The 215355-nt window shown below is 62.2% G+C and overlaps 15 protein-coding genes across 43 annotated transcripts; 8 read left to right on the forward strand and 7 right to left on the reverse strand.

The window, feature by feature from the left end:
* Nucleotides 1-2557: 2557 nt before the first annotated feature.
* On the reverse strand, nt 2558-41467 carry ARAP1 (ArfGAP with RhoGAP domain, ankyrin repeat and PH domain 1). 11 transcript variants are annotated; one of them, XM_072032965.1, is made up of 36 exons: nt 41411-41425; nt 40058-40181; nt 31007-31712; nt 22726-22898; nt 22423-22493; nt 21639-21742; nt 21048-21176; nt 19228-19297; nt 18899-19019; nt 18565-18770; nt 18124-18230; nt 17836-18035; nt 17526-17611; nt 16001-16183; nt 14800-14974; nt 13685-13819; nt 13214-13349; nt 12787-12889; nt 12515-12710; nt 12171-12216; nt 11802-11965; nt 11290-11502; nt 10765-10870; nt 10393-10540; nt 10085-10168; nt 9911-9979; nt 9657-9774; nt 7859-7972; nt 7614-7756; nt 7075-7107; nt 5824-5906; nt 4756-4806; nt 4258-4321; nt 4009-4164; nt 3222-3260; nt 2558-3080 (listed from the first exon to the last, which is right to left on the reverse strand). In XM_072032965.1, exons 3-35 carry the CDS (start codon nt 31633-31635, stop codon nt 3243-3245), a joined length of 4434 nt encoding a protein of 1477 aa, XP_071889066.1. In that variant the 5' UTR covers nt 31636-31712; nt 40058-40181; nt 41411-41425; the 3' UTR covers nt 2558-3080; nt 3222-3242. The 11 variants fall into 11 exon arrangements, with proteins under 11 accessions (XP_071889066.1, XP_071889064.1, XP_071889062.1 ...); XM_072032963.1 differs by lacking the exons at nt 40058-40181; nt 41411-41425 and adding exons at nt 35466-35595; nt 36199-36519; XM_072032961.1 differs by lacking the exon at nt 40058-40181 and having other exon boundaries at nt 4097-4164; nt 41411-41467.
* A 427-nt stretch (nt 41468-41894) lies between these two features.
* Nucleotides 41895-49120, reverse strand: STARD10 (StAR related lipid transfer domain containing 10). The gene is made up of 6 exons (XM_072032969.1): nt 48834-49120; nt 44193-44340; nt 43877-43980; nt 43459-43576; nt 42940-42992; nt 41895-42837 (listed from the first exon to the last, which is right to left on the reverse strand). The coding sequence occupies exons 1-6, from the start codon at nt 48993-48995 to the stop codon at nt 42610-42612; spliced, it is 813 nt and encodes a 270-aa protein (XP_071889070.1). The 5' UTR covers nt 48996-49120; the 3' UTR covers nt 41895-42609.
* A 5251-nt stretch (nt 49121-54371) lies between these two features.
* On the forward strand, nt 54372-116045 carry CLPB (ClpB family mitochondrial disaggregase). 2 transcript variants are annotated; one of them, XM_038172102.2, is made up of 17 exons: nt 54372-54862; nt 56370-56421; nt 63973-64059; nt 74032-74135; nt 77984-78112; nt 92328-92425; nt 95394-95508; nt 102211-102288; nt 104423-104478; nt 107033-107077; nt 109194-109355; nt 111162-111318; nt 111710-111784; nt 113877-113950; nt 114363-114482; nt 114883-114987; nt 115263-116045. In XM_038172102.2, the coding sequence occupies exons 1-17, from the start codon at nt 54451-54453 to the stop codon at nt 115512-115514; spliced, it is 2121 nt and encodes a 706-aa protein (XP_038028030.2). In that variant the 5' UTR covers nt 54372-54450; the 3' UTR covers nt 115515-116045. The 2 variants fall into 2 exon arrangements, with proteins under 2 accessions (XP_038028030.2, XP_038028031.2); XM_038172103.2 differs by lacking the exon at nt 111710-111784 and having other exon boundaries at nt 54373-54862.
* A 4710-nt stretch (nt 116046-120755) lies between these two features.
* Nucleotides 120756-125752, forward strand: PHOX2A (paired like homeobox 2A). Its single transcript, XM_038172107.2, has 3 exons — nt 120756-121333; nt 122246-122433; nt 125032-125752. The coding sequence occupies exons 1-3, from the start codon at nt 121114-121116 to the stop codon at nt 125494-125496; spliced, it is 873 nt and encodes a 290-aa protein (XP_038028035.1). The 5' UTR covers nt 120756-121113; the 3' UTR covers nt 125497-125752.
* A 1336-nt stretch (nt 125753-127088) lies between these two features.
* Nucleotides 127089-141835, reverse strand: INPPL1 (inositol polyphosphate phosphatase like 1). The gene is given in 34 exon segments (XM_072032971.1): nt 127089-128483; nt 128577-128707; nt 130019-130703; nt 130806-130830; nt 130833-130954; nt 131090-131174; nt 131274-131429; nt 131536-131623; nt 131718-131806; nt 131889-132002; nt 132122-132211; nt 132293-132374; nt 132466-132554; nt 132643-132742; nt 132840-132978; nt 133092-133188; nt 133803-133920; nt 134248-134260; nt 134262-134317; nt 134319-134443; nt 134529-134627; nt 134710-134820; nt 134891-135038; nt 135143-135244; nt 135328-135404; nt 135580-135683; nt 135762-135823; nt 135825-135900; nt 136444-136543; nt 136546-136566; nt 136661-136811; nt 137244-137307; nt 141626-141688; nt 141690-141835. Coding segments are annotated over 34 exon segments (3768 nt in total). The 5' UTR covers nt 141785-141835; the 3' UTR covers nt 127089-128392.
* A 3926-nt stretch (nt 141836-145761) lies between these two features.
* Nucleotides 145762-150642, reverse strand: LOC140001593 (folate receptor gamma-like; the record flags this gene model as incomplete). Its single annotated transcript, XM_072033553.1, has 4 exons — nt 145762-146115; nt 146763-146902; nt 148157-148345; nt 150373-150642. Coding segments are annotated over 4 exons (888 nt in total), but the record flags the coding sequence as incomplete, so codon positions are not given.
* A 1214-nt stretch (nt 150643-151856) lies between these two features.
* Nucleotides 151857-155460, forward strand: ANAPC15 (anaphase promoting complex subunit 15). The gene is made up of 4 exons (XM_072032970.1): nt 151857-152040; nt 152835-152894; nt 153076-153213; nt 153337-155460. The coding sequence occupies exons 1-4, from the start codon at nt 151921-151923 to the stop codon at nt 153382-153384; spliced, it is 366 nt and encodes a 121-aa protein (XP_071889071.1). The 5' UTR covers nt 151857-151920; the 3' UTR covers nt 153385-155460.
* LOC119716805 (transmembrane O-methyltransferase homolog) lies at nt 153676-156202 on the reverse strand. Its single transcript, XM_072032972.1, has 2 exons — nt 155687-156202; nt 153676-154280 (listed from the first exon to the last, which is right to left on the reverse strand). The coding sequence occupies exons 1-2, from the start codon at nt 155946-155948 to the stop codon at nt 153676-153678; spliced, it is 867 nt and encodes a 288-aa protein (XP_071889073.1). The 5' UTR covers nt 155949-156202.
* A 4139-nt stretch (nt 156203-160341) lies between these two features.
* On the forward strand, nt 160342-164453 carry LAMTOR1 (late endosomal/lysosomal adaptor, MAPK and MTOR activator 1). Its single transcript, XM_038178582.2, has 5 exons — nt 160342-160500; nt 160976-161121; nt 162203-162280; nt 162365-162491; nt 163945-164453. Exons 1-5 carry the CDS (start codon nt 160375-160377, stop codon nt 164035-164037), a joined length of 570 nt encoding a protein of 189 aa, XP_038034510.1. The 5' UTR covers nt 160342-160374; the 3' UTR covers nt 164038-164453.
* Nucleotides 164454-166714: 2261 nt separating this feature from the next.
* On the forward strand, nt 166715-183239 carry NUMA1 (nuclear mitotic apparatus protein 1). 5 transcript variants are annotated; one of them, XM_072032980.1, is made up of 27 exons: nt 166715-166852; nt 167866-167940; nt 169929-170001; nt 170554-170642; nt 171463-171542; nt 171887-171969; nt 172146-172226; nt 172339-172423; nt 173110-173230; nt 173634-173791; nt 174375-174492; nt 174739-174856; nt 175124-175264; nt 175386-175508; nt 175685-179173; nt 179640-179681; nt 180095-180163; nt 180292-180402; nt 180502-180720; nt 180819-180976; nt 181110-181359; nt 181466-181745; nt 181839-181975; nt 182059-182277; nt 182454-182564; nt 182660-182827; nt 182904-183239. In XM_072032980.1, exons 3-27 carry the CDS (start codon nt 169960-169962, stop codon nt 182937-182939), a joined length of 6528 nt encoding a protein of 2175 aa, XP_071889081.1. In that variant the 5' UTR covers nt 166715-166852; nt 167866-167940; nt 169929-169959; the 3' UTR covers nt 182940-183239. The 5 variants fall into 5 exon arrangements, with proteins under 5 accessions (XP_071889081.1, XP_038034531.2, XP_071889083.1 ...); XM_038178603.2 differs by having other exon boundaries at nt 181113-181359; XM_072032982.1 differs by lacking the exon at nt 179640-179681.
* Nucleotides 183240-183424: 185 nt separating this feature from the next.
* On the reverse strand, nt 183425-188431 carry XNDC1N (XRCC1 N-terminal domain containing 1, N-terminal like). Of its 8 annotated transcripts, none has more exons than XM_072032992.1 (10): nt 188314-188428; nt 186869-186951; nt 186625-186763; nt 186267-186422; nt 186027-186169; nt 185882-185949; nt 184631-184830; nt 184195-184264; nt 183872-184004; nt 183425-183775 (listed from the first exon to the last, which is right to left on the reverse strand). In XM_072032992.1, the coding sequence occupies exons 2-10, from the start codon at nt 186911-186913 to the stop codon at nt 183440-183442; spliced, it is 1290 nt and encodes a 429-aa protein (XP_071889093.1). In that variant the 5' UTR covers nt 186914-186951; nt 188314-188428; the 3' UTR covers nt 183425-183439. The 8 variants fall into 8 exon arrangements, with proteins under 8 accessions (XP_071889093.1, XP_071889092.1, XP_071889095.1 ...); XM_072032991.1 differs by having other exon boundaries at nt 186021-186169; nt 188314-188426; XM_072032994.1 differs by having other exon boundaries at nt 183460-183775; nt 183872-183981; nt 185878-185949; nt 188314-188431.
* Nucleotides 188432-188657: 226 nt separating this feature from the next.
* On the forward strand, nt 188658-196768 carry RNF121 (ring finger protein 121). 5 transcript variants are annotated; one of them, XM_038178625.2, is made up of 9 exons: nt 188658-188777; nt 190358-190395; nt 191131-191272; nt 192038-192192; nt 192674-192781; nt 193487-193607; nt 194261-194394; nt 195151-195252; nt 195431-196768. In XM_038178625.2, the coding sequence occupies exons 1-9, from the start codon at nt 188721-188723 to the stop codon at nt 195549-195551; spliced, it is 978 nt and encodes a 325-aa protein (XP_038034553.1). In that variant the 5' UTR covers nt 188658-188720; the 3' UTR covers nt 195552-196768. The 5 variants fall into 5 exon arrangements, with proteins under 5 accessions (XP_038034553.1, XP_038034558.1, XP_038034548.2 ...); XM_038178630.2 differs by having other exon boundaries at nt 188676-188744; XM_038178620.2 differs by having other exon boundaries at nt 188705-188777; nt 191006-191272.
* Nucleotides 196769-197750: 982 nt separating this feature from the next.
* Nucleotides 197751-199365, forward strand: IL18BP (interleukin 18 binding protein). Its single transcript, XM_038178854.2, has 5 exons — nt 197751-197794; nt 198044-198115; nt 198278-198343; nt 198604-198733; nt 198825-199365. Exons 1-5 carry the CDS (start codon nt 197770-197772, stop codon nt 199003-199005), a joined length of 474 nt encoding a protein of 157 aa, XP_038034782.2. The 5' UTR covers nt 197751-197769; the 3' UTR covers nt 199006-199365.
* Nucleotides 199366-199724: 359 nt separating this feature from the next.
* On the reverse strand, nt 199725-201716 carry LOC113844749 (erythroblast NAD(P)(+)--arginine ADP-ribosyltransferase-like). 2 transcript variants are annotated; one of them, XM_027465343.3, is made up of 3 exons: nt 200514-201710; nt 200119-200157; nt 199725-200031 (listed from the first exon to the last, which is right to left on the reverse strand). In XM_027465343.3, exons 1-3 carry the CDS (start codon nt 201298-201300, stop codon nt 199949-199951), a joined length of 909 nt encoding a protein of 302 aa, XP_027321144.3. In that variant the 5' UTR covers nt 201301-201710; the 3' UTR covers nt 199725-199948. The 2 variants fall into 2 exon arrangements, with proteins under 2 accessions (XP_027321144.3, XP_027321147.3); XM_027465346.3 differs by lacking the exon at nt 200119-200157 and having other exon boundaries at nt 200514-201716.
* An 8030-nt stretch (nt 201717-209746) lies between these two features.
* On the forward strand, nt 209747-212596 carry LOC119716814 (erythroblast NAD(P)(+)--arginine ADP-ribosyltransferase-like). 2 transcript variants are annotated; one of them, XM_072032986.1, is made up of 4 exons: nt 209747-210649; nt 211037-211765; nt 212285-212415; nt 212568-212596. In XM_072032986.1, exons 1-3 carry the CDS (start codon nt 209863-209865, stop codon nt 212365-212367), a joined length of 1599 nt encoding a protein of 532 aa, XP_071889087.1. In that variant the 5' UTR covers nt 209747-209862; the 3' UTR covers nt 212368-212415; nt 212568-212596. The 2 variants fall into 2 exon arrangements, with proteins under 2 accessions (XP_071889087.1, XP_071889086.1); XM_072032985.1 differs by having other exon boundaries at nt 212285-212596.
* Nucleotides 212597-215355: the final 2759 nt, after the last annotated feature.

Raw genomic sequence — 215355 nt, forward strand, 5'->3', positions numbered from 1 at the left:
TGCACCTCCAACTCTTGTACTTCCAGCTCTTGCACCTCCAGCTTTCATACCTCCAGCCCTTGCACCTCCAGCCCTTGCACCTTCAGCCCTTGCACATCCAGTCCTTGCACCTCCAGCCCTTGTACATCCAGCCCTTGCACCTCCAGCCCTTGCATTTCCAGTCTTTGCACCTCCAGCTCTTGCACTCCCAGCCCTTGCAACTCCAGCCCTTGCACCTCCAACCCTTGCAGCTCCAGCCCTTGTACCTTCAGCCCTTGCACCTCCAGCCCTCACACTTACAGCCCTTGCACTCCCAGCCCTTGCACCTCTAGCCCTTGCACCTTCAGACCTTGCACTCCAGCCTTTGCACATCCAGCCCTTGTACCTCCAGACCTCACACCTCCAGCCCTTGCACTTCCAGCCCTTGCACTTCCAGATTTTGCACCTCCAGTCCTTGCACCTCCAGCCCTTGCACTCCAGCCCTCGCAACTCCAGATCTCACACTTCCAGACCTTGCACCTCCAGCCCCCACACCTCCAGCCCTTGCACCTTCAGCCCTTGCACCTCCAGCCCTTGCATTTCCAACTCTTGCACTCCAACCCTTGTACATCCAGCCCTTGTACCTCCAGACCTCACACCTCCAGCCCTTGCACCTCCAGCCCTTGTACCTCCAGCCCTCACACAGGCAGCAAGCACCAGCCCAGGCTGCTGGGAGGCACTCAGGGATATTTCAGGGGGGACAGGCACGGGCTCACGCAAGGCGCTGAGCCACCACGCAGCCCGCAGAGAGGAGGGGGTGGCATTGCTGGGGAAAGCAAACACTCGTGTTCAAACACACCCACAGCAGCTCTGCGCTCTCTGCCTGCTCACCGAGGGGCCAAACCTCGATCCCCAGCAGTGCAGGGCCAGCAGGAGGAGAGGCTCAGACCCTCTGAGCAGCCCCTGCCCACCAGCAGCCCCCGATCCCTTTGTGGGTGCGCACAAAGTCACTGCTGTACCTGCTCTGCTGTGTGGCAGAGGGTGGCACCCCAGGGACCCCTGGCACCCAGCCCGGTCCAGGGCCACTTTTGGTAGCAGCACGAGCCTGGAGCGTGCCGAGGGCTCCGTGCAGCAGCACCGGGTCACAGCCTGCGGCTGGGGAGGGCCCAGAAATCACCCTCACGTGCCGGCACGCCGGCGGTGTCGGGAATTTATTAAGTTGTTTGCAAATGACTCCGCGATTAATCACTCGTCTGTGCAAGGTATCACATGGCGCTCGCCTCCGCAGCTCTATATATAGAGGGGAGGTGTAGGTAGGAGCCATCCATCCCGCTCCTCGGAGACAGCCTCTTGGCTGGGCTTCCTCCTGCGGCGGGGCCAGCTCCGAGCCGGGGTCAGCAGAAGGGGCTGCAACGTGCCTGGTCCCCCCTGCGCCCACCCTGGGTCCCCGGAGAGCTCCGGCTTCGTGCTCAGAGGGGCTGGGTGAGGGGCAGAGCCCCCCCATGTCCCCTGGGCCCTCCTGGGTCAGGTCCCCACCAGCTCACTGTGGAGAGCCCACGTGCAGGCAGGGAACCAGGAGGGAGATGAAGGGAAAACCAAATCCCACCCTTATGGGTCCCAGACCCGATGGGAACCACGGTATTGATGTGGTTCAGCCCAAACCACGGCCGTGGTGGCTCTCAGGCTCTGCTCGTGGCACCAGCCAGCCTCCAGCACAACCCCAAAGGCCAGAATGAGTCCTCAGAGTGAAAAACCCAGCTCGGAGCTACCCGGAGGCTCTGCTCCCCTTTTTTGGGTGCTGCACTGCTCACCTCCCCACCAGCGTGTGCAGCCCTCGGGGGCACCGAGCGCACGGTGCAGGAACCAAAGGGACAGGCAGGCAGCGAGCACATGAGCAGAGCACACGCATGGAGAGGTGCAAATATGCACTTAAAAACACCCAACGAGTGTGCAAACAAGTGTGCAAGCCAGCTGAGTGCACGTGCATGCGTGTGCAGGCACTGAGCACGCAGGCGGGCTCCGAGCGCATGTGCGCAGCACCCGCAGCTCTGCTCCTGGCCGTGGGTGCACGGCTCTGCACACACCCTGCAGCAACCTGTGCCTGCCTGCACCCCAACGTGCTGCTCCTCTGGGGTCTCAGGGATCTTGGGGACCCCTGGCCTGGCTTGCTCTTGACAGACGGACAAGCTGGATGTAGGGCCACGTGGCCATGTGGCAGGGTGCCATTGGTGCCATTGGCAGGGGCTCGGTGCCATTTGGTGCCAACCTGGAGCCCCAAGAGCCACATCCCCACCGGGAACCTCCAAAGGGGGTCCCCAAGGGGTGACCCAGGCTGGGAACACCCCCGGGTGGGACAAACCCCGGCTGTACCCAGCCCTCAGTGGGCTCCTGTGCCCCATCCCCACCCCATGGTGTCCCTGCGCCCCGGGGCTCTCGGTGCCACAGAGTGACAAGGGGTGCCCTTTGGTTTGTCATTTAGCCAGGCTGTAGGAAAGCCCAAGCACGGATTCCACGTCTCTGGAGCAGGCACCCACCCCCCGAGCCCCTCGCAGGGTGTGGGTGCTCCCCACCACCCCCTAAACAGACCCGGACACCCCCGCACCGCTTCCCCCAAAACATTTAATATCAACAAGACGTGGTGCCAGGACGGGGGCAGCTCCCGCCACCCCGCGCCCCCCAGCCAACAGCAGAGGCTGGATCCAGGGGGGGGGGTCTGGCTGAACACAGCCCTCCCAAGCCCCCAAGCCCACCCTGCTGCCCTGCCCGGCACGGGGAGGGGCGCAGACCCCAGGGCTGTGCCACCAGCTCTCCAGGAGCGATGGGGGGGCTGCGGGGCGGGGGCTCTGCGCGTGGTTTTATAGGAAGGATTTAAAAACAGAGGGAGGAGGAGGAGGAGGGGAAGGACGAGCCCCCCGCTGTGGGGTGCCCGGCCGGGCGCTGCCTCCCTGCCCAGGGCTCGGAGCAGCAGCAGCAGCCGGGGTGGGGGCGGCCGGGTTGGCCCAGCCTGGTTCCCCCCGGGGGTCCGTAGCCACTGCCCCGCTGCTGCCGTGTCCCCTCCCGGCTGCCCGTGGGTCACCGCCGCGGTGTCGGTTCCCCGAGGGCTTCCCCGCTCGCAGATGAACCTGGGGGACAAGCAGAGGGTCAGGAAATGGGGTGGGGGGCACCGCTTGTGTCCCCTTTTGCTCCGTGCAAGGCGTTTCTGCGTGCGCCTCCCCACGTGCACCCCGTGCGCCGCGGTCACCCCGGAGGCAGCAGACACCCACCTGCCGTGTCAGGCCTCCAGCTCAGACGTTTCGGAGGAGCTGGGGACAAGGAGAGAGAAAAAAGGCCCCCGTTAATCCCCCGTTGCCTGCACGCCCACCTGGGCATCACCAGCAGCTGGGGGGGGGGGTTCGGGGGAGAAAACCGGGGAGCAAGGGGCAGACCGGAGCGAAGCCCTCGGGGAGCATCCCCAGCAGAGCAGCCCCCATTTCCCAGTTATAAACCCGAGCCAGGCTGCTGTGGGGTGCACCCCAGACCCCAAATCATGCCCTTGGGGCACGGCAGAGGACATCCAGCCGTCCCCGGGGGCGCAGCCATGCACTCGGGTTTATAACAGCAACGAGGTCCCGCGGGGTGCTGGGCTGCCCCCACGGACCCCGTGGCTGAGCGGGGACACCCCAGGCACAGGGGGGGGGACCCCGGCACACAGCAGCCCCCGGGGCAGGACGGCTGTTGTGGGGTCCGGCAGCGAGAGAGCAGGAGGGGAGCTGATCGGTGACCCCATCCCCACGAAAATCACTGCTCCCGCAGCGCCCCTCGCCCTGCATCACACGGTTCGGGGCACCCCAGCTCCCCAGAAAACCCCCAAAAACCCCACAAAGGGGCCGGGAAGGGTGCAGGGAAGGGACATCCCCATCTCCCCGCTCACCCCAGTGTTTCCCAGTAGGGCGATGCCGTTCCATGAGGGTCCCCCCCCCCCGTCCCACCCCGTATGATGCGGTCACCCCAGTGTCTCCCAGTAGGGTGATGCCGTTCCATTAGGGCCCCCCCCGTGTGATGCAGACTCACGGTCAGCGGGTCAGTAGCGAAAGCAGCCACGCTGCTCCTCATCTCGCTCTCATTGCCGCGCAGCGGGATGAGGGAGATGTTACCCAACCTGGCGTCCTGCTGCCTCCGCGACGCCCGCACCTTGCAGGTCTCCGAGGGCCACAGGGCGCCGCCGTGCTGGGAACGGGGGCGGACGCGTTGTGGGGTGAGCGAGGACCCAAATTCGGGGGTCTCCAAACCCACCGTGCGCCCCTAAGGGTTTGGAGTTACCTGCACGTGGAGGAAGGTGGCGAACCACTCCCGTAGGTCGGCCTGGGTGTCACAGCACAGGTACCTGTGGGGACACGGGGACAGCACCCACCCCATGTCAAGGGTGTGCGCCTATGGGGTCACCCGGCACGGTTTGGGGTGGGGATGCCCATTTGGAGCCGGGTGCCTGGGAGCTGTCCGGACCCCAGGATGGGGGTGCCAGGGGTTTGGGGTTTGGCAGCGATGGTGACAAATTGTTGGTGGTGTCACTAGCCAGCTGGGGACACCCACAATCTGATGGGAAAACCCCTGTAGGGTGAGGGGGGAGGCGCAGGGGGTGCGCCCTGGGGGGCACAGATGGACCCCAAAGGGGGCCGGGAGCTGCTGCTCTGCACAGGACCCTACAGCCCCTGGGGGATGAAGGGGACTCGGGGACAGCCAGGGGAAGGATCTGACCCCGTTGGCACGGCTCTGACCGTGGAGACCCCCCCCCGGTGCGGGGTGTCCCCCTGCCCTCACCATTGCTGCTTCTCGTGCTTCTCGTTCTCGTAGAAGACCGTGAAGCCCCAGCTGGAAGGGGAGAGGGGAGAAGATGAGGAACAGCCCCACAGCACTCCCTGGGGTGCCAGGTTTAGAAGTGTTCCTACAGATATCCCCATCCTACAGCCATCCCCATCCTACAGCCATCCCATCCTACAGACACCCCTATCCCTACAACCATCCCCATATCCCTACAACCATCCCCATATCCCTACAACCATCCCCATCCCACAACCATCCCCATATCCCTACAATCACCCCACCCCTACAACCACCCCATCCCCACAACCATCCCCATATCACTACAACCACCCCCATCCTACAACCATCCCATCCTACAACCATCTCACCCTACAACCATCCCACCCTACAGCCATCCCCATATCCCTACAACCATCCCCATATCCCTAGAATCACCCCATCCCTACAACCATCCCCATCCTACAACCATTCCCACCCTACATCCACCCTCATCCCCACAACCATCCCCCTATCCCTACAACCATCCCCATATCCCTACAATCACCCCACCCCTACAACTACCCCATCCCTACAACCATACCCATATCCCTACAACCACCCATATCCCTATAACCATCCCATCCCCACAACCATCCCCATATCCCTACATCCATCCCATCCCACAACCATCCCATCCCACAACCACCCCCATCCTACAACCATCCCCATATCCCCACAACCATCCCCCTATCCCTACAACCATCCCCATAACCCCACAACCACCCCCATATCCCTACAACCACCCCATCCCACAACCATCCCCATGACTGCACACATGCGTGCACACTCACACGCACACTCCGGCCTCCCCCCATCGCCTCCCCCTCGTGCGCAGGGACAGTGCCAGGTCCCCGTCCCCGTCCCCGCGCCATCCCCAGGCTGCAGCCCGCGTCCTGCGAGGCTGCTCTGACATCTGGTGGCAAGAGGCACGGCCACCACGAGCCACCTCCCCGTGGCCACAGCGCCCCTGTCCCTGTCCCCAGGGGGCTGTCCCCAGCAGCAGGGCACCCAGAGGTGCTCGCTCACCACGTCGGCGGCCGGAGCTTCTTCTTGATGCCCAGGTAGACCCGCAGGTTCCTGATGGGCCACTCCTTCTCCGGCTTGTGGCTCTGCGGAGAGAGCTCTGCGTTGGGCTCCCGGCCTGCTCTGGGCTCGCCAAGGGTGAGCAGAGGCACGGGGAGGGTGCCACCACCCCAACACCTCCCCATGCAGAGGGGACAGGGGGAGGAAGGTCCCCCCCGGGGCACGGCACGGTGCTGGCTGCGTTTTGGAGCTGGGAGCAGCACGGGGACGTTTCCCAGCAGATGGCAGCCTGAGATGAGGCACGGGCGGCGTGCTGCAAACGTCCTGCTGTGGGCACGGCACGGCACAGCAGGGAGAAGCACGGTGCAGGATGGCACGGCATGGCACAGTGTGGCACAGCGTGGCACGGCACGGCACGGTTTGGCACGGCACAGCGCGGTTTGGCACGGCGTGGCACGGTTTGGCACGGCACAGCACGGCGTGGCACGGCTTGGCACAGTGTGGCACGGCACGGCACAGCGTGGCACAGCTTGGCACGGCTTGGCACAGCATGGCACGGCACAGAAAAGCAAGGTGCAGCACACCACGGCACGGCACGGCACGGCACGGCAAGCAGGTGCCCCCCCAGGACCGCTCTCACCCCCCTGGGGCGCAGAGGGGAGCCCCAGCTCCGTCCCCAGCTCGCACCATCCGGGGGACCCCTGCCCATCCTCGCGTCCTCTGGGTGCTGACGGAGCTGCGCCCGCACTGGGCAGCCCCCAAAGGTGGGGGGGACGTGGGGAAGCCCCCCCACAGGTGCCCTGCTGCCCCCAGACCTCCTGGTGTCCCCAAACCCTCCTGGTGCTGCCGCTCTCTCGCCATGCCCCGTGCGGTGGCACAAGCCATGCTCCGGCAGCGGGTGGCACACGGGGGGGGCACCTCGGGGCCCCCCCTTAGCACACAAGCGGGTGACTTACAAGGGCCTGATCCAATGCCTGCGGGATGGGGGCGTGAGCCCAATCCCATCCCCTCCGTGCGCCCCCTCCCCGGACCCCGTGCCCAGCTCCTGGGGCGGACCGGGGGATAACGGGGTGCCAGCCGGTGCGTCCCCAAAGCTGGGGGGCCACCTGAGGATAACGGGGGGGACCCTTTTGTTGTCCACCCCCACGGAGGGGCCCAGCACGTGCAGGATTGGATCGGGGTCGAGCCCCAGCAGCCTTGTAAGGGCAGAGGGCCAGGGCTCCTCTGCACGCCCCGGCTCGGCCCCCTACTCACGTTCTCCAGCACGGGGCTCCGCTGCTTCAGGCTCTGTTTAACAGAGGAGCGGGGTTAAACCCGACATGGGGACCCCCAGGAGACCCCCCCCCTGCTGCCCACCAGGCACGCCGGGCCTCGGTAGGTGATGGGGTGGGGGCGGCGGGGATGGAGAGCACCCCCGAGGGATAGGGGAGCACTGGGGCTCCCCCCTGAACCCCTGAGCTAACGGGGCCGGCTCCTGGCTCGTGCCCACCAAGGTCCTGGTTTGGGGGCAGCTCGATTGCTGCTGGCACCAGCCTGCAAAATGCCAGCCCTAAAAGGTGCCAGCCCTAAAAGGTGCCCGCACGATGCCCCACGTGCCAAGGGAAGGGAAGGGAAGGGAACGGAAGGGAAGGGGAAGGGGAAGGGGGAAGGGGAAGGGAAGGGGAAGGGGAAGGGGAAGGGGAAGGGGAAGGGGAAGGGGAAGGGGAAGGGGAAGGGGAAGGGGAAGGGGAAGGGGAAGGGGAAGGGGAAGGGGAAGGGGAAGGGGGAAGGGGAAGGACAAGGGGAATACTCACCCGCACTTCCTTGTAGAGCCGCAGGCAGGTGTGGTTGAGGATGAAGTAGCGGTCGTGGAAGCCGGTGCTGAGGCCGAGCCCCAGCAGGTTCCTCTCCTCCCGAAATTTCATCATGCCGTGCTTGCAGTCGCCCACTCTGCTGGCTGGGAAAGGGGGGCACCCAGGGGGGTCAGGACCCCAGGAGGGGTCCGGGCAGACCCTGACCCCCTTCCTACCCCCCCCGTCCCGCTGCCTGCTGCCCTCACCGAGGTAGATGAGCATGTTCTCCATGGAGAGCTGCTTCTTCACCACCAGGTAGCTGTCGGTGCCCAGGCAGTGCAGGATGGGCAGCACTTTTTCGGAGTAGTGCAGGGGACGCTCTGTTGGGGGACAGGCAGGGCTCGGGGACACGCACGGGGGTCCCCCGGGGAGCGCCAGGTGGCCGCTGAGCCATTGCAATTGCTCAGAATTGCCAAAAAAATATATATATATATATATAAAAAAAATGTGTTGCAATGGCAAAATGCGTGTGGTTTCTAAACACAACGCTGGAGGCCATGGAAAATCTGTACATGTGCTGGCAAAACACGCACGGAGGTAGCTCGTGCACACACATTTCCATCCCATCCCATCCCCATCCCCATCCCATCCCATCCCATCCCATCCCATCCCATCCCCATCCCATCCCCATCCCCATCCCATCCCATCCCCATCCCATCCCCATGCCCCACCCCATCCCATCCCATCCACCCATCCCATCCCATCCCATTCCCCATCCCCATCCCATCCCATCCCCATCCCATCCCCATCCCCATCCCCATCCCATCCCCATCCCCATCCCATCCCATCCCCATCCCCATCCCCATCCCATCCCCATCCCATCCCCATCCCATCCCATCCCCATCCCCATCCCCATCCCATCCCATCCCATCCCATCCCCATCCCCATCCCATCCCATCTCCACCCCATCCCACCCCATCCCATCCCCATCCCCATCCCCATCCCATCCCCATCCCATCCCATCTCCATCCCCATCCCATCCCCATCCCATCCCATCCCATCTCCATCCCCATCCCATCCCCATCCCCATCCCATCCCCATCCCCATCCCCATCCCCATCCCATCCCCATCCCCATCCCATCCCCATCCCCATCCCCATCCCCATCCCCATCCCCATCCCATCCCCATCCCATCCCATCCCCATCCCCATCCCATCCCCATCCCATCCCATCCCCATCCCCATCCCATCCCATCCCATCCCATCCCATCCCATCCCATCCCCATCCCCATCCCACCCCATCCCCATCCCATCCCACCCCATCCCATCCCATCCCCATCCCATCCCATCCCATCCCATCCCATCTCCATCCCATCCCATCCCCATCCCATCCCTATCCCCATCCCATCCCCATCCCCATCCCCATCCCCATCCCATCCCCATCCCCATCCCATCCCCATCCCCATCCCCATCCCATCCCCATCCCCATCCCATCCCTATCCCCATCCCATCCCCATCCCATCTCCATCCCATCCCATCCCCATCCCATCCCCATCCCCATCCCATCCCCATCCCATCCCTATCCCCATCCCATCCCCATCCCATCCCATCCCCATCCCCATCCCATCCCCATCCCCATCCCCATCCCATCCCCATCCCCATCCCATCCCCATCCCCATCCCATCCCCATCCCATCCCATCCCCATCCCATCCCCATCCCATCCCCATCCCATCCCCATCCCCATCCCCATCCCATCCCCATCCCCATCCCATCCCCATCCCATCCCATCCCCATCCCATCCCCATCCCATCCCCATCCCATCCCCATCCCATCCCATCCCATCCCATCCCCATCCCCATCCCCATCCCATCCCCATCCCATCCCCATCCCATCCCCATCCCCATCCCATCCCATCCCCATCCCATCCCCATCCCATCCCCATCCCATCCCCATCCCCATCCCCATCCCATCCCCATCCCATTCCCATCCCCATCCCCATCCCATCCCCATCCCCATCCCATCCCATCTCCACCCCATCCCACCCCATCCCCGCCACCACACCGACCCGCCTCCTCCCTCTCGTTCACTTCGAAGCAGCTCCAGTAGTCCTTCTCCTTCGTGACGATTTTCCTCCGGTCCAGGATCTCGAAGGTGAGCTCCTCGGCCGTCATCGTGGCCGGGATCTGCAGGGGACAGGTCTCTGTCACCCAGTGCCAGCCCTGTCCCCGTGCCGTGCCACCGTCCCCCGGCTCAGAGCCGAGTTTTGGGCACACGACGGGGGTCCCCGTCCCCGCTGCGCCCTCCCCCAGCCCCCCTCACCTTGACGTGCTGCTCCGTCTCCGTCCTCTTCTCCTCCAGGTACACCGTGCAGATGAAATCCCCGGCTTGCTGCAGGGCAGGGGGAAATTCCTCTCACCCACGGCTCCCCACGCACGGGATTTATCCCCCCCCCCCACCGTGTGCCCCCCCCCATGTGCTGCTGCAGGTCCCCACCTGCGTGCCGCTGGACGCTGCCTCCCGCATCTTCATGATGGCCGTGATCTCGTCCTGCTGCTTCTTCATCTCTTGGTCGTTGACCTGCCAAGGAGGGGAACCTGGGGGTCATGGGGATGCAGCCCCCACCCCGTGTGCCTCCAAAATAAGGAGAATTTTTGGGAAGAGCAGGACCGCCTCCCTCCTGCCGCCCCCATCCCTTGGGGAGCCACCCGTGCGTCGGCACGGGCGGGTGCCGGGGGTCCTGCAGCAGCCCCCACCCGAGGGCAGAGCTTTTTGGGTTCGAGTTTTACGCATCCAAACCTTACATTGAAAATCTTGACGTAGTGGCTGATGAGGTCCTCCACTACCCGGCCCGCCTTGTAGTCCTTCCCGTCCGTCTGGAAGAGCGTGGGCCCGAAAACGATGGCCAGGTTGTGCGTGTTCATCTGGTTGTCCCCCGAGAAGCGCTGCACCCTGCGGGGCACCCCATGATGATTCCTGCCCCGTGCCACCCCCCCGGGACCCCCATCCGGGACGTGGTGCTCAGCTTGGAGCACCTCTACTCCCCAAATCCTCATCCATCTCTTGCTTGGGATGAAGAGGAGGAGGGATGAAGGCTCTCCTGCACCCCACACCCCCAAAGAACCCCACAGAAAATGGGGCGATGCCCCACGGGGCGTTGGGGACCCTCAACGTACCGAAAGAGGTGGTTGATGAGCGCCTTCAGCGTGGCCCTGTTCACCGTGGGGAGGGTCTCCAGGAGCTGCCGGTACTCCCCGATCTTCGCCTCCTCATCCTCCAGCGCTGCGAGGGGGAAAAATGCAAGCATGAAGGGGCGTGAAACCACGATGAAGACCCCCACCCACCCCAGGTCCCACCTCGGAGCCTCCCACCCCATCACCGAGCTGTTGGGGCTGGCGTACCCCAGATTTTTTGGCTGTTTGGCACCCGGGTGCTTCCAACCCTGGTGCTGGGGGGCTGGATCCAGGAGCAAAGGGCGAGCCCCCCCCCTAGCCACACCTGGGTGCGGGGACGGCGGGCGCATTCCTCTCCCCACCCCGGGCTCGGCGCCCGGCGGCTCTGACTCACGGCCACCGTGCCGGCCAAGGGAAACATCTGGACCCCAGATGCGCAACGAGAGGAGCGAGCAGGGAGGGGGCCAGGCTCAGCTTTTCGGCACCGGGACGCCCCCTCCCCGCCCTCCCCGTGGCCCTCGCCCTCACCCGTGGCCCGCAGCCAGTCCTGGCTCCAGCGTCGGGTGAAGAGCCCGTCGCCCAGGTCGCGGAAGAAGCGCTTGAGGGTGTTGGCGACGTCGTCCACGTGGTGCTCGCCCTCCTTCAGGCGCACGCTGCGGGCGTCGCGGCGCAGCATCTCCAGCAGGCTGGTGGTCTTCGAGTTCTGCCCGCTCTTGCGGTAAATCCCCTCGGACGTCAGCCCTGGGGCAGAGCAGAGCCACCACCAGCGCTGAGCCCCCGGGAGCGCCGCGGTTTGGCCACCACCCACCCGCGCTGGCTCGCTCATCAAAGGGTCCCCGAGGGGGGGACGCGGTGCTCCCCACCCTGCAGGTGCTCCCCAGGCCACCGAGGAGCCGTGGGCAGGAGCCAAGCCCCGCTCCAGCCTCCCAAGAAGCCGGAGGAGATGCTCGGGGAGGGAGGAAAAAGGGTCTGGGGCTGCCCCTTGCCATGGCACGTTGATGGGGTGACCCGAACCGACCCCGTCCAGCGAGGGCGCGTACCGCACTGCGTGATGTAGTCGATGCAGCGGTCCACCAGCATGGGGACGTCCCCCTCGGTCAGCTGCTGCTCCGACAAGGTGTCCCCCGAGCTGCCCGCAGCCTTCTGGATGGCGTGCACCCAGCCCAGGAAATCCAGCCTCCGCTCGCCCTGGATGTACAGCGTCCTGCCGGCGGCCGCGGAGCTCAGCGGGGGCCCAGATGCCCCCTTCCCAAACCCATAAGCACGGTCCCGGACCCCAATCTGGGCTCCCCCGAGGGTGAAGGCATCCCAGGAGCATGGTGGGCTTGGGCAGGGGGGGATATTTTGCTGGAGGGGGGCTGATCCCCACCCACCCTCCAGCCAGGCTGCGCCACCAGCTCCGCGTTTACCTCCGCCTCTCCACCAGCACCAGCACCTCGTTGTCTCCCTGGATGGCTGCGAAGGGAAGGCAGGAGCCCGTCAGCAGCCGCCCAGCTCCAGCCCAGGCTGGGGGAGCAGCAAGGAGGAAGAGGATGGAGAGGAGGAAGAGCTGCCAGGGGAAGCACCCTGCCCAAAAGAGGGTCCCCGAGCTCCCAGGACGTGGCAGCGGCACCCACCAGACCCCCACCACGAGCACCCTGCTGGCTGCCACCGGGCTGGATAACCCCACAGCAGCTTGGGACAGGGTCTGTCCCCCCCAGGACCCCCTTCCAGCCTGACCGTGGGTCCCACGGGGGGGGCACGGGGCACCTACAGAGCTCCTGCAGCTTGCGCAGCTGGAGAGCCTCGTGGCGCTCGCTGTCCTCGAAGCAGACGTAGAGCGTGGAGCCGGCCAGGGCGAACCAGCCCTCCTTGGCACGCTCCAGGTTGAGCCCCCCCTTGTAGAGCAGGCGGCCGATCCTCTCGAAATCGTGGCTCAGCAGCTCCTCTGCGTGGGGAGGGACGAAGGACTGGGGAGGGGGCACGGGAGGGATGTCAGCGCGCAGCCCCCGGCCCCCACGCCGGCCCCAGGTCCCCAGTGCCCACCTTGGCGATGGACTTGAGCCATTCCCGAGCGGCCTCGGGGCAGTCCAGCCCGAAGAGGTAGAGCCTCTCCGACTCGATGTACACCTCAAAAGTGCTCTCGATCCTGCAGGAAGAGAATTTCGAGGAACCTCAGTGCCCGGGGAGCATCCGCGGCACGAGCGGAGAGGGGCTCAGCCCCACCGATGGTCCCGCTGACTGGGGACCCCCCAGCACATCCCCAGGGCTCCCGAGTGCTTTGCACACTCTGCCAGAGACCCAAGATGTTAGCAAAAAGCTTGAAAAGAATAAAATATTAAACAGGCTCCTTGCAAAATGGGCAGCTCAGTGCCATCGGGGCCGGGCAGCAGCTCCGTGGAGAGGGGACAGGGGGGCCCGGAGGGGACAGGGGGACCAGAGGGGACACGGGGGAATTTGGGGACAGCCTTACCCGTGGGTGTGGGGTGGGTTGTTCACCAGGCACACGATGTCCCCCGCCTTGATCTCGCCGTTGGGCACGGCGTTGCGGTCGTTCTCGTAGTAGCTGAGGACGCCGTCGTGCAGCGTGCACCACCGCCGGCTGAACTCTGCGTGGCACAGGGGGGTGCTCAGCAGCCCCTCATGCTCCGGCCACTTGGGGCCACCCAAGACCACCCCAAGGCCACCAAAAGCCACCCGAGACCACCCACCAGCCCACCAGCTCAGGGCACAGCCCCTCGCTCCCAAAACCTCTCCAAAACCTCTCCAAAACCTCTCCAAAACCTCTCCAAAAGCAGGCTGCCTGGCTCGCTCCGCACCCCTGCCTGTCTCACCATTGCCCTGGGGAGCTGGGGATGCTGCAGCCCCTCCGCCCTCTCTCCCTGCTGGGGCTCTCCAACCCCCCGCACCCCTTTTCCCCCCCTCCCCGAGGGCCCCCGCGTACCTTCCTGGCCCTTCCTCTCGTTGACGGGCTTGGCCATGGAGGGGGTTTTGTAGAGGAAGCCGTTGTGCGTGACGCAGGGCAGCAGCACCGAGTAGTGCTTCTCCTCGCCACCCCCCACCTCCAGGCGTGGCGTCTCTGCGGAGGGGGAGAAGAGCCTGGCACGGGGCTGGGAGGGGGGCTACGGGGCCGTGAAATGCCCCCCGAGGCTGGGGGTTTCCCCTGCCAGAGCCCCCGTGCAGCCGCAGAGCCGCTGGGCACCGCGGGATGAGCTCAGGGGCTCGGGTTTCTCCGCTTCGCACGGAGGGGGCCTCGCTGCAGCTGCTCTCCCAGCCCTTTTTTTGTGCTGACAGCTCCAAAATCGCAAGGCCAGACCCCTCCTGGGCCAGCTCCAGCTCAGCGGGAAGGGCTTGGACGGGACTGGAGACTTGGGAAGGGTTTGGAGGGAGGAGGTGGCTGCAGCCCACGCTGGCGCTGGCCCGGCCCTGGTTTGGGGTCTGGGGCTCGCTCCCCGTGCACCTCCAGGCGTCCATCCCGCAGTGGGGATGCTCGTGGGGATGTCCCCAAGCACCAGCACCGCTCCCTCCCGGGCAGCACCAGGGCTCCCCAAAATGCCCGACGTGGCACAGCCTCTCCCCTCCTGCCCCAACCCAGCTCCTGGGCACCTCTGGGGCTTTCCCAACAGGGCCAGACGAACCCAAAGGTGCAAAAATTCCAGAGAGGGGCAGAAATCAGGGGCTGGGGGGCAGCAGGAATGCAGAACAAGGCTGCGGGGTGGCAGGAGCTGAGCTGAGCCCGGAGGCGGCTGCGGGCTCAGGAATTCGGGGCGGATCGCAGGGCTCCTGCGGTCCCGCTCTGGTATTTTGGTTTGGGGCTGGAACCCGGCGCGAGCAGAGCCCGGCTGGGTCACACAGGGCTGCCTTGTTCTGCACACAGCAGCGCCCCGTGGCACAGCCAGGATCAGCCCCAAAAGTCTCTGCCTCTCCCCAGGACAGGGGACACCTGGAGACCCCCAGGGGACCCTCGGGGATACCCAGGGACCCCCGGGGATACCCAAGGGACACCCGGGGACACACAGGGACACCCAGGGGACACCCGGCGGTGGGGACAGCCCTTACCCGAGGTCTTGTTGTGCAGCAGGAACTCCATCTGCAGCCTCTGCCCGCTCTTCTCAGCCAGCGCCAGGGGGACGGGGCACTGGGGGTCCCCGGTGGCGCACGTCACCGCCGCCCCGCAGAAGACCAGGGCCTGGGTCTCGGCCAGGTCGCTGGTGGTGACGGCCGCACACAGGGCCTGCGACAGAGCAGGGGGGACAGGGGGTGAGCTCCGAGCCTGCCCTCGAGGCTGTGTGGCTCCAGGGGTGGGGGGCGAGACCCCCAGCGAGGAGCCAGCCCCGCGAGGACGCAGCAAGGGGAAGGAGCCGGGGAGCTTGGCCGGGTTCCTCCCAGCCGCCGCCGGGGCAGGACAAAGGAGGGAGAGAGAAAGTTTTGGAGCTGGCGAATCCCTCCCTTAAGGAGCCCGGGGTGAAGTCATCCGGCAGTGGGGTGGGACGGGCTCTTGGAGCAGAAAAACAAACAAGCCCACATGTGAATTCCCGCGGCCGCCGGCACGGCGCGCCCCCGGCTCTTGTGCAAACAGCGGCGCGGCACCGAGGGGAGCTGCACAGCCCCAAGGCACGGGGAGGCAGCACCCCGGGGTGGCTGCCACAGCACCGGGGGCACCAGGCTGTCCCGCTCCCAGTCCTGCTCGCAGCTGGGATGGGAACCAGTGGGATCGTCGTGCCCCGCTGGGAGCGCCTGACCCCAGTGCTTGGGGAGGTTTTGGGGTCAGGGGGTGGTGGAGGTTGGTGGGGAGGGTGCTGGAAGCAGGGCACCCATCGTGCCAGGGTCAGGCAGGGCATGGGGCTGCGGTGGGACCCAGGGATCCCAAAGTTTTGGGAATAACACAAGGGGTGCTTCGCCCAGGCTGGGAACAGAGCTGCCATCCCAGCTGGCTGTGCCCCGTAGCGGTGCCACCCTGTCCCCTCGGGGCTCCCATCCCTCCTGGAGACCCCAGGCTAAGGCTGGGGGGGACACAGGGAGACCCTTAGAGGCTGGGCTGATCCAGGCAGGGAGGGAGGCAGGGATGGAGACCACCCACCCCCCTGCAAACCAGGACCAAAACCCCCTCCCCAGCACCCCAACGGGGCGTCCCCAACCTGGAACCATTCCCACCGCCCACAAAGTCCACATCCCCACCCCGAGAACGAGGGGAGACCTCGCTCCTGTGCTTTTTGGGACCCCCCCCCAAGGGGCGACACCCGTCCCCAGGACCACTGACCCTGTCGAGCTCCTCCTGGTTGCCGAAAAGCGGGTGGTAGCGGCGGTACTTGCCCTCGCGGTACTTGGCGATGAGGAAGCGCCGCCGGTCCTGGCTGCTGCTGCCGGGGCCGATGGCCTCGCTGGGGGGCACGTTGGCGGCCCAAAACTGGTTGGCCACGGCGTTGCCGATGTGGTGGAAGAGCTGCGGGGACAAGGGGAGGCCGGCGTGGCTGGGGGACGGGGTGGGACGGGGTGGGATGGGGTGGGACGGGCTCTGTGGGGCTGGGGGAGCCTGCAGGGAGCTTGCCAGCCCACCCCAAAACGGTGATGCTGAGGCTCTCCGGGTGCAGGCAGGAGGAAGAAGAAGGCGGCGTGCACAAGGAGTGGAGAGCACGGGTGGGTGGGTGGGCAGGGGGCGAGGGGCTGAGCCTAGGGTGGGGGAGCACCCGCCCGCCGCTGCGCTGCGCCGCGGCGTGACCCTAACCCGGCCCCGGCTCCAGGCAATTCTTCCCCTGCAATCCTTCCACTCCCCTTCCTGCCCCAGAAAAAAAAAAAAAAAAAAAGCACATCTGGAAAGCAGCACCGAGAGCCCGGGAGGGGATTTAAAGAGCTCTCCGCAGCCCCTCGCCACCCCGCTCCCTGACCCCATGGTGCACAGCCCCCGTTTTGCCCCCCGGGGCCGGGAGGTGCATTTCTGCCCCGCGTTCGGCGTTGCAGCCTTGTGGCAGCCGTGCCCGCCTGCTGCTGTGCCATGAAGCAGCAAAATTTGCCCTGGGGACACTTTTTGGAGATGGCATCACCCCAGTGAACCTCCCTGGGGGTGCTCATTGAGCGTCCCCGTGCCCTTTGGGGTGATGCAGAGCAGGAGAGGGATGGAGCTGGGGTGCACGGGGGGCACGGAGCAGGCTGGGGCGCACGGGGATGTTTCCAGAGCTCTCCACGAGCCCGGAGGGGTTAACGGCAGCCTTCCAGGAAAGGGGAGGATCGGGGCTGCAGCTGGAAGGCTTTGGGCTGGGGAGCAGACAGCCCGGAGGCGGGGGCTGCAGGGTGGGACAGGGGCAGGAATGCAGGACCCGCTGGGGCCGCGGCACCGGGGCGCACGGCCAGGGCGGCACAGACCCCGTGCCACGGGGCGGGCAGCAGGGTGGCACGGTGCTGGGGACGAGGTTTGGGGCCAGCTTAGGGTTTTTTCCAGCGGCCCCACAACCCACAAGGGCCCCCGGTGCTGCTGAGAACCTCGGTGCCGTGTCAAAGCCCACCCCAACGCCCACCCCTGGTGCTGGTGTTGCCAAATTCTTCCTCCTGCCCGGCCCTGGGGTCACCCCGTGGGTGCGCAGGTGCCTTCTGCCCCCCAGCTTGGGCGTGAAGCCCCCCTCGTGCCCCCAGGGTGCACCGCAGGGATGGGGGCAGGGGGCTGCTGGTGGTCCCCTCCCTACCCGAGTCACGGCACGGGTCGGGATGGGGATAACAGTGGGGGCTGCGATGGGGGGGGACATGGGGTGGCTGCCCCCAGAGCAGATTTCGGAGCCCATCCGTGCCGCTACCTGGATCAGCTCCTCCGTCCACACCTTCCTGTCCATCTTCAGGCTTCGGACCTTGGTGATGCCGGGCCCCAGGCCCCGGTGCTCCCCTGGGGGGGGGTGAGAGGAGCCGTTAGGACCCCCCTTTGGGGTCAGGGGGGGCGCAGAGCCGTGCCCCTCTCCCCCCAAACCCTCCTGCGCTGCACCACGGACCGAGCAGGGGAGGTTTTGGGGAGCCCCCTCTCCCCGATGCCGGGTGCCATTTGGAGAGGGGCCGGGTGCCGGGGCGCACGCAGCACCCCAGGGTGCTGAGGGGGGGGGGGGGGGGCGTTACCTGCACATCTCTTGCAGATGACGACGCAGAGGTTGATGGAGGCCCAGTCGGGCTGGGGGGAGCCGCAGTCGGCGCAGAAGCGGTTGGGCTCCAGCGCCCAGATCCTCTCCGCCACCTCCGAGTTGGAGAGCGCCTCGGCGATGGCGTGCCGCATGGCCTCCACCCACTCCTCCTTCTCCTGCTCCGACTCGGCCGAAAAGCTGCCGGCGGGGAGGGGGGGTGAGGGAGGGACGGCCGTGGGGAAGAGGGGGCTGGGGGGCACCCCGTTGTCCCCCTCCCTTTGCTCACCTGAAGATCCTGTAGGGCGTCGTCAGGTCGAAGCCCCTGCGGTCCACCTCCTTGACGTTGCCCACGTTCATCTCGATGTAGGTGATGCCGATGCCCTGCCGGTAGTCCTGGGGGGGCAAATGGGGAGGGGGTGGGCAGAGAGGTGAGGGAGGGCCGCCTCCCCCCCTCCGGGGACCCCACGCACACCCCCAACCCCGGGGCGCTCAAGGTTTGGGATGGAGACGCCACCAACCCAATTGGAGACGCCACCAACCCATTGCACCCAGTGGGTGCAATGCTCCTGGGGTCCCCAAATCCCATTAAGGGGGTCTGCAGCTTGGGGTCTGCCACCCTTGGGGTCTCCCCTCCCCATTTTGGGGAGCCCCAGCTCATTGCTGCTCTACCCCGGCTGCCAAAACGATGGGCGGGGGTCCCCATGCAGAGCGCACCCCCGGCACCCACCTCCGAGTTCTTGTAGAGGAAAACTTTGTCCCCGGCCACGGCCACGAAAAGCTTGTGCTTGAAGCCCCGCAGCTCCAGGAAGCCGCTCTTATCCGCGGGCTCCGTGGCATCGGGGGCGTTTGGGGGCACGGGGGTCCTCTCTGGAGCTTTCCCCTTGCGCTCCTCCGCCACCTGCTGCAGGGTCTGCATCCACTCGTTGCGGTCGGCTGCGGGGTCGGAGCACAGAGGGGTCAGGGCTGGGGCTGGGGGGGCTCATCCGAAGGGCCAGGGGGCTGCCAGGAGGAAGGGAGCAGCCCCAAAATGGGGTCGGGGCTGGTGTCCCCCCAGCGCTCACCGTCACTCTCGGCCCGAAAGACGAAGTTGCGGTTGGTGGTGACCACCTCGAATTTCTGGTCCCCGACGCTGGCTACGCGGGAGATGGAGGAGACGGGGATGAAGCGCTTGGAGTAGGCGTCCTGGGGGGGGACACGGGGTGGGGGGAGAGAGGCACCGTCACCACCACCGCCTCGGAGATGGGTTGGGAACGACCCCGGGCTGGGGTTTGGGGCACCTCGCTCCCGTGGTGCGCCGGGGACGTTGTCCCTTGGCACCTCCGTGCCACCAGGACGCCCAGAGGGATGCCGTGGGGGGCTCGGTGCCCCCCCCCGACACCTCCCCCCTCACCTTCTCGCTGTCGAAGTAGCGGAGGTAATCGGCGTCCAGCTTCACCCAGCGCTTCTGGTAGATGTAGGAGCTGGGGAGGGACAGGAGGGGCGCGTTGGAGGGGACGGGGGAACCCAAAACGCACCCCGGGGGGGCTTGGGGAGCACCCAGATGGGAGCACAAAGGGGGCCGGGACAGGTCGGGCACGGGGACCCCAACACAACGCGGACCCCTGCGTGGGTTTGGGTGCAGAAAGGAGGCGAGCCCCCGGCTGCAGCAGCGCCCTCAGCCCCCCCCAAATCCCCCCCATGTGCCCTTGAACCCGGGGCCTCTCCGCCTGTGCCTTCACGCCCCAGTTGCCGACAGCCCGGGGCCGCCTCACCATCGACCCTGGTGGCAGCAGCGGGGGGGGAGCGGGGAGGGTTTGTGCTTTCCTGTGAGCCGAGAGCGGGGGGGCTGCCCCTAAAAGCACCCCGTGAGATGCTGACCCCAATTAGCAATCGCTGCCAGAGCCCCCCCGGGTCGGTGGCGTCCCCGTTCCCTGCAGGGCCCCCCCGGGCACCTCGCGCCCTCGGTGCGCATCAGCATCACCGGATAGGGGCGCAGGGGGACAGGACACCCCGAAGCCCCCTGGCACCCCCCCAAAAGCCTCCGGCAAAGCCCCGGGAGCCCCCCTTGGTGCCCCCCCAGCTTCGTGGGCTGTTGCTTAAGCACTTGTTTGTTCAGGAAAGGATTTCAGCACCGCCACACGTGACCCCGCCGCGCTCGGCCTTTACGGAAGGAGGAAATCCTTCTTGAGGCTCTGGGCTCTTCCACCGGCCCTCCCGTTCCCAATTTTCATCCCGCAGAAACCCCTCGGCCCTCCCGGCTGCCTTTAGGCACTCAGGGTTAGGAATTTGTTGTTTTTTTTGGTTTTTCTTCCAGTGCCTTCCCCAGGCTCCGGCTCCCCACCCAGGGAGCAGCTTCCCCCCGGCTCCCCGGGGAGCTCTGCGCGGCTCTCACTTCCCCAAAACCAGCCCCGGGTTCCTCCTCCCTGGGGGATTCAGGCCTTGGGGTTTCCTCGTGGCTGGTGTTAAGGTGCAGGTGGGGGACCCGGGGCTCCCTCAGAGTCTTCCCCGTGCCACCCCTGGGTCCCACGGGGAAGTGCAGGGGTGCAGAGCCCCGGGGTAAGGGGTTGGCACACAAACCACTTTATTGAGGTCTGTGTGCCCCTGGGTGTTATCCCCCAATAACCCACAGGTGGACGCAGCAGGAGTGCTGCCAGAAAAGCCTCCTGCAGAGATCTCAGTGAATAAAATAAAATCTGAGCCCTGTGGGGAAGGCAGGACAGCCGTGCCGGTGGTGCGAGGCAGCCTGAAGCCACCACTTCTCCCCCAGACAGCAGCTTTCCGGGACTGCTGCCACCCCCAGGTCTTCCCCGGAGCGAGCAGTGCTCATTTCCCAAAAACCCGACCCCACAGTGCTTGGACAGGGGGAAGCTGGAGCTGCAAAGTCAGGCCGGGACGTGCGAGGCTCAGCGCTTGGAGAGCCGCAGCCCCCATCCCGCTCCCCAGCCCCATTCCCCTCATCCAGCCTCCCTTCGTGCTTCTCCTTCCTCCCCCCAGCTCCCTCCTTCCTCCTCCTCAGCCAGCTCAGCGCACCCGCTCGGAGAAAGAGCCTTTCACTAAAACCAGCCGCTTTTAACCCAAACCAGGAGGCAGGAGGTGGCCGCAGGAGCCCCTTTCTACCAGAGCGCACCGCCTCCCCCAGCGAGCAGGACCCACAAGGGGGAAAAAGACAGCAAGGGGGTGACACGGACAGCACGGGGAGGGCAGAGGGGCTGCACCCCAAATCTCACTCACCCCTGCGGCGGGTTCTTGTCCAGCCACCCCGCTCGGATGGTGGGGGAGAGCTGCGGGGTGGCCGAGCGCTCCATGCCGTCGCCGAGTGTGCCGGGGCTGGGGCCGTCGTCGCTCCAGCCTCTGCCTGCGCTGGGGAGCGGGAGCCAAGCAGGGGGGGGGGGGGTTATGAGATGGTGAGGGGGTGGGCACGGCCCCCCCTGCACCGCTCAGAGCCCTGGGGTATGGAGTGATGCAGGCGTGCACGTGCACCCCCGTGCGCACCCCCCCGTGCGCGCACGCATCTTGGGCATCACCAGCGGCGCGCGCACCCAGGCGAGTGCCCCCTCCCCAAATGCTTACAGCCCCCTCCCCAAATGTTTACACCCCCTCCCCAAATGTTTACAGCCTCCCCCGAATGTTCACAGCCTCTCCCGAATATTTACAGCCCCCCCTGTGCACGCACAGCCCGTCACACGCACCCCCCCCCCGGCCTCGCACACGCGCGCTCCTGCCCGCACGGCGCCGCGCACGGCCCCTGCCCGCGCACGCTGGCACGGCCGCAGGCAGGCAGACGTGAACACGCACACGAGGAGCGGCAGGAGGAGCCCCTACTTGGCCGGGGGAGCATCGTAGTAGTCCTCGATGAGCTCGTCCTCGCTGAAGAGGCTGTTGAAGCGCAGGGACCGCGGCCGACCCGTCACGGCCTCAGCATCCTCCTGCGGGGACACACGGGGGTGACACCGGCAGCCCTGCACCCTCCCTGCTCCACACCAGGGCGTTTTGGTGGGGGGGGCTGAGCCCCTCCGGCCACCCCCTGCACCCAGCAGGGTGCTGAGCACCCCCCGCAGCTCGCAGCACCACCACCAGCTAGGGATGCCCATGGAGAGGCAGGGAAAGAGGGCGCAAAATGCGGCGGCACCGCCTGCATCGCTCCCTTTTTGAAGCTTCCAGCAGTGCCCGAGGCTCTGCGAGGTGCCGTGGTGCTTCTGGATGGTCCTGGATAACCCCCCCGGGCAGGGGGTGGCACGGTTGGGGCCAGGGGAAGGCAGTGCACATCGCCAGGAAAAGGATGGTGAGGGCTCCAGGTGCTCAGCGCGCCGCAGCCCCCAAAATCAGCCCAGACCCGCAGGAGTTCAGCGCGTGGTGGATAAAAATCCCAAATCCAGGCAATCAATGTTGGCTGCGATGCTGCAGCCGTCCACTAGCACGCACTCTGTGCACGCCAGCCCACAGGGAGGCTGCATTTGGGTGAAGCAGTGGGCTCGCAGAGCACCCTGCCCCTCCGCCCCGACCCCAAGCCGTGCCCAAAAACCCACCCAGGACCAGCACCACCATGGGGGTGTCCCTGCACGCCCCCTGCTCGCCTCCCACAGCCCCTTCCAGCACCCACACCAACCTTGTCGGCCATCTGCCCCGCGGGGCTGGCTAATTCCTCCTCCCAGGCGGGGTCCTCGTAGTCAGAGTCATCTGCGAGGGCAAGCAGAAGGTGCTGGGCAGCTCCTGGCACCACCACGACCCCCGGGCACCGCTCGGGGGGTGGCTTCGCCCCATCCAGGAGCTGCCCCGGGGGGCCCAGGGCTCTCCCCAAAACCCCTTTCTGTTCCCCTGCTCATCACCCCAGCTGCCAGGTGATGCCCCAGAGGGACCCCGCACCACGCCGGGGGTCCCAGAGTAGGATTGGGGACCCCCTGGTACTCACCGAACTCGGGCACGAAGGGACAGGAGGGCTCGGAGGGCGGCTGGGGCTGCGGGGCCGGCTGCGGCTTGGCACGGGGCAGCAGGGCTGGAGGGGACGGGGGGACGGGGGGCTCCCTGTCGGGGACGGGGACAGGGATGGGGACGGGGACGGGGACCTCCTCCTTGGCAGGAACGCTGCGGAGAGACAGGAGCAGGCGCTGCGGGACGGCACCGCGGGCATCCCACGGACCCTCCCGCACCCGTTTTCGCCCCAAAACCAGAGCCCCTTTTACAGCACCGACCCCATCCTGAGCCCCAAAACCTTCCCGTGGCGGAGGCCTCACCCTGCGCGGGCTATGGCGGCGCTTTTCAGGCCTGGAAGGATTTCCTGGCACCCGGCCCCAAACCTCCCTCGCAGCTCAGGTTTCTTATCGGGCTCTCGGGGACACCAGGGGCCGCCTCCAGCCTTGAAGCCCGGTCCCCTATCAGGTGTTTTGTCCCCTGGAGCTGGGTCTCAGGGGACCCAGGGGATGCAGATCCCAGGCTCGCAGCACCCAGCTCTCCACCTGGAGCCCCCGCAAGCCCCCCAAAACCAGCTGATTTTGGCCACCCCTCGCCCGTCCCCGCCGTTCTCCGCTCGCTTCCTGCCTCCCCAGCCACTGCGGGCGGGCAGAAACGCAACGAAGCCCTCCGAAGCGCAGTGCTTCTGGGGGCAGGAAATCAGGGGAAGTTCCTGCCGGGTGTAAAAATATAAAAGGGACCTGATTGAGCGGCCCCATAGTGACGGAGGGGGGGCCGAGCAGGGAGGAGGCTCGGCACGGCCCCGCAGCCCCACGGGGCGCCGGTGGCACGGGGGGTGCGCTCGGAGGGGGACCAGGAATGGGTTTTTGTGCAAAAGTCATGCACCAAACACGGCGTAAAGGCAAAAGGGGGATCTCATGGGGCTGCCATCCCACAGAGAATCACTGCCCAAGCCCCATGCGTTGGGGTGAAAAACTCAGCTCCACACCCAGGGGGCTCTGGTGGCGGTGATGCCAGCCCTCCACAGCCCCAGGGCACAGCCTCGCAGACCCTGGGGCAGTTTTTTGGGCTTTTTTATTCCCAGTCCCACTCCAAATCGCTCACTGAGGATGTTTTGGGGGCAGCTGACAGCCCGTGATGGAAATAGATGGGTGCCCAGGGTGGGTGCTGCTGAGCCATGGGTGCCACCGGAGATGTTCCCAACCCTGCACTGGGGCCACCGTCCCCATCCATGAGCCCTGCACCTGCACTGCAACCCCAATTTGGGGCGTCTGGGCAGGATCCAGACCCCAAGCTCCAAATCCCAGCAGTTACACGGAGAAAGCTCAGCACCTCCCGGGCTGCTCCCAGCACCCAGCGCACCCCGGGGACGGCCACGCCGGGTCCCCAAGCTGCCCTCCCCGTGCCACCCAGGGTGCTCGGGAGCTTTCCCGGAGCCTCGCAGAGCAAATTTGTCCCTCGGCTGCCAGGCTGCGGGGTCAGGCTGACCTCATTTCTCAGCAGCATTGCCATGGGAACCCGCCACAACCATCCATACATTAGGGGAGCGGGGGCCAGTCCTCCCGCAGCTCCCAGTGCCACCGCCGGCACCGCCAGGGGTGCAGGGACACAGGGGCGGGGAGGTGACAGGGGGTTTGTCACAGCTTAAGGGGGGCACTTGAGTGGCCTCCAGGCCCCCCGTGGGCTCTGTTGTGACCCCAATGCCAGCAGCAAGCCGATGGCACCAAGGTCCCCAAGCTGTCCAGAGGTCCCCACACCTCTCCGAGGTCCCCACGCCTCCCCAAGGTCCCCACACCTCCCCAAAGTCCCCAAGCGTCCCCAAAACCCCCAGGCTGTCCCATTTCTTGTTGTTTCACACCGTGACGGGCAAGGACAAGCACTGCCTCCTCGCCAAGGACACCTCAGGACACTTTGGGAGGACACCGTTCCTGCTGTCACCCGCTCCTGCCCGCGCCGCCCCCCCCTGGGGCTCACGGGACGAGGCCAGCAGCGGGCAGCCGCAGCGTCCTCGCGGCACTGATAACGTTTCAGTTCCCCAAAACACCCAGAGGAGAAGCTGCAAAAGCACCAGAGACACCCTGGGGCTCCTCAACCCCCAAAAAAACGTCAGAAGCTCTCGTGGCCCCACACGGGGAGCGGAGTTGTGGGACCCCCAGCGTCTCCAAAGGGTGCGCGCTGCCCCGTGCCAGCACAAGCAGGGGGCACAGCCCAGAGCAATGCCCCCTCCTCAGCCATCTCTCCCTGCCCTCCTCCATCCCTCGGGGACAAGGAGGTGACCGTCCCCCCGTCCCCATGGGTGCCCCCCAGCACAGCCCCTCCGCTCGCCCCTCTCGAGGTCCCCAAACGGGACGCAGGAGGGCTGGGGGTGACGGTGGCACCAAGGGGTGATGGTGGCACCCAGCAGCTCTGGGGGTGACAGTGGCACCCAGGAGGGCTGGAGGTGACCTGGCAGGGCTCGGGGGGGGCACAGTGGGGGGCACAGAGCTGGCTGGAGGGCAGCAGCAGCAGCACGGAGGAAACCGCAGCGCGACGCTCGCTCTCGGCAGACCTGGAGCCCTCCGGAACCCCACAACTCACCCCCCCCCGCCGGGTCTGGCACCCCGGTGACTTTTGCAAAATGCCCCCCACCGTGTCCCTGTCACCCCCCCCCGGGGCCGTTTCCGTGGGGGTCGGTCGGGGAGGGTGTGGGTACGGCCCCACAGCGGCCGTGCCCTGCGGGAGGAAGTGCCGGGGACCACGGCGGCGCTGCCGGAAGAGGGGGAGCCGGGGCGAGCGGCTGCACCCCCAAAATGCCGGGCAGCCGAGCAGAGACAGCCCCACTGGGGGGCTGGGGAGGCAGCAGGTCCCCCCCAGACCCATCGTGGGGACACCCAAATGTCCCCCTGCAGGGGCTGTCCCCTCCCGGAGCCGTGGCTGCTGGGGACGGAGCCGTGCGCTGGGGTCGCTGCCCGATGGCGAGAGGGGACAGCACCCAGATGGGGGGGGAACCCCCACCCCGAATTTGGGAGGCATCGCCCCGACGTGCACAAACAGCCCCCCCCCGGCACGGAAATGCAGCACCCAGCCCGCTGCAAGCGTTGATCCAACGTGGAGAAGCCCCCCTGGATTTGGGGGGAGCATCACCCCGCTGCTTGGGGTCCCCACGCCCCTGGGGACCCCTGTGCTCACCGAGCTCAGGGCACCACCAGTTGTGGGGCAGGGGAGGGCACCGGGGGCTGGGACCCAAAGTTCTGAGCCGTGGGGGTCCACAGCAAACCCCAAAGCAAGACTCTGACACCCCGCTCCCCATCCACCCCACACAACCATCACCTCGGGGTCCCCACACCCAAAACCCGCATGAGCAGGGGCTGTCCCCAGCTCCCCCAGTCCGCACCAGTGCCAAATGGACCCGGAGGGGGGGGCAGGCACCCACGGACACCCAGCACGGGGCCGAATCCTGCTGTGCACGTCCACGATGGGAACCAAGCACCTGGTTTTCACACCCCACTGTGCGTCACGTCTACGGGAACCCGGTGTCACCGTACCCACACCCTGCTGCGTGTGGCCTCTGTAGGAACCCGGCACCAGCGGGGCCCCCAGCCCCAGGAGCCGGGTGCATGGGTGCCATGGGTGCTTTTAGGGTGCTGCAGCCGGGTGCCACACCACTCCCTGCAGCGGGCACGGCCACCACGGGAACCCAGCACCTCCCTGTCCTCAGCTCCAAGCGGGCACGGAGGATTTCCAGGCGTAAAGGCGCGCACGCGGCACGGGCAGCAGGGCGCACAGGGCGCTGGGGACCCACGGGTATCGGTGTCCTGGGGAATTTGGGGGCAGCACGGGGGTCAGGAGGTGTCCCAATACCCATGGTGGCACGAAACAGCTCCTGTCAGCCTTCCTGGAGCCACCAGGCCATGGTGAGGACATGTCCCTGTCCCTGCCCCTATCCCTGTCCCTGTTCCCATCCTCTCCATCACCAGACACGCCACCACCAGTTTGTCCCAGTGGGTCGGAGCCTGGCCAGGCCCAGCCGTCCCCACACAGGACCCATTCCCACAGCTCAGGGTCCCCAGCGTGGCAGTGACACTTTAACGCCCTTCCACCACTCGCTGCTGGTGCTTTCGGAGCTTCACAGCCTCCAAAACGCCTCCAAAACCCTGCAGCAGGGAGTTCCCCAGCGCCCCAAGCAACCCGAGCACCTCCTGGTGCCACCCGGGCGACCCCAAAGGGGAAGGGACAGGGGGACAGGGGGAGCGTGGCACCCTGGGGACGCGTCCCCACCTCCCGGGGCGCAGGGGAAGGAACTGACCCTGCGAGGAAAGCAAAACAAAAAGCAGGAGGCGACGCAGCCACATCACCCCCCGGGGGTGTCAGCGCGCACTCAGGCTCCGACCACCTCGGTGGTGACGCACGAAAAGGGTCAGAAGGCACAAAAAGGGTCAGAAGGCACAAAAAGGGTGAGGACGCACAAAAAGGGTCAGGAGAGGATGGTGTCCCCTGCCTGGCACCGGGGTCCTCTCCTCCTGCCGGGGTGCCCGAGGGCGCCGTGGCCACCCCAAAGCCCGGCGGCACCGCGGCACCCTGCGCGCAGCCACCCTCCCTCCTCCACCCCAAATTCACCCCCATCCCTCGAGCCAGAGCGGAACCGTGGGCTCGGGAAAACTCAGAAAAGGCGCAAAAGGAGGCGAAATTCCCACTTTTGGAGAAGAGGAAGCTCCGTGATTCTGTCCCCTGTGCAAAACCCCCCCCCTGCCCTCCGCCACCGAGGCTGCGCTTCGCCATGCGCACGGCGCTGGCCGTGCCCCTACCTGGCTTGGGGTGGGGGGGTCCCGGGGGGGGGGGCGATTTGGGCGCCGTGGGGCGAGGCGATGGCGGGGAGCGGAGCTGGGCCCGCTCGGCCGCCCCCCGAGCACTTCCTGCTCGGCGCTCGCTGCGCACAAAAAGCTTCCTGAGCCACCCCAAGCGGCCGCGGCCGGCCCCAAACCCACAGCCCCGCGAGGGGCCTCGAGGGCCTCGCTTCCTCCCGGCGGGGAGGATGAGTCCGGGGGGGCTGCGGGGATGGGGAGCGGGGTGGGGGCACGGGGAGGGGGCACGGGGTTTTACATGGGATGGGGACATGGGATGGGGACACGGGATGGGGAATGGGGACATGGGATGGGGACATGGGATGAGGAGTGGGGTTGGGGACATGGGATGGAGACATGGGATGGGGAATGGGGAACCGGGATGGGGACACGGGATGGGGACATGGGATGGAGAGAGGGGATGGGGACACGGGATGGGGAATGGGGACACGGGATGGGGAGAGGGGATGGGGACACGGGATGAGGAATGGGGAACTGGGATAGGGAGCAGGGTGGGGATACGGGGTAGGAAACAGGGAACAGGGATGGGGACACGGGATGGGGACATGGGATGGGGAGAGAGGATTGGGAACAGGGAACAAGGACGGGGAGAGGGGATGGGGACACAGGATGGGGACATGGGATGGGGAATGGGGAACGGGGATGGGGAGTGGGGTTGGGGACACCAATGGGGACAAGGGATGGGGACACGGGATGGGGATAGAGGATGGGGACATGGGCTGGGGACACGGGCTGGGGAGTGGGGCCAGGGGGCTGCCTTTCCGGGGCCATGCGGCACTGGAGAAGGTCCCCGGGGCTCCAGGACCCGCGGAGGGGGGGACAGCCAGGACCCTGCCCCAGGGGTCTTCGGGACCCCAAACCCCACAATTGGGGGCGTGCCCACCCCACAGCCCCCCCCCCACACCCCCTGGGGGCATCCTGCTGCCTTGGTGCCCTAAAACCCCCCCGGGGCCACTGGGGGCCCCTTCCCATCTTGGCCACATGGACACCTTGGTGCGGGGGGGGGGGACACCCCCAGCCCGGCCACCACCACAGCCCCCAAAAGCACAGCGAGCCCCGGTTCAGCTCTGGGCACAAGGGGACCCCCCCCAGGTCCCCCCCCATGGCATTATTTCTGTAGGACGCCCCCCCCCAAACCCCCTCCATGGCATTATTCCTGCAGGGACCCCCCCCATGCACCCCTCCTGAGGACAGGGGCTGGAGAAATGGGGTCCCCCAGGGGGGGCTTCGCCTGCTGGGGGGGGGGGCTCACCAACCACAGGAGCGCATTGGGACGCTGGGGGGGGGGGGGCGCACACACTGCCAACATCCCCCCCCTCATTACAAGCGCTGTGCCAACGTCCACAAGCAGGATTTTGGGGTGCACAAGCTCTGGACGTGCCCTGGGGGGGGGAATTATCCCCCTGGGGGGGGGAATTGTTCCCCTGGGGGGGGGAATTGTTCCCCTGGGGGGGGAATTTCCAGCCCTTTGCACCCGCTCAGCCCCAGCTCTGCGGCTGCACCGGGGCCGCTTTCGCTCTCAGCTTCACTGGGGGGGGGGGACACACACAAAAAGGGGGGGGTCACACACACATCCTCACCCCCCCCCGCCCCCCCCAGGGCTGTGCACGCTGCTGTCACCGCAGCCGCTTTCATGTGACGGTGACGGGGGGGGGACAGCAGCTGCCTGCGGTCTGCAGGGCAGGACGAGCTCAGAGCCCACACCATAACACGGGGGCTGTGCCGGGGGGGGGTCCTACAGCCCCCCCAGAGCTGGGGGAGAGCAAACGCACCCCCAGGATAAGGTGGGAGAGGGGAGGGGGTGATGGAGGTGATGGGGTGCCCAAGGTGCCCCCCGGTGCCACCGCGTCCCAGGGTGCCCACGGCACCGAGGGGCAGGGAAATCCCCCCCCCCCCGGGAAATTTGCCCCCCCCCGGGGTATTTTTGGCCCCAAACTGCCCCAACCTGGGCATAAAACAACAACAAAAAAATGATGATAAAACAGTAAAATCCAACTTTTGCTGAAAAGCCCCCCAAAAACCAGCAGCAAAGAGCGAGCCGCAGAGCGCGGGGCGCACGGAGAGGTTTGGGGGTCCCTCAACATCCCCCCCCCCCCCAGGGATTGGGATGGGGCTGGGGGTGTCCCAGTGGGTGTCCCCCCCCCCCTTTGGGGACACAGTGACACTAGAGGGCACCAGTGACCGGGACAAGAGCAGCTACGGGGTGTGGGGAGACTTGGGGGGGGGTCAGATGGGGCTGGGGGGACACCAGGGGAGTGAGAGGGTGGGGGGACCCCCAGGGGGGTGTGCTGGGGGTATTGGGACCCCCAGGGGGCATACTGGAGTTGTGGGACCCCCAGGGGTATATGGGGGTGTAGGGACCCCCAGGGGGGTGTGCTGGGGGTATTGGGACCCCCAGGGGGGCATACTGGAATTGTGGGACCCCCAGGGGGATATGGGGGTGTCGGGACCCCCAGGGGGGTGTGCTGGGGGTATTGGGACCCCCAGGGGGGCATACTGGAATTGTGGGACCCCCAGGGGGATATGGGGGTGTCGGGACCCCCAGGGGGGTGTGCTGGGGGTATTGGGACCCCCAGGGGGACATGCTGGGGTTGTGGGACCCCCAGGGGGGTGTGGGGGTGTTAGGACCCCCTAGGGGCTGTGCTGGGGGTATTGGGACCCCCAGGGGGGCATGCTGGGGTTGTGGGACTCCCAGGGGTATATGGGGGTGTAGGGACCCCCAAGGGGGTGTGCTGGGGGTATTGGGACCCCCAGGGGGGCATACTGGAATTGTGGGACCCCCAGGGGGACATGGGGGTGTAGGTACCCCCAGGGGGGTGTGCTGGGGGTATTGGGACCCCCAGGGGGGCATACTGGAATTGTGGGACCCCCAGGGGGATACGGGGGTGTGGGGACCCCCAGGGGGTGTGCTGGGGGTATTGGGACCCCCAGGGGACATAATGGAGTTGTGGGACCCCCAGGGGGGTGTGGGGACCCCCAAGGGGGTGTGCTGGGGGTATGGGGACCCCCAGGGGGCATACTGGAGTTGTGGGACCCCCAGGGGTATATGGGGGTGTAGGGACCCCCAGGGGGGTGTACTGGGGGTATTGGGACCCCCAGGGGGGCGTACTGGAATTGTGGGACCCCCAGGGGGATATGGGGGTGTGGAGACCCCCAGGGGGTGTGCTGGGGGTATGGGGACCCCGAGGGGGGCATACTGGAGTTGTGGGACCCCCAGGAGGGTGTGGGGCTGTAGGGACCCCTAAGGAGGTGTGCTGGGCATATGGGGACCCCCAGGGGGACTTATGGGAATTGTGGGACCCCCAGGGGGATGCAGGCACCTAGGGAGCCCCCCAAGAGGATGCGCTGGACCCTCCCCTCACAGCAACCCCACAGCTCGCCCCGTCCCCATTCTCACCCCCCCCCCCCAACACCCACCGCTCCCCGTTCCCAGCCCCGTACCTGCTGGCCTCGTACTGGGATCCGGCCCTGGGGGGCAACGCGGGCGGGCGGCTGGGGGTCGGGGGGGTCTTCAGGGACTGGCATTTGCCCCCCACCTGGTGCCGCTTGGCCGGCAGCGGGGGTCTCGCCTGGCTCTCGGCTTTGGGGGCTGGCAGAGGGGGCAGCTCGGGGGGGGCCGGGCTGCAGGGGGGGGGCGTCTCGGGGGTGCTGGCAACCGGGGAGAACTTAACGGGGGGCTTGCAGCCCACCCGGGGCGGGATGGGGGGCGGCAGCAGGGGGGGGATGCTCGCGGCCCCCTCGGGCTCCAGCAGCAGCGGGGAGCTGGGGGGCTCGTTTGGCACGGCGGTGCCAAGCCCGGGGCGGAAAATGTGGCGCTTCATGGGCACCGGCTTCCTCGGGGGGGGCTCGGGCAAAGTGGTGGCCTCTGCGAAAGCTTTTTGGACCCCCAAGAGGATGCGCTTGCGGTGTCCGGGCAGCAGGACCCCCAGGTGGGTCAGCCCCTCGTCCGTCAGCCCCCGGCAGTCCCAGACGGTGCGCAGCTCGTTGCGCTCGAAGGCTTCGGCGTACTGCTCCAGGTGTAGGGCCGCCAGCCAGGCGGCTACTGGGAGCCACCCCCCTTCCTCCTCCATGGCACTGGGGGGGGGGGTCCCGAGGCGCTCAGAGCATCTCCTCCGCCTGGGGGGGCTCGGCACGGCGGCGGCGGGACCTGGGGATGGAGAGGGACGGGGTGAGCGCAGGGCGGTTTTTGGGGTCCCCCCTCGTTCCTTCCAGCATCGCTTTGGTGCCCAAATGGGGCTGGGGGGGTGGGCTGGGGGCGGCACGGTGCCAGCCCAGGCACCTAAATTTAGGCACCCCAGCACTAATTAGAGCCACCCGGAGGGTTCTAATTAGAGCCAGCCCCCCCCTGGGAGAGCCCCTGCTGGTGGCCGTGGCTGTCCCCAGCTTGTCACCGTGCCCACAGAGCCCCCGGTGTTTTATCTCACGGCCCAGGGGGTTGGCTGCGGGTTGCTGCCCTGTGCCACCCCTGTGCCCTCCCCGTGCCACCTCCGTGCCACCCCGGTGCCCCCCCAAGCCGGGAGCCCTGCAGGCTGCTGGGCTGAGCCCAAGACCTGGCACGAGTTCGCCCCCCGTGCCCATGCCAGCCGATGGTTCCTCAGGGACTCAGCACCCCCGGCACCACGTTCCCAAATCCTTCTGCCCCTCTCCCACCTGCAGAGCCCGAAGTTGTCCCCGGGGAGCAGAGGAGCCGGCACCGAGCACGCGGGGACAATTTTCGGGCACGGGAAGTCCCGGGGGGCTCAGCACCGCGCAGGGCATGGGCGGGGAGCAGAAGCAGGGCTCACCCTCGGCACCCCAGTTCCTGGTGGCTCTGAGCTCCCGCACCCCTGAACTCTGATCCCGGCCACGCAGAGGGCTGGGAGGCAGCGCTCCGACCAACACCCCTGACAGGAGCTGTGGGGTTGGGACCCCCGGCACCATCCCCGGCACCACTGGGCACCCCCAGCACCTTCCAGAGCTGGCGGTGGCACAGGGGGCTCCTTCCCGAGGAGGAGAGCAAGGCAGGGTGCTGGGCATCACCGTGCAGAGCCCCCAGACCCACAGGAGCAGCGGTGAGGGGAGATCCTGCCCCCTGCCACCCCCCACGTCCCCGTCCCCGTGCGCCACCGGCGGAGCAGCGCCGGTGTCCCCGATTCCCCCCGCCGGCCTGACCCCGGCGCACGCTTTATTTCGGGCTCTCCGGGAGCTCCTTTTGCCCTCCTCGGGGAGAGCCAGAGGATTTCCTGCTGCTAAAAATACGCCGATCGCGAAATCTGGCCCTCCGAGTCACATTTTTTCTGACTCATGGCCCTCCACCCCCTGTGGTTCCGGCAGCTGCTGCTGCTCCCGCCCGACGTGGTGCTGTGAAGAGCTCACGAAAAGGCACATTTATGGGGTTTTATGGGGTGCAGAGCGAGCCGTGGGACCGGGACGGACCCCCCCTTAGTCCCCCAGGATGTTTTTAGGGTGCACAACCAGCAATAAACCCCCACAGAGGCACAAACCCCGCGGGGATGCGCACGCAGCCGGGCACTTTCCCTCTCACACTCCCTTGGCGCTTAAAAAAAAAAAGAAAAAAAAAAGAAAAAAAAAAAAAGAGCCACCTGGCATTAAAAATAGTGACGCCGTGCGGTGACACCGCTGTCACAGGACGTCCGGCGCTGCCTCTGCGCACGCGGGCTCGGCCCCCACGGCTGCTCCCTCCCTGCCCCATGCAGGGGGAAAAGCAGAAGGAAACGCAGCCCTGCCGCCGGCCCGTCCCCTCTCTGCCACATTTTTTGCAGCAAAAAATGTAAAAAATAAAAAATAAAAAGCCCTGAAAGCCCATTTTCTGGTCCTCGCTGTGCTCCATGGGGTCAGGCAAGTGCAGCCCCAAGCGCAAAGCTCTGAGCCCCGCGGCACAGCGGGGACACGGGGAGGGTCCCCGGTTCCAAGAGCATTTGGAGAGCAAAGCAAAGCCCTGGGGGCTCCCCCAGCTCGGGATGAGCCCCCCAAACCCTGCTAGAGCACCTTGGGGGGGTAACACCACAAAAAAGGGGGGGGTTTGGGGAGCGCACAGAGGGGCAGAGAGCCACCAGGGCCATGGTTTGGCATTTCCAAGCCGTGCGCAATGCCCAAAAGGGATAAAATCACCCCGCACAGGGATGGGAAGGAGGCACCAGGAGCACCCGGAGCTGGGGGCGAGGCGGTGCTGGGGGTGCCCCGCAGGACTGGGGGGTGTTGCAGCGGGGGCTGGCACCCCGAGGTGGCACCACCGAGGTGACCCCGCAGGCCCTGCCCCGTGGGCTGGAGGCGCCTTCGCTCTTTAGCACTTCGCCCCCGGCGCGTGTCGGCCCCGTAAATGATTTATCAGCCCCCCCCTCGCCCGCCTCTCCTCCTCCTCCTCGGGCCATGAATCATTTAACCTCCACCCGGAGGGAGACGAGGAAATTCCAGAAAGAGGAGAGCGGCTGGAAACAACACCACGGGCTGCTGCAACCTGAGCGGCAGCACCCAGCTCACTCACACCCCCCCGTCCCCTTTTTGGGGACACGGTTTCTGGTGGCACAGCCGAGCAGCTCCAAACCCCAGGGCTGGGTGAGGAGGGAGCCCCCCCAGATCCCGGTACCCAAATCCAAACCTCTCCGTGCTTCCCAGCCGAATTCCTCCCGCGATTAGGCAGCGCCTCTGGGGTTTTGTAAGGGATTTAGCAGCTGGGGAGCCTCGTGCCTGGGGCTGCAGGCACGGCCCCTGAGCCGGGAGGATGGAGCCTGGGCCCCAAAAGAGCTGGGAACGGACCCCAGCGGCCCCCCCAACAGCTTCATCCCCCTGCCGTGCCTCAGTTTCCCCATGCTGGGGACGCAGAACGCGCTGCAGGGGACACTGCAGGGTCACCATATGGGATTAATCCAGAGCGAGGTGCTCGGCGACCCCTCTGCTGTGAAGCAGGGGGGCTGGCTGCTCGTCTGTGCGCTCCCCACCCACCCCATATCCTCCCGGACCTGGCCTGCTCGCACCCAAATTTAGGGAGATATTTGGGTGCCTTTTATCCACCTGCATGCAGCTCCCGGGCAGGGCTCCCACCAGGGACCCCATCCACCCCGTCCTATGCGCCAGCACCCCCTGTCCCAGCTCCTGGGGGGCACCCTGCTCCCAGGGTCCTTGGGAGAGCCCCCCAAAATCCCCCACAAAGGCAGCTCGTGCCCCCCATCCCCTCGGGGCGTGCTGCCCGATGTTTCACGGTGATGCAGCAAGGGGGGGACACGGTGCCAAAGGGGGGGGTCCCCAAACCCCACAACGGCCCCACACACAGCCTGGGGAGCTGGGGGAGCTGCCAGCATGAGCAAACCCCATCACCTCCACCCCATGAGCCAGAAGGATTCATCCAGCGTGCCAACACCCCCGCGCCCCCAGCCACAGCCCCAGTGGGTCAGCAGGGCCCCCTCACCCGCTGTTCCCCCTCCGGCCTGATTTACCCCAAAAACAGACTGATTTACCCCATTTCCAGAGCAGACTGAGTGAAGCAGGAGCACCGAGGTGCCCTCCCCGCTGCGTGCCCCCCAACCCAGCAGCAGAGCCCCCCCCTTGGACCCACCGTGGCCGTGGGCTCTGCGCCGGGCACGGCCCCGTGCGGGATCCCCGGCACGCACCCCCAGAAACCCAGCACCCCAACTGCAGCCCCCCAGCCCCCCCGTGCCGTGCTGGGGTCACCCAGGGGGGGCCACAGAGGCTTGGCATGGGCTGGTATGGGAGCAGGACCCGGAGCCCTTGGGCGTGAAGCGCTCGGCGCACCGGTCCCCATTCCTCTTCCAGCATCTGCAGCCCGACAGGCAGGGCGGACAGACAGACAGACAGACAGACAGACCCCGGCGGCACACCCAGGTTCCCGTTCCCGAGCCCTGGGGGCTCCGTAGGTGAGATGAAAGCGGGCGAGGAGCAGTACCTGGGCTCAGCTCCGTGCCGTGGGTGGGGAGAGCGCTGCCAGCCCGCAGCCCATGCCCGGCTCGGCGCCGCGCTCCGGGCTCTGCGCAGGGTTTGGGGACTTCCTCAAATGCCTCGTCGGAGATCAGGAACTTGCCGAAAGAGCAAGGCGCCCGTTAAAAGCCCCGCGTGCATGGGAACGTGTTGCAATAACCGCTGCAAGAGGCCCCACGGGGTGAGAGTGGCCCCCGCTATCTCGGCAGGACAGCCAAAGCGCCTCCGACCGCAGCCACCGCGGGACCCGCGCAGAGGAAATCAGGGGGCCGGGGGCATCAGAGGCACCCGGTGAGCCCAGGGCTGGCAGCGGGGACCCAGGCACCAAGGAGGGGACATTTCGGGGATGGAGGGACATGCAGAGCCCGGCCAAAGCACGGCTGCCACGTCCCCCCCACCGGCACCCCACCCCGGCGGCGGAGAGGGCGGAGGCGCGAAGCCCCACGGAAGCAGTGGCCAACGCAGGACGATTTCAGCCTCTCACCAAGAGGAGCAGGCCTGGGGGGGCCTGGTCAGCTCAGGGCTCGCACCCAGTCTGCAGCAAGCCCCCATCCTGCACGCCACGGGGGTCCTGGAGGGCACCAGGGACTTGTGGATGGGTGGTGGGGAAGGGTCAGTGGGAATTGGGTGCCGCAGGGTGCCCCGCGCCTTTACCCGTGCCGCATCGGGCAACCCGGCCACCACACCAAGCTCATTTTTACCTCTTCCTGCCTAAACGGAGCAAGAATCCTCAGCAGGACCTGGGCTGTGCCCAGCCTGAGGTCCCCAAGGTCCCCGAGGTCCCCGCAGCACCCGGGTGGGAGGCTTGGAGCGAGGCTTCAGGCGGCGCGACCGAGCTGCTCCCGGCCAGGAGTGGGAAGCTCCTGCATCCTCACACCGAAACCTGCCACCACAAATCCCGGGCGAGCTGAAAACATCCAAAAAAGCAGAAGCAGGGCCCTGGGATCGCAGCGAGCCCCGGCTCCCAGATGCAGCACGGCCCCAGAATCTCCCATGGGAACGACTCCAGCCTTTCACCGCTGCCGAGTCAAATTAGTTCGGCAGCAGCAAGGGTTTCGCTTTGAGAAGGTGAATCTGTTTCATTTTCAAGATATCACGGCGGCGGGCAAGCCACTAAACACAGCATGCAAATAACATTCAAACATGCCAGGCCCTGGGCAGCCTCCTGATATCATGTTCTGTCTTGCGAAGTCAGCAAAACCCGGGGGTGGAAGAGGTTCCTCAGAGCCCCTGCTGCTGCCAGCGATCGCAATCTCAAAGTGCTCCTCGCTGAGAGCAGCCCGCGAGGTGCCAGAGCTGCTGGAGCTGCCTTTCAGCTCCTCCACACCTCTCTCCTCCCTGCGGGGCTGCCAAAATTGTGCGTGGTGGGAACCGCCTGGAGGTGGCTGGGCACGGCGCAGCGGGCGTGCACGGACAACCAGGGTGTGCACGGCACGGCGGGTGTGCACAGATAATCAGGGTGTGCACAGATAATCAGGGTGTGCACAGATAATCAGGGTGTGCGTGGCACTGTGGGTGTGCACAGACAATCAGGGTGTGCATGGGGGTGAGGTTGTGCACGGACACCCTCAACTGGGACACCCTCAATGGGGTGCGCAATCGGGGTGCGCACGGCACCGCGGGTGTGCCCGGATAATCAGGGTGTGCACGGCACAACGGGTGTGCACAGACAACCAGGGGGGTGTGTGGACAACCAGGGGCGTGCAAAGACACTCAGGGTGCGCCCAGGGGTGCGGGTGTGCAAGGAGAATTGGGGGGTGCGTGGATGATGGGGGTGCGCACGGCGGTGTGGGTGAGCGTGGATAATCGGGGTGTGCGTGGCACGGCGGGTGTGCACAGGCAACCAGGGGTGTGCAAAGACAATCGGGGTGTGCACAGCACTGTGGGTGTGCACAGACAATCAGGGTGTGCACGGTGGTGAGGGTGTGCACAGACACCCTCAACTGGGACACCCTCAATGGGGTGCGCAATCGGGGTGCGCAGGGACGATCGGGGTGCGCATGGCACCACGGGTGTGCCCGGATAATCAGGGTGTGCACGGCACAACGGGTGTGCACAGGCAACCAGGGGGGTGCAAAGACAATCGGGGGGTGCACGGCACTGCGGGTGTGCACAGAGAGCCAGGGGGGTGCACAGAAATGAGGGTGGCAGCTCAGCAGGGGAACCAAGCCGTGGTCCTGCTGCGGTGCGCCCCGCTCCCCACCCCACAGCCCGGGCAGCTCGGGGGCTCCAGGCCCCCCGCCAGCAGCACCCGGGAGGTGTGAGGAAGGTGATGAGGAGGGCGCGGGGGCACCCTGAGGGGCTCCCTGCTGAGTTCCCCCCCTCGCAGTGCCGGTGCCGTGGGGCCGTCATCCCACAGCTGGAAGTAAAACCTGGGAAGGCGAAGCGTGCCCTGGGCTGCAGCACGAACGGGGAAACGCGCGGCCCCCGCCTCCCCCGCGGCCCCAAAGCTCTCCTTCCTCCTGCCTCGCACCAAACGGGACGGATCCGGAGCCAGCCCCATCCAAGGGATGTGTCCCTCGGCCCCAGGAGGCATTTACCCCTGCAGGGAGGGGGTATATAAGGCAGGAGGGGCAGCATTTGGGGTCTCCCTCTTGCATCCGCCACCAAAGCTGTCCCTGAGGGAAATTTTCTGGGCTGAAACGAGGGCAGAAACCCCCCCTCTGCTTCGTTTTTCACGTGCCAAATGGGTCATGGGGGGCAGCTCTTTGGACCGCGCTGCAAGGCGGATGAGGCTGACCCCCGGCTCCCGGCCACCCCTCCCCGGGGAGGGGGACAGGGATGGGGACAGCACGGCCCCAGCTGGCTCCCAGGGCCCCCTCCAGCCCCGTTCCCCAGCGGTGCCTGGCACACTTTCTGCCTCCTGCCAAAATAGGTCAGGAAACCGGGCCCCATCCCACCGGGTCCCAACGATGCCACGAGGGGGCTGCACCCACCCCAAATCCCTTCTTGGGGATGGGACACGGCGTGGCACCGGGTGCCACCCGCATCCACGGCACCCAAGGATGCCCGGCCCCATCAGGACGAGCCCCCGCCACCGGGACCCCGCAGATGGGGCTGGGTTTGGGGTGTGGGATGCACCCCTCGGGATGCCCCACTGCCTGCTCCCTGTCCTCCTGATGGTCCCAAAGGGCCCCGACCTGGCCCCGTGGGGTGCTCCTGCTTTTTGGGGGGGGCCCAGCACCTCCACCCCATGCACTCGGCACCGCCGCTGCTGCACGAAACCCCGCTGGGACCCGGCTTCGGCTCCCCGCGAGTGGGAAGTGAAAGCTGCAGTGGGACCCCTGGCTGCCTTCCTCCTCCTCCTCTTTCTCCTCCTCTTCCTCCTCTTCTTCCTCCCTCCTCCTCTGCGCAGTCCGGGGCCCCTGTGCCAAACCGTGCGCCTCGAGAGGGCCAGCCCCGGGGGGCGCAGCAGCCAAAAAAAAACTGTCCCCAAGGCACCCCTGTCCCCAAAACACCCCTGTCCCCAAGGCACCCCTGTCCCCAAAACGCCCCCTGCCCCATGCCAAGCACCGAGCGCCAGCTGGCACCGGGGACGCCCCCTTTCCACCCCAAAACCACACAAAACAGCTTTACAAACCCCCCCCCCCATGCACGGAGCCGCCTCTCCAGCAGCTTTGGGGTGTCCGAGGGCCGCCCCCCGAGCACCCCCAGGGGGGCAGCATCACCACCACCCCCCCGTTGTGCTCACAGGGAGGGGACACAGGGCGCAGGCACCGTGGGGTGGCACGGCGGCGCTTCCAAATGTGCCCCCAGGTATTTTTTGATTTTTTTAGAGTATTTTTAGAGGTTTTTAGAGGTTTTTAGGGTATTTGTATGCAGCAGGGCAAAGCCTGGGGGCCCCGATGGACACCTCCCCTTTTGGGGACCCCCCCTGCCCACGGGGATGAGCCAAGAGCCACCACCGGAGCCTGGCACCGGCCGCTCTCGCTTCCCCCCTGAGGTGCCCGGGGGGGGGGGGTTCCAATTTCTGCCTCTTTGGGGGGTTGGCAGAGACATCCACGGGGCAGGGGGGGATCCCAAAACCCTCCCCTGCCCTAAACGACCCCTCCCTGGTGCCCCCTGCTCCCGGTACCAGCTCCGGGCAGCCTGGCACAAAGGGTCCCGAGGTGGCACCGCATCCCTGCGGCGTCACCAAACCCCCCGAGGTGGCACCGAGGGGGGGACATCCCCCAGCCACACACCCCCCCAGAATCCCCCCACTGGCCCCCCACAAATCCCTGCCCGATTTGGGCCCTGGGAGGTGCTGGGATGAACTGGGACATACTGGGATGCCTCCAGCCGGGCGCACGGCCCCGCGGTCACCGCGCCGAGCACTTTTGGAGCACGGACGCAACCACCCAAAACCTGCCCCAAAACCTGCCCCATCCCAAAAAATGCCCCTCCTCCCCCCCAGGAGCTCACCCGACCCCCAGCTCGGCACGGCACGAGGAGCAGAAGGAGCAGGAGCAGCGCAGGACGAGCAGGGTCAAAATTCGGGGCGCACGGGGTGGGGGCAGCGCCCAGCACCCCCCAAATAGGGGCGCAGGGAGCCTTGCGGGGTGGGGGGCACCCCAATACCTCGGTGTGCAGCCGGGGTTGCGCCGCGGGTGCCGCCGAGGCGCAGCAGCAGCAGCTCCGCCAGGCCCAGGCTCGTTCCTTGGCTGCCTCCTGGAAACGGGAGCCGAGGGGAAAACCGCAGGGACTTTCCCAAAAAAAAAAAATTTAAAAAAATTAAAAAATAAAAAAAATGGGCAGGGTTTTTGCGCTCGGGTTTGGTGTTTTTTATTTTTTTTTCCCTGCCCAGTTCTCTTCCCAAGGGGGGAAAATGAAGCGGGGTGGCGCGGGGACACCAGCACCGGGGTCCCCAATTTGGCACCGGGACCCTCCTCGCTCCTGGGGGGGCCGGATCCTGCCCTGGGTGGGGGGGGAGGATTGAGGGGGGGTCCCCGCAGCCCCTCGCCCCCCAAGCAGCAGCCGTGGTCCCCTCCCCGTGGCCGCTCGCCAGCGTGGGCACACAATGCCCCTTTCATCCCGCGGGGACACGGGGACATGGGGACGGGGACGGGGACACGCTCGCCGCCGCCCCCCCCCCACGGCCCCATGCCAGGGTGGGTGCCCCCCTCGGGGGGTCCAAGCCAGGGGGTGCCGCCCCCTCCCCAAAAAGCACCTCAATCCCCTGTGCCCCCCCTGCCCTCACCATCCCGACCCCCCTGCGTGCCGGATGCGCCCCCCCAAGCACCCAGCCCCGCTCCCCCCCCCCCCCCAAACACCAAACCCTGGGCGCACCAAGAGGCAAAAGACCCCAAAAACACCCCCGCCCCCCTTTTAATTGGGTCCTATTTTTAATGAGCGTGGGGGAGGCCGGGGGGGGGGGCAGCGGTGGGGGCCACAACTGGGACCCCCGTGGCGCCCCCCAAGCCCCCATGCGGGGTCTGGGGGTTCCCAAACCCGCAGCATCCCCCCCCCCTCCCCAACCCCCCCCCTTCGGCCGAGCCACCCCAAATCTTTTTGCGGCAGATTTCACTTTTTTGCTTTCTTTTCGTTTTTTTTTTTTTTTTTTTTTTGCTGTTTTGGGGCAATTTCGCAGCCGGGAGCAGGAGGGGACTGGGCCGTCTTTACGCGCGCCCCCCCCCACCCCCCCACCCCAAAACCAGCACCGGGACGGGCTCGGCGCCACCCTAACCCCCCCCCCAAAAAAAAAAAATCCCCCAAAACCCCCCAAAACGCCGCAGCCCGGGGGGGGGCCGGAGCTGGCCCCGGGGGCCGCCCCCCCCCGCCCAAACTTGGCCAGGAAGTGACCGGGACGTGGGGGGGGGAGCGCACGGTGCCCTGCGGACCCCCCCTCCCTGGGGTCCCCCCCAGCTTTCCTGGGGTTGGGGGGGGGGGAATTTTGGGGAGGTCCTGGGAGGGTCCGGGGGGGGGCGCACTGACCTGGCCGTGCCGCTGCGGGCGCTCCCGGGGGCTCGGGGGGGGGGGGGGGAGGAGGAAGAGGAGGAGGAGGAGGAGGGGGAGGAGGCGGCCGAGCCCTTCCCACGCCTCCCCCCGCGCACAGCCCCCCCCCCTTGAAACCCACCCCCCCCCGGAGCTGCTCAACCCTTATCAGCCCCCCCCTGAGCGACCCCGAGGCGCCCCCCACCCTTTTATCCCCCCCCCCCTCCTCTCCCCGTTTTATGGTGCTCGGAGTCCCCGAGCCCCCCAAACGCCCCCCCCCCCAAAAAAAAAAGCCCCGACCCCAGCCCCCGGGGGGGGGGTCCTGGGGCTGCTGGGGGGGGGGCAGCGAAGCCCCCCTGGGGGGGGCCCGGGTGGTCCCTGCCCGAGCCCACCACATGTTTGGGGGGGGGGGGCACACAGGGATGGGGAGGGTCCCATGGGAATGGGGAGGGGGGGGGCAGGATGGAGAGGCGACCCCCCCGCGGCCGAGTTGTTTGTTTTATTCCTAAAGAACCCGCGCCGGTACAAGGTACAAAACCTGCCCCCCCCCCACCGCGGGGGCACCTGCAAGGGGTCACACACCGAGAGCCCGGGGCCCCCCCCTCCCCGAGAAAAGAGCTTTTGGGGGGGGGGGGCAGAAACCCCCAGGGATCCCCCCTCTGGGGGTGCTGGGGGCCCCCCCAAGCTCCCCTCTTTATGCTTGGACACGCCAGGAGCCCCCCAGCCCCCCCTGGACACGCCAGGAGCCCCCCCTAAAGCACAGGCAGCCCCCCCCAAACCCCCCCCCAAGCAGAATAGAGGGGATGCGAGGTGGTGGCACGGGGGGGTCCCCTCCTCCTGTCCCCCCCCCTCCCACCGAGGGCTGAAGGGCACTTTGGGTTCGCCACCGACGGGGCCAGCAGCATCCGGGGGGGGGGCCTGGCTTCTGGCTTCCACCCCCAGCCTGGGGAGAAAGGGGGGGGCACAAAACGACCCCCAACCCCTCCTGACCCCCCCCCTTTCCTCCTGACCCCCCCCCGAGGAGCTGGGGGTGCCCGGCACGGCTGCGGACCCCGAGGCAGAAGCGCGGGTGCGTGCGCGCAGGCGGGTGCGAGAGCTGCGGTTTGGAGAGGGTGGGGGGGACACACAAAAAACGACCCCCAGGAGTGCAGGGGGGGGGTCAGGGTGACGGGGGGGGGGTCGGGGTGATTGGGGGGGGCTCAATTAACGCTGTCCTCGTCGCTGGCCTCGCCGCGGTCGTCTTTGGTCTCGGAGAGGGAGCTCTCGTCGATGTTCTCCAGCGAGGCGGCGTGCTGGATGGAGAGCTCGGAGAGCGCCAGGGCGGGCAGCGTGCTCTGCTCCGGGAACAGCCAGGGCTTGAGGCAGGGGTTGTGCCGCTGCTTCCAGTCCGGGTACTTGAGGCAGGCTTTGTACATCCTCTTCATCGCCTGCCGTGGGCGCAGGGGGTTGGAGAGGGCGAGGGGGACAAGCTAGGGACCCCCCGGAGCGAGAGGACCCCCACCCCGATACCTCGTGCGCACCCGACTCACCTTGGGGGCAAGGAACTGCGAGGATTTGTTCACCACCCATTTCGGCAGGGAGCCTGTGGAACGGAGACGAGAGGGGTCCCCGGGATGAGGCCGGCACCCCCTGCACCCCTCAGGGGTTGGGGGGCTCCGGGACCCCCCATCAAAGGGGTGAGGGGAGAGGGTGAGCAGGGAGGGTGCAGGGAGAATGGGGTGGGTGCGCCCAGTTCGCTCCAGTTGCACCCAAGGGAGCCAAGAAGGGTGCCCCCCGGGTTCCCCCCTGGTTGTTTCCCCTCCCGGTGCTGCCAAATTTAAGATTTCAGCTCCTTGGGCACAGCCAGGGATGTTTTAGGGGAACGGTCCCAAAATGCCCCGAGTGGTGTCACCCCAGTGCCCCAACTGGGACCAGTATGACCAGCACGACTCCAGCCCCCCGCTGCCCACTTTCTCCAACGCCGCTCCCCAAATCCGCCCTGCCCGCACCCACCCACCCGTCCTGTCTGAGCCCCGTGGGGTGGGATTATTGGGGTCCCCCCCCCTCACCTTTGGGGTCCACCTGTGCCAGGTAGGTGATGGTGCAGCTCTTGGCCCCCTTCCCCTCCACCAGGTAGCCCGTCTGGATGGACACCGCCCGCACCATGTCCTTACGGGGTGGGTATTTCTGCAGGGGGGGGGACACAAGGAGGATCAGGGGGGGGTGACGGCGCAGGGCACCCACAGCGGCTCCCCCAAAACACGCTGGCACCCACGGGATCCCACCCCAAAACCCCCACCCCCATGGGGACACCGGGGGAGCCGCGGCACCGCGGGGTGCCAGGCGATGCGCCCCACCACCTCCCCCTCCCGGGGTCCCTCTCCAACCCCACCCCAAGCCTCTTCCCAGGCACTGAGCGACCCCAAAACCCACCCAGCCCCATAGCACCCCCCCCCCGGCCGCCCCCCACCCCCAGCAGGCGCTCACGGGGTGCTTGACGGAGTAGTTCATGATGATGTAGTCGGTGCCCATGGGCAGCCAGGAGCGCAGCGTGACGACGTCCCGGTTCTTCAGGGGCTTGGGGCACTTCCCTGGGGACAGCAGCGGCGGGGGGGCAGAGGTGAGACCCCCACCCCCCCCCCAGGCATTTATCCCAGCCCCCTCCCCACTTCTGCGGGTGCCAAATCCCTCCCAAACCGGGCTCCTCACCGTGACACCACGAGCGCACCCGGTCCCCACCGAGCCCCAGGGTGCTGCTGGCACCCCGCTGCCCCCCCCGCTGGCCCCGTGGCCCCCTCCTCACAGGCGTAGTAGCCCACGTCGGCGTTGACGGTCAGGCGGCCGATGTCGAAGGTCTCGATGACGTTGGTGTCCCACTTCTTGCGGTACTCGATGTCGTGCAGCACGTCGTACAGCGTCTCCGCCGCCACGTCCTTGCACTCCATCCTGCACTGCAGGGGCGGGCGGCTGAGAAACCACCCCGGGAGGGGGGGGCCACAAGCACCCAGCACCCCCAGGAGGGTGCAAAGGGGCAGCAAAAGCCCCCCCGCTGTGGGATTGGGGAGCCCCCAGCCCCTCAGAGCTCCCTGCGCATCCCCAGCGCCAAGCTCCGGTGCCCGCATCTCCGGCTGCTGCTCGCTCCCCAAGGGCAGGGGGCTGAGGGGAAGCCCCCCCGGCCCCCGCTAGCAGCAGCCCCAGCAGCTGACGGCCCCATAAAGCAGCAAAACCCGGCCAGAGGAGGCGGCACGCAGCGCTCCCCCCCCCACTCCCCCCCCCCCCGCCTGGCTCTGCGTGACGCGCCGCGAGCTGCGTTTGGGTGCTCCCAAAATCCCTCTGCTGCCAGGCAGGAAAATGCAAAAAAAAAAAAAAAAAAAACACAAAAGGGAAAAGCCCACCAGCGGGGCGGGAGGATAACAGAGCTCTCCACGCACAGCTCGGCCCAGTTTGCCCCAGTTTGGCCCAGTTTGCCCCCCCCCCCCAGAGCCACCGTGGTGCAGAGAGCCCTGCACCGGGATGCCCGGGGTGCTGAGGGTACCGGGGGTCCCTTCCCATCTTGGGGGGTTTCTTCCCTCCTCGCCTCCATCCTGGGGGCACGGGGGGCACGGGGGGGGCAGCCGCAGCCTCACCAGCCCCGTGCCCACCGCGGGGTTGGGAGCAGCTCCAGTAACCATGGCAGCCAAATCCTCAGCAAGAGGAGGAGGAGGAGGAGGAGGAGAAAGGCAAAGCTGCCATCGGCGCAGCGGGGCCACCACGGGACCCCCCCGGGGGCGGTCACAGCGGTGCCCCCAGGCAGGGGGAGGGTGTGGGGTGCAGTGGGGGGCACCCATGGGTGCCGGGGAAGGAGCTGGGGGAGGCTGAGGTGAGGTTCCCGGGGTGCTTCCCAAAATGTCCCGGGGCGCAGCTCCTCCGTGGGGCGCTGAGAGCCACGGCAGGGCTGGGGGTGCCCTCAACGGCACCGACCATGTGAGGAAGAGGAGGAAGAGGAGGAGGAAGGAGGGCTCACCGGGGCCACCGGGACGGTGGGCGGCTCGCCGGGGCACGGGGCAACACCGGGCCCCCCCCCCCCTCGGGAAGGGCACGGTGCCACCCAGCGCCGTGCGCCCCAGCCCTGGGTCAATATTGACTCTGGGTGTGCGTGGCCAGCAGGAGGAGGAGGAGGAGGAGGAGGAGGAAGAGGAGGAAGCAGGGCCAGGAGGGAGGCGGGGGCAATGCCTGTGCCAGGTGCTGCCCCGCTGCGCTCCCAGACCCCAAAATTTTGGGGGTGCAGCCCCAAAAAAGGGGCTCTTTTTTGGCAGATCCTGCCCGGGATGGGTGCTGGCTGCCAGCAGGGTGGCCACAAAGCACCCGGTTCGTGGCCTTCCTGGGGGGGGCCCTGAATTTTGGGGTGCACCACGAGAAAAAGCTGCTGGGTCTGGGGGATGAACCAGGCACCATCCAGCTTTGGGGCACCCAAACGTGCCCCAGCCTGTGGGGTAGGAACGGAGCCAGCAGGTCCCCAGGGGGGTCCCCCCCCTCCACCAGGGGTGCCCCCAGGGTGCTGGGGCCAATTTGGGGCTCCCCGGCACTAAAAGGTGTGGATGGGGGTGGAGGGGAGGAGGGGGGAACCTCGCTGCTGTGCGCGGCCACCCCATGGGAGCGCGTGAAGGTGATGGGGCCGGAGCCTTCCCTGAGGTGCCTGGCGTTGGGATGGGGGCTGAAGGGGGGGGTCCCGGCTGGGGGGGGGCACCAGAGGTCCCCTAACCCCCAGGGATGGCACCTGCAGCCCTCATCCTGCAGAAACCCAAAAATGGGGCCGAGGCCAGCAGGTCCCCACCACTTTGGGATGGAGAAACCCCCCCAGGACCATTCCCAACCACCCTCCCCTGCCCCAGGCGCTCACACAGCCCACCCAAAGCCTCACAGGCGGGGGCTGCTCCTGCCCGGACCCCCCCAGCCCCACCGTTGCGCTGCACCCACGGGGTCACCGATGACAACGGAGATCTCCCCGTCTCAAGGTGACCCGAGCCGGATCCGTGGGGATAAATAAATAACGAGCAGCAGCCCGGCCTCACGGGGACAGCCAGCGTGTCCCACACCATTTTGGGGTCTCTGTGACCCCCCCCCCCCAGGACAAATTGCAAATTTCCAGCCGGCCCCAAGGCTCGGCACCGCGCGGCACCGGCTCGCTGCGCCTCCAGCCTCCAGCGAGCAGGTTGGGCGAGCCCGGCACCTCTGAGGGAGAGGAGGACACGGGGAGGGGGGGGCCCGGGGGGGGCACCTCTTCAAAGCCGAGCGAGACGTTCGGGTTTCATTTAATTACAGAGCAGGAGAGGGAGCAAACAAAAGCAGCCCCGGGAAGGTTTTGGGAAGCTGAGGCGTGTGCGCTCCCGGTGCCACGTCAGCGGCCACCGGGCATGGAGGGGATGGCACCGGGGTCCCGGGGGGGGTCCCGGGGGGGTGGGTGCCCGGCAGCACCCCCAAATTGGCACCCCTGGTGCCACCGGGCATGATTTCTGCCCTGCCCGCAGGTGAACCAGGGGGGGGTTCCCAGCAGCAGGGTGCTGGGGGCAGGACGCCGGGGCAGGGGGGCGCAGGGGGCACCGCGGAGAGGACCCGAAACTTCGGGGAGGGAACGTGGGAGAGGTGCAGGTGTGGGGCAGAGGTGGTGCGAAGGAAGGTGACCCCCCCCCAGGGTAAACAGGGGGGCTTGGCCCTGCTCCCCCCCAGCCCCCCCGGGTGCTGCTCCAGGGCTCTCCGTGGCAGCGCGGGCGAGGTTCCGGGTGCCGAGCACCCATGGGAGCGTGGCGGCAGCCCCGGCCAGGACATCCTGGTGCGTGTCCCGTGGGGCTCCCCGGGCTGAGCTCATCGCCACGGGCACACGTGGCACCTGGGGATTGTCACCCGTGGGGCAGGGCATGCAGGGGGGGGGGGCAGCACCCGAACACCCAGCCCCCCCGGCACCACGGCCCCGTCCTTCCCCCAAAATCCCTCCCCCAAAATCCCTCGGTGCGCACCAAGCTCCCCCTTTTCCCATCCCACACCAAACCCGAGGACATTTGGGGAGGCAGCGACACCCTAAAAGCACGCAGCAGGGGCTGGGGGGGGGACACACGGTGACATTTGTAGACCAGGCAGCGTGGGGGGGGGGGGCACTGGGACATTGCGCTCAGCCTGGTGCCAACGGGGACCCCATAACGGGGACCCCTCCAAAGTCCCGCGTGTCCCCAGGGCACCGCAGCCCCCGGGGAGCAAACAGCACAGACACAGCCGCCTGCATCACGCCCCCCCCCCGGGGCCAGGGCCCCCCCCCCGGCGCTGCCTGTTTGTGCTGCCAGCTGCCAGCAGGCCGCGACGCCACCGCCACCTCCACTCCCACGCTGTCCCCAGCGGGGTCCCCACCAGCAGCCAGCGCCATCCCCCCCCCCTAAAGCACCGGGGGAAGTTTTCCCTTGGATTTCCCAGCGCCTGGCACCTGCTGTGCCCCCCCACCCCCCCCCAAAAAAGCTGCTCTCCTGGCATCTCGCCCCACAGCCACCTGCACCCCCCGCAGCTCCTGGCCAGCCCGGATGGGGACACAGCAGGTTGGGGACACAGCGGTCCCCTACCCACAGCCCCCCCCCACCCCGCACGGTGAGACTTGGGGGAGTTTTTGGGGTGGGGGGCACAGCCCCACAGCCCTGCTGTCCCCGATTGTCCCCGCGTGAGTCCCCACAGGCCCCCTTGTCCCCAGGGAACCCCACCTGTCCCTGCGCACCCCAGGGTGCCACTTGTCCCACTTGTCCCGGGTTCCCCACTCCCCCCTGGGGTCCCCGCTCCCCCTTTGGGGTCCCTGCTCCCCCCACGGGCACTGCACCACCCCAGGGTCCCCTCCCCGTGCACCCTAAGGTGCTGGTCACCCCTGTGTCCTTGCTTTCCCCCCAGGGCCCCCAAGTCCCTGCGTGAGGGCTCCCCCCAGGGTCCCCACTTTCCCCAGTGTCCCCCATTTGGGTGCTGGGCTCCCCCCAGGGTGCTGAGCTCACCCCAAATCCCCACTTGCCCTAGGGTCCCCAAGGTGCTGCATCACCCCAGGGTCCCTACTTGTCACCAGGTCCCCGCTCACCCCCCCAAGTCCCCACCCCACCAGGGCCCCCCCCCGGTGCCACGGGGACCTCCCTTACCCCCGGAGTCCCCACACACCCCAAGTCCCCTCCACTGCCCCGCAGCGCTGGGTCACCCGGGGGTCTCCGCTCCCCACCGAGCCCTCGCTTGTCCCCACTGCCACCGCGCGCCCTTGGGGTCCCCAAACACCCTTGGGGTCCCCAAACACCCCTGGGGTCCCTGCGCCACGGGGGTGCGCGGTGCCATGGGGTGCGCGGTGCCATGGGGATCCCCAACGGTGCGCGGGGTACCCGGTGCCAAGGGGTGCCCGGGGGTGCCCGGGGGGGGGTGCCAGCTACCCGGGGGTGCCCCCCCAGCAGGGGCTCACCTTGATCTTGTGCAGGGAGCGCTCGGGCTCCAGCAGCTGCACCCAGACGGCCACCCCCGCCTTGCTGTAGCTCAGGCTCCATCCCCGCTCGCACTCGCACTCCTCCCGGAACGCGCGGAAATCGCGATCGTCGGGGATCTGCACGCTATCGCGGCCCGACATGGCCCCGCACCGGCTTTAGGGGGGGGGGTCGGGGGTCGCCGGTGCCGGTGCCGGGGGCTCGCGGCGGCCCCTACGGCGGCGGCGGCATCCCCGGGGCGCGGCGCCGCCCGGTGCGCGGTGCGCCATGGGCCGGGGCGGGGCGCACGGAGGGGCGGCACCGGGGGCACGGGGGGGGCGAGGTGGGGGGGGGGGCACCGGGATGAGGGGGGGGGCACCGGGAGTACCGGGGGGGGAAGGGGGAGGGATGGGGGGGGGAAGGGGGAGTGCCGGGGGGGGGAAGGGGGAGTGCCGGGGGGGGGTATCGGGGGGGTACCGGGAGCACCGGGGGGGCACCTGGGGGGGTACCTGGAGGGGGGGGGGCACCGGGAGTACTGGGGGAGTATCGGGGGGGCACCAGGGGGGGTACCGGGGACGTACCGGTAGCACTGGGGGGGGTACTGGGGATGGTGGAATTGGGGGAGGGGGTGGGGGGCACTGGTGGTGGCACTGGGAGCACCGGGGGGGGTACCGGGAGCACCGGGGGGGCACCTGGGGAGGTACCGGGAGCGCTGGGGGGGTACTGGGGATGGTGGAATTGGGGGAGGGGGTGGGGGGCACTGGTGGTGGCACTGGGAGCACTGGGGGGGGCAGGTATTGGGAGGGGGGGCACTGGGAGTGCTGTGGGAGGGGGTACCGGGGGCACCGGGGGGGCACCAGGATCACTGGGGGGACACCTGGGGGGGCACCGGGGGCACCTGGGGGGGCGAGGGGGGGGGGCACCGGGATGGGGGGGGGCACCGGGAGCACCGGGGAGAGGGTACTGGGGGCACTGGGGGGGTACCGGGAGCACCGAGGGGACACTTGGGGGGGCACCGGGGGGGACAGTGGGGATGGTGGAATTGGGGGATGGGGTGGGGGGCACCGGTGGTGGCACTGGGAGCACTGGGAAGGGGGCACCGGGGGGGCACGGGGACATGGGGGGGCTGGTTGGGGGGGGGCAGGCACACGCAGCCTGGCACCGAGCGTGGCACGGGGGGGGGGGGCTCGGTGCCCCCAGCCCTGCGGCAGCGTTGCGGCGCCGCAGCACCTTGCCAGGAGGGCAGGCTGCCACCAGGAGGATTTTTGGAAAGGCCGGGGCTTCCCGGGGGGGGGGGCAACGGGTGCAGCCCCTTCTCGGGGTGCTGCACCTGGAGGAAAAATCCCGTGCGTGGGGAAATGGGGACAAAATGGGGACAAAAACCCCAGCGGAGCATCCGTGGGGACGTCCCGTGGCGCACGGTGGCCTGGGCACGGGGGTTTGTGCCCCACACGAGGCCCTGGGTGATGCCGGGGCTCAGTGCTGATATTTTTGGGGTAGGGAAATAACCCGAGGAGCTTTTTGGGATCATACAGAGCCCCGTGGGGTTGCCCCGCTGGTTGTGGGGCTCGGGGGTGAGGCTGGGGCTCCCCATCCCGCTGCAGCCCCGCTTCGCTCGCGCCGACGCAGAGGGCACACGGAAAGGCAGGGATGGATATGGGGCAGGGGTGGATGTGGGGCAGGGATGTGGGGCAGGGATGTGGGGCAGGGATGTGGGGCAGGGAGCAGCCCTTCCAGACAGGCTGTGTCTGCCCTGCTTCCCAAACCTGTTTTTTTTTATTATTATTATTTTTTATTTTTAATTTTTTCCACCCTGGCCCCGGGCGGCTGGGGCCGTGCCAGCAGCCCGCAGCGTGGGGAGCGCCTCTCCCGGCCCTGTCCCCCCCCCCCCGGGGCCTCACCTCTCACCTCTCCCAAAAATTGGGCAGATGGCATCTGTGGGACCAGCAAAACTGCCCGTGCGCACCCGGCTGGGGCACGGCGCCGGAGGTGTGCTGGGGTGAGGGGGTTTAGGGGGGGCAGGCTGGGCTGGGGACCCCCCTCTGCACACCCCATCACCACCAGCTCCCTCTGTTCAGTGCCCAAAACGGCTGAAATTTGGGGCTGGGTGCAGGAATCCCAAATCCTGGCTGCCCCCACGAGCGGCTCAGCGGGGAGCTGTGGGGGTGCTGGGTGCCTCTAAGCCCTGCTCTGGGGACATTTGTGGGTCCCCCCCCCAAAATTCACACACATCCCATCGCCTTTTCCTGCCGGAGCTGAGCCCTTTTGCCTTGGTGCTTTTTTTGGGGCAAATCCCAGCGTTCCCAGTAACACCCAGGCCGGGTTTCCCACTGGTCCTGCGCCCCCAGCTCCAGTGCCCGCGCGCTGAGCCCCAGCTCTGCCCCGCCACCGCCCCGTCCCGAGGTGTTCGGGGTGAAAAAAAAAACAAATTTTGGTGTTAATTGCTGGGATTGGGGGCTCACACGCGTGGACGCGCAGCTGGGAGAGGAAGCGGAGCTGCAAAGTGGCACTGGTGGAGCCGGGCAGGGAAAAGGTGGCCAAAAGGAGAGCAACGGGAGGCAGGGCCCTGCCAAAACTGCCCCCGTGCCCTGTGTCATGGAGCTGGGGATGGGGCTTGGCACAGCTCACCATGGCACGGCTCGGCACGGTTTGGCACAGCTTGGCATGGCTTGGCATGGCTCGGCACAGCTTGGCATGGCTTGGCACAGCTTGGCACGGTTTGGCACAGTTTGGCATGGCTTGACATGGCTTGGCATGGCTTGGCACAGCTTGGCACGGTTTGGCACAGTTTGGCATGGCTTGGCATGGCTTGGCACAGCTTGGCACAGCTTGGCACGGTTTGGCACAGTTTGGCATGGCTTGGCATGGCTTGGCACGGCTTTGCACAGCTCGCCATGGCACGGCTTGGTACGGCTTGGCACGGCTTGGCAGAGTTTGGCACAGTTTGGCACAGCTTGGCACAGTTTGGCACAGCTCACCATGGCATGGCTTGGCACAGTGTGGCATGGCTTGAGACAGCATGGCACAGTTTGGCACAGCTTGGCACAGTTTGGCACAGCTCACCATGGCATGGCTTGGCACAGCTTGGCATGGCTTGAGACAGCATGGCACAGTTTGGCACAGCTTGGCACAGCTTGGCACAGCTCAGCACGGCATGACACAGCATGGCACAGCTTGGTACAGTTTGGCATGGCTTGGTACGGCTTGGCACAGCTTGGCACGGCTTGGCACAGCTCAGCACGGCATGACACAGCATGGCACAGCTTGGTACAGTTTGGCATGGCTTGGCATGGCTTGGCACGGCTTGGCACAGCTCAGCACAGCATGACACAGCATGGCACAGCTTGGCACAGTTGGCACACGGCTCGTTACGGCTCGGCACAGCATGGCACAGTTTGTCATGGCTTGACAGAGCTTGGCACAGCTTGGCACAGTTTGGCACAGCATGGCACAGCTCGGCACAGCTTGGCACGGCTTGGCACAGTTTGGCACAGCTTGGCATGGCTTGGCACAGCTCAGCACAGCATGACACAGCATGGCACAGCTTGGCACAGCTCGGCACAGTTTGGCATGGCTCGGCACAGCTTGGCACAACCCTTCCTGTGCCCCCAGAGCCGCTGGCGAAGGCGGGCAGAACAGCACCCGCAATAAACCCCAGATCTTGTAAACAACCCCGATTTTTTTATTATTTTCTCCCTTTTCCTCTCGCTGAGCCCCAACCTTAACGGCCGGGCATGTACGTGCACACACGCAGTCACACACGTGTGCACACGCGGGGTGCAAGCACACCCGGGGTGCAGAGTTCACACACGTGTGCACACGCGTGGACACAAGTGCATGTGTGTGCCCACGTGTGTGTGGCTGTGCATGCAGCTGTGTGCACGTGTGCACACCCCTATGTGTGCAGATGTGTCTGTGAGTGCATGTATGTACATACGTGTGTCTGTGTGTGTATGGATGTGTCCCTATATGTGTCCGTGTGTGTGTGGATGTGTACATGTGTGTTTGTGTCCATACATGTGTGTATATGTCCATGTATGTAGGTATATGTCCATATATACGTATGTTTGTGTCCATATGTGTATGTATGTTTGTGTACATGTGTGTTTGTGTCCATATATGTATGTATATGTCCATGTATGTATGTATATGTCCATATATGCATGCATGTGTCCATATGTGTGTGTTCATGTCCATATGTGTATGTCTGTGTTCATACATGTACATTTGTGTCCCTATGTGAACATGTGTATCCCTATATGTACATATGTGCCCATGCATGTACATATATGTCCATGTATGTATATATGTTTGTGTCCCTACATGTACACGTGTCCCATACATGTACATACGTGTCCCATGTATGTACATATGTCTGTGTCCATGTACATGTTTCCCTATATGTACATATGTGTCCATGCACGTACGTGTGTCCATGTATGTTTGTGTCCCTATATGTACATAAGTGTCCCTACATGTACATATGTGTCCCTACAGGTACACACGTGTCCCCACATGTACATACATGTCCCATTCATGTACACACGTGCCCCATATATGCACATACATGTCCCCACATGTCCTCACATGTCCCATACATGTACACACATGTCCCCACAGGCACATACATGTACATACAAGTACACATGTCCCATATATGTACATATACGGGACACGTACACATCTCCACATGTACATACATGTACCATACATGTCCCATACATGTCCCCACGTGTCCCTACATGCACATACATGTCCCCACATGTACATATATGTCCCCACATGTCCCATACATTTCCCATACATGTCCCCACATGTACATACATGTCCATACATGTACATGTGTCCTGTATATGCACATACATGTCCCCACGTGTTCCTACATGCACATACATGTCCCCACATGTACATATATGTCCCCACATGTACACACATGTTCCATACATGTCCCATACATGTATACACGTGTCCCCACATGCACATACAAGTCCCCACATGTACACGTGTCCCATATATGCACATACATGTCCCCATATGTACATACATGTCCCATACATGTCCCGTACATGTACACACGTGTCCCACACATGCACATACATGTCCCCACTTGTACATACGTGTCTCGTATATGCACATACATGTCCCCATATGTACACATGTGTCCCATATATGAACATACATGTCTCCACATGTACATACGTGTACCATAGATGTCCCATACATGTCCCCACGTGTCTCTACATGCACATACATGTCCCCACACGTACATATATGTCCCCACGTGTCCCATACATGTCCCATACATGTACACACGTGTCCCCACATGTCCCCCCCCCCCCCCCCCCCCGTCGGGGCCGGTCTCGAACCCGCGGCCCCGCGGTTCCCGGGCTCCGCTTCCCATCATGCCCCTGCCACCCGCCGGCTCCGCGGTGCTCCCTGGGAGTTGTAGTCCAGCGGCCGCCCCCCCCGCACTGCGCAGCGCGGGGCGCGGACTCCACCTCCCATCACCCCTCGCGCGTCGCCCCGCTCCGACACCGCTCCCGCGCCTTTCCCCGCCTCAGCGGGCGGCCGCCATTTTGCGTGCCGGCTGAGGCGGCGGCGGCGGGGCAGGAGGGCGCGATGCTGGGCTCCAGGGCGGCCCGCCCGCCGCCGCCGGGGCTGGCGAGGCTCCTCCGTGCTCAGCCGTGGCCTCCGACCCCTCGGGGAGCCTCCGGAGCTCCGACAGCGACTCCCGGGCCGGCGGCAGCGCCGTTGGTCCCGGGCTCGGCCGGCAGGGGCCGCCGCGAGCCCGCTGTGAGGGGGAGCGCGGCCTTGCCCTGGCGGGGGGCGGCCTGCGGGGGGCGGCAAGGCCCGGGGGGAGCCCCCTCGGCTTTGGTCGCTGCGGGGGGCCCGGTGGTTGAGGGGTGTCCCCCCCATACCGGCCTCGGAGCCCCCGGTGGGCGGCGGAGGGGCTCCTGTGGGGCTGTGCCGCCTGCGGGCCTGCTCGTCGCCGCGCTGGCTGCCTGCTACGTGAGGGACCGAGCCACTAAGGGTGATTATTGGTGTCCCCACAGGGCTGGGGGGGGGTTGGGAAGGGTCTCAGGGGGGAATTGGGGAGCTCTGAGGGGTGAGGGGGGTGCTGGGTGCCTGTCCCGGGGGGGTGCTGGGCTGTGGGGGTCCCTCAGGTGCTGGGAATGAGCCTCAGGGTGGGCACAGCTCCTTGGCTGCTCCCTGGGGTCGTGCCCTGTGTGTCAGAGGACAGCAGGGAGCTGTCACCTCACGCAGGGGGTGTGGGCAGTGCTGTGCACCCACCCTGCTGCAGGATGCTTGATTTGCTTCATCTCCCTGCTTCTGTGCCCTCAGCAGGGGACGTTTCAGGCACAGAGGAGCTGAGCACTTCTTGTGTCCTCAACCCCTGTGGGAAGGAAGCGCTTGGTGGGTGGCCACAGCCCCAGCACTAGGCTTGGGCCTCAAAAGGCTGACGTGTCCCTCCCAGCTGAGGCATTGGCGTGGTCCTAGGGGGGTTTTGGGGTGAGCTGAGTGCTTTTAGGTCAATGTGTAAGTGTGGGTTTGTGCCACAGCAGTGGGTTTGAGTCCCCTGCCCGGTGCTGATGCAGCGTTTTGGGGCTGGGAGGGCTCTGGGTGGCCTCGTTAGTGCCTCTGGACGAGGTGCTGCTGGAGCCTAGCCCATTAATGCTTTGCCAGGCACACACAGCTTGGCAAACCTCAGTCCTAGGGTGAGGAGCTCTTCAAGCTCTGCAAAATGAGGAGTTTTCGTCACGAGCCACTGCTCGCCAGCCGAGCTGGGGCAGGACAGGCTGTGGCTGCAGACAGGGCTCCTCGCCCCGTGGTTTCGGGCACGTCAGAGGTCGGTTTCCCCATGAGTAACGCTCAGCCTGCTGTTTGTGTGGAGGTTGTGCTGTCATTACGGGAAATCTCGTCTAATTAGCAGTTTGTGCCTCGTGCTCCTGGCAGCCAGAAGCACGCCGAGTGCTGCTGGTGCTGCCTCGTCCTGGAGCAGCAGAGGAAGAGCTGAGGCCTGTGGGGTGCTGGAAGGTGGCTGCTTGGGCCGGCTGGAATCCTAATTAGGCTCCTGTCTAATTGTGGCTGTTTGTTAGCACCCTGAGAGGGGCTGTGACAGAGCCATGGCTGCCCAAGGAGATGGGTTATAGGCAGAAAGCTGGGCACAGGTGGGTTGGAGAGGCCCAAAACGCTGGGTGGAGAGGGCAGGGAGCACCTGGAGCTGGGAGGAACTGGGAGGAGCCCCTCGGAGGTCAGGCAGCAGCTGGCAGAACTTTTTGGGGGGCTCGGATGTGTTGGATAGATGCTGCCCTTCCCCGTGCAGCCAGGAGGTGTCCTTCCTCACCCACAGGAGGAGCTGGCTGTGCTGGGGCTGCTCTGTGGGCCCAGGAAGGCAGCAAGCAGGCAGCTTGCTCCTAACCTGCCCTCAGAAAGGGATCCTTGCTACCTGTGCTGGTTGGGGCCGTGCCCTGCACCCTTTCTGGGTTGTTCCTCAGCCGTGCCTGGCTCCTGACTCCTTTCTCTGTGTCTGTTTGCAGAAGACGCCCTGCTGGAGGCCGCGAGGTTCAACAACGTGTCCGAAGTCAACAGGTGAGCAGCTGCTGGAGGCGTGTGACGAACGCTGCTGCACAGGGCAGGTGGGGAAGCTCTGGGGAAGGGCTGGGTTCCTCCCGGGTGCTGCCATGACCCCGCACGAGGCTGTGTGAGGGCAGGAGCAGAGCCAGGAGGGGCTGTGAGCGGTTACAGGTGAGCTGCAGGGTGGCTCACGGGTCCCTGCAGCGCGGTGCAGCGTGGTGTGGACGTTCCCCTCTAGGCCAGGAGCAGCAGAGCCACGTTTTGGTGGGTCTGTCCCCAAACTAACAGCTCTCACAGGCTCCTAACAACAGCCTTCCAGTGCTCTTGTTGGTGCTGAACCAGGACAGGGAGACGTTTTGGCAGCCTGCACGGGGTGGCAGCAGCCACTGCTGTGCTCCTGGCGGCCCCTGTTTCTCTCAGGGCTCTCCCACCCCGTGCAGGACCCAGGAGCTCCGTGCTGGGTGTCCTCCTGTGGTGAGGAAGAGGAGGAGGAAGAGGAGAGCCCTCCTGGCCCGCAGCCCGAGGATGCTCCGTGCACCCCTGGGGCTGAGCGGAAGCAGCCTGGCTCCTCCGGGGCCGGGGTCTGGTCTGGATCAAGGGCCGAGCAGGATATTGGTGCTCAGCTAATTGGCACATGTGTTCTGCTGCTGCTAATTGCAGGAAGCTGCTGCTCAGCGCTGCCGGGGTGATTTGTGAGCCTGCTGGGGCACAGCAGCACCAGGGCTGCGGCTCAACACGGCCCAGCTGTGCTGCGTGCTCACAGCTTTGGTTTTTGAGCCCTTTCCTTCTGATCCCTGCCCTGTAGCACCCTGTATTTGCCCACAGGCATGAGGTTACAGTGGTCCCCCTGCCCCAGACAGTTTCAGCCTCAACTTTATCACACACCTCAGCAGCCCAGAGCCTCCGTGTGCTGCTGGCAGGCTCCTGGAGCTCGCAGAGGCACCAACAGCCACGTGAGGGGCTCCTGCTCTGCCCCCCTGCGAGGAGCAGAGCCCCCGATCCGAGCTGAGCAGCGAGGGCTGCACCCAGGAGAGGGCAGCCCAGCCCCGTGAGCGCCCTGCTCCCTGCGCTGCCCCACAGAAGCAGCCCTGAAGGAGTTTTCTAACAGGATGAGGCTCATTTAAACCCAAACCTCTTCCGGGGTGGCGGTGTGGCAGGGCTGAGGGGCTCGTGGCCTTGCTCAGGTGCTTGCTCTCCTCCTCTGCCACGAGGGGTTTGGCTTTGCTGGCTGCCTCGTTGGGCTTTTTGCAAGGTCCTTGCCCTGCTGGCTGCTCGGAGCTGGCCCCTTGGAGCAAAAGCTGTGCTATGCAGCAGGGAACCGCAGAGCTTTTAGGATAGCTCTGTTCCTTTATCCCCAAAATGTTCTGATTTCTGTTGAAAGGAAGTGACTCTTCATTGCCCTAACCCAGAGGATGATCCGAATGATAACCAGGGAGTTTGGGGACCACCACAGGGGATCTGGTGGCAGCAAGCATAGCCAGGAGATGGTCCTAAAACAAACAGCAAAGCGTGGGCGGTGCGGGGACCAAGGCACGCGTGGCTGTGTCCTGAGGCTGTGTTGAAGGGAATTCCTCCTTATTCCAACCAGAAGCTTTTTCCTCGTTCAAGGACAGGACTTTCAGACAGAAAGGACAGTTCTTTCAGACAGAGCTCACGCTGACACGTCGGTGTTGCTGCGGGAAGGATCCCATGGCCCGAGGCTGGATGCAGCTCGAGATCCACACGCTCTGTTTCCCTCTGCTCTCAGCTCCCGGCAGGTTTTCTCCTCTTTGCCCTCTCTAAATGGGAGAAAACACTCTGATTCTTGCATCGAGGTCAAGGAACGCGTTAACTTTTGCGACCGTTCCCTTTGGAGCGTGTGGCCAGCTCTTCCCTTCAACCCCTCGTGCTGGCGTGGAGGGCGAGGCTGCTCTTCTAGAAGGCTGCTCGCCTTTCTTCACGGGCACACGTGATGGAAGGAGCCGTGCAGTGCTGCAGCCAGCCCAGCCCCGTCCCCTGCCTTGTCCTTTTTTGTAGCCAGACTGCGAGGAGGAGCTGAGATAAGCTGGCAGGACCACGGTGGGTCCGTGGGGATGAGCCTATTTGGAGGCAAAATGGGTTCTGCCCACGAACGCTGCTCTCATCTTTCAGCTCCCTCCAGTGCAGGGAGTGGGCTGGGAGTTCAGCAGCCCCCGCTGCTTGTTCCCCTCTGTGTTTGGGTGCGTTAAAGACATTTAGAAACTGCTTGTGAAATCCCTGACTGGGCTGTGGTGTTCCCTTTGCTTACCCTCACCGGGCCTGTCATTGTTAGAATATATCCGAGTTAACTGACATTTAAGTTTTTTAGGGTAAACAGACTTTTTTTTCCCTTTAAAAGTTCCCTTTAATCTCACAACGTGTGCACCGGGTCGTGCAGCTCCCTCCTCTTATTTTCAGGGAAGTTTTTGCCTGGTGATGAAGTCGGATTTGGCCTCGGGGGCTCGGAGCAGATAGGGCAGCTCGGATTTCTCCACGTCGGCCGTGAGATATCGTGGCAGGCTCGTGTGTGCTTCGCCCTGGGAGGCTGTGAGACCGAAATGTTGGAAGGGAGGAGGAGGAGGAAGAGGAGGGCAGCGGGGGTTAAGGAGGAAAGCTGGGCAACGAGCTGGTGCTGCTGCTCAGCCTGTCGGGGTTTGCAGGGCGTTTTGCCTTAACACTTCCTGTGCAGCATTATTTTCTCCTGCTTTTTGTAGCGTTCTGAGCCTAAAATCTCCCCGGACCTGTGTTTGTGTGCTGAGTCATAAGAGCAGGCTTTGCAGCCAGCGGCCCAGCAGCCGGCCGCAGGAGCCAGCAGCTCTCCTGCCTGTCTCCAGAACTGCTCAAACCCAGCGTGCCCAGACCCTGGCTGGGAGCAGACGCTGCTTCAGCTGGCACAGCCGCACGGACAGAGCCAGGGAGCACCCAGGGGGCGTGCAGGCTGCAAGCTTCAAACTGCAGGACAGAAATGAGCTTGTGCTGTGGCTCTGTTTTCTTTTGCCTTCCCCATCACGTGCGTTCTGCAGTGCTCTCACCCACCCTTCGTGTCCCTGGGCAGCCCCGCTCTCCTCCGAGGGTTCATTTTCCCTTCAGAAATCCAGATGTGTAAGAGCTTCCCTCTAATTTTTGGCATTTTTTCATGTTTCCTGAGTTCACGTGTCTCTGTGAAGCACTGCAGCCTGTTACCAGCCCTGAGCTGCTCGTGCAGGGCTTGGGAAGCAGCCACGACCCATCTCAAGGAGGAACAGCAGCAAGATCAAAGGCTGTTGAGCGGCCTGCCTGGTGCTCCTCAACGGGCAGCTCCTTCCTCCACCCCTAGCAGGAGGATTATGCTTTCATGCTGGGAATGCTGCTGGTTTGGGATGGATTTTTTCCCCGTGCAAAGCCGAGGGCAGATCCCAGGAGGGCGAGCGCTTCGTAGGGTGTCAGCCACCCCTGCGGTTAAACGCTGACATATTGGGGACAGGCTGGGGGAAAAACGGAGCGGCCGAGGGCAACAGAAGCTATTGTTGTGGAAAAGTTCAAGTTTCCAGCTTCCTCTTCCTCCACCTGTCGGGAGGGCGAGCTGGGCCCGCTCCCGGCGCTGAGCACAAACTCAAACATGCCCTCTGGGCTCGGCTGGGAGCGCGGTGTCAGCGAGTTAGTCACCCAGAACCCCGGCAGCGGGGTGAATAGGAGGCACATCTGTCTGGGGGCAGCGGGGGGAGAGGGCACGGCGCCGCGCGGCGGCCGGCTCGGGCTCGGGTTCTTTCTGTGCCGGGCGGAGGGATCAAAGTGCTGGAGCTTTGCGAGCTGCTGTCTCGAGGCAAAATAGCCCGGGCGCACAAAGCAGCGCGGGGCGCTCTCTCCCGAGGCTCCTCCGAAAAATTCCAGAGCACCTGGTGATGTTCTGCTGGATCCTCTGCTCCCTCCTCTTATTTTCAGGGAAATCTTACAGCCTGCGCATCGCCCCTTGGAGCTGGGGCTCCACGGGCAGAGGAGATGCTGCCAGACTCCAACCTGGATCTAAAAGTGTTAGAAATCCATCAGGAAAATCTGCTTGCGCAGAACGCTGGAGAAGCAGCCGAGCTTTCTGCCCTAAAATCGTGAGGTTTTTCTCTAATCCGTAAAATTCACACACTCCAACAAACAACAAACACAAAAAGCCCCTTGCCCTGCACCAGAGCCCTGTTTTCATCCCACCCGTGTGGCTCTGGGTCTGTGGGGTACCTGCTGCTTGTAGGAACACCACAAACGGTGCTAACAGGGCCACGCACGCACGGGAAACTGCTTAGTAGGTAAGAGTGAGTGTCCTGGATCTTATTTGGTTAAAATGTGGATAAACATCCTAAACATTGATCGGAGGAGTTTATTTAATTAAAAAAAATACTCCTGCTGGTAAATACATTTGGCTGTCTAGGAGCTGAGCAGTGGTCGTCGCTTTATCGATTGTCATATCATTAAATCAGGCGGGGAAAAAATTAATGATAGGCTCGAAGACCCTGAACATAAAGTTCAGTTGTCTAGAAAATCTGTTAAGTTGCTGAGCATCTTGCAGCGACTTAAAAAAAAAACAACAAAAAAACAACAAAAATGGGGCTCCTAAATGAAATGTCAATGCGTGTTCTGCCAGATGAGCCGATGCTGGTAATGCTCTGCGCTCCGCTCGGTCGTGTGGCGTTCCAGATGCTGGCGATTCTCTGGATTCCTGAATGGAAAACTACCCGCTTCACCCTCATGTCTGAGCTCCCAGCCCCTGATCAAATCCTGCAGCAGAGCCCCCAGCGTCCTTCCTGGTGGGTGCACCGCATTGTAACAGCTTTGGCTGCTGCACCAAGAGCTGATTTAATGCTTTTGTCATCTGGGAGTGCAGATAATTCATCGTTCAGGACACGCTTCCAGAGAACCTGCAGAGAAAGGAAGCCTCCCAGGGAGCTAACAAGTAGTTTTTAGCATCTCCAGAGCACTTTGAGGTTGCTGTCCTGCCCTCTGTCCCCTCAGAGACACACAGTGACCTGTTCAGCTGCAGTTCACCGTCAGGAGGGAGCAACCATCAACCTGCCCTCTGTTTTGGGGGTAAAACCGAGCTTTTGCAGCAGCAACCCTGCAGGTGGGGGACGTTCTGCTTGGGGCTCTGTTCCTCCATCATGCCAACACCATGGTGAGTGCAAGGGACGCCGTCAGGCTGTGCACTGATATTTGCAGCCCCAAAGACACCCAGAGGAGGCTGCGAGGTGTCGGCTGAGCTGCGAGCCTGCTGGGCTGTACCTGCCGTGCCTCCGGGGCTTTCCTGCCTGCCTTCCTCCTCCTCTCCTGGCCTCCCGCCAGGTTCTCTCCGTGGCATTAATATTTTACTTCCTTTTGCTTGCTGGGTTTTACCTGGAGGCCTTCGTACAGCTCAGGGAACAGCATGATGGCAAGAAGGGAAATTATGAAACTGCTGGGACCTGTGGTGGCTGCAGGTCTGTGTCCACCTCGTTTATCCAACACCGTGGGTGCGTGGCTGCACGTCCTGCCTCGTCCTGGGCACGTCCTGGCTGCGTTATGGGGTCGGAAAGCTGCTCACAAGGTTTTGTCTGAAGCTGCCTGGGGCTGGGGACGTGCACGCGTGCGCAGCGTGGATCCCGTGAGGGCTCTGGGTGCGACCTGGTGCCTTTGCTGCCGCAGGGTATCGGGTGTCAACCTGTGCGGAACAAGAGGCTGTTGTTTACCTGGCACACAGCTCTTTGTCCTTATGCTGTAACCCTGGCGAAGGCAGCGTAAGCCTTCTGTTGGTGCTGTGGATCATTTACAGGGATCGTGGCCTTCGGAGCCCTACTCAGGAACCACAACCAAAGGCTGCCGCTTGCTGGTTCATTTTTTGAGCTGTCGCAGTGCTAACCCTGCAGATTTCCCCGGTGACACCTCTCCTCCCTGGGCTCAGGGCCTCTCACAGGCTCTAGACTTGTGGGATCCCTGTGGGATCTCGGTTCTGGAACCTGATGAGCAGCTCAGAGTGCTTGGTAGCTCTCCTGGCAAAAAGGGCTGCTGCAAATCACCCTCTGGTACTACCCGCTGAAGTGCACAGCCTCCTGATGTCCTCTGCCTGTTGCCTCCCGTGCTCTCGTGCTCCCAGTCTCATTCTGACAGGGTACAAAGGTGCGGCTGGAGGGGAGCAAAGAGGACCTCATTTTAGGAATCTGATTTGGGTAAGAGTTCTCTGGTGCCTCACACCAGCAGGGAGCCCAGCATTCAGCTATGCTCAACCACAAGCCAGAGCTTAGGCACTGGTCCTGCTGCCTGGGGTAGATGTAGGGTTGGGGAGTGGGTTTGTTCCAGGGATAAGTTTTTAGTGAAACCACTGCGAGGGATTTTGGGCAGGTGGAGGAAGGCTCACACAGCAGGCTGAGGGCAGTTAATTTGCAGAGGGTACCCAGATTCAGGCACGTACCCTGTGTGAGCTCTCCAAGAAGTGATCTGGCGTTCAGCACACAGTTGTGTTATCTGCAGCTCTGGAGGCAGTGTAAGTACTTAGCACCAGTCTGGTGCCTGCACGGCTGCAACTTGGCTCATTTTCACTTCTCACAACCCCTGGGTTTGGTGGTTGCTCGTCCCTGCTGTCCGAGGGATGTGCTGTGCAGTGACGCACACCAGGACGATGGCACAGCCTCCGTTTGGGGAAGGGAAGGAGGACGAGCTGTAGCCCTCCCAGCTTTCTGAACCCCCCCTGGACGTTAATTCCTGGGGCTGTCCTGTGGGGTGGGAATGGGATTGTGGTGCTGCACCCAAACGTGTAGGGTTCGGATCTTGTCTCACCTCATTTATCTCGGGCACTCCACAAGTTGTGCCTGAGGTCTGAACTTCCCTCCTGCCTTGTGGCAGCAGAGGCAATGACACTTTCAGAGGCTCCTTTCGTGCCACCTGGGCTTTGCACTTGTAGGATGAGCTGCGTTAGCCTCTGCAGGGCTCCGTCCCTTGCCTTTAGCTGCGGGGGCTAAGAATGATGGATTGCAGGGTCAGAAGATGGAGAAAGGGCAGCGAGGCCGGAGAGCCTGGAGCCGGGCTCTGCTCAGGGGTGCCCAGGGCCAGGAGCAGAGGCCCCGGGCCCAGCCTGGAGCCCGGGAGGTGTCCTCTGGGCCCCAGGCAGCACTGCTGTGCTGGGCGGGTGCCCAGAGAGGGGCTGGGGGCTCCTCCGCGGGGGCTCCAGCAGCTGCTGGGACCTGGGGCGAGCGGCTCCGCGGGGCCCTGCTGGGGCAGGGGGCGAGTGGCAGCACCCAGGGGTGCCCCCAGCATCAGCCAGGTTTGTCAGGCTATGATTTGATCCCTCTTAGTTTTTGAGTTTGTTCCGTTTGGTCTCTTGTTGTGCATGAGAAGTGCAAACTATCCGCTGCTGGCACGTGTTTTGGAGATCTCCTGAGCTGCTTCTGAAATCCTCGTGGCTGCAAGGCTGGCTGAAGGTTCAGACCTGCCATCAGGTTGTAGGTTAAGCAGCTTCGCTTAAGACACTCCGTGTCTTGAGCTTGAGACGCTCGGTGCTGTGCCGTTAGCTGCAGTGTGCTCGTTGTGTCTCTGCACCTCCTTCCTCACCCTGTCTCTCTCCTCTCTCCTGCCCAGGTTGTTGCTGGAAGGCACGGACGTCAACGCCAGGCACCGGCTGGGCTGGACTGCTCTGATGGTGGCAGCTATCAACAGAAATTCCAGGTGAGTTTGTCCCAGCGCTCACCATCACCCAGGGGTAAGCTGCTGCTAGAGCTGCCTCCCTGCTCGATAAAACCACGCTGAGCTCCGCAAGGGTTCTGTAAATTTTGGGCGTTTTGGGGCGTGTTGAGCAGCGGGACCCGAGGGGGCTTTTTGCTCCTCATCACCCTGTTTGTGGCGTGGCAGATGGAGCTCTGCAGCCTGAGAGGTGCTGAGCTGACGGTGCCATTCCACAGCAGCAGGCTGATTTTGGCACCTGATGAGGCTCGGGGTGTTATCGGCAGGTCATTTAACGCCAGGGGCTCAAATAGCTCCCGTCAGAGCAGCCGCGTCCCTCCTGGCTTGCGGGGCCTTTGCCGGGTCTTTCATGCTAGGCCTTTATGAAGCAAAAAGGCCCAACGCCGTGCCCTCCCTCCTGAGTTCCCATGATGATCGCTGTGGCTTCTTGTAACCTTTTAAAGGCACTCCTAAATATATTCAGTCTACAACTAAATTCAATTAGTTTTTTTTTTTTTTATTTAAAGAAAAAAAAAAAAGAGAAAGAGAAATCCAATTTTCGAAAACGTGGGACAGACGGGAGAATGAGCTTTGATGTTACAACCTCTCGGGGATGCTTTACTTAGTCACAAGTTCATAAGCAAAAAAGCCTAATGACTTGGGAAAACACAGGATTAAAGCGGGGCACAAAGGCCGAATATCCGCTCTCGGGCGACACGATTCGGATCCGTGTGCCGAGTTCGTGTGTGGTGCAAACTTTGATGTGTGCTATGACAAGCTGGAAGTCGTGACCTCCTCGGGGAGCTCCTTAAGACGGGCACAGAGGCGGGGGACGGGGACTGTTTGTTTAACTTTGATGTCCGAGCAGCAACGGGCCCCGTTGTTTGCCCGGCCGCGGAGGGCCGCGCTTCGGAGCCTCCCACCTCTGCCGCAGGACAATGGTCAGCAATGGAGTGTGACGGCTGTTGACCATTCCAAGTGAGCGGTGGACCAGAACAGGGCTTCCCGAGTTGCAAAGGCTCAGAGGAGACGGGGAGAAAGGCCGTTCACGGTACAGTAATTGCCTAAAATCAGGTAGAAATGCTAATGGAAACGTCGAGGCAGGGCCGGGCGCGCGGCACCCAGGCGGGTCCCTCGCTGCAGGCACAGCACCAGCAGGGCGTCGTGCTGGGGAGCTGGCAGGAAGGCAGCGCTGGCCGTGGTGCCTGAATTGTGTTTGTTTTCCCCACATTTTGGACAAACATTGACTTGAATTGAAAATTAGAAGTCCTGGAGTATCTGAAGCCTGGTAGGACGTGTCTCTGACAATATACCAGAAGAGTAATTAGGCACTTCACAGAGACAAACATTGGTGCCAGCCCGCCAAGCTTACGCCTGGTGTAACAGCTCTGTTGCTACCACTGGGGCGATGCCAGACGTATTTTTGGGCCGGGTGTGGGAGCGGGGAGAGCCGGGCGTGGGGAGCTGCTGGCTTTGACTCAACGGTGTAGGTTTGCCCGCAGAATTGTACACACTTGGCTTTTCCCTTCCAAACGCAGCGCCTGCTGCTGCTCGGGATCTCTCACAGTCCCTTTATACACTTTGGGGACTGGGCTGAATGCAGCTCACTGCACTCTGCAGGAGAATGCAGGATTTTTGGCTCTGCCCAGCCACAGCAGCTGCATTACAAATTGTTAGGATTTAGGTTCTCAGCTCCTCAGTCAGCCTCTGGGGGCTGAGCTGGGTCTCTGGCTCTCACGTCAGAGGAGAGGTCAGTGGTGGCTCGGAGGTGGCCCAGATGCAGCCGCTGAGCCAGGGTCTGCACCTTTAGCTTGGGAGAAGCACAAGGTCATTCAATTTTGCTTAAATGCGCTCTGCCAGCACTTCTTTTTTTAATGTTTTCGCTACCTGAGCGAGTCACCCAGCGTGGCTGCAGGGGGCCGTGGCGCTGGTAGCTGAAATGAGTGTTTTTGTGTTAGAACCACTAAGAGAAAGGAAGCCTTCAGCCCCAAATTGCTGTCTCTTCCAAGTCGTTTTTCAAAGTGGAACTATGGCTTGGAGTCTCTGCTGTGCTGCTGGAGATTTCTGTGACCTGTCCTTTAGCTTTGTAATGTTTCCCAATTTTCGCAGCCCTCACTCTTCCAATTAGACAGCTACAGTCCATATGTTTAATCGAATTTCAGAGGCTGCATTGATGATTCCTGTCAGCTGCCCTCAGCTACAAGATGAAATCCCAGGTGCCAGCAGGGATCTTTGGGGTCTGTCTTTCCTTTTTTTCAACAAAACACTGATCGTTCTCCTCCTCTTGAAAATTTCCTGTGTCCGAAACATCCCGAGGCACTGAGCAGCGATCCTGGTGTGTTCCCACTTGAGGTTTGCGTTTCTACTGATCGGTTTTGAGGGTGTGTAGCTGGGAAGGAGCAGAGTGCTGGCTCCTAGCCCCAGCACCGGGCACTTTGCTCTGCTGCCTGGGGCAGGGCAGGGGCTGTGCGTGGACTTGGGTCAGCCTCAGCAGCACTTTTTGTAGAAAACGTGGCCATTTCTTCGAGAAGAACAGGTTGTGTGATCTGCAGGAGAGCTACCACGACGTCTGGGATCCACTCGGTCTCTGCTGGGTGGCTCGGGGGAGTTATTTCTCTTCTCCTGGCCTTTAAATGCTGTGCGTGTCTTTGTGTGCCGCTGGGGCTCTCTCTTGCACTGCAGATTCCCAGGGCCACCGCGCGCGGTGCCAGGCAGAGTTCAAGCCCCCAGCCATTGCTGAGATGCCAATTACAGAAATGAAGGGAGGCTGCTAATTGCTGCAGCGTGGCGCCTGATTTTGCTGTTGGGTGATGTAAATTTAGCTGGGATAATCTAGATGATGTAAAACAACGTAGATGATATAAAAGCGTTGTAGAATGAGTTGTGTTCCTTTTTTTGTTCTCCTAATAAGCGCGTTTCCTTCTTCCAGACCTTTCCTGAGGCAGGGATAGATCAACTTCGTGGTTACTCTTTCTAAGTGAGTGGGGGTCCTGCTCCAAACCCCTCGGCTCTTGGTGAGACAGCTTGTAACCGGGTTGAGATAGAGACAGATCAGCTGTCAGGACGTTTACACAGGCAAAGAAGGGTTTCTGCTCCAATTCCTGTTGCTGGGGGAGCTTTAGCATAGCTAAGGATGCACTGGTGCTGGTTTTAGTCCAAACATAAGGACGGGTAAGTGTCAGCTCACGCATTCTGCAGGGTCTGACAGCCCTGAGCCCTGAGGAGTAACCCAGGTGGGTGGCTGTGCACACACACACACACACACCCCTTAATTTTCGTGTACATTTTCCTTTTGGAGTGGCTCCTGGCCTGTTTCCTCTTCAGTATCTGTGCGAGCCCGTTCTTCCGAACCTCAAGCCCTGTTTTAAAATGGTTTCTTAATTCTCCTTGAAAGACGTCCGTGTTAAAAGGGAGGATTTATGGCCGATGTGAAAAACGCTGCTAGGGGCCTTCTTCCCTTGGCCGTACCTGCTAGCTTTGCACATCTACCATATTTATAGTAATTAAGCTTTAATTAAACGCTTGCTGCGAGCTTTGTGGGTTTTGTGCCTTCGTTAAAATCAGCTCTCATGAATAAAACCAAACAAAGCAGCAAGTACCTCAGCAGGCCAGTGGTCCAGGCCCTGCACGGCGAGGGGACGGGTTTCTCTGCAGCAGTGCCCACGTTTTTACAGCACGGAGAGAGAACAGAAAACGACTTTTGCTGCGGCTGGCTCTGTCCCAGCAAGGTCTCTGCCCCAGGGGGTGTTTGCTGGGACCAGCTGCAGCTCTGGGTGGGACTGAGGCAGAGCTGCCTGCTTTGGGGGAGGCTGGGTGTGTTTCCTCAGGGTAAGCACACAAGTCCTCATCTTTCCAGCTTCCCCTTTTCCTCTTTGCTAATATAACTGCAGGGCTTCTGTCCATCTTCCTGCGCCCTTTCTCACATCCCCGTCTTGTTTTACACTGAAAGGAGCCCTTCAGTCTTGCACTAAGTGCCTCCAGCAGCTGTGCAGAGATCTTATCAAGATGCCCCCAGTGAGTGCAGGGAAAGCAGGAGGAGGGACAGGAACAGAGCCCAGCTCCACCTAAAGAGCAGTTTCTTTAGTTAAACAGATGTTTTCTGTCGGAAGCTCGTCCCCAGCTCCCTTTCCCATGGGTGTTGTTCAGTCCAGACCCCTTTGTGCTCTCAGAAAGCAGCAAGGGCCAGCCTCGGAGCTCTGTGCTGCTGAATCATTCCTTCCCCGTGCTCTGCAGTGCGTCTTGCTTCTTCATCCAGTTCAGTGTGAGCTCCTGCCTTCGCCTCCCAGCTGTACATCTTCCTGTTTGATCAGGGGCTTTACCCTCTGGTTCCTCCCTTTGCTGTTCCAACATCCTCTCCTTTTCTCTATTTCCCTTCTGCAGCTTTGGCTTCTTCCCCCCCCTTTTCTCCTTATGATTCCATCTGCAGGTCTGGATCTTTTTCCTTCTCAACACCTTCCTGCCAAAGACGAGTGACTCCTCTGGGCCTCAGCAATCCTTTTCCTTCCCCATCTTTCTCTGTAGACAACAGAGCTGTGGGGCAGAGGCTCTACAAGGAACCAGACCCAGCAGTGCCTGGCCCCTTCCCTCCTCCACCTCTCCGCACAGAGAGGAGCTGGGGAGAGGCTCCCACTCTGTGCTGCTGTGGCTCATCAAGGCTGGGACGTGTGCCTCTTCCACACGTACCTGGGCTGGGTAGAAGGTGCTGTGCAGATGTTTTATTTTGGTAATAACAGCACATCGTGCATGGCAATATTCTGGTGGGTGCGTTCCAAGGCTTGCAGCGAGGGCTGACTGATCAGAGCTGCTCCCTGTCTATAGGCACTGACGTGATGAACTGCTGCAGCCTTGTCACCTATATTAGCTACATACATCTGTTCTCTGGGATTTTTTTCACTCCTTTCACTTCAGGCAACTGTTTCAGAGCTGTCTGCAGCAGAGCTGGCAGGATACCTGGATGCCTTCAGAAGCGCACGTGTCGGCTGTCAAGGAGCTGAGGAGTGACACGAGGTTTTCTGCTGAGGATGCTGCATTTTGGGGGCTTGCTCCTGTAAACTGAGGCATTGTGGTGGAGCGATGGGGTCTTCTTTGTCTGGGGCTCCCACCAGAGCTCGGGGCAGCCGGATATCAAAACACATCAAGGTTTTTGCATTGTGCTGCTAACTCACGGTCATGGGGATCACCGGGCTTCGTGCTTCACCAACCCCAGCTGCCGGCGGCTCGGTCCGGGCGCTGCGCCTCTCCTGACGCAGCCCCAGCCACGTCCAGCCACCTCGTCATTGATTTCTCCCCCCCCTCCCTGCATTGTATGGATGTATTTATTTATTTAACAATATGTTGGGCCGGCCATTAAAAGCAGAAAGCACTTTCTCCGATCGATCGAGCTGCCCAGCGAACTTCAGCTCAGCGCTGCCCTCTGAGTCATCAGCAGGGTCAGCGCGGATTTGTATTCACGCTGATGAATAGGCCCTGCCTCTAATCAAATGAAAACTTGATCAGCAAATTAAAACTCGGCTCGTTGAGGCTGTTGAGCACAGGTGAGTTATGGAGGGGCCTAGGCCAGCTCCAGGCTGTGTCCCTGTCTGGGTAGCTGGTGAAGAGAGTTTTCTGCCCCAAAACCTGTGCCAAGAGAAATGAAACGGGAGGAATATTGACCAGGGACTCCTCCAGTGAGCACCCACCCCTTTATTAATACCCAGTAACTGAGCTACAGAGGAGAGAGCTGCCTTGATGCCTTCCATAGCATTTTGACCAGAGCCTCACAGAGCTTCAGAGAGCTTCCGTAATTAAGCCCTGGAGCTGCCTTTTGACCTGGGAAGCATCTACACTTCTCCCCCCTGGAAAACTGGGATTTTTAACCGGATTTAAGTGGGATTTTTAACCAGAGACTAGATTGCTGGACCATGCTTTGTTAGTGCCATCTGATTTCCGTAAGTCCTTTGCTTATTCCAATCCACACGCTTTCCGCCGATGAGTGCGGTCGCTCTGCATTTTGATTCCGCTGTTACCTTTCCTAAAGGCTAATTTGCTTGAATGTCCCATTACCTGCAAATTGGATGGGTACGATCAATAGTTGTGATTCCAGGAACGGCTGGCTGCTGCAGAAGTGCCTGGAGGGGACGACACGTCCCAAAAGCAGGAGGTTAGATTGAAAGATGGTTGGACAGGGAGGCTGGATGTACAGCACGGTGTTATCGGGCCAGCGAGTCCCTTTCCCTTCCTGTTTACAGGATCCCAGAGCCTGAAAAAAAAAAGAGCTGCCATCAGGGGCCGGGGTTTTGGAACACCAAATTTTGCCAGTAAGAGATCCTATCAGTGCTTATTAAACTCGAGCCTCCCAGCAGTCTTAAGAGCTAAGGAAATGTTCCTTATCTCTGCTTTATAGATGGGGGGGAAATGGTGAAAAGGGTCATTAACGGAGAGAGCTGGGCAGTGCAGACACCGTAACCTCCTGCCTGCACATTCAGGCTGCCTGGCAGCTGGCACATGTGGTACTCTGCTAAACTTCTGCTGAAAGGTGGTTGTCCAGGGGGCAATGCTGAAGGTGTACGCTCTGAATGGAGAGGAAAGGGCTTCCTGAGAGTCACCAGAAGCACATGGAGGTGATAGCTGATGAAGTGCCTGGGAAGAACTATTCATCTCGAGGTAGGCACTAAGAACAGGACAGGAAGACAGATGAAGCTACCAAGGAAATTACAAGGCATTGTGTGTTTTCCTCTGACTCATTTGGTACCCGTTTCTCACCCCTGGGCTGCGAGGTTGTGGATTAAAGCCCTGCACTGGGACTTGGGATCGTTTCTCTTCAAATGAAGAAGAGGCAGCGACCTTAAAACACATCATAGCCTGTCAGCTAAAATGGGAGTGGAGGGATCTCTTTGGTGGTGACAGCTGTGAGGCCTGGGTCCGAGGAGAGAGGTGTGTCCGTATCAGAACCTGTGCAGCAAGGACTTGAAGGATCAGAGCGGCTTTCTGCAGCTGAAGCTCCCCCAGAGGTTCTGTGCTGGATGCGAGGGCTTCACAGTAAGTCAGCTGCTGGGGCTGAGCAATCCAAGGCTTTACCTGAGGCAGATTGCACTCACGATGGCGTGCTGCTCAGCAGCTGGGCTCCCACCTGAATCCTCTGGTCCCGTTGCACCTAGGGACACTCACTATTTAGTTTTCCATCCCTAGGTCCTCAACAAAGAAACCACGGGGGAACAGGGCAGTGCCTGCCCCACGGTTTTCCGTCCTGTACCTCCTGCTTCCCACAGGGACTGCATCTTCAAGATCTCCGATGCGCTTCTCGCAGCACCCACTGGGCTGAGCAGCACCGGTACTGGAGTTGCAGGATGTCTCCAGAGCAATCCAGCACTGGGTCTGTGCACAGATCAATGAGCTCCTCCAGGTAGAAGCCCTGTCTGTGGCACCATCATTTCTCCTGCTTTGGGGCTGTGGACAACTGGCACACCCCGTACCCACCAGCCTGGCACCGAGAACAGGATCGAGGATCTCTGAGGACCTACAGAGTGACCAGGGGTGGAAGAGCCTGGGCAGCTGTGTGTGCTGAAAAGCCCTTGTGAGAGGAGCTGAAGGATTTGTAGGATAAGTTTTGTTCCCCCTGCCTTCCTGATGCTCCTAAGGTGGTCCTGAAGGACCTACAGGCTTATTGTGTGTGTGGAGAGCCAGCTCTCCTATATAAAGTGTCCTCACTGGGGTGGCCTTTGGGAGCCCAGTAGCAGAGACATGGCTTTTGTGAACACGGGGTGGGAGATTTGTTGTTGAAATTGTTCCGTGAGGACTGAGGATGAGACAAAAAGGTTCTGTCTAGCTGGGGCTATGCTGAAGAGAGTCGTCTCACACAGTGATGCTTGCACCAAGAGCAAAACTGCTGAATGAATGGGAAGAGAAGTCTGTCTGGAGAGATCCAGCTGGCAGAGGACAAGCACACCTCACACACAAGCACATCTCTTACCCAAGGCTTCCTGTCCTCTGCTGCTGATACCCAAAAATAGGGGAGATGACCTCCCCTCAGTGCCAGCAGATACCTGCCGGTCGGGTGTCTAACCTGATCATGGGCGCAACATTCAAAGTATTTGAGAAAATCTTCAGGGGCGTGGGGCTGAGCGAGCGGCTCCGCGGGGCCCTGCAGAGCTGCGCTGAGCAATCACCGTTTGAAGATCAGGATGTGCATCTCAGCCGAAATATTTTGGAAGTAAGGACGTTGCTGATGTATGAATATAAAGGAACTCGGGGTGATCCCAGAGGTGTGTGCCAGGAGGGTCTCCTGGCTCCCAGCGTGCCGCTTTATTCCCCAGAAGTAACTTTGTGCACGGTGAGGAGCGTCGCAGTGCCTCTGTTCAGAGAATAACCACCTTTTATTCCGCTAATGCATTTATGGGGTAGACAGGAGAGAAGCTTAAGTTAAATTGTAAATGTGAGCTGACAAGAGGCAGCCTGCAGATCCCTGTCAGTCAGGCTGCGCCGCGTGGGGCACAGAGCCGCTGTCAGCCCCTGAGCCATGGCACCGCTGATGAATGCTCGCTAACGCTGTGCTGTCTAGTTGTCATGGCAAGCTTGAACCCTGGAAAAAAAAAATAAATTAAAAATTAACTGGCTTCGAGCTGCTTTCGGAGGTGGTGGGGAATCTAATTTTTGCCTGATGATTCTGGGTTCAGAAGCAGACACACAGGACTTCCACACCAAGCTCCTCGGCCTGTGTGTCTCAGAATCCCAAAATCCCAGAACCATCCGGGTGGGAAGAGCCCTCCAAGATCACCCAGCCCAACCTCTGACCTAACCCTAACCAGCCCTCCCCTAACCCAGATCACTGAGCTCTACCCCTAAACGTCTTTTAAAGACCTCCAGGGATGGGGACTGAACCCTGGGCAGCCCATCCCAATGCCTCACAACCCTTTTGGTGAAGAAGTTCTTCCTAATATCCACTCTAAAGCGTCGTGCTGATCTGTCGTAGCATGTTGGTAACCTTCCAGGTCTGGGGACCCTAAACCTCAGCTCCAGCACCGGGCAGTTGGAGTGGGGATGTGCTGCCTGTGTTGCTGTGCTGCCCTAGGAGGATCTGCCTCTCCACCAGGCACTGCAGGGTGCAGTAATTGGGAGTTCTCTACAAATTCGGAGATGAAATCTCTTTCAGAAGTCCTGGCTGGGTTGCAGATGATCAGGCTGTCTTCAGCAGTGATCTCGTACAAATTGTCTGGTGCTCAAAGGCAGAGGGTTGACTGAACCTCACGCAGGAGTCAAATGCTTTTCTTCCAAGACCCTGTATACGTAATGCAGTTGAAATCTGTTTTTGAGTTCTGAGTTTGGTGCTTCCTCTTGGGAGGGCAGAAGAAAGCAAGGACTGGCTGTGTGTGACATGCAGCGTGGGTGCAAGGGCTGCCTGCTTAAGGGTGGCTTCCATCAGCTCTCCAGATGTAGAGGGACTGCTCAAATGAGAGCTATAAACTGTAGAGCAGAGTCCTTGAGCATGACTAGGAGCCTTCCAGACCCTTACCATGTCATACTTCATACCAAAACACTATATGCTTGTATTGTAGGATGGCACCTTTAGTAATGGAGACTTTACTGTCATGATTGCAAAAAAGTAAAAGCAAAATTGCCTCCAAAAGTAAAAGCACGAGCTAGTTTTACTTCCCGTGCCTTGAAGAGTTTTATAAGAACCTGCTTTGTAGCCAAGCTCTGGCTCTGACTGCTGTGGCTGTGAGCAATTTCCACCACTGACCCAGACTAAAAAAGTTACAGGGCTGCATTTCTCACTGCATGTGGCCCTACAAGTGCCTCCCACATCTCGTTGTTTTCAGGATATGCTGGTGTTATTTTATTTGTTGAAATATTCAATAATAGACGTTGGTTTAACTTCCCGCTGCTAGCTGGGAAGGTTTGAGGATGGCTTTCTGAGCCTTGTCTCAGAGCCTGATGGATTCTGATCACTCATTCTGATCACTCACTGTGCCTCTGCCTTCCTTTTCCTGTGATTTGTACCAGCATGGTGAAGATCCTGCTCGCAGCTAACGCAGACCCAAACCTCGGAGATGAATTCAACAGCGTGTACGAGACTGCCAAGGAAAAAGGCCTCCATTCTTTAGAAGGTAATACTGTTCCTGTTCAGCTCCCTGTGTTTGCCTTTGAGGTCCCAAAATTCCATTTTCTGTCTTTGAAATGGAAATTTGACCTCTTTCTTTTTCCCAGCTTCTATTTAAATGCAGAGTTACTGGTGCTGTGTGTGGGTGTATGTCTGCAGGTGAGAGAAAACAGTATGTAGCTGCTCACGAGAAGCAATTCCTCGGTGTCCTAGGGATAACTTTTTTATGCACAGCCAGAACACGGTACGAGGCTGTAGGTAGGAGCACCATCCCACTGCCCGGGGAAGGGCAGCGTATTCCACTAGTAGCCGTAGGCTTCTGTCTACAAACAGACATAAAATGAAGGAAGACTTGTCCAACTGACAGAAAGCTGAATGATGCTGACCTGCTTGCAAGTACTCTGGCTGGTTTTTGGCCAGGTGTTAGTGCTGGCTTTCCTCCCTTGCCTTTACTCATCCCTTTAGTCTTCAGACTAAACCAAGGGCTTTTTCCCTGCTCTTATTTGATCTCGTTACGATTTTTCCTGGCCCACGTCTCAAGTTCCAGTCTCACCCTGACGTTATGCCCCATTGTTGGGGAGCTGAGGCAGACTGGACCCCGCTAACATGCCACCAGCTGCTGCCCTCCTGGTTCTGGAGGCATTTTCCCCACCCAAAAGCTGAGCTGACCCACCGTGAGCCCTGGGTCAGCAGCCATGGCACGTGAATCCTCACGTGCAGTATCTCCAGGTCTCTTCTGGCCTCCTCGCCAGAGCTCAGCCCACGCTGGGACTCCTCAGGGCCTGGAGTCTCCAGCCTGACTGCAGTCGTGAGCTTCACCTTCTGCCTCGAAGGGAAACCTTCTCCTGATCACTCTCAGGAGGAAATTTGGGGAAGCCACCCCCTCGGTTCTCCAGGGCGTGTGTTTGCCCCGTGTAGTTTGCAGAGCCAAAATTGCACGGTGACAGCGTCCGTCCATCTGTCTGAGCTTTTTGCCTCGCTGCTAAGAGCTGAAAGCTCTCAGAAAAGTCTAATGAAGGCGTAATATTTGAATATTTGAACCCTTCATAAAACCCGGGTTGAGTTAAGAAGATGAATCAGCGAGGGGACAGTTTTGACAGGGCGTTATTTTATTTTTAAAAGCTCTCCGCTCTCATCCCTCACCGTAACCCGCCCGTGCAATAGACCTGCTCCTTGATGGAAGGGAGGACACACATCTATCAGATTGCTGTAGCAGTGAATGCAAAATGTATGAAACAACATTAAAAAATGAACAATGGAATGCCAATACATAATGCATGTACACAGACTTTATTTAAGACAAAGTATATCAGCCAATAAAGTTAATTGTTTTTGTCTGCATTCATCCCTCTCTAATGTTATATATTTTTGGGGTGAAGAAAAGATAAGGCCACTCAGTAAGAAGTTGCATTAATTCTTTGCTTGACATGTTTTATTAAAAAGAATAAATTCTGTTGCATTTTAAAAAAGAGAGGGAGAGAGAGAGAAACTGCCTTTGTTTTTTATATTTTTCTTTTACCCATTTACATATTTCGTGTATAAATATTTTTTCATAAAAACATCCAAATCGAGAGGGTATGCTCCGCAAACACTGCACAAAATATATTACAGACATTTATATGGATGGCAGGAAGGGAGACAGAGGGCTGAAAATTTCCAGGCACCCAGTGATTGATGGTCGACGAGGCTTCCCCTGACGCTTTATTGAGTTTCCGATGATTATCTCTCTCTGAGACATTTTTTACAGATGACGGCCGAGCTGTCACAACGGACCATGGGGGAAAAAAACCAACAATAATAACACTTTAATCTCTTTACTGCACTGCTCCCTAGTATCTCAGATTCATCTTCCCTGACGCACGCAGTTCATTATCCTGCTCCTCCCTGGGTAGGAAATGACGACAAATAAATAAATATACATACTCGCCCGGTCCGCTCGGAGAAAAGACCCAGGAAAGGAAAGGAGCCAGGGCATTAATTGATCTTCCTGGAGGTACTGCGGTTCATTAGCGGGGATGCTGGGCTAGAGCAGCAGCAGGCATTCATTGCGGTGCTTTCTGTACCAAACTTAGCAAATCTGCTGGCAGCCTGTCAGGAGTTCTTCGCAGGGAGCGTGGAGGCTGCAGGACATCCACGGGCTGTGTCTGTTTGCCTTGCTGGTACAGAGCAGTAGTGCCCAGAGCACCCAAACTCCCTAAATGTGGGCTTCTTCAGGTTTAGTTGTCAAAGCCCACAGCCCTGAGCTGCTCGTGGGAGATGGATCTTGACTCCTGAGACATGGGGATGGCATTTGCTGTGGGCTCTTGATTGTACCGAGGAATATTTGAGCTCTTTGGTGGTTTTACCTCTCCATCCTGGCCAGGCTCGAGATGAGGCTTCTGTCTGCTTTGCTGAATGCTCTCGGGAGTGACGTGAAGGTGCCTCTGAGCCTAGAAGTCCCCTTCTGCTAATCAGCAGGCTGGCGTTGGCGTTTCCTTCAGTCCCTAAAACAAGATGCAGATGCGTGGTCTGCACCCAGGGACGGGCTGGACCCGCACGTAGCCAGAAGTGATGCGCTTGCAGGGGCCCTCTGCCACTCTGCTGGCCTCTGCCACTGTACCTCGGCTTGATTTAACATATTTCCCCAATCCTTCAACTTCCCAGTCTGAATTCTGCTTTGCTGTTGCTCTGGTGTGGAGGAATTAGCGTGTCAGTGTGCCTGTCTCACCCCCCAGCCCTTGGAGAGCCTCGTCCCAGTTCTCTCAGCCTGCCAGCACAAATGGTTGGTCTCTCCCTGTTGCAGGGTGTCCTTGTGCACTGGCATTCGGTACAACAGGGCTCAAAGGGAGGAAAAACACGTAATTAATCAGCTTCTGTTCAAAGAGACATCGCAGTTCCTAGGTCTGACTTCACAAAACCTGCCAGGGCTCGGTGTAATTGCATTTGCGCAGGGGATTCCAGGCTTTCTAATGAGTTGTAAAATGTATTGTTATGAATCATTCCCAGCCCGGCAGGGCCTGGGAACACACCTCAGGCAGCCCACTGCACCGGGGGCTGAACAACCAGAATAAAAACTCCAGGTCCCAACGAGCTGACAGCTTCAGTACCTGACCAGAGACAGCAAGCCAGTGGGCAGGAGCAAGGATTAAACTCTGGCACTTTAACCCATCTTACTTGTCAGTGAGCAAAGGAAGCATTTTTAGAAGGGTTCCTGCTTTCAGATGCCTGCTTCTTGGTATTTCTGAGAAGCGTGGAGTGCAGGAGGCAGCTCCTGGTGGAGGTGAGCGTGTGAGCTGTGTGACAAGGGGAGCCCAGCGGGACTTGGAGGACACCCCCAGGGCACTGCCAGCTGACTGCTCTCTCCAGGACCTGTAGCTCTGTCATCTCGGCCTCTCTGGCTCTCTTCTCATGGTTTTGGTGGGTTTTGGGGTTGGGTGCTCCTGGTCTTAAAGAGCTGCGGGCTGCTGGGGGAGGAGGGTGGTGCAGGGGAAGCACCGAGTGGTTCCTTCTCTGGCCCTTCTCACGGGAGAAGGGAAATAAAAGGCAGAAGTCGCTGCGTGCTGCTTTGGGCTGAATCCTGACTTCACCTGAAGCCACAGAAGGTGCAGAGGGGCCGGGGTTGGGACAACGCTGGGGTTTTCTCTCTGGCTTTCTTGAGGGGAGTGGGAAGGCAGCGACCGGGCCGTGTAGATCCCGGGGTTGTCCTCCTCAGGGCTGCTGCTCCGTGCGGTGGGTAACAGCCACCAGAAACCCCCCCGGGGTCCCGATTGCCTCCTGGAAAAAGCCTTTGGGCCCTTACCAGCTCCTCGGTGGGTGATCCAGGCGTGTTTTCAAACAGTCCTTCACTTTGTCTCTCTCCTCCTTCTTCCCCTGCAGTCCTTGTGACCCGGGAGGACGAATTCAACAACCGCCTGAACGTCAGAGCCAGCTTCAGGGGCTGCACGGCCCTGCACTACGCCGTGCTCGCCGACGACTACCTGACGGTCAAGCTGCTGCTGGATGGAGGTGAGCTGCAGGGTGCCAGGCCTAGACAAGATGCACACCCCTCCGTGTTCAGGGCTAGATCTGATTCACTGTTTGCTTTAATTTCATTATCTTTTAGTCTCTGTGTTCTTAGTCATCTCCAGCTTTTTTTTTCTCGTGGGTGTCCTCGTCTTAATCACCGAGTCTTCCTTTTCTTCCAATGGAAACGCACCCACTGCTCTCTCTGCTTGGTATTTGGAACATTTCCCCTTTTGCAATGTGCCCTCTACCCATCTCTCACCCCCTCCGTACCTGTCCTGTGCCCTGTTTTACTGGGATATCTGCTCTGTGGGCAGCAGGGCTCTGGATGGGGACCAGCACCCACATCGAGTGGCACGGGGACTGGTGGTTTGGGTTTAGCGGTGCAGAATCTGCAGAAATTAACCCGAGCAGTTGTTGGTCCTCCCTGTTAGAGCACAGAGTCCTTCTCATGAATCCTGCCTTACTGCTCTCTCTTACGTACTCATGACTCCAGATACAGATGCAAAGAGAGGGAAATTCATGGGTTATTTTAGGGTAGTTCAGGCTGGAAGGAACCACGGCAGGTCAAAGCCCCAATTCAAAGCTGTGAAGCCACACCAGCTGGGTGCTGGGGACCTCCATGGACGTGGCACAGCCTCACTGGGCAGTGCTGGACTGGCCTCATGGGGAAAAAGCTCATCAGCAAAAGCAGAGGAAAAGAAGAAGATGCTTTTAGCTAACAGAGATGTGCTGCCATGACAACAGTTTTTTTATATTTACCCTCCTGCTGATCTTTACCAGGATGACATTTGCTTCTTTGTTCCTCTGCCGTCCAGACCCAGAGTGTGCCGAATGTGTACCGGGGTGTGCACGGTGCTGGTAAAAGCTGCATCTGCCCATGGTGCACCTTGTTCTGCAGACCACAGAGCTAGTGAGTTGTGCTTGCCTCCAGATTTATGTCCTTCATCCCTGCCATTCATCCTACAACAATTTCAGCTCCTCTCCTCCCCGTGGAGGCACCTAGGGCACCCTTGAGCAGCAAAAAGCAGCGCTGTGCCTGCCCTCAAGCGTGTGCTTGCGTGAGGGCTGCGTGCTGTCAGCCTGTCCCTGCAGTGGAGAGACTCCCTAGCGTCTCTCCAGCCCGATGCTGATCTCACAAACATTTTAGGAATGCCGTGATCTCTGCGGTGTGGGCGTCTCAGGGGTTCGGGGGTGAATTCTCGGGAAGCAGGCAGGCAGATAATTGTGTGATATGTCCACATAAGGCTCATTCCATCAGAAATGAGCTAAAAAAAGCTAAAAAGATAATGGAAAGTATCATCCGTGGAAAGTAAACATTCCCAGAAGAGATGAAGAATTAGTGTAGGAACATGGAGCCTCGATACTCATCTATATGTACGCTCGTTATCGTTCACAAATAGAAAAATAAGAGTGAAAGTCAGAAATTCAGAGCCACTGAATTCCACGCTTAACTCTGGGTCAGGATTTCTCTCTGGATACCACCCCCCTATTTCTTGGCCATGAATTAACCCTCGGAAAAGAGGCACAGAAAGAAAACCTGCTGCAAATGGGTTTAACCCAGGTTCTTAAGGTTTGCTTGCAGAGAAGGGAGCTCAAAAATCTGACAGCTGCTCTGGTGCCGTGGTGGTGAACACAGCAGGCAAAGAAGGATCTGGGGTGCTAGGAGGGAGGCAGCGTGGCCAAAGCGCTCGTCCTGGCAGTGCTGGGAGCAGGGCGAGCCTGGGGCTTGTGGGGCTGGGGAGTGGCTCAGAGGTGAGAGGCTGTGGATTTCAGCAGGGCTCTGTTCTCTCTGGAAACACCACAAATGCAGGCGTGGACTCAGGACAGGAGGAGCAGTCCTCTGTGAAGCTGGCACAGCGCTTCGCAGCAGCGGGGATGTGAGTGTGGTGGCCACAGTGGTCAGAGAAGACGATGGCAGAGCTGCCAGCAGGAGGCTGAGAGCTCTTCGTCAGCCTCTTGAGCCTGGGCTGGCAGCCACCACCTCGTGCCATCACAGGGAAGGGCTGAAAGAGGAGTTTTTCCCAAGATACCTGGGTGTTCTTTCTGCCTTTCAAAGTCTCCATGAAATATAGATGCAAAGAAGTGAGGTTAGCACTGAGGAGTCTAAGCCATCGTGGATAAATAAGAGCAAGCAGCGAGTCCAGCTCGTGTCCATCTGTCCCCTGCTCAGCTGTCGGAGTGCTGCTGCCGTGTGCGGGCCTCTTTTGATAGAGAGGGCAGTGCTTTTGGGGTGAAAGCTGGTTCTGTTTTGGGCTTCTGTGCTGGAGCCACTGTCCTCTCCATCAATGGCCTCTTCTGCTGCTCGGCGCTCACAGAGGGGTCTTTGTTCCCGGCAGTGTCTCAGCTCGGAAGAACTCGCTTGGATCTCAGAAAAAAAAAAAACACACAACAATCTGCAGGATTGTGGTTGTTTGAGTTCAAGAAGGGACCGAGTATGAAATCAGAGTGAAATGCTGAATTTAGCCAGCCGTAGCACGAAGGTTTGAGATCCTCATCGGCATTCTGTACCCAACCCAGCCCCGTGGAGATCCTCCTGGACACAGACTCGAGACAGAGACACAGACTCCATGCTAAGAGTGCATTTCCAAGTGCGAACCAGAATTTGCAAAGACACAGGCGTGCCCCAGTGCTCGGACACAGGGATGAGCAGTCCACAGACACAATTCTCCGCTTGGTGCACGATGTGCAAGACCACACTGAAGTCCTTGTGGGATCCGAGGCTAAATTTGTCCTGTTCTTCACATTAACCTGCCTTTGCCTGTCCGTGCACAGCTTCCATTTACCCTCACAGTTACGCCAACCACTTGTGATGATTTAATCACAGCCGCGTCCCCTCTCACCAGGTGAATTCCTGGGGGCTGGCAGTGCTGCAGCAGCCCCTTTCCCTCTCCTTTCAGCGTGTCCCACAGGCAGAAGAGCAATTTCACGACAGGCGCGTGGCGTGACACCGGGATTTCCTTGCTCTGGCTCGGGGTGCTCCCCTCCTCCCCACTTTGGGCAGTGACAAAGCTTTTGGCTCGTGTAATCCGCGCTGAATGCGGGGCTGCGAGGCCGAAGGTCTCGGCGTGGAGATGGAGCACCTTGCACAGCGTGCCTGCCGCCGGCCCTTTGTGAAGATAATTTCCCCCAGCGCTCTGCCATTGACATCTGAGAGGAGGACGTTTCCTGTTTGCTGACATGGAACAGGCTCCCCTCGCTCCCTCCTTTACACTTCCCTACACCTGCCTTTTTTACTAAGTGGCCATTTACTCTCCCCAACACTTCCTTCAGCTTGGTGCCCTGCCCTCGGGGCCAAAGCCATTAACTGCCCAGGCCCCTCTGTGCTGAAACAACCACCCCGTTGTGCGGCACCGTTTTTTAAGGGAAGCCCCCCCGTGTGCCTCCCCCTCGCCCCACCTCCCTGGCCTTTTGTGGCCTATTCAGCGACTCACTTGACCCCTCCAGGACCTTATCCCCTTGTGGTCAGCATGTGTGTGCCCAACAGACCGCGAGACGAAGTCGCTGCTCTGTTGTCCTTCGGGGCAGTTGCTGGTGACATTTCACAGGCTCCTGACCTGAGCTGACACCATAAAGATCAGCGTTTCTGTGGAGGAGTGGGGTGGGAGCTCGCTTCTACCGCCTGCACCCGTCGCTGCTCCAGGCACGATCGATGCCGGGGGGCTTTGTGTGCGCCGCCGAGGAAGGAAGGCAGGGTCTGCAGCTCCGTGGGGATGGAGGCGTCTTGGTTGGAGAGGGAGCTTTGAGAATGTCACCGTTTAAACCTGCTGCACGAAACGGCCCCCGTTAAAAGGTTCTGCCTCCTGCCATAGAGCTCAGCCTTCCTCTGTCAGCCTTCTGAGTCCGATTCTGCTCCGGAACCTGTTGCCAAAATGCAGGTAGCCCCAGTTGCCCAGGCAGGCGCTGTTCAGATTCACCTGAGATCACAGAGTTTTGGGGGAATCTCGGTTCCTGTGGCCCCCACCCCGTGCCCGTAAGCCCAGTGGCTCTCTTCCCACCCTTGTAGCCCCGGGCTCTCACCAGTAGTCAAACCAAGCCTCGCTGGTGGCTCAGGCTGCTACCAGCCACTTGCCCTCCAGCACAAGGGCAGCAGCAGCTTTTTGGAGCAAGTACCTGGGACCACTTTATTAGGCTAACGTGGGAGGAAGGATTCAGGTTTAAAGGATTGTAGCAGTCTGAAACCTGGCACATGAACGGTGAGGCTGTGAGGGGCTGAGCCTAGCCAGGGGAACGGAGCAGAAGGAGGCTTGTAGGAGCCTGAAGAAGTTCACCAGGAACCATTTGGCCCTGTACAACTCTTGACTGGTCTCTCCCTGGTTAAATCAAGCCCCATCTCCTTGCTTTTGTTTTAAAGGGTGTCTGTCCCAGCCCATGCATCAAGCTCTCGTTTGCTGTTGTGATATCGTGCAGCTGATGGCCAGGGTGTTAGTCCTGGTGTGGACAGGCATTGTGGCATGGAAAGAGGGACAACGAGGGTGCTAGGAGGAGAGTCCTGTTTCCCATCAGGGTATCGGGGTGCTGTAGGATCACAGAGCCATAAAAGCACCAAGGCATCCCTGGAGGTCACCTAAATCCAGCCCACTGCTCGAAGCAGCATCACTGGAGCAGCTCTGCGTTTGGTTGGGCTTTGAGTATCTCAGGGAACCGACACTCAGGGACCTCTCAGCAGTGCAGGGAGGCTGAGGCCAGGTCAGAGAATCCCACAACCATCGAGGTTGGAAGAGATCTCCAGGATCACCTAGTCCAGACTCCTGCTCAAGTTGATCCATGCTGCCTTGTCAAGGGTGAGTGATCTGGTCAGCTCTGTGAGGGATCCAGTCAGCTCTGCACACAGCTGTAATTAAAGGAGAGGGGACAGGGGGGAGCAGAAAGAAAGAATGCGCGTTTATGAAAACATTTTAGCTGCAGCTGCAATGACCCAGGCTTCAGAACTCGATTTGGCAGTGAATTTAGCAGAGGACATTTGTTGGTAATGCTTCACACTCACCTGTGAGATACACTAATTGCAACTAATTGCATCCTGTTGTAAGCAGGATGAACGATAGGTGAGTGAATTACTGAGCTGGTATGGCAAGGGGTGCTCTTCTGGCGTCAGAAAGTGAAATTGTTTGTGGTATCACCAGGAAAATTCAGGTTGTGGTTCGAGCTGGCTTTCCTGTGCTGGAACTCTGCATGATATGCCTTAGACCCAAGGGTGTTTGCAGCTTTTCCTCGAGGGAGAAGCTCTGTTCCTGCAGCGAGAGGGTGAAGGACATCACCAGGCAGCTGCAGCCCCACATCCCCACGGCCAGGGCAGGGGAACCCCAGACCCTGAGTTCTCCAGTTCTCTGCACTCAGTGGGATCACCAGCATCAGCAAGAGAAATCCGGGGTGACTAAACGAGGAGCTGAGGAAGCCAAGCTGGCAGAGATCCGTTACACTGACACTTTTCTAATAGATGGAGCCCCAAAAACTTCCAGCCAAGGTTCAGGTACAGCTGAATTTAATCCCACTGACAATTTGTGCTTTGCTTGGTTCTGTTCAGCCACAGAGATTGCTCAGGGTGCAAAGCGCTGCGCCAGGGCCCAGAAGAGCCTGCAGCAGTCGTTGGTGTGCTTGAACACTTCCAACACGAGCTGCTTCCCTTCAAAATCATATTTTTCAGAGCTACCTTGGCAGCTTTTCCTGTCTCACCCTTTAACTCGATCACTGCCGGCTCTGCCTCTGCTACCTGACCTGCCGAGTCCTCTGAGCTCCTGCGAGTTCCCCAGAGGACACCAAGCCCTCCCCTAGCCAGAGGTGGCAGCGGGGCATTGGGATGGGTGTTTTGGAGAGCCCCTTGCCCGGAGGCCCCCCAGGATCCGTCCTGGTTGCAGGTTTGGCTCGCACAATGAAGGCGCTGCCCCGACGCAGCCAGCCCAGGCCAGCTGCTGTGCAGGAGTGCCTGAAAGCCTCCCTCCCTCCCTCTCCGTGCTCATATTTACAAGGGAATGTGATAAATTCCGTATTGATTCCTTCTGTTGCACTGTAAATTTTGCAAAAGATGATTAAATAGTGCAATAGAGTCTGCGAGCACCGTGGCTCAATATGTTCTGGGCCGGCGTATCGACCCCCTCCATCCGACGGCAGCAAGTTCCACTCCCAGCCGCGCCAGACCAGTAATTAAAATCCTGTGAGACTGGGATTTAAAAACCAATCATAGCACGGCCCTGAAGCTTCTAACATCCCACCGTGGCGAGAGCAATAAGGGGATGAGTGCAGGCACATTTATGTCCATGTCGGAGTGCTTAAGAATAGTTTCCCCACAGGGCAGGGGAGCAAACAGATCCCTCCCTGAGCGTTTCTGGGTACAAAACTCCGCGGTGACATAATGTTTGTCGTGAACTTAATGGCTCTGCACACGTGTAGAGCCATTAAGAGGTGAGGATCCTTTGGTTTCCCATCCTGTTACCTCACAGACAATTTAGGGAGGATTGTTCTCACACCCAGGCACCAAGTAGGCAGAAAACATAGATCAGAACAAGGGAGGATGGAAAGGAGCAGGTAGGGCAGCTGGTTTTAAAAGGGATCACCAAGGATAGAGGTTTTTCTGAGTCCAAATTGTCTGAGCCCTTCCATACCCTGCTCCTTCCTGGGCATTGCTGGAGAAGGCTGAGAGCACTCTGGATTGAAGTCCCCAGGAAAGCTGAACGGTTTTGAGATCAGATTCAGCTACCATTCTCCATGCCTTTTCACCTCAGCTATGTCAGATTTTGTGCTCAGAGTGCCAAACTTGCAAACTTGGCTCCCCTGCTTCATCCTTATCCTGAGGTCTGCGTCTGGAGGTCCTCTGCCAGCCACCCTGGCCCGCGGAGCTGCAGGAGGGGACATCCCCGTGTGCACAGATGGGCCGTGGCACTGGGAAGGAGACACCTGGGTTTGCTTTCCGTGCTTGCACAAATTTTGCTGCAGGCTGGGTGTGCTTTACTTCAGGCTAGGAGTGTGTGGAGGGGGGATCGGGTACCCCACCGTGCTTAAATGCTAAGCACAAGCACCATCCAGTAAGATACCAGTAAGAAAGGAAATCCAAAACAACACGTTTGTGTTGAAGACACATTAATTTATTTTTTTCTCTTTCTGTTGCAACTTTCCCTTTTGCCATGCATCTGTTTTAAAGAGAAACCCAGTCCTGTGCCGTTACTGCTGGGGGGTCGGTTCTGCCCAGGTTGTACCTGTGCGCTGGGCACAGCTCTGCTGAGTTCCACTGGGGTCCCTAAAAGCAGATTTAAGCTGCTCTGGTTGCCCTTGCTTCAGCAGGGCTTGGCCCAGATGTCCTCCAGATGCCCTCCAACATCCACCGTGCTGTGATGCGGTCATCCTGCTGAATTCTGGCATTTCATACCGGAGTGAAAATCTCTGGGCAGGAGTCCACGCAGGCACTAGCCTTTGTCACAGCACCGAGCAGCCTGAAGGAGATGGAGTCACTGCGGAGGGTTTGATGTGAATTTCAAGCAGCATTCTGCGTTCTGTACCCAGGGAGCTGCCGCGGCGTGCGGTGCCGCGGCGTGTGTAGCCTCGTCTCACCCGCCAAGGACACCAGGGCACCTCCAGGCTGCGCCATGGGCTGAGGTTTGGGAGATGTGGGGCACTCCCAGCTGTTCTGGTGTCCCGTCCCCTCGCTGTCCTCACCCCATACCCATCCCTCAGCACAGCTCCTCGAGGCAGGGCGCTGGTTGCTTGTGCCAAAGGACGCAGCGAGGGTGGGAGCACACAGGGAGCCACGGATGGCAGCGGTGCATAGGAGAAACCAACTAGGTCGCTAGCAGCACCAGGACACTTCCCAGTCTGTTTTTTCTCCTTCCCAAAGCAATTCTCACCTCGATGCAGCAGAAAGTTAATGTTTCACAGACCTGATCATGGCAACGCCAGGTTCTGATGCCTGCTTTCCTGCTGGAAGGTGGCTCCGTGCCTGTCACTGCGTGTGCGCAATGCCGACTGATTTTTCCCTCTGGGCACTACTTTACATCTATGAGACGAGTTGGGTTTCACTTGCCAGCTCATCACTGTGTGTCAGGAGCCTCTGATCAGATCAGTTTTGGTGGTCATCATGTCAGTGTTAGCCCTCCTTCCTGGCAATTCGCAGGTGCTGACCCCACAGGCACCAGCACGAATCCCCTGGGTGCCCCCGGCCAGCCTCCTTTCCCCGAGGACACCAACCACTGGCTCTCCTTCGCTTGTGTGCTTTGTTTTCAGAGGTTAAGTCATTATTTATCTCTCGGGAGTCTTCTTGGAGCAGCCTGCTGCTTGGGTGAGGAGCTCCGAGGCTCTCGGGCACCGCTCAGGTCCCACAGCCACCAGCAGAGGTGGCAGCAGGATCTGGGGCTGGGTGTGGGGACACGCGGGGGTAACACTTCTGCAAAGCAGCCTTTGGACATTTCTTCATAAAACCTTTGAGCCCTGAGGTTACATCTTGATCAGTTCACGAGTTCTGGCTGCCGTCCAGTTCCTGATACAGTTAAAAAGAGTTTTTTTTTTTGTTTTATTCCTGAAGCAAGGGCTTCTTTTAAATCCTTTTTGTCCTGCATTGGTGCACCTTTGCGTTTAGCTTCCTAGAGCAAAGGCTCTGTTCTGATTTCCTCATTTCACTGAAGGGCGGTTCCTTTTTAAGATCATAAATTTTCCCATTTAAAGACTTTTTAACAAATAGCATGATGTTTTTGGAGCAAAACTCCTGGGCGATGGATTCCTTGCAGGAGATTGCTTATTAGGAAGTTAAGCAGGAGGCAGTGTCCTGCTGCAGCGTGCTGCGTGGGAGCCGGGGTTTGGGAAAAGCAAACCTTTTGCTCCATCCAAGGCTGAGCTCAGATTTCCTGTCTCATGAGCTCTTTGGCTTTGGGAAGCACCTCCTGGTCCCTGGTTCGTACCCATTTATTGATTTATTCCTATCGTGCTTTCTGCCTTGCAGTCTCTGTGTTTTTTTCTTAGCATGCCCCATCCTCCGATCCCTCAGAAGAGTAATCCTGCGACTGTGCTTCCCCTGCTCAGCCAGGACGTTTCATTCTGCACAAATCCCGTGTCACTGGCAAGTACAATCAGCTCCTTTCTGTACATACTTATTTGTCTCCAGCCTTTCTTTAATACGTAACAGCAGTGCTCCACCCACGGGACTTGGTCCTTCACTGCAGTACAATTCACTAGCACTCAGCTGTCCTGACGTCATGTTCCTGCCTGCTATTTCCAGGCTCCTCTAAAGCGTGCACAGCCTGGATTTGGACTTTGCTGCTGTCTGTGTGGAAGCAGACACTCCTTTTCTTGGTCTGGTTCCCGAGGTTTGGGAGCGCTGACCCAGCTGCACCCAGCGAGGATCTCTCCTCCTTGCTGTTTCTTACCTGCTCCTCCTCAAGAACTTCAGCTTTTTTTCTGGTGCAGAGGGATCTCCTCACCACGTAGGGCTCTCCCTGCTCCAGAAACACCTCTAGTTCTTAACCAAATCCGAACCTTTCCATCCTACATCCCCTTCTCAGCCTCTCAGCTGAGGCACCGTCCCCTTCTTTGTTTGCGGATGCGTTAAAATTTATTAAAAACTGCACAGTCCTGGGAGCAACCGGGTAAATTCGTGAGAACAAATCCTCAAGAGGATGGGCTGCCAGCGTGGTTGGTTAAGGCACGAGGCGTTTTTTTCTTTAATGCAGGCAGATGCAGAGCTCTGCACTCTGGGAGAGGAATTACAGACCCGTGGGGAGTGGAGGCTCTGAGGAGGTGTGAGTCCCAGCCAGAGAAGCAGGGAGAAGCAAGGAGAGCTGAAAGAAAGCAAAATGAGCCAGGCCAGCCCCAGGGCAACAGTCAGAGGGTGAGAGAGATTTTAGGAAGGACAGGTAGGGCATGAACTATTGATGCTGGATAAACACATATTGGAGAGGCTGGACCAGCAGCAGGAGGAACAAGGGGCAGCAGACGCTGATCCCAGGAGCTCCCGGCTGTGCCTGCTGCCCTCCTGGGGCACACATTATCCAGCACTTGTTTTGGTGGCACTGATCCTGCGGCACAGAAACAGAAATCCTGCAACATCCTGCACTTGGGAAGCCAGCAAGAGTTATTCAGGGGCGAGGATGGCATTTCACAGGACTCGAGGAGCTGTAGAAGCGAATTCAGAAAATCCTGCTGAACAGAACCGGGTGGTATCGCCGCAGCGAGGCACAACAGCACCTTGGGGATCTGCTAAAGGTTTGGTACCTCGCAGTCAGTGCCTGTGGTATCATCACAAAATAAATGCTCACATTTTAATGAGTCACTGACGAGCGATTCCAGCTGCTCAGCGTGGTGGATCCGCAGTCCTCAGCTATGTTTCTAACCCCTTCAGCCAGCGAAATGCAGCCTGCCTGAGCAGACCTGCTCTTCACCCAGCCTTGCAGTGTGGGTTCTGCCCCTGCCCATCCCATCTGTATCCAAAATTCTGCAGTTTGCCGCCCTCCTTGTATTGCTGCAAGGATTTTTGCTCTCTGCTTTCTAGCTCAGCAGCCATTTGTGGTTTTTATTGATGTCTTTAGCATCACTTCTGTCCTGCACCTCTTCATTTCTGGCTCATGTTGATTCTCCTCCCACCCTCCCCGGCCTGGCCGTATTGCTTCGGAGTCCGACTGCTGTCCCTGGAGAAAGGGTCTCACACCTGGGGGCAGGCTGCTGGGATTTCTGTCCTTCCTTGAGAATTCCCACTCATCTCTCACCCTTTTCTACTTCCCTTTTTCCTCCCCATTACTTCTTTACACAACTTTTTCAACCCGGTGAAGGCAGAAGCCTAGATGTGCAGGGATGTGCACCGAAGCCTGAAGGTCCGCTCGTACCCAGCACCTTTGGAGATTTTGTTCTTGGCCTTCCCTTGGTGAGATTTGAGGCTGTTCCTGGGGCTGTGTGCGTTCACGGTGAAATTCAAGCAGCTGGGGAGATTCATTTGACCTGGTAACAGGGGCTGAAGGTGGCTGCCAGCGAGTGGAGCGGTGCCCAGTAACACGTCCCTTCCATCCACCGAGGTATCGGCCAGAAAAAGGGTGGCAGGAGCCCAGGCTGTGGTGGCAGCTTTCCTATTAACAGTGTATGTTAAAAGGTGCTTGTGAAACGCGTGTCGTATTGATTTCAAAACAGGTTTACGTTCCTGGAAAAGGGGGTGATCATGCTAATCCAATCAGCGCAGACTCGGGAGGACAGAAGTCCTTTTATATTACCTTAACTAGCCGCGTGGAGCAATAACAATGTCATCCCTTGTCAAAGCTGACGGCTGATGACATTCTGCAGTCCCCAGCAGGTGATGCGGGCTGCCTCCTCTTGGTGAATCCCCGGCTATTTCGGTGCTCAAACGGGGCCGTGGAGAGGTGTAAGTGCGGTGGCAAGTTGCATTTAGCACTCCGGGGTTGTGCAGTCCCTCCCCGGGCCTGCCTGCTGCCCAGAGCCCCTCTGGTTCGAGGTGATGTCCGTGTGCCCACCCTCAGCAGCATGCCCACTCTAGGTTTGAGGATTTCCAGTCTTTTTTTCCTTCACCAATTAGTCGTCCTGTTTTTCCCCCAGGAGAATTGCCACGTGGGAGCGGGGTGCTCCCCACGTCCTCCTCGGTGTGCAGAGGGGGTGTTTGCTGAGCCCAGGCAGATGTAAGAGGTGATCCCTGAGGATTTTCCATCCCTCCTGTGGCTCTCACTGTGCTGAGGATGGGCTGTGTGCCCCAGAGGAACTAGAGAAGTGACACAGAGAGATGGCTGCAGGATCAGGCCCTGGCTGGGAACCTTAATTATGGGCCAGCTGGGATAGGGAGCGAGGATGGAAGGCACGGAGCAAGGGCTGAGGACAGGGGGCAAGGATGGAGGACGGGGAGCAAGGAGAGAGGACAAGGAGCAAGGATGGATGACAGGGAGCAAGGATGGAGGACAGAGGGCAAGGATAGATGAGGAGGAGCAAGGATGGAGGATAGGAAGCAAGGAGAGAGGAAAAGGAGCTAGGATGGAGGACAAGGAGCAAGGATGGAGGACAGAGGGCAAGGATGGAGAATAGGAAGCAAGGAGAGAGGAAAAGGAGCTAGGACAGAGGGCAGGGAGCAAGAATGGATGACAAGGAGCAAGGAGAGAGGATGGGGAGCAAGGAGAGAGGAAAAGGAGCAAGGGTGGAGGATGAGGAGCTAGGACAGAGGACAGGGAGCAAGGATGGAGGATAGGGAGTAAGGATAGAGGAAAAGGAGCTTGGACGGAGAACAAGGAGCTAGGACAGAGGACAGGGAGCAAGAACAGCACCACGGTGGGTTCCCAAACTGCCTCTCCCCAGAGGATCCCACCCGATGCTGCTGCTCCCCCCGCTCCCCCCGGTGCCGCCGCGGCGAGGACGGGTCCCCGCGCCCGGCGCGTCCCGCGCTCTATTGACAGTTATCCGGAATCCGAAGGAATTCAAGACAAATTGTTAAGAGGACGGAGTTAATAAAATTTGAAAAATTGAGGCCTGTCACTCCACTAAACTTTGTTCGATACCGCTGACAGCAACATATTTCCCCAATGAGTGACCTTCCGCAGCTGCTCCAGCTAGGCGCCGCCGCGCGGGTGCCGGGCGGGAGCCGGCGCGCTATTTATCAAATATGATAAGCCGGGGCCTGCTAATGCGAGCGGGGAGGTGCAGGAGGGCCGGGGGAGGAGGAGACCGCCTCGCACAGCCCGAGGTGTCGCCCAGGTGTCCATCTCCAGCCCCAGACAGCTGGTGGGAGGTGACGGATTGCCTCCTATTAAGCCCGGCGAGGCCGGAGCCCGCTGGGCGCACGCGGAGGGGCCGAGGAGCCCCGGCCGTGGGCGGCCGCAGGGGTGGGCGAGGGCAGCGGGGAGGGGGCGGCGAGGAGGGAGGTCAGGCCGGGGCGGCGAGGAAGCGGTGGCCGTTTCGGCGTTGTATTAGCAGGCAAAGTGACACGGTTATTTATGGCGGCGTCATATTTTATTGCTGCCGGTACTGGAGGTGGCAATCGACCAGTCGCGCCAGTTCGGGTTCTATCAATTATTGCAGCAATTAGTCAAGTCGTCAAAGCCATTAACAGGGGGATTAGGCCAATATTGGAGAGCCATTATTGATAGATCCAGGAGAAGGGGAGAGCCGAGCAAACCTCAGCCTTCATTTGAGAGGAAAGCCGGCCTCGCCTCAAGGATGTCACCGCTCGGAGAGCCCCGGACCGGAGGGCACTGGGAGGATTGGGGAGGGGGCGAGCTCTGCCTCGCCTCTGCCAGGGACACGGAGTGGCAGGGCCCCGGCCCCGTGCAATCTCACCTGTCTCCATCATCTCCTTTATTCGCAATGACAAGGCTCGCAATAGAAATTACTCTGTGTCGAATGTTTATGGAGCACATTTTTCATTCTGTAAGCAAATATAGATCCCCGATGCCAGCGCCTGCAAGTGGCTAATCTCCCCTCTCTCAACCCTCTCTCCTCCTTCATATATTATGATTGCTGCTCGCTTTTATGGGTTTTAGGAGCAGAGCGTGCCGGGGTGGCCGCATCACCCCGAGGTGCAGCGGGGTGGGAGGTGTTTGCCACGCTGCCTGCAGAGCGGGGACCCCGCAGCAGCACCCGGGCAGCTTTTTGGCAGCTCCCATCCCTCTCCAATCCCTCCCTGCTGGGCACAGGCACTGGCAGGGCTCCGTGCCCTGCTGCTGGTCACCGTCACCCCTCTGGTTCTCAGGCTGCAGGCCAGCTGTGCCCAGCACCACGAGCAGCTCTCCTCAAGGCTGGGTGACTTCGGCTGCTTCAAAACTCCCCGCAGCAGTTCAATCTCTGGGGTTTGTTGTCTTTTTTTTTAATTTTATTTCTAAATAAGAGAGGGATTTTTCCCCAAAAGCTCACGGTGGCAGCTGCTCAGCCCACAGCCACCTCCAGCTCCAGCCTGGAATAACAGAGCAGAGGGATGGCGTGGCCAATTGAAGCTGCCGTGGGCCCATTTGGCTCACTGGGACCGGTGGCAGGCACTTTTTTCAGGCTGTATTTTCCTCTGGTGACTGTGCTCTCGTCCCCAGCAGCAGCTCTTCCCCACCAGGCCAGTTGTTGGGGTGACAGTCCCTTTTCTTGTTCCCTGCGCAGCCACACGTAACCACTGGGTGTACATTGTCCCCTTCTGATCCCAATACCCCTTGGAGCAGAGGTTAGGAGGGGACTCGGAGCAGCACGGGGGGCTCAAGGTGCACTTTGTGCTCGTTCTGCACCCAGGCTGAACTCTCCTCCCCTCACCTTTTTCATTTCCTCCTGCCCCCAGGTGCCAACCCCCTGCAGAAGAACGAAATGGGACACACGCCCCTGGACTACGCCCGCGAAGGGGAGATCATGAACCTCCTGAGAACATCAGAGACGAAGGTGAGCCCGAGTTACAGGTTACTTGCTCGTTCTTTTTCCACTATAAGAACAATTTTCAAGGAGGTGGGGTGCCTGCGGTGAAGGATTGCCCCAGCACACCTCCACGGGGTCATGCTGCTTTGGAAGAAGTCTGTGTAAATTGATGTCATGATGCAGAAAGGAGAAAGAAAAGAAGTTCTGAAAGAAAAGAAGTTTCTGTCCTGAAAGCCCTCGGCAAAAATCCAGTAAAATCGGGGTGTTCTTTTACATTATTTTCTGAAATTCCTGGAAATTCCTGGAAAAACAAACTCAGATTTTGCTGTACAGGCGTGGAATTTGAACTCGCCTGTTGGAAACCTGAGGTTAAAAACTCGCCCATGCGTGGAAGATGAAGGGAATTTAAACTGTGGCGATTGCTGCGTTTAGCAGATACCATCAAGAAGTAATCTGCCAGGCAGTCACATCTGCTGGACAGCCTGTGCTTGCCTAGGAAAATCCTTGCCTGAGTCTTAATTCAAAGCCACATTCCCCAGCCAGAAAACTTGTGTCTGTAGCGTGGAGCTCGGCGCTCCTTCCCCTGTGCTTTCTGTGCTGGATCAGAGCAGGGAAAGTGGCTGCAGAGCTGACGGCTTCTGGTGAGCTGTGCTCGCTGGGGCAGCTCCCCAAGCAAGTTTTTAGGAAGGGAAGTTGAGAATAAAGTACTCGGGATCGTTGCAGGAGGAGGGAGGAGGAATTATCTGCTGGCTAAAGAGTCTCTGGGGTCCAGCCCCGGCAAGAAAACCCGCCCCAAACAGCTTGAAAAGCTGCTTTGGTTTTTATGCTTAACTAATAGATGAAGGGGAGAAAGGAAATATATCTGTAGAGATGCTCCCGATGAAGATGATTGGGCTTGTATATAAAACAAAAGACAGTCAAGGCAGCTCGTGATGAATATTCAGCTGGGGGGGATGCGGTGCTCCGAGGGCTGCATCCACCCCAGTCTCTGCGCTCCACCGAGAGTCTTTGAGAATTTATTGCTCATTTTAATCACTGCTGGAGAATGAATTGGCAGAACTATTACTGGATGGGCACATCCCATAGATTTTATTTACATATCCCGGTGACAGAATAACAAGGAGTTTTCATATGTATTTTTAATTTATTTTTGAGTTCCTTTATCCTTCTAAAAGAACTCCGTGCGCGCCTTCCCTGTGCTAGACCACGCTTGCTGGTATCGAGGTATCGAGGGTATCGAGGGCTCCTGAGCTGGCTCACGTTGCTGAACGCTGCAGGTGAAGTCTGAATAAGCTGTCGTGTGTATTACAGGGCTGAGAGGAAGGGAGAAGCCCTTGAAACTCTCTTCTGTGTGCACCTGGCATGAGAGCAGCCCCAGGACGAAGGCTTGCAGACTGATCTCAGTGGTTCAGGTTCTTCCTTTGCCCATTCAGTTGCTGCTCCCCAACACACCCGGCCGAGTGTCAGGGGCTGAAATTTATGTTTGGTGACTTCTCAAGCTTTCCTCAAAGATGATTTCCTCAAAATTTTCCTTCCCCTTGGTGCCGTAGCTAAAGCTCAGCTCTGGAGCGCGTCGATCACGTTTGCTTTTCAGCCACCAGAACTCAGCACTGTCCTCCCACCCCATCCCTCTGCTCTGAGTGTCACACTCAGGGAATCTGACGACTGCTTACAGTCCCAACCTGGCCACCCAGCGGGATTTCCTCTCTCTGTCAGTGGCTGCTGAAGGGTTTTTAAGAAAGGGATTAGCCCAGACGAGCACCTCGCTGCCCTTTCCCCGTGCTCCCTTCTGGCAGGCGGGGCTGTGAGGACTCCCTGAGCTGGACCTTGTGTCTGCTTCACCGCATCGGATAGCCTTTTGGGGAGCTTTGAAAGCAAACGAACATTTAGGTTCTAGTGCAGGCTGCTTTTTTCTGTGAAGTTTCCTCTGCTCAGCACTGCCCACAGCCGCTGGCACATGAGGCTGCTGCTGGCACGGGGACACCGGAGCCGTGGTGGCACGGGGCAGCAGCAGGTTCCTCCAGAACACATCCTGAGCAGAAAACTAGTGGGAAAGCTTGGGAAAAGCACTGTGACTGTGCAGCAAAAGAAAGAAAGAAAGAAAGAAGGCAGGTGAGATGGTTTAACTGATGTGACCATGTTCATACAAAAAGTTCCTCGCTCTGCAGACCCTGTGGGTCAGCGTGGCTCTGTGGGACAGCTCTACCCAGAGATTTCCCCGAGGAGAGGCCATGGACCAGAAGCCACCTCTGGCCCTGGTGGAGAAAGGAGCTCAGCAGGAAGCTTTGCAGCACGTTCTAAAGATGCAAAGGGACTTTGGGTTTTGTCCTCTTTCCTCTAGAAATGCACTGTGCTGTTAGACCTGCCCCCGCTCCGGGCGTCTGCCAGGGTCCTGTCCCTGTGCATCTGAGATGTGCTTGTGCTTCCTGCTGAGCTGGAGGTGGAAGGAGGCAAACACCCCGAGGTGAGAGCTCCTTGCAGTGCTCCCGGTGTCTGACATCCCCGGGTGCAGAACAGGGCACTGCAGTGCTCCTCGTCCCGCTCGGGGGTGTTGTTTGAACAGGAGGTGCTGGCAGGTAGGAAACTAATTCAGGAGGAACAGTTCAGGCTTTGCTTTTCAGAATAAACAAGTCCCTAACGGGTTAACAGCTCGGTAGGAAATTTGAGAAGGATCCCAGTTCCCTCAGGATCGCTGTCCCGGGAGCGCTGCAGTCTGGTTCCCTCCTCAGCTGCAAGGCTTCCAGCTGCTGCCCTCGAAGCTCACCCCGCTCTGTCCTACTGCCCACAGACTCAACAATTCCCTCTTGCTGCCTCTCAGGCTGCTGCTGCCTCCTGCCAAGCCCAGGCTGCATCCCGGAGACCAGGAGCAGCGATCTGTCTGTCTGTCTGTCCGCCGGACACACAACCACACAGCACTTTGCAGTCGCAGTACCAGTTGTTGCTCGTGTTGCCCAGAAAAGTGCCAGGTGCCAACCTCTTTCCTTCCGTCTCGCAGTTCCAGGAGGAGCAGCGCCGCAGGGAGATCGAGGAGCGCCGGAGGTTTCCGCTGGAGCAGCGGCTGAAGGAGCACATCATCGGGCAGGAGAGCGCGATAGCCACAGTGGGAGCAGGTAGGATCACTCACTGCTCTGCTCTCCTGCAGCTTCTGCTCCTCGGCGAGCGTGCTACCTCCTCGAGCCGTGATCCCAGCTGCTCCCCAGCAGATCTCAGCAGCCCACTGAGGCTGGGGAGGTCCTGCGGGCATTTTCTGGCTGGGAAAGAGCTTGTTCCTCATCACAAGAGGGGCTGCTGGATGCTTTCTGAGGCACGGAGTTCGAGCCCTTCCCTTCAGGATGATTTCTCCCCACACTAAGCAGGGTGGCCCAGGGGTTGCAGCTGGCCTCCAGGGGTTGCGCCGCTCACCGTTAGCATCTGCAGTCAGCTGCTGGCTGAAATACGGTGCCTGAACACGACGACACTTCAACATCTTTTTCCCAGGACCATTTGTCTTAAGAATGTTGTTCATTAATAATTCACGAGCAGTTCGGTACAGCTCTGTGTGCATAAACACCTCGCACACAGCCTGCTCGGGGAACCTTTCTGTGTTCCTTACAGATGTGGGACCGGGCTCCACGCAAAATACAAGCGCGTAGCTCGGTCACACTTCCCTGGCCATCACCTCAAAGGCCATTTTAGCCCCGTGTCCTGCCAGGAGAGTGCAGAAACCATCAGGAAGACAAACAGAGGGGTATTGCCCCGCTCTGCTCCCCCCACATCCAACAATTTGCAACCAGGAGCTCTTCCCACCTCCATCCTTCTGGGGGTGTTGCTCGGTAAATACTGACGATAACACTGAAGCAAAACTGTTGTCAGCAGCGTGTCCCTGCTCAGTCCGAGAGCCCTGGGGGCACATCACCATCCCCTGCCGGGAGCAGGATTAGCTCACAGGGCACACCACCAGCCTGTGCTTTAAAGCTGGGTGACTTACATCCCTTACCTCTGGCCAGGAGTGATTTAATCGCCCGGTGTTCCCTTCTCCGCACCGACTCCCACCCCTGGGCCACGTTCCCAAGCGAGGGTGCCGGTGCCTTTTTCTTGAGGTGTTTTTCCCGTGCTTCAAATTCCGAGTTTTCCTGCTAAAAATGAAATAAACGGGGTGAGTAAATGAGGAGCCTGGCCTCTTGTGGCTGTGCTGGAAGCATACAGCGGCGCGGTGAGGTTTGGAGGGACCGGCGGTGTTTGCTGTCAGCCCAGCTGGGGGAAAAACCAGAGCAGCTTTTAGGCAAACAGACCCAAACAGCAGCCTCGCGTCTCAGATGAGCGCAGACATCGCTCTGAGCCTAACCTCGTTATGCTAATCAATTAAATACATTGAGACCAAAGGGTGTTGGGCATCTGTAGAGCAGAGGGGGAAGCGTTCTGGCTGTCACTTCGCCTAGCGAGCGCCGTTTTGTCTCTCCCCAAACCCCGTGTGGGCTGCGGGGGGCTTTTTCCTTGCGGTCACCCGTGGGTGCAGCCTCGCAGCTCTCCGGGGCACCTCGTGTCACCCTGGGCACTGCAGCACCGTGGGGACATCACGGCCCTGAGCACCGTGAATAATTCCTCCAGCATCCCAGCTCAGTGCCCGAGCACCGGCGGGTGAGGTAAGAGGGTTGAGGTCAGCGAGCGCCGCGCCGTCAGGAGCACAGCGACCACTCCAGCCTCGTTAACAAAGCCGAGCCCTGGGTGATCTCAGAGCCCTCGAAAGAGCAAAAGAGCCAGCGCTGCTGCGAACACAACAGCCACCCTCTGTGTTCGCAGAGCGGCTGCGCCTGGGGGCAGCGGGACGGGCTAATTGGGAGGCTTTGATTAATGGGTAGTGCCTGCTTCTGACACAGGTGGTGTTTCTGCGCATTAAAGTGGCTGCCTTTATGGAGGTTTCTCTTATTGAATTATAGGGAATGTGCTTGATACCCCCGCAGCCTCAGGATATCAGGACCAAAAGGTAGCAGGAGAGTCTCCGTCCCCTCCTCCCCCCTTCCCTTCTGCCCCGTTTTGGCTGGTTTCCTTCAGGAAGGGTGAATTTAGAGACATCACTTTTTCTTTCAAGCGCTTCCTATCTCTCCGTGTAATTTTTTTTCCTCCCAGCTGTTTTTTGCTGCCACTTCGTGGACTCCACGTGCCTCCCGTTGGCGCTCGCCGACACGGTTTGTTGGCCTTGCTGCACGCCACGTCCCCAGATTTACCAAGCCCAGCTGATATGTTTAATTTATAACCACTGCCATAATTGAATAATCTGATTTAATCCAGCACTCCGTGCATAATCCAAACAGGCTCCAGAGAGGCTCAGCCCCGAATACAAAGGGGACAGGAGCTCGGGGTTTGCTCCATGTGTCGGGGTGGCAGCGGTGCACGGAGGCTGCAGCAGGACGCTCATACTGCCTGCACCCCCTGGGCACTGTCCTGTCCTTAACACGGTTTTCCTGAAATCAGGAAAAATCCACGGGCAGGTTGTTCCCATAATCCTGGGAATTGACAGGAGCCTGGATGTTACAACTGCTCCATGCAGATGAGCAGCTGAAGGGCTTACGGTTGTGTTTCCAGGGCACTCTCAGCAATTATTGTACTCCAAATCTGCTCAGCTCTTTGCTGGTTCCCTCGGATATGCGGAGGCAGCGGGGTGAAACTGCGTATCCGAAATATGATGGAGGAAGAATGCCTCTGGTTTAGAGAGAGCACTTGCCAGGCCGTGGGCAGGTAGAGGTGGGGTTGCAGAACACCCCCTCCAGCACTGATTTTCCCGTCCTTTTGGGTTGAAGCAATGTGCATCAGGTCTCTTCCTGAAATCGAAAAGGAGAGAGGAAGGAGAAGAGTACACGTCCCTCATTTCAGCGTGCGCAGGCACCTGTTACACCGAGGTGAGCAGTCCTGTGCCTCCTCTTCCTCCTCCTCTTCCTCCTCCTCTTCCTCCTCCTCTTCCTCCTACCCACAGGGGCACAGCCACGGGACGCGTGGTCCCGCGGTGGGTACGGACCCGGAGGCATCGCCCCCCGTGGCACCCTGAGCCCGGGCGGTGCGCGAAGCACCAGCGAATGAATTGATTTGATAAATGGACATTTATTACACTCACAAATTGGCTGAAACCAATTTCGGTCACATCAACCCCTGATAACTGCTAGGGTATTGATTTGTGTAAAGTAATACAGTGAATTTATCAGTTCAATAGCGAGCTGAAGGGCCTCTCGGAGACACAGCGCTACGGTTACGCCGTTACAGATGTCCGAAATAAAGTGGAAGCACTGCGGCCACGCTGCAAATGGCTCCAGAGAAGGAGGCCCGGGCGTCATCCTCAGCCTCTTCGCCTGGACGTGGGGGCTGAATTTCCTCATGAGATTTCGGCAAAGCGGCGCGACCTGCCTCTTTCCTGTTATTTCTTTATTTCTGCTCGGCAGCAGGCACACCGCAGCCTTCTGAACAGCACGCAGCCCCTGCTGCTGGTACCAGCCCTGGAGAAAGGAGCATTCCCCTGGGCTTCCTTCGCTCTGCCTGAGGTCTTCATCCCTTCAGACCGGCACCGATGTCCTGCTTTGTCCTAAAACAGCGGCTTTGTCCTAAAATAGCGGCTTTGCCCTAAAATAGCATCTTTTTTCCCTCTTGCTGAAGCTGAACTGCGCAGCGGCCAACCTTAGGGCTCGGAGGTGGAGAGCTGCCCACAACCGTGGCTGTGAGGCCTGGGGCCGCAGTGTTCCCTCTCCGTAGTTAACCAAAATCTTGCAGTTTTTCCCTGTCTGTGTGCTCGAATATGTCATAACTTCCAGGCTGCTTACAGAAGGGGTTTTACACCTCCTCGCCCCGCCGATCTAACCAACCCCCTGCAGACAACGGCGATCAGCACCTTCCAGCCGAGCCCCCGAACTGAATCACCAGCTCTCTCTTTATGGCAGGGTTTTATGGCGTGGTTTATATCACCGGAGCTGCCGTGGCTGAGCCTGAGCGTTCAGCCATAAAGCGCCGTGCCCTGCTGCAGAGGAGGCTGAGAACAGACAGCACTTAACCTCGCCGCCTTCGGACCGCTGAACGTGCTGACCCCGCAAGTGGTCAGTCCGTGCCCCGAAGCAAAAGTTTATTGCCTTTATTATCTTAGCTGAAATAGCTGCACAAATTGTCGGCGGTCGTGTTATTCCCCATCAATTTAAAACAACAAAAAAAAAAATGCCTACCCCTGGTATTTGACCTCCCGTTTGCTGTGATAAAGGACAAGGAGGGAGCACGTGCGCCTGGCCGGGAAGGGCAGGGCTGGGACACGCTGGATGTGCCCAGACCTCATCTGCCCCTGGGACCCCCACCAGGTCGCTGTTGCCCCTCTCGTTAGGGCATCCTCTCTGCTTTTGCCCTTCCCCTGACATGCCCGGTGCAGGGGACGTCCCCGCCGTGCACTCCTGCGCCCGCACAGCCACCGAGACACCCGGGGCAGGCTGGAGGTGAGCCGGGTCCGGATGGAGTCCAGCCCTGCAGCCTGGCTCTGCGCCCGAGCTAATTAAGCCTTGACAGGAGTCAGGACTTATTAGCACGGCTGAAGCCCTGGATAATGCATCCAGATCGTGTCCGGGCATACACGGGCAAGTCCACGTGGCATTGGGGCCGAATTTCCACAGCCAGCACTGTCCGAGCACGTCCTGCTGGGTGCTCCTGGGGCTTAGGAACCAGGGGGTGCTCACAGCCACTCACCCTGGCCCCCTGCACAGAGCTGGGGTGAGCTCGAAGCTTCAGGATGAGCCACGGTGCCCGGTGGGTCCCCTCCGTGCCCCGCAGGTCGTTAGGGATGCAGGCACGCTCCTGCTCTGCTGGGTAATCACCTCCGTTATTAAAACTCGCCCTGCGCTCTGCCTACTTGGGATTCATCTCGCTCCAGCCCCTGGAGCGCGCTAATTTTGTCTGCTAGATGAGTAGACCCGGGTGCTTTCTTGTGGAGATGCTTAATGACTGTGGTCAGGTCAATCCTCAAAACCTCTCGTTGTTAACCTCAGGAGATTGATTTTTCCTTGGTGTTTTCAGCCTCGCTCCAGGCTTTGTGCTTCCTCTCCTGATCCTCGCCAGGTCTTGTCGGCTTGCAGCCTCCCCGGCTCTCCTGCCCACACTCCTGAGACGTGGACACAGCACGGAGCAGTCTGCACTTCTTTTCCCTTACCCAACCAAGCAGAGTTTTTTTCATGGGCTCCCTTTCTTTCTCAGTTTGAGTTTCAGCACTCCCCATTTATCTGGGTGCGCTCCAGAGGGACAAAACTCCACAACGTCCCAAATCTGGGGACACACGGGCAGCTGGAGACCTGGGGCTGCGGGACCAGGACACTCTCAGTCCAAAGCTGAGGTCCCAGGGCACATTCTCATCCTGGGCTGAATTTTTCAGTGAACACCACGAAATAACTCAGGCTGTACCTCTGGTGTCTTGCCCACGTCGTGCCCCGCTTCCATCCAGCTGTGCCACAGCTTTGGGCTCTCTCCCAGCTCGGTGCTGGAAACACAGCTTGCAGCTCAGCGTGGCCTCCTCCTGTGTGCCACCACACAATTCTGGCTGCTGCAGCTTCTTGCAAAACATCACAAGGCTTTACAAAGCTCAAGGCAATCAATACAGCAAGAATAACTCTTCGGAAGAGCTGCAGCAGAGGCCGCATGTAAATAACGCCGATAAACCAGGGGGGGCTCGGTGGGATTCTGCCTCTCCCCCCGAGCAGCATCCTGCAGTGCCCCTGGGCTGCCTGCAAGGGCTCGGGGCTGCCTCGTGTCACCGGAGCCAGCCACCAAATCGTGTCCCTGCTGGGGCTGTGGCACTTTTTGTGGGTCCCTCCTGACTGCAATACGCGCTTGGTTCATCCAGGAGGTTCACCCCCCATCTTCGGTGAGGTTTGGGCACAGATCTGAAGCTGCTCCGAGCTCCTCCCAGCACCAAACAACCACCAGTTACAAGCTCCAGTCCAGCCCTGGGCTGCTACTGGTGTTCAGCTGCTAGGGGCTGCCCACCTCCCGGCCAGCAAGGGGCTCGGGGTGATTTCGGGCGGGCGTTTGGGGCCAGATGCAGCCCAGCAGCAGTGCCTGCTTGTCCCTTTGGGTTTGAAATCCTGTTCCTGGTCTCACTCAGGTCTGGTGCAGTGATTTTACTGGTTTGGTGGACGTGCCCCCAGTGGGACGGGCAGGAGGTGGCACACGCTCTGCGAGCCAAATCGCTGCGTATCCCGAGGGCTGTGGTGGTAATATTTGGGGAGAAAAACATGTGTTTCAGCTCCCAACCTCCCCTTTGCTTTTTGTAAAATTTTCCATGGGTATCTGAACCAGGATGCCCTTCAAAACTGCTTTTCCAGATGCTCACCAAGACAACTGGAGGCTCTCCCTTGCAAGCCACACCTCGCCTCCATTCAATTCAACACCGCTCTTTTTATTTGCATGCGAGGAATAATGCAAAAAAACTTCCCCAAACCTGCCTTTTTCGCAGAAAGGTCGCACTTGTGAGCTGGAAACCCAGCGCGCCGCCTGCACCCTCCCCTGCAAGCCCTCCCCGTTCCTCCCCGTCCCCCCCTCCTCGCCGTCTCCCTGGCAACACTGAGTGCACATCCTGGAAAACTTTATCCGAAATCTGCTCTGGGCAGCCTTCCAAATCCATGCTAACCTGATTAGGTGTCTCTGGGGCCTTTGCTGGCTAATCAAATTAGATAGCACTAATGGCAGCGAGGACTTTGAGTGGGTAGAGAGCAGTAAAACATAGTGTATACTTAGTGATAATTATACTTGCTTTTGTGGCATTGATTTATATGCCTTCTCCCCCCCCCTCCCATTTCTGTTTTTGTTGTGTTTAAATGCAGCCATTCGGAGGAAGGAAAATGGCTGGTACGACGAGGAGCACCCGCTGGTCTTCCTCTTCTTGGGATCGTCTGGAATAGGTAACAGCAGGGAGAGGGATGGGAGCAAGGAGGAGAGGATGGGATGGGCTGGAGCACACGAGGACACACGTGGGCACACAAGGACACACGCGGACACACATGGACACACGAGGACACATGCACACCCATGGAAACAACACATGAGGACGCTCTGCTAGCCTTGCAGGAGTCCTCCCAAGGGACTGTCTGCCTTAAAAGCTCAAGAAGGAGCAGTTTTCCTAACAGAAGTGTGAATTTAATGCCTCCACGGGTGGGGTAATAACAGCAACGTGCTGCCTGCAAACCAGCTCCCTGCTCGTCCCGCTCACGCGGGCAGGGATCGCTGTGCGGTGACGCAGTCGTATTGACACTGGTAATATTTTTTCCACAAGCACAATGAAATGCGACACGACAGCTGATCAGTTCATGAAATGGGCAAAATGAATTTTACCCGGAAAAAAAAAAAAAAAAAAAGGAGATTTAAAGCAACCAAACCGTGACATTTGAAACGACGCCGGCGCTTCCGCACCCGGCTGGCTCACGGGGCGGTGGGGACGATGCCGGTGCTGGAGGGGTTAAAGCACCTCACAGCACTAGCAGGCCGAGTATTAACTCTAAACGAGTTGCTATAAAGCAGTAGAAAAGCAGTAAGAAATGTTTTCGAGACTTCATTGCGCTGCTTATGGCAGGTCTGAAGGCTCGGCGATATAAATTGTCAGCTCTTCAACTCGCACGTATTTCCGTGAGGGTTTTTTGGCTGCTTTTGCTGCCGTAACAATGAGCATTGAAATGAGAAGGCAAAGCAGCTGATTTGAGAAATGAGAAGGCAAAGTGGCTGATTTTGAAATTGGATTGTATCAGGTGGGTATTTCATCTGGTGTAATGGCAAGCTGAAAAGACCAAATGCGTACAAACCGAGACACCTGATGTGCCGTCGCGTTTCAGCGGCTTCCCCCAGCAGTTAAGCACTTTAAAGACCGATATATTTATATATTTACAATACATATGTGCATACACACACACACATACACCTACATGCTCACACATCAGGCTCGAGGCCACAGCAACAAACGAAGTCACCAAAGCCGGAGCCGAACTGGGAGGAGGAATTCTGGCAGCAGCAGCGGTACCTGTTGGGACAGGCTTCCAAGCCCTGATGCATTTCCATTCTGGCAGCCCATTTGCGGTGATCTAATTAAGTGATCCCGGGGATCTAAGATTTATCTCCAGCAGCAGCACGCAGAGTGCAGCTGTTCCCAGGGTGGGGCCGATGTGTAATGCTGCTGCTGGGGGTGCTGCGTGCCCACAGCACCGCGGCTGTAACGCCAGCACAGCTCTGCCTGCAGCTGCAGCCCCTCTGGCTATGCAGGATTGTGCCTTTTTTTTTTTTTTTAGCTAGTTTGGTTTTTAAGATATGATCTTTTTATTTAGATGGTTGCTTAGGGCGTTTATGTGTCTGCTCTCTGCCCTGACGTGCCCGAGTGTTTATTTTGCAGTGTGCAGCAAACACAAAGCGCACGCCGTGCAGGTGGGGTGCTGGCTGCAGACACACCAAGAGGTGCTAACGTTAACTCAGAGCATCTCCCCCGCCTGCTAAATGCGGCTCCTCTCCTTTGCTGCTAATTCCAGGAGCTGCAACCAGCCCCAAAACGCTCCACCTGCTAAACCCAGCGGTTACATGCCAGTGGGTGGCAGCAGGGAAGCTTCAGGGAGGACACTTCTGGCTCTGGCAGAGCCTGGGTATTGAAACACGCAGCAGAGCTGCCCCTAGGACCCAGCTTTACCTGGATGGACAGATTGGGAGGACAGGGTCTTGCCTTTCAGGAGCTGCTGACCTGATTTACTCCATCCCTGATCGTTTGCAATCCTGGATTTTTATGCCAGTTGCCTTGTGTTGATCAAGTAAATAAAGAATGCCACGTTACCCTGAAATGCTTTATCTAGGGAGCAAAACCCACTGCACATGAAACTTGGAATAGGGTAAAGGTAGCAAAAATCTGCTCTAACCGCAGAAAAAAATCAGCTCTCTGCCCATCATTTAGGGATCACCTCCTAAAAACCAAGCAGCCAGCACTGAGCTCGCTTGCAGGGGGCTGGACAAGCAGCACGGCCTCCCTGACTTCTAACACCAGGCTTTTCTTTTTGTTTGACACAGGAAAGACAGAGCTGGCCAAACAGACAGCCAAGTACATACACAAGGATGTCAAAAAGGTAACGCCTCCTCGCTTTGTTGTTTGCCATTCGGAGAGCTCGGTGCTGGGACACGCTTGGTGCTGGGACACGCTGGGTCTCCTGGGCTGCAGCACACTTCGTGGCAATCCAGTGTGAGATCCGTGCACGTGAGCTGAGGAAGAGTTAAAAGGCAGCGTTCCCAGCCCAGGTCCCTGTCTGTGGTACTAAATGCTATCTGGAATCATAAATGTCAGAATTAATTTAACCCAGCCTCGTGTTCCCTCTTTGAGGTTGCGCAGGGTGTTGACACCCTGTGCGGTGAACACGTTTTTTTTTGCCTTTGTTCCTAATACCACCATAAATCGTTAAAAGGATGAAAATTTAAAAATCCATTTTGCTTGTCCCTGCGTGCACCATTTGTAGCAGTGTCCAGTACAGGCAGTGGAAATGCTGGAAATGACCTCGTGCCTGGGTTCTTAGCGCTGAAATGTTTGGGATTCCAGCACCAGAAGCTGTTCGTGGGCTTTAGTCTGCTATCCACCGGGCAGTTTTCAGTTAGGATGGGCTAAAATCATCTCCTTTGGCAGGGGACTGGTTCAGGGGTGCCTGCCTTGTCAGGCAGCAGGCGCTTAAGGCTGTGCTCCTCGACTCGCAGCCAAGCATCCTCTGCCCTGAGAAGCACCCGGCTTTCCTCCTCCGAGGGCTGGGGGAAGCGCAGAGATGGGAGCTGTGCAAACGGGGACGCAAGGAAACACGAGCAGAGCTGCTCTGGAAGCTGATATTAGATTAATTCCTCTTGCCCACATCCTCCAGCACAGAATGGACACGGGAAAATGACACACGGAGAAGGAAGATCAAAAGGAAACCGAGGCTGTAAAAGTGGCTGTTCTGGTTTCTTTTCCTCGTCCTTCTGTAATTGCCTTCCCGAAGCAATAAATCCCGGTCCCTGGGTCTCAGGCACCTCCACCCGAAACTCCCACACCTGGAACTGGTCAGTGCCCGGCCAAACATCAAATAGAAAAATCAGCTCCCCGCTAAATGCTGTGTTAATTCAATAGCACGCACAAATCGGAGTTTTATTGGGAATGAATCAGCTCGGCAGCCGGCGCTGTAACGAGCGGCGTGAAGAGGGGCCAGCAGCCCTTCTGGGCGCTTCGGGGGGACTCAGCTCTCAGCAGGAGCCGCCTGATTAAGAAGGAAGAAGCCATAACCGTCTCATTTCCATGCTGATGGAGAGGTTGTGGTGTAATGACAGCCGCTGACGTCCTCACCCAACCCGCCTTAGCACTCGTGGTGCCAGCGCTGGGACGGAGGAGCCGCAGCGCGAGCAGGGCAGAGCCTGGCACATCCTGGAGACGTGGTGAGCCTCGTGTCTGGGGCACCACGAGGGTGGGAGAAGCTGCTACACAGCTGCAGGGAGGTGGCACCGGTGGCTTTCTGAGCGCTGACCGCCTCGGGTGACTTCTGCGGGGCTTGGCGGATGGATAGTGTCAGGCTGGACTGCTCGAGGTGCTCTCCGGGGAAGGATTTCCACCAGAACTTCTCCTAGGGTTGATTTCTACAGTAGTTGGGGAAATACTTTGTTTTGTTGAATTTGGTTTCGATTCCATCTTACAAAAACCAAATGGATGGAGAGAGAGTAACAAAATATGTGGGCAGGTTTGAAATGAAGAGTTTCAGTCGCTCTGAGCTGCCCAAACTGCCCTGAATTCACACCACCACCACCCAGCACCCCCAAAACCAGCGTGTGCTGCACAGACACGTCCTCCTGCACGGTGCCAGCTCTTGGTGCCCGTCTCTGCCTGGCCTCCCACCTCCCTTGGCTCTCCCCAGCCAGTAAATCCATCATCTGGGTCTCTCGTTGTCCTTGGAGGGCAATGTTGGAGCCCCGAGGGTGTCCGGCAGCACCAGGTGGCTGCCTGGGGTGGTCTCACTGGTGCCGAGCCACACACCAGCAAAGGGCTCAGACCCACAGGGTGCTGGGGAATTGCTGGTGGAAAGGTCTCCAGGGGGATGCTGGAAGGTCGAGCTGCTCTGCTCCTAGCTTCAGCACCCAGCTGCAAGCCCAGAAATGCCTTGGCTGCAGGGAATAATCAGCTTTCCAAATACAAAAAGAAGTTTGTGTGGTCATCATGAGTTCTGTAACATCATCTCTTTGAGGGGATCGTCCATGAACCTCGTTTACCTGGGCTGTACGATTTGGGGTTTTGCTTAGTTTTGCTTTTACATTGTGTTCTTCGTGGGATTTGTTTCAAAAAAAGTCTCAGCAGCAGTAAAATCCATTTTATGTAGCAAATTGTGAGCTATTTCAGTCCCACTTCTAGCCCCCAGCCCTGGTGACCAGCAGGGTGTTTCGATGAACCTCGGCCAGGGGCAGTGGGATCAGTTCCTGGCTATTTCCCTCTTCCTTCAGAAGAAGTCCTAATATTTGCAGTGGATTTATCTGGCCGCTGCCTGCCTGCAGTCCTGGGGAGCCACGAAGTGAACACAAGTGTGCTCAGCCACCTGCCTGCTTCTGGAGAAGCCTTCCAAATGTAATGAAACCGGGGGCACATTCATCAAAAATCACTTTACGTATTTATTTCTCTTCCAGGGTTTCATCAGACTGGACATGTCGGAGTTCCAGGAGAGGCACGAGGTTAGTAAATGGGCTGTCTGGACTTCCAGGGGTTGCAGTTCTGAGTTTAATTGGTAATTCAAACAAATCGTGCCAATCCCGCCGTTCCCCGGCGTTTCATCACTGTCCGTGGCGGTGCTGAGCGCCTCCCGCTGCCTCTGAGCGCGGGCAGAGCTCCTGGCTGGAGGCCTGGCCGTGGCAGTGGGCAGCCAGGACTTTTTTGAGTTCCCTTGCCAAAAAACGGGCAGTTTGGTGTGCCAGATGAGGGTGCAGGGCACACAGCAGGGAACACGTGGCAGCGAATCTGCAGAAACGTCCCCTGGAAGGGGTTCAGCGCTGCAGTGAGCCCAGGAGAAGTAGCACAGGGAACTATGGACCAGAAGGGGATATTTTATATTTTTTTGCTGGCTGTGGGCACAGACCTGGGCTGATCCCACGTAGCCTTCAAGCTCTGCTGTGAGGATTTTGCACTGACAATAGCAGCACCTCCTGCTGGCCCGGCCAAGCCCAAAATCCTCCAGGAGAGGTCCGTCCCCTCCAACTCCAAAAAGCAGCAACGTCCCAGCTGAGACTGCGTAAATCTGGTTTGCAAAAAAATGCAAATTTAAATTCTCCTGGTGGCAGCGTAGCTCCCTTGTACAGTGCGTTTCCAAAGCAAGGAAGTAAGGAGATACGGGGAAGAGAAAATTCAGAATTGCCTGCAGCTGGCCTGATAGATGGCTTGTCGGCGGTTCTGCTGGGGACCTGCGCTGGAGGAGTGAAAAATGCATAAAAATAAAGCCATGGTGATGACTCAGTGCAAAGGAAGAGGAGCTGGAAGCGGCGGTGTAAATGTAAGATATAAAACACCGTGCCCTGACAAAGACAAGAGGCAGAGCAGAGGGAAGAAATAAAGTAGAGAATTGCAGCCAGAGCAATATAAATTTTTCAAGCAAACAAGGATCAGGAGGTCAGCCCAGGAGACAGCATCCTTTGAAGGAGCCTGGGGAGCCTCACGTAGCCACAGGCGCTGCTAAACAAATGAAATGAATTAGCTGCCTTCAGCTAATTCCTGCTGGAGGGTCCCTGAGCCCGCGGGAGCCCCCTCACCTCTGCCCGAGAGCCCCCGGGAGAGGGCAGGGAGGCTGCAGCAGCGCACGGCTCCGGTTCCAGGGGACGAGGGCGTCACGGCTGTCCCCAGGCTGCATTGCTGGGCCAAACGGAGCCGCCTCGAAAAGGTAGGTGGCTGTGGGCACAGCTTTTGGGAAGCAGAGCTGAAGGTGTTGGGGCTCCTTTCCCCTGCCAGCCCGCCAAGCACCACAAGGGGACGGTTGTGCCGGCACGGCGGCACGAAAGGCTTTCGGTGTTCTCCGACGATAAAACAAAACCACGACAGACCCAGCACCAGGCTGTGCTGCGTGGAGGAGAGGCAAATAGTTTGTTCCACGAGGACTCACCAGTATTCTAAGGGTTTGGGATTTTGCTCCCAGAATTTCACCTGGGTGAGCAGCCCACAGCTGGCTCTGCGTGTCCGGCGTCCGCCCGAATCAACAAACTGATCAATAAATTGTGTTCCTTTCAACTTGGTGTGCTTAAAGGACTTCAGGTGCACCCAGAGAGCCAGGTTGCTTCAAGCTGAACACCAAAATCCCCTTGTCATTTCTGCAGAAGCAGTTCTGCTGCCAGGAGCACTCTCCTGTCTCCTTTTTGAACCTCATTTAGAAGTCCCGGTGCTGAGCAGTAAGGAAGTTGGCTGTGGGTGCAGGACAAATACTTGCACTGTGGCTGCTGCCCAAGCTCTGGGAAAGCCACCTACCACCTGTGGTCCTTCAAATTCTCTCTTAAAAAGGCCAAAGGGCATTGAAATGGGTCTTTGAGAGCTGGGGGGGGTCACTCAGACACCGCTTCGAAGCGCAGGGGCTGTGCCTGCAGGCTCTGGGGCTTAAACCCCTGTGTGAGGCATTTGCCCAGCAATCATTGATCTGAAATTTTCACCAAATTGTGCCTTTTTCAGCTGATCTTGGGGTACCTGGCATGCGATAGATGCCACAAAGAACACGGAGCACCTGTGTCTGGGTGCTGAGCTGCTCCGTGCCCGCGAGGGCAGCTCCTGGCAGCGCACGGATCCCCTCTCACGTGTCCTGTCCCTTCCTCCTAGGTCGCCAAATTCATCGGCTCGCCGCCCGGCTACGTGGGCCACGAAGAGGGCGGGCAGCTCACCAAAAAGCTGAGGCAGTGCCCGAACGCCGTGGTGCTCTTCGACGAGGTCGACAAAGCCCACCCAGACGTCCTCACCATCATGCTGCAGCTCTTCGACGAGGTGAGGCTGGCACAGAGTGACAGAACTGGAGGGGCTGGAGGGGACCTCAAGAGATCGTTGGGCACAATCCCTCTGCCAAAGCAGGTTCCTTAGAGAAAAGCTAGAGTTGGAGCTTGAGAAAACCTGGGGTTGGTGTGAGGGCCGGCTGCAGGAGAGGTCTGGAGCGGGGCGGAAGCGCTCCAAATCAAGAGTCACTTCCAAAAAATGTGAGCCAGCCAGTCAGGCCACGGTAATGCCGGGAAGCAGCATCACGCTGAGGTCTCGTGGTGGAAGAAATGACATCTTCAGGAAGAGAAAAAGCCAGCGATGGGAGGGGCAGGAGCTCGAGCAAGAAGCCCAGGGATCAGATTGTCCCGTGTCGCTGGGAAGGCACGAGAGCAAAGTCTGTGCCATGAGGACACCACTAAAAACCCTGGTGACAGCAGAGGTGGGCAGCAGAGGGCAGGAACACCAAGTGCCCTGTGGCTGCCCACCAGGGTGGCACGGGGAAAACCTTTTCTGAGCACCCAGGCACGGGTCGGGTGCTGCCACCTCATCAGGAAAGCACGGCAACCTGGGCACTTCTTAACCATAATGAGCCGTGCCTCGTTAATTGCTGCTCTGGAGTTGGGGTTGGTTCATTCACGGCGTTCCAGGCAGCACGTGAGTCATCTCCCAGCCTTCCTCCCCCAGATGCTGGCTCTCCCCCTGATCCTGCTGGCTGTAGGAAGGAGAGAAATACTCGCCGAGGAAGGGCGCACAGGCAGTGACTTCGGAGCCCCTTGCACGAGCTGGTGGGAGCCGGGGACAAACGCGTGTCCCTGGAGCAATCCTGGGACACCAGGACACAAGGGGGCTGTGCTGCATCTCCTGCTGCACTCTCAGCTTGTTGCACACGAGTTTTTCCCTCTTATTTTTAAGGTCCCAGTCTGTCCGTAGAGGCGAACAGACTCCAGAGCGATGTGCTGGGAGGTTTTGGGGAGTTTAGTTTTTCTTTTAAGGATTAATAACACAATTTTTTCTTGCATAGATCATCACAGCAGCAGCTAAATGTGAAATCAATTCCTGTACCACGCACTTGACAGGGCAATAACCCAAATGTTAATCTCAAGCACCCAACAAGGATTTGTGTCATTGTGCTGGATATCTGCTGCTGGAGACATATCGAGGAAAGAAACCGCCTGGGGAGCTGCTTATTTTTTTCCTTATTTTTCTCTCTTTTTTTACTTTATTAATCAAGAGAACTAGTACTTCTGAAGGGTTCCTGTGCAGGTTTGGTGGGAGGAGCGCTGACCCCACAGCCCTCAGCAGCTCCCTGGGTGCACGGGGAGCCCTGCTTGGGTTTGTTGGGGCTGTCCCAGGGGGATGGCTCTATCTCTGTCACCTCTTGCTGCCCCGGATCCGTGCTTGGTTCGTTCCACGGGCAGAGCCAAGCAGTTATTTCTGCAGGGTTATTTTGGCTTGGCTTATTTTCGGTAGGGCTCCTAGCAGTCTGTGCTCCCACGTGGTGCTGCCAAACCACCACAAAGCTCACTGCCCCTGCCTGGCCCAGCACCGGGGGAGCTCCCAGGCGGCCACAGCAGCCCGGGGAGCTTTGAGCTGATTCCTCTGTCCCTCTGGTGAGCACCCAGTTGTGGCCAGTAAATACCAGTGAATACCACAGCTCTCATCGCAGCCAGCCCAGCACCTGCCCGTGTCCTTGAGCATCCCTTGGACAGCATCGGGACCAAATCTCTGGGGACCAAGGGGGCTGTGATGCTTTGCCTCGTGTTTTGGAAACGTCCTGGGGCACCCACTGACGCTCATGCTGATTTGGTGCCGTTGCAGGGCAGGCTGACAGACGGCAAGGGGAAGACCATCGACTGCAAGGATGCCATCTTCATCATGACCTCCAACGTGGCGAGCGACGAGATAGCCCAGCACGCCCTGCAGCTCAGGCAGGAGGCCGTGGAAATAAGCAAGAAGAGGATCGCAGAAAACTTAGGTACTGGGCTTTGCACGTCCTTCTCCAAACCCCTAAAGAACCCAGCTCCTCCCTAAGGCTGCAGGTCCCTGCTGCAGGGATCAAACGCCTGCCCTCATCACCACGAGGCCTCTTTGAAAGCCTCCCTGCAGCATTCATCGTTTATGATCACGTCCTTGAGCGATTTGTCTTTGCTTGGGGCTTTCTAGCCCACCTCTCAGCCCACCCCACCCCGTGCTCTCTTCCCTTTATCTGCTAATCCTTTTCTTTCTCTCAGGACCCTTCCACGTGCTTCCTCGGAAACACCGTGGCTCCTCCAGGTGCTCACATTAACGAGGAATAGTTTAGTTCTTTCTTAATTCAGCTAAAGGTAATTAGGACTGAGCTTAATAGATTTTACTTTGCCTTTTAGTGACAGCACAAGCCCCACACGAGGGTCCTGAAGGAAATTGCCCCCAAGCAGGTCGCAGAGGGAGGACGGAGCAGGGTAAGGGCAGCCTCTGACAGCCCTGCTGAAGGCACGGGGTCTCTGGATGCTCAGCCCTGCAGTGATAACCCCGTAGCACCAGGAGGCCACCAGTAGGGCTCCAGTGCCCTAAGGAAGGACAGACAGCAGTGCCTGCAGCAGGGCTTTCCCCCTCTCACTCCGAAATAGGGACAGGTTTGAGCACAGACACTGGCACAGGGAGCACGAGGAAGCGCTGTCAGCATCGGGTGCTGCTGTGCCTGTGCAGAACCACACTTTTCTCACCCGTTTGGTTCCCTTTTTCCCTTCCATGGGGTACCTGGCAGCCTGTGCCCTCCTGCACATAGGCAGGGCTTCTCTGCTCACCCGTGGAAATGCCCGAGGAGCTGTGGTGTGCGGTGTGTGCTGCAGCCAGGAGCCACAGCTTTCTGCAGCAGCTCCATGGACAGCAGGAAAAAATGCTGGGTTTTGGCATCGAGTGTATTTTTCAGCTTCTCTCTCACTGTCTCTTCCTTTTTGCTTTGAGAAGCGGATGCCAAAGCTGACTTAATTCAGAATCTTTAAACTTCAATCAAACTAGGTAAAGGACAAAGCCTTGCCTGCAACTGAACTTTCAAGAATAACATTTTAAAATGCCAAGCACTTTTCTCCTAAATGAGGAAAGCATTGAATTTTAATTTCTGGAACTGTACGACAGACAGCTGCAGTGAGTGAAAGGCAGCGAGAGAGCACAGCCAGAAAATGCATTTTGATCAGGAGCCCGGCCTCAATTGAGTTTCGCAGAGCTCCTTGCGATTTGCAGAGCCCTTGGCTTGGAGGTGCTGCAGGACGCAGCGGCCGGGAGGTCAGCCTGAGTGCCTGGCTGGGCAGATAAATGGAAAGATAGAGGGAAGGAGCTGCTTCCGCCCTATCTCCCCATCTGTGAGTGAAAGCAGCAAAAATTGCAGGTGACAAACCTCAGCGCTGCCTGTGCTCTGCTCTGCCCTCCCCAGCTTCTCTTCCAGAGGCCCCGTACGCAGGCAGAGCGCTCTGCCCAATCCCCTCGGTGGCTCAGGGATGTGAAAGGGGCTGAATCCTATAACCCAGGACCCCCAGCTCCATTTACCCCACTGCGCTGCTCGTCCTCCCCGTGTGGCACAGCAAAATCCCCACCCAGGATCTCTGGAGCACCCCCATGAGCCGGGATGGGTGCTGAGAGCCCCCCCAGCCTCCCAGGGGAAGGGGCAGGGGGACTTCAGAGCACACAGCACCGTGCCTGGAAGCCTCCTGTGCCACTGCTGCGAGTGTCACAGCTCCACCAAGGCTGCGAATGCAGGAAAGGCTCTCGGCATCCAGCCTTCAGTGGTTTTTTTCTGCACTGCTCGGCGTCACAGCCTCCTACCCAGAGCACCTTTCCCGCGAGGGATCCCCCCTTGTGTTAAATGGCCCACGAAGTTACACGCCTGAAGGTTTAGGAAGGGAGCGAGGCAGTCAAGACAAAGAGAAACGTGCCGTGGGGCTGCAGGAAGGTAAAACCTGCGCTGAAGCTGGCTGTCAGGGCTGGAGCTGGGATTAGAAGCAGGGCTGCCAGACCCTGGCTCCATCTGCAGTCAGTGGAGGGAAGTGGTCCCAAAGCCTGAAGCACACTTGTGCCCCAGGCTGAGCGTGGGTTTTGCTGCTTGCTGAGGGGCCCACGGGCTGTCCTCTGAGCCTAAAAATCTGCCACAGCCTCCCCAAAACACCCCCGGGTGCTCCCTGTGCCTCCTAACCTGGGCTGGTTCTCATGGCCCAGCCACCGTGCGGGTTTCACGGGGGCCAGCGGAGGACTCCTGATACCCAAAATCTGCTGGCAGGCAGCTCTTGGGGTGTAAGGCACTGAGAGGAGGCAGAGCAGGAGCTCTGCTGCTGTCCAAAAGTAGCAGTGAAATCACTGAAGGGTGCACAGGGCACACCCACGGCAGGGAATTGGGTGCAGGAGCCCCACAGCACCCACCAGACGTGGTTTGTGGCACGTGGGGAGATTTGGGGTCTCACATTCCCGTGCAATCTTCCTGTGCTGGCTCCTCCTCATGCAGCTCTGCGTGTCCTTCCTCCCCTACCCTCACCCGTGTCCTCGTGTCCTTGTGTCTTTCAGAGGACGTGCAGGTGACCGAGAAGATAACCATCTCCAAGCAGTTCAAGGAGAAGGTCATTCGCCCCATCTTAAAGGTAGGGGGGGATTGGTTTCAGGGCTCGTGTTTCAGGTGTGCTGAGCTTTGTTCACCGAGTCGTTCCGTTTAAGCACCGTGCCCCTCACCAGCTGCCTCCCAGATGTGAGATCAGTGACACCACGTTCATTTTCAGGCACCCAGAAGCAAGGTCAGGGCCTTGCAGAAATAGATAGCAGCATCTCTCTGCTCCCGTTGTAGTGCAACCGTGGGAGACTGGAAGGGGAACACGGGCTGGGAAGTGCTGGGGTGGGGTTTTTGGGGGTCCTGCGCTCACCCTGGGCCACAATCTGCTCAGCTTCTGGGCCAGGAAAGTCCTCCTGCAGTGACACGTCCCCCTGGTACCCCCGTCTATCCCCTGAAACCCCCGTCCATCCCCTGGCACCCCTGACCTGCAGCCCTTGTCCCCGCAGGCTCACTTCAGGCGGGATGAGTTCCTGGGGAGGATCAACGAGATCGTCTATTTTCTCCCTTTCTGCCACTCGGAGCTCATCCAGCTCGTCAACAAGGAGCTGAATTTTTGGGCCAAAAAGGTAAAATCCCGTCCGTTGCTCAGAGACAATTGCTTTAGAAGGAATTTCTCCTTCACGAGGAGGAGGAATTCGTGTCCAAGCCTTCATCCTGCTGTTGCAGAAGCATCATGAGCATGTGTTTGTGCTGTAGTTGCCTTCCATGGGTCAGCAGGACAGTCAAATGCCTGATGTCTTGGCACATGGAGTGCTCCAGGTGGCCAAATAGGATTCAGGGAGGCAATTTTGGAACCTTTTTGGGCACCAACAGGGCTGAACTCGGCTGAGCTTGGACACAAGGACATGCAGCACCTGTGCTGCCCGTGGTGTCCCGGCTCCCAGCTGCTCGAGGAAGGGATTGGGGGCACTGGGGATGCTCAAACACCCCGATAACATTTATTTCCTTCTCCTCCTGCCTCCGCAGGCCAAGGCGAGGCACAACATCACCCTGCTTTGGGACAGGGAGGTGATGGACGTGCTAGCTGACGGCTACAACCTGCACTACGGGGCTCGGTCCATCAAGCACGAGGTAAAGCACCAGGACCAAGCTGGCCTCGGCCCCGCAGGGGGCACAGGAGCAGGGGCAGTGCCCCCACAGCCTCCCCTCGCAGCCCTGCTCTGCTTGGGGAGCACCAGGAGGCTGCTGCTTGTGTCTGTCCCACGAAAATGTGGCTGCAGGGCTCGCAGCCAGGATGCTGGTGGTCAGGGGGAGGACACATCGCTGCCCAGGGGTGGGAAGGAGGGCGGCACGGCGCCCCCGGGGATATTTCGGGGTTTTATGGCAGCTGCTTTTTCCTCCTCCAGGTCGAACGGCGCGTTGTGAACCAGCTGGCAGCTGCCTACGAGCAGGACCTGCTGCCGAGGGGCTGCACCCTGAAAATCACGGTGGAGGACTCGGACAAACAGCTGCTAAAAACCAAAGACAGCTCAGCCCCCGGCGCGGAGAAAACAAAGATGCCAACCCTGCGGCTGGAGATCGTGGAGAAGGACAGCAAATCCCGAAAACTGGACATCCAGGCACCTCTGAACCCAGAAAACATCACCTACTTCCTCTAGGGCACGCCGGGGCTGTGCGGGTTGGCAATAAAATACCGTCAGGCTCGCAGTGTGCCCCGTGGCCGCGTCCAGGAGGGCAGGAATCCGTCCCAGAGGAGCTTGAGGTGGGACAAAGCTGCTCCTGCTGCCTCTGCTCCTCTGGAGCGGGACGTGGGCAGGCAGGCCCCGCAGCATCAGGCTCTGGGAGGGCACAGAAGGCTCTGGCCGTGGGCTGGCGAGGCGCCGTGCAGCCACGGGGGGACACGAGGGTGAGGGGCAGGGGGATTTCACTGCAGAAACAGCAGAAGAGAGAAGGTGCTGGGGGGATTTAAAAACAAAAAAGCGGATTTCTGACTGTACGGGTGCTGCTCGGGCTCGTCGCTGCCTGAAGATGGGAATTGCTGCAGGGATTGGTTTTGGGGGCTTGGACTGATGCTGCACGGGGGTAGGACGGGGCCGAGCGTGTGACAGCTTCGTTTAAAAGCCACCAGGCTCTCTGTACCTCGCCTGCTTCTGGTTATTTATTGCAATAAACGCGGCGTGCACACGCCATGCTCTGCCTCTCACGCAGGATGCGGGGGGCCGGGCAGAGCGGGGTGGGGATTGCCCGGTAATGGGATCGAGGAGGGAGAGACACAGCCCTGGGGGGGCTCCTGCAGGTCCTGCTCACCCCGGGGAGGCACGAGGAGCACCACGAGGAGCAGCACCCTTCCCACAGCCTCGGTCACTGCTCGGCCACCCCATGGGGCGAGGAGCCCGGTGCCGAGGTCACCTCCCTTCCCCGACCGCGTCGCCGCGGATTACCCCGCCGGCCGGTGACGTGCCACAGGCACGTTGGGAAGGGGAGGAAATTAAATACAGGCGGAAATCAAACGAAATAGCCCTGCGGAATTAATAAGTCGCAGGCCCTGGGGCACGGGGACAGTGACGGATGGGAGGTGGCAGAGCCCCGGGCTTGCCGGGGACGGCGCACGTGGACCAGGAGCACCCACCCTGCTCCAGCAGGGACAGCGGGTTTGGGGAGCCCACTCAGTCCCAGGGTGTGCCAGGACCAGTGCCTGGGGCTGCTGGAGGGGCTCATCCCAGTGAGTTTTTGGGGCTGAGCTGCTGAGGCAGACGTCAGAACCAGGACACTGCCTGTCCGTGGACTTGTTTTGTCCCTGGCGCTCATTTTTTAGGGGCTGCAGGAAGTTTTATGGGGCTGCCCTGACACCTCCAGCCCAGCCCGGACTGTCGGAGGCTCCAGGGGACACCCACCGGGTCCGGCCCCACTGTGCCGTGCCTCTGTGAAAAATCGATTCCGTGACACCGTGCGACTCTGCCAGGCCATGTTAAGCCAGGCTGTGCCGTGCCACGCTGTGCCGTGCCACGTCAAGTTGTGCCGTGCCGTCCTGCATCGCCCTGTGCCGTGCCATCCTGCTCCATGCCGTGCCAAACCGTGCCGTGCCGCGCTGCACCAGCACCCCAAGGAGTGGAGAGCCAAAAGCCCCGCCAAGCAGGAGCATCACCGGCCCAGGCTGTGCTGGGGAGGTGAGCGGGGCCCTCCCCGATTGTTTTATTTGTTTTTAATTGTGTTTGAGGAGAGGAGCTGGCGTGCCTCTAAGCAAACAGCAGAGGGTTAAAGGGCTCCCTGTGACAGATCAAATAAATGTGCCATTGCAGCCGGTCCCAGAAACAATAAAACCAAGGCAGGATCTGGAGGGGAGAAACATCAGGCTGTGACGGGAGAAATTCAATTACTGCCAGCCTTCAGCCCCGTGCCGGGCTCCTAATTCGATTAGGGGCAGGCGAGCTCCAGCGCGCGGAGGGGCCTCGGCGCGGCCCCGACTCGGGGCTTTGTCACGGGGAACAAAGCAGCGGTGGCCGGGGGCCCGCGGCACCGCGGCCGGGCGAGCGCAGCACCGGGCGAGCAGCCCAAAATTGCAGCCCTGGCTTGGGAACCAAAGCCACGGTGCCCATGGTGCTCACAGTGCCCAAGGTGCCCGTGGTGCCCACGGTGCCCACGGTGCCCGCGGTGCTCACGGTGCTCACGGTGCGCCCAGCTGCCGGCTGCTGGCACCCACCAGCGCCGTGGTTCTCGCTCGGGCACCGCTGCTGGTGATGGTGGGGGCACAGCACGAGGTCTCCTCCCCGCTGCCCACCCTGCAGCAGCTCCAGCCCCTGCACCCAGCTCCGCGCTGAGCTCTCGGTGCAGCCCCGGTGTCACCACAACGCAGCCGGGGCTGGCACCGAGGAGCAGCGGGGACAGAGGGGTTTTGCACTGAGACCCTTCCCGGAGCACGGGTGTGGGTAAAGCTGGTGCTGGAGACCCCCTGAGGCCCCGCAGTGCCTCCTGTTTCACGGGGACCCCGATTCCTGCGTGCTGACAGCGGGGAGAACGGGCACGGAGCCCTGGTGCCGTGCGTCCCGCAGAGCCCAGCCGGGCTGGGGGCACGGGGAGCCCCCATCCGTGCTGCCGGGACCCCCTGCCCACCTTCCCGGGCCAGGCTGACCCCTGCACCCACCCTGACCCCTCCGAGGTGCCCACCCTGAGCATTGCCACACGTATTGGGGTGGGGGTGCTCAGCCAGCGCGTGGCACTGGGGATGTCACCCCCCCCTGCCAGCCCCAATTCTCCCTGCACCACCATCAGATCACCCACATCCCCCCAGCTCCCACAGCCGGCCCCGAGCTCTGGGCTCACCGGGGCCATGGCAAGGTGGGGGCACCCCCGGTGCTGCCCCAGCCCCCCTTTGTCCACTTTCTCCTCTCCCCCTTCATCCCCCCCCCTTCATCTTCCTCCTCCCCTCCCCCTCATTCTGCCCCTGGCTCTGGGTAGCAATAGCAGCAGCTCCTTGCGTGGCAGATTGCTGCCTAATTAGTTTAGAGGGAAAACTTAATTGAATTAACTTTTTCACAACTCCAGCAGCCTGACAGTTGGGGCTCTCTTTCACCAGCCAGCCTCCATCTCCTTGATCTAATTAACTTGTTTAGCAACCTGCCCGGGTCCGGCGCCTGCGCCTCGGCCAGCGCAGCTGGGGGCTCGCCGGGGGGACTGGGCCACCAGCCCCCCAGCCGGCCCGGCCACGGGACACGGGGTGCCCCAGGGACCCCCCGACCTGGTGGAACAGGGGGCTCCGGGATGATTGGGGGCTGTCCCCTGCGAGGGGAGCGTGGCCACAGGTGGGGCAGCGGCTGTGGGGTGGGACGTGGGGCAGGGTGTGGAGAGGGGCGTGGGGCAGGATATGGGGGAGAGTGCAGGGAAGGACACGGCACGGGGCATGGGGAAGGGTGTGGAAGAGGACAGGGGACAGGACATGGCACAGGACATGGCACAGGACGTGGCACAGGACATGGCACAGGACGTGGCACAGGACACGGGGCAGGACATGGGGCAGGACACGGCACAGGACATGGCACAGGACGTGGCACAAGACATGGCACAGGACATGGCACAGGACACGGGGCAGTCACTGGCAGCACATGGTGCAGGATTTGGGGAAGGACGCAGGGCAGGACACGGAGTGGGACACATCCCAGGCAGCCCCAAGGACATCAGGGGCCAGCTCCTGGTGCCCCACGTCCTGAGCTGGTGCTGCAGGGGGGGGTCAGGATCCGACCGTGCCTTACACCAGCGCTGATGCTGCAGCCCCCCTCCACCCCCCAGCTGGGCAGGGGGACACAAAGCCCCCGGCCGGGTGCAATTAGACTTTTAAATCCTCTTTAGTGAAAGTGTTTGTCTTGAAAATGTCCCCAAATCCCCCCAAATCCCCCCCCCAGGTGCCTCTGAAAAGGGGCGAAGCCTTTACCTTGGACGTTGCCATTCAGGGGTGCCCAGCGGGGCGGTAATGAGGCACCGCTGGAATTCAGCCGGGTTGCAAATTTTGGGGGGGGGGGAAACGGGCAGAGAGCCCCCGTGGATGGGATGGGGAGGGGGGAACCCCTCACCCCCTGCTGCCCCCCGCCCAGGCTGAGCCCCCCCCGAGTTTCAGCCACCTTGGCCAAAATCCGGAGCAAGGGGATGGGCGCAGGCTGTGGCTGTCGGGGGGATGCAGGATGGGGCCCGAGGTGTTTAATTCGGGGCAAAATGCCCAAAGAGGCCTCTGCTCGGCCAGTTGGCCTGGGGAGGGTCCAGAAATGCAGCCCCCCCCCCAGGATAGCCGGGGCTGGAGATGGGCACGAGCCCCGTAAGAGCCATGGGGCACCGGCTTGGTGAGCAGGGAGCCATCGCCCCGTCAGTCTGTCTGTCTGCCTGTCCGTCTGCAGGGCATTTGGGGTGCAGGGGTTGTGCTGGAGGGGGGGGCACGGGGCTGGGTTCAGCCCCCAGGGCCAGGTGGGGGGTGACCTGGTGGTGCTGGGCCGGGCACGGGGGTCCTGGGGTCCCCTCTGGGGTCTGCACGTGGGGGCCGTGGGGGGCTGGGGGCCGGGGAGGTGCAGTGGGATGGGGACAGGACTGGGGGGGGGGGACAGGTGATGGGGGTATGGGGATGGGGATGGGGGAGATGGCAGGGGCAGGGATGTGGGGAATGAGGATGGGGACGGGGACGGGGATGGGGATGGGATGGGGATGGGGATGGGGATGGGGATGGGGATGGGGATGGGGATGGGGATGGGGAGGGGATGGGGATGGGGATGGGGACGGGGATGGGGATGGGGATGGGGATGGGGATGGGGATGGGATGGGGATGGGGATGGGGATGGGGATGGGGATGGGGATGGGGATGGGGATGGGGATGGGGATGGGGATGGGGATGGGGATGGGGATGGGGATGGGGATGGGGATGGGGATGGGGATGGGATGGGGATGGGGATGGGATGGGATGGGGATGGGATGGGGATGGGATGGGGATGGGATGGGATGGGGATGGGGATGGGATGGGATGGGGATGGGATGGGATGGGGATGGGGATGGGATGGGATGGGGATGGGATGGGATGGGATGGGGATGGGGACAGGGACATGGACGGGGACGGGGATGGGGATGGGGATGGGGATAGGAATAGGAATAGGGATGGGGATGGGGACAGGACTGGGGACGTGGTGATGGGGCCGGGGATGGGGACGTGGTGATGGGGACGTGGCAATGGGGACAGACTGGGACAGAGATGGGGCCGGAGTTGGGGACAGGGATGCGGTGATGGGGCCGGGGACAGGAGCAGGGATGGGGCCGGGGATGGCTTTGGGGACACGAGTGGGGACGAGGCCGGGGCCGCTCCCCGACGTGCGCCGCTGCGGGGCCGGGCCGGGGGCTCGGGGAGGGCTCCGGGAGGGCTCCGGGGAGGGTCCGGGGGTGTGTGTGGGGGTCGCTCCCGATCGTCGGGCACCCGTCGGGGCTCGGGGCCGGGCCGGGCTGGGCGGGCGCCCACGAAGGGTTAAGGGCGGGGGGCGGCGGGGGGAGAGGCGGCTCCGCCCGCTCCTGCTGCGCCCGCGGTCCCCGGGAGATATTGTCATGCAAAAGCCCCCGACGCCGCCAGCCATTGTCTCCCCGTCGCCGGGCCGGTATATTACGGGGCTCGGCGGCCCGGGGCGGGCGCGGCCGTGCATGGAGCGGCGGCCGGGGGCTTCGGGGCCGGGGTCGGCGGGCAGGCGGCCGAGGTAACCGGGGCCGGGGCCGGGCGGCGGCTCCTCCGCTCGCCGCTCCATGTTCGCCATGGACTACTCCTACCTCAACTCGTACGACTCCTGCGTGGCGGCCATGGAGGCGTCCGCCTACGATTTCAGCTCCTGCAGCCAGGCCAACACGTTCCAGTACAGCCCCATGCGGGGGGGCTTCGGGGCCAGCCCGGCCTGCCCCCCCCTCGCCTCCGCCAACTGCGCGCTGGGCGCCCTGCGCGACCACCAGCCCTCGCCCTACTCGGCAGGTAACGGCCGGGCTCCGCCGAGCCGTCGGGGCCCCCGCGCCCCCGCGCCCCGAGCCCCCCGTGCGCCCCCGACGCGCCCCCGGGGTGCCCCGAGCGGCGGCGGCCACGCAGCCGGGCATGGAGGGGGTCGCCGCCGCGGAGCCCCCTCGCCGAGCCCCGCTTTCGTTGGTGCCGTCGGGGCGCTGCCCGCGGAGGAGCCGCGAACGAAGCGGCCGCGCTGCCGGCACCGGGACCGGCACGGGCACGGGCACCGGCACCGGCACCGGCACCGGCTGCGCTCCCCACCGGCCCCGCTCCCACCGGCCCGGGCCGCCCGGAGCCCCGCGCCCCACCGTAGGGTGGCGGCGACAACGAACGAAAGGGAACGGGGGGCGCGGGGAGGCAGCGCCCGAGCACCGGGAGCGCTCTGAGCGCGCCGGGTCCCTGCCCGGTGCGTCCTGCCCGGTGCGTCCCGGTGCGTCCCGGTGCGTCCCGGTGCGTCCTGGTGCGTCCCAGTGCGTCCCGGTGCCTCCTGCCTTGCGCGTCCCGCCCGGCGCAGCCCGGTGCCTCCTGCCCGGTTCATCCGTGCCCTGTTCCCTTTCCCCTTTGGGTCCCTTCCCGCTTGGTTCTTTCGTGGTGCCTCCTGCCCGGTGCGTCCCTGCCCGGTGCATCCCCTCCCGGTGCCGGGTCCCTTCCCACCGGGTCCCCGCCCGGTGCATTCCCTCCCGGTGCACCCTGCTCAGATCAGCCTGCCCGCTGCATCCCCTCCTGCCGCATCCCCTCCCGGTGCTTCCTCCTCATCAGCGGGTCCTGCCCGGTGCGCCCAGCCCGGTGCATCCCCTCCCGGCTCATCCCCTCCCGGTGCGCCCAGCCCGGTGCGCCCAGCCCTGGCCGCCGTGCCGCCCCGCTCAATCCCGGCCTCTCCCTCCCCAGTGCCCTACAAATTCTTCTCGGACCCGTCGGGCATCAACGAGAAGCGGAAGCAGCGGCGGATCCGGACCACGTTCACCAGCTCGCAGCTGAAGGAGCTGGAGAGGGTCTTTGCCGAGACGCACTACCCCGACATCTACACGCGCGAGGAGCTGGCCCTCAAGATCGACCTCACCGAGGCGCGGGTGCAGGTGAGCTGCGGGGAACGGGGCGAGGGAGCTCCTGGTGGAGCCCTTGGGGGGCTCGGGGACAGTGCTGGGACCCTGCTGCTTTGCTCCCTGTTTTTGGGAGGTGTTGGACACAAAGGGATGGGGACCCGGGGCTGGTTCCCGGTGCGGGGAGCTGCGTGCGCCGTCCCCGGGCAGGTCTCCCTGGTAAAACCAGGAGCATTTCCCTGATTATGGTGCAGAGCAGTCCCCAAAACCAGTCAGTGATGGGGCGCAGGGAGGTGGCCCTGGCTCCACCACCTGTTTCCCATCAGCAATTTATTTATTAGAGCTGGGGGGGCAATTTATTTCTTAGAGCAGCATCAGCCTGTGCGGGGATGAGGGGCGCGTTGCGGGCTGGGGCACCCCACGGTCAGCGCGAGCCCCTCTGGATGGGGCCAGGGGCCACGTCCCACAGCAGGAGGGGACCCTCGGTCCCCACCCTGGCTGTCGCAGTGGGAAGCCCCCAGCCCCGGGGGTGTCCTGGGTGGGAAGCAGCCGCGTTTCCATCTCTGCTGGCAGCCGTGGTGGTTCCTGTCCCGGCCGTGGGCTGCGGCAGCGTCTGGCACAACCTCGGCTTTCCCCGTGCGAAGGGCAGGGACCTGGGGGGGCACCGGGAACGGGGTGAAGGAGGTGAAGGGTCCTCTAGGACCCCACTCCCCCTGCCCTGCTGCATCCCCCGCGGTGCCATGGAGCAGCCTGGGGGCAGGGGCACAGCGCGTTCCCCCCCCCAGCTCAGCCCCGGCACCGCCTGCCCTTCATCCCCGTGTCCTGCTGGCAGGATGGATGCTGCAACCATGGGACGGGGGGGCTGCCGACCCCCAGCTCCATGCAGGGGGACGGTGACATCCCCAGCTGGCCGTGGGGACAGGACGGGGCTTGGCTGCGGGGCTGAGCCTGGTGCTGGGGGGGGGAATCCCTAAAGCAGGGAGCGGAGGAGCGAAATCGGCGCGGTCCTGGCTCCCGGCACAGGGACGGAGCCGTCGGGAATTTTCCTCTGCCTGGGTTGGGCAGAGGAAAATTTATTTTGTTTACCCTTTTATTATCTGTTTTTTTGGCACGTTGGTGAGGGTGAGCATGTGCCGGGGGGGCTCTGTCCCCAGCAGTGCCCCCCTCCCCTCCCCGGCTGTGCGCGTCCGGGTGTCCCCGCAGGGCGCTGCTGGTGCAGGGCTGCGGCACCAGCGCCGAGTGGGGAAAGCGCACAGAGAGCCCCGGAGCTTTCAGAAAATTAATTTTAAATTGTATTTAACCATTTAATTCGTTAAATAACCATTTGGAACTTTGAAATACTGCACCCTGGTGCCATCCCGGAGCCGGGAGCGGGGGCGTTGTGGAAAATATTTCGGCTGCGGTTGGGGCTGTGCAGGCAGCGGGGCCGCGAGCGGCAGCAGGGGCGAGACCCCCGCAGAGCTGTTTGTGCTGCGGGGTCTCCAGCATGCCCCGAACCTACAGGAATTGTGGTGTTGGGTCTGTCTGGGTGATCCCACCCCGAGCTGGATGCACACAGGGGGAGGGCAGCCCCCATTAAGCTCCCCATTAAGCCCCCCGCAGCCCCTGCTGGGTGCCCCCACAGCCGGGCACGTCACCCGCTGCCCTCGCACGCTCCGCTTCCATCGCCTGCCTGCAGCCAATTCCCCCCCCGTGTATTTGGGGTCAGTGCTGGGCTCTTAGTGGGGGGTGTCCCAGGGTGCACGTCCCCAGCGCGGTCCTGGTTTGGGGTCACCAGGCCCCAGGCTGGCGCCTGACCTGCTTTCCTCGGTGTGTCCCACCCTGTCCTGTCCCATCCCCATCCCACCCCATCCCCATCCCTGTTCTTTCCCATCCCCATCCCATTCCATCTCCATCTGTATCTCATCCCCATCCTAATCTCATCCCATCCCAATCCCCTCTCCATCCCCATCCCATCCCCATCCCTGTCTCATCCCATCCCCATCCCCATCTCCATCCCCATTCTTTCCCATCCTCATCCTCATCCCATCTTCATCTATATCTCATTCCCATATTCATCCCATCCCAATCCCCTCTTCATCCCCACCTCTATCCCATCCCCATCCCATCCCCATCCCCATCCTCATCCCATCCCATATCCCCATCCCCATCCCACCCCATCTCCATCTCCATCCCCATTCCTTCCCATCCCCATTCCCATCATATTTCCATCTATATCTCATCCCCATCCCATCCCAATCCCCATCTCCATCTCCTCCTCATCCCATCCCCATCCCATCCCCATCCCATCCCCATCTCTATCTCATCCTCATCCCATCTCCATCCCCATTCCTTTCCACCCCCATCCCATGTCCCCATCCCACATCTCCATCCCATCCCCATCCCATTGCATCCCAATCCCCTCTCCATCCCCATCCCATCCCCAACCCCATCCCCATTTTTTTCCATCCCCATCCTCACCCCATCCCCATCCCCATCCCATCCCCATCCCCATCCCATCCCCATCCCCATCTCATCCCCACCCCATCTCCATCCCCTTCTTTCCCATCCCCACCCCATCCTCACCCCATCCCCATCCCCATCCCCATTTTTTCCCATCCCCATCCCCACCCCATTCCCCCCCTTCCCCCCCAGGTCTGGTTCCAGAACCGCCGGGCCAAATTCCGCAAGCAGGAGCGCGCGGCCAACGCCAAAGGCTCGGGCACCGGCGGCGGGGGCGGCAACGGCAGCGCCGGCAACGCCGCCACCAAGAAACCGGAGCCGCGCTCGTCCTCGGAGGACGACGAATCCAAGGAGTCGAACTGCAGCCCGACCCCCGACAGCACGGCCTCGCTGCCCGCAGCCGCCAACCTGGGCAGCCCCGGGGGTAGCCTGAGCCCCAGCCCGGGCGGGGGGCAACCTTTGGGGTCCGGCCACCACCCCCCGCAGCCCCTCAAGGCGCCTCCGCTGTGGCCGGGGGTCAGCACCAGCAGCGGTGCCGCCAACACGGCCGAGCTGCTGAAAGCGTGGCAGCCGGCCGAAGCCATGCCCGGACCTTTCTCCGGCGTCCTCTCCTCCTTCCACAGGAAGCCCAACGGCCTCAAGACAAACCTCTTCTGATCCAAAATTTCCCCCCCAAACCCCCCCTTCATCCTCCTCTTCCTCCTCTTCCTCGCCCACCCAGCTTCTGCCCCTCGCCCCCCGCTCCCCCAGCGCCCCGGGGACCCCGCGGTGCCGCCCCGCAAACCGCTGCTGGAGGGGGGCAGGATGGGTCCCCCCCCTCCACGTCCCCATCCCTGCGCAACCCCGGACCCCCACCCTGGCTCCCTGGGGGGCTGAGGGACCCCCACCCTCACCCGGACCCCCCCGGGATGCTCCGTTTTTTTTTTTGGGGGGGGGGGGCACAGCTCCATGCGCCCCCTGCCCAGGGTGCCGCCGGCACCGCGGATGCTGCAGGAGCAGGGGGCGAGCGCAGGGGGGGTCAGCAGCCCCAGGACAAATTTTTTTTTGGGGGGGGGGGCTGCAGCCACCCCCAGCCCGGATGAGGTGCCCCAGGCGTGCCCATCGCTCCTGCACGTTTGGGGGGGGGGGGCGATGCTGGTGCCCCCCCCCCCCCAATTCCCCCCCCTCTCCATTTCTCCCGGGGGGGCTCGGCAGCACTTTAGGGTTCAGGATTCCAGGGGGCTGGGGGGGGTGGGGGGAGCACGGGGGGGGGGCTCAGAGCGGCGCTGAACTTTTTTTTTTTGGGGGGGGGGGCGCACTGGGAGCACCGCACCCCCCCAGCTGTGGGGGGCGATGCCGGGGTCCCCCAGCCCATGGACACGAAGCTGCCCCCCCCCTCCACGCACTGGGGCTGGGGGCACAGCCCCCCCCCCACCTCACCCACCCCGGGGGGGGGCAATAGGGTTTTGGGGGGGGGGGCACAGGGCAGAGCTGGGGGGGTCTGGGAACTGCGGTGGCTGTGACCGAGGGGTGGTGCCCACCAAGGTGCCCCCCCCCCAAATCCGGGTCAGGGACCCCCCCCGGCCCCCCCCCATGTGTGTGTGTGTGTGTGTCCTTGTAGCTTCCCCAGCGCAGGCGGGGCGCGTGGCACCGGGATTTTGGGGGGTTTTGGGGGGTTTTGGGGGGGGAGGTCCCAGCCACCCCCTGCCCTCACCCCCCCCCCATTGCGGTGGCTCCCCGGGGACCTCTCCGGCTGCTGGATGAGGTTTTGGGGTTGGTTTTTGTTATTTTTGTTATTTTCGTTTTTTTTTATTATTATTTTTTCTTTTTTTAACTGTTCTGTAATTTATTGAACCCGTTTGCAAATTATACTAATCCAAATAAAACTTAATTTATTGAAGAAGCCCCCAGGCTCCCTGCCCCCCCCCCCTCACCCCCCCCAAACCCCCCCACATCCCCCCCTCACCCCTCCTGGGGGGGGGCCCAAACCCTTTTTGGGGATGGGGGGGGGGCACTGAGATTTTCCCCATTAAAATCCCCAAAACCCCCCCAGGCAGCTGCAGGGACCTGGACCCCCCCCCCCCCCCAGAAGTGATGGGGGGGACAGAGGTTGTGCACCCCCCCTTGGACCAGTATGACCAGTCTAAGGGATCCTGCACCATACTGGGACCAGTATAATGGGGCTGTGCTGCACTGGGACCAGTAACTGGGCTGACTGGGAGGAGGCTCTGGGGGGGGGGCAGAGGGGGGGTCCCACAGCAGGAGGCGAATGGAGCACACGAGGCTGTTTATTTGGGGAGGGGGGGGGTACAGGCAGGGGTCTGGGGGGGGGGGGGGGCAGCTCCTCATCCTCGCCCTTCGCCCCCTCTCCTCGGGGGTCCCAGGAGCAGGGCGAGGCGCGGGGGGGGGCGTTAAATTAAAACGTTACAAAAATAGCTCGTGATTTTACAAAAAACGGGGGAAAAAAAGGGAAAAAAAGGGAAAAAAAACACAGAGCACGACACGACAGGGGGGGTTGGCAGGGTTGGGGTCACACCAAACACCCCCCAGGCTAAAAATGAACGGGGGGGCCCGGCGCATCCTTCATCTCGGCCGGAGCGGGGGGGTCAAAAAATGGGGGGGGGGACACTGGGGGTGGCTTCGTGCCCCCCCCCCCAGCCCCCCAAACCCCGGCACTTGTGGCTGGCAGAGCCCCGGGGTGCGCCCCCCCCCCCCAAGGGGCAAGGCACGGCCCCGGGTCCCAGCTCGGGGTCCTGGGGGGGGGCTCAGGGGGGGCTGAGCTGGGAAGGGCACTTGGTGAGGGGCCCCCCCCCAAAAAAAAAAACCCCAAAACCTCCCCACGGCCACCACGGAGGGGACGGAGCCGGGAGTACCGAACGCAGCGGGGGCACCGCGGAGGCACGAGGGGGGGGCGAGGGGGCAAAAGACCCCTGGTGGGATGCTCGGGGTGGGGGGGGACACCCAGAATGGGGGGGGGGGCACCCAGGGGAGCTGGGGGAGCCTCTCCAGCCCCTGGGTGCACGCAGTGGGTGGGTGCCCCCATCCCATGGGTACCCCATTCCATGGGTGCCCCCGTCCTGTGGGTGCCCCCCCACCTTGGGTGCCCCCCCCCACGGCGTCAGAAGGCACTTGGGTACCAGCCCTGCACGCACTGGGCTGTAACGGGATCTTCTTCCTCCTCCTCCTCCTCCTCCTCCTCCCCCCCCCCCCCTCCGGGGGCTGCGCTGGGAGCAGGGGGCACCCAGACCTCTCCGGACACCTCCAGGGCTCCCCCCCTAATCCCCCCCCTCAAAAAAAAAAAAAAAAAAAAAAAAGCAGGACCACCCCCGGCTGAGCGCGTGCCCCTTCTCCCAATAAATAAGAAATAACTTAAAACGCTGGGGGGCCCCCACCTTAGGGGACCCCCCCGTGAAATTGTCTGACCAGCACCCGCCGCCCCCTCGCCCCTGTGCTTTGCCCCCCAAGTGTCACCCCAATGCCCTGGGGGGGGGGGCTGCTGGTGATGAGGGGGGGCTGCTGGTGATGGGGGGGGGGTGCTTATGATGGGGGGGTCCCCGGAGGGGGGGGGTCCCGGCTACTTTCTGAGCTGCAGGCTCTCCAAGAGGACGCGCTTGTGGCTGGGGTCGAGGACGCCAGCCTCCTCCAGGTCCTCCTCCGTGATATCGCTGCCGATTTGGGGAGGGGGGGGGGACACCGGGGTCAGGTACCTGGTGACCCCCTGACCCCATGGGTGTCCCCCCCCCGGTGCTTGCCCCCACCTGAGGAACTCGAGGTCGTCCCAGCCGTTGTGCAGCAGCCCCTGCTCGTACCGCTCCAGCCCCATGGCGCGCAGCCACTCGCCCACGCTGGACTCGCCGGCGCCCGCGCCGCGAGCCGCCTGGCACAGAGCCTGGAAAGGGGGGGGCAAGGGGGAAAAGGGGGGTGTAGGGTGGGCAAACAGGGTGCCATGGGGGTGGAAATTGGGGGTAGGGGGTGGAAATGGGGAGCCAGGGGGGTGGAAATGGGCGCAAAGTGTGCGCACCCCGTGCCGTGCGCCTCTGCGGTGCCACATCCCCAGCGCACACCTCCCATCCCCAAAATCCCCATCCCCAAAGCCCCATCCCCAAAACCCCATTCCCGAAACCCCCATCCTTAAGAAACCATCCCCAAAGTCCCCTTCCCCGAAACCCCAAAGCCCCCAACCCCCAGCCCCCAAACTGCATCCCCCCAAGCCTCATCCCCAAAGCCCCCATCCCAAAAACCCCATTCCCCAAATCCCATCTCCAAAGCCCCATCCTCCAAAGCCCCAGTTCCCCAAAACCCCATCCCCCAGAAACCCCATTCCCGAAACCCCCATCCTCAAGACCCCATCCCCAAAGCCCCCTTCCCCGAAACCCCATCCCCAAAGCCCCCAGCCCCCAAAACCCCGTTCCCGAAACCCCAGCCCCAAGACACCTGTCCTCAAGACCCCTGTCCCTGAAGCCCCTTCCCCCAAACTCCATCCCCCAAAACCCCCATCCCCAAAGCACTCAGCCCGCAAACCCCCAATTCTCCAAATCCTCATCCCCAAGTCCCCAATTCCCCAAATCCCCATCCCTCAAAACCCCCTTCCCCAAAACCCCCATTCCCAAAATCCCCTTCCCCAAAGCCCATCTCCAAGACCCCATCCCCCCAAAACCCCCATCCTTGAAAACCCAGCCCCAAGACCCCCATCGCTGAAACCCCTTCCCCAAAACCCCCATCCCCCAAAAACCCCATGCCCCAAAGCCCCCAGACCCCAAACCGCATCCCCAAATCCCCAAATCCCCAATTCCTCAAACCCCCATTCCCAAAACCCCATCCCCTAAGTCCCATCCCTGAAGCACCAATCTCCAAAACCCCCATTCCCCAAACCCTCCATCCCGCAAAACCCCCAGCCCCCAAACCTCCAGCCTCCAAACCCCATCCCCAAAGACCCAATTCCCCAAAACCCCATTCCCCAAATCCCATTCCCAAAGCCCCATCCTCCAAAGCCCCAGTTCCCCAAAACCCCATCCCCAAAGCCCCATCCCCCAAAACCCCATTCCCGAAACCCCCATCCTCAAGACCCCACATCCACCCCCCCAGCACCCCAGGAACAGAGCCAGAGGGGGGGGTGTCAGCAGCCACCAACCCCCCCAAAAACCAACCGGGGGTCCCCACGCCGTGCCCCCCCCCGTGCCCCCCCCCCCCCAAAACCCACCTCCTCGGCCAGGTCCTCCTCGATGCTCTCCCGGATGCAGTGGGGGGGGAAGGCGAGGGGGCGGCCGTAATCGGGGTGCAGGCAGCGGGGGGGCAGCTCCAGACGCCCCTTACCCAGCAGCTGGGGGGGGACGGGACCCCCCCGTGCCCCCCCCTCCCGGCCCCTGCCGTAGTCCACCTCGCTCAGCGTCTTGGCCATCTGCAGCACGGAGCACGAGCGGTCGTCCCGCAGCCCCCCCCCGGTTACCGGGGGGGTCCCCGCGGGGGTCTCCATCCCGAATCCGGCCGCCCCGGTGGGCAGGGGGGGTCTGGGGTGTAGTTTGGGAGGGGGGGGCTCGCAGGATGCGCCCCCCAGCAGCTCCTTGGCGCTGGCGTAGAAGGGGTTCTCGGCCACCTCCAGCTCCCGGGGCAGCGGTGGGGGGGGGAAATCGGGGGGGGGCAGAGCCCCGGGGCCGGGGTCTTCATCCGAGGAGCTCTCCTCGGCGCGGCTGGGCGGGGGGGGCCCGGCCGAGGGGTGCCGGCGGCGTTCGGGGCCCCCCCCTTTCCCCTTGGGGACTGGGGGCTTGCCGGGGGTGTCGGGGGCCAGCAGCTGGTGGGGGACCCCCTCCAGCACGTAGTAGGCGGGGTTGTTGAAGCTGTTTTTCAGTGGCCCCCCCGACGGCTCCGCTGAGGGCTCCGGCTTGGATCTGAAGGCAAAAGGGGTGATTTTGGGGGGGGGGGCGCGTGACCCCTGACCCCTAACCCTAACCCTAACCCTAACCCTAACCCTGACCCTGACCCCCACTCACCGGCTCGGCGCAGCCTCGTCCCGGAGGTGCCGCGGTGCGGGGCGGGGGGGCGGGCGGCCAGGGGGGCGCTGCCCTTCTCGGGCTCCTCGGGGGGCTTTGCCGGGGGGGCCGCGGGCGGCTCTGCCCCCGTGGGTTTCCTCCCTGCAGACCTGGGGGGGGGGCGAGAAGCAGGGATGCTCTGAGCATCACCGGGCTCTGCCTGCACAGCCACAGCAGGGGAGATGCTCACCGCCCCCCCAGCCCCCCCCCCAGCCCCCCAGGGTGGTCTCCAAGCCCCCCCTTACTTGGCGTAATCCTGCGTGGCTCTGGCACCCAGCGGCGCCTTCCCCTTCCCCGCAGCCGCCTCGTCCTTATCAACGCTGATCCACTCTGCCAGGGGACAGGGAAAGATGGGGGGGCTCAGAGCGGACCCCCACACCCCCCCCAAACCCTAAAACCCCCCCCAAAACCCCCCCCCCCCCAGCTCACCGTAGAGCCGCTCGCGGGTGCCCATGCGCTCGGCGGGGACGCGCACCTTCATGGAGCCACGGATGTTGCCGGTCTCCTCGCCGCGGTGAGCCAGGTAGGTGAGGAACTGCTGGGCCGTGCTGCCGATCATCGACTTGAGAGCGATGACGCACTCACCTGCGGGGCGCGGGGAGGGTGAAATTTGGGGAGGGGGGGCCGCGAGGATTTGGGGTGCGCAGGGTCCCCGAGGGGCGCGCACGCAGCGCACCCGGCGGTTGCGCACCGTAGGACTCGTAGCCATCCAGGGACTTGACGGTGAGCAGAAGGTGCTGGTCCTGCAGGTACTCGATTTCGGAGAGGATGGGCTTCAGCTGAGGGCGAGGGGACAGGGGGGGTGATGGGGGGCATGGAGAAGACCCCCGTGAGCCCCCCCCTCGGTCCCATGCCCCAGCGGGGGCCCCTCACCGTGGGCAGCTGCCGGGACGACCACTGCACCTTGAGGAAGTTGATGTTGTCGCTGCTCTGGCTGTCGTTCTCGAAGCTCTTCTTGAATTCTGCCAGGGGGAGAGGACGGTGCCAGGAGGTCCCCAAAGACCCCCCCCCCCCGATCCTAGGACCCCCCCCCCCGGTGCTCACCTTCCAGGCAGGTGGAGTAAAACTCGATGAAGAACTTGGTGCGGCTCGCCGTCTTCACGATGGCCTCGATGCTCTCGAACTCGATGTACGCCTGCTCCGAGGATTTGGAGAGCCCTGCGGGGACAGGGGAGCCGTGGGGACCCCCGGGGGCGTCCCCTTGTCCCCCCTGGTTGGGGGGACAGGCCTCCCGCAAGCACCCAAGGGGGGGTGTGGGGTGTAAGGGGCGCCCCCACCTTTCTTGGAGACGAACTGGGACGTCACCCCCACCTCGAAGGAGCCGAAAACGGGCGAGTGGTCGCTGGTCATGATGTCGTCTGTGCACCCTGCGGCAGGAGGGGACATTTCGGGTGGCCTGTCCCCGCGGGGGGGGTGGCCTGTCCCCAGCCCCCCCCCCCCCCCCTCACCGTAGGCGTTGCAGTTGACGTGGGTCTCGGGGTAGGACTTCCAGAGGATGCGGTCGCACCAGGAGGGGACGTTGGTGCGGACCTGGATGGGCACCAGATGGGTTTTTTTTTGGGGGGAAAAAGGAAGGGATTAAGGGTGGGGGGGGGGGCCCCCACCCTCATCCAGCACCTACCCCCGTGGGCTTCTGCTTGTGCCACACGTAGGTGTCCCGCGAGCCGCGCTCGTAGCGGTAGGTGGGGGGGAAGGTGATCTCCTCCTCGGCTGCCAGAGAGGAATTGGGGGGGTCAGGAGGGGGTGTGGAGCCACCCCCCCCCAGCACCCAGTGACCCCCCCGGCTTCTCTCCCTCACCGAATCGCAGGAAGACCTTGTGCTTCTCCTTCTCCAGGTTGAGCTGATCCACCTTGAGCAGCGGCTCGAACTCCTTGCGGCTGATGTAGTTGAGGATCTCCTGCGGGGCAGGACAGAAGGGGCTGGCACGGGGAGGGGGACGGCACACGGGGGCAGCCCCCCAGCCCCCAACGGCCACCCTGTGCCCCCCCCAGCACCTGGATGTCCATGTCCAGGCGGTAATTGAGGTCCCCGAACCAGAAGAGGTGGGTGAAGCGCAGCGAGATGTCGAAGGAGCTGAGCTGCTTGTCCCCCAGCGAGAGCAGCCGCAGGATGTCCAGGTAGTTCTGGTTCCTCCTGCCGGGAGGGGGCACCACGGTAACATCAGTGCGCACACGTCTCCAAGAGCCCCCCCCCCGGGGACCTCTGCAGCCCCCTCTCCATGGTCCCCGCGCGGGGACCCCCCTCACCTCGCCGTCTTCTCGTTGCCCGAGGTGAGGTGGCAGTTGACGAAGCCGAAGGAGGTGCCGTTGAACATGAAGGAGACGCCCACGGCGCCCTTGTTGCCTGCGGGGGAGGAGGAGGAGGATGGGGGGGTTAGGATGGGGCCTGGGCAGGGCGCTGGGGCTGCTCGTGGTGGTGGGGAGGTGCCCCCGGGTGCTGGTGGGGGCACGGTGCACACTGGGATGGTTTGTACGGGGCGCGGTGCCGAGAGCGCGTGCCCAAAGTGCTCCTTGTGCAATGCACACGTGCCCACAGCCCTCCCCGTGCAACACACGTGTGCCCAGAGCACTCCTTGTGCAACACACGTGTGCCCAAAGTGCTCCCCAGGTGGTGTACACGCATTGGGGCTCCACCTTGTGCAATGCACACACACCAAAACCCTGCCTCGTGCAATGCACACGTGCCCAGAGCCCTCCCCATGCAACACACGTGTGCCCAAAAGTGCTCCCCAGGTGGTGTGCACGCACCAGGGCCCCACCTTGTGCAATGCACATGCACCAAAACCCTGCCTCGTGCAGTGCATGCACAACCAGAGCCCTCCCTGTGCAACACACACGTGTACCCAGAGCCCTCCCCGTGCAACACACGTGCCCCTGGAGCCCCCCCCCAGTGCCAGGCACTCGTGCCCCGAGCAGCAACCCCCAGGCGCACAGCCGGGCGCGCGCCCCGCCACCTACCCAGCGTGTTGGCGATCCCCGTCTTGACGCTGGAGGTGCTGACGTGGCTGATGCGGTTCTCGTGCTCCGGTTTCACCAGCACCACCACTTTGATGTTCCACAGGGACTGCATGGCCACCTGGGGGGCCGCGGGCCGGACACCCACGGAGGACACCCCACGGAGAGGGACCCCCGCCGCCACTCTAGTCCTTGTGCGCACCGGGCACCAACACAGCCACTCCTGGCTGCACCCACGCTGCCAGCAGCCCCCTCCGCTGCCCCCTGCACCCCAAAAGTGGGCTCCTGCCACGTGGCAAACGAGCGGTGGCAGGGGGTGGCCACGGCACCATGGGGACCACGACATCTCCAAGCACCCCAGCACCGCGTGCGCCCACCCCGAAGCACCCGGTGCCGGCACAGCCAGGGTACCCCCAGCTCCCCAGGGTGGGGGACAGGGGGCTCCTACCGGGCGGTACTCATCTGGCGGAGTCCTTGAGGACGGCCCGGAGGAAATCCACCCACTCCTTGTCCCCGTGGTGTAGTCCTTGTCGTGCCCGAGACGTAGATGTCGTGGGGGATGCTGACCGTCACGTCGTTGAGCGTCTTGCCCAGCCCCTTGGAGGTGAACCAGGAGGTGATGCTCTTGGGCGGGGGAACGCTGCCTGTGAAGGGGGCACATTTAGAGGGGGGGCTGCCCACGCTCAGCCCTTGCAGCCCCCCCAGCATGGGAGCCGTGGCCCCGCTCACCCATGTTCCAGGTGCCGATGAAGATGGAGATCATGTCGGGCTCGTCCTGGTGCGAGTGTTTGTTCTTCATCAGCTGCAGCAGCTGGGAGCCTCCCGCTTCTGGGGGGCAGGCGGGTGCCTCCAGCCCACAGGGACCGGTGATGCCCCCCCCCATGTGCCCACCACCCCCTGGGAGCCCCACGCACCCGGGCGCTGACGAAAACGAAATCCTTGCGCTGCGTCTTGTCCTTCTCCTTCTCGAAGACGATGCCCAGCTTGTTCTGCACCCGCTGCGACTTGATCAGCTGCCGGACTTGGGGGGCAGAGGGGAATCAGATCCCCAAAACCACCACAACCACCCCGCAGGGGCCCCCCCCGCTCACTCTTGTCGTGGGTGAAGGTGTTCCAGTCCTCCTGCGAGTCCTTCTGCTTCAGCACCACCAGCTTGCCGCCCTCCACGTCCACGCTCAGCGTGTACTTCTGCGACTTGCCGATCTTGGTCAGGTCCCCCAGGGTGACGTCCAGCTTCACCTGCGGGTGCGCACGGGGTGCTGCGGCTGCCAGCATGGGGAGGGGGGCTTGGGCAGGTCCCCCCAGGGCTGGGGATGCCCCCCCGGGTACCAGGCTCCCGGCACTCACCTCAAGGTCTGCACGGGGATGCTTTTGGCTTTGCGGGAGAGGGGCTGCGCCGGGGGAGCCGGGGTGGCCGAGCTCATCTCCTGCAGGGCTTTGAGCGCCTGGGGGAGAGCCGAGCGTGGCCGTGAGCTCCCAGCCCCCTGCCCGGCCCCCCCTGGCACGGCCGCCCGCCCCTAAGGCTCACCTTCTTCTCGATGCTGGAGAGGAAATCCTTCAGCACGGACAGCTTCAGCACCAGGCTCTCCAGCTCCTGCTCCCGCTCTGCGCGCCGTCTGGAAGCCCGGGGGTGTCACAGCCCCCAGCCCCCAGCCCCCAGCACCCCAACCCCCCATGGGGGGCACCCCCCTGCCACCCAAGTGCTGTGGGCACCATGGGCACCGTGGGCACCTCAGCCTGCCCCAGGCACTCGGGGACCCGCGCCCCGTGTCCCCCGCGCCCTCGCCCCCCACCTGCTGCAGGATTTTGGAGACCATGGGGGAGCTCTGCTGGTCGAACACCTTGGAGAGGATCTCCAGCCCCGCCAGCACCTTGTCCACCTCGCTGCAGGGAGAGGGTGGGCGTCAGCACAACGTCCGTCTGTCTGTCCGCCCGCCCGTCCGTCCAGCGCGCGGCGCCCACCTGTGCAGCCGCTTGCAGGAGGTGACCAGGGTCTTGTTGAGGTGGGGGAGGCTGCTGGCCCCCCGCCCTCACCGCCTCCAGGTCCAGCGTGTAGCTGCCCTTCAGGTACTCGTGGGAGATGCTGGTGAGGCCGTTGGTGCTGCGGAGGGAGCCGGGTGAGGGACACGGCAGGGACGGGCACGGTGACACCGTGGGGATGTGGGGATGGGCACAGTGACACCATGGGGATGGGCACGGTGATGCCCTGGGGTCGTGGAGATGGGCACGGTGATGCCCTGGGGATGTGGGGATGGGCATGGTGACACCATGGGGATGTGGGGACAGGCATGGTGACACCGTGGGGACGTGGGGATGGGCACGGTGACACCGTGGGGACGGACACGGTGATGCCCTGGAGAGGTGGGGACAGGCACGGTGACACCATGGGGACGTGGGGACGGGCACGGTGATGCCCTGGGGACGTGGGGATGGGCATGGTGACACTGTGGGGACATGGGGATGGGCACGGTGATGCCCTGGGGATGGGCACGGTGACACCATGGGGACATGGGGATGGGCACGGTGACACCGTGGGGACATGGGGATGGGCATGGTGATGCCCTGGGGGCGTGGGGATGGGCACGGTGACACCATGGGGATGTGGGGACAGGCACGGTGACGCCCTGGGGACACGGCTCCTCACCTCTCCGCCGGCGCCGCCTCGGGCACCACCGGCCCCGGGCTGCCGGGGCTGAGCCCCACGGAGGAACCCGAGAAGCTGCTGGAGCCAGAGCGCGGGGGCAGGGGGGCTTCTCGTCCTCGCCATCTGCAAGGCAGCAGCAGGGTGGGCGTCACGGCACCGGCACCGGCGGGCACAGAGACCCCCAGGGTGGGGGGAGAAGAGGGGCCACCCCGCGTACCCGAGTAGTCCCTGTCCTCCGCGCTCTCCTTCTCCTTCTCCCTCTCGACAGCGAAGAGCAGGGTGCAGACCAGCCCCTGGTTGGGCTGCAGGTACAGGGCGATCAGCTCGCCCAGCGTCTTGAAGCGCCTCACCTGCACGCCCTGCGACGTCTGCGGGGACAGGGCCACCGTCACCGCCCGATTTTGGGGGTGCCTGGTGGCGCACGGTGAGGCGGGGCCGGGGCCGGTTGGCACAGCACGGGGAGCACGCAGCCGGGCGCCCGGCCCGCAGCCGTCCCCGGATCCCCGCTGCCTCCTCCCTGCCGGGGGAGGCTCTTCTCGTCTGCCCGCTCGGCACAAAGGGGCTTCTGTTGCTCGGAGACGCGGCCAAGAAGCAGCAGCGCCGAGGCTGCGCCGCCAGGCCGTGCGCTCGTGGCACGGCGACGAGCCCTGCACCCCCCCTCACCAGGCAGGGAGCCCCCCGATGCCCCAAACGGGAGCACAGCGGGGGTCCCTGCTCCGCTGAGCGCCCCCAGACCCTTTGGTGATGTGCAGCCCCCATGGGGTGCCCCCGGGGTCCCCTGGTGTCCCCGCGCCGCCCACCTGCACGGCCAAGAAGTCCTCGTCGTCGGGCAGGATGCGGTACGTGTGGACGTGCTTCTGGAACCTGCAGGGAGCCGAGGAGCTGGCATCAAGCTGGGGACCCCCATGGGAGCTCGGCCCCACCTCCCGCAGCCTGTGGGGTCCCCAAATTTGGGGGAGCAGCAGACCCCACCCTGCAAGCCCCAAACACAAAGCCGGGCGCGCTCGCTCAGCTCCGGCACCATCACCGCGTGCAACGAGCTGCCCGGCCTCAGCGCAGCTCACGGGGGGCTCCTGCCCTCCCCCAGAGCTTTCTCCCCAAGGGGGGGGCACGCACCAGGTCCTCCCCCCGTCCCCAGGCAGTGCCGAAGCAGGCAGGGAGCCGCTGGCAGCGGGTGGCCAGGAAGCATCTGCTCTGGAAGCGCACGGGAAGCGGGGACGCGATCCCGGGGCAGGGGGTGACCGGGTGGTGACGAGAGACGGGGGTGTCGGAGCCGTGGGGGGACCCCGCGCCCACTGTCCCCTCCCCACGGTGCTGCCCACCCGGGACGCTCGGCGAGGCGACACCCCCTCCGCAGACCCCCAGCAGCCCCCACCCCCTCCCGCGCGGCCCCCCGAGGTGGCCATCGCGGTCTCTCCGCGTGCCACGGGGGCCGTCGGGGGGGGCCGTCCACCAGCGCCTCGCCCCACGCTCCCGGAAGGAAATCTAAAAATACGGCTGGCACCGAAACGCCGCCCCAAAATAAACCCTGCGGGGACGGGGGGAGCCATGGGATGGCCGAGCCCCGCGGGATGCAGCGGGACACAGGGGGGGACCCCTGTGCCAAGACCCCGGCACAACCAGGACCCCCCCAGGGTGCCGCCGTTGGTGGCCGTCCCCCGGTGCCGGTGGCCAGGACGGTGGCTCCCGGGCTGGCCCCCGGCCACGGGACGCGCAGAGGTGACCGTGAGGCTGTCACCGCGCCAGGGCCACCGGGCAGAGGGACACGGGGCTGGGGGGGCGGCCACCAGGGGGGGGCCACCGGGGTGGGAGCTGTCCCCATGGCACTGCCCTGGTGCCACCGGGGCGCACGGGGAGGACGAGGTGTCCTGGCAGAGTTGGGGGTTTTGGGGTCACCGTGCAGCAGGGTGCCCCCCCCATGCCCCTTGATGCCCCTCCAGTGCCACAAACACCCCCTGAAATAAAAGGACCCCCCCGTTTCTTAGCCCCCCCCCCCCCAGCACAGGGGGTTATTCCGCCTCCGGAGGCAGGAACAGCCCCAAAATGTCAGTGCTGGGGGGGCTGCAGGAGCCAGTGGTCCCAATCAGCCCCCCCCACACCTGAACCCGCCCCCCCAACAGCCATGGGGAGCCCTGGCTGGGACACAGGGTCCCCCCAGATTTGGAAGAGGGGGTCCTGCATGGGAAACCCTGCTTGGGGCAAAGGGGGGGGGGGCAGCTGAGAGATCCTGGGCGGCTACAAAGGGGGGGACCCCGAGATTTGGGGGGGGGACATGCAGGGAACCCCACGCTGGGGTCAGGGGGCCCCACGCAGGAAATCCCGCGGGGGGGGCACACAGAGAGCCCCAGCTGGGGGGGTCTCAAGGGGTCTCCACGGGGAGCCCCAAGCTCCACACCAGGAACCGCAGTGAAGGGGGGCACGGGGAGGTGTAAGGGACCCCCCCTCACCGGGGTCGGTCCGGGGGGGTCCTGGGGGGGGCTCAGGGCAGGCCCCCTCCCCTGCGGCTGAGCCCCGCCGCGCCGTGGCCGTGTCTGTGACTAATCCTGGCGGCTGGGGAGCCGCACAAAGAGCCTTTATGCGGGCACACGGCCAGACACGGGGCCCCCCCGGCACCCCCCCGAGCCGCCCTCACCCCATAACAGCCCCCAGCACCCAATGGGGGGGGGGGAGGTGCTGACACCCCCGGGGGTCCCCGGTGCATAATTCACCGTTAATCACCGGAGAGGGGGCTCCAGCCTGGCCCCACCACCCTGGGGACCCCCATGGGGACCCCAAATGCCACCGCTCGCCCCAACAGCACCCAGGGGGGGTCCCCAGCACCGTGCCCCCCCCCCGGTACCACCGCCGGCACCCAAGCACCCGGCACGGGGAGCGCCACGGTGCCGGTGCCGGCGGCAGGGTTAAAGGAAGCCGCGCTGCCGGGATCCCGGCGCAGTTCCCCTTCCTCCTCCTGCCCCCGCAGCTATTTTTAGGCCCCCCCAGCCACTCTCTGGGGCCGGGCAGTCGGGAAAGGGGGGGGGGCCCTGGAGAGCCCGCCCCCCCCACCATCACCATCAATCACCCTGGGCTGGGGCTCTGGAGAGGGGGAGCCTGGGGAGGTGGGGTGGGGGTGTCCGTGGGTAGGGGGGTGGCAGCGCGGTGAGGGTGCGTGGCTGGGGGGGGGGACACCACCAAAATTGGGGGGGGGGACACCGTGGGGCCACCAAGACAGGGCAGGAGGTGCTGGGGATGGGCAGGGGGCACAACAGGACCCCGGACCCCCCACACCAGGAGCTGGGGGTGCAGGACACGGTGCCCCCCCCTGTGCCACCCGGCTCCGTGGTGGCCACGTGGCCAGGAGCCGACCCCACAGGACCCCCCGGGAGGGGGGCACGTGCCGTGGGGTTTGGGGTCGGCCTGGCCCCCCCCCTCCACCACGCGGGGACCCCCCGAGGCCAGCGGGCAGGGTGGGGCACCGTGGGGGATGGGGGTGGCCACCCAAGGGACCCCCACCCTGGGGCCACCGAGCGCCGTGCGCCCGTGGCGGGGGGCACAGCGTCCCCGCAGCCTGGGGAGGGGGGCGATGGCACAGGGCCCCCCCACAGCTGTCCCCTGCCTCGGGGTCCCCACGCTGCCCCCCAGCCCAGGTGGGATGGGGGTGGGGAGACCCCCCCCCCACAGGACCCCCCAGGGACCCCAGGGTGCTGGCACCCATCTGATCCCAAGCGGGGGGGCTCTGGGGGCGCAGCCACCCCAAAAGGCACAGGGAGCTGCAGGATGGGGGTGTGGGGACAAGGGGGGGGGGCAAGGGGTGCAGAGCAGCAACCCCCCCCCCCCACACTGCCCAAGCTGGGAGCTGCTCTGTGCCCCCCCCCAAAGCTGGGGACCCCCAGACCCCCATCCCGAGGACCCCCAGTGCCCCCTGGGACCCCCCCAGTCCCTGTTCCAGGCGCCTCCCCCCGCAGTGCCCGTGCCCCCCCCCGGCTCTGCCAGACCCCAACCACAGTCTGGGGACCCCCAGACCCCCACCCCCAGCCCCAAACTGTGCCCATCTCCCCCCCCAGTGCCGGGTCCCCCCAGTGTCCCACGACCCCCCCAGTTCCCAGTGCCCCCCAACTGCCGGTAACCCCCCCATGTGTGTGCCCCCCCCCAGATTCTCACTAAGCCCCTGGGTGCCAGTGACCCCCCCATGCCTGGTGCCCCCCTGGCACCCCCCCGGTGCCGTTACCCCCGGGGCTGATCCCCCCCCCAGGTCCCATTCACCCCCCCAGGTCCTGATCCCAATCCCGGTCCCGTTCTGCCCCCCCAGCTCTCATTCCCCCCCTGGGTCCCGTTGCCCCCCCCGGGCCCCATTTCTCCCCCAGTTCTCCCCAGTGCCCCCCGGCACCCCCCCCATTCCCCCATCCACCCCCGGCGCCCCCCGGCGCCCGTCGCCCCCCAAATCCCGGTCCCGGTCCCGTTGCCCCCCCCCCGGGTCCCAATCTCCCCCCGGGTCCCGTTCTCCCCCCATTCACCCCCAGTTTCCCGGTGCCCCCCCCTTGTCCCGATTCCCCCCGGTGCCCGTTCTCCCCCGGGTCCCCCGTTCCCCCCGGTGCCCCCCCATGTCCCGGTCCCCCCCCCGATCCCGTTCTCCCCCTCGGTTCCCATTGCCCCCCCGATCCCCATTCCCCCCCCAGTTCCCCGTTACCCCCCCATTGCCCCCCCCATGCCCCTATTCCCCCCGGTCCCCCCGTCCCCCCCCGGTGCCTGTTCCCCCCCCGTTCCCCCCCCGTTCCCCATTCCCTCCCCATTCCCCCCCCCCGATCCCCATTCCCCCCCCAGTCCCCATTTCCCCCCCAGTTCCCCGTTGCCCCCCCAGTTCCCCGGTGCCCCCCCGTGCCCCCCCATGCCCCGATCCCCCCGGTCCCCCGGTCCCCCCCGGTGCCTGTTCCCCCCCCCGTTCCCCCCCCGATCCCCATTCCCCCCCCAGTCCCCGTTTCCCCCCCCAGTTCCCCGTTGCCCCCCCAGTTCCCTGGTGCCCCCCGGCGCCCCCCCCATGCCCCGATCCCCCCGTTCTCCCCCTCGGGTCCCGTTGCCCCCCCTGCTCCCCATTCCCTCCCCATTCCCCCCCCATCCCCATTCCCCCCCCAGTCCCCATTTCCCCCCCGGTCCCCGTTTCCCCCCCCGTTCCCCATTGCCCCCCCGTTGCCCCCCCCGCACTCACAGCACACACAGCGCGTACGCCCCCGCCACGCTCTCGCTGTCCCGCACCAGGAAGCTGCCCGTCGCCTGCCCGGGCCAGCAGCTCCTCGGCCCCCGCCCGGCTCAGGTCCCGGTGGTACCAGGGCGGCGCCCACCCCCCCGGGACCCCCGCACCCGCCATGGCTCCGCCGAGTCTGGGGACACGGCGGGGAGGAGGTGGGGGGGGGACACCGGGTGGAGGGGGGGGGGGGAAACGAGCGGAGCCCCACGGGGGGGGGGCGGGGGTGGGGGCACCGGTAGGGGGCGGGGGGGCACCGATGGGGCGGGGAGAGGGGGCGGGGCGGGGGGGAGGGGTTGGTTGGGGGGGGTGGGGGGGAGGGAGGGGCAAAGGGGGGGTGGTGACGATGGGGGGAGGATGGGGGGGGGTGGGGGGCGGGGAAAGGGAGGGGTGCGGGGGGGAGGAGCGCTGCTCGGCACGGATCGGCGCGGATCGCCACGATTCAGAGGAGTTTGGCACGGTTCAGAACAGTTTAGCACAGTTTGGCATGGTTCAGCACGGTTTGGTGCAGATCGGCACGGATCGGCACAGTTCAGCACGGTTCAGAACAGTTTGGCATGGTTCGGCACGGTTTGGTGCAGATCGGCATGGTTGGGCATGGTTCAGAACAGCTTAGCATGGTTTGGTGAAGTTCAGCATGATTCAGAAGTGTTTAGCACGGTTCAGAACAGTTTGGCACGGTTCAGCACTGTTTAGCATGGTTCAGCACGGTTCAGTTTGGCACAGTTTGGCATGGTTCTGCACAGTTTGGCACAGATCAGCACGGCTCGGCACGGTTCAGCACGGTTCAGAACAGTTTGGCACAGTTTGGCATGGTTCCGCACGGTTTGGCGCAGATCGGCACAGTTCGGCATGGTTCAGAACAGTTTAGCACGGTTTGGCGAAGTTCAGCACGGTTCAGAGCAGTTTGGCACAGTTTGGCGCAGATTGGCACGGTTCGGCACAGTTCAGCATGGTTCAGAACTGTTTAGCATGGTTTGGCACAGTTCGGCATGGTTCAGAACAATTCAGAACAGTTTAGCACGGTTCGGCATGGTCCAGCATGATTCAGCACTGTTTAGCACAGTTCAGAACTGTTTAGCAGAGTCCAGAAAGGTTCAGAACTGTTTAGCACGGTTCAGCACGGTTCAAAACAGTTTGGCACAGTTTGGTGTGGTTCCGCACAGTTTGGCGCAGATTGGCACAGTTCAGCATGGTTCAGAACTGTTTAGCATGGTTCAGAACAGTTTGGCACGGTTTGGCATGGTTCCGCACGGTTCGGCACAGTTCAGAACTGTTTAGCACGGTTTGGCACAGTTCGGCACGGTTCAGAACGATTCAGAACAGTTTAGCACGGTTCGGCATGGTCCAGCATGATTCAGCACTGTTTAGCACAGCTCAGGACTGTGTAGCACAGTCCAACACGGTTCAGCATGGTTCAGAACGATTCAGAACAGCTTAACACAGTTTGGCAAAGTTCAGCACGGTTCAGAAGTGTTTAGCACGGATCGGCACAGTTTGGTACCTTTCAGCACGGTTCAGAACAGTTTAGCACAGTTTGGCACAGATTGGCACGGTTTGGCACAGTTCAGCATGGTTCAGCACGGTTTGGTGCAGATCAGGACGGTTCGGCACGGTTCAGAACAGTTTAGCGCGGTTTGGCGAAATTCAGCACGGTTCAGAACAGTTTGGCACGGTTCAGCACTGTTCAGCACAGTTCAGAACAGTTTGGCACAGTTTGGCGCAGATTGGCACGGTTCGGCACAGTTCAGCATGGTTCAGAACTGTTTAGCATGGTTTGGCACAGTTCGGCATGGTTCAGAACGATTCAGAACAGTTTAGCACGGTTCGGCATGATCCAGCGTGATTCAGCACTGTTTAGCACAGTTCAGAACTGTTTAGCAGAGTCCAGAACGGTTCAGAACTGTTTAGCACGGTTCAGCACGGTTCAGAACAGTTTGGCATGGTTCAGCATGGTTTGGTGCAGATTGGCACAGTTCAGAACTGTTTAGCACAGTTTGGCATGGTTCAGCACGGTTCACCACAGTTCAGCACCGCTCAGCACAGCACGGTCTAGCACGGCATGGCACCGTGCAGGATGGCCCAGCACGGTTCAGCACAGCTCAGCATGGTTCAGAACAGTTTGGCACGGTTCGGCACAGATCAGCATGGTTCGGCACACTTCAGCACCACTCACCATGGCACTGTTTGGCACGTCACAGCACCGTGCAGGATGGCTCAGCACAGCTCAGCACAGCTCAGCACAGTTCAGCACAGTTCAGAACAGTTTAGCACGGTTCAGAACTTTTTGGCACGGTTCGGCACCGTTTGGCACAGCACCATGCAGGATGGCTCGGCACAGTTCAGCACAGTTTGGCACACTTTGGCACGGTTTGGCACAATTTGGCACAGTTTGGCACAGTTTGGCACGGTTTGGCACAATTTGGCACGGTTTGGCACAGTTCGGCACTGTTTGGCACAGCACCGTGCAGGATGGCTCGGCACAGTTCAGCACAGTTTGGCACAACTTGGCACGGTTTGGCACAATTTGGCACAGTTTGGCACAGTTTGGCACGGTTTGGCACGGCTCGGCCCCGCCCGCCCCCTGGGGCCCCGCGTGCCGCTGCCCCCACCTGTGGGGGGCTGCGCTGGCCCCTGCCCCCCTGGTACCGGGGGAGTGCCCCATGGGGACCCCCGGGTCAAAGTGGGGGACCCCAGGGAGACAGCCCCGGGGCAGAGGGCACGGGTGGGACGTGGGGGGGACATGGGGACAAGGGGGGACACTGGGATGGGTGGTGACACTGGGACATGGGGTGGGACATGGGGACGTGGGGGGGACATTGGGGATGTGGGGGGGACATGGGGACGTGGGAGGGGCACGAGGGGGACACTGGGGACATGGGGGTGACATTGGGGATGTGGGGTGGACCTGGGACCTGGGAGTGTGACACTGGGACATGGGGGTGACGTGGGGACATGGGGGGGTGACATTGGGGACATCGGATGGCATGGGGAATGTGGGGGGGACATGGGGACGTGGGGTGTGACACTGGGGACGTGGGGGTGACATGGGGGGACATGGGGGTGACATGGGGACATGGGGGTGACACGGGGGTGACACAGGGCACCCTGACCCCACAGGGCGCACGGAGAGGGCGAGCACCGCTGCCCCTACACCCCCCACCCACTGCAGCCCCATGGGGAGGGCAGAACCTGCCCCCGCTCCCACTGGACACATTGCGGGGGGGGGACACCCCCAGACCCCCATCACCCCCCATCACCCCCACACCCCCCCAAAACACCCAAAAAACCCCCAGTGACCCCTCTGTGCGCACCGCCTTTATTCCCAACCTCTCCAAAACGCACCACCCCACAAACCCCACAACCCACCCCAAAAACACCAATCACCCACAGACCCAGGCAGGGGGGGACACCCCCACACCCCCACACCCCCATCACCCCACATCACCCCACATCACCCCCCCAAAACCCCCCAAAAAACCCCACTGACCCCTCTGTGTCCGCACCGCCTTTATTCCCAACCTCTCCAAAACGCACCACCCCACAAACCCCACAACCCACCCCAAAAATACCAATCACCCCCAGAGCCAGGCAGGGGGGAGACAACCTCACACCCCCACATCCCCACACCCCCATTACCCCCCCCATCACCCCCCATCACCCCCACAAAACCCCCCAAAAAACCCCCACTGACCCCCATGTGCGCACCGCCTTTATTCCCAACCTCTCCAAAACGCACCCCACAAAACCCACAACCCCCCCCAAAAACCCCGAATCACCCCCAGACCCAGGCGGGGGGGGGACACCCCCACACCCCCACATCCCCACACCCCCATCACCCCCCATCACCCCCATTACCCCCCCCAAACCCCCAAAAAACCCCCACTGACCCCTCTGTGCACACCGCCTTTATTCCCAACCTCTCCAAAACGCACCCCACAAACCCCATAAACCCCCCAAAAATCAACAAACTACCCCCAGACCCAGGCAGGGGGGGGGACACCCCCACACCCCCACACCCCAACACCCAACACCCCGAACACCCCAACACCCCCACACCCCCATCACCCCCCCAAACCCCAAAAAACCCCACTGACCCCTCTGTGCGCACCGCCTTTAATTCCAACCTCTCCAAAACGCACCCCACAACCCCCCAAAACCCCGATCACCCCCAGAGCCACGCAGCGGGGGCCGCCACCAGGACCAGGGGGGGCACCAGCAGCGTGACGGGGGGGGGCGCGGGCGGGGGGGCGCGGGCGGCGTAGAAGCGAGCCACCTCCACGTTGGGGTTGCCCAGGGTGGGGTCGAACCAGAGCTGGATGCAGCGGCCGCTGCCGCGCCGCTCGGGGCTGGAGCGGTAGGAGTGGGACCAGATCTCCTCGCACAGCGTCGCCGGCGTGGGGAAGACGTACTTGAACTTCTGGCACATGGCCCCCGCCTGGACCTGGTTGGTGCTGGGGGGGCAGGGGGGGGATTAGGGGGGGGTTATAGGGGGGTTATGGGGGGTTATAGGGGGGTTTGGGGTCATACAGGAGGAATTGGGGGCGGTTTGGGGTCATACAAGGGGAGATGGGGAGGTTTGGGATCATGGCGAGTGGTGGTGGAGAGGCACTGGTTGGTGCCTGGGGGGGGTTACGACGGGGTTATAGAGGGTTTTGGGAGGTTTGGGGGGGTTATAAGGGGGTTACTGGGGTTATGGGGGGGTTTGGGGTCATACTAGGGGAGTTGGGGGCGGTTTGGGGTCATACAAGGGAAGTTGGGGAGGTTTGGGGTCATGGTGGGTGGTGGTGGAGAGGTACTTGAACTTCTGGCACATGGCACCCTGCGGGCACTGGTTGGTGCCTGGGGGGGTCATAGGGGAGGTTATGGGGGGGTTTGGGGTCATACGAGGGGACTTGGGGGCGGTTTGGGGTCATACAAGGGGAGATTTTGGGGGGTTTGGGGTCATACAAGGGGAGTTGGGGAGGTTTGGGGTCACGGCGGGTGGTGGTGGAGAGGTGGAGGTGAAGGGGTGGGGGGGGAGTGGGGGTGTGGGGGGTGCACAGGGACCCCAGCCCCTTGGGGACCCCAGACCCCACTGCCCCCCCCGGGGCGCCCCCACTGACCCGTGCTCCAGTTCCAGCCCTGGTGCCAGTTGACCTTGCAGGTGAGGGCGTCCTGGCAGTCCTCCCACCACTGCTCGCAGTCCTCGCGGCACAGCGGCACGTGCAGGATGCGCTCCCGGCGCCAGCTGGTGTCCGTCTGCGGGGAGGGGGCTGAGCGTGCCTGGAGCCCCCCAAAATGCCCTCCCCAAATCCCCCAAATCCCCCGAAACCCCCCTCCCCAAATCCCCTGAAACCCCCCTCTCCAAATCCCCCCTTTTCCCCCAAATCTCCCCTTTTCCACCCTGGCACCAGCTCGAGTCCGTCTGCAGGGCGGGGGCTGAGCGTGCCTGGAGCCCCCCAAATCCCCCAAATCCCCCCGCATCCCCCAAATCCCCCCCGCATCCCCCAAATCCTCCGCATCACCCAGATCTACCCACAAATCCCCCCTTTTCCCCCAAATCTCCCAAATCCCCCTTTCGCCCCAAACCTCCCCATTTCCCCCAAACCCCCCCTTTTCCCCTAAATCCCCCTTTTCCCCTAAATCCCCCTTTTCCCCCAAATCCCCCTTTTCCCCCAAATCCCCCAAACCCCCCCTTTCCCCCAATCCCCACCCATTTCCCCCATTTCCCCCAAACCCCCCATTTCCCCCAAACCCCCCTTTTCCCCAAAATCCCCCTTTCCCCCAAACCCCCCCTTTTCCCCCAAACCCCCCATTGCCCCCATTTCCCCCAAACCCCCCCATTTCCCCAATTGCCCCCACTCCCCCCCTTTACCCCCAACCCCCCCATTTCCCCCAAACTCCCGATTTCCCCAATCTCTCCCCTTTTCTCTGAAATCTCCTCTTTCCTAAATCCCCCATTGCTCCAATTTTCCCCATTTCCCCATTTCTCCTAAATCCCAATTTCTCCCCAAAATCCCCAAAATCCCTCCTTTCTCGAAATCCCCCTTTTCCCCAAATCCCCCATTCCCCCCCAAAACCCCCCCTCATTCCCCATTCCCCCCCAAACCCCCCCTTTTCCCTCAAACTCCCTCATTTCCCCCAACCCCCCCTTTTCCTCCTAATCCCCCTTTTCCCCCAACCCTGCCTTTCCCCCCATCTCACCCATTTCCCCCATTCCCCCAAACCCCCCATTTCCCCCAAACCCCCCAAACCCCCCTATTTTCCCCAATCCCTCCCTTCTCCCCCGTATCTCCCCTTTTCTCTCCCCCAAACTCCCCTTTTCCCCGATTTCCCAAATTCCCGTATTCAACCCCCCCCTTTTTCCCCAAATCCCCCTTTTCCCCCAAATCCCCCTTTTCCCCCAAATCCCCCTTTTCCCCCATTTCCCCCAATCCCCCCCTTTTTCCCCCCATTCCCCCCATTTCCCCCTTTTCCCCCAAACCCCCCAAATCCCCCAAATCCCCCCCCCACCTGCACGATCCAGGGCCCCAGGTTGGGGGAGCACTCGTAGAGGCAGGTGTCCTGGATGAAGTGGCGCTTGCAGCGGGGGGGCATGGCCCCGCAGTGCTCCCAGTTGAAGCCGTACAGGTAGGACTGGTCCCGGTGCGCCTCCTCGCTGGTGTTGGCCGTGCAGCACGCGTTGTCCTTCCACAGCACGCACTGCGGGGGGGGGGCAGTGCCCACCGGGGGGGGCACCAAGGGGGGCCAGGTTGGCACCAAGGAGGGCACCAAGGGGGCACCAAGGGTACCAAGGGGGTCTGGGAGGGCACCAGGGGGGTCTGGGAGGTCACTGGGGAGGGGTCTGGGAGGGCACTGGGGGGGCACTGAGGGTACTGAGGGGGTCTGGGATGGCACCAGGGGGGTCCAGGAGGGCACCAAAGGGGCACCAAGGGGGTCTGGGATGGCACCAAGTGGGCACCAAGGGCACTGGGGGGGGTCCAGGATGGCACCAAGGGGGCACTGAGGGTACCAAGGGGGTCCAAGAGGGTACCAGGGGGGTCTGGGATGGCACCGAGGGGGTCCAGGAGGGCACCAAGGGGGCACCAAGGGGGCACCAAGGGGGTCCAGGGTGGCACCAATGGGATCTGGGAGGGTACTGGGGGGTCTGGGGTGGCACTGAGGGGGTCCAGGTTGGCACTGAGGGGGCACCGAGGGTACCAAAGGGGGTCAGGAGGGCACCAAGGGGGGCTGGGAGGGTACTGGGGGGGCACCGAGGGTACTGGGGGGGTCCAGGAAGGTACCGGGGGGTCCAGGATGGCACCAAGGGGGCACTGAGGGTGTCTGGGGGGTTACCAAGGGGGTCCAAGATGACACAAAGAGGGTCTGGGATGGCACCGAGGGGGTACCAAGGGGGTCCAGGAGGGTACCAGGGGGGCACCGATGGTACCAAGGGGGTCTGGGGTGGTACCGAGGGGGTCTGGGAGGGTATTGAGGGGGTCTCGGATGGCACTAAGTGGGCACTGAGGGTACCAAGGGGGTCCAGCAGGGTACTGAGGTGGTCCAGGATAGCACCAAGAGGGTCTGGGATGGCACTGGGGGGGGTTCAGGATGGCACCGAGGGGGCACCGAGGGTATCGAGGGGTCCGGGGTGGCACCGATGGGATCTGGGAGGGTACTGGGGGGGTCCAGGGTGGCACTGAGGGGGTCTGGGATGGCACCAGGAGGAGTCCAGAAGGGCACCAAGGGGACACCGATGGTACCAAGGGGGTCCAGGAGGGCAGGGAGGGGGCACCAAGGGGGTCTGAGATGGCACCAAGGGGACACTGAGGGTATTGAGGGGGTCTGGGGTGGCACTGAGGGGGTCTTGGAGGGTACTGAGGGGGTCCAGGATGACACCAAGAGGGTCTGGGATGGCACCAGGGGGGTCCAGGAGGGCACCGGGGGGACCTGGAATGGCACCGAGGGGGCACCAAGGGGGGGCGGGATGGCACTGAGGGGGCACTGAGGGTACTGAGGGGGTCCAGGAGGGCACCAAGGGGGTCCGGGATGGCACTGGGGGGGCACCGAGGGTACCGAGGGGGTCCAGGATCACACTGAGGGGGTCCGGGATGGCACTGAGGGGGTACCAAGGGGGTCCAGGAGGGTACCAAGGGGGGCCAGGATGACGCAAAGAGGGTCTGGGATGGCACTGGGAGGGGTCCAGAAGGGCACCGAGGGGACACCAAGGGTACCAAGGGGGTCTGGGGTGGCATCGAGGGTATCTGGGATGGCACTGGGGGGGGGCAGGATGGCACTGGGGGGGCACTGAGGCGGGTCCAGGAGGGTACCAAGGGGGGGCCAGGGTGACACTATGGGGGCACCGAGGGTACCGAGGGGGTCCGTGCTGGCACCAGGGGGGTCCAGGATGGCACCAAGGGGGCACCGAGGATACCGAGGGGGTCTGGGATGGCACTTGGGGGGGGTCTGGAATGGCACCGAGGGGACATCAAGGGGGTCCGGGATGGCACCGGGGGGGTCCGTGGTGGCACCGGGGGGTCCGGGATGGCACCGGGGGGGTCCGTGGTGGCACCGGGGGGGTCCAGGATGGCACCAAGGCGGCACCAAGGCTACCGAGGGGATCCAGGATGGCACCGAGGGGCTCCGGGCTGGCACTGGGGGGGATCTGGGCTGGCACTGGGGGGGGTGGGTGGTGGCACCGTGGGGGGGGGGTCACCGTGGTGGGGGGGTATGGGGGGGTCCGAGCTCACCTGTCCGTAGAGGAGCCCCTCGGGGCCGGGGCTGCTCTTGTGGTGCGTGGCGTCCATGCAGACGTTGAGCAGCGACTCCCGCGCCCCCACCAGTGCCACCAGCGCCAGCAGGACCCCGGGGGGGGGCACCAGCACCGCGGGGGGGGCCGCATGGGGACACCACTGGGGATGGCAGCGGGGCGCTGGCCTTGTCCCCAGGGGGGGGTCAAAGTCCCCAGGGCGCACGTGGTGGCACCGCGCGACCCTTGGCCATGGGATGGTGCCAGGTAAATGGGGGGGTGTGGGGGGGTGAGGGGGGGGGGAAAAAGGATTTGCCCCCCCCCATCCGCCCCGTGACCTCGTCTGACCCCTCCCGGCGGTGCCGTGACCCCGGTGACCCCCCCGTGGGTGTGGTGGTGGCGGGGGGGTGGCATTGGGGGGGGGGGTAGTGGGGTGGGGGGGGGTACTGGGATGTGGGGGGGGTCCCGAGAACCCCGTGGGGGGGTCCTGGGGTGCGTGGGAGTCCTGAGATCCCTGGGGAGGGGTCCCTAGAGCCCTGGGGGGGGGGTCACAGTGGCTGGGGGGGGGTCCTGGTGCATCGGGGAGGGGTCCTGAGAGCCTGGGGGGGGTCCTGGTGCATTGGGGGGGGGGTCCTGGTGTGTGTAGGGGGGGTTCCAAGAGCCCTGGGGGGGTCCTGGTGCCTGGGGGGGGTCCTGAGATCCTGGGGGTGGGGGTCCCTGTGTGTGTTTGGGGGGTCCAGTGAGCACTGGGGGGGTCCTGGTGCCTGGGGGGGGGGTCCCAAGAGCCCGGTGTGGGGGTCCCAGTGTGTGTGTGGGGGGTCCAGTGAGCACTGGGGGGGGTCCTGGTGCCTGGGGGGGGGGGTCCCAAGAGCCCGGGGGGGGGTCACAGTGACTGGGGGGGTCCTGGTGCATCGTGGGGGGGGGGTCCTGACAGCCTGGGGGGGGGTCCTGGTGTGTGTAGGGGGGGGTCCCAAAAGCCCTGGGGGGGTCCCGAGAGCCACATGGGGGGTCCTGGTGCCTGGGGGGGGGGGGTCCCAAATATGGGGGGGGTCCCAAGAACCCCAGGAGGGGGTCCCAGTGCCCGGGGGGGGGGTCCCGTTTGGGGGGGTCCCACAGCCCCCTCCCCCTCCCTGGTGCTATCCGATGCCCCCCGAGGTCCCCGCACCCCCGGAGGTCCCCCAAAACCCCCCAAAACCCCCCAAAACCCCCCAAAACCCCCAAAACCCCCATTTCCCCCCCCCCTGTGGGTCGCGGACACCCGTGGGCACGGCGCCCCCCGCCCCAGCTGTCAATCACGGCTTGGCCACGCCCCCTAGAGTCTAGACCACGCCCCCTGAGTTCAGACCACGCCCACTGACCTCAGGCCACGCCCCCCGTGCTCAGGCCACGCCCCCTCCCGCCTTCAGCGCCCCGTGGACGTGGCCTCGCGGCGCTCCGCGCATGCGCGATACAGGGACTGGCTTCACCCCCCCCCCAAATTAAACAGAGAAGTGCTTCCGGGTCAGGCCGTCACTTCCGGGCGGGCGGCGGGCCGGGCAGGAGGGGAGCCATGTCCACGCTGTTCCCCTCGCTGCTGCCGCGCCTGACGGAGCCGCTGTGGTTCAACCTGGACCGGCCGTGCGGGGACGAGGGCGAGCTGCAGCAGCAGGAGCAGCAGCACCAGGCCTGGGTGCGGGGGTGGGGCTGGGGCTGGGGGGGGCGACCCCACCGAGACCCCCCCCACCCCCTTTATGGAGGCCGGGGCCTGCTCGGGGGGTGCCTCAGGGCCAGGCCCAGGCCCAGGCCATGGGGATGAGGGGGGGGGGAGGGGGGGGGGCACCATAAAATTGATTAAAATGAAGCAAATTAAATTATCCAAATTAACCGAATTAAGGCACTTTATTCAGTTTAAAAGCAACCAAGCAGCTGGGAGATGCTCAGCGTCCCTCTGGCTCCGAGGCTCTAATTAATTAAGTAATTGATTAATTGATTAATTGATTGATTAAGTAATTGATTAATTAAGTAATTGATTAAGTAATTGATTAGTTTAGTAATCGATTAATTAAGTAATTGATTAAGTAATTGATTAAATGATTGATTAAGTAAATGATTGATTAAGTAAATGATTGATTAAGTAAATGATTGATTAAGTAAATGATTGATTAAGTAAATGATTGATTAAGTAAATGATTAATTAATTGAGCTCTAATTACCCCCAGCAGAGGCCTCGTTAGGGGCAGGTTAATTCCAGCCCTCGATGCCAGCAGGGTATGGGGACACCCCCAGCCCCCCCTGTGCTGAGCGCTGTGTCCCAGGGGATGTGTCCCTGGTGGCCTCGTGGCTTCTGTGACAGCTTTCGGCTGTCCCCACCTTCCCGGTCACTCTCTGGGGACAGGGGCTGTGGGGACACTTTGCTTTGTGTATTTTTTGTGGTGGGGGTGTCCCTCCCTCACACTGACCCCCCCCCCTTTTCTCCTTCCCCAGCTGCAGAGCATCGCGGAGAAGGACAACAACCTGGTGCCCATCGGCAAGCCGGCCTCCGAGGTGGGTGCAGCCGTGCCACGGGGCTGTTGTCACCCCCAAGGAGGGGACAGCGGGGACATGGGGGGGTTTGGGGTGATGGCAGTGGGGCTGGGTTGGTGGACGCCCCGCTGTGATGGGTGGGGGGCTGTGGGGGGCTGTGGGACACGGCACCGCAGCGCCCTGAGCGCCGGGACACCCGCAGCACTACGATGAGGAGGAGGAGGAGGACGATGAGGATGATGAGGACAGCGAGGAGGACTCCGAGGACGACGAGGACATGCAGGATATGGATGAGATGAACGACTACAACGAGTCCCCCGACGACGGGGAGATCAACGAGGTGAGCGGCCCTAAATCCCACCCGGCACCCCCTGCCCCCAATACCCAACTGGGAGCTCCCCCAGCCCCAACCCCGGACCCCACAGCCCCCTCCATGCCCACGTTTCCCCCTTTCCCTCCCCAGGTGGACATGGAGGGGGCCGAGCAGGATCAGGACCAGTGGATGATCTGAAACCCCCGCGTCCCGACCGACCTGGACAGACTGTGGGGTGGGGGGCAAATCCTGCCCCACTGCCCGCCCTGGGGCTGGGGGCTGCTCCTGTTCCAGGGGGCCGGGCACGGAGCCCCCCGGCGGGGCTGGAGACCCCGGTGGCACCGCCGGGCACCCAGCAGGGTGGGGGCACCGGAGCACCGCCGCACTTTTGTACTAATAAATGTATTTTTTTGTAGGAAACAGCCCCAAATCCGCTTGGGGTGCTCGCCACCCCTCTTCCCACACCCCCAGCCCCCTCCCCGGCTCTTCTCAGCCCGGGCCCAGGTAGCGCAGCTCGGCCACGCCGGCGGGGATGGCGGGGCAGTACTCCAGGCTGGCTCGGTGCAGCCGGCAGCGGTAGCGGCCGCAGCTGCGGGCGTACTGCAGGAAACGAGGCGCCCCGGGGAAGAGCACGTTGTCGGCCAGCACCGTGGCCCCCTCGGCCAGCAGCCCGTGCTCCTCCAGCAGCCGCAGGTCCCGCAGGTAGCAGCGCTTCCAGTGGGCCATGAAGACGAACTGGGCTCGCTGCAAGCCGTGCCGCTCCCGCAGCCGCGGGATCACCTCCGCCGAGGGGCCCACGATCAGCTCCACCTGCCCGGGGAAGGAAGGAGCCTCGGCTTCCTCGCCAGCCCCTCGCCAGCGTGGTGCCGGGGGGCTCCCCAGCACTGTGCCGCTCACCTTCTCGTCGGCGAAGCCGGCCAGGCGGATCACCTTCTCGGCCACGGCGGCGTGCCGGGGGTCGGGCTCCACGGTGTAGAGGCGGGCGCCGGGGGGCATGGCGTTGGCCAGCAGCACGGTGCCGTAGCCGCAGTAGGTGCCCAGCTCCAGCACGGTGCGTGGGGCCCGCTCGCACAGCAGCCGCTCCAGCAGCTGGCCTGGCACGGCACGGCATGGCACGGCATGGCTCGGTGCCCCCTGTGCCGGCGCTCGGTGCCCCCCTGTGCTGGTGGGGGGCTTGCCACGGCTCTGCCCAGAGTGCCATGGCTTGGTGGGCACGGCCACGGCTTTGAAATGGGACTTTTGGCACTGCTGCGGTGCCACAGCTGTGCCAAATGTGCTGTGGCTTTGAAATTTAGCCATGGTTGTGCCGGCAGTGCCATGGCTGTGTCAAACATGCTGTGGCTTTGAAATGGCACCGTGGCTTTGCAGGCAGTGCCACGGATGTGCCACAATGCCAACGCTTTGAAATGGGGCTTTTGGCACTGCTGCGGTGCTACGGCTGTGCCAGATGTGCTGTGGCTTTGGTATAGTGCCATGGATGTGCTGACGGTGCCACAGCTGTGCCAAATGTGCCGTGGCTTTGAAATGGCACCGTGGCTTTGTGGGCAGTGCCGCGGATATGCCACAATGCCGTGGCTTTGAAATGGCACTTTTGGCACTGCCGCGGTGCTACGGCTGTGCCAGATGTGTTATGGCTTTGAAATAGTGCCACAGATGTGCTAACAGTGCCGTGGCTTTGAAAGAGCACCGTGGCTGTGCCAAAAGTGCCATGGCTGTGCCAGACGTGCTGTGGCTTTGAAATGGTGCCATGGTTATGCCAACAGTGCCACGGCTATGCCAATGGTGCCACGGATTTGAAAGAGCACTGTGGCTGTGCCGTAAGTGCCACGGCTGTGCCAAACATGCTGTGGCTCTGAAATGGTGCTGTGGCTGTGCCGGCAGTGCCATGGCTGTGCCAATGGTGCCACAGCTCTTCAATAACACCATGGTTGTGCCAACGATGCCACAGCTGTGGCAAATGTGCTGTGGCTCTGGAATTGTGCCACAAATGTGCTAACAGTGCCATGGCTTTGCAATAGCCCCGTGGCTGTGCCAGAAGTGCCACGAGTGTGCCAAACGTGCCGTGGCTTTGAAATAGTGATGGGGTTGTGTTGGCAGTGCCACAGCTGTGCCCACATTGCCACGGCTTTGAAAGAGCACTGTGGCTGTGCCAAATGTGCTGTGGCTGTGCCAGAAGTGTCACGGCTGTGCCAAACGTGCCATGGCTTTAAAATACTGCCACAATTGTGTCAGCAGTGCCCTGCTTGTGTTCGCAGCACCGTGGCTTTGCCAAAAGCCCCACAGCTGTGCCAAATATTCTGTGGCCCCGAAATAGGGGTCAGGGCTGTGCCGGCAGTGCCACGGCTTTGCAATAGCCCCGTGGCTGTGCCAGGAGTGCCACGACTGTGCCAAATGTGCCGTGGCTGTGCCACCAGTGCCCAAACCCCTCTAGTAACACCGTGGCCGTGCCGATGGCACCGTGGCCGTGCCAAATGCGCCACGACCACCCCCTCCCGCTCACCTTTGACCGGCCCCACGCAGCTGAGGTGCTCGCAGCGCTGGCTCCAGCGGTCGAAGGTGCTGAGGACGTGGCGGGGGTCTCCGGGGACGGCGTTGGCCAGCAGGTACTGGAAGGCGCGCTGCTCGCGGGGCACCCCGCTGAGCCGATCCCGCAGCCAGCCCAGCAGCACCGCGCGCAGCAGCAGCGCCAGGAGGTGCCGGGAGCGCAGCAGCAGCGTCAGCAGCAGCGGCACGAAGGCCAGGGCCAGCACCGCCGACACCATGGCCGGGGTGGGGGGCGCCTGGGGAGAGGGGGGGGCGATGGGGGGCGGCTCTGGGGCGAGCCGGTTGGGGTTTGGGGCGTCCTGGTGAGGTTTTGGGGCCTCCTGGTGGGGTTTTGGGGCCTTCTGGTGGGGTTTTGGGGCCTTCTGGTGGGGTTTTGGGACCCCCTGGTGAGGTTTTGGGGTCTCCTGGAGTGGTTTTGGGCCCCCCTGGTGTGGTTTTGGGGCCTCCTGGTGAGGTTTTGGGACAACCTGGTATGGTTTTGGGGCCTCCTGGTGGGGTTTTGGGGCCTCCTGGTGAGGTTTTGGGGGCTTCTTGGTGTGGTTTTGGGGTCTCCTGGAGTGGTTTTGGGACCTTCTGGTGGGGTTTTGGGGTCTCCTGATGTGCTTTTGGGACCCCCTGGTGTGGTTTTGGGACAACCTGCTGTGGCTTTGGGGTCTCCTGGTGTTGCTTTGGCATCTCCTGGTGTGGTTTTGGGGTCTCCTGGTATGGTTTTGGGGTCTCCAGGTGTGGTTTTGGGGCCTCTTGGTGGGGTTTTGGGGTCTCTTGGTGGGGTTTTGGGGTCTCTTGGTGGGTTTTGGGGCCTCTTGGTGGGGTTTTGGGGCCTCTTGGTGGGGTTTTGGGGTCTCCTGGAGTGGTTTTGGGGCCTCTTGGTGGGGTTTTGGGGCCTCTTGGTGGGGTTTTGGGGCCTCCAGGTGGGGTTTTGGGGCCTCCAGGTGGGGTTTTGGGGCCTCCAGGTGGGGTTTTGGGGCCTCCTGGTGGGGTTTTGGGACCTCCTGGTGTGGTTTTGGGAACGCCCTGGTGAGGTTTTGGGGCCTCTTGGTGGGGTTTTGGGGTCTCCTGGTGGGGTTTTGGGAACGCCCTGGTGTGGTTTTGGGGTCTCCTGGAGTGGTTTTGGGACCCCCTGGTGTGGGTTTGGGACCCACTGCTGTGGTTTTGGGACCCCCCCCAGCGTGGTTTTGGGATCCCCTGGTGTGGTTTTGGGGTCTCCTGGTGGGGTTTTGGGAACGCCCTGGTGTGGTTTTGGGATCCCCCTGGGGGTATGCATGGTGCACCCAGGGGTGCTCGGGTCTTGGGGGGGTCTCCAAGGGCTGTAGGGGACGGGCAGACGGACAGACAGGCAGCAGCTCTGCTGACCCCCTGCACCCCAAAACCAGCCCCCCAAAACCAGCCCCCCGTATGGCTGCGTGGACAGACAGACACGGGTTCTGCTGACCCTACACCCCAAAACCTGCCCCCCACAACGCTCACCCCACACCCTGCAACATGCAGCCCCCCCCCAGTACCCCACAACCCTACCCCACACCCCACAGCCCCCTCCGTGCCCCCCGACCCCATACCCAACTTGGGGTCTCCTGGGGACTCCCCCGACCCCAACCCTGGACCCCACAGCCCCCTCCATGCCCCCACCTCACCCCCCACCCCCTATACCCAACATGGGGTCCCTTGGGGGTTCGCCCCACCCCACAACCCCCTCCATGCACCCCACAGCCCCCCCCATACCCCCTGCCCCCCACCCCCCGCCCCCAAATACCCAACTCGGGGGCTCCCCCAGCCCCAACCCCACACCCCTCAGCCCCCCCCAGCCCCCCTGACCCCATACCCAGCTCGGGGGGCTCTTGGGGTCTCTCTGCCCGCAGCGGGGGGCTCCCACCTGTCCCGGTGCTCCGAGCGTCTCCGAGCCCCCAGTCCCCCCCCCCCCGGGCTCTGCTCCCCGATCAATTATTGATGCCATCGATCAATTATTGATGCCAGCGCCGCAGCGGCTCCGGTTACGGGGAATGGGGTTACGGGGTGGGGGGGGGCTGGGGGGGCTGGGCAGGGGGCTGCGGGGTGGGCGCGGGGACTGGGGGACCGGGACTGGGGCTGGGGGCACCGGGACCGGGGCTGGGGGGCTGTGGGCACGGGGTGGGGGATGGATTTGGGGGGGATGGATGATGGGTTTTGGGGTGGATGCAGGTTTTGGGGGATGGGTGTGGGATTTTAGGGGGTGGGTGCTGGATTTTGGGGGATGGATGCTGGATTTTTGCGTTGGATGTTGGGTTTTGGGGGATGGACACCGGATTTTGGGGGATGGACGCTGGATTTTGGGGGCGGATGCAGGTTTTGGGGATGGGTGATGGATTTTGGGGAGTGGACGTTGGATTTTGGGGATGGGACAACGGATTTGGGGGGATGGATGCTGGATTTGGGGGGATGGACACTGGATTTTGGGGTGGACGTGGATTTTGGGGATGGACATCGGATTTTGGGGATGGATGTGGGTTTTGGGGAAGGATGATGGATTTTGAGGGATGGGTGCTGGATTTTGGGGAGTGGACATTGGATTTTGGGGATGGACACCGGATTTGGGGTGGATGTGGGTTTTAGGGGATGGATGTTGGATTTTGGGGGTGGGTGCTGGATTTTGGGGATGGACACTGGATTTTGGGGGATGGACATTGAATTTTGGGGTTGGATGCTGGATTTTGGGGGTGGATGCGGGTTTAGGGGATGGGTGCTGGATTTTAGGGGACGGATGCTGGATTTGGGGAGTGGACATTGGATTTGGGGGATGGACACTGGATTTTGGGGATGGAGGATGGATTTGGGGGTGGATGCTGGAATTTGAGGAGGTGGACAATGGATTTTGGGGGTGGATGCTGGATTTTTGGGTTGGAGGATGGATTTGGGGGATGGACGCTGGATTTTGAGGGTGGATGCAGGTTTTGGGGGATGGATGTGGGATTTTGGGGAAGGATGATGGATTTGGGGGGATGGACATTGGATTTTGGAGATGGGTGCTGGATTTGGGGGGATGGACACTGGATTTTGGGGTTGGATGCTGAATTTGGGGGATGGACGCTGGATTTTGGGGGTGGATGCGGGTTTTGGGGAGTGATGATGGATTTTGAGGGATGGATGCTGGATTTGGGGGGATGGACATTGGATTTTGGGGAGGGATGCTGGATTTTGGGGAATGGACACTGGATCTGAGGGGGATGGACACTGGATTTTGGGGGTGGATGCAGGTTTTAGGGGATGGACTTGGATTTTTGTGTTAGATGCTGGATTTGGGGGATGGACACCAGATTTGGGGGGGATGGACACTGGATTTTGGGGGCAGATGCGGGTTTTGGGGGCAGATGCAGGTTTTGGGGGATGGACATTGGATTTTGGGGGGGGGGGGCTGGATTTTAGGGGATGGACAATGGATTTTGGGGTTGGATGCTGGGATTTTGGGGATGGACACTGGACTTTGGGGCCACCGGTGCCCCGGGTGTCTGCGCCCACCCCTCCTGGATGCGTCCTGCCCCAATCTGGGGTTGTTTAACCCCAAAACGCGGGGCCGCAGCCCACCCCCTGCCCCCATATCAGGGCAGGCAGGACCCCCCCGGGCTGGGGGGCACCCCGCAGCCCCCCCCCAAAGAACAGGAGGTGGCCACGGGGGGGGGCCTGGGGGAGGCTGGGGGGGGGGTCAGGAAATTTGGGGGGGCTCAGGGGTCAGGCGGGGACGGGGTCACCCCCGGGGTCACCTCCTGAGCCCCCCCCAGGGTCACCCCCAGGGCCCCCCCCCAGGACTTGGCCCAACGTGGGGTGCAGGGAATTGGGGGGGGGCAGGGAATGGGGGGGGCAGGGGCAGCCCCACAGCACGGCCCCTGGTCCCCAGGGGAGGGGAGTGGGGGAACTGGGGATACTGGGAGCAATGGGGGTTACTGGGGATACTGGGGGCACTGGGAGTGCTGGGGGCACTGGGGGAACTGGGGATACTGGGAACACTGGGGGCATTGAGAGAACTGGATGCAGTGGGGGATCTGGGCATACTGGGGGCACTGGGGGAACTAGCAGGACTGGGGGAACTGGGGATACTGGGAGCACTGGGAGCTGTGGGGGGCACTGGGGGAACTGGGGATACTGGGGGCACTGGGGGCATTGAAAGAACTGGGGACACTGGGAGACACGGGAGTACTGGGCAAAGGGAGAGGTGGGGGCAATAGGGGCACTGGGGGAACTGGGAGCACTGGGATGGGGGCACTGGGAGCACTGGGATGGGAGCATGGGGGTACTGGGAGCACTGGGGGTCACTGGGAGCACTGGGATGGGGTCACTGGGGTCACTGGGAGCACTGGGATGGGGTCACTGGGAGCACTGGGGTCACTGGGAGCACTGGGCTGGGGGCCCTGGTGTCACTGGGAGCACTGGTGTCACTGGTGCCCGGTAGCCCCGCCCCCCGCACGAGGCCCCGCCCCCACCGCGCCTCCACGTGACCAAGCCCTCACGCGCCCACCCCGCCCATCCACGAGAGGGGGGCGTGTCCACCTCCCCCCTCCCTGATTGGCTGCTCCTCACGTGACCCCCCCCCCCCACCGCCCCGCGGCTGGGCGGGGAGCGGCTCCCTCTTCCCCTCTCCCCATTGGCTCCTAGCGGCCCACGTGACGGCGGGGCGGAATGCTGGGTCACGGGACCGGAAGCGGCGGCGGCAGTGGCGGCGGCGGGCGGGGCGCGGGCGGCAGGGCCCTGCTGCGGCTCGCCATGGGCTGCTGCTACAGCAGCGAGGCCGAGGCCTCCGACCAGGTGCGGGGGGGGGGGGCACCGGGAGGGACCGGGGGGAGACCGGGGCGAGACCGGGGCTTGGGCCCGAGCCCCCCCGAAACCCCTCAGCGGCTCCCGGGGGGTCTGGGCCTGTAGGGGTTGGGGGGGGCTGAGCCCCCAGGCCCCCGGTGCAGGCCCCAACCAGGCCTCGGGGGCCCCCCCGGTGCCCCCCCGGTGGTCGCCGCCCCCATCCCGGTCACTGTCCCCCACCCCCCATCCTCGCTTTATTATTTTGGACCCCCCCCCGGGGGGCCTGGAGCCTCTGCCCTGCCTGTGGGGGGGGGCTGCAGCCCCCCCTGGTCCTGCTGGAAGCCCCCCCAGTACCGCCCCCCCCCCCCCCGGGGGTGCTGGAGGGGGCTGGGGGCTTCTGCAGGGTCTGGGCAGAGCAAAATGGGGGCTGGGGGCTGCTGGGGCTGATTTTGGGCCCCCCCCCCCCGTTGTTTTTTTACCCCCCCAGGAAGAAGAGACGAAGCGGCTGCTGGAGCCGGCTGCCAGCCCCCCCAGCAAGGTGCTGAACGGAGCGGAGCAGAGCTACCACAGCCTGCCGGCGGCGCGCACCGACGAGCAGGCCATGCTGTCCTCCATCCTGGCCAAAACCGCCATGTGAGACCCCAGCCGGGGGGGCTGGGGGGCTGCGGGGGGGGGGGCAGAGCCGAGGGGGGGCCCCTGGAGCTGCTCCTGCAATGGGATCCGTAGGGGTCAGCCTGGAGTGGGCCAGGGGGGTGCTCGCCCCCCTCCCCCTGGGGGGTTTGGGGTGGATGAGAGGGAGAATTTTGGGTGCCCAGGCCCTGGGGGGGGCGGCCCCGGGGGTGCCCCCCATCCTTGGGGGTGTTGAGGGGCGGCGGGGACACGGCCTGGGGCTTGGGGACGGGCACTGGGGGCACCCCCAGCCCCCCTGGGCCAGGCCCTCAGCACCCTCAGAGGGCCCAATTTCTCCCCCAATTAATTTCTCCCCCAATTAATTTCTCCCCCAATTAATTTCTCCCCCAATTAATTTCTCCCCCAATTAATTTCTCCCCCAATTAATTTCTCCCCCAATTAATTTCTCCCCCAATTAATTTCTCCCCCAATTAATTTCTCCCCCAATTAATTTCTCCCCCAATTAATTTCTCCCCCAATTAATTTCTCCCCCAATTAATTTCTCCCCCAATTAATTTCTCCCCCAATTAATTTCTCCCCCAATTAATTTCTCCCCCAATTAATTTCTCCCCCAATTAATTTCTCCCCCAATTAATTTCTCCCCCAATTAATTTCTCCCCCAATTAATTTCTCCCCCAATTAATTTCTCCCCCAATTAATTTCTCCCCCAATTAATTTCTCCCCCAATTAATTTCTCCCCCAATTAATTTCTCCCCCAATTAATTTCTCCCCCAATTAATTTCTCCCCCAATTAATTTCTCCCCCAATTAATTTCTCCCCCAATTAATTTCTCCCCCAATTAATTTCTCCCCCAATTAATTAATTTCTCCCCCCAATTTCCTCCCTGAAGCCCCCCCTGCCAGGCTCCAGCCTCTCCCCTCACCCTCCCTCAGTGGCCCCTCCAGCCCCATCTCCGCTGGCTCAGGACCTGTGTCCCCCGTCCCCCCCCCCCCAGCCCCAGGGGGGTGCTGTGGGCACCTGGGGGGGGGTCCCTGGGGGGGGGGGGGGGCTCAGGGCGACCCCTCCCTGTCTCCTCTCCCTGCAGCAACATCATCGACGTGTCGGCAGCGGACTCGCAGGGGATGGAGCAGCACGAGTACATGGACAGGGCCAGGCAGTACAGGTGAGAGCCCCTTACCCCGGGCCTTATTTTTTTTTTTTGGGGGGGGTTCTGTGCATTTTTTTGAGCCCCCCCCCCTGCCCGCAGCACGCGCCTGGCCATGCTGAGCTCCAGCCTGACGCACTGGAAGAAGCTCCCGCTGCTGCCCTCGCTCACCAACCAGCCCCACCAGGTGCTCGCCAGCGACCCCGTGCCCTTCGCAGACCTGCAGCAGGTGAGGGGTGAAGGGGGGGAGATTTTTTCCCCCCCCCCCCCAGGGTGGGTGCTGGGGGTGGCAGCTCGGGGTCACCTCCCCGGGAGCCCTGCGGCCATGCAGAGCCCGCTGCCAGCCCCACAGCTCCCAGCTCCTGGGGGGGCAGCGGGGATGGGGCCGCCTCCTCCAGCTCTCCTTTTTTTCCCCTTTTCCATCTCTCTCCCTTGTTTCCCCTTTTCCATCTCTCCCCATTTCTTTTTCCCTTTCCATCTCTCCTCATTTTTTTCTCTTTTCTACTTCTCCCCCTTTTTTCCCTTTTCCATCTCTCCCCCTTTTTTTCCTTCCTCAATCTCTCTCCCTTTTTTTCCTCCTCTCCATCTCTCTCCCTTTCTTTCCCTCCTCCATCTCTCTCCTCATTTTTCCCCTTTTCCATCTCCCCCTTTCTTTCCCTTTCCATGTCTCTCCCTTTATTTTTCCCTCTTCCATCTCTCCCCATTTCTTTCCTTCTTCTCTCTCTCCCTTTTTTCCCCTTCTCCACCTCTCCCCATTTTTTTCCCTTTCCATCTCTCCCTTTTTTTCCTCTCCTCCATCTCCCTTTATTTTTCCCTTTTCCATCTCTTCCCATTTCTTTTTCCTTTTTGCATCTCCCTCCTCATTTTTTTCCCTTTTCTACTTCTCCCACTTTTTCCCCTTTTCCATCTCTCCCTTTCTTTCTCTCCTCCATCTCTCTCCCTTTTTCCACTTTTTTCCATCTCTCCCCATTTTTTCCTTTCTCCATCTCTCTCCCTTAATATTTCCCTTTCCCATCTCTCCCCATCTCTCCTCATTTTTTCCCCTTTTCCATCTCCCCCTTTTTTCCCTTTTCCATCTCTCCCCATTTCTTTTTCCCTTCTCCATCCCTCCCCATTTCTTTCCCATTTCTCTCCCTCTTCCATCTCTCCATTTTTTTCCCCTTCTCCATCTCTTCATTTCTTTTCCATCTCCCCCTTTTTTTCCCCTTTTTCCATCTCTCCCCATTTTTCCCTCCTCCCTCTCTCCCCATTTCTTTATCCCTCCTCCATTTCTCTGCATTTTTTCCCTTCTCCATCTCTCTCCCTTTATATTTCCCTTTTCCATCTCTCCCCATTTCTTTCCCATTCCTTTCCCTTTTCCATCTCTCTCCCTTTCTTTATCCCTCCTCCATCTCTCCCCTTTTTTCCCTTTTCCACCTCTCCCAATTTCTTTCATGCTCCATCTCTCCATTTCTTTATCCCTTCTCCATCTCTCCCTTTTTTCCCCTTTTTCCATCTCTCTCCCCATTTTTTTCCCCTTTTCCATCTCCCCCTTTCTTTCCCTTTCCATCTCTCTCTTTATTTTTCCCTTTTCCATCTCTCCCCATTTCTGTTTCCCTCCTCCATCTCCCTCCATTTTTTCCCTTTCCCATTTTTTCCCCATCTCTCCCCATTTTTTCCCCCCGGTACCCCTGTCCCCCCAGGTGTCCCGGATAGCCGCCTACGCCTTCAGCGCCCTCTCCCAGATCCGCGTGGATGCGAAAGAAGAGCTGGTTGTACAGTTTGGCATCCCCTGAGCCCCCCCCGCGGCACCCCCGCCCCGGGGGCTGGCTTTTTTGGTTTGGTTTTGGTTTGGTTTTCCCTCTTTTTGGCTTTATTTCCCCCCCCCGTGGCACCTCGCCCTTGTACAGACGCCCGGTTCACCGCTGCCACCCCAAAGCTTCGTCCCCACTGCTTGGGGGGGGGGGGCAGTGGGGAGGGGGCTGCGACCCCCCCACGGCCCCACTGCACCCGGGGAGCCCACAGCAGGGGTCTTGGGGGGGGGGGGGGGGCTGTGGTGCCGCTCCCCCCTGGGGAGGGGGGGGGCTGCAGCCGGGCTCCTGCAGCCCCCGGTGGTTTCAGCCCCCCCCCCCCCATTTTTACATGTTTTGGGTTTGGGTTTTGTTTTTTAATTATTTTTCTTTCGCCACCATAGATAAACACCTCCACCCAGCGCTGCCTCCTCTCTTCTCTGCGTGGTGGTGGGGGGCTGGGGCCGTGCCCCCCCCCTGTGTTTTGTGCCTCTTTTTTTTGCCCCCCCCCCCCGTCCTCCTGCTGGTTTCCCTTCGCCCCCCCCCCGTGTGCTCTGATTTTTGGGGTTTCCTCTGCCCAGTGCTCCCAGTTGGCAGCACCAGTCCCCCACTGGGGCTCTGACCCCCCCCCACGCCACTGCTGGGGGGGGGGGCTGCTGCTTTTCCCCAAACGCCCCCACCCTGAGTCACCGCAGCAATGAGGGGGGGGCAAGAAAATGTATTGGGGTCACCAATGGGGTATGGGGGGGGGGGGCACATCATCCCTGCGGGGGGCTCCAGGGGGCTGCGAGGCTCTGGAGGTGCCCCCCCCAGTTTTGGGGTGAGCCCCCCCCCCCATTATCCCAGCTCACGGTGGAGCCCCCCCAGCCCCAAAGTGTGGGGTATGGGGTAAAAAGGGGTCAGGGGCTCTCCCCGCAGCCCCCCCCGGGGGGGGGGTTTCCCATCCCCACACACTTGGGGGCTGCCAGCAGGCGCTGTAGGGTGGGGGGCAGCCCCCACAGCTCCCCCAGCCCCACACATAGGCCGGGTGCAGCCCTCGGCTGGGAGAGGGGCGGTTTGTGGGGTGGAGATATGGGGGTGTGGGGTGGGGGGGGGGTGAGGGGGCCCCCTGCCCATACACACGCCTTTGCCCCTACCCGTACCCGTATTGGGGTGTATGTCCATATATCCACTCCCCTGCCTGTCCCTGTACCCAGACCCATTCCCTGTACCCATACCTGTACCCCCTCCCCTGCCTGTACCCTTACCAGTACCCCTGCCCATACTGGTACCCGTACCCCCTCCCATACCCATACCCCTTCCTCTGCCCATACTCACGTCTGTACACATGCCTGTACCCATACCCGTACCCAATTCCTGCACCATACCCGTACCTGTACCCATACCTGTACCCCTACCTGTACCCATTCCCCATACCCGTACCCATACACTTACCCCCTCCCCTACCTGTACCCATACCTGTACCCATACACGTGCCCCTTCCTCTGCCTGTACCCATACCAGTACCCATACCCCCTCCCATACCCGTACCCCTTCCCCTGCCCATACTCATGTCTGTACACATGCCTGTACCCATACCCGTACCCAATTCCTGCACCATACCTGTCTGTACCCATACCTGTACCCGTACCCCTTCCCATGCCCATATTCAAGTCTGTGCATGTACCCGTGCCCATACCTGTACCCGTACCCCATCCCCTACCCATACCCATACCTGTACCCATACACGTGCCCTTTCTCCTCCCTGTACCCATCCTCACCTGTACCCTTTCCCGTGCCCATACCCATACCCAATACCCCTAACTGTACCCATACCCTTGCTCGTACCCATATCTGTACCCATTCCCCTTCCCGTCCCCAGTACCCGTCCCATACCCCTGTCAGTACCCACACCCGTCCCTATACCCATCCAGGGACTGCAGGGGCTGGAAGGAGAAGTCCGGGGGGGGCGTGAGCTCAGGGGGGCACAGCATGGCTGTGGGGCACATGGGGGGGTCACTGCACCCCAACACCCCCCCCCCATAGCTCACAGCCCCACGGCAGCCACCTGCTCGTGCCCCACACATGGCCTCATATCCCAAGGGACCCCCCCCAAGGCCCCCAAATGTCCCCTTGGGACCCCATAGGAGCCCCCCCCACAACCCTATTCGTGTCCTCATGACCCAAACTTGTCCCCAATGACCCCACGCGTGTCCCCGTGCCCCCCCCGGTGCCCCAAATTTGTCCCCCCACGAGTGTCCCAGTGCCCCCCCCGCGCCCCAAAAGTCTCCCAATTTCCCTGTGCCCCCCCCCAGGTGCCCCAAAAGACCCCCCCACGACCCCACTCGTGTCCCCGTGCCCCCCCCGTGCCCCCAAATCCCTCCCAACCCCCCCCCGTGCCCCCCCCCGGCCCCTCCCCTCCCCCCCGTCTCCCTGGCAACGCCCCCCCCCGCCTCGCGCCAACTCTCGCGAGACCCGCGCCCCGCTCCGAGACTTCGCGCCCCCCGCCCCTCCATGCCCTACAACCGCACGCGCCCTCCCGCCCACGTGACGTGACGTCACGGCGCGGCGGCAGCCAATGGCGGCGCGAGGCGGGGCGGGAGCGGCGGTTTGAATCGGCGGGAAGGGGGCGGGGCCTAAAGGGGGGCGGGGCTTAAAGGAAGGGGAGGGGCGTGAAGAGGGGCGGGGCCTGCAGAGGCGGGGTGGAGGGGCAGAGGTGAGGGGGGTCTCGCTGCTGCTCCCTGACAGGAAGGGGTGGGGAGCTGGGGGGGGGCCTCTGCTCACAGGGACCCAGGGCCAGGAGCAGAGGGAACGGCCTCGAGTTGTGCCAGGGGAGGCTCAGGTTGGTGGGGACATTGGTGGCAGGGGGTGGTCCTGGGGGGCTGTTCCAGCCCTAAAATGGCCCTGGGGGTCTATAGGTGAGCCCATGGGTCGGGGGGATGCCCATAGAGGGTCTGGGGGGGCTCCAGGCACCGCTGTGGGGTCGTGGTCCTGGCCCCATCCCAGCACCTGGGGGGTGCAGAAACTGGTTCTGCCCCCAGCAAGGCCCCAGGGGCTCCATGGGGTCAGCCTCACCCCCATCCAGCACAGAAAAAAGGCCCAAAATTGGGATAAATCAGCCCAGATCCCCCCCAGGGAACCCCCCCGATAAGCTCTGATAAAGGCCTGGCAGTGGGGGGGGAGCCCTGGGTGTCCCCCCCCTGCATCCAGGGGGACCCCCCCTTTTGTTGTCCCCATCCCCTCAAGGATCCCAACCAGGGAGCAATTTGGGGTGGAAGGGGCCTGGGGGGGTCACCCAGCGCCGGAGAGGTTTTGGGGTCGGGGACCCCCCTGGGGGGGCTGCAGAGGGGCCTTCACACCGCGGCGTTCCCCTTGGCTGGCTCCCATCCTCCTCCAGGACATCTCCAAATTTTGGGGACATTTCCAAATTTTGGGGACATTTCCAAATATTTGGGGACATTTCCAAATTGAGCCAGGGGAAGGCCTCAGTTTGAGGACTTTCTCAGCCAAAACTCACTTTTCCCCCTCTCCATGCTTCAAACCCCAAACCCCCAGGTCTCAGGACCCCAGAACCCTCTTGGTGAGCACCCCCATGGCCGGTCCCCAAATTCTGTCCCCATCCCACGACCCCACAGGACACCCCCCCCTTGGGCAGGGGGTCTTCGTGTGCCCCCTCCCCTCCCGGTGCCTTTTTGTGCCGTGCGCCTTTAACGAGCGCGGCCCGGCCGTGACGTGGGGTGGCGGCGGGCCAGGAAGGGGAACCATCTCCTGCCAAACCCCCCGGCCGAAACCCAACACAACTTTTGGATTTTTTTCCCCCTTTTTTTTTTTTTTTTTTTTTTATTTTTTCCCCAGGTGGCCTCTTTGGGGGGGGGTCCCCCGCGGATGGCGGCGTGAGGACGAGGAGCCGCTGGCGGCCGTGGCTCTCCGGTAAGGCCCAAACAAAGACTTTGTGCCCCCCCCAACGGGGCTTTTTTGGGGGGGCAGGAGGAGAAAGAGGAGGAGGAGGAGGAGGAGGAGGTGCAGTGGGGGGGTCAGCCCGTGGCTCCTGGTTTGGGGCAGCCCCCCCTTTTTGGCGTCCCCGCGGTGCCGGGGCGCGCGGCCAAGTTGCGCTCGCCAACATCCGGGAGTTTGGCTCAGCCCGTGGCCCCCCCCGCCGCCACCAAACCCCCCCTTTCCCCATGTTTATGGGGCTGGGGGTGTCACCGAGTGTTTTTATGGGGCTGGGGGGGGGCTCAGGGGGTCCTTGTCCCCCCCCTCGCCCTCCTCTCCCCAGCCCCTGCGCGCGCCGCTTGCGTAACGCCGTGTTTTGACTGGGGAGGGAGCTGGGGGGGGGCACAGGGAATGGCTCTGGGGGGGCGTCCCCGTGCCCCCCACCAAGCCTCAGCACCCCCAGCCCCTTGGGTTTCGCTATAGGGCACCTGGGGGAGGGAAGGAGCCGCGCAGCCCCCGCGGTTTTTCCCCCTTGGAGCTGGCAGCGCTCCCACGTCCCCCTGGGGAGCAGGGAGCCCCCCCCCTGGAGCCTGGTGGGGGGGCTGCCAGCACGGCCCTGGGGGTCCCGGGTGCACCACAGCCGGGTGCCCCCAAACTGGGGACACGGGGACAGGGACGGGGAGAGCAGAGTCCAGGTGCTGCTGGCACCGGTGCGCCCCGGCAGGAGCTCGCAGGACCTTGGCACCGTCCCGCCGGCAGGGCTGGCTCTGAGCCCCCCCACCCTGCACTCTGTTTTTCTATTTTTTTTCCTATTTTTTTCTATTTTTTTTTCTATTTTTTTCTATTTTTTTCCCCCTTTTTCCTTCCCTTTTACACCTACAGAAGCTCTGCTCTCCCCTGCCTCCAGTTGGTGCCCCCCGGCCTCTCCCCCAGCACGGAGAGCTTCCCAGCTCCCAGCCCTGCCACTTTTTCCCCAAAACTGACCCCGGGAGGCTCACTTTTTCCCCAAAACTGTGCTGCTGGGGCTCCCCGATAGATGCAATCTCCCCCGGGGCAGCAGTGGCCGCGGCAAGGAGGCTGCTGCAGCGCCCAGATAGCCCCCGCTGCCGTGGGGAGGGACGGGGAGCGCACGGGACCCTTTTGGGGGGGGGACGATTTACGCCACCAGGGCGAGACCTGAAAGACCAGCAGGGCTGGGAGGAGGTTTCCTGTGGGGTTGGGGCAGCGTGGTTGTGGGGCAAGGCTTGGGGAGCCGGCCCCGTGGGGTGGGGACGGGGACATTGGGGACGTGCCAGGGGGGGCACCGCTGGCACCAGCAGGTTTTGGGCTCGGGAGCGCAAAGCAGCCTTCAGGGGGTGCCAGATAGGGTTTGGTGTCGTGTGCTGGGGGTTTGGGGTATCCTAAAATGCTGGTGGTGAGGTGGGGAAGGAGGGCACGGGATGAGGTGACAAAAATCCCCAAAAACTCGGTGATGGGACCCAGGTGGCCGCTGCTGGAGCCGTCCCCTCCCTGTGCCCGTCCCCAGCACCCCGGGGACACCCGGGCCCCACCGTGCTCCGGCTGCCACCCGGTCCCCCTCCCCACCCCGTGCTCCCCGGGGAATTTAGGTCACCCGATTACAATCGCTGCTCTGTGCCCTCGCTTGGCCACCGGCTGCTCCCCCCCGTGCGCCCCCGCCGCCGCCGTCCCCTCGCGACGTGAGGCCGGAGGCGTCGCTCCCGGGCTGCCTCGGGGCCGGCCGTGCTCCGTGGGGAGCCCAGAGCCCGGCTGTCCCCCCCCAGCTTTCCTCCAATTTTTCCAATTTCTTGCTTTCCTCCAATTTTTCCGGGCTGAAAATGAGGATTTTGGCTGCTGCCCCCGGTAGCGCAGCGCGCGGGGCAGGTCCTGCCTCGACAGGCACCAGTGCCCGGCGTCACGTGCGGGCTCTGTAGGAATGTAATTGCTACTTTTGGCCTTTAATTGCCTTTTTTTTGTGTTGTTTCTAGGTGTGGGCAGTGACCTGGCAGCCTCGCAGAGATGCCTCTCCACGCCACGAGAGCCGCGGCTCTCCTCGCTTGGGTAACGCACCGGGTGGCTCCATGGGTGGGGGTGGTCCTGGGGGGGCTCTGCTGCTGCCCCTTTGGGTGCTGCTGCCCGTGGTGGGGTCCCTCCACCAGCAGCTGGGTGCTGGGGCTGGTCACGGTGGGATTTGGGGCATGGGGGGTGTGTGTGGGGAGGGGGCTTGGTCCCTCTGAGCAGCCCAAAATGCTCCGATGGCTCCGTCCAGCCCTGGAAATCAGCCTGGGGGGCACGGCGGGTGGGGAAAGCAGGAGCTGGGCCATAAACAGCCTGAGGGGCCTGCCTTGGAAATCAGAGGATGGTTTGGGATCAAAGGGACCTCAAAGATCTCGCTCCCACCCCGTGCCACGGATGGGGACGGAGCCGTGCCGCGTGTGAGCGAGGTGTCACCGTGCCCAACGCGACGCGTGCCGGCCCCTGTGGGCGCAGGCATTGCCCCCACCCCTCCTGGCAGGGTGCTGGGGAGGGCTGGGGGTGTCCGTGGGGGCGGTGGGGGTGTTGTGGGGTGGTTGTTGGGTTGTTCCCTGCTCACCATCTCGCCCCCGTCCCCAGGTGAACAGCACCAAGGTGTGCGCGGAGCCCCTGGGGGACCTGTCCCAGCTGCAGGACTGCCGCGTTTTCATCCAGATCATCAACAAAACGTGAGTCCCGGGGGCTCTCGGGGAACAGGGGGGTGCTCCTGGGGTGTCCACAGCAGCCCCGACCCCCAGAAAAAGGTTCAGGGATGGGGTAACTCCGATCCCAGGAGCTGCTCTCGTCCCCTGGGAGCTGGGAGCTGCCGAGCACGGCGGGTGCTGGAGCCGGGGGCTCGCCCTTAACGAGCCACCCGGTGAGGTGCCGGGGGCACTGCTCGGAGCCTGCCTGCTATAATTAACAGCAGCACGGCGTAACGAGAGCCTGCTCCGAGCGGGGAGCTGGGATAAATTTAGCCAGAGCTGCTGAACCTCCCAGCACCAGCCCTGGCTGGGATTAGCAGGGATCACCGCGGTGCGCCCAGCAGGCAGCCGAGCCGACCCCAGCGCCGTGCTGGTTTTGGCACGGAGGGTGCCCTGGGGCTGCCCCTGGGGGGGGAGCTGCTTTTGGGTGAGGGGGGCTGGCAGGAGTGGGAAATCCTCGCGTCCTCCCCTTCCCTAGCACGTCCCCGTGTCTGGAGGTCCCGGAGCAGCCGCGGGTTTGGGAGCGACGGCGGCAGAGCGCGGGTTTGAGGCACGTGGGCTGTGTTTGTGTTGGCTGCCGCTGAGCAAAAGGCTGATCCTGGAGCAGAGCCGTGGCAGGGGCAGCCTCGTTCCCCCCCCCTTAAATTCGGCGGGGGCTCCAGGGCAGGGGGCAGAGGTCTGTGGGGCTCATGCACCCAGGCGGTTCCGGATGCGCCCTCTCCAAAAGCGAAGCCCTGGAGCAGAGCAGCCTTTGTTCAGCCTCTCCAAAAAGCTCTGACACCCCCCCTGCGCTCTCTTTTTGCAGCCACAAGAGCGAGGAGGGGCAGTCCGTCCTGGAGCAGCCCCTGCCGGAGCGAGCAGCCTTCATCCGCAGCTTTCTGCAGAGTAAGAGCCTGCGCCGGGGGGCTCGGCAGCCCCCTCCCCGATTCTGCCAGGGCTCTGGGTGACCCCGGCCCCAGCAGCAGCTCTGCAGGGCTGCCCAAAAGCCGGAGTGGGAAGGTTTTGTTGGCCAAATCCAGCTTGGGGAGGCCTCGCTGGGTGGGGAGGTGCCGTGTCCCATCCCGCAGCACCGTGGCGTTGTCCCAAGATGTGCTGGGGGAGCAGCAAAGGCACGGAGCCAGCCCGAGGGTGGTCAGGGGGCTGAGTTTGAGGGGGGAAAAACCCATCCGGGGGTATCCACTCGGTGGCAGGGGGCTCGGTGTGACCCCAGATCCCATTTTGTGTTGCAGAGCTCTGCAAGCACAAATCGAGCACGGAGAACCTGGTGTCGGCACAGAAGCTCCTGGAGGGAGAAGAGCTGGAGCTGGCCAAGGTATCGCCGTGCCCAAGGGGTCCCCAATGTCCCCGAGCGAGTCCCTGCTGCCACGTCCCAGGCGTGGGGGTCTGGAAGGGAGAGCTGCGCCCCAGGGGGGCTGAGCGGCTCGGGGGCCAGCCCCACACGTGTGGGGTGCCGCCCAGCTCCCCTCCTGATGCTCTGCCTCGTTGCAGGTGGCCGTGCTGCTGCTGTACCACAGCTCCATGAGCAGCAGGAACCCTGGGGACTGGAATGAATTCGACTACCAGACCCAGGTACTGCCCGGTGCCGGGTGGGCGCCCACCCGTGCCCCCCGCAGCCAGCCCCAGCCCCTCGAGCCCAAAGCTGCCGCAGGGCAGCTGCTGACCCCCGGCTCCTCGCGTGCAGGTGGAGCTGGCAAACATCCTGAAATTTGTGCTGGACAACGAGGAGAGCCTGACGGAGAACCTGGAGGCGTTTCTGCAGAGGAGAGGTGAGCGCCGTGCCCAAATCGGTGCCCAAATTTGTGCCCACCCAAGAACCTGTGCTGCGGGCACCGATGGGCTGGCGTTGGATGAGCCTCGTGCAGGGAGAGCAGGCGGCCAGATGGGGATTTTTTTTTTCCTGCTGGCAGCTGTGCAGCACCTTGTTAATGCTGGGTTAACGTTATTTGTCTGGGTGGCAATGTCCAGGCGCCAGCAGGGTGGCACAGGGGGGCACAGCCCCAACTGCTGCAGCAGGGTGAGGTGTTCCAAGCGCTGGCAGCATCTGGTGGCTTTTTTCCAGAGCATAAATTTGCTGTTTTTTGCCCCATTTTGCACTGCTCTAGCTGCCAACTCAGGAGAGCAGCAGCACCACTGGGAGCCCACGGTTCCAGGCTGTCGCCTGTCGCACAGAGCACTACAAAAATGTCCCATAATGGGACAAAGGGACAGTCCCACAAGCAGACAAAGGACAGTTTTGTCTCTCCTGAGACCCCTTGGGGACGGAGCTGTGGGGCTAGGCACATTCCTGGTGCGTGGATGGAGGGGGGCAGCAGGGCTGCGAGGGCTGTTGGAGCTTTTTGGCCGGGCTGATCCATCCTGGAGGCACCCTGGGGCTTTCAGACCTGAACCTAAAAGCCTGCAAACCCTCGTGGTGTGAGCACAAACCCCATACCCTTCCCTTCCCGTGTCCCAGCCCCGCAGCCCTCGTCCAGCAGCGGCTCGGAGGAGCGCTCGCCGGGGCTCCCCCCGCAGCAGGCGCGCGAGGTGCGATTCCTGGAGCTGCAGAGGGTCGCCTCCTCCTCTGGCATCAACAGGTAACGTCCTGGGGGGGCAAGGTGGGGGGAGAGTGGGCAACAGGACCCCCAAATGTCCCTGGGGTGCACCCCCATAGCACAAGGAGAGCCGCTGCGTGCCGCGGTGCCCTCCTGGTGCAGGCACTGCTGGCGTTCCGGCACCAAATCAATTAAATTCAGATTAAATCAATCAATTAAATTCAGATTAAATCTCTGCCTCTGAAGCTCTGCACCAGGCTCAGGCAGAGGTGGGGAGGGGAGGGATGCTTCGTCCCGGGGGGCTGGCTTCGTACCCCCCCGGGCTAGAGGCTGGGGGGCAGAGGGGGCTTCCAGCTCGGGGGCTGGGGGCGCAGCGGGGCTGGGAGCACCGGGAGCAGCTCCCAGCCCCTCCGGATATAACCAAGGGGATGTCGTGGTCCTGCAGCATCCTGCCCGGCCCCCCCACCTCGCCCGTGGGGGACATCATGCAGACCCCCCAGTTCCAGCTGAGGCGGCTGAAGAAGCAGCTGGCCTTGGAGAGGGACAACAGGGACGAGCTGGAGCTGGAGCTGGCGGAGAACCGCAAGCTCATCACAGAGAAGGGTCAGTGCCTGGCGGGGGGGGTCCTGGGGTTTGGGGGCTGAGATCTGTTTTGGGACTTGCTGTGACAGCTCTGACCCCCTCCCAAAATGTGCTCGGGCATGGTGTGTCCCTGCTGGAGTGCAGCCTAAACCTTTGGGGTTTTTCTGCTGTCCCAAGCAGCGGGGGCACCTTGGTGCTGGCCGTGCCTCCGCGGGGCCGCGGCTGCACCACGGATCCTTGCTGTGAGCCAGGAACAAAACGTGCTGGGGGGAGCCAAGGCAGCTCCAGCGCTGTCAAAACAGCTCGGAGCAGGCTTGGAGGCTGCTCTCAGTCCTGCTGCCAAGTGGCTGGGAGCAGCCTGCCAGGCTCAGCCCTTCCCACCCCCGGCTCAAACGCTCTCCACGCTGGGGATTTCCCCCCGTGCGCATCGGGGCGGCGCGTTCCTCCTTCCCTTTTTCATCCCCTTCTGCACACCCTGGGCACCCGAAAGCAGCTGGGGCTGCCAGCCCGGCTTCCCCAGCCTCGCTCCAGCTTTCTGAGAGCTGTGGGGGGGGGAGGACGGAGCCCTGCAGCAGGAGGTTGGTGACGTGCCCACCCCGCGCAGAGGCGCAGATCACCGTGATGCAGCACCGCATCGACCGCCTCACCCTGCTGAGCGAGAGGCAGGCTGCCGACCAGCTGGAGCCCAAGGAGATGGAGGAGCTGAGGGAGAAGAACGAGAGGTAAATACCCCGGGGGGTTCGGGTCATGCACGGAGCAGGGCTGAGGGCATTCCTTGCTGCTCCTCCTGGCCACTCGTGCGCATCAGCAGCCAGTTCTTTATGGGGAAAAAAAGGGCACGCTGCCCCAAATGTAGCCCTCCAGAAGAGGCTACGGCTCTGGGACAGGCTCTGTGTCCCTAGAAGATTTTGGGGAGATATTGGATGCTGGTTCCTCCTGCCAGCCCCTAATGCTCTCCTCTCCTGCAGCCTGCTGGCGCGCCTGCACGAGGCCCTGAAGCAGTGCCAGGACCTGAAGACCGAGAAGGGCCAGATGGATCGGAAAATCAACCAGCTCTCTGAGGAGAACGGGGACCTTTCCTTCAAGGTAGGGGGGAGCACAGCCCCCAGACTCATATCCCTGCGCCCCCCAGACCAAGGGCAACATCAGCCTTAAAAATTCAGGCTGTGTTCTCCGTGCTTCCCACGGCTCACCGGGCACAGAGAACATTTTGGCTTTGTCCTCTGAGGGACGTCGCCCGCATTCGGTGCCTGGGGTGCAGGGTGGCTGCCAAAGCCCCGTGAACCCCAATTTTTTGGGATGGCCCCGGCTGAGCTCAGACTAACTGCTGCCTGCCCCTCTTCCCCCCTGCAGCTGCGGGAGATCGCCAGCCACCTGGTGCAGCTGCAGGACGCCCTGAACGAGCTGTCCGAGGAGCACAACGCCGCCCTGACGCAGTCCCAGGAAAAGCAGGCGCAGCTGGAGGGCGAGCTGCGGGCTGCCCTGCAGGACAAGGTGAGGCTCCGGGGGCTGCTCCGGCGACCAGCAGCGAGGATGAGGCTGCAGGGACGTTTTTGGTGATGGCTCCTGGTTACCCTGCCTTGCGCCCTGCTCTTTTACCCCTCTCTGTCCCCAGAAATGCCTGGAGGAGAAGATCGAGATTCTCCAGGGGAAGATCTCCCTGCTGGAGGACCAGCTGGCCAAGCTGGGGGACCACAGCTCGCAGGAGAAAGGAGAGGTCATGGGCGACATCCTGAAGGTACGGAAAGGTCCCCAGTAAGGAGAGCGAGCCCAAAACTTGGCATGGGGAGGGGGTGGTCAGGGGGCAGAGCCTGTGGGGTGGGTGCTGGGGGCTGAGCTCCCCACGTCGCTGGGGGCTGCCCCAGTAGCGTGGGGCAGCTGGGGATGGTTTTTCTTTTTTTTCCCTCCTTCCAGCTGGAGGAGCTGAAGCAGGAGGTGTCCAGCCTGACCGCCCAAGTGATCGAGCTGCAAGCCTCCATCCTGCGGCTGGAGGAGGAGAAGAGGCAGCGGGAGGCAGCCCTGCAGGCCGAGCGCGGCCGCTTCCAGGAGGAGAAGCTCCAGCTGGGCGAGCTGATCGCCAACCTGCAGAGCTCCCTCGCCGAGCTGCGCCGGGCCAAGGAGCAGCTGGAGCAGGAGCTGCGGGCGCAGGAGGCGCGCCTGACGGCCCAGCTGGACGCGCTGACGGCCGAGGTGGAGAAGCTGAAGGGTTTCCTGCTGCAGAGGGAGCAGGAGGCGGCCGGGCTGCAGCAGCAGCTGGAGCAGGAGCGGGCGCAAGCCCAGGAGCTGCAGCGCCGGGAGGAAGCCTCGCAGGAGGCCGTCGCCGGGCTGGGACGCAGCGTGGAGCAGCTGAGCAGCAGCTTGAGGAACAGCGAGGAGAAATTGGCACGGGTCACGCAGGAGAAGGAAGGGGAGGCTCAGCAGCTGGCTGCCCAGTGCGAGAAGGTCGCCCAGGAGAGGGACGCGGCACTGCAGGAGCTGCAGCGCTTCCAGCAGGCCAAGGAGGCGCAGCTGGCGGCGCTGAGCGGGCAGCTGCAGAGCCTGGAGAAAGCCCGAGAAACCTGCCAAGCCTCGGCCCTGGAAATGCAGCAGGAGAAAGCGGAGCTGAGCCAGAAGGTGCGCGAGCTGGAGGCGCGCGTCCTGGAGCTCACCGCACAGTGCCAGCAGAGCGCGGCGCAAGCCGGGGCGGCCGAGGGGCTGAGAGCTCAGCTGCGGGAGCTGGAGGGCAAGCTGAAGGAGAGCCAGCAGAAAGTGGCCGACAGGGAGAAGGCGGCCAAGGAGAACGCGCGCCTGCAGGAGCGGCTGCTCTTCCTGGAGGAGTCGGTGCGCAACACCGAGGGCATCCTGGAGGATGAGAAGAGGAGGGCGGCGGAGAGCCTGGAGGGGAACCTGGCCAGGATAGCGGAGCTGGAGGCGGAGAGGCAGCAGCTGGCGCAGCGCCGCGACCAGGCGCTGCAGGAGAGGGGCGAGGAGCTGGCCAGGAGGCAGGCGCTGGAGGCGAGGCTGCAGCAGCTGAGCGAGGAGAGCAGGGAGAAGGCGGCGGCGCTGCAGCGGCAGCTGGAGGAGGCGTCCTCGGTGGCGCAAGGGGAGGAAGGAGAGCGCGGGAGGCTGGAGGAGAGGGTGCGGGCGCTGAGCAGGGAGCACGGCCAGGCATGCCAGCAGCTGCGGGCACAGCAGGAGAAGGTGGAGGAGCTGGAAGCCCAAGCAAAGCGCCTGGCCAGCGAGCACCAGGACCGGCTGGCCGCTCTCCAAGCAGATTTATCCAACGCCCGGGCGCAGGCGAAGGAGAAGGAGGGCGAGGAGCAGAAGCTGAGGGCTGACATCTCCGCCCTGCAGGAGAAGGTGGTGACCTCGGAGCGAGCAGCAGCCGAGCGGGTGGCTCAGCTGGAGGCAGAGGTGCAGCGGGCAACCAAGGCGCTCGAGGGTGTCTCCAAGGAGCTGTCCGAGGAGAAGCTGAAGCGCGAGGAGCTCGAAGCCACGGCCAGGCACCACGGGGAGCAGGAGCACGAGGTGGCACGGCTGGAGGAGGCACTGCAGAAGCACGGGCAGGAGCTGGAGCGCCGCGACGAGGAGGCGAAGCGCCTGCAGAAGGAGCTGGAGCAAGCCAGGGCGGATTGCGCCGCCGAGAGAGCCCGCAAGGCTGAGCTGGAGGTGCAGCTGCAGAACTCCATCAACGAGCAGAGGGTGGAGAGGACGGCGCACCAGGAGGAGCTGGCCCGCTCGCTGGAGCTGATTGAGGAGAAGGAGGGCGAGCTGGATGAGCTGCGGCTGAAGAACGTCTCGCGGGGCGAGGAGCTGAGGGACCTGCAGAAGACGGTCAGCAAGCTGAAAGGGGAGCTCGCCTCGGTGGAGGCGGTGAAGGAGAGGGCCTCCAAAATGGACAGCGAGCTGCAGGGCTTCCTGGGGGCTGCCCGGGCCCGCGACGCCGAGATGGAGAGCATCAAGGCCGTCTACTCGAAGGAGATGTCCCTGAAGAGCTTGGAGGAGAAGATCCGCCACAGGGAGCAGGAATCCGGCTCCAGTCAGGACCTGTACCAGGAGAAGCTGAAGGAGGCTCAGGCGCTGGGTTTGGAGGTGGAGAAGCTGGAGCAGAGGTGCCGGGAGCAGCAGGACACCATCGCTGCGCTGGAGAAGGCGGCGGCCGAGGCGCGGGCGGCTGCGTCCCAGCACCAGCACGCGGAGCTGGAGGCCTCAAGGAGGGAGGTGGCACAGCACAAGGAGAAAGCCTCGGAGCTGCAGAAGCTGCTGGAGGCCGCCCGAGCAGCCCAAGCCGCGCAGGACGGCGCCGTGGAGGCGCTGAGGAAGGAGCTGCAGGACAAGGGCAAGGAGCTGGCCCAGAGCAGGAGCGCCGTGGCCGCGGCGGAGAAGGAGCTGGCGTCCCTCCGCGCCTCGGCTCAGGAGAAGGGCAGGTCGGAGGAGAGCTGGAAGGAGCAGATCTCGCAGTGCATCCAGGAGCTGGAGAGGAAGAACAGCCTGATCGGCAGCCTGGAGCACGAGGTGTCCATCCTGCACCGGCAGGTGACCGAGAAGGAAGGGGAGAGCAAGGAGCTGAAGCGCCTGATCGTGGCCGAGGCGGAGAAGAGCAAGAAGCTGGAGGAGAGGCTGCGGGTGCTGCAGGCTGAGATGGCCACCGCCGCCTCGCGGGCGGCCGAGAGGTGCTCGCTGATGAAGGTGGAGGTGCAGCGCTGCCAGGAGGAGCTGGAGAAGCAGCGGCTGACCATCGAGGCGCTGAAGAGGGACCGCCACTGCCAGAGCGAGCGCGAGGAGGAGCTGCGGCAGGAGGTGAAGGTGTGCCAGGACAAATACTTCCAGAAGGAGCAGCTCCTCTCCTCCCTGCAGCAGGAGCTCAGCAGCGCCCAGGCGCTGGCCGGCGAGCTGGTGCCGCTCAAGCACCTCTGCCAGCAGCTGCAGGCTGAGCGAGCCTCCTTGGAGAGCAAGCACCGCGACGAGCTGGAGCAGAGAGCCAAAGCCGCCGGCGTGCTGCAGGCAGAGCTCGCTCGGAGCAAGCTGGAGGCGGCCGAGGTGCCGGCGCTGCGCGAGAGGGCGGCGGAGCAGGAGCGGGCGCTGCAGCGGCTGCAGAAGGAGGCGGCCAGCTCCGCCGAGAGGCTGGCGGGGCTGCAGCAAGCCAACGCCAGGCTGGCCGAGGAGAACCGGGGGCTGAGCGAGACCTCGAGCCGCGGGCAGCAGCGGTTGGACGCCGAGCTGGGCCAGGCGAGGGAGAAGCACGCGCGGGAGCTGGAGAGGCTGCGGCTGGAGGCGGAGAAGCTGGTGGCGGGCAGCCGGCAGGAGGTGGAGGAGGTGGCGAAGAAGCTGGAGGCAATGAGCAATAAGTACGAGAACGCCAAGGGGAAGGTGCTGGAGGAGAGGCAGAAGTTCCAGGAGGAGAGGCAGAAGCTGATGGCTCAGGTAAGGGGCTCGCGGGACGCCTCGCTCGGGTACCCGGTGCGCATTGGGGGCGCGCAGGCAGAGCCCGGTGGGGAAGGGGCACTCATGGCCCACCCCAGTCTCACTTTTATTTTATTTTTTTTGAGGCTGCTCCTGGCAGCTCTGTCCCACTGAGGGGCACCTCCAGAGCCTTGCCCCTCGCTTACTGCCAGAGCTCTCGTGGCTTCCAGCCACATTGGCTGCCCATGAACCTGCTGGCCAAAAACCACTGCCCTCCAGAGCCCCCATCCTTTTATTCCTAACCCACGGGGTTTTCCTAGGGCCCAGGTACATGGGGAATGGCAACATCAGCAGGGCTCGGATCCCCTACACACCCCTGAGTCCTCCTTATCCCGGGCTGCTTGGTGTGGGAGCCGGGGGGTGGCGAGGGGCCGCGTGCCCACGATGCGCTCACTTCTTTCTCCCCTTTGCGCTCTCCCCGTGCCAGGTGGAGCAGCTCGAGGTCTTGCAGAGAGAGCAAGCCAAGCAGGTAACGCACGCCAAGGGCCGGCTGCTTAAACGGTGACGGTGACGGTGCGTGGCCCCGGCCCCTTCCCAGCAGAGCCCCCTCCTCGTCAGCCGTTTGCTGCAGGGGTGTCCCCGGAGCGCGTGCCGCAGGCGCTGCTTTGCTCCAGGTCTCTGGGCTCGCGCATCCGCCCCGTGGGGAGTAGGTACGGGGGGGCCAAATCCTCAGCTCGGGCAACAACCCCGTGCTGAAATCTGGCACAGATCAGCCCCATGGGGCTGGGCCTCCTCGGGTCTGCAAATGGCACGCAGGGTGCTGGGCGCGGGGTGCAAGGAGCCGTCCTGCGCACCGGGGGGGCCGTGGGAGGGAGGAATTCACAACTGGGGCTGGGGGAGTTTGTGGCCAGGGGCTGGTGTAACAATCCCGTGCCCTTCCAGGTGGAGGAGCTGAATAAAAAGCTGACCCAGCACGAAAAGGCCACCCGCAGCCAGCAGCAGCGGGTCAAGGTATGTCCATGGGGACCTGAAGCTCTCCTGAGCCGGAGCTGTCCCCGGTGAGCCCTGCGGCTCTTGGTGGCCACTTGGGCTCCCCGAGGGTGGCTCTGACCCCGCTGCCTTCCCCTCCCCACGAGCAGGTGCTGGAAGGGGAGCTGCAGACCGAGGCCACCCGCCAGCAGGAGAAGGTGGCGGAGCTGCAGGAGCAGCTGGCCCAGAAGGAGCAGGCGGCCGAGCACTACAAAGCCCAGGTTAGGCTGCGAGGGGGCACCCCCAAACCCCAGCCCTGCCCCGCGGGAGGCTCGGTGGGTTGCAGGTTGCAGCTTTCCCCTTCTCCTGCTTCTTCCCAGATGGAGAAGGCGAAAACTCACTACGACGCCAAGAAGCAGCAGAACCAGGACCTGGCGGAGAAGCTGAAGGCGATGGAGCAGCTGCAGAAGGAGAACGCGGAGCTGAGGACGGAGTCGGAGAGGTTGGCCAAGGAGCTGCAGCAGAGCCTGGAGCAGGCCAAGGAGTCGGAGCTGAGCTGCAGGAACCTTGACAGCCAGGTCCGCAGCCTGGAGGCTCAGGTGGGCACGGTGCAGGGGGGGCTCTGCCTTCCTCCTCCTCCTCCTCCTCCTCCTCCTCCTCGCCTGGAGGGGCTGGCTTCTCACCGCTCCTCTCCCAGGTGGAGTTTGCCGACCGGCAGCTGCGGGAGCTGGGCAAGTTCCAGGTGCCGACGGACGCCCTGAAGGGCTGGGAAGCTTTCCGCCAGAAGCCCGCCGACCTCAGCACCGACAGCCTCGACCTCAGCCTGGACGAGCTGCAGCCGCTCAACTCCACCAGGTAACCACGGCTCGGAGGGCCCTGACCCGTTGCCAGCATCACCAATTTGCTGCCAGCATCACCAATTTGCTGCCAGCATCACCAACTCCGGCTCCTGGTGGCCAAACCGTGCGTCCTGCCCCCTGCTTTCCAGCAGGAAAGTCACCCGCTCGCAGTCGGAGGCCTCGGCGGTGCCGGAGAGCGCGGAGTCGCGGGGGTCCCAGCGGCTGCCCCGCAAGGTGGAGTCCCTGGAGAGCCTGTACTTCACGCCCATCCCCAACCGCACGCAGTCCAAGCTGGAGAGCAGCGCCAGCTCCCTGGGCGACCTCTCCCTCGACTCGGGCTGCAGGACGCGCTCGGCGCGGCGCCGCACCACGCAGATCATCAACATCACCATGACCAAAGTGAGGGCACGGCACACGGCTCAGCGCGGTGCGGGGGGCTCTCCGTGGGCTCTGACCTTGTTTTTTTTTTTTTGTTTTTGTTTTTTTTTTGTTTTCTCTCTCCCAGAAAGAGCCCAAGACGGAGGAACCGCTGAGCGCAGACACCTCCTTCTGCAGCGTGCGCTCGGAGCAGCCCCAAAAAACCGCCCCGGGCAAGGGTCGCCTGCGCTCGGCCGCCTCTGCCCGCTCCCTCGCCAGCTTCCCCTCGCAGGAATCCCTCTCCAAGCCCGAGACCTCGTCCCCCCAGGAGCCCCCCGGCCACTCGGCGCTGCTCAGCCTCCCCGGCTACCGCCCGGCCACGCGCAGCTCCCTGAGGCGCTCGCAGGCGGGCAGCAGCTCCAGCCTGGGTGAGTCGGGGCAGGGGGCTGGGGTTTGAGGTTGGGGGGGGGCTGCGCTTTGCTGGACCCCCACCCCGTGGCCCTCACCGCTTTGTTTTTTAGGCCGGAGCAGCATCTACCTGGGGTCGTGCCAGGACGAGCCGGAGCAGCTGGACGACTGGAACCGCATCGCCGAGCTGCAGCAGCGCAACCGCGCCTGCCCCCCACACCTGAAAACCTGCTACCCCCTGGAGAGCCGGGTAAGATGGGGGGGGGATCTGGGGGCTGCCCCTTCTCCCTGCCGTGCTGGGCAGCCCCTCAGCATCGCCCCCCTCCTCCCCAGCCCTCCAACTCACTGGGCACCATCACGGACGAGGAGATGAAGACGGGGGACCCCAAGGAGACGCTGCGGCGCGCCAGCATGCAGCCTGCGCCCATCACCGAGGGCACGGCCACCCGGCGCAGCACCATGGGCACCACCGCCTGGGCGGGGGGCATCACCACCCGGCAGCAGCGCAAGCGGCTCTCGGATGAGTCCCACCAGGGCCCCGATACCCCCGAGGTGAGCTGAGACCCCCCCCGGCACCCCCAGGAGCTGGAGGATTTGGGGTGCTGCGCCGGGACGTGGTTACGGCTGCGCGCGGGGACCCCAGCTACGAGCCCTTCTGCCTCCTCGTGGCTGTGTCCCAGGGGTCTGGCCCCTCCCTGAAGACCCCCCCCTTGTCCCCTCTCTTCCAGTCCAAGAAGCCAGTCAGCTGCTTCCCTCGCCCCCAGACCCCCCGGGACCGCAGCGAGCGGCGCAGCTCCCAGGTCAGCCGGCGCAGCGAGCAGCAGGCACCCAGCAAGCCGGTGAGTGGGGGCTGGAGAGCTGCGGAAAGGGGGGGCTGGGACCCCCTCCCCATCCTCCCCAGAGCTCCTCACAGCCCCCCCATCCTCCCCCGCAGGCCGAGAGGCGCCAGTCGATGGCGTTCAGCATCCTCAACACCCCCAAGAAGCTGGGGAACAGCCTCCTGCGCCGCGCCGCCGGCCGCAAAGCCACCCCCAAGGGCTCCCCCCACGGCACCGCGCGCCGCTCGCCCCGCATCGCCTCCGCCAAGTCCCCCAAGGGCAAGGTGGGTGCAGGCACAGCTTCCCCCACCCCCCCTCTATTGGAGACCCCCCCCCTTAACCCCCTGCTCTCTCTTCCAGGCCAGTCGCAGGGCGCTCAAGGACACCAAGTTCTGAGGTTTCCCAGCCCAGCTCTGCCCTCCCCAGCAGCACCAGGACCAGGAGCGATGCTGGGGGCACTTGGGGACCGCTGTGCCCCCCTCCAATATCGCTCTGCATGTCCCAGTAACACCTCTGGGCTGCGTGGGGTGGGTTTGCTCCCCCAGGGCACCCCCCAGGGCACCCGGGGACCAGGGTGAGGGGAAGGGGGGGGCCAGGCACCCCAGCAGAGACCCTGGTTCCTCGCTGCCCCCCCTGGGCGCAGGGGGGGCATTTTTAAAGTGTTTCTACTTGTAAATAAATTGTATTTTTCTCCTGCTCCGAGTCCTAAACCCTTCGGTGTGTCCCAACCCTCCTCCAGGACCAGCTTTTTATATGGGGCTGTGCTGGGTGGGTGCCTTGGGGGGGCACAGCTCCAGCAGCCTCACCCCCCTGGGGGGCTGGATGCAGCTGCCCTGGGAGCAGAACAACGGGGATTGGGGAAAAATGGGCTGAAATCCTCCTTCTTGACCCCACATCTATGCCCACCGTGCCGTGGTGCTCAGCTGGGGCTTCACGGCTGTGCCCAAACAGACGCAGAGGTTTTTGGGTTTTTTTTTTTTTTTTGCTCTAATTTTATTCTCCACCGGCACACCGAGGGGGTTGTGGGGTCGGGGAGGGGGGGCTCCGAGCCCCCCGCCCTCACTCCCCGCAGGTGCTGGCGTGCTGCTGCACCTCGGCGGGGCTGAAGCAGAGCTGGCAGATGGGGCAGGGCACCCAGGACGGATGCTCCAATTTGGGGTCGGAATTGGGGTCGGGGTCCTCCTCGCCGCAGCGGGAGGCGTGCGCGGGCAGCAGCGCCAGGCTGAAACATCCTGCGGGAAAAGGGAGCGATGGGGGGGTCCCCAAACCCCAAATCCCCCCCCCAGCCCCTGGGGATGGAGCTCTGGGAAGCTCCCCAAAGCGCTCACCCGAGCAGAGGGGGCACAGCCCCACCTCGCCCCCTGCGCTGGGTCCCTCGCCGTGGCCACGGGCTGGGGGTCTCCGTCCTGCGCTGGGTTTCCTGGGGGGGTGCTGCAAGCTGAGGGCTCGCCCTGCTGTGTGCTGCCCCCCCCGAAAAGCACGGCGCAAAACAGGGGGGGTTTTGGGCAGCCAGAAATTTGGGGGGGGGCTGCTGGAGCTGGCACCCAGCGCGCGTGGGGGTGTGGGGGTGCGGGGAGGGAGCCAGAGCAGCAAAATTGGAGGGAGAAATGTGGGGGGGGGGGGGTGGGAGATGAATTAATTAATTAATTACCTGCCTGGGGGGCTGCGAGCCCGCTGCCTGCGGACCCTTTTTGGGGGCGCGGGGACGTCCTGCGAGGAGCCTGGAGGGCAGCAAACAGCGGTCAGGGGTTGGAGGACACCAGGGTGCCGTGGCGCAGCGCCTGGGGCACGGCTGGGGGGGGGCAGGCTGTGCCGCCCCCCCCCCAGGAGCGCAGGGACCCGGCTGCTGCTCCCCATAAGCGTGGGCAGGGGGAGATGGGGCCGGGCGTCGCGGGGGGGGGTCAATTTCACGCCCCCATGGGTCATTTTTGGGGGCACCAAGGGGGTGGGTGGCGCGTCCGCCCCCAGGCGCAGGGGCGCACCCCGGAGCTGAGGGTCCCCCCATGGGACCCCCCCAAACCGTGGGCAGAGCGGGGTCCCGGGGGCAGTTTTGGGGCAGTTTTGGCACCAGTGGGGTCGGTGCTCACCCGGTGCTGGGGGGTCCAGCCCCCGGCTGCTCCCCGTGGTGCCGTTTTGGGGATTTTTGGCTCGGCTCCGTGCCGCCGCCAGCAGCATCCTGGCCGGGCGGCTGAGGTGGGGGGGGCTCCGGGCAGGGGGGCTCCGGGATTTGGGGCCCGGCTCCAGCTGCTGCAGGCGGCTCCTGAGCTGCTCCTCCTGCCGCGAGACCCTGGGGTGGACGGACACAGACGGATGGACGGACAGACGGACGTCAGCCCCATGCTCCCCACCCAGGAGGAGCTCAGGGTGTCAGGGGGCTCCCGGGGGCTCCAGGGTTGGCCGTGATGGACCCCAGCCCATCCCAGCTCAGGCTCCCAGTTCATCCCAGTTCATCCCAGTCCATCCTCCCTGGCCATCCCAGTGCACCCCAGCCCGGGCTCCCCATCCACCCCAGCCCAGGCTCCCAGTCCATCCCGGTCCATCCCAGTCCACCCAGCCCAGGCTCCCAGTTCATCCCAGCCTGGGCTTGCCACCCATCCCAGTCCATCCCAGCCTGGGCTCCCCGCCCATCCCAGTTCATCCCAGTCCACCCCAGTCCAGGCTCCCAGTCCATCCCAGTCCATCCCCGTCCATCCCAGTCCAGGCTCCCTATCCATCCCAGCCTGGGCTCCCTGCCCATTCCAGTTCATCCCAGTCTACCCCATCCCAGGCTCCCAGTCCATCCCAGCCCAGGCTCCCAGTTCATCCCAGTCCACCCTAGCCTGGGCTCCGTCCACCCCCATCCACCCCAGTCCATGCTCCCAGTCCACCCCAGCCCAGGCTCCTTGCCGATCCCAGTCCATCCCAGTCCATCCCAGCCCAGGCTCCCCATCTACCCCATCCCAGGCTCCCAGTCCATCCCAGTCCACCCCAGTCCAGGCTCCCAGTTCATCCCAGTCCACCCCAGCCCAGGCTCTCTATCTACCCCAGCCCAGGCTCCCAGTCCACCCCAGTCCATCCCAGTCCATGCTCCCAGTCCAGCCCATCCCAGGCTCCCAGTTCATCCCAGTCCACCCCAGCCCAGGCTCCCTATCTACCCCAGCCCAGGCTCCCTGTCCACCCCAGTCCATCCCAGTCTACCCCATCCCAGGCTCCCAGTCCATCCCAGTCTGACCCAGCCCAGGCTCCCAGTTCATCCCAGTCCACCCCAGTCCATGCTCCCAGTCCATCCCAGCCCAGGCTCCCAGTCCACCCCAGTCCATCCCAGTCCGTCCCAGTCCACCCCAGCCCGGGCTACCCACGAGCCTGTCTGTGCACACAGCATCCTGCAGATGGCCGGGCTGCAGCGCTGGGGGCTGTGGGCGCCCTCCTGCAGGACGAGGCGATGCTGGGGGGCTGCCAGGAGCCCCCTGGCACCCCCCCCACCCCGACAGCTCCTACCAGTACCGGCTGGGGGTCGGGCTGGGGGTCGCTGGGGGTGCGCAGGCGGAGGAAGGAGAGCCCGAACTGCCCCTGCCTGCTGAAGGGCTGGCTGCAGGTGAGCCGCACCCGGTCCCATTTCTGCCCCACCGCCGGCTCCAGGAAATCTGCTGTAAGGTGGGGGACACCGGGAGGGGGCTTCAGGGGCGGCCCCAAACCCCTCAGCCCCATATGGTGTTATTTTTTGGGGGGGGTCCTGCCCTTTACCTTCCTTGAACATCCGCACCCCGCAGCGGTTCTCGCCCGCCCGCGACTCGGCCGGGGTCATCAGGGGGACGCCGGGCACCAGGGGGACGTAGGGGTGGTCCCGGGGCCACGAGGAGCGCCCCACCTCCACCTGCACCAGGGCGCAGCCGCAGTTACCTGGGGGGGGGGGGGATTTATTTTTTTTTTGGGGAGGGGGCTCAGGAGATGCTCAAGGCTCATGGGGCACCCCCTGATCCTGCCCAGGGCTCAGGGCATGACCTGGGGGGGGGGGTGCAGGGTCCGTGCTGGGGGCACATGGGGGGTGTAGGGTCCCTGCTGGGGTCTGGGGGGGTCCATGTGGTGACCCCCCCGCCCTCACCCAGGTCCAGGTAGCCGATGGCCATGGCTGCCTCCAGCTGCAGCTCTGCTCTCAGCCACCGGCTGCGGTCCCGGGGGCAGCAGAGCCAGGGCCCCCCCCTGTCCTCCCGCAGCAGGTTCTCCACCGGGAACCGGGGGTCCTGTGGGTGGCACCGTCAGACCCCCCCCCTCGGGTGTGCACCCACCCCACGGAGCTGTGGGGGTGTCCCCGAGCCCCCCCCCCCAACCCCCAGCCCCATAGGGACCTGCGAGGAGAAGGACACCACCGAGCTGATGCGCACCGGGGCCATGGGGAGGGCTGGGGGGGGGCTCTGCTCGCCCCAAACACCTGGGGGGGGGACACAGGGGATGGGGGGGGGCTCACAGACCCCATCCTGGGCTGCTGCCCCCCCCGTTCCGCACCCCCATCACCCCCAGCTGCCCCCAGCCCCATCTCAGAGCCCCCCCTCAGCCCCTGGTGCCCCCCCCCAGCCCCATTTCCCCACCCTTCAGCCCCCCCCCGCCCCATTCTGCCCCCCCCCATCACCCTCAGCCCCTGGTGCCCCCAGCCCCCCTGAGGTGCCCCCAGCCCCATTGCCACATCCCAGACCCCCCCCCCAATTCTGCCCCCCCAGCCCCATTTCTCCATCCCAGAGCCCCCCCCTTCCATCCCCCCACTCCCCCCCAACCTCTCTCCCCCCATCCCAGTGCCCCCCCCAGCCCCCCCCCATCCCCATTGCCCTTTCCCAGATTCCCCCCCCCGTTCTGCCCACCTGGCACCCCCCCTGCCCCATTTGCTCCCCCAGCCCCCGGTGCCCCCCCCCCAGCTGCCCTGTCCTGTATCTACCACCCCTATTCTGCCCCCCCCGTGCCCCCCAACCCCAAATGCCCCCCCCAGCCCCCCTCCTCTGCCCCATTCCTCACTTCCCCATCCCAGAGCCCCCCCCCCCAAGCCCCCGGTGCCCCCCGCCAGCCCCATTTCCCCATCCCAGAGCCCCCCCCAACCCAGTTCTGCCCCCCCCCAGCCCCTGGTGCCCCCCCCCAGCCCCATTTCTCCACCCCAGAGCCCCCCCCAGCCCCCCATTCTGCCCCCCCCAGCCCCTGGTGCCCCCCCCAGAGCCCCCCCTTCCCAGTTCTGCCCCCCCAATTTACCCCCGGTGCCCCCCCCAGCCCCATTTCCCCCCCCAGCCCCCCATTCTGCCCCCCCCCAGTCCCACTGAGACCCCCCCAGCCCCATTTCCCCCCCCCCCCAGTTCTGCCCCCCCCAGCCCCTTGTGCCCCCCCCCCAGCCCCACTGCCCCATCCCAAAGCCCCCCCCCCAAAACTTCTGCCCCCCCAACTTACCCCCCACAACCCCCGGTGCCCCCCCCCAGCCCCATTTCCCCATCCCAGAGCCCCCCCCAGCCCCCCATTCTGCCCCCCCCCAGTCCCACTGAGACCCCCCCCAGCCCCATTTCCCCCCCTCATTTCTCCCCCCACCCAGTTCTGCCCCCCCCCCAGCCCCTTGTGCCCCCCCCCAGCCCCATTTACCCACCCCTCAGCCCCCCCCCCAAATTCTGCCCCCCCAATTTACCCCCCCCACAACCCCCAGTGCCCCCCCCCAGCCCCATTTCTCCCCCCCCCTTCAGCCCCATTCTGCCCCCCCCAGGCCCCATTTACCCCCCCCATCCCCCTTTTTGCCCCCCCCATTTGCCCCCCGCCCCCCCCGCACCGGCCCCGCCGCCACGCGAATTCTCCCGCGCTGAGCGCGTGGCCCCGCCCCCGGCCACGCCCCCAGCCCCGCCCCCCTGCCGCGGGGGCTGCTGGGAGTTGTAGTCCCGCGGCGGTGCCGCGTCACCGCGCCGGGCCCTAAGGGAGCGTCCGCCGTGAGCCGCCCCTGCACCGAGCGTGAAGGGGGCGCAGGGAGGCCGCGCGCTGAGAGGGTTCGGAAATGCGCCACGGTCCCTAACCTTAAAGCCCGCCCCCTCCTCCTCCTGACTGGCCGCCGGGGCAGCGCCGCGCGCGGCGATTGGTCGGCGGGGAGGCGGCGTGGCCGCTGATTGGCTGAGCGGCGGCGGAAGGAGCTGGCTGCCGGCGGGAGGGGAGCCTCTAAGGAGTGAGGGGAGGGGGGGGGGCAAGATGGCGGCGGTGCTGGAGGTGGAGGTCGGCGGGCCCGGCGAGCGCGACGGGGAGGAGGTGGGGGGGGGACTGGGAGGGACTGGGAGGAACTGGGAGGGACTGGGAGGGGGGTTCTGGCCTCTGGGGGCCGGGCCCGGGCTGCACAGAGGGGCTGGGGGCGCCTCAGCCCTGGGGGGGGCCGAGGCCGGGCTGGGGGCGGCCTGGGCCGGGGGCTGGGGGGGGGCTCTGAGGAGATGGGGGGGGGTGAGGGAGGGGATGGGGGGGATTGGGGGGAGATTTGGGGGAATTTGGGGGCTCTGGGGGGGATTTGGGGGCATTTGGGGGAGATTTCGGGGATTTGGAGGGGCTGTGAGGGGGTCTGGGGGCGAGTTGGGGCATTTGGGGGCGATTTGGGGGATTTAGGGGGGCGATTTGGGGGATTTGGGGGGGCTGTGGGGGATTTGGAGGGGCTGTGAGGGGGATCTGGGGGCGACTTGGGGGGGTTGGGGGCGATTTGGGGGATATAGGGGGGAATTTAGGCGATTTGGGGGACGATTTGGGGAATTTGGAGGGGCTGTGGGGCATTTGGGGGCGATTTGGGGGATTTAGGGGGCGATTTGGGGGATTTGGAGGGGCTGTGAGGGGGATCTGGGGGCGACTTAGGGCATTTGGGGGCAATTTGGGAGATTTAGGGGGGAATTTGGAAGATTTGTGGGGCTTAGGGAGGCATTTGGGGTATTTGGGGGCGATTTGGGGGACTTAGGGGGGAATTTAGGCGATTTGGGGGCGATTTGGAGGATCTAGGGGGGAATTTGGGCGATCTGGGGGCGATTTGTGGGGGCTCAGCCCCGTGCTGAGGCTCCCCCCTGGCTGTCCCCATGGCCCCGGGCTCTGCTCACTCAGTGCCAGCAGGGCAGGGGCTGAGGGGCTGGGGGGCTGGGGGGGGGCTCCCCCTCAGGCTTTGCCCTGCAGCTGGTGCCTGGGGGGTGGCAGCAGGCAGGGAGCGGCTCCCACCCGCGTGTCCGAGCCCTGCGGAGCACCAGGAGCCCCCTCGTGCTCCCCACCCGGCCACGGAGAGCAGGCAGCTGATAAGGAGGCAGCTGATAAGGAGGCAGACCGAGGGCTGCTCCTGTCCCTCTGCTCCCTCCCACAAAGTCCACGTCCTCAGGTGGCTGGGGACAGCCCGGTGTAACGGGGTCAGGGTCCTGCACCGCGTCCCCCCCCCCAGGGCAGTACTGCTGGGCATTTTGGTGAAGGTTTCGTGGTGGTTCTGGGGACTCAGCCCCCGCTGGAAGCCAGCGTGGTCTGGGAGCGATGCTGGGGGGGCTCAGGAAGATTTTGGGGGTCCTGGTGTTTGGTTTCAGCTTCTGGCCCTGCGCCCCCCTCCCGAGGTGTTAGAGGCCAGGCAGTGAGAGGCTGCCACAGCACCACCACAACCTGGGGAGCTCGAGCTGGGCTCTCTGCACACCCAAATTTCACATCTCCCCAAATTTCCCATCTTCCTGAGCCCCCCAGGGGCCGTGCCTCCTGCAGGGGTTGCTCGGGGCGCAGCGCAGCAGCACCGCTCGGGCTGTGCTTTCCCAGCCTGCTGTCCCCTGGGGTTGCTGCTGCTGGAATCCAGCTGCTGATCTTTTTTTTGTCTTTTTCTGTCTCCTCAGGTCGATCTCTCGCACTTGTCCCCCGAGGAGAGATGGAGGTGAGTTTTGGGAAGGAGAGCCCGTGCCGGGCGCTGTCAGCAGCTGCAGAGGCCGTGGGCAGCCCCCCAGGGCAGTGCCTTTTGCACATATTCGTTGTGTTTGGGTTTATTTTCCAACTTGGATTTTTTTTTTTATAACTTTGGATTATTTTTTTTTCTAACATGGGCTTAACTTTCAGCCTTAAGCTGCAGCTTAACATTTCAGCTTTTGAGACTTTAAGATTTAGCATTCTAACTCGCGCTTAACTTCCAGCCTCGGGCCACGGGGTGAGGACGTTGTGCCTTGGCTCGCGGCCAGGCAGCAGCACTGAGAGCAAAGGAACCGCAGGGGTCAGCAGAGGGCCGGCTGTGGCAGCCTCTCCTGGCTTTCCAGAGGAGCTGGGATGGGGGCAGAGGGAGGAAGCCGCGTGCTGGGGGCTGAGCAGGGCCGGGGAAGATTTGGGCTCTGTCTCTGACAGCACACACTTGGGCTGGTGCTGCTGCGTGGGGTGACACACCTTGGGTCCTGTGCAGCAGCGTGACACCTCAGCTGTGTTCACAGCACCATGAGCTGGGTATCATGGTGTAAAACAGCTGCTTTTTGGGACATTTTTAATTTCTTTCTCCCCAGAATGGCAACGCAGCACCCGTACCCCCTGCGTTCCTTACCGCCGCCCTCCGGTGCAGTCCTCCTGGCTCTCCTGCTCGTCTGCCGTGCCTGCCCGCCCCTCAGTCACCCTCTCGCTGTCGTTGCAGGGTGGAACACGCCCGGATGCACGCCAAGCACCGCGGCCACGAGGCCATGCACGCCGAGATGGTCCTCATCCTGATCGCCACGCTGGTGGTGGCGCAGCTGCTGCTGGTGCAGTGGAAGCAGAGGCACCCCCGCTCCTACAACGTGAGTGTCCTGCAGCTGCTGGGCTCATGTCTGGTGCTGAAACACCCTCAGAGGCCCGGCAGCCAGAGGGATTCCTGCTGGGGACGAGGGTGAACGCATCTGGAGGCCTCAAGGCTCTGGTGTGAGCGCTGGCAGTGACACACGGTGTCCCCAAGCAGCCCTGCTGCTTCCTGATGCTGGTGCCATGTGTCAGCTCGCCAGAAAGGCTGCGGGGCTGTGCCTGCACCAGGAACCAAACCCCACCTGATTTCCTGTAAAGAACATTTCCAGGCAATGCCCCTAATCCTCTGTGAAACCAAAACCGTGCCCGCGTGCCTGCACAAAGCTCCACGGCAGTGGGCCTGGTTTGGGGACGTTTGGTGGGGCAGAGGCGAGCCCGAAACTCGGTGCTGTGCCAGTCTCCTTAACCCGTGCCTGAGGGGCTGTGGTTAAAATTCTGGGAAGCCTGAAGAGGCAGAGGTTTGTGTAGCCCTGCTACAAGATCTGGTTGTGCAGATCAGCTCCTGTGCCTCTTTCCTCAGCAGCGTTCCTTCCTCCAGCCCTACTCCTTTGCTGTCACAGCCTGCCAGCTGTCAGACTCCCTTCAGCCAGGCTCTGAGCTTGTTCCCTGGGTGCTGGCGGCCACCAGCCCAAATTCCTGAGCTCCCTGACACCGCTCAGTGCCCCTTGATGCCAGCACGAGCCAGGCTGCCAGATCCACCAGGGTGTTTCTGGTGCCTGACAAGCAGCGAGCCAGCGTAACGCGCCTCTCCTCCCTTCCCACAGATGGTGACCCTGTTCCAGATGTGGGTGGTGCCCCTGTACTTCACGGTGAAGCTGTACTGGTGGCGCTTCTTGGTCATCTGGGTGCTCTTCTCAGCCGTCACAGCTTTTGTCACCTTCAGGGCAACCCGAAAACCTCTGGTACAGACGACGCCCAGGTTAGTGGGAGCGTTTCTGGGAAGTGTCCCCACATGAGGGCAGCATCACAAAGAGCCCTTTGGTGATTCCCTGACGCAAACCACGGCCTCAAACTCTGCAGTTCGCCCTGTTCAGCCAGTGCAGCACCTCACGGTGTGAGTTACCCTGCTGGAGGCTCTCTGTGGAGCTGCCACCCTCAGATCCCTGTCTTGTCAGGGCGGGCAGTGGGCAGGCAGACCCCCCGCGATGCCCCAGGGCGTCTGGCAGTCTCACTGAGCACATTCCTGGTGTGACACTCACTTGCTCGAGGCCATCAGGGATCCGGAGGTTTCTGGTTTGGAAGTGCAGACCATGAGCTGCAGATCTGTGGCCTGAGCTGGAGCTTGAAGCCTCAGTTTGCCCACGTGTGGGTGGTTGAAACGTCTGACGTGGGAAAGTGAAACTCGATAGGTGCTCGAGGGAGAAACAAAGCCGCCTAATTCTTGTTTTGCATTTTTTCAGGCTGGTTTATAAATGGTTTCTGCTAATATACAAGATCAGCTACGCCACTGGAATCGTCGGGTACATGGCCGTGATGTTCACGCTCTTTGGTCTTAATTTATTGTTCAGGTGAGCGAGTCCTCGGGGCCCTTTTCCCAGGGCAGGGGCCGTGACAGGCTGTGGGGAAGGAGGCGTTGGCTGGGATTCCAGAGAAACACTCACCTGGCAGTCTGACTGATGTGGCAGGAGGCCAGAGAGACTTTCAGGGTGTCCTCTCCCTGCGTGGTTGTGCTGCTGAGGCTGCTCAAGGGCCCTGCTTCCCGCAGGGTTGCTTCCCCTGGCTCTGTGCATGGGGCAGCAGTGAGATTTCACCGATAACCGGGTGCCTGCAGCAAGCATCCAGCCCCGGTTTGGTGGCAGAGGGCCTTAACCCGAGCCATCCTCTGTTTCAGAGAGGTCAATTCCTTCTGGAACGATGCACAGGCCTGGAAACTGCCTGCAGGGCTGTGGGGGTGTTAAAAGGGGGCTTATCTGGAGCCCATGTGGTGCACGATAGAGCTGGGGAGTTGCTCAGTTGCTTGTTTTAGGGGCAGGTGAGGGAGATGGGCAACAGCTATGAGCTGGGATAGGGCCCCCACAGCTCGCTGGGGATGAAGCAGATGAAATGCCCCAAAAGCAGGGGCTGGCTCTGTGCCTGGAGGCACGCAGACAGCTCTGCAGGGGACTGGTGGTGGTGACACGAGCTGCAGCACTGCTGGGCTCCTCTGGCACACTGTCCGTGCACCCCTGCTATGCAGAAAAGCTCTCGATGTCGTTGGGACTCCTCTGTTGCAGAATCAAACCAGAAGATGCAATGGATTTCGGCATCTCCCTCCTCTTCTACGGTCTGTACTATGGGGTCCTGGAGCGGGACTTTGCCGAGATGTGTGCAGATTACATGGCCTCGACGATCGGGGTGAGTTCAGGCTGTGCTGTCCTGCTAACAGGAGGGCTGGGGGTGGGCTGGTTGCAGCTTTTGCCTCCCCAAAACGAGGAGGTGCAGGGAGCTCTGCCCCAGGAAGGGCTTGCTGCTCGCTCTCTGCGTCAGGAGGTCTCTGACACGAGTCACTCTGGGATCCTGAGGTCCTGCTCCCCACAAACCGAGTCTGTCCCACCTCCGGGAGCACGAGACAGGAAGGATCTGCTCAGTGCCTCCAGACTGCTGACAAATATTTGTCTGGCTGAGCTTTTTATACCGGGCAGAGCCTCGGGCTGTCCCTGCGGGCACAGCGGGTGCTCCCACATGCCCGTGGTGAAGCCTGAAGTCTGCAACCCGCTCACCAGAGAAAAAAAATGAACCAGAACACCCGTGGGGTGCGTGGTGTTCCCACGTGGTGTTCCCACGCCACCTTTTGTGGGGCACAAAGGGCTGCGCAGTGACCGAGCAGCGCCGTGTCCTGTTGTCATTGTTCCCTGCAGCTGGACCTGTAATAAGGTTTTTAAGCCCAAAAAGCTGAGGCTGGATGCCTGGAGCGCTGGCGCAGCCCTCCCTAAAGCTGAGCTGCACCGGGGGGGTGTGGGATGCGTGCCCCCCCGTGACCATCTCTCCCTCTCTGCTCTGCCCACCAGTTCTACAGCGCCTCGGGGATGCCCACCAAGCACCTCTCCGACAGCGTCTGCGCCGTCTGCGGCCAGCAGATCTTCGTGGACGTCAACGAGGAGGGGATCATCGAGAACACGTACCGCCTCTCCTGCAACCACGTGTATCCTTCTGCTCCGGGCCAGCGCCGTGCCCCTGCCCTCCTCCCAGCACCCAGGGGCGCGTGTCGGGGACGCCGGGCGGTGCCAAAGGATCCTCGTGGAGGGGACGTTTTGGGAGCAATCGGCAGCACCCGTTTTTTGGCAGGGCTCTGGCTCTGTGTGCTTGGTCGAGCTCCTGCCAGCCTCCTCTGCCCCACAACTCCTCCGGCAGCGCCGCGTGCGGAGCTTCCAGCGCCCTGGCAGCTGAGGGAGGTGAAGTCAGTTGCAAAAGTGGAAGTGCTGCCAGCTCACAGAGCCCTGGCCGGGGGCAGGTCAGGGGTTTTTTTCCCAGCTGTGACTCAGCGGTGGAGCTGGGATGTTCTCTGCTACTCACTCCCTGACTCAGAGCGAGGTGGTTTCCAAAGGGCCCTGAGCAAAGGTCACGGAGCTTGTTGCCTCACGCTGGGCGCTGCAGGCGGTGTGGAAACGTTTGCAGCCTCAGCAGCTGCGTGGCAGCCGTGCGGGGGGGTTTATGGCCACGGGATTCCACCAGGCAGAGCCCTCTGCTGCGGGGGCTCTGCTGCGAGCCCCTTCCTGGGAGCCGAGGGGTTTCCTAGGAAAGCTCTGCGTTGGGCAACGCTGCCGTCCTCGCGCCACGTGGGTGCTTCCCGTGCCCTGCGTGTGGTGCGGGGGTGGTTTTGATTCCTCCAGGCGTGACAGCGGCCCCGTTTCCTCCTGGCTCCGTCCCCAGGCAGTTCCCTTAACGCGCCGCTCCCCAGCTTTCACGAGTTCTGCATCCGCGGCTGGTGCATCGTCGGGAAGAAGCAGACGTGTCCCTACTGCAAAGAGAAGGTGGATCTCAAGAGGATGTTCAGTAACCCGTATCCTTTCTCCACGGGGGAGCTGCTTCCCTGGCTCTAATGCCCCGGAGCTGGGCACGGAGCCACGGGAGCACTGGGGGAGCTGGGAGGCTGCGGGTTTGGGCAATGTGGGGCAGCTCCTGCTCGGGCCACGCTCCCCTCCTGCCTCCCCGAGGCTCTTTAACTCCGTTCCACGCAGCTGGGAGAGGCCGCACGTGATGTACGGGCAGCTGCTGGACTGGCTGCGCTACCTGGTGGCCTGGCAGCCCGTCATCATCGGACTGGTCCAGGGCATCAACTACATCCTGGGCCTGGAGTAAGGGAGGGCGGCGGGCAGCCGCGGAGCCAGGCGAGGCCGCGGGCCGGGGGCAGAGGACAGCAGCCGGCCGGATCCGTCGCATCCCGGCCGCCCCCGAGCGCCGCCGCACCGAGGACTCGTCCCTGGGGCGACCCCCAGCCAAGCAGCAGCTCCCGCGAGGACCCCGGGGGGAGCCTGTTTTTTTTAAAAGCAGTTATTTTAATGAGCGTATTTAAAACTTTCTATTGCAGACAGAAGAGACGGGTTCGGCACGGTTCCCAGCCCCGGGGCCGTGGCTTGCTCCTGCGGGAGGGAGGCTCTCGTGCTGCTGCCTCTTGGGGCCGTTCGACTCCCGTCCATGGAGCAGCCCGGGCGAGGAAGGGCTGGGGCAGCACAACGAGGTTTGGGGCTCATCTCCCTGCCAGGAGGAGGTCGGGGACAGGGACAGCTCCCAGGACAGAGGGACGCGGGGCTGCCCTGGTGCCGTGGGCTGAGCTCTTCCCCACGGGGAGGAAAGGATCCTGGTCCCCTCCGCTGCCCCCCAGCCTCTGCCCACCTTCCCCTTTTGTACGCTCCCCTCTTTTCTATGTCCCCCTGCGCATCCCCGTGCCCCACCAGGGCTGGTGCCGTCCTCAGCCCACCGGGATGTGGGGCAGGGGGGGCTTTTCTCCCCCTGCACCCCCTTGGTGGTGGCACACAGAGCTGGTGTTTGGCGAGGCGGGCAGGGCTGGTGGTGGCAGTGAGGCCTCCCCCGGCCCCCCGGGTTTGGCACGGGGTCTTCCTCGTGCTGCAGGGATTGGGGAAGTGGCTGGCACCGTGGTGTGCCGGGGGGGCTGCCCCCAGGCCCTGCTGAGCCCTGGGTTTGTGTGGGGTGAAATTGCCCCACGCTGTGCCAAACACACAAAGTCCCGGGCACTGCTGTGACCCGGGGATTTTCTCGCTCATCCCGCCTGGGCTGTGGCTGGGTGGCATTTCCTCCTCCCTCCCCTGCACTGGTGGCTTCTGCAGCCCCCCCCGGGCGCTGACCACCAGCCCCAGCACCTTGTGGGTGGTGGGACGGGGCTGGGCAGTGCTGAAGGTGCTGGGCTGCAGCCCCGGTGCCCACGGGCGCTGCGGGGAGGACGCGGGCACGGAGCTGACCGTGGGTGGGGGAGAGGTGGGGGCTGCGGGCGCTGGGCCCTGTCACCGCGCCAGCACTGCCCTTCCCGGAGTTGTTAATAAAAAATGCCAGAAAATTCACTGGGCTTTTAGGGGCTTTTTTTTTTTGACACCTGGCGTTTCTCTGCCTGGATTCGGTGCCTACCAGGGCTGGAGGGTTTGGGTCCCTGCTCCAGGGTGGGGGCAGAGGCCTGGGGGCTTCCCCCCTCTCGCTTGTCCCCGTGCCTGTGTTTGGGGTTCCAGCCCCAGCTCTGCTCGGAGCGCTCTGTGCTTCGCTGGGGGCTCTGCTCCTGCCTCTTCTTCCTCCTCTTGGTGAGGAAGAGGAGCCCGGCTGCATCCCCCAGGGACCCCCTGGGCTGGGCTTCACCTGGCGCAGGTCCCCCCACGTCCCCACCCCGCTGCCTCCTGCCCTCCCTGAGCCCAGGGGGGCTAGAGCCAGGGCGCAGGATTCACCCCCCCGGGACCCCTTCCCCTGGGCATTGGGGCTGTCTGTGGGGTCAGTGGCCTTGGCCCTGCTTCAAACGGTGCCGGCACCGGGGTGGGGACGCTCCCCGCTGCCTTTCGCTCTCGTTTACTGGAAAGGGAGGGGGACAGCGGGAAGGGGGCAGGTCTGGGACGTAAAACAGGGGAAAGGGCAGGGGGGCACGGCCCTGGCTGGGAACCTGCACCCCCTGGGCTTTGCCCATCTCCCTCAGCCCAGGCCCTTCCTCGCCCCGAAGCCCCCAGCTCCATCCAGGGGGCTCAGGGCTGGGGTGGGAGCCGGGGTCTCGCACAGCCAGGCTGGTTGGGGGGCAGTGGGGACAACGGGGGGGTGCGGGGGGGACACTGGGCACGGGGATGTTGGGCACGGGGACATGGGGACATGGGCACAGGGGGCGCAGGGACATTGCGCACGGGGTGGGCGCGGGGTCCCGGTAAAGGAGGGGCGCGGGGATTTGGGGTCCGTGGGGATTTGGGGTCCGTGGGGCTCCGGGATGCGGGACCCGGCGCTGCCCAGCCCGGTGCGGGCGCGGCCGGGGGCGGCCCCCGCTGAGTCACGGCCGCTGCCCCAATAAAGAGCCCCCGCCGGGCGCTGCCGCACGATGGCTCCGTGCGCCCGCTCCGACGGTGCGGCCGCTGCGGGACCGGGGGGGGCACCGGGACGGGGGGAGCCGGGGCGGGGGAAAACGGGACCGGGGGAAATGGGGCTGGGGGAGCCGGGGCCGGGGGAAATGGGGCTGGGGGAGCCGGGGCCGGGGGAGCGCTCCGGTGCCCGGGAGGAGCTGCGGGGGCTCGGGGACGCCGCCCGGTGCCGTGCCCGGCTCGGGGGGGCGCATCCCGGCGCTGCCGGGCGCTGAGCCCCATTTCTGTCCGCAGCCCCCCCCGGGCTCCGTGCCCCCCTCCTGCTGCTGCCGCTGCTCTGCTGGGCCGTGGCCCCCCGCAGCACAGGTAAGTGGGGCTGCAGGGCTGGGGGGGGGACAGCCAGGACCGGGTCCTGCCTCTGTGCGCCCCCCCCTCCCGTGTCCCTGCCCCCCCCGTACGACCCTGCCCTCCGTCCCGCTGTGGGGTCTGGGGGCAGCTCCTGTCCCTCACCCCACTCCTCTCCCCCAGCGACCATTGCCATGCAGCCCCCCCGCATCACCGCCCTGCGGATGCCAGCAGAGCCCCCCCACCTGGGTAAGTGACCCCCGAGGGAACAGGGGCTGGGGGAGGCCGTGCTGAGCCCCTCACACTTGGGGGGGGAAATTGGGGGGCAGCTCCTGCACCCCTGCAGCTGGGGCTTGGGGAGCCCAGCAAGGCTCTGCGGGGGCTTTTGGGGTGCGGGTGAGGTAGGGGCTGTTCCCCTGGGGAGTTTTTGGGGATGGCACGGGGGGGCTGCACAGCAGGACCACTGCCACCCCCCCCCAGGTCCCAGCCCATCTCCCCCCCATGCGCAGGCTGCAGTGTGAAGATCTCCTGCGAGGCCGTGAGCAGCCTCCCCGAGGTCACGCTGCTCTACTGGCTGGGGAACGGCTCCTTCATCGAGAAACTGCACCCGGACGGGGCCGTGCACGAGGGGATGCTGCTGTGAGTTTTGGGGAGGGGGTCCTGGGGCCAGGGGGGGGCAGCTCCGGCCCTGCTGGGGGTGCTGATGGGGCCTTTGCTGCTCGCCCCGCAGAGAGGAGCCGCGGGGCTCGGGGGTGGTCCTGCGCCGAGACCTCCTCTTCAGCTCCTTCAGCGCCCGGGACCTGCGCACCAACTTCACCTGCGTGGTGCTGAGCCCCATCGGCCTCGACACCAGGGAGCTGCGGTGGGGACCCCCGCAGCCGGCCCCCACCGAGAGCAGGGAACTGGGCTGAGACCGGGCTGCAGCTCGTGACGGGTGAGAGCCCCATGGCATGGGGCAAGGGCTGCCCCCGCCGCATGGGAAGGGATGCTCCGTGGGTCTGGAGTGGGGGGAAAACCCCCCCTGCCCCTGCCTGGAGCTGCCCCCAGCACGGCCCTTGCTGGACCCTGGCTGGCTGCAGAGCGGGGGGCTCTCACCCTGCCCACCCCCAGGTCGGGAGGCTGCTGTGGGGGCTCTTTGCCCAGCCCCAGGGCATCGGCCCTGCTCTGACGGACACAGCCCCACTGCGGGGCTCCTGGTGCCCCTGGCCCCCCGGCACCTGCCCACAGCAGGTTGTGGGGCAGCAGGGATTCATTAAAGCGCATTGAGGCTGCCTGGTGTCACCTGTGTGCTGGGGGGGCAGGGGACACCCGCGGGGTGAGGAGGAAGGCGAGGTGCCCACGGTGCCGCCAGAGCTGGCTGAGTGCCCTGCGCTGCTCCATGGGGCAGCCCCCGTCCGTCCCGCCTGCAGAGCCCGAATCTGGGCGCTGGGGGCTGAGGTGCCAGCCAAATCCCTGCTCCTGAGCCGCCGTGGAGGCTCCCCAGAGAGGAGGAGCCCCCAGTGCTCCCCGTGCCACCTCGCAGGAGCCGGGGCAGCGCTCTCCGGGAGGGAGCTGGAGAAGACCCCCGGCTGCTGCCCATGCAAAGTGCCCCCGCTGCGGGGAGCCGCAGGAACCCTCCTCGATGCCTCCATCCTCCAGCAGTGCTTTTATTTCTCTGCAAAAGCCAGGAAAAGGCTTCCTCCAGCCTCTGCTGGTGTTCTAGGGCCACCGGAGCATCCTGGGGCCGGTGGCACCGCTCCTGCTGGAGCAGAAAGCATCTGGCAGAGGAAAGCGAAATCCCACAGTGTCCATTAAATGTGTTCTCACGTTTCTGCCCCGTTTTCCTTGCGGAGGTGCAGCAGCAGCATAGCTGGGTTAGAGGCGTCCCACGGCTGCCAGGGCTGCGGCTGCCAAGAGGAGACTCCAGAGGTGTGGGGGTTCCCTGGGACTGCTCGTGCCTGGGGGGGGGAACAGGGAGTTAATGACTGCCGGAGGGTGCCAGCACGGTGCTGGCCGTGGGAAGGGGCTGGGGGCTCGCCTCTTACCTGCGCTGAAGACACACGGCTGGGCCTTGCACCTTTTCTCTGCCAAAGAGACCAACAACATCTGTGCACCGCCCCGCTCTGTGCCCCTCACCCCGCCCTGGCCGTGCCACAGAGGGCCCCCACTGCAAACCCCAAGGGAGAGCAGCTGGGAGCGTGCAGGGATGCGCAGGGAAGACCTGGTCTGGAGGCGAGCTCCCCACCTCCCCGAGCTCCCCACACGGAGGTGTTGCCTTCACCACGAGGCTCCCCTTCCCCTCACAGAGCCGGTGGCACGGGGCCCCCGTTCCTCTGCAGCCATGGCTGGAGGAGCGCGGGGAGCACGGCGGCGCCTGCCCAGGGCTGTGCCCTGTCCCCAGCCATCTCCCGGGGGCACCCACCCTGCTGCCTGCCCGTACCCTTCACAAACTCGCAGTTGTAGGTGCTGAGCGCAGTCTGGGAGTGGAGATGGATGAAGTTTCCGTCTCTGTCACGGGTGAAGTTGGTGACCTTGAAGACCTCATAGGGTGGGATGAGGACTTCATCCTCACCAGGGTAGAAGGAGAAGTTCTTGATGGGGACGCTGTAGCAGGTATCCAAAAAGAAGAAGGTGTCCTGGCCAAAGGACTCAGCAACCTTCTTCTGGAGGGAGGCGGAGGTGAACTGGCCGAAGCGGACGGTCTGGCGGAGCTGGGCTGTGAAGCGGGTGCCTTTGATGCCGCGGTAGACGCGGTGGCAGCTGTGGCCCTGGGCCTCCCGCAGGGTGTGCAGGGCCTTGGTCAGGAGGAAATGCAGCGTCTTGAAGGGGAAGGACTGGAGGTAGTGCTCGCGGGAGCGCCCGCCCTCGCGCACGGCGGTGTTGAACTGCTTGTAGAGGCCCCTCTCGGCGGTGTACGCCAGCACGGCCATCGCCTGCTCCTGCCGCAGTGCCTGCGGGCGGGTGTCACGGCCCCATCGATTCCTCCACTCCGTCACTGCACCCCTCCAGCCCTCCGCGTAGTCAGGGTTGGCGAACTCGGTGCGGTTCAGCTCCTCCAGCTCCTTCTCCATCATGCGGCTGCAGCCCTGGTACTGGTCGTCAAAGGAGCTGAGGACCATGTCCATCGCCACCTCCTTGATGGCCTCGAGGTCTCGCCTGCTGCCAGCGGCTGCGGTGCCAAACAGGGTGCTGGCCAGCAGCACCCAGCCCAGGGCGAGCTGCTCCATGCGCAGAAGGACCCCGGTGCCCAGCTGCAGACCCCCAGGTCCCCCCCAGCCCGGTCCCAGCAGCCCTGGAGCTGCAGCGAGTTGTTACCTCTGCTCCGCTCGGTGTGCAGGACACTCGAGCTGCCTGTTGGGGCTTTTTATAGCAACCCCTGCCTGCGTCCCACGGGCTATTTATATGCTGGCCCCCCATGACCGCCCAGAATAGCTGCTGCTGCCCCGTTGGTGCAAGTGTCTGCAGGGACACCGTCAGGAAATCCCCCTTTAGCAGTTCCCTTTGCTTTGGTGTTAGTGCGGGTCCCAGTCCCACAGGTGTTTGTGGTGGTTTCGCCCTGATGGAGAGCCAAACGCCACCACAGCTGCTCTCACACATGGCTTTGCCTTTTCCCAAGGCAGGAGCAACCCCTCTGCCTTCCCCAGCCGCTTCCCTCCAGCACAGTGTGCAGGGGCCTTGAGCAGGGCCCAGATGGCTGTCAGACCCCCTGCTCCTAACCAGCCAAGTGGCTTCTGCTAAATTTGCACCCCAGCGTTTCCATGCCCCAGCACACAGTGCCTGCAACAGGCCCTTAACAGCCCCTTACACCTCCCAACCCCTCCAGGGGCTCGTGGGTGACCGGGATGTGATACACCCAGTCCTTGCTGTGCCTCTTGGCCTCAGGGGCTACAAGGTTATTCCAGAGGTGACTCCCATTGCAGGGCTCGATTCTCTCGGGCGTACCATGACGCCATAGACCTTGTCTTTCCAGGCCCAAGATCAGGAGATCATCGGGTCCAAACCCCTGCCAAAGCAGTTCCCTAGAGCAGGCTGCCCATGTTGCTGTGGAACTGCCTGGGCTCCATTTTGTGGCCACTGCCCGTTGTCCTGTCCCCACAGACCACTGGAAAGACGTTGGCCAAATCCCTCTGTCTCCCACCCCTCAGGTATTTATACACATTGATGAGATCCCCTCTCAGTCCTCTCTTCTCCAGGCTGCACAGCCCCAGGTCTCTCAGCCTCTCCTCACAGGGAAGATGCTCCAGGCCCTGGATCATCTTTGTGGCTCTCCGCTGGACTCTTTCCAGGAGATCTCTGTCTTTCTTGTACCGGGGAGCACAGAACTGGACCCAGTGCTCCAGGTGAGGCCTGACCAGGGCAGAGCAGAGGGGGAGGATCACCTCCCTCGACCTGCTGGCCCACTCAGATGCTCCTGATCCTCTCCCTCATCAACCAGGGGGGAGATCTCCACTTCCCAGCCTCTTTCTCCTCCCTCCAGGGTCCAGGAGTCCCATGGGGGAAGTCTTTGAAGCAGAGACCGAAGCAAAGAAGGCATTCGGTATCTCCACCTTCTCAGTGTTTCCTGTCACCAGGACACCCCCCTCGTTCAGCAGGGGACCCACATTATCTCCAGTCTTTCTTTTACTGTTTACGTAATTTAAAAAATCAAACAAACAACAACAACAAACTTCTTATTATCCTTTATCTCTTTTGCAAGCTTCACCTCCAGGTGGGCTTTAGCCTTCCTTGTCACGTCCCTGCAGGCCCTGACAACACTTCTATACCCCTCCCAAGAGGACAGGCCCTTTTTCCACATTTCTTAGCTCTTCCTTTTGATCTTATCAATGAGCTCCTTGCTCACCCATGCAGGTTTCCTGCTCCCCTTCCCCAATTTCCTACTCTTTGGGATGCACCGATCCTGAGCATGGAAGAAGTGCTGCTTAAATGTAGCCCAGCTCTCACAAGCACCCTTGCCTTCTAGCAACCCAGCTCACGAGACACCCCCAAGTATGTCCTGGAAGAGGTTAAAGTTGGCTCTCCAAAAGTCGGGGTAGCAATCCTGCTTTTTGCCTTACTTCTTCCACCAAGTTCCATCTTGAACTCCACCATCTCAGGGTCGCTGCATCCCAAGCTGCCCCCAACAGTGTGCTCACCTGGACAACGGCTGAAATCCCTTCATACAGCTCGCCCAGGAACAGGGAATCAGGTGATTCTGACTTGTTTATGATTTGTCTCTTCTTCCTCCTTTTTAATTTTAAATTTTTAATTTTTAATTTTTAATTTTTTTATTTTTATTTTTTATTTTTTCCTTGTGATGTCCATGCTGTAGATATTAGCCTGTCGCTTCTATTTCTGCTTCTCCCTACCAGAACCTCTTTGGAGGATCTTCTTCCCTTACTAAAGGAGCTGACTTCCTCTTCGATTGTTTCATCTTGACTAAAGGGGTGACTGCTACCGTTGAGAGCTGGCCCCGTGGTTCAACCATGTCTGTTATCGGGTCATCAGACCCGGAGCCCTCCGGTTCCCCTTGAGGGTGCTGGGCAGCACCAACTCCCTTTGGCCATGCCCCGGCACACCGCAGCCAGCTGGAGGGAGTTCTCGAGCATTGCCAGGGCAGGGCATACGTCTGCCAAAATTTCTACCAGCTGTTTAGGATTTCACCCTTGTCCAGGGGTGAAGTTCAAAACCATCGGAGGAGACAGCCGTGACAGGTACCTGCCCGTATCCTCCCACACACCCTGCCACCTACCAACACACTGCCTGGGGGCAGATTCCTGAGTGGTGTTCATAATTAATTGTTTAACCTTAGGAAAAAAAAAAAAAAAAACAGAAACGTGCTCTGGACACCTAGCAGGATTATGTTGGTTACCCACAGACATGCAAAGTACTCAAAAGCCACTGTAATTACCTACAGGGACAGGAGGAGGAGGTACCGTTCCTTATATCCTCCACCAATTCACTTCCAGGGGAGATAAAAAGAGAGAAAAGTCGTTGATGTTCTCCAGGAGATAGTTCCCAAGGTACAGAGGTGACCGCAATGCAGGGCCTGAATACCAGATGTGGTGCAAGGCCAGTGCTTTTGAGGTGGGCAGCTGAGCTCCACCACAGCTACTGCACAGCTACTGCAGGGCCTCAAGGAGAGGTATTGGGGTGAGACACCCCAAATGGGGGTGGATCCCCTGCCCTGTCACCATCGGGCAGAGGGAGGGGACCTGGGAGTTGAGGAGGAATGGAGACAGGTCCCTGCTCGACATGGCAGGCGATGCCCTCCCCTTCTGGCCCTGCCTTCCCAGGTGCCCTCACACAACAGGTTTGAGGCCCTGGAGCTTGAGAGACCCGTGGGTGAGGAAGAGGTGGAAAGTCTACCCAGGAGGATGCCTAGGGCGAGGAAGTCAACTCCACACCTCAGGACTGCCTCCACCAGGACAGAAAGAAGGGTGATTGTTGTGGGAGACTCTCTTCTCAGGGGAACAGAGGGCCCTATTTGTCGGCCTGACCCTACCCATAGGGAAGTCTGCTGCCTCCCTAGGGCCAGGGTCAGGGACGTTGCCAGAAAGCTTCCCAGCCTGGTTCGCCCCTCTGACTATCATCCTCTTTTGATAGTCCAGGCGGGCAGTGATGACATTGAAGAGAGAAGCCTCAAGACTATCAAATGGGACTTTAGGGGGCTGTGGCGATTAGTGGAGTAAGCGGGAGTACAAGTGGTGTTTTCGTTTATCCCTGCGGTGGGAGGGAGGAGTACAGACAGGACACGGAATGCCCACCTGATAAACACATGGCTCAGAGGCTGGTGCCAGCACAGAAATCTTGTTTTTTTTGACCATGGGGCACTTTACTCGGCACCCAGCCCAATGGCCGCAGATGGGTCCCTATCCTTTAGGGGTAAATGGATCCTGGGCCAGGAGCTGGCGGGGCTCATTGATAGGGCTTTAAACTAGGTAAGAAGGGGGATGGGGCTGAAACAAGGATTGTTGGGGCTGTGCCAGGGGGAACAATGGCAAGGCCAGGGGATAAGGCAATGGCCCAGCTGAAGTGCATCGAAGGCGACGAAGCTGGTGAGGGGCCTGGAGAACAAGTCCTACGAGGAGCGGCTGAGGGAGCTGGGCTTGTTCAGCCTGGAGAAGAGGAGGCTCAGGGGCGACCATATTGCTCTCTACAGGTACCTTAAAGGAGGCTGTAGCGAGGTGGGGGTTGGTCTGTTCTCCCATGTGCCTGGTGACAGGACGAGGCGGAACGGGCTAACGTTGCAGCAGGGGAGTTTTAGGTTAGATGTTAGGAAGAACTTCTTTATTGAAAGGGTTGTTAGACATTGGAATGGGCTGCCCAGGGAGGTGGTGGAGTCACCATCCCTGGAGGTCTTTAAAAGATGTTTAGATGTAGAGCTTAGGGATATGGTTTAGTGGGGACTGTTAGTGCTAGTTCAGAGGTTGGACTCGATGATCTTGAGGTCTCTTCCAACCTAGAAATTCTGTGATTCTGTGATTCTGTGAAGACAGAAGGTCACATTCATCATACCATGCGGCCCTTGCACTGTTCCATACTGACACGAATCAGATGAACATATATCACACAAGTAAATGGGGTTACATCAGGCTGACGGGCAGTTACTCGTGGGGTTCCCCAGGGCTCTGTTTTGGGGCCAGTTTTTGTCAATGTTTTCATAAAGGAAAACATTGACATTTATTTTTATAAATGAAAATTATGTTATTTATTTTCATAAATGAAAGCATTGACATTCATAAATTTCATTTCTGTGTCTGGGGGACTGCTGCTGGAAACTGCAGCAGCAGTTTTATCCGACAAAACCCCTTTGTGATTGTTTGTCCTAGCAACTCACATCTCCGCAGGTATCAGTACAGGCTGGGGAATGACCTGCTGGAGAGGAGCTCTGAGGAGAAGAACCTGGGGGTCCTGGTGGGTGACAGGTTGTCCATGAGCCAGCAGTGTGCCCTGGTGGCCAAGAGGGCCAAGGGGATCCTGGCGGGCATTAAAGACCTTCTGTCTTACATACCCTTGTATAAGCACAAGTCTAAGAAAAACAGAGTGGTTAATGTATATAGTTCTTGTATCTTGCAAAGGAATTATCCAGCAATTCGTGTCAATAGAGAGCTTGAAGGGAAATGTATTTGTAGGCTTTTCCTTGAAGTCTCTGATATCTGGGGGGATTCAGAATAACTGCTAACTCTTATGACCATTGCATGGGACACTATGCAAGTTCTGATATCTGGCCAGGAGATTAATGAGATAGGGAGAGCTGAAGAACAACTAAAAGACAAACCTTCAGGGGACGCTGCACAGGTTTCCGACATACAGCCAAGGTGGACAAAGGAGAAGGACAAGAGGGAGGATGACTACGAGCCTTCAGCATGAGAGACCCCGAGAGACTCTCAGAGGGTCCACCAGAGACTGATGCGCATGCTCCAGTCGGAGGGTTGGGATTCCGGAAACTAATTATAATAACCCTGTTTTTTCAGAAGTAGTAATGAATATGTAGTAGCCTTGGAGCATAAAAATCAGCTGCTTGATGTAACGGGTGTGCGTCTTGGTGGAGCAGAGACTCCCAGCGCACCCAGCGCTGTTTGCTTGCCTCTATTCCTTTAATAAATCGTAAACTTTGATTATAGTCCTATTTTGAAGACTGAGCCATTTGTTACACCCAGCCCTGGCACAGGAGTGGTCCCTCGGACGTCTTAACCTGTTCATAATGGCTTAATTAATGCCTAATTGCTGCTAGACCAGCTGGCCCGTAGGGCACCTTCCTTCTGCATGCAGAAGTTAAACACCGCCGTGGCGCCTGCACCCATGCCCGTGCTGCCAAACCCTGACCCAAACCAGTGTTTCGGGGAAGGCTGGCAACCTTGGCACCCATGAATTTGGGATTTCCCGTGCCTTCAGCCCTGCTCTGGGCATGAAACCCGATGCAGGGGTTTTGGGGGTCACTGGTGGGCTGCGTTTTGGGGGCGGTTGCAGTTTCTGGGCTGGGCACACGGTGCAGGAAGGGTTTCTGCTGAAGCAAATGCCACTGCTGTCCCTCAGCACTGGGTGCCCAGCCCAGGCAGCAGGCGGCTCGAGAGGCTCCAGAATCAGTAAGATTATAAAGTAGGTATGTTTATTCAGCGCTGGGCGGCACAGAGGGTAGACCCACCAAGGTCAAGTGCACCCTAATGCAGCACCTTGCCTTGGTTATATGCAGTAGAGAGTTACATACGCATGAGGTTTCCCAATACACCTATACATATTCATAACCCGTCCCCGCTTAGTATTAAAATCAGTTCCAACAAGTCATTTCCATAAACTCCTCCCCTCTGTGCTTGCTTGGTGCCTTCTGGTGGTGGGCGCTGAGGGTCGTGGGGATGAAGTCAGATGTCTTCATCAGGGTTGAACTTTTCACCTCATCTCCTTGCGCATGCTCTCTGAGCCCTTGGTCACAGTCCGAGCCATAATGTTGATTTGATCTGGTTCTTGGGGTCCAAGAGCTCCTGTTATCTCGAGGTCTTGCAAGTTTGCCATTCTTTTTAGCAGTTCTCCTTATCTCTGAGCCCTTGGTCACAGTCCAAACCATAAGGTTGGTTTGATCTGGTTCTTGGCGTCCCAGGGTCTCCTGTTGTGTGGAGACCCAAGCGCAGCACAGGCACATCGCAAATGTAGCACATATTAAGCAATGAGTGTTGCCTACATATTCATTCTTAATCAATCGCTCTCTAATTTCTAACCCCATGTCTCACCAGGATGAAATCCTCCTCCCCAGGGATTTGTGCTCTGTTTTTCTCCACCTCCGTGGTGTTTATCCTCCTCTAACACCCGGAGCACGCCTTGTGCCAGGGCTGGCGTGGGGGTCCCAGGATGGGACGGTCTGGTCGGCGCAGTACCAGGTCACTGAGGATGCTCACACGACCATACAGATGGTTTTTATTTCTGCTTTGCAGTGACATCAGCGTGTGCTTGGCCATTCTTCTGCTGAAAAAGCACGGAGCGCGTTGGTAGGAGCGAAATATGCGCAGCATTGTTCGGGGGAATGCTGCTGAGACGCTGTGAGCCCAGCCCTGACGGGTGCATTTAACCACCTTTACCCCTGCAGTGCGTAAATTTAAACCCCAAACAGGAGCTGTGTGCTATCAGCAAGTCTCTTTTAACTTGCATTATTTCATCTACTTTAAAAGACGACTCTCATTTTGGGGGCACGGGCTGCTATCTGCCATCCCGTAGCTGTGGTTATGCTACGTGGGGGCACTTTGTGTGTCAGAGCAGCTCGGGGAGCAGCGCCTTTCCCTGAAAACACACACACAGAGCCACATTCAGGGAGATAACCATGGAGGATCCCCGACAGCTGAAGGACTGATCATTCCCCTGTTTAAGCAACAGTGACAAAGGTCAAATCCTGCTTTTAATTGTGGCCGGGAAGCTGAGCACTGATAACGTGGGGTGCGGGCACGGCTGTCCCTGTCTTGTGTGAAAATATTTTATGAGATTCAGGGTGCCGTATAAAGAAACAGCCTGCTTGCTCTGCTGGCAGAAGACTACTCTTCAAAATAATTTAAAGCTCTCATTAAGAGTATAAGGGGTAAAAACTGTAGCCACAAATTGAAGCATTTGAAATATGAAGCTTAATTTTAAGAGTCTCTCTCACTGCCTTTCCAAAGAGCCACAAAGTTGCTGTAAGAAATGTTCCTGCTCGGCAGGCTTTAGAGAGGCATTTAACATAGGCATTGTCCTTTTTGGGGGAAAATGAAGTTTTTAAAGACTGGAGCCACTGTTGTGCTGGGCTCTGGCCTTTCCTTGAACACAAAACACAAAGGAGCAGAAAAGAGCAGCAAAGATACGAAGAGCAGAAGCTGTGCCTCGTGTCGACTCTCACGTGCAAATTCCCCGAGGGAGCCACCCTCGTCGGCTATTCCGAGATCTGGAAAAATGTGCTGGCATCTGGCTGCTTGGGCCACTGCTTTAACTGGGCATGGGATCACACCAGCACTGCTAAGGACATGTGAGAACAACTCTGCAGAAAGAACTCAGGCTCAGGCAAGGATCTCAGTGAAGTAGCAATTTTATTTGTGATTGCAATGGCGGGCATCCTGCAAGCAGGAGCACCCAGTAAAAGTTTATCCTAACCTCACATTCCCTAAGACCTGACACCTGATTTCTTCCTTTTCCTCATGGGCTGAGAACTACAGGCTCACAGCCTACTCAACGCTCTTCTATGCCATACATGTACAATTTTATGTGACCAACTGTTAAGCTGCCCCTTGCCACGAGTCCCGCTGCTGCTGCCCACAGGTGCCCTTGCAGCCCCGGACCCCCCTGTACTCACAGCACCATCCCCTCGTGCACGGCCCCATCCAGGTGCAGATTCTCGATGAAGGAGATGTTTAGGACCAGGTTAGTTTTCTACTGCAAATAAAAAAACATTTTCTTTGTAGCATGTTTTACTGCAAGAACACAAGTTTTTTTCTCACACCCCTTTTTTTCTCTCCCCTGTTTTTTTTGCCCACACCTGCCCTTTTCCCTCCATGCCTACCCTCCTTCCCACTACCCCTCTCCCTTTCCCATAAACGACAACAAAAGGGACCAGGGAGCGTCCCCACCCCAGCGGTGGCACTGTTTGAAGTGGTGCCAGAACCACTGACACGGTGCCCACAGGTGGCCCCAGCGCCCCATGAGAGGGCTGCATATAAGTAACCCATGGGACGCGGGCAGGGGTTGAAAAACACCACCAAGTGGAGCAGAGGTAACAACTCGCTGCAGCTCCAGGGCTGCTGGGACCGGGCCGGGGGGGCCCTGGGGGTCTGCAGCCGGGCACCGGGGTCCTTCTGCGCATGGAGCAGCTCACCCTGGGCTGGGTGCTGCTGGCCAGCACCCTGTTTGGCACCACAGCCACTGGCAGCAGGCGAGATGCCCGTGCTATCTCAGAGAAGGTGATGGACATGGCCCGGTACTCCTTTGATGACCAGTACCAGGACTGCAGCCGCATGATGGAGGAGAAGCTGAAAACAGTGAACCGCACTGAGTTCAAAAACAAGGTGTATAAAGACACCTGGAAAAATGCATCCGAGCACTGGCAGAAGCAGTGGGGCAACTCCAACCGCCCGCAGGTGCTGCCGCAGGAGCAGGCGGTGGCCGTGCTGGCGTACACTCACAGGGGAGACCTGTCCAACCAGCTCAACACAGCTATGCATAAGGGTGGGCGCTCCCCTGAGCACTATCTGGAATCCTTCCCCTTCAAGACGCTGCATTTCCTCCTGACCGAGGCCCTGCACACCCTGAGGGATGACCAGGGCCGCAGATGCTACAACGTCTCCCGTGGTGTCAATGGCACCCGCTTTACAGCCCATCTCAAGGAGACCGTCCGCTTCGGCCACTTCGCCTCTGCCTCCTTGAATGAGAGTATTGCCAAGGGTTTTGGCACTGACACCTTCTTCGTTGTGAACACCTGCTACGGTGTCTCCATCGGGAACTTTTCCTTCTCCCCAGAACAGGAGGAAGTCCTCATCCCACCCTATGAGGTCTTCAGGGTCACCAACTACACCTGTGACAGAGACGGAACCGTCATCCATCTCCACTCCCAGACTGCGCTCAGCACCTACAACTGCGAGTTTTTGAAGGGTACGGGCAGGCAGCAGGGTGGGTGCCCCTGGGAGATGGCTGGGGACAGGGCACAGCCCTGGGCAGGCGCCGCCGTGCTCCCCGCGCTCCTCCAGCCATGGCTGCAGAGGAACGGGGGCCCCGTGCCACTGGCTCTGTGAGGGGAAGGGGAGCCTCGTGGTGAAGGCAACACCTCCGTGTGGGGAGCTCGGGGAGCCTGGGGAGCTCGGGGAGCTTGGGGAGCTCGGGGAGCTGGGGAGCTCGGGGAGCTTGGGGAGCTCGGGGAGGTGGGGAGCTCGGGGAGCCTGGGGAGCTTGGGGAGCTTGAAGAGCTTGGGGAGCTTGGGGAGCCTGGGGAGCTCGCCTTCAGACCAGGTCTTGGTCTGACGCACCCTGTTTGGCACCGCAGCCACTTGCAGCAGGCGAGATGTCTGTGCTATCACAGAGAAGGTGATGGACATGGCCCAGGACTCCTTTGATGACCAGTACCTGAACTGCAGCCGCATGATGGAGGAGAAGCTGAAAACCGTGAACCGCAATGAGTTCCAAAACAAGGTGTATGCAGACACCTGGAGAGAAGCAGCCAAGCACTGGCAGAAGCAGTGGGGCAACTCCAACCGCCCGCAGGTGCTGCCGCAGGAGCAGGCGGTGGCCGTGCTGGCGTACACTGACGGGGGACATCTGTACAAGCAGTTCAACACACTTGTGCGTGAGGGTGGGTGCTCCCGTGAGCACTACCTGCAACACTTCCCCTTCAAGACGCTGCATTTCCTCCTGACCGAGGCTGTGCACACCCTGCAGAAGACCCAGAGGCCCAAATGCAACAGAGTCTACCGCGGCATCAAGGGCATCCGCTTTATGGCACAGCTCAACCAGACCGTCCGCTTTGGCCAGTTCGCCTCTGCCTCCTTCAATAAGAATATTGCCCAGGATTTTGGCACTGACACCTTCTTCGTTGTGAACACCTGCTACGGTGTCTCCATCAGGAGCTTCTCCTTCTACCCAGAACAGGAGGAAGTCCTCATCCCACCCTATGAGGTCTTCAAGGTCACCAAAGTCATCTGTTACACAGACGGAACACACATCCATCTCGACTCCCATTCCAGGCACAGCAACTACAACTGTGCGCTGCTGAAGGGTAAGGGCAGGCAGCAGGGTGGGTGCCCCCGGGAGATGTCTGGGGACAGGGCACAGCCCTGGGCAGGCGCCGCCGTGCTCCCCGCGCTCCTCCAGCCATGGCTGCAGAGGAACAGGGGCCCCATGCCACCGGCTCTGTGAGGGGAAGGGGAGCCTCGTGGTGAAGGCAACACCTCCGTGTGGGGAGCTCGGGGAGCCTGGGGAGCTCGGGGAGGTGGGGAGCTCGCCTCCAGACCAGGTCTTCCCTGCGCATCCCTGCACGCTCCCAGCTGCTCTCCCTTGGGGTTTGCAGTGGGGGCCCTCTGTGGCACGGCCAGGGCGGGGCGAGGGGCACAGAGCGGGGCGAGGGGCACAGAGCGGGGCGGTGCACAGATGTTGTTGGTCTCTTTGGCAGAGAAAAGGTGCAAGGCCCAGCCGTGTGTTTTCAGCGCAGTTAAGAGGCGAGCCCCCAGCCCCTTCCCACGGCCAGCACCGTGCTGGCACCCTCCGGCAGTCATTAACTCCCTGTTCCCCCCCCCAGGCACGAGCAGTCCCAGGGAACCCCCACACCTCTGGAGTCTCCTCTTGGCAGCCGCAGCCCTGGCAGCCGTGGGACGCCTCTAACCCAGCTATGCTGCTGCTGCACCTCCGCAAGGAAAACGGGGCAGAAACGTGAGAACACATTTAATGGACACTGTGGGATTACGCTTTCCTCTGCCGGATGCTTTCTGCTCCAGCAGGAGCGGTGCCACCAGCCCCAGGATGCTCCGGTGGCCCTAGAACACCAGCAGAGGCTGGAGGAAGCCTTTTCCTGGCTTTTGCAGAGAAATAAAAGCACTGCTGGAGGATGGAGGCATCGAGGAGGGTTCCTGCGGCTCCCGGCAGCGGGGGCAATTTGCATGGGTGGCAGCCGGGGGTCTTCTCCAGCTCCCTCCCGGAGAGCGCTGCCCCGGCTCCTGCGAGGGGGCACGGGGAGCACTGGGGGCTCCTCCTCCCTGGGGAGCCTCCACGGCGGCTTAGGAGCAGGGATTTGGCTGGCACCTTGTGGTGGTTTTACCATGCTGGGCAGCTGAACACCACAACCGCTCTCTCACTCCTTAGATGAGGAGGGGGAGAAGTAAAGCAAAGAACAACTCACGGGTTGAGATAAGGATAATTTAATTAAAGGGAAATAATTATAATAATAATTAAAGAAAGATTATTATGAACTAAACTATTTAACTAAAGGGAAATAAAAAGGGAAAGGGGAAAAGGGAGGGAGAAAGGGAAAATAAAAAAAAAAAAAAAGGAGGAAAACAAAGAAATAAAACAAATGAAGGCCATGTGGAAGTGCAGAGGAAAGAAATTACTCTCTACTTCCCACAAATGAGCGATGATTAATGACGTCCTTGAAGCAGGGCCTCAACGCACGGAGCCGGTGTTCGGGAGGAGGACCGACGTTTTCCCAACGAGAGCCCACCCCTCCCCTCTTCTTCCTGTTCCCACCTTTTATTGCTGAGTGTGACACCACATGGTATGGAACATCCCTTTTTTTGGTTTAGGTCAGCTGCCCTGGGGATGTTTCTCTTCTCACTTTTTGCCCACCCCCTAGGAGGGTTAGAGAGAGGCCCGATGCTGTGCCAGCACTGCTCAGCAGCAGACACAACCCTGCTGTGATCCCGCTGCTGTTACAGCTCCAAGTGCAGAGCACAGCACTGCTTGGGCTGCTGCAGGGGAAGTTAACATCCCAGCCAGACCCAGTACACACCTCAGCCCCCAGTGCCCAGATTCGGGCTCTGCAGGCGGGACGGACGGGGGCTGCCCCACGGAGCAGCGCAGGGCACTCAGCCAGCTCTGGCGGCACCGTGGGCACCTCGCCTTCCTCCTCAGCCCGCGGGTGTCCCCTGCCCCCCCAGCACACAGGTGACACCAGGCAGCCTCAATGCGCTTTAATGAATCCCTGCTGCCCCACAACCTGCTGTGGGCAGGTGCCGGGGGGCCAGGGGCACCAGGAGCCCCGCAGCGGGGCTGTGTCATCAGAGCAGGGCCGATGCCCTGGGGCTGGGCAAAGAGCCCCCACAGCAGCCTCCCGACCTGGGGATGGGCAGGGTGAGAGCCCCCCGCTCCGCAGCCAGCCAGGGTCCGGCAAGGGCCGTGCTGGGGGCAGCTCCGGGCAGGGGGGGTTAGATAACTTACCCAACAGACGCCTGGATAATTGAGGTCCACATGAGAACCAGTGTCCGGGATCACAAGGCTACTTCCAGCTGCTCATAGTATCCCCCATCGACCTCCTCCTCCTCCTGATCTGGTGACCTGTAGCACACCCCCACAACAGTTTCCCCCATACCAGCCCACCCCTTAATCCTCACCCACAAACTCTCCTCCTGTCCTTCACCCTCCCCCAGCTGGAGCTGGGTGCACTCTAATTGCTCCCTCACATAAAGGGCAACTCTTCCCCAGCCTGTCTCTCCTGAAGAGTTCATAGCCCTCCGTGACTGCCTTCCAGCCGTGCGAGCTGTCCCACCACGTCTCAGTGATCACACCAAGATCGTGGCCCCCGACCCTACACAGATCTTGGGCTCCTCCTCTTTATTTCCCATGCTCCATGCATTGGTGTAGGGGCTCTTTAGGGAAGCAGCAGGTGCAGTTATCCCTGGGGGGATGCAAGAAAAAGATTCCGGACGGGGGATTGGGATCATTACTTTCTCTGAGGAGCCCTCAAACAATCCCATCCTCGAACAAACCACTGGGAGGATTTTCCCTACTATCTTCAACCTACTACCCCAGATTGCCTTCAGCTGGGGGGTGCAAAAGCTACAAAATCCCCCAAATACAGGCTCTCCCCTGATTTACAGGTGTTTGTAATGACAATGGGGTTCACGGGTACCCCCCCAGCACCTTTCCCTTCCTCACAGCTGGCCCAGGGGATGCACCTGATGTTTGGGGGACCCCTTTTTATTGGGGGGGGCATGCTGCCTGTGCAGGCAGAGGACACACAGGCATGTGGGGTGTGCTGGCAGAGGGGCCCCGTGTCCTTTGGGGGAGGGGGCTGGAGGGGGTCTGGGACCCAGCATGTGCATGGGGATGTAAATTCTAGGGGGGTTGGGGCAGCAACCCTTTGGGATGGGTCCATGGGGGCGTGCAGGGATCTGTGCCCCACTGGCTAGGGCTGGTTGGGGTGATTGGGGTCAGTGTGTGGAAGGATCAGTCCCAAAGCTGTTTTTTAGGGCGGGGGACCCCAGGCAGGTCCTGGCAGGGACTGCAGCTGGGGCTGGGGGGACCCCAGGACATCCCTTGGGCACGAAGGTGACGCCAGCCTGGGGAGGTGTTTGGGGTCGGGACCTATTTCTGTAGGGGAAGCGCCTGGCTGGGTCTCGTCCCAGTGGGTTCCCCACTTGGACCAGACAGCATCGCCCTCCAAAGCGTGCCATGGGATGCCAGGAGCTTGGCGATGTGGGCTCGTGGGTTTTCCTGGTGTTAAAAGTTGTCATTTTAGAACAGTGTCGGGCCACGCTTTGCTGGCGGGGAGTTAAAGGAGATCCCAGTTCCTGGGGGCTTGCATCTGCTTCTTCTCTGAGCGTGGTGCTCCTGGTGAGGGACTGCCTTCCCCTCAATGGCTCTGCAGTGGCCAAA

Source organism: Anas platyrhynchos, chromosome 1 (assembly GCF_047663525.1).
Source record: "Anas platyrhynchos isolate ZD024472 breed Pekin duck chromosome 1, IASCAAS_PekinDuck_T2T, whole genome shotgun sequence".
Lineage (NCBI taxonomy): Eukaryota > Metazoa > Chordata > Aves > Anseriformes > Anatidae > Anas > Anas platyrhynchos.

Excerpts from the sequence above, each read along its gene's own strand:
- CLPB (XM_038172102.2), top strand. The coding sequence starts at position 54,451 with ATGCTGGGCTCCAGGGCGGCCCGCCCGCCGCCGCCGGGGCTGGCGAGG. Across the intron at positions 74,136-77,983 it reads AGGCCTCCATTCTTTAGAAG|TCCTTGTGACCCGGGAGGAC; the intron begins GTAATACTGTTC and ends CTTCCCCTGCAG. Across the intron at positions 109,356-111,161 it reads TGCTGCAGCTCTTCGACGAG|GGCAGGCTGACAGACGGCAA; the intron begins GTGAGGCTGGCA and ends GTGCCGTTGCAG.
- NUMA1 (XM_072032980.1), top strand. The coding sequence starts at position 169,960 with ATGCCTCTCCACGCCACGAGAGCCGCGGCTCTCCTCGCTTGG. Across the intron at positions 181,746-181,838 it reads GGGCAGCAGCTCCAGCCTGG|GCCGGAGCAGCATCTACCTG; the intron begins GTGAGTCGGGGC and ends TTTGTTTTTTAG. Across the intron at positions 181,976-182,058 it reads GCTACCCCCTGGAGAGCCGG|CCCTCCAACTCACTGGGCAC; the intron begins GTAAGATGGGGG and ends CCTCCTCCCCAG.
- RNF121 (XM_038178620.2), top strand. Across the intron at positions 192,782-193,486 it reads GGTCTTAATTTATTGTTCAG|AATCAAACCAGAAGATGCAA; the intron begins GTGAGCGAGTCC and ends CCTCTGTTGCAG. Across the intron at positions 194,395-195,150 it reads CGCCTCTCCTGCAACCACGT|CTTTCACGAGTTCTGCATCC; the intron begins GTATCCTTCTGC and ends GCCGCTCCCCAG.
- XNDC1N (XM_072032991.1), bottom strand. The coding sequence starts at position 186,913 with ATGGCCCCGGTGCGCATCAGCTCGGTGGTGTCCTTCTCCTCGCAG. Across the intron at positions 186,423-186,624 it reads CATCGGCTACCTGGACCTGG|GTAACTGCGGCTGCGCCCTG; the intron begins GTGAGGGCGGGG and ends CCCCCCCCCCAG. Across the intron at positions 184,831-185,881 it reads CTGTGTGCACAGACAGGCTC|GGTCTCGCGGCAGGAGGAGC; the intron begins GTGGGTAGCCCG and ends CGTCCACCCCAG.
- ARAP1 (XM_072032962.1), bottom strand. The coding sequence starts at position 32,485 with ATGGTGCCGGGGGTCCCAACCCCACAGCTCCTGTCAGGGGTGTTGGTC. Across the intron at positions 16,184-17,525 it reads GGACGGAGGAGCTGATCCAG|CTCTTCCACCACATCGGCAA; the intron begins GTAGCGGCACGG and ends TTGTCCCCGCAG. Across the intron at positions 7,757-7,858 it reads GAACATGCTCATCTACCTCG|CCAGCAGAGTGGGCGACTGC; the intron begins GTGAGGGCAGCA and ends CCCCTTTCCCAG.
- LOC119716805 (XM_072032972.1), bottom strand. The coding sequence starts at position 155,948 with ATGGTGTCGGCGGTGCTGGCCCTGGCCTTCGTGCCGCTGCTGCTGACG. Across the intron at positions 154,281-155,686 it reads CTGCGTGGGGCCGGTCAAAG|GCCAGCTGCTGGAGCGGCTG; the intron begins GTGAGCGGGAGG and ends GTGCCGTGCCAG.
- LAMTOR1 (XM_038178582.2), top strand. The coding sequence starts at position 160,375 with ATGCTGGGTCACGGGACCGGAAGCGGCGGCGGCAGTGGCGGCGGCGGG. Across the intron at positions 161,122-162,202 it reads ATCCTGGCCAAAACCGCCAT|CAACATCATCGACGTGTCGG; the intron begins GTGAGACCCCAG and ends CTCTCCCTGCAG. Across the intron at positions 162,492-163,944 it reads CCTTCGCAGACCTGCAGCAG|GTGTCCCGGATAGCCGCCTA; the intron begins GTGAGGGGTGAA and ends CTGTCCCCCCAG.
- LOC113844749 (XM_027465343.3), bottom strand. The coding sequence starts at position 201,300 with ATGGAGCAGCTCGCCCTGGGCTGGGTGCTGCTGGCCAGCACCCTGTTT. Across the intron at positions 200,158-200,513 it reads CAACTGCGAGTTTGTGAAGG|AGAAAAGGTGCAAGGCCCAG; the intron begins GTACGGGCAGGC and ends TCTCTTTGGCAG. Across the intron at positions 200,032-200,118 it reads GCCGTGTGTCTTCAGCGCAG|GCACGAGCAGTCCCAGGGAA; the intron begins GTAAGAGGCGAG and ends TCCCCCCCCCAG.
- STARD10 (XM_072032969.1), bottom strand. The coding sequence starts at position 48,995 with ATGTCGGGCCGCGATAGCGTGCAGATCCCCGACGATCGCGATTTCCGC. Across the intron at positions 43,577-43,876 it reads ACTACTCCGTCAAGCACCCC|AAATACCCACCCCGTAAGGA; the intron begins GTGAGCGCCTGC and ends CCCCCCCTGCAG. Across the intron at positions 42,993-43,458 it reads GGCACAGGTGGACCCCAAAG|GCTCCCTGCCGAAATGGGTG; the intron begins GTGAGGGGGGGG and ends TCCGTTCCACAG.
- PHOX2A (XM_038172107.2), top strand. The coding sequence starts at position 121,114 with ATGTTCGCCATGGACTACTCCTACCTCAACTCGTACGACTCCTGCGTG. Across the intron at positions 121,334-122,245 it reads GCCCTCGCCCTACTCGGCAG|TGCCCTACAAATTCTTCTCG; the intron begins GTAACGGCCGGG and ends CTCCCTCCCCAG. Across the intron at positions 122,434-125,031 it reads TCACCGAGGCGCGGGTGCAG|GTCTGGTTCCAGAACCGCCG; the intron begins GTGAGCTGCGGG and ends CTTCCCCCCCAG.
- LOC119716814 (XM_072032985.1), top strand. The coding sequence starts at position 209,863 with ATGGAGCAGCTCACCCTGGGCTGGGTGCTGCTGGCCAGCACCCTGTTT. Across the intron at positions 210,650-211,036 it reads CAACTGCGAGTTTTTGAAGG|CCACTTGCAGCAGGCGAGAT; the intron begins GTACGGGCAGGC and ends TTGGCACCGCAG. Across the intron at positions 211,766-212,284 it reads CAACTGTGCGCTGCTGAAGG|GCACGAGCAGTCCCAGGGAA; the intron begins GTAAGGGCAGGC and ends TCCCCCCCCCAG.
- ANAPC15 (XM_072032970.1), top strand. The coding sequence starts at position 151,921 with ATGTCCACGCTGTTCCCCTCGCTGCTGCCGCGCCTGACGGAGCCGCTG. Across the intron at positions 152,041-152,834 it reads AGCAGCAGCACCAGGCCTGG|CTGCAGAGCATCGCGGAGAA; the intron begins GTGCGGGGGTGG and ends CTCCTTCCCCAG. Across the intron at positions 152,895-153,075 it reads TCGGCAAGCCGGCCTCCGAG|CACTACGATGAGGAGGAGGA; the intron begins GTGGGTGCAGCC and ends GGACACCCGCAG.
- IL18BP (XM_038178854.2), top strand. The coding sequence starts at position 197,770 with ATGGCTCCGTGCGCCCGCTCCGACG. Across the intron at positions 198,116-198,277 it reads CGTGGCCCCCCGCAGCACAG|CGACCATTGCCATGCAGCCC; the intron begins GTAAGTGGGGCT and ends CCTCTCCCCCAG. Across the intron at positions 198,344-198,603 it reads AGCAGAGCCCCCCCACCTGG|GCTGCAGTGTGAAGATCTCC; the intron begins GTAAGTGACCCC and ends CCCCATGCGCAG.